Source organism: Dendrobates tinctorius, unplaced genomic scaffold (genome assembly GCF_039654945.1).
Source record: "Dendrobates tinctorius isolate UK_male_01 unplaced genomic scaffold, ASM3965494v1 ptg000007l, whole genome shotgun sequence".
Lineage (NCBI taxonomy): Eukaryota > Metazoa > Chordata > Amphibia > Anura > Dendrobatidae > Dendrobates > Dendrobates tinctorius.
This window is the reverse complement of record NW_027361675.1, coordinates 28,026,650-28,315,007: the sequence shown is the minus strand read 5'-3', so window position 1 is coordinate 28,315,007 and position 288,358 is coordinate 28,026,650. Positions and strand designations below refer to the sequence as shown.

General features: G+C 46.1%; 2 protein-coding genes and 2 non-coding genes across 8 annotated transcripts; all 4 read right to left on the bottom strand.

Moving 5' to 3' along the window:
• Window positions 1-30,313: 30,313 nt before the first annotated feature.
• Window positions 30,314-72,226, bottom strand: PABPC4 (poly(A) binding protein cytoplasmic 4). Of its 5 annotated transcripts, none has more exons than XM_073572957.1 (15): window positions 72,061-72,226; window positions 59,292-59,485; window positions 59,087-59,202; window positions 56,602-56,741; window positions 56,256-56,350; window positions 55,968-56,105; window positions 55,008-55,103; window positions 53,947-54,219; window positions 53,781-53,868; window positions 53,568-53,684; window positions 45,083-45,201; window positions 41,014-41,107; window positions 40,769-40,899; window positions 40,540-40,641; window positions 30,314-30,631 (listed from the first exon to the last, which is right to left on the bottom strand). In XM_073572957.1, the coding sequence occupies exons 1-14, from the start codon at window positions 72,209-72,211 to the stop codon at window positions 40,555-40,557; spliced, it is 1,839 nt and encodes a 612-aa protein (XP_073429058.1). In that variant the 5' UTR covers window positions 72,212-72,226; the 3' UTR covers window positions 30,314-30,631; window positions 40,540-40,554. The 5 variants fall into 5 exon arrangements, with proteins under 5 accessions (XP_073429058.1, XP_073429057.1, XP_073429056.1 ...); XM_073572956.1 differs by having other exon boundaries at window positions 53,965-54,219; window positions 71,499-72,115; XM_073572955.1 differs by having other exon boundaries at window positions 71,499-72,114.
• Window positions 52,570-52,694, bottom strand: LOC141089191 (small nucleolar RNA SNORA55). The gene has a single exon (XR_012232209.1). It is a non-coding gene; the product is annotated as a small nucleolar RNA SNORA55 (small nucleolar RNA).
• LOC141089187 (small nucleolar RNA SNORA55) lies at window positions 54,286-54,414 on the bottom strand. Its single transcript, XR_012232208.1, has one exon. It is a non-coding gene; the product is annotated as a small nucleolar RNA SNORA55 (small nucleolar RNA).
• Window positions 72,227-170,226: 98,000 nt separating the features above from the next.
• On the bottom strand, window positions 170,227-279,275 carry NT5C1A (5'-nucleotidase, cytosolic IA). Its single transcript, XM_073572952.1, has 7 exons — window positions 279,153-279,275; window positions 278,764-278,940; window positions 235,284-235,451; window positions 215,864-215,993; window positions 190,790-190,912; window positions 183,573-183,757; window positions 170,227-173,342 (listed from the first exon to the last, which is right to left on the bottom strand). Exons 1-7 carry the CDS (start codon window positions 279,174-279,176, stop codon window positions 172,998-173,000), a joined length of 1,152 nt encoding a protein of 383 aa, XP_073429053.1. The 5' UTR covers window positions 279,177-279,275; the 3' UTR covers window positions 170,227-172,997.
• Window positions 279,276-288,358: the final 9,083 nt, after the last annotated feature.

The window sequence follows — 288,358 nt, the reverse complement described above, 5'->3', positions numbered from 1 at the left end:
TTTTTCCGCTGCGGAAACGCTAAGCGGAAAAAAACGCAGCATGTTCAATAATTTTGCGGAAACGCACACGTTTCCGCATACATTCAATTGTATAGCAAAAACGCATGCAAAAACGTAAAAAGCGCTTCATAAAACGCATGCGTTTTCCTGGGAGGAGGGTGTGTGTTTCCGCTCAGGAATATTCTGCATGGAAAACGCTATGTGGGCACATAGCCTAAATGTACAGTGACTATTTGGGGATTTAAGGGGGTCCTAAAGTTGGTCCCCGCCGCACCACAGCTAATCAGTTTTATATTAATATTTACTAACAAAATGTCTTTAAAATATGTACATTGTTTTGAATAGCATTTATATACCTTTCACGTCCATTACATCAAAGAAGGTGACATTGACTGTGGCACAAACGGCCAAAAATTGCTCTAGGCTGCTGCATTGACGGGGTCGCATTATGACCCACAAGGTATTGCAACTGTGACAATCAAGTTTAAAAAAAAAAATCCAACTGGTTCTGATTCTTTGTGGCGGTACCTAGCAGGTCACAATGCGACCCCATTCACCTGCATTATAGAAGGCACTGTTTCATGGCCAAAGTTGACATATAGCCCCAGCTTAATGAAAAATGACTATTTTCACATCATGTGCGGTATATAGACTGTAGTGTATGATGTATACAGGTCATACACATCGTTTGCGGTATACAGAGTGGAGTGGATGGTGTATACAGGTCATACACATCGTGTGTGGTGTATACAGTATATACTGTAGTGTATGGTGTACACAGGTCATACACATCGTGTGTGGTCTATAGAGTGGAGTGTATGGTGTATACAGGTCATACACATCGTGTGCGATATATACTGTAGTGTATGATGTATACAGGTCATACACATCATGTGCGGTATATAGGGGTGGAGTGTATGGTGTATACAGGTCATACACATCGTGTGCGATATATACTGTAGTGTATGATGTATACAGGTCATACACATCATGTGCGGTATATAGAGTGGAGTGTATGGTGTATACAGGTCATACACATCGTGTGTGGTGTATATATACTGTAGTGTATGGTGTATACAGGTCATACACATGTGTGGTATATAGAGTGGAGTGTATGGTGTATACAGGTCATACACATCGTGTGCAATATATACTGTATTGTATACAGGTCATACACATCATGTGCGGTATATAGAGTGGAGTGTATGGTGTATACAGGTCATTCACATCGTGTGCGGTATATATACTGTAGTGTATGATGGCGGCTGCATTCACATACATCCACCGCCCTGGCATTAACTCTCTACACTCCATCCATATCGGCCCCTCGCTCCTTTCCTCTCCTATGTATAGCACTCACGCTCTTTTCACGTTGTTAAATTGCACAGATCCAGTCAGTCCCACCATTCAACATAAGAGACGCTCTCACAAATCACTTAACCATCTGCTCACTCTTTCTATCCTCCTTCTCCTAGTCGCAGGAGACATTGCTCCCAATCCTGGTCCCCCATGTTATAGAAAGTCAAACCCCCCAACTGGTACACTTAGAAACCCCTCTAATCTGATTAATATTCCCTGCCTGCCATCTGTCTCTCTTAATTGTGCACTTTGGAATTCTCGCTCAGTGTGTAACAAACTCTCCTTCATCCATGACTTCTTCCTTTCTAATTCTCTTAACCTCCTGGCTCTTACTGAAACCTGGATCCAGCAGTCAGACACTACCGCTGCTGCTGCTCTTTCATATGGGGGGCTACACTTCTCTCATACCCCAAGATCAGACAGTAGAGCAGGTGGAGGCGTTGGTCTGCTCCTATCACCAAAATGTACATTTCAGGTTATCCCTCAAGTACCCTCACTTGTCTTCCCTTCTTTTGAGGTCCATGCCGTCAGACTCTACACCCCCTTCTCCATGCGAGTGGCGGTGGTGTATCGTCCTCCCGGCCCTCCCATAAGTTCCTGGATCATTTTGCCACTTGGCTTCCACATTTTCTCTACCTCTCATCATGGGAGATTTCAACATCCCCATTGCTCTTCCCCTCTCACCATCTGCTACTCACCTTTTATCTCTAACCTCCTCATTTGGCCTTTCGCAGCTTACTAATTCTCCAACGCATGAAGACGGAAACTCCCTCGACTTGGTCTTCTCTCGGCTTTGTGCAGTGGATGATTTTGCAAACTCCCCTCTCCCGCTCTCTGACCACAATCTTCTTTCATTCTCTATCAAGAACTGCCAGGCTGCTCAGGTCACCCCCACTGTCCAGACTTATAGAAACATACAGGCCATTAACACCCAGAAACTTATGAAGAACTTGCAGTCTTCATTGGCCCCTATCTCCTCCCTCTCATGTCCTGATTCTGCATTCAAGCATTACAATGAAACACTTCAAAGTGCCCTGGATGAATTTGCACCCCCTATAAATAGAACACCACAACGCAGACGGCGACAACCCTGGCACACGGTGCAAACTCGTTTCCTGCAGCGGTGCTCCAGGTGCGCCGAACGTCTGTGGAGAAAATCCAATCTACACGAAGATTTCATCCATTTTAAGTTTATGCTTAGAACATACAACACTGCCCTTCACCTCTCCAAACAAACCTATTTCAACACCCTCATCACCTCACTGTCCAATAACCCGAAACGTCTCTTTGACACTTTTCATTCTCTACTCAACCCAAGAGTACAGGCCCCAACCACAGAGCTCCGTGCTGACGATCTGGCCAATTACTTCAAAGAAAAAATTGACCAGATTCGACAGGAAATTATCTCCCAATCTCCTCATACCATGCACTGTCCTACCTCCCCCACTGCATCTAGCTCACTCTCTGATTTTGAACCAGTCACAGAAGTAGTAAGCAGGCTCCTTGCATCTTCTCGCCCAACCACTTGCACCAGTGACCCATTTCCGTCACATCTCCTCCAGTCCCTTTCCCCTGCTATCACCCCTCACCTAACTATAATATTTAACCTCTCTCTCTCTTCTGGTATTTTTCCCTCCTCATTTAAGCATGCCATCATACATCCACTACTTAAAAAACCATCCCTCGACCAAAACTGTGCCGCTAACTATAGACCTGTCTCTAATCTTCCCTTCATCTCTAAACTCCTGGAACGCCTGGTCCACTCCCGTCTTATCCGCTATCTCTCAGAAAACTCTGTTCTCGACCCTCTCCAATCCGGTTTCCGCTCTTTACACTCCACTGAAACTGCCCTCACTAAAGTCTCTAATGATCTGCTAACAGCTAAATCAAATGGTCATTACTCCATGCTAATTCTATTGGATCTCTCTGCAGCATTCGACACTGTGGATCATCAGCTCCTCCTCACTATGCTCCGTTCCATTGGCCTCAAGGACACCGTTCTCTCATGGTTCTCCTCCTATCTCTCCAGCCGCTCCTTTACTGTATCTTTTGCCGGTTCCTCCTCCTCTCACCTTCCCCTTACTGTTGGGGTTCCTCAAGGATCGGTTCTAGGCCCCCTCCTCTTCTCCTTGTACACTGCCCCTATTGGTAAAACAATCAGTAGATTTTGTTTCCAGTACCATCTCTATGCTGATGACACCCAGTTATACGCTTCTTCTCCTGACATCACATCACGCCAGCCTTTCTAGAAAACACCGGCGATTGTCTAAACGCTGTGTCTAACATCATGTCCTCACTATATCTGAAACTGAACCTGTCAAAGACTGAACTCCTGGTGTTTCCTCCCTCTACTAATGTACCTATACCCGACATTGCTATTTCTGTGTGTGGCTCCACTATTACTCCCCAGCAACAGGCCCGCTGTCTTGGGGTCATACTTGATAACGAGCTTTCCTTTGCCCCCCACATTCGATCACTGGCTCGCTCTTGTCATCTGCACCTCAAAAACATTTCTAGAATTCGACCTTTTCTTACTTTTGACTCTGAAAAAACTCTTACTGTTTCTCTTATTCATTCTCGTCTCGACTATTGTAACTCTCTTCTAATCGGTCTCCCTCTTACCAAACTCTCCCCTCTCCAATCTGTCTTGAATGCTGCAGCCAGTATCATATTCCTCACCAATCGTTACACCGATGCCTCTACCTTGTGCCAGTCATTACACTGGCTACCCATCCACTCCAGAATTCAGTATAAACTTATTACCCTCACCCACAAAGCCCTCCATGGCTCAGCACCACCCTACATCTCCTCCCTTGTTTCAGTATACCACCCTACCCGCGCCCTCCGTTCTGCTGATGACCTGAGGTTGGTATTCTCAATAGTCAGAACCTCCCACTCCCGTCTCCAAGACTTTACACGTGCCTCGCCAATTCTTTGGAATGCACTTCCCAGGTCAATACGATTAGTCCCCAATCCCCACAATTTTAAGCGTGACCTGAAAACACATTTATTCAGACTGGCCTATTGCCTCAACACATTATCCTAATCTATCCCTGTGTGGCACAGCCAAAAGTTTTACCATTACCAGATTTCCCGCATCATGTTCCCACATGCTTTATGCATCCATTAGCCCTCTGTGTCTGTACTGTCACACACTTAACATTATGGCTGGTCCATACAATCAGGGCAACTGTTACCACCCACCTTTCGTGTCTACCTCTTTCCTCATAGACTGTAAGCTTGCGAGCAGGGCCCTCTTTCCTCTTGGTATTTGTTATAATCTACTGTATGTGATTATTGTTATGCTGTAATGTCTATTGTCTGTACAAATCCCCTCTGAAATGTAAAGTGCTGCGGAATATGTCGGCGCTATAGAAATAAAATTTATTATTATTATGATGTATACAGGTCACACACATCATGTGCGGTATATAGAGTGGAGTGTATGTTGTATACAGGTCATACACATCGTGTGCGGTATATATACTGTAGTGTATGATGTATACAGGTCATACACATCGTGTGCAGTATATAGAGTGGAGTGTATGGTGTATACAGGTCATACACATTGTGTGTGGTGTATATATACTGTAGTGTATGGTGTATACAGGTCATACACATCATGTGCGGTATATAGAGTGGAGTATATGGTGTATACAGGTCATACACATCGTGTGCGGTATATATACTGTAGTGTATGATGTATACAGGTCATACACATCATGTGCGGTATATAGAGTGGAGTGTATGGTGTATACAGGTCATACACATTGTGTGTGGTATACAGAGTGGAGTGTATGGTGTATACAGGTCATACACATCGTGTGCGGTATATATACTGTAGTGTATGGTGTATACAGGTCATACACATCATGTGCGGTATATACAGTCATGGCCGAAAGTTTTGAGAATGACACAAATATTAATTTTTACAAAGTCTACTGCTTCATTTTTTCTAATGGCAATTTGCATATACTCCAGAATGTTATAAAGAGTGATCAGCTTAACAGCAATTACTTGCAAAGTCAATATTTGCCTAGAAAATTAACTTTATCCCCCAAAACACATTTCAACATCATTGCAGCCCTGCCTTAAAAGGACCAGCTAACATCGTTTCAGTGATTGCTCCATTAACACAGGTGTGGGTGTTGATGAGGACAGGGCTGGAGATCAATCTGTCATGATTAAGTAAGAATGACACCACTGGACACTTTAAAAGGAGGCTGGTGCTTGGCATCATTGTTTCTCTTCTGTTAACCATGGTTATAATAATAATAATAATAATAATAATAATAAATTTTATTTCTATAGCGCTGACATATTCCACAGCACTTTACATTTCAGAGGGGGTTTGTACAGACAATAGACATTACAGCATAACAATAATCACATACAGTAGATTATAACAAAATACCAAGAGGAATGAGGGCCCTGCTCGCAAGCTTACAGTCTATGGGGGAAAAAGGGAGACACGAAAGGTGGGTGGTAACAGTTGCCCTGATTGTTTGGACCAGCCATAATGTTAAGTGTGTAACAGTACAGACACAGAGGGCTGATGGATGCATAAAGCATGTGGGAACATGATGCGGGGAACCTGGTTATGGTAAAACTTTTGGCTGTGCCACACAGGGATAGATTAGGTTAATGTGTTGAGGCGATAGGCCAGTCTGAATAAATGCGTTTTCAGGGCACGCTTAAAATTGTGGGGATTGGGGACTAATCGTATTGACCTGGGAAGTGCATTCCAAAGAATTGGCGCAGCACGTGTAAAGTCTTGGAGACGGGAGTGGGAGGTTCTGACTATTGAGGATGCTAACCTCAGGTCATCAGCAGAACGGAGGGTGCGGGTAGGGTGGTATACTGAAACAAGGGAGGAGATGTAAGGTGGTGCTGAGCTATGGAGGGCTTTGTGGGTGAGGGCAATAAGTTTGTACTGGATTCTGGAGTGGATGGGTAGCCAGTGTAATGACTGGCACAAGGTAGAGGCATCGGTGTAACGATTGGTGAGGAATATGATCCTGGCTGCAGCATTCAAGACAGATTGGAGAGGGGAGAGTTTGGTAAGAGGGAGACCGATTAGAAGAGAATTACAATAGTCGAGATGAGAGTGAATAACAGAAACAGTAAGAGTTTTTGCAGAGTCAAAAGTAAGAAAAGGTCGGATTCTAGAAATGTTTTTGAGGTGCAGATGACAAGAGCGAGCCAGTGATCGAATGTGGGGGGCAAAGGAAAGCTCGGAATCAAGTATGACCCCAAGACAGCGGGCCTGTTGCTGGGGAGTAATAGTGGAACCACACACAGAAATGGCAATGTCGGGTATAGGTACATTAGAAGAGGGAGGAAACACCAGGAGTTCAGTCTTTGACAGGTTCAGTTTCAGATATAGTGAGGACATGATATTAGACACAGCGTTTAGACAATCGCCGGTGTTTTCTAGAAAGGCTGGCGTGATGTCAGGAGAAGAAGCGTATAATTGGGTGTCATCAGCATAGAGATGGTACTGGAAACCAAATCTACTGATTGTTTGACCAATAGGGGCAGTGTACAAGGAGAAGAGGAGGGGGCCTAGAACTGATCCTTGAGGAACCCCAACAGTAAGGGGAAGGTGAGAGGAGGAGGAACCGGCAAAAGATACAGTAAAGGAGCGGTCGGAGAGATAGGAGGAGAACCATGAGAGAACGGTGTCCTTGAGGCCAATGGAACGGAGCATAGTGAGGAGGAGTTGATGATCCACAGTGTCGAATGCTGCAGAGAGATCCAAGAGAATTAGCATGGAGTAATGACCATTTGATTTAACTGTTAGTAGATCATTAGAGACTTTAGTGAGGGCAGTTTCAGTAGAGTGTAAAGAGCGGAAACCAGATTGGAGAGGGTCGAGAAGAGAGTTATCAGAGAGATAGCGGATCAGACGGGAGTGGACCAGGCGTTCCAGGAGTTTAGAGATGAAGGGAAGATTAGAGACAGGTCTATAGTTAGCGGCACAGTTTTGTTCGAGGGATGGTTTTTTAAGTAGTGGATGTATGATAGCATGCTTAAATGAGGAGGGAAAAATACCAGAAGAGACAGAGAGGTTAAATATTTTAGTTAGGTGAGGGGTGACAGCAGGGGAAAGGGACTGGAGCAGATGTGACGGAAATGGGTCACTGGTGCAAGTGGTTGGGCGAGAAGATGCAAGGAGCCTGCTTACTTCTTCTTCTGTGACTGGTTCAAAATCAGAGAGTGAGCTAGATGCAGTGGGGGAGGGAGGACAGTGCATGGTATGAGGTGATTGAGAGATAATTTCCTGTCGGATCTGGTCAATTTTTTCTTTGAAGTAATTGGCCAGATCGTCAGCTCGGAGCTCCGTGGTTGGGGCCTGTACTCTTGGGTTGAGTAGAGAATGAAAAGTATCAAAGAGACGTTTCGGGTTATTGGACAGTGACGTGATGAGGGTGTTGAAATAGGCTTGTTTGGAGAGGTGAAGGGCAGTGTTGTATGTTCGAAGCATAAACTTAAAATGGATGAAATCTTCGTTTAGATTGGATTTTCTCCACAGACGTTCGGCGCACCTGGAGCACCGCTGCAGGAAACGTGTTTGCACCGTGTGCCAGGGTTGTCGCCGTCTGCGTTGTGGTGTTCTATTTATAGGGGGTGCAAATTCATCCAGGGCACTTTGAAGTGTTTCATTGTAATGCTTCAATGCAGAATCAGGACATGAGAGGGAGGAGATAGGGGCCAATGAAGACTGCAAGTTCTTCATAAGTTTCTGGGTGTTAATGGCCTGTATGTTTCTATAAGTCTGGACAGTGGGGGTGACCTGAGCAGCCTGGCAGTTCTTGATAGAGAATGAAACAAGGTTGTGGTCAGAGAGCGGGAGAGGGGAGTTTGCAAAATCATCCACTGCACAAAGCCGAGAGAAGACCAAATCAAGGGAATTTCCGTCTTCATGCGTTGGAGAATTAGTAAGCTGCGAAAGGCCAAATGAGGAGGTTAGAGATAAAAGGTGAGTAGCAGATGGTGAGAGGGGAAGAGCAATGGGGATGTTGAAATCGCCCATGATGAGGGTAGGGATGTCACAGGAGAGAAAATGTGGAAGCCAAGTGGCAAAATGATCCAGGAACTGATGGGAGGGGCCGGGAGGACGATACATCACCGCCACTCGCATGGAGAAGGGAGTGTAGAGTCTGACGGCATGGACCTCAAAAGAAGGGAAGACTAGTGAGGGTAGTTGAGGGATAACTTGAAATGTACATTTTGGTGATAGGAGCAGACCAACGCCTCCACCTGCTCTACTGTCTGATCTTGGGGTATGAGAGAAGTGTAGTCCCCCGTATGAAAGAGCAGCAGCGGCATTAGTGTCTGACTGCTGGATCCAGGTTTCAGTAAGAGCCAGGAGGTTAAGAGAATTAGAGAGGAAAAAGTCATGAATGAAGGAGAGTTTGTTACACACTGTGCGAGAATTCCAAAGTGCACAATTAAGAGAGACAGATGGCAGGCAGGGAATATTGATAAGATTAGAGGGCTTTCTGAGTGTAGCAGATGGGGGGTTTGACTTTCTATAACATGGGGGGCCAGGGTTGGGAGCAATGTCTCCTGCGACTAGGAGAAGGAGGATAGAAAGAGTGAGCAGATGGTTAAGTGATTTGTGAGAGCGTCTCTGATGTTGAATGGTGGGACTGACTGGATCTGTGCTGTGTAGCAATGTGAAAAGAGCGTGAGTGCTATACATAGGAGAGGAAAGGAGCGAGGGGCTGATATGGATGGAGTGTAGAGAGTTAATGGCAGGGCGGTGGATGTGTGTGAATGCAGCGGCCAGGATATAAATTACACAAATGCATATGGTATATATTTGTTGTAATCCAAATGTACAGGGAGAAGATGTATATAAATGTCTTACCTGTCTCCTGCCCTGTCATAACTGCCAGTACTTTGATACATGTACTTAGATTACATGTGCATAAATGCCCCCTGCATAAATGCCCTCCCCAAGCTATGTCTAAATATATAAGAGGTTAAGGCTAAGATTTTTTTTTCTTTTTTGCTCTCTCCCTTCTCGTTAATCAATCACACTAAATTGAGACACCAGGACCCAATAAAATGTTGTGGTCAAATAAACACATGTCCAGCACTACATGGATCATAAAGCACTTTGAAAAGTTTCTTGACCTCACAACATAAGGGGACAAGCAGAGTAAGTTGAAAAAACTATATACCAGAAATAAGCTTGCATAGTTGAAAACACATAGATAGCATTCAGGATTAACTGCTTGCTGACATTGAATGGAGAAACACAGGAGTGGATTCAGATCTCTAAAGAAACACGTGCAGTCATCATTGCACTGCACAAAAATGGCCTAACAGGGAAGAGTATCGCACAAAGAAAGATTGCACCTCAGTCAACAATCTATTGCATCATCAAGAACTTCAAGGAGAGAGGTTCCCTTGTTGCCAAAAAGGCTCCAGGGCGCCCAAGAAAGACCAGCAAGCGCCAGGACCGTCTCTTAAAAGTGTTTCAGCTGCGGATCGGGCTACCAGCAGTGCAGAGCTTGCTCAGGAATGGCAGCAGGCAGATGTGAGTGCATCTGCACGCACTGTGAGGCAGAGACTCTTGGAGCAAGGCCTGGTCTCAAGGAGGGCAGCAAAGAAGCCACTTCTCTCCAGAAAAAACATCATGGACAGACTGATATTCTGCAAGAGGTACAGGGAGTGGACTGCTGAGGACTGGGGTAAAGTCATTTTCTCTGATGAATCCCTTTTTCGATTGTTTGGGACATCTGGAAAACGGCTTATTCGGAGAAGACCAGGTGAGCGCTACCACCAGTCTTGTCTCATGCCAACTGTCAAGCATCCTGAAACCATTCATGTGTGGGGTTGCTTCTCAGCCAAGGGAATAGGCTCTCTCTCAGTCTTGCCTAAAAACACAGCCATGAATAAAGAATGGTACCAGAATGTCCTCCAAGAGCAACTTCTCCCAACCGTCCAAGAGCAGTTTGGCGATCAACAATGCCTTTTTCAACATGATGGCGCACCTTGCCATAAAGCAAAGGTGATAACTAAATGGCTCAGGGAACAAAACATAGAGATTTTGGGACCATGGCCTGGAAAGTCCCCAGATCTTAATCCCATTGAGAACTTGTGGTCAATCATCAAGAGACGGGTGGACAAACAAAAACCTTCAAATTCAGACAAAATAAAAGCATTGATTTTGCAAGAATGGACTGCTATCAGTCATGATTTGATCCAGAAGTTGATTGAGAGCATGCCAGGGAGAATTGCTGAGGTCCTGAAGAAGGGTCAACACTGCAAATATTGACTTGCTGCATTAACTCATTCTATCTGTCAATATAACCTTTTGTTACTCATAATATGATTGCAATTATATTTCTGTATGTGATAAAAACATCTGACAAACACACATAAAAACCAGAGGGCAGCAGATCATGAGAAAATATAATATTTGTGTCATTCTCAAAACTTTTGGCCATGACTGTAGAGTGGAGTGTATGGTGTATACAGGTCATACACATCGTGTGTGGTATACAGAGTGGCGTGTATGGTGTATACAGGTCATACACATCGTGTGTGGTGTATATATACTGTAGTGTATGGTGTATACAGGTCATACACATCATGTGCGGTATATAGAGTGGAGTGTATGGTGTATACAGGTCATACACATCGTGTGTGGTGTATATATACTGTAGTGTATGGTGTATACAGGTCATACACATGTGCGGTATATAGAGTGGAGTGTATGATGTATACAGGTCATACACATCGTGTGCGGTATATAGAGTGGAGTGTATGGTGTATACAGGTCATACACATCGTGTGCGATATATACTGTAGTGTATGGTGTATACAGGTCATACACATCGTGTGCGGTATACAGAGTGGAGTGTATGGTGTACACAGGTCATACACATCATGTGCGGTATATAGAGTGGAGTGTATGGTGTATACAGGTCATACACATCGTGTGCGGTATATATACTGTAGTGTATGGTGTATACAGGTCATACACATCGTGTGCGGTATATAGAGTGGAGTGTATGGTGTATACAGGTCATACACATCATGTGCAGTGTATAGAGTGTAGTTTATTGTGTATACAGGTCATACACATCGTGTGCGGTATATAGACTGTAGTGTATGGTGTATAAAAGTCATACACATCGTGAGCGGTGTATAGACTGTAGTGTATGGTGTATAAAGGTCATACACATCGTGTGCGGTGTATAGAGTGTAGTATAAGGTGTATACAGGTCATACACATCGTGTGCGGTGTATAGACTGTAGTGTATGGTGTATACAGGTCATACACATCGTGTGCGGTATATAGAGTGTAGTGTATGGTGTATACAGGTCATACACCTCGTGTGCGGTATATAGAGTGGAGTGTATGGTGTATACAGGTCATACACATCGTGTGCGGTATATAGAGTGGAGTGTATGGTGTATACAGGTCATACACATCGTTTGCGGTATATATACTGTAGTGTATGGTGTATACAGGTCATACACATCGTGTGCGGTATACAGAGTGGAGTGTATGGTGTATACAGGTCATACACATTGTGTGTGGTGTATATACTGTATACTGTAGTGTATGGTGTATACAGGTCATACACATCATGTGCGGTATATAGAGTGGAGTGTATGGTGTATACAGGTCATACACATCGTGTGTGGTGTATATATACTGTAGTGTATGGTGTATACAGGTCATACACATGTGCGGTATATAGAGTGGAGTGTATGGTGTATACAGGTCATACACATCGTGTGCGATATATACTGTAGTGTATGGTGTATACAGTTCATACACATCGTGTGCGGTATACAGAGTGGAGTGTATGGTGTATACAGGTCATACACATCATGTGCGGTATATAGAGTGAAGTGTATGGTGTATACAGGTCATACACATCGTGTGTGGTATATATACTGCAGTGTATGATGTATTGATGTATACAGGTCACACACATCATGTGCGGTATATAGAGTGGAGTGTATGGTGTATACAGGTCATACACATTGTGTGCGGTATATATACTGTAGTGTATGATGTATACAGGTCATACACATCATGTGCGGTATATAGTGAAGTGTATGGTGTATACAGGTCATACACATCGTGTGCGGTATATATACTGTAGTGTATGATGTATACAGGTCATACACTGTGTGTGGTGTATATATACTGTAGTGTATGGTGTATACAGGTCATACACATCGTGTGCGATATATACTGTAGTGTATGGTGTATACAGTTCATACACATCGTGTGCGGTATATATACTGCAGTGTATGATGTATTGATGTATACAGGTCACACACATCATGTGCGGTATATAGAGTGGAGTGTATGGTGTACACAGGTCATACACATTGTGTGCGGTATATATACTGTAGTGTATGATGTATACAGGTCATACACATCATGTGCGGTATATAGAGTGAAGTGTATGGTGTATACAGGTCATACACATCGTGTGTGGTATATATACTGCAGTGTATGATGTATTGATGTATACAGGTCACACACATCATGTGCGGTATATAGAGTGGAGTGTATGGTGTATACAGGTCATACACATTGTGTGCGGTATATATACTGTAGTGTATGGTGTATACAGGTCATACACATCATGTGCGGTATATAGAGTGAAGTGTATGGTGTATACAGGTCATACACATCGTGTGTGGTATATATACTGCAGTGTATGATGTATTGATGTATACAGGTCACACACATCATGTGCGGTATATAGAGTGGAGTGTATGGTGTATACAGGTCATACACATTGTGTGCGGTATATATACTGTAGTGTATGATGTATACAGGTCATACACTGTGTGTGGTGTATATATACTGTAGTGTATGGTGTATACAGGTCATACACATCGTGTGCGGTATATAGAGTGGAGTGTATGGTGTATACAGATCATACACATCGTGTGCGGTATATATACTGTAGTGTATGGTGTATACAGGTCATACACATCATGTGTGGTATATACAGTGGAGTGTATGGTGTATACAGGTCATACACATTGTGTGCGGTATATATACTGTAGTGTATGATGTATACAGGTCATACACATCATGTGTGGTATATAGAGTGGAGTGTATGGTGTATACAGGTCATACACATCGTGTGCGGTATATAGACTGTAGTGTATGATGTATACATGTCATACACATCGTGTGCGGTATACAGAGTGGAGTGTATGGTGTATACAGGTCATACACATCGTGTGCGGTATATAGAGTGGAGTGTATGGTGTATACAGATCATACACATCGTGTGCGGTATATATACTGTAGTGTATGGTGTATACAGGTCATACACATCATGTGTGGTATATACAGTGGAGTGTATGGTGTATACAGGTCATACACATTGTGTGCGGTATATATACTGTAGTGTATGATGTATACAGGTCATACACATCATGTGTGGTATATAGAGTGGAGTGTATGGTGTATACAGGTCATACACATCGTGTGCGGTATATAGACTGTAGTGTATGATGTATACATGTCATACACATCGTGTGCGGTATACAGAGTGGAGTGTATGGTGTATACAGGTCATACACATCGTGTGTGGTATATATACTATAGTGTATACAGATTAATTACTACCGATTTTAAAAATTTACTAGGGGGGGGCGCCGTTGTACAGTTCGCCTCAGGCGGCAGAGAGGCTAGGTTCACCCCTGATCATTCATGAAGTAGGATGGCAAGCAACAGCCGATGGGAGGGATGGAGAGGCCCGAAACCACCCCATCAGATTGGACTGCGAAGATTACCATACAGCGTGGCAGAAATTAAAAAGGTTTTATACAAGGAGTATATAAGGGGAGTCAGGGGGTTATATAAGGATTTAAAGAATGCAGTGCAGTCGCTGAATAAGGTGATATTTTTAGCTGTTATGTCACAAAACTGGTGACAGGTTCCCTTTAAATGAAATATTAAAGTTGTTCTAATTCCCTTTAACCCCTTCACTGCAAAGCCTGTTTTCACCTTCCTGATCAAACCAGATTTTTACAATTCTGACCACTGTCACTTTATGTGGTTAGAACTCTAGAATGCTTCAACGGATCCCACTGATTCTGAGATTGTTTTTTTGTGTGACATATTATACTTCATGATATTGGTAACATTTCTTCGATAAGACTTGTATTTATTTGTGATAAAATTAGGAATTTGGTGAAAATATGGAAAATTTTGCAATTTTCAAACTTTGGATTCTTATGCCCCTTAATCAGTTATGTCACACAAAATAGTTAATAAATAACATTTCCCACATGTCTACATCAGAACAATTTTAGAACCATAAATTTGTTTTGTTAGGAAGTTAGAAGGGTTAAAAGTTGACCAGTGATTTCTATTTTTCCAACAAAATTTATAAAACCATTTTTTAGGGAGCACCTCACATTTGAAGTGACTTTGAGGGGTCTCTATGATAGAAAATTCCCAAAAGTGACACCATTCTAAAAAGAACGATTGCTATTGAAGGAGCAGAATTGAGGATGAAAACAGTAGATCAATGACAACGGTTATTCACAGCAAACTCAGCTTGAGGTAAATAGGAAACCCAATCCTCCTGATTCTAGAACACAAAACACCTAAAATATGTCTCAAGATTCTGGTTCCCTCGTTCAGTTTTCCCATTAGACTGTGGATGAAAGGCGGATGAAATAAATTGAACCCCCAATCGTAAACAATACCAGATGGAATCCCATGTAATTTCACGATTTCTTTAATAAAAATTTATGTTAAAGTCTTGGCATTCAGTAAAGCAGGTAGTGCAATGAAATGAGTCATCTTGCTGAACTGTCCACCACCACCAATATTAAAGTGTTACCTGCTGATATGGGTAGATCAGTGATGAAATCTACAGACGAATGAGTCCATGGTCTATAGAGCATCGCCAAAGGTTGAAGAGCCTCGGACTACAGGCAGCTACATATTCCCAAACATCCTGGTGCATCCTAGATGACCAAAAACAATGCCTAAGAAGATATATAGTGGCTTAACTACCAGGATGTCCAGCCAAGACTGAATCATGATATTAACTCAAAACTTTAAGATGGAGATTTACAGGGACAAACAGTTTACCTGATGGACAGGTAGCAGGGGCGTCTTCCTACATAGAGTAGCTAAGATAACTACATCTTTCTGTAATATAGGAACAGACTAGGGTGAACAATCCCAAGACCTTTATTATAGGCAAAACTAAAAGGTCCATAAACAGTCCACCACACTGAGGATACAATAGTCCAGAACACGAATGCAGTTCAGTAACAGGATGAATGTCCAAGAAAATGAGAGTTCAATAGTCCAGCAGACAGAGGATGAAATGGGTCCATATGCTTCCCCTCCTCTCTGATGTGCTGTCTTCACACGATCACCACCACACAGGGTCTGACATGTACAGCTCCTGTCCTCCCCAGCCCCCCCTTCTGTACAGGGGTAGTCAGACAGGTTGGGGCGGTTTTCAGGCCTCCCAGACCTGACAAAGGTGCCTTGGGGATTAAGGTACTAGAGGGGGTTCATCAAGAGGCATAGATACAGTCAGGCTGCAGACAGTAAGTGAGCTAATTCAATTATCAGACTTTTGGAAGGTAATTTTGAATCTAGACAATATGGGGAATACACGGAATGATACAGGGTAACAAGAGAACACTATGGAAATCCGTAAAATATAAATATACACAAAATGATACCCACATAACATCACACTTGCAATTACTTGCTCCCCCCTCAAAGCATTGAGATAAAGCATCAGCCTTAATGTAATTATCCCCGGCCTGCAAGTCACAACAAAGTTGAATCTGCTAGAGAATAATGACAATCTTGCGTGTCTAGGTGTTAGACGTTTGGCAGATTCCAAATACAAAAGATTTTTATGATCTGTGATTACCATGACCGGATGAACAGCCCCCTCCAAAAAATGACACCACTTCTCAAAGGCCCACTTTATTGCCAAGAGATCCCAATTATTAGTGTTTCTCTGGGCAGACGACAGTTTCTTGGAGTAGTATTCACATGAATGCCATTTACTTGGCATCTTATATAGACAGGCATGTGCCTTTACAAATCAAGTCCCATCAGTTTAATTAAACACAGATGGACTCCAATGAAGAAGTAGAAACTTCTCAAGGAGGATCACAAGGAAATGGACAGTATGTGACTTAAATATGAGTGTCTGATCTGAGCAAAGGGTCTGAATACTTATGACCATGTGATATTTCAGTTTGTTTTTTTTAATAAATTTGCAAAAATTTCTACATTTCTGGTTTTTTTTTCAGTCAAGATGGGGTGCAGAGTGTACATTAATGAGAAAAAATGAACTTTTTTGCAATTTTCAAACTTTTAATTTTTGTAACCTTAAATCAGAGTGGTGTCACACAAAATAGTTAATAAATAACATTTCCCACCTTCAACTTTACATCAGCACAATTTGGGAAAAAAAATTTTTTTGTTGGGACAGTATAAGGGTTAAAAGTTGACCAGTGATTTCTCATTTTTCCAACAAAATTTACAAAACCATTTTTTTTAGGGACCACATTTGAAGTGAGTTTGGGGGATCAATATAACAGAAAATACCCAAAAGTGACACTATTCTAAAAACTGTACCGCTCAAGGTGCTCAAAACCACATTCAAGAAGTTTATTAACCCTTCAGGTGCTTCTTGACAACTAAAGCAATGTGGAAGGAAAAAAAAGAACATTTTACTTTTTTCACAAAATTTACTTTGGAACCAAATTTTATTTTCACAAGGGTATCAGGAGAAAATGTGCCACAAAATTTGTTGTGCAATTTCTCCTGAGTACGCCGATACCCCGTATGAGGGAAAGCCACTGTTTGGTCGCATGGCAGGGGTCAGAAGAGAGGAAGCACCGTTTGACTTTTTGAATGCAAAATTGGCTGGAATCAATGGCGGCGCCATGTTGCATTTTTGAGACCCCCTGATGTACCTAAACAGCAGAACCCCCTAAGTCTAACTCCAACACACCCCTAACCACAACCCAAACTGTAATCCCAATCATAACCACAACCCTAACTTTAGCCCAACCCTAACCCCATCCTTAACTATAATTATAACCCAACTATAAGCCCAACCATAACCCTAAAGGGTAAGTGCACACGTTGCAGATTGTGCTGGGGATTTTTCAAAATCCGCAGGTAAATCCGCACATCAAAAGAACTGTGGTTTATCTGCGGATTAGCCTGCGGTTTCCTTTTGATGCCGGGTGCCAGTCGGCAGATCTTGGCGGGCGCACTCCACATGCGCCCGCCATTTTCTTCCTGGAGGAAGACGCCACTAGCCGGGGGACATCACTGGGGGGGGGATGCAGGAGGGTCCAGGGACACCGGAGGTACCGGGGGACCTCATTTCGCTCTCCTCTGATGTGATCGCAGAGAAATTAAAAAGAAAATCTAACTTTCTGCGGTCGCCGTTATTCCATTAATAACGGCGATCGCAACGCTGGATTCAGTAAAAACCGACCCAAATCATGTTCTCCGGGGTCTCAGCTACCCCCGGTAGCCAAGACCCCAGAGATTTTCTGACACTAGGGGGTGCTATACTCTTATGTCTCAGCGCCGTTAAAAAGCGGCGCTGAAGCATAAGTACCCTTAAATGCTGCCATTAAAAGGTGTATTGGCGGTCGTTAGGGGGTTAAATAAATAACAATACGTAGCCAAAAAAACACCCACACTAAGTTTAGCAGCAGGTTTTTTTTTTACTTTTAAGAAACGGAGATACCCATGTTCTTAGAGGGTCAATTCAGTTCTTGAGTCTTTGAAGAGCAGATATATTAAAAACCCTACACAAGTCTCCCTATTTTAACCCCTTAACGACCAGGGGTATTTTTGGTTTTACATTTTCATTTTTCCCTCCCCTTCTTTCCAGAGCCATAACTTTTTTAATTTTCCGTTTATATGGCCATGTGAGGGCTTATTTTTTGCGGGACGAGTTGTACTTTTAAATGACATCATTGGTTTTACCATATCGGGTACTCGAAAACGGGAAAAAAATTCCAAGTGCGGTGAAATTGCAAAAAAAAATGCAATCCCACACTTGTTTTTTGCTTGGCTTTTTTGTTAGGTTCACTAGATGCTAAATCTGACCTACCATTATGATTCTCCAGGTCATTACGAGTTCATAGACACCAAACATGTCTATGTCCTCTTTTATCTAAGTGGTGAAAAAAAATTCCAAAGTTTGCTAAAAAAAAAATAAATAAAAAAAATTTGCGCAATTTTCCGAGACCCGTAGCGTCTCCATTTTTCATGATCTGGGGTCGGGTGAGGGCTTATTTTTTCCGTGCCGGACTGACGTTTTTAATGACACCACTTTTGTGCAGATACGTTCTTTTGATCGCCCGTTATTGCATTTTAATGCAATGTCTTGGTGACCAAAAAACGTAATTCTGGCGTTTTGAATTTTTTTCTCGCTACGCAGTTTAGCGATCAGGTTAATGCTTTTTTTTATTGATAGATCGGGCGATTCTGAACGCGGCGATACCTAATATGTGTATGTGGGATTTTTTTTTACTGTTCTATTTTGATTGGGGCGAAAGGGGGGTGATTTGAACTTTTAGGTTTTTTTAATTTTTTTTTAATTTTAAACATTTTTATTTATTTATTTTTTAACTTTTGGCATGCTTCAATAGCCTCCATAGGAGGCTAGAAGCATGCGCAACCTGATTGGCTCTGCTACATATGGGCGATGAGCAGATCGCCCATATGTAGCAGATTTACTGCTGTGCTTTCAGCGCCGACCACCGGGTGGCGCTGAAAGCCTTATGCCTGGAACAACCATAGAGGTCTCATAGAGACCTCTGGTTGTCCAGGCAACGTGACGCCGACCCCCGATCACGTGACGGGGGTCGGCGATGACGTCATTTTCCGGCCCGGCGGCCGGAAATTCTATTTAAATGCCTGCTGTCAGCTTTGACAGCGGCATTTAACTAGTTAATAGGCGCGGGCGGACAGCGATTCCGCTCGCGCCTATTGCGGGCACATGTCAGCTGTTCATAACAAAATTTTTTTTGTTAGGAAGTTATAAGGGTTAAAAGTTGACCAGCGAGCGATTTCTCATTTTTACAACACCATTTTATTTTTAGGACCACATCACATTTGAAGCCACTTTGAGGGGTCTATATGATAGAAAATACCCAAAAGTGACACCATTCTAAAAACTGCACCCCTTAAGGTGCTCAACACCACATTCAAGAAGTTTATTAACCCTTTAGGTGCGTCACAGGAATTTTTTTTGAATATTTTAAAAAAAATGAACATCAACTTTTTTTCACAAAAAAAATACTTCAGGTTCAATTTTTTTTTATTTTACCAAGGGTAACAGGAGAAATTGGACTGCAAAAGTTATTGTGCAATTTGTCCTGAGTACGCTGATACATGATTTGTGGGGGGGGGGGGGGGGGAACAACTGTTTCGGCGCATGGCAGAGCTCAGAATGGAAGGAGCGCCGTTTGACTTTTTCAATGCAAAATTGGCTGGAATTCAGATCTGACGCCATGTCACGTTTGGAGAGTCCCTGATGTACCTAAACAGTGGAAACCCCCTACAAGTGACCCCATTTTGGAAACTAGACCCCCCAAGGAACTTATCTAGATGTGTGGTGAACCCACAAGGGCTTCACAGAAGTTTATAACATAAAGCCGTACAATTAAAAAATCATATTTTTTCCACAAAAATGATCTTTTCACCCTCAATTCTTATTTTTCCAAGGGTAACAGCACCCTAAAAGTTATTGTGCAATTTGTCCTGAGTACGCTCATACCCCACATGTAGGGGTAAACCACTATTTGGGCGCATGGCAGAGCTCAGAAGGTAAGCAGCGCCATTTGACGTTTTTGGCTGGAATTGAGATCGGACACCATGTCGCGATTGGAAAACCCCTGATGTACCTAAACAGTGGAAACCCCCCACAAATGACACAATTTTGTAAACTAGACCCCCCAAGGAACTTATCTAGATGTGTGGTGAGCACTTTGAACCCCCCAGTGCTTCACAGAAGTTTATAACGCCCGGGCGTGAAAATAAAAAAAAAATCGGATTTTTTCCACAAACATGATCAATTATTCCCCAATTTTTTTATTTTCCCAAGGGTAACAGGAGAAATTGAACCCCAAAAGTTGTTGTCCAATTTGTCCTGAGTACGCTGACACCCCATATGTGGGAGAAAACTACTGTATGGACACACGTCGGGGCTCGGAAGGGAAGCAGTGCCATTTTGGAATGCAGACTTTGATGGAATGGTCTGCGGGTGTCATGTGCGTTTGGAGAGCCCCTGATGTACCTAAACTATTGAAACTCCTCACAAGTGACCCCATTTTGGACACTAGACCCCCCCACGGAACTTATCTAGATGAGTGGTGAGCACTTTGAACCCCCAAGTGCTTCACAGAAGTTTATAACGCTCGGACGTGAAAATAAAAAAATCATTTTTTTCCACAAAAATGATATTTTTGCCCCCAATTTTTTATTTTCCTAAGGGTAACAGGAGAAATTGGACCCCAAAAATTGTTTTGCAATTTGTCCTGAGTAGGCTGATACCCTACATGTCGGGGTAAAACACTGTTTGGGCGCATGGCAGAGCTTGGAAGGGAAGGAGCACCATATGACTTTTTCAACTCAGATCAGACGCAATGTTGCATTTGGAGAGCCCCTGATGTGCCCAAACAGTGGAAACCCCCAATTCTAACTCCAACCCGAACCCCAACACACCCCTAACCCTAATCTCAGCCCTAACCCTAGCCCTAACCCTAACGGAAAAATGGAAATAAATACATTTTTTTAATTTTATTATTTTTCCCTAACTAAGGGGGTGATAACGGGGGGGTTTGATTTACTATTTATGGCGGTTTTTATGTTTGGCGGCTGTCGCACGCTAAAAGACGCTTTTTATTGTAAAAATAGTTTTTGCATCACCACATTTTGAGAGCTATAATTTTTCCGTATTTTGACCCACCGAGTCATGTGAGGTCTTATTTTTTGCGGGACGAGTTGACATCTTTATTGGTACCATTTTCGGGCACGTGACATTTTTTGATCGCTTTTTATTCTGATTTTTGGGACGCAGAATGAACAAAAACCAGCGTTTCATGAATTTCTTTTGGGGGAGTGCGTTTACACCGTTCCGTGTGCGGTAAAATTGATAAAGCGGTTTTATTCTTCGGGTCAGTACGGTTACAGCGATACCTCATTTAGGTCGTTCTTTTATGTTTTGTCGGTTTTATGCAATGAAAACTATTTTATATAAAAAATAATTATTTTTGCATCGCTTTATTCTGCGAGCTATAACTTTTTTATTTTTTCGCTGATGATGCTGTCTGGCGGCTCGTTTTTTGCGGGACAAGATGACGTTTTCAGCGGTACCATGGATATTTATATGCGTCTTTTTAATCGCGCGTTATTACACTTTTTGTTTGGCGGTATGATAAATCATTTTTTGCTTCGTTTTTTATTTTTATTTTTTTAAGTGGTTCGCTAAAGGGGTTAACTAATGGGACAGTTTTATAGGGCGGGTCGTTACGGACGCGGCGATACCTAATATGTGTACTTTTATTGTTTTGGGTTTTTTTTATTTTCAAAAAATGAATTTATTGGGGAATATCTTTTTTTTTTTTTTTACTAATTTATTTGGCGATTTTTTTAAAATTATTTTTACACTTTTTTTTATTTTTTTTTTTACTTTATTACATAGTCCCAGGTGGGACATCACTGTCCTGTGACAGATCGCTGATCTGTCATATCACAGATCACTGTGACAGATCAGCAATCTGTCACAGGCATTGAAGACTTCCTCTTGCCTGCGCTTTGCAGGCACTGAGGAAGCCAGCTTCCTGCAGGCCCCCGAAGGCCCCCGTCGCCATCTTGGATTCGGGGGCCTGGAGGAAAGGAGTCCCCCGCAGCAGCGCTGCACATTGCGCTGCCGTGGGGGGCTCAGGGAAGCAAGGAGGGAGCCCCCTCCCTGCCGATGCTTCCCTTTAACTCCCGGTACACCGCGATCATGTTTGATCGCGGTGTGCAAGGGGTTAACGTGTCAGGGGCGGTAAGTAAAAAAAAAAAAGTAAAAAAGTTTAAAAATATAAAAAAATTGAAGTTTAACCCCTTCCTGACATCCAACGTACTATCCCGTCCATGGGACCCGGGCCCCTATGCCCATGGACGGGATAGTACGTTGGATGTCAGGAAGGGGTTAAACTTCCATTTTTTATATTTTTAAACTTTTTTTTTTTTTTTTTTTTTTTTTTACTTTCTCCATGCTTCAATAGCCTCCATAGGAGACTAGAAGCTGGCATAACTCGACCGGCCCTGCTACATAGAGGTGATGAGCAGATCGCCTCTATATAGAATTACTGACTTGCTATGAGCGCCGACCATTGGGTGGCGCTCATGGCAATTAGGCACTGACAACCATAGAGATCTCCAGGAGACCTTGGGTTATCATTCCTATGCATCGGTAAGAGCTCATACCCACTTGCGAGAAACTTGAAGGATTCTCGTGCTAGTCTCTTGCATGAACACCCGACAGTGCTGCCGGCACTGGGACCGGAGCATGTGGCTGCATAGAAATACATGTAGCTGCACGCTCCGATCCCAGTGCTGGCGGCTGTGCCAGGTTTTCATGCGAGAGACACGCACGAGAATCGTGCGAGTCTCTTGCAAGTGAGTATGAGCCCTAACTCACGTGATGTTCACGTGACGCAGGTCACCGTTGACCGCATTTCCGGTCTGATGGCCGGAAGCACCATTTAAATGCCGCTGTCAGCGTTTCACAGCAGTATTTAACTAGTTAATAGCCAAGGGTGGATCGCGATTCCACCCTCGGCTATTACGGGCACGTCAGCTGTTCAAAACAGCTGACATTTCCCGGAAAAGATGTGGGTTCACCACCGGGGCCCACATCAAAGGGAGGGATACCGACATCGGCGTACTATTACGCCCGATGTCGGTAATGGGTTAAATCAGACTCGTATCGCACAAAGTACTTAATAAATAACATTTCCCATATGTCTACTTTACATCACCACAAGTTATAAGGGTTAAAAGTTGACCAGCTATTTCTCATTTTTACAACAAAATTTGCAAAACCATTTTTTTAGGGACTACCTCACACTTGAAGTGACTGAGGGTCCTATATGACAGAAAATACCCAAAAATGATGCCATTCTAAAAACTGCACCCCTCAAGGTACTCAAAACCACATTCAAAAAGTTTATTAATACTTAAGGTACTTCACAGGAATTTTTGGAATGTGGAAGGTGTGACGCTTCGCACAGGGGAAGGGGATGTCGACTTCGCTCACCTCAGGGGGAGGGGAGGACCCAGCAGGGATTGAGTTTCTGGCGCCACCACTTGCCCCAGGTCAGCCAGGGAACTGCACCAAGGGCAAATAGTCGCCGGAATGGCTTCCCTTATAGGTAAGAGTTATTGAGGCACTCCCAGTGAGGGGGAATAAACTGTATATCACCAGTCCAGGCTCGGGATATACAGCTCTGGAAAAAATTGAGACCACTGCACAGTTTTACAAAAATCAGCTTCTCTACATGTCTGACAGCCATTCCATTCCAGTGTCAGTTGAATTCAAACCAGAGTACACCTCATTCTACTTAATGTGCTTCTGATTAGGTGATCACCTGAACCAAATATTTAATGAAGGTAAGTATAGAAACCCTGCTGTAGTGTTCACAATTCTCTTGCAAATAGGACAAGCTGGATGGCAAAACAAGTGCTAGTAATATCCCATAAGTAATAGGAAATGTTAAAGGAGTTGAAAAGAAAAGTCTTGAGTGAGGAAAAGGGCGGCTCAATTCTGGCTTTACTAGCAGAGGGATACGTTGAACGTCATGTGGCCTCCATCCTTAAAATTTCTAAGACGGCAGTCCATTACAACAGGGTCAAGCAGCAGACATTGGGGACAACAACGCTACAGACCGGCAGAGGGCGAAAACGACTCCATTGATCGGGATGACAGTCATCTTATTCGAATGTCACTCAACAACCGCAGGATGACATCAAGTGACCTACAAAATGAATGGCAAATGGCAGCTGGGGTGGAGTGCACGGCAAGAACAGTTCATAACAGGCTCCAAGAGCCAGGGCTCAAATCATGTAAAGGTAGAAAACAGTTGATTCCTTCTGCTCAGGCAATGTTCCCCAACTCCAAGGACTGTTTTTCCAGCAGAACAATGCGCCATGCCACACAGCTAGGTCAATGTGTGGATGAAGGACCACCACATCAAATCCATGTCATGGCCAGCCAAATCTCCAGACCTGAACCCCATTGAAAACCGCTGGAATGTAATCAAGCGAAAGATGGATAGTCACAAGCCATGAAACAAAAAAGAACAGCTTAAATTTTGTACCAGGAGTGGAATAAGGTCACCCAAAAGCAGTGTGAAAGACTGGTGGGAAGCATGCCAAGACACATGAAAGTTGTGATTAAAAATCATGGTTATGCCACAAAATATTGATTTCTGAACTCTTCCTGAGTTAAAACATTAGTATTGTTGTTTCTTAACATTATGGCTGGTCCAAACAATCAGGGCAATTGTTACCACCCACCTTTCGTGTCTCCCCTTTTTCCCTCATAGATTGTAAGCTTGCGAGCAGAGCCCTCATTCTCCTTGGTATCTGTTATGATCTATGTGATTAATGTTATGCTGTAATGTCTATCGTCTGTACAAGTCCCCTCTGAAATGTAAAGTGCTGCGGAATATGTCGGCGCTATAGAAATAAAATTATATTATGAACTTGTTTACTTAGCATTATTTGAGGTCTGCAAGCACTGCATTTTTTTGCTTTTTTGACCATTTCTCATTTTCTGAAAATAAATACAAAATTTAGTGCTTGGAAATTCGACATGTTGTCAGTTTATAGAATAAAAGAGCAATTTACATTTTAACTCAAATATACCTATAAAGAGAAAAATCAGACAAACTGAAAATTTTGCAGTGGTCTCTTAATTTTTGACAGAGATGTACCATATATACTCGTGTATAAGCCGACCCCCCTAATTTTGCCACAAAAAACTGGGAAAACTTATTGACTTGCGTATAAGCCTAGGGTGGAAAATGCAGCAGCTACTAGTAAACTTCAAAAATAAAAATAGATACCAATAAAAGTAAAATTAATTGAGACATCAGTAGGTTAAATGTTTTTGAATATTCATATTGAATCAGGAGCCCCATATAGTTCATGATGGGCCCCATAAGATGCTCCATACAAAATACACCCCATATAATGCAGCACAAAAGGTTAATAATGCCCCCATAAGATGCTCCATAGAATATGCCCCATATAGTGCTCCATAAAGGTTATGGCTCCATAAGATGCTCCATAGATTATGCCCCCATATGCTGCCCCATAGAATATGCCCCCCATATGCTGCTGCAAAAAAAAGCCATACTCACCTCTCCTGCTCAGGAACAGGCACCTGAGATATTCACCTGTCCATCGCTGCTCACCGCTGTCTGCGCGTCCTGTCAGTGACTATTCAGCCAGTAGAGGGCGCGGCGCAAACTAACCACATCACCGCGCCCCCTGCTGGCTAAACGTCACAGACACAGGAAGCAGCAGACAGCGGTGAGCAGCGATGGACCCCGGACAGGTGAATATCGCTATACTTATTCCCTCCTGGCGCGGTCTCTGCAGCCCAGCTTCTCCACTGTCTCCCTTTCTGCCTTCAGCGGTCATGTGATACCGCTCATTACACGCATGAATATGCGCATATTCATGAGTTTAATGAGCAGTATCACATGACCGCTGAAGGCAGGGAGACAGTGGAGAAGCGGAGGGGTTGCGGAGACAACGCCGGGGGGCTAAGTATGATCTGTGACACCCCCGCCAACCCCCAGGTATGGGGGGGACTTTCAGCCCCCAAAAAATGGGCTGAAAATCTCGTCTTATACACGTGTATATACGGTATATATAAACCTCTTGGCCGTCACTGCCAGAGTTCCTCACTAAAACAGTATGGTCTGCTGCCACCAGTTCCTCGATCGAAACAGGCCCCATCTGTCAGCAGGCTTATATCAGGTCAGAAACCAACCTGGGTAGCGTATAACCACCAACGGAGCGTGCGGACGTGGGGATTCGTGTATCGAGAAAAAATAGCAGCCCAAGTTTAAGTTTATATTTAATCTCCGAATGGTGCACTAGAAATATAAAGGCATATATTTACAGAATATACAGGTATACAGACAAGAGTGTAGTACAAGGATAGCAGATAGATTGCAATTACCATGTTATGTAGCATGTGACCACAGGGAGGTGCTGATGGATCACAGGTCCAAATCTTAGTTACGGGCTTTCCTGGCCGTGTCCGCTAACGGAACCTCCTGCCAGTAGAACACTAAGCTCAAAATGAGGAGCTGCCAATTATCTCTTGGGCTGCTGCCTCCCACACTGTGTCCACCCTCTGGGCTGGGTTGCCTTCCTCCTCCCATAGCAGAGATTATGATTTTCCAGGCAGAACCGTGGATGGCCCATAACTTTCCACCCGAAGCACTGAATGAAATGGCAGCGGTGCCACTGGATTCTGCTGGATTATATTTGTTCAGGGAGACCAAATATGCCTACCGTATGTAATTCCTGGTAGCTATGCTTCATAACTGCATAACAGCGTTCTACAGGTAGCTGAAGGGCACGTGGGGGAAGGAATGCCGGTTCCGAGAATGTGCTCGGCTAGGCTCAGAGATATTGCTTTCTGTTGTTATAGGTCATTTTCCAGATTCAATACCTCAGAGCGTTGCTGTGACCTGTGGTGCTTGAGTTAGACAAAGGAATCCAGTTTAGCTGGGTCTGCAGGAGAGTTCACATCCCTGTGATAATTGGTGGGGACCAGGGCTTCAAAGTGCTTGTTCATGGAGTTTAATTAAAGAAAAACAGATTATGGGGAATGAATGCCAAGGGAGGGGGGCTGAGTGGTATGAAGCAAGTCTTTTTGGGCTAAACTATCTTGATGGGGAATTAATCAGAAATCAAAATGATATAATTTAGATTTAATTTTCCCATATCTCATAGAAGGAAAAAATAAACATTTACTTTTCTTTCACAAAAATTTTCCTTTACTTTTTTTTTTACTTTCGCAAGGGCAAAAGAAGAAAATGGACCCCAAAGTTTGTTGCGCAATTTCTCCTGAGTTCACCGATACCCCATATGTGGCCAAAAACTACTTTTGAAGCACAGTGCATAGCTTAGAAGGGAAGTAGCACCATATTACAGTTCAGATTTGTTTGAGGGTGCCATGTTACATTGAGGGCCCTTGAGGTGCCAGAACAGCAGAACCCCCCATAAATGACCCCATTTTTAATAATTAAACCTGTCAATGAATTTATCTAGGGGTGCAATGATTATATTGACACCACAGTTGTGTCACAAACTTCTATACCATTGGGCAGTGAAGAAAAAATAACTTACATTTTTACCACCAAGATTTTGTTAGCCCCAAGTTTTACATTTTCACACTGGGAAATGGGTAAAAATGGCAACAGAATTTGTCCCACAATTTCTGCTGAATGTAGCCTTTGTGCTACCAGTAACGTGGAAGCCCCCTATATTTCCATTAACAGATGACAGATCTGAGTGGAGACTTGCTTTTTTTGTCGATTCAGTGGAAGCTTTTATAGGTAACATTTTACATAACGTTTGGGATCACAGTTATCCGGCCTTTACGCTGACCACTTACTTTGGGGTTTCCATCTAAATTTCTGAGTAACGTGTGATTCGGATGAAACCCCCGATTAATCCATTCACTATAGTGAGGCAGCAGTTACTCCGTTTGGTTCTGCGGCTTCCTTTTCAGGAGTGCACAAAACTATTATGCAATCCTAAAAAGATGACACCCCCATATCACATGTGCTATGGCATCCACAGTGCCTCCATCTGCCTTATTATGGGGAATTTTCCGCCGGGGTTCTGTCTGAATCACGTATTTCAGAGATTTAAATGGAAACCCTGATGTAAGCCCTAGAGTGCAGGATAAATGTGCGCCAAACCTTACTGCGATCTTTGGGAGGCAGAATGAAAAAAAAACAGCATGTGAAGGTTTGTTTTTTTTATGCTGCTCCTCGTGTGGTATACGTGATTAGGTGACTTTATTCTTCGGATCAGTGCGATTATAGCGATACCAGATTTATATCAGGCTTTTGTGTTTGGCAGCTGTCACAGTAAAAGACGCTTTTCATTGCGAAAACTAGTTTTTGCGTCACCATATTTTGAGAGCTAGAATTTTTTCATATTTTGGACAACAGTCATGCGAGGGCTTGTTTTTTGCGGGACGAGCTGACATTTTCATTTGTACCATTTTCGGGCACATGACATTTTTGATCGCTTTCTATTCTGATTTTTGGGAGACAGAATGAATAAAAACCAGCAATTCAGGAATTGCTTTTTCTTTTCTTTACACCGTCCTGCGTGTGGTAAAATTGGTATCTTCGGGTCAGTACGATTACAGCGATACCTCATTTATATATTTTGTGTTTTGGCGCTTTCACACAACAAAAACTATTTTATAGAAAAAAATAATCATTTTTGCATCGCTTTATTCTGAGAGCTATAACTCATTTTTCTGCTGATGGAGCTGTATGGCGGCTTATTTTTTGCAGGACAAGATGACGTTTTCAGCGGTACCATTTTTATTTACTGTCTTTTTTATGGTGTTTTATTACACTTTTTATTCGGCGGTATGATAAAGCATTGTTTTTTGCTTTTTTATGGTGTTCACTGAAGGGGTTAACTTGTGGGACAGTTTTATAGAGCAGGTCGTTACGGACGTTGCAATACCAAATGTGTGTACTTTTATTCCTTTTTTTCCTTCACAAATGTATTTATTGGTAATATTTTTCATTATTTGGGGATTTTTTTAAAAAAAATATATTTTTACGCATTATATATATATTTTTTTTAACTTTATTACATTGTCCCAGTATGGGACATTACTAGTGATGAGTGAGTATACTTGTTGCTCGGGTTTCCCAGAGCATGTTCGGGTGGTCTCCGAGTATTTTTTAGTGCTTGGAGACTTGGTTTTCATCGCCGCAGCTGCATGATTTGCGGCTGCTAGACAGGCTGTATACATGAGGGGATAGCCTAACAAACAGGCATTCCTCACATGTATTCAGGCTGTCCAGCAGCCGCAAATCATATGACTAGACATTACTATATAATGTTGTATCATTGATCTGATGTTTTGCCCAGCAGAGTTTCAGATCAGGATCTGACAGGCAGGGAAGGAGGCATGCCAGCACCTGCTTCTCAGTAGGCGCTCACGAAACAGCTTCCCTGCAGGACCCGGAAGTACTCTGTGGCCATCATGGTGCCGGAGGCTCTCCATGGAGATGACAAGAACAATGTGATCGCATCGCGTTGTTCTGGTGGGAGTGCGCAGGGAGGGGATGCTTCTCTATGCCGCTGTCATTACTGACAGCGGCATCAGAGGGGTTAAATGCCCACAATCAGTGCTAGCACCGATCGTGAGCATTGCTGCAGGGTGTCAGCTGTCACATACAGCTGACACATGCACACGATCGCCGCGGCTCTCAGCGTGAGGCCACGGCGATGTACTAGTACTGCTCTGGGCTCCACAGAGCACTACTAGTACAGCACGTCGCTAAGGGGTTATGCCATGTACTAATCATAAAATGTTTTCCTTGTTCATTTATATTTTACAGATGTGTCTTACACATTTACAGGTAGCATTGTTCTTAAGATGTCTTCCTTTCAGAAGGAAAGTTTAACTACTGCAGGTTATAACTTCATATGAAGAGTTCTATTCAGAACTATATTGCTCATTTTCCCAGGGTTCTCGGCATGTCAACTGCATAAAATGTATCAAATCTCAATTGGGATTTGTTATTGAATGCAAAGAAATATGCACCTGAATTGACAAAAATAGACGAAAAACTATAGCACACATACACATACTAAAATTCATCGGACTAAAACCTTTTTATTATTTCATTGAGAAAACAGTGTAGATCTCACATTCAAATTTCTTCAAACAGATACTGCAAAAAATAAAAACCCTTTTGCAATTAGGGGGAAAAGTCCTGCAGAAGAATCCTGGAGATGTTTCACTCATGATGCAACTTCATCCTAAGAGCAATAAAGCGACATAGTGCATAGACCCCATGTTTTACAAACAGATGGCATCTCTCGAGATAAGCAGCATGTGGACGAGACAAGATTCTTGGCAGCCACTTTCCAAACACACATTCTGGGATTATTTGGCTTCTTTACTTCCTGCAATTAAAAAGGAATGATAAAGTAGAAAATTAGACATTTAATTGCAACCGCACATCTTTATAGTATATACAGATGAAAGATGGTTGCATCCAAGGCAGGGCTGTGGAGTTGGTGTCCATCTTGGCGGAATCGGAGTCTGTAAAATGGACAGACTCCTAAAAATATATAATAAATTGTGTACATTAGTTCAGTGCTGTACATTTTTTCATAATTTGGGAAAGTTAAATAATGTCATATAAATGTCTTCTGTTCCTGATATATACATGTGGGCTTTTAGTTGAGATGAATCTGTGCTGCACTTTATGTACATACTCAGTAGTGAGGCAATGCTGGGGAGTCGGAGTTGGAGGTCAGAGTAATTGAGAAGTCGTGAGTCAGTGGTTGGTTTGGCTTACCGATGCCACAGCCCTGACAAAGGCCACCTCCTATCAAGCTAATAGGGGGAATAAAATTCCATACCCTTTCCCTTCTGATATGTTCTGCAATCTCTTGTTTGGAAAAAAAACAACTAATGTGCTGGCAACTATTTATTCTATTAATACAAAGGATAAAAGCTGCAGTTGGAAAATGTAAAACTTTCATTTTTTTCTTTCCACGCTGCTTTAATTCCTGTGAAGCACCTCAAAGGTTAATAAACTTCAATGCTTAAATGTGGTTTTGAGAACCTTGAGGGGTGTAATTTTTAAAATGGTGTCACTTGTGCATTTTCTGTCATATAGACCCCTCAAAGTCACTTCAAATGTGATGTAGTCCCAACAAAAAAACAGATTAGACCTACCGGTAATGTTATTTCCAGGAATCCATCCTGACAGCACGATGGGGGTTGTCCTTTCATCCTTACAGGGACAGGAAATGCACGAGAGGTTAAAGGTCCCCTCCCACATCCATACTCCTGTGATTTTTCCAAGTACCACACCAGTATGGATGCAATTAATATTTATTGAGATTTAGTACAAGCATATTAACACAAATACAAATCATTGGGAGGGAACTACCAGTGCTGTCAGGATGGACTCCTGGAAATAACATTACCGGTAGGTCTAATCTCCGTTTTCCAGGACGTCCTATCCTGACAGCACGATGGAGAATACCAAAGTAGGAATTCACTTAGGGTGGGACTACTGTTTGTAGCATTTTACGACCGAAAGGTCGTCTGGCTAGCTGTTAGCGTGTCCAATTTATAGTGTCTACAGAAAGTGTTTAGTGTAGACCAGGTGGCGGCCCTGCATATTTGATCTACTGAGGCTCCCGCCCTCTCTGCACAGGACGTCGCTACTGCCCTGGTGGAATGGGCCCTAAGCCCCTCAGGTATAGGTAACCCCTCGGCCTCAAAACACCGAGGTGATAGTTGATGTTATCCATCTTGCTAGGGTTTGTGTGGACACACCTCTACCTTTATTTTTACCACCTTACTGGATAAAGTTTTGTGTCCTGACGCCACTCTCGCGTGACTTCTAAGTAGCGTGTGACTGCTCGTCTAACGTCCAATGAGTGAAAGTTTTTCTTGATCATTTTTCGGTGATGGGCAAAATTAAGGTAGGACTATCTCCTGGTTTAGATTCTGGGGAAGCACTAACTTAGGGAGGAAACCTGGGTCTAGTTTGAGTATTATGCAATCTTCGAAGATCTGAATGTAGGGGGTTCTGGAATGACAGGGCCTGGATCTCGTCCAACCGTTTGGCTGAGGTGATGGCTACCAAAAATACTTTTTTTGTTTGAGCTTTGTGACGTCTATTTCGGATATTGGCTCGTAAGGGGGCCTGCATAGAGCGTTAAGTACCAGATTTAGGTCCCACGGGGGGACTGTTTTTCTTAACGTGGGCCTTAATCTCTGGATGGCTTTTGTAAATCGTGCTATCCATGGATGGGAGGCCAAGGAGAAATAAAAGAAAGTACTTAAAGCTGCTATCTGGACCTTCAATGTGCTTGGAGTTAGGCCCTTATTAAATCCTACCTGTAGGAAGTCAAGGATCTCAGGGATATTTGGATGAGACGGGTCTATGGGGGTTCTACCACCTTCCGAGCAGAACTTAACGGGCTTACGGCTAGCCTGCAACGTGGAGATTACAGGGTCAGAGAGGCCTCTGGACTATAGGATATCCCTCTCAGGATCCATGCTGCCAACTGTAGGTTTCCCAGGTTTGGGTGCAGAACTGGGCCCTGGGAAAGCAGGTCCGCCGCCGTCGGTAGATGGAGTGGCCCTTCCTGAGCCATCTTCTTGAGGAGGGGAAACCAACTCCGCCTGGGCCAAAAGGGTATGACTAGCATCACTCGAGCCCCTTCCTCCTGGATGTTTCTGAGGACTCTCGGTTTTATGGCGATAGGGGGAAACCCGTAAAGCAGTCCCCGTCCATCTCTGGTTCAGGGCGTCGACCTCCTCTGGATGGTCCGCTGGATTGAGGGAGTAGAATCTCTTTAGCTTGGTGTTTTTTCTTGTCGCGAAGAGGTCCAGTTGGGGTGTTCCCCACCGAAGGCACAAGTCTATGAATATTTCTTCTTTTAGTTCCCACTCGGTGGCCCGGACTTCCTGTTTGCTCAGATAGTCGGCTATGTTGTTTTTGGAGCCTTCTAGGTGTACTACTGACAAGGAACGAACGTTGTTCTCCGCCCAGGTGAGGATGTGGGCTGCTAAATCCTGAAGCTTCCCGTGCCTTGGGGCCCCCCTGATGGCGTTGGAAGGCTACTGTGGTCACGTTGTCTAACATGACCTTTATGTGTTTGTTCCGTAGACACGACTTGCTTCGTTTTAGTGTCTCCCAAACTGCTCGTAGCTCTGTTTTTTGAGGACTCAGAGCTGATGTTTCCGGGCCATGTTCCCTGCAGGTATCTTCCCACGAGGTGGGCTCCCCTTCCTTCTCTGCTGGCGTCCGCGATTATGGTCACGCATGGAGACAGGACCCAAGGCACCCCCTGGCTGATATTTCTGTGGCTGATCCACCACTTTAGAGATGATCTCAAGGCTAGGGACGGCCAAATCTCCCTGTCCAGAGAGGACTGCCGTCTGTTCCATTTTGTTAGGATCTCCCTCTGCAGGCTTCTTGTGTGAGCCTGGCTCCACATTACGCAGGGTATGCATGCTGTCAGGGTACCCAGGATCTTCATTGCGGTTCTTATGGAAATTCGATCTCGATCTAGCTGACGAACTTTATCCATGATGGGTTTCTTCTTTACCTCTGGTAAAAATGTGATTCTTCTTTTGAAATCTAACATGACTCCCAGGAATTTCTGGGTACTGAGCTGCAGGTCTGACTTTTCTTTGTTCAGGATCCAGCCTAGGCTCTCGAGCGTGAAAATTACTGAGACGAGTTGTTCTTTTAACTCAGACGCTGAATGAGATATCACCAGGAAGTCGTCCAGGTATGGCACGATGGTTATGCCTTCCTGTCTTAAGAGTGCCACAATTTCGGCGACTAGTTTCGTGAAAACCCGAGGTGCTGACGCCAAGCCGAACAGAAGAGCCTGAAACTGAAAGTGGTAGTACCCGCTTCTTTTAGTGTGAAGCGTAGGAACCTTTGAGAGAGGATGGATGGGAACGTGATAGTATGCGTTTTTTTAGATCTATAGTGCACATTGCGGCGATCCGGTCTATTAGCGGGATGGTGGTTTTCAGAGATTCCATTCGGAATCTTTTGTACCGAACCCATTGATTTAATGGCTTTAAGTTTATAATGGCCCGACTCTCCCCCGACTTTTTTTTTTTTTTTTTTTTTTTACTGTAAAGAGGGTTGAGTAGTGGCCCTGACCTCTCTCTATTTCTGGAACCACTAGCCCTGGTCTTTTATGTCTGTCCATATAGGGTCTATCAGGGCTTTGGACCGGGGGTTTGTCACCACGAATCGTGCTTGGGGGGGGGGGGGTTTGTGAACTCAACGGTATAGCCCTGGAAGATCGTATTGAGAATCCATCGGTTCTGGGAGATGAGTTCCTATGCCTCTGCGAAATGTCTGAGGCGACCCCCTACAGGTATTGCACAGGTAGAGCAGGTTCCTGCTTCTGGAACTTTGTCCGGAGCGAGACGGGGGAGCCCTACTTTTCCCCCCTTTTGTGTACTCCCAGCGAGATGATTTCCCTTTCCCCCTATATTCCTGCCTCTGGTAAGGACGGGATCTTTGAAAAGGAAATTACCTCTTTGGTTTCTCCTCCAGAAATCCTTTTTTGTCGTCCAAAGCATTCTCCAGAATCTTATCTAAGGCCGGCCCGAATATTCTACCACCTGAGAAGGTTATGGCACATTATTTTTCGACTGGTAGTCCCCAGACCAGGTCTTCATCCATATGGCTCGATGAGCCGCATTGGATAAGGAATTATTCCTGGCCGCAAATCGCACGGATTCGGCTGAAGCATCCGCCAGGAATCCAGTTGCGATTTTTAACAGGGGAAGGCCCTCTAAGATATCGCCTCTAGGGGTTTTCTCTTAACTGTTGCTCCAAATGGTCGATCCATAGATGCATGGATCTGGCGACCGATGTGGCGGCTATGTTTGTTTTCATCACTGCCGCAGAGGCCTCCCAAGCCCTCTTTAGGAGCACGTCAACCTTTTTGTCCATGGGTTCCCAGAGACTAGTGGAATCTTCAAAGGGAATTGAGGTCTTCCTTGACACCCTGGCCACCAGGGAGTCGATCTTAGGAACTTCGTCCCAAGCGTTGATGTCCTCTTGGTTAAATGGTAGTTGAAGCTTAAAGTCTCGAGGCACGATCAGTCGTTTCTGGAGGAATGGGAGGACGCAGAGAATCATTGCTCGGATATGGTCGTTAACTGGGAAGACCTCACGAATCCTAGCTCTTAGGCCCCCGAACATCTCGTCCTGGATGGACTGAGCTTTTGGGGTCTCCTCGATCTGCATAATACTTCTCACGGCGCCAAGGAGCTCGTCCGTGTTTTCTGAGAAGAGGTATCTTTTCCCTATCTCAGGGGGTTCAGAGGTGATCTCACCCTCCTCCTATGAGTCTATACTCTGGATCTCTTCCTCCGATGACTGGTCGGACTCCCATCTTGGTCTCTTGGCCTGGGACTGGCCGGAAGACTGAGTAGGTAGCAGTCCGAAGACGGAGGCCTGGACCTCCTCTCTGACCATTGTGAGCATCTGTCAGGAAAGAGGCTTGCTCGCCTCTGACAATCCTAAGGGTGCAGTCTTCACATAGGGGTTTTTTCCATGACCCCGGTAGTTTTCTGGCACAGATGGGGCACTTGGGTCTGCCCGATGTCCTGGACGCAGATGCTGCCGGGGTCAGCGCTGTCTTTTCCTAATATAAAGCACAGTAGTTCTTTATTAAGGCTCCTGTCTTTTTTGGTATACCTGCCCGCCGTGCCCCTTACTTACAGACGCTAGCTTGGGCTCATCGCCGGTTTTGGCATTCTCCATGTTGCAGCGGACCTGTGGCCGTGTGACCCGTGACCTGTCGATATGCCGCTGGTCTCCCGTTCTTGTCCCGCCCCCCCATTTTAACCTACCTTCTCCGGACGTCCTGAGCTGCCTCACGCTGTCCACCGCATTTAGATGCGCCCCTCCGTGACGCGACCGGAAGTAGTCATCGGGCTCCCGGAAGTGACGCGGCCGCCGACGCTCCAGTGCCTCTTCCGGATGATGCGGCCTGTGGCGGCGGGAGCCGAGAGCCCCGTCGAGGGGAAACGGCTTCGAGTCCCGGAGCAGCGTTCCACGGGATACCCGGCGGAGAACCCCCCCTTAAGGGGGGTGCCGCCCTGGACAGTCCGACCGGAGGAGTTGGCGTTTGGACCCCGAACCTCCTGGCCCCGGTAAGATCATCTTCTGATGCCGCACCTGCGGCGCACTCGTGCCTGTCCTTACAGGGAAAGGGAAAACACTGGAGTGTGTATGTGGGAGGGGACCTTTAACCTCTCGTGCATTTCCTGTCCCTGTAAGGATGAAAGGACAACCCCCATCGTGCTGTCAGGATAGGACGTCCTGGAAAAAATGAGAAATTGCTGATAAACTTTCAACCCTTCTAAAAAAAATTAAATGAAAAAAATGAAGCTTACATGAAGTAGACATGCGGTAAATGTTATCTATTAACAATTATGTGTGGTATAGCTACCTGGTTTCAGGGAATAAAAATTTAAAGTTTGAAAATTTGCTGTATTTTCACCAAAAATCGATATTTTATAAATAAATGCAAAAAAAGGCTGCCTAAATTTACCAAGTTTGTAGACATTTTAACATAACCTGCATTTAGTGAGGTTATAAAAGACCTATGGTATGTGGAACAGTTTTTCTCTGAAGCAGGGCATCACTAACAAACGGTCCTTTCTCACCATCACCGAAACCAGGCTCACTCCCTCTCACAGCCTCTCCAGCTTCACTTACTTATGGTGCTTTCGCTCACCCCCGTCTCAGCAACAAGCATGATGGAGGAGTTGGTTTTCTCCTGTCAGATAACTGATCCTTCACCCCAATTCCATTGCCACCCACTGTTACTCTTCATTGTTTTGAGCTGCACTTTTGTCTGCAGCTACTCCCCCCCTCCAACTAGCTGTCATTTAGCCTGCTTTTACAAATGCCAGGTTTTTTGCGGCCCCTTCTCGGATCACAGTTTTTTCCTGTTGTAACAAATTGCAGGGAAAAAAATGGCAATCCACAAATACGGTGTACCGCAAAAGCAAGCTACCGTTGTTTTTGCGGGACCACTGTTTTAAATGGAGGCCGTGTCCGTGAAAAATATCGAGCAACCTCGATATTTTTTCACAGCCGTATATACGGCCCTCATGGCCATACGGCACACGGCGCTCTGATGTATTTTTGCGGCCCCAAAGAAATCTATTGGGGCTGCAAAAACGGCCCGCAAAAATTCAGCAAGTGTAAAAGCAGCCTTACTGTCCCCCCAAAGCACCACCTGGCTACTTCATTTCCTTTCCGCTGACATCCACACTATCATCGTGGGTGACTTCAACATCCCCATTGACATTTTCCACCAGGGCTGTGGAGTCCATTTTGGTGGAACCGAAGTCGGTATAAAATGGACCAACTCCTAAAATATATAATAAACTGGGTCCAGTAGTTCAGTGCAGGATATGCTGTAAATTGTTTCATAAGAATTTAGAAAAGTTATGAAATGTCCTATAAATCAATGTTTGTTCTATTCCTGATCTAAGCTTTTAGTATAGATGAATCTGTGCAACACTTTATGCACATGCTCTGCAGTAAGGTAGCGCTATGGAGTCGGAAGTCAGGGACATTCAGAAGTCAGATGTTTATCTTACTCACTCCACAGCCCTGCTTTCCACTCAGCTGTCTCCAAGCTTCTAAAGGCCCCGTCACACATACAGATGCACCAGCGATCCCGACAACGATATGACCTTGTCAGGATCGCTGGTGCATCGCAACATGATCGCTGGTGAGCTTCCAAACAGGCAGCTTCACCAGCGATCAGCACCAGCAAGGACGCAGGTCTCTAAGGTAAATATCGGGTTACTAAGCAGCGCGCGTCACTTAGTTACCCGATGTGTACCTTAGAAACCTGCGTGCTCACGCCGGGAGTTGCCGTTTTTTACCTCGCTCAATGGTCTTCTGCAGCCACTCAAAGCTGGCCAATCTGGACCTCATCTTCCCTTGCCTCTGTTACCCATTTAACCTCTAACTCACCTCTCCTCCCGTCAGACCATAACCTACCCATTGTCTTCCCTGACCTTTTCAAGTGCACAATCTCCACTCCACAAACTTGCACACCCTCAAAGGAATCTCAAACACCTTGATAACTGCTGTAGCTCTTGAAACAATGCCACACACCAAAGCTCGTACAATCAACAGGCAACGCTTGCACACTAGCCTGACTAAACAATGGAGGCACACTTTTGAGGTTGCTGAATGGAGATGAACGATCTCTCACCAATTTCAAGGCCACACCAGCTGAAGCAAAAAAAAACTATTTCTCATCCGTCATATCCTCCCTGTCTCACCTCTAAACAGCTATTCAACACTTTCAAGTCTTTCCTCTGTCCCCCAGCTCCTCCTCCCCCTCTTATTTCAGCTTAAGACATTGCCTCATTGTTCAAGCAGAAAATTCACAACATCAGACATCTTTAACCCTTGACCCATCCTCTCTGTCTAGCTATCACCCCATAACACTTCTTCCCTATGCCCTGAATCTACTGGAACAGCATGTCCATCTTGAACTGTCCTCCCACCTCTCTTCCTGCTCCCTCTTTAACCGGTTAGAAGTTGGCTTCAAATTGCATAATTAAATCGGAACTACCTTAACTAAACTAATTACCTATTAACCGCCAAAGCCAAGCGACACTATTCTGTCCTCCTCCTGGACCTGTTCTCCACATTAGACACAGTGGACCACTCGCCGTTACCAAGAGATGAGAGAATCTATAGTATTACAAACCTAGCTTTATTTTGGACCTCTTCATACCCAACAGACCAGACATTCAGTGTCTCCCACAACACCTCCTCACCTTGCCCTTTAACTGTCGGTGTCCCCCAAGGTTCAGTTCTAGGAACCCCTGATCTTCTCCATCCACACCTTTGGCTTGGGACAGCTCAGAGTGCCATGGCTTTCAGTATCCTCTCTATGATGACGACGCACAGATAAACCTCTCTGGATCTGATATCACCTCCTTACAAACCAGTATACCAACTGTCTGTCAATTCATCCTTCTCTGCTCGATTTCTAAAACTTACCATAGACAAAACAGAATTCAACATCTTATCTCACTCAACTGCCCCCCCCTCAAAAAACCTATCCATCAAAGTCAATGGCTGCTCACTCTCCCCAGTTCCACAAGCTCACTGCCGTGCGTAACCCTTGACTCTGCTCTCTCCTAAGCACTTTCCACCTCATGACGACGCCAACTCAAAAATATTTCCTGGATCAGTATATTCCTTAACCAAGAATCTGTGAAAAACACTAATGCATCCCCTAATCATCTCACACTTCAACTACTGCAACTCCTGCTCTGTGTCCTCTCTTCTAACACTCTTGCACCCCTCCAATCTATCCTAAACTCTGAGACCTGACTAATCAATTTTATCACCCCGCATTTACTCTCTGCCAGTCCATCCACTGGCTCCCCTTACCCAGAGACTCCAGTTCAAAACCCTAACCATGGCATACAAAGCCATCCACAACTTGTCTCCTCCATACATCTGTGACCTAGTCTCATGGTACTTACCTGCATGCAACCTCCAATCCTCAAAAGATCTCCTTTTCTACTACGCTCTTATTTCCTCTTCCCACAATCACATACAAAGATTTCTCCTGTGCAAACCCCCTACTCTAAAACCAGGACTGTGGAGTCAGTATGCCAAATCTTCCTCGACTCCACAGCACTGCCTGCCTCACTACTGAGCACATACATGAAGTGCAGCGCAGATTCATCTCCACTAAAAAGCCGAGATCATTAGTATAACAGACATTTGTAGGAAATTATTAACTTTCCCAAATTCTTATGAAAAAAAATTACTGTATACATTGCACTGAACTACTGTACCCAACTTATATATTTTAGGAGTCTGTAAAATTTATACAGACTCCACCTAAATGGAGATAATAATCCATGAGTGCTAACTAAGAGAGGAAAACAGCGCCCTTGTTGTGCAAATAGTCATTGGAAGAAGTGATCAGAGTCAAAACTCAGGGAGCCCTGCCAAGCTAGGCAACACCGAGAGATCATGCAATCGCCTAGTCTGAGGCAGCAGCAATATTGCTTCCTTGATTTTACTATAATCATTGAGCTCTATTAATGCTGGAAAAGAGAAGACAGGAACGGCTATAAACTTCTAAATTTCAAGATCTTTCAACCTGCATCGTACACTTACAATCATACCCAATGATCAAATGCTGTACTTGTCCAGTGCTTAGTTATTATCAGGTTACACAAGTACACTCAAGAAACCAGTAGTAGCTTAATACAGCCAAGATATGAAAAATATCAATATACTTACAGGTTACCCTGGGGTTCAAGAGGTAGCAGCAACGATCCCAACTTTCTGTGCAGCGTCTTTCTTAGCCTGGTGAGCTTGTAAGACTGCTACAGCTTCTTCCACCTGAAGAAAAGCAATTCACAAAATGGTAGCCTTATCCGTTGTAATGAGCCAGAGCTTGGCACATTTATCGTTAGCCATCAGTAATGTAAACATTTTGCATAATAAAGCAATTTATATGGATATTCACCTTGGAGCGCAGAGATTCTGGAGATTCCAGCATGTGTAATAGCTCTGAGTTATCAATTTCTAGCAGCATTCCTGTTATTTTACCTGCCAATGAGGGGTGCATGGCTTGGATAAGTGGGAAAAGACGTTCCCCTATAAAAAACAGAAAATTCAAGGAATACACTTATACTGTCACTACTAGCATTCAGGCCACACACACACACAGAAAAAGTTCTACATATAGAAACTACGCCACAGCGGACTCACCTAGCATTTGTTTCTGTTCTTGGGGAGGGGCAGCGGCCAGCATTGAAGCCGTCAGTGGCTCCTGTCCCTGCACATGGACAGCAGGCTGGGGGTTCTGATTGAAAAGGATATTACTTTACTGTTGAGTATATAAATGTGTTCCAAGCTGTGCAGTCGTATAAAAAGCTTATTCTAAACACGTATGGGTCTGATTATTGGATATAAACACTGAGATGGCTGCCTGACATGCAACAGTTACAGAGTGCAATCATAAAATTGCAGCAAATCACAGTTGGGATATCTGAATACATTGAGTCTTTGCAGCAGATTTTTCTGCAACAAAAATCAAAGGGTTGGCTGGCAAAAAAAACTGTAAAATATGCATGTTTTTGAAGCGTTTTCCCCCATTCATTTGAATGAGTGAAAAACGCCAGAAGAATTGACTTGCTGGATATTTTAAGATGCTTTGATCCGAAAAGAAAAAAAAGCTGCAAGTGCATGAGATAACAAATCTCAAACTTTTCTTGTACTGTAAAGAATGTTTTTTTAACCCTTGCAAACATGTGAAAAAAACTGCAGCATGTGAACAAGCCCTAAGGGTCTGTGCATGTCGCCGATTCTGCTGCGGATCCGCAGCGGATTTGGCCCTGCGGATCCGCAGCAGATTCTGCTGCGTTGTACAGTACCATTAAAGTCTATGTAAAACGAAAAATGCTGTGCACATGCTGCGGATTTTTCCGCAGATTTGAATCCGCAGCATATCAATTCTTTTGTGCGAATCCACAGAGTTTTGACACCTTTTCCATTATAGGAATCCGTAGGTGTCAAAACTCAGGGGAAATCCGCAGAAAATCTGCAGTAAATCTGCACTAAATCCACAGGTAAAACGCAGGTCATTTTACCTGCGGATTTAGCAATTTCTGCACGGAAAAATCCGCAGGGTAATCCGCAATGTGTGCACATACCCTAAAACCGCATGTGTAAATGCAGTCTGAAAGGGGTTAAAAATTAAAATATTTTAATAAGCTAAGATTCACTGTTGAAAAGACCTCAGTTTTAGATAAGGGCTGAAAGTACACAAAAAAATTAGCATATGCTACTTCTGCTTTCATACAACTTGTCCGTGTCATCAACTTGGAGGGACATGTTCACATGTTGTCAAGCTGAACTGGTTACAATGTAATAGTCGCTGCAGAGCAAAATAAAAAAAGTGTTTGTTTCGAATTTTCCCTCTCAATTGTGGAGATATTAGCACGTGCCTAATGAGTTAATTATTGTTAAAGGGGTATTCCAATCTCCAGGAACCTCTCCCAATATGTAGTAGGTTTAGTAATATTAGCGAATAAGAAGAACGATACTATATTTCTAAATAGAAGATTTTGCCATGTCGCTTACCCCCATGTGCAGGCAATGCAGTAGCTTAAGTATCCATGGTTAAGAACACTAACCGCTAACTCACTATATATGAGTGGTCATACCCATGGATACCTACCTATGCTACTGCAATGCCCTACACATGGGGTAAGCAACACAGCGAATCAGAAGAACTATACTACATTTCTAATTGGAGGCATTTGATTATATATCCACACCTACTACATATTTTGATAGGATCTTGGAGATGGGAATGCCCCTTTAAATCTAAATGGATGTTATCAGCTAGCAACTCACACGGGGAGAAAAAATACTAGCTCCCAGTGCAAACAGCGACTTGGACGAAAGTCCATTTAATCAATAGATATTTGAATAATAATAATTTCCAATCATACCACAGCTCCTGGGCAGAGGAGGATGTAAAACGGAAAGAATAACCTGTGATCCCATGCTGTAATGTCTGTATACTATTTTGCTTCCTCCCCTGCCCAGGAGCTGTGGTATGATCAGATCATGTTCCTACACAGTCAGACACTGCCAATACACAGCAGGGGCACATTTATAAGATCAGTACAGAAACTTTTTTTTTTTTAACATCCAATTTTGGAACTTCCTTTTATTCCATGATCTAGTGCAGAGGTCTCAAACACACGGCCCGCGGTGCAGTGCATCACGTGTCTCACTCCCTGAGGCAGGTAGAAGGGGGAGGCGCGCATTCAGGCTGTTCTGTGTGGCTGTGCACAGGACCTGGGATGAGGTCACAGGAGGGGGAGGAGTCAGGGGTCACATGATTAGGGGCCTCAGTGTATGCAGGACGCTGCTGTCTGTTAAGGTTGCCATGGTGCTGGATGCGGTAAGTTTCTGTGTGCGGAGAGGAGCCGCGCGTGTACGAGGTGTGCGGAGAGGAGCCGCGCGTGTACGAGGTGTGCGGAGAGGAGCCGCGCGTGTACGAGGTGTGCGGAGAGGAGCCGCGCGTGTACGAGGTGTGCGGAGAGGAGCCGCGCGTGTACGAGGTGTGCGGAGAGGAGCCGCGCGTGTACGAGGTGTGCGGAGAGGAGCCGCGCGTGTACGAGGTGTGCGGAGAGGACCCGCGCGTGTACGAGGTGTGCGGAGAGGACCCGCGCGTGTACGAGGTGTGCGGAGAGGACCCGCGCGTGTACGAGGTGTGCGGAGAGGACCCGCGCGTGTACGAGGTGTGCGGAGAGGAGCCGCGCGTGTACTTTGACATGGGGGGTGCCCATTTGAAAGTTCGCACCAGGGCCCATAACTTTGTAGTTACGCCACTGCTCACGCTAGAAGAGAGGAGTGCGCCGCTCCGTAGTGGCTGTGGCCCTGCGTGATGACATCCTTCTGGCGCTGTGTAATGAGGCGTGACTTTCCCCCCATTGCTGGATTTTGCAGGTGACTCTGGCTCTGCATGAACAGCGAGATGATAGCGCCGACTCACATGCAGAGCCAACACTATCATCCGATGAGGTAAGCTGTACATCGCAGCTGACAACCTATTTTAACGGCCACGATCGGTATTAGCACCGATCACGGCTGTTTAACCCCTTAGATACAGCTATCAATTGTGGCTGTATTAAGTTTGAAAGGAATAAGGCCCGCCAGCTTAAATTTTTTTTACGTGTGGCCCATTTACTCTGCAGAGTTTGAGACCCCTGATCTAGTGTTTAAACCCTTCATGACATGTGCCGTGTATATATACACAGCACATGTCGTGTCTCCCCCTTTGATGTGGGCTACAGCACTGATCCCGCATCTTTTCCGGCATCCGACAGCTGATCAGATGACATGTACCTCTAACAGCCACAGGTGGAATCGCAAGCCACTCGCAGCTTGTTAAATGCTGCTGTCAATCCCTGATAACGGCATTTAGCATGCATGCAACTGAAGCTTGTCACAAATCACGCCCATCGGCACCCCTGTCAAATGATCACGGGCCGCGGATGGGTTAGTATGACAGCCCAGGGTCTGCAGGAGAACCCTGTGGTTGTCATAGCTGATCAGCCCAGTGGTCAGCATTCATAGCAAATGAGCATTTCTGCTTCACCGAGCAGGACTGAAACCCTGTTCTGTGTAGAGCAAGCAATCAGATGATCACAGCTTCAAGTATCCTATGGAGACTACTGAAGCATTTAAAAAGTAAATGAAAAAAAGTTTAAAATATATAAAAAAGTAAAATTTAAAACATTCAAATAACCCCCCTTTAGCTTCATACAAAATAAAAGTAAAAATGTATATGAGTCTTGGGAAAAAAAAACTATACACGTTTGGTATCTATGGACTCGAAATGACCAGGAGAATCATAATTGCCTGTCAGTTTTAGCATTTGGTACATTATACAAATGGTAAAATAAATGGTGTTGTTCAAAACTAAAACTCGACCCGCAAAAAACAAGCCCTCACATGGCCATATGACAGAAAAATAAAAAAAGTTATGGCTCTGGGAAGAAGGGGAGCAAAAAACAAATGCAAAAACAAAAAATGGCCCAGGAATGAAGGGGTTAAAATGTACTTTGTGGGACAACTCCTTTAATAACAGTTAACTCACTAGGTGCCAGATAATTTGTTCGCTAATATGTCTACAATGGAGAAACAAACAGTCGTATTCCGCTCTGCAGGCACTAATACATAATGTATCCAGCTTAACATAAAAAGGTTTTCTTGATAATGCTTACTTTGTTTCAGGTCATGAGTAACAGACAGCATGTACCTGCAGAGGTTGAACTCCAGGGATTGGGCAACGTGTGTACTTGTATGGAGGCACAGCCCGAGGAGGAGGAGCGGAGACGGGTTGTCGTGGGCCTAGTGTCTGAGTAGCAGAAGATACCCCTGTGTGTAAAAAAAAAAAATTAAACATACACCATTGTACATCATCAATTACAGTCATATGTTAAAGTTTGGGCACCCCTATTAATGTTAACCTTTTTTTCTTTACAAAAATTTTGGTTTCTGCAACAGCTATTTCAGTTTCATATATCTAATAACTGATGGACTCAGTTATATTTCTGGATTCAAATGAGGTTTATTGTACTAACAAAAAATGTGCAATCTGCATTTAAAATTTTTTTTTACCGGTGCAAAAGTATGGGCACCCTTATCATTTTCTTGATTTGAACACTCCTAACTACTTTTTACTGACTTCCTGAAGCACTAAATTGGTTTTGTAACCTCATTGAGCTTTGAACTTCATAGCCAGGTGTATCAAATCATGAGAAAAGGTATTTAAAGTGGCCACTTGCAAGTAGTTCTCCTATGAAGAGTGGCAACATGGGCTCCTCAAAACAACTCTCAAATTATCTGAAAACAAAGATTATTCAACATAGCTTTTTAGGGGAAGGATACAAAAAGTTGTCTCAGAGATTTAACCTGTCAGTTTCCACTGTGAGGAACATAGTCAGGAAATGGAAGAACACAGGTACAGTTCTTGTTAAGCCCAGAAGTGGCAGGCCAAGAAAAATATCAGAAAGGCAGAGAAGAAGAATGGTGAGAACAGTCAAGGACAATCCACAGACCACCTCCAAAGACCTGCAGCATCATCTTGCTGCAGATGGTGTCACTGTGCATCGGTCAACAATACAGCGCACTTTGCACAAGGACAAGCTGTATAGGAGAGTGATGTGAAAGAAGCCGTTTCTGCAAGCACGCCACAAACAGTCGCCTGAGGTATGCAAAAGCACATTTGGACAAGCCAGTTACATTTTGGAAGAAGGTCCTGTGGACTGATGAAACAAAGATTGAGTTGCTTGGTCATACAAAAAGGCGTTATGCATGGAGGCTAAAAAAAACACAGCATTCCAAGAAAAACACTTGCTACCCACAGTAAAATTTGGTGGAGGTTCCATCATGCTTTGGGGCTGTGTGGCCAATGCCGGCACCGGGAATCTTGTTAAAGTTGAGGGTCGCATGGATTCAACTCAGTATCAGCAGATTCTTGACAATAATGTGCAAGAATCAGTGACGAAGTTGAAGTTACGCAGGGGATGGATATTTCAGGAAGACAATGATCCAAAACACCGCTCCAAATCTACTCAGGCTTTCATGCAGAGGAACAATTACAATGTTCTGGAATGGCCATCCCAGTCCCCAGACCTGAATATCATTGAACATCTGTGGGATGATTTGAAGCGGGCTGTCCATGCTCGGCGACCATCAAACTTAACTGAACTGGAATTGTTTTGTAAACAGGAATGGTCACAAATACCTTCATCCAGGAACTCATTAATAGCTACAGGAAGCGACTAGAGGCTGTTATTTTTGCAAAAGGAGGATCTACAAAATATTAATGTCACTTTTATGTTGAGGTGCCCATACTTTTGCACCGGTCAAATTTTGTTAAAATGCAGATTGCACATTTTCTGTTAATACAATAAAACTCATTTGAATCCAGAAATATAACCGAGTCCATCAGTTATTAGATACATGAAACTGAAATAGCTGTTGCAAAAAACAAAATTGTTATAAAGAAAAAAGGTTAACATTAATAGGGGGGCCCAAACTTTAACATATGACTGTATTCTTACATGAAGCATGTGCTATCAATACTTGTTTAATTTAAATCTGAAATTACATTATATATGGTAATCCTCCTCTGCCTAAGTACTGTACATTGCCCAAAAACGTCAAAGCCACATACTGAATTAACATTGCCTGAGATAGGTGTCTTTTTTTTTTTTTTTTAAACATTGGGTTATATTTTAACATCTTCATTTCCACTTTTGTCCCCCTCCTTTTTAACAAGCTTTTAAAGTGAACCTGTCAGCAGGATTTTTCTAAGTAAACTACAGACCGTGTCAAGTTGGCGCCGTTGTACTGAACGACCAGAGGTATTTTTGCTTTTTTCATTTTTTGCTCCCCTTCTTCCCAGAGCCATAACTTTTAATTTTTTGGTCAAAATGGTCATATGTAGGCTTGATTTTTGCGGGACGAGTTGTATTTTTGAATACACCATTTGTTTTAACATATGCCCTGGATGACGGGAAAAAAATTCCAAGTGCAGTAAAATTGCAAAAAAAGTGCAATCCCACAGTAGTTTGTTTCCCATGTTCACTAAATGCTAAAACTGACATGCAATTATGATTCTCCAGGTCATTAGGAGTTCATTGACACCAAACATGTCTAGGTTCTTTTTTATTAAATTCCAAAATTTGTTTAAAAAAAAAAAATAAATAAAATTGTGTTATTTTCCGATACCTGTAGCATCTCCATTTTTCACTATCTCGGGTTGGGTGAGGTCTTAATTTTTCCGCGCCGAGCTGACGTTTTTGATGATACCATTTTGGTGCGGATACGATCTTTTGATCACCCGTTATTGCATTTTGATGCAATGTTGCGGCGACAAAAAAAACGTAATTCTGGCGTTTTGACTTTCTCGTTACGCCGTTTAAAGATTGGGTTAATTCTTTTTTTAAATTGATAAATCGGGCAATTCTGAATGAGGTGATACCAAATATTTGTGTATTTGAATTGATTTATTTTGATTGGGGCAAAAGGGGGGAGATTTGTATTTATTTTTCTGTATTTTTTTAATGTTTAAAATTTTTTTTATTTTTTTTTTTACTTTTTGCATGCTTCAATAGTTTCCATAGGAGACTAGAAGCTGCATTACTTTGATCAGTTCTGCTACATACAACCGATGATCAGATTACCTGTATGTAGCAGAAATGCTCACAGCAATCTGGCTATGACAGAGGTCTGCTGGAGACCTCTGGTTGTCATGCCAACACATTGATTTCCTGCGATCACATGACGGGGTTACCAGCGCTCTTGCCGGAAGTGCAAGTTAAAGGGAATCTGTCACCCCATTTTAGAGATATCATATAATGATATCATTCAATTGGGTGTCACATAAGGATTCTCTTAGTACTTCTGCTTCCCCCTGACCCCACACCTTTCATGCATAAATACCTTTTTTTATATCGGTTCAGATGTCTGTAAACTGCTGCTGTCCGGTCCGCTGGGCGGGGCTTATTCAACTGCTCCCCCCCCCCCCTGCCTTGCTCTACACAAGAAGAAAAGCGTAGAGCAAGACAGGGAGGGGGGGGGGAGCAGTTGAATAAAGCTCCGTCCATCGGACCGGACTGTGGCAGTTTACATACAGTACATCTGAACCGATATAAAAAAAGGTATTTATGCATGAAAGGTGCAGGGTCAGGGGGAAGCAAAAGTACTAAGAATCCTTATGTGACACACAATTGAATGTTATATGATATCTCAAAAAAGGGGTGACAGATTCCCTTTAAATGCCGATGTCAGAGATTGACAGCGCATTTAACAGGTTAACAGCTGCGGGTGGATCGATTCCATCCGGGGTTGGTGCGGGCACATCAGCTGTATAAATCAGCTGTCATGTGCCCGCTGTAAGAGAACGGTCAGCCATAATATATTAAATAGACATGTTGGCTCTAGCAGCCATCTTGTGGAAAAGTTAGAAACCATCTGATTCTGCCTCTTGGAGACACAAAATGAGATCATAGCCATTAGCAGGTATAGTGGGCATACACAGAGGTTAATTGGATCAGCTGCAGGGCAATGCGATAATAGATAAATGGTAATTAAATAAGTGAATTTGTTGTAGTGATATTGGAAAATAGACCTATATATGTCATTAATGACAGTGACTAAGAAGAACATGGAGATTTAAGAGTTCTTATGAAGTGTGGGGAAAAAAAAAGCCTTGATGTCATTACATTTAACTATTGTATGCTTTGTTCTTGAATATGTTTTTCTCCGCAGTATGAGGCCATCATGTATACGTCCTTTTGCTGCAAAGTGCTTTCTTCGTCTGTATCATGTATAAAAAGCCCGTTACTGTTGTTCGGGGCCACACCATCACCAGTCTGCCGCCAGGCCACACCATGACCAGACCACTGCCAGATATCTCAGCGTTACTGTGTCTGTCTGGACTCCTGTTCATACGTGCATGCTTTGTCTCACTGACCTGTCCATGTGCTCTTCTGCTGCGTATCTCCGAATAAACTTCAGTCTCAGCTTGATAAGAGAATTGTCTACATATTTTTCCCGGCTCTTCCAGCTCTCAGTAAGGACTTTTACACCCCGAAAGCTGTAGGCTTAGCGCCGTAGCCCGCACCAAACAGGGGGAGTCCGACATAGGTGTACTATTTTGCCCGATGTCGGAAAGGTTTTAAAATGATACCTGGGATGATGAAATCCACCTAAGGGTGTGTGTGCACACGTTGCGGATTCTGCTGTGGATCCGCAGCAGATTTGGCCCTGCGGATCCGCAGGCATTGTACAGTACAATGCAAATCAATGGGATTTCAAAACCGCAGTGCACACGCTGCGGATTTTTCCGTGTGAATTTGCTGCGGTTTTAAATCCGCAGCATGTCAATTCTCTATGTCCAGGTGTCAAACCGCAGCTAAACCGCAGGTCACTTTACCTGCGGATTTACCTGCAAATCCGCAGCTGAATCCGCACTGTGTGCACTCACCCTTATGGTTGTTGCTTAATCTTTATTTGCAGTTTTCAGTTAATGAGATTCCCGTGATCCGGGGCGGTCTGTTGGTGGAGCTCTTTATGTGGTGCTCCGCTTACAAATGCATCCTTAGACCTGTTTCACACTTCCGTTTTTTCAAATCCGTCAAAATCCGTTGTTTCCCGTTAAAAAAACGGATCCGCCATTTTTTGCAGGATCCGTTTTTTTTGTCCCATAGACTTCCATTACGGTTACCGCGGATCCGTCAAAAAAACGGATCCGTTGGCATCCGTTTCCGTCAAAAAAACGGAAACGGATCCGTTTGGCGGACACAAAAACGGAAGTGTGAAACAGGCCTTATGGGCTTATGACAGATCACTGATCCCTTAGTGACCTGCCTCCTATTTTACATTATGCATATAATATGGGTGATTTATATAATGTTGGTCATTGTGAGGCTTAGAAAAATTTAAGACAAAGACCCCCCCCCCCCCCCCCCCCCCCCACAGGCTGCCCGAGAGCACGAAAATCATTAACTGAAATCTACAGATACAGATTACACAACAACCACAAAAGACGGATTTCAACAACCCAGGTATCATTTCAATCAGTATAACAGCGCCAACCACACAGTGTCTGTAGTTTACTTAGCAAAATCCTGGTGACAGGTTTGATTTAATTTCTGTTTTCATCCATTCTGTCTCTTTAAATGCTTCTAATCCTTCCTTCTTTTTGGGATTGTTACTGGTTGTGCAGTGAGAATTTCATTCACATCCTTTTTGGACATTTCTGTCCTTTAGAACATTCAGCCATTGGACCTTTTCTACCCTCTTTCTGAATACATTAACCCCTTTCCGACGTTGGGCGTAATAGTACGTCCACGTCGGAATCCCTCCCTTTGATGTGTGCTCCGGCGCTGAACGCACACCTTTCCCGGCACATGTCCACTGTTTTGAACAGCGGACATGTGCCTCTTACAGCCATGGGTGGAATTGAGTTCCACCGGCGGCTGTTAGCCTGCTAAATGCCGCTGTCAATCTCTGACAGCGGCATTTAACTTGCGCTTCCAGTAAGCGCGCTTGAAATCCCGCCCATCGGTGACCCAGTCATGTGATCGCCCGATCTATCAATATAAAAAAAAGAATTAACCCGATCGCAAAACAGCGTTAACAAGGCAAAATGTCAAAACGCCGGAATTAAATTTTTTTGGTTCCCGCTGCATTGCAATAAAATGCAATAACGGGTGATCAAAAGATTGTATATAAACCAAAATGTTATCAATAAAAACATCAGCTCGGTGCACCAAAAATAAGTCACAAACCACGAAAAATGGAGACGCTACAGGTCTTGGAAAATGGCGCGCTTTTTTAACACTTAAATAAAAAACCTAGACATGTTTGGTGTCTATGAACTCGTAATATCCTGGAGAATCATAATGGCAGGTCAGTTTTAGCATTTAGTGAATATGGGAGAAAAAAAACAGTATGGAATTGCAAATTTTTTAAAAATTTCACCGCACTTGGAATTGTAGTACACGATACGTTAAAACAATTCTTGTTGTTCAAAAGTAAAACTTATCCCACAAAAAAACAAGCCCTCATGGCCATTTTGCCTGAAAAATAAAAAAGTTATGGCTCTGGAAAGAAGGGGAGCAAAAACGAAAATACCTCCAGTCGTTAAGGGGGTTAAAATCTGCCTTTTTGAAATTCAACTTTAAAGTCTGAATCCTCGCTGGTTTTCCTCCTCTTCTAATCAACATTTGAGGACAGCATGATTGCTACCTCCTAAATTCCCAGCCACCTTACTTCCACAATCATTTCCTCCCTGTTGGTAAGAATTAGGTTTAAGATTGCAGATTCTCTCTTCTACCTTTTGAAAGAAAACGCTGTCGGCAAGAGAAGTTTTGAATTTTCTGGACCCAGCACTTTTACCGGAGAGAATGTTCCAACAAATATTTGGATAGCTAAAATCTGCCATGATCACTATGTTGTACTTTTTTGAGACCAAAGACATCTGATGCAAAAAGTTCATCCATATCTTCAGTCTGTCCAGGTGGCCTATAGTAAACACCTACAATAGTGGCCGTTCGGATCTTCTCTTCTTGTATTCTTACCCAAAGTTTCTACAGAGCTACCATTCTCTTAAGCTTGGATCTCTGAGGAGATATATTTTCCTAACTTACAATGCAATACCTTCTCAAACACTAAGAAATAAAAAAAAAAACCTTCAGCAAAATAGCGCAGGCGCATGAGCACTAGCGTCAATAGTTTGCTGATAGATGCTACTGCGAAAGCGCCGTCGACACCATTTTTCCTGCTTAAGTTTTTTTCCCTCCACCAAAATGGTGCCAGCATATGCACAATAGCATCTATCGCTTCAGTGACCTGTTATAAGCTAATAAAGATGAATATGTGAAGAAAGTACCACATGAAGTCCTCTAAACAGGCCGCACCGAAGCACAAGAATCTCTAACTGAAAACTGCTAATACAGATTAAACAATCACAAGTCGGATTTCATCAACCCAGGTATCATTATAATATGTAAAACAGCGCCAACTTGACTGTCTGTAATTTACTTAGCAAACTCCTGCTGACCGATTCGCTTTAAGACCAAATTTTAAATGCTGGTTTTAATTAAAAAAAAAATCCACTGAGCTAAAATTCACCAAACTAAGTGCTGCACAAGATAAATCTTTACATTGCCTGAACTGGTTATTTTTAAGGCATGTTTACAGATAAAGATGAATACTATGATATTGAACAAATGTGGCAGAGGTGTAGAGACAGAACACAAGGTCAAGCATGCTTTGTCTGGATTTCCTCTGCAACTCTTTAGGCCTCTTTCACACTTCAGTTTTTTGCATCAGTTATAATCCGCCAAAAAGGCGGACAAGCGGATCCGTTCTCAACTGATGTGAACGGATGGCATAGGATCCGTTTTTAGACGGATCCTGAAAATGAAGAAATTTAAAGGAGAGAGAGAGAGAGAGAGAGAGAGAGAGAGAGAGAGAGAGAGAGAGGGAGGGAGAGAGAGAGAGAGAGAGAGAGAGAGGGAGGGAGAGAGAGAGAGAGAAAATATTTTTTTTTTTTTTTGTCCGGCACCCAGAAAGAAATTCGGGTTAAATCAGTGTTTGCAGGATCCGCCAGAGAAAAAAACGTTACAAGCTCCGTTTTGAAATTTTTGAGGATGGTGACGGACAGCAACTTTTGGCGGATCCTCACAAAAAACGGATGCAACGGACAGCAATCCGTCACAATCCGCCATTAATGCAAGTCAATGGGAAAAAAACGGATCCTCAAAAAAAATTTGAGGATCCGTTTTTTTTCAAAACCTGGCGGATTGTGACTGATTGTAAAAAACGGAAGTGTGAAAGAGGCCTTAAGCACATATTTACCATTGCTCCTGCACCAAGTAGCAGGACAGGATGAGTTTGCAGTGCATTACAGTCATACACTACATAACTACATGTTACAGCAACTGTACAAATATGATGCAGGGCAACAAAATCAGAACTTTGGGAGTTTATGTGGTCTGTTAAACAAAATCTACTTTGAAATCCACTTTTTTACAACAAAAAAAAAAAAAAGGGGGGAAAACATAGGGATGAAACACGTTGAATATACTGTACAATACTTGTTCACAGGTAGGTGCAACAAATACAGATTAAAAAAATTGAACTTGTGAGAAGACTCCTTATATAAGAGCACGCTTACAATGTCTAACAAGAGTTGAGAAAGCTCAAAATTCAGTTATACGCACCAACTCTCTGGGCTACGTTGGGGACACCACGGGTGCCCTGAGTACTTGAAGGTGGTAGATGGCGTAGTGACTGACGTGGCCCACTCTGGCGCAGTGCATTAGGCATGGGTTGAAAGCCTAAAAATACAAATCAGTCAGTGCACTAACACACAATGACTATTAAAATTAGGCAGTATATTTAAGTCTACAACAGCGTTTTACAAATGTTTTCACCTTGAGGGCGTCCTGCCTGCTGCCACCGAGGGCCTGGGCGAACTTGAGTCATATGATTAGGTGCATAGTATGTAGGTCTGTTTTGAGCCTGGAAAAAGGACAAACCGCATTACAAAGCGATGCATGTGATGGGGCAACTTAAAACTGTAATTTGCCCTGTTCCTACCTGTGGAACAGCACTCACAAAGTATCCTCCAGGAGCAGGCTGAAATTGGTTGATGAGGGTGTTGGCAGGAAGAGCCCTCATTCCTGCTATACGCTGCATATACTGATTGGTAAGATGAGCTTTTCGTTCTTCCTTTCTTTGAGCCAATGCCACGTAGAGTGGTTTAGACCCTACAATTCTCCCATTCATCTCAGTGACTGCTTTTGTTGCTTCTTCTGGAGAAGAAAAGCAAACAAATCCAAACCCTTTGCTACGGCCATCCTCCAGCATTACCTGGAAGGGACATTATGCATTAAAAGGTGGAATGCTATATGTTTATCACAACATTAAAATATGTTTGCGTGTAGAAGAGGCGTAGAGACAGAGCGCAAAGCAATCTATGCTCCGTCTGGATTTCCTCTGCGTTTATCTAGCACTGCATTACCTCTCCCTACACAATATTGAAGGGACAGGTTGAGTTTCCAGTGCAATAAAGGGAAGCAAGTAATGAAATTTTAGTTATAATTTCTAGCAAGCATTAGGTTTGACGAATCACCATGAACGGTCCAAAAAAATGTTTGAGAATATGGTGGTAACTACTGTAGATAGATGTAGACTGCACACAGCACCGTAGATGTACATCATTGGTAATGCACGTACTCCCAGGCTGTACCCACCCTATAAGCTATAGCTGTATATTTCCATTATCGCTACACCCATTTATCAGGAAAAGGAGTCTGAGCCAAAATCCATTTTAGTGGAGTCGGTATAAAATACCACACATTCCATAGCCACAAAGCTGCCAATTAACGGCTGGGAGCAGAAATCGCCAAAGCTCATGAATACCTAGGACAACATGGCAGGATATTATCACTGAGAAGTTCAACAGAGCAGCAGCAGTGTTTTATCAAAACAGCAAGTCGTCCACCAAGCGACAGCTTTAACTTCAGGGTTTCTGCCCCTACTTTATGCTGCTTTCAAATAGGATAGCAAAACCTAGTGGCAAATTATAAGTTAGATCCAATATTGTTTTTCACACCACTAGTTGGAGCAGATTAATATAAATAAGAGCTTCCACTCACCTTGGCACTTGTGATTGAGCCAAATGGGGAAAACTCTTTCCTCAGCTTTTCATCATCAATGGTGTCATCCAGATTTTTAATATACAAATTTACTCCCTGTAAACAAGTAAAGTATGTTTTCTCTATGAATAAAAACCCTTCAAAACTGTTTGTATAACCACAGCATTCCTTTTTATATGCCCCTTTATACAAGGCAGTGTCGACTTTGAAAAATATCACAAAAAAGTGTAGTCTCCGTCCCCCCCAACAAGTCTGGGGTCACACAGCCACTTTTGCAGCTATACAGGTTGCTTGGCAAAAGATCACCATGTGCTGTTGGTACGTCGCTATATAATGCAGGTGAAGAGGGTTATATAGCGAACCTACAGTACAAGCAAGTCGAAAAAAATTTGAGTTTCTCAGCCTCACTTGTCGCAACACCATTCTCCTGAATTATGCTGTGAGGAAGCAACGGTACATGGTGATCTTTGGCCACACAACATGCTAAAAAGGCCAAACTAATGGCTGCCACAGTATACAATCACAGCTACTATACGCAAAGCAGTACTCTGACTTTTTTTTTTTGCGTCTTTTTTCCCCCCCAATAGTCACTTGAACATGGATTTAACAATGGTTGCATTTTATAGCAACTGATGGTGTCTAATCTACATGGTCAAGCCAGAAGGACTGAGCAGATTTATATGAAGTTTTGTGGGAGAATATGAATTTCAAAATTACTTGTATTCTATTCACATAAATACGTGCACTTCTATGCCTTGGAGTTCAGTGAGTGTTTTTAAGTGGCAATGACAGCTTTCCTTGTACTAGCATGTAACAGGGACAGCTGGAACATTGATGAGGGTTTCCTACTGGACTCAAGGATTGAAAGAAGGGACTGAAATTAATGAACTACAAGTAATACTGATTCTCACAGATAGGACAGATGTACAATGTCATGTATTTATAACACGTAATGCATACCTGATAGCGGCTGATCCTCTCCTGTTTTAACTGTTCAAACCTTCTTTTCAGCTCTGCTTGGCGCTCCACCTTTTTCTGGGCTCTGCCTACAAACATCACTTTTCCATTGACATCCCTCCCATTCATGTCATCTACAGCCTATAAAAAAAAATAAAATAGTAAATGTTATGAGAATGTTATAGTTCAGTTTTCCCCACATTTAATCATCACTTTCTGCAGAGCTCCCGAGTGCCTGGCTCTCCCCTGCAGACATTCTTTGTCTGCCTGGTCTTCCAGGGGAGCTCTTACCTTATTTGCATCTTCATGTTTTTCAAAGCTGACAAAGCCAAACCCTTTGGACTTGCCACTGGTGTCAGTCATCACCTTAACGCTCAGAGTCTTCCCTGCAGCCAAGAGACACCAGTTAACCACAAAGGTTACAGGGTCACAGCATGCAGGTGCACGGCACACGCTTGATACCAGGCGCCCACATGCGGGAGCAGAGTCAGGTCTCATTGGGTTAACCACGGCATACGCGTGAAACCAAAGCCCACATGCATGGGCAGAGCGAAGGACCTCACAAAAGTTTTCCACGGCAAACACTAAGCCAGAAAGCAAGTGGTGACTTGATGGGTTCAGGATTTCACGCAGTTACCGTATTTGCTGAAAGTTTCCTTTAGCCGTTCATCATCCATATCTTCCCCAAAATTCTTGATGTAAACGTTTGTGAATTCCTTGGCTTTAGCTCCAAGTTCGGCTTCCCTCTCTCTTCGGCATTTAAAGCGACCAACAAACCTGCATGACAAAAGAAAATAAGGCTGTATTACAACTGTGTAGTAGAGGTTATCCGATGAGCAAAGAAACCTCACATTAAGACCTCATTCAAGAGGTTTTTTTCACGTTCGAGAAAAAAGGACCAAGTTTTAACAACGATTTTCATCAGCGTTTGGTTTAATTTTCATTCGTTTTTCTCATATGTGAAGAAAAAAAAAAAGTTTCTCCACCTTTTCTGTAATAGTCTGTGCAAAAAGGACTGCTTTGGATGGCATCCAAATGCTGTCAGATTTTTTTCCACAGCCCCACAGACTTTAATTGCCAATTTTGATCCAACACTCAAATCAATATCAGACATATCTCCATGATTTGGCGTGGACCAATTGGGTCCATTCTAAAACCATGGACATGTGAACAGCCCTATTCACTGTTACAAGTGTTAACAGTGTAATACATGGATTATACGCGTACACAAAAAAAACGAATGTCTGAATAAGCGCAAACGCTGTGCAATTGGGCAAGGTCACAAAGAAGGTGCTGATGTCTACAATTCTTTTCCTGTAGGGTAAACAAAGCACTACATAGCACTCATTTAAAGAAGCACTCCCATTAAGACTAATTTATTTTCATAAATCTGCATATACCGTAGGTGTTTATATATTCACTTCCCGCTGTTCTAGTACTCTTCGTAGTAAATGCACCACTCCTCAGATAAGTCATGTTATACTGCACTCTGCATGACTCAGAAGTGGCTTATACACCTACGTATCAGACTTGCATTGTAAAAGATACTACTAGCTCAAAGAGCAAGCCGGCGAGTCTGAAGGTTTTAACGGTGCTGGCAGTAAGTATAAGGGTGTGTGCACGCTGGGGATCCTGCTGCGGATCCGCAGCAGATTTGGCCGCTGCGGATCCGCAGCAGTTTTTGCTGCGGTGTACAATAGCATTCTAACCTATGGAAAAAAAAACGCTGTGCATACGCTGCGGAATTTTCCGCGCGGATTTGCTGCGTTCTTTCTGCGGATTCCGCTGCGGTTTGCCATCTCCTCCATTGTGGAGATGAAAAACCGCAGGCTAATCCGCAGGTCTTTTTACCTGCGGATTTTACAAAATCCGTGCGGCCAAATCCGCAGAGCATTCCGCAGCGTGTGCACATACCCTCATGAAACACACAAAGCCACACACATACAGTGAAGGAAATAATTATTCGATCCCTTGCTGATTTTGTAAGTTTGCCCACTGACAAAAACATGAACAGTCTATAATTTTAAGAGTAGGTTAATTTTAACATTGAGACATAAGAATATCAAAAATAAAATCCAGAAAATCACAAATCATACATTTATTTGCATTTTGCAGTGAGAAGTATTTGATCCCCTACCAACCATTAAGAGTTCTGGCTCCTATAGACCAGTTAAAACGCTCCTAATCCTAGACAGTGGACAAACTTACAAAATCAGCAAGGGATCAAATATTTACCGTATTTCCTTCACTGCACACAAAGCTATATAAAAATAATCTTCATGGGAGTACTTGTTTAATGGAATGGATGGCCATTTAATAAATGGTCATGCCTTGTCTGTCAGAGAACCATTCCGTCCCAAGGCTCTCTACTCTGGTTGATAGATTGGGCCCTCAAAGGGACAAGTCACAAAAATGAAATGATATTCAATACTATGTTAGTGCTGCAGATTACGTTCAGGATCTGGCACGAAAACCGGCAAACACACAGAAATGGGGCATAAAATAAGTATAAGATAAAGCAGTCTGCCCTTTACCCCTATAATAGTAGACAACACTATATAAACCTATCAAGCAGCCCAGAGTGAAGAAACCATGCAGATCTGGAGGACAACTGTGTACCAAAGCATGATTTCAAATCTTAATACTTTCATTTAAACTTTATTGCTAGAACCAAGATAACACCTTTAAAAAGGCATGCAATACAATAAGCAAATAGGTGGTATAGGGATAAGGTGTGATTTTCTAACATACTGTACATCTTAAAGTGGTTGTCCACTACTAGGACAACCCCTTCTCATTTCCCACGCTTAGCCCCGATAAATTTTCAATTCGTACGAAGGTGGAGAAAGTGATGTCAGTGTGGATTAGGCTCCGGGTTCACGTGCCATAAGAACCACACGAGAGCCAATACAGAAGGAACAGAGCTGGCAGTTGAGGGGAGCTTTATTTTAATCGGGGCCAAGCGTTGGGAATGAGAAGGGGTTGTCCTAGTAGTGGAAAACCCCTTTCATTCTGTTTCATTCCACTCCCCCTTTGTGGCATCTAAGAATTGCTAGAATACTAGCCACTATGGTTCAACTCTCTGCACAATCTCAGTGCCATACTTTCACACATAGCCTCACACTTTGCGATCATTGAGCAGCATGCCATTCATCTTCTCTATGGCTCTATCCGCAGCATCTTGTGTTTCAAAGTGCACAAAAGCATATCCCTTGGAGCCATTCTCATCGCACACCACCTGTAAAAGACATGTATTAATGACCTAGTGTGTACTGCAAAAAAAAAAAAAAAAAAAACCCTAGTTATACGGGGAGGTGCTAAACTTACCTTGCAAGAAAGAATGTTGCCAAAAGCAGAAAAAGTGTCATAAAGTGCTTTGTTGTCAATTGATTTGTCGAGATTCTTTATGAAAACATTGCCCACTCCAGATTTCCTAAGTGATGGGTCACGCTGGGACCACATAATACGAATAGGTTTTCCTTTGATTACATCAAAGTTCATGGTATCCAGCGCACGCTCCGCTGCAGATTCAAGAAATGCATTAAAATATTGAATTAGTTTCCATACAGCAATCATATTACAAAGTATACAATTCTACAATAGAACAGAGTGCTGAAACACAATGTCAGTAAGTGCTGTGTAATTGTTTGAAAAACCTAGCAAGTTCATAAGCAAATGGCGACTCCGAGACTGTACAATAATATGCAATACAACGCAAAGAAACTAGCTTTTTGTTCATTGATAGTGACACAGCAATTTCATCCTATAGGGCTGTGTTTCTATAGGCAAATGCATTCTGTAAATTTCATAGAATCTGCATTTAAAAAGGTAGAATTGTTATGAGGAGTTAGGCATAGAATCTGCGCCTAAATCCATATCAAAACCTGAACGAGAACATAACCTTAAGGCTAGGTTCACATTAGCGTTTAAGTCCGCAGTGTATCATCCGCATCCAAAAACGCATGTTTACTCAGCATTTTTAGCATCATCTTATGCATGACGACAAAAAAAGCTGCGTATGCATGAGTTTTTGCATGCGTTTGCGTTGTTTATGCGCGTTTGATATGACAGACAAAAATGGACGTCTCATGGGATTCTATATGTATTTTGAATAACACATGTGTATCAAACGCTTGCGTACGCATGTGTTCCCATAGACAGTATGAATCCAAAGGGAGTTTGTAGCCATATTCCGCGCTGCCGCTTTAGACAAATTCCAGGAGAGTGCTGTATGATTGCAGTGGTTTTATTCTACGCGTTTCAGGGGTCTCATGCCCCCTTCATCAGGAAATACCACAAATACATACAGGTATCACAGACATCGTACGCATGTGTTCCCATAGACAGACATTTTTTTTGACGCACTCATCCGCATCCCTGCGCATATTTGACGGATTTTTGTCATCTCAAAAAAATGCAACATGTTGCGTTTGCCAGACACCGCCGCAGACCGCGAAACACGCAAGAACGCATGCAAACGCATGTCCCTGCGTATACCATGTTAAATATATGTACGCATGCGGATCAAACGCTGTGCACAGATATGCAAATGTGAAACCAGCCTAATATTTCTCTTATATACTGAATATCTGACGGCTGCAATAAAATACTCAAATAAAAAAAAAAAAAAGAAAATCCTTAGTAAGCCTTTCAAAGTTACTCAGGCTGTAACTGGGACATATTGCGGGGGTCAGGCTAAAAAGCACAGAGCTCCCAGCAAGAACAGCAACTGGAATGTAGAGGAGTTTATTTATAGTAATGCAGATTTACGTGCAGATTACTTCCACACAAACCTGACACTACCACCACACATCAGGGTGATCTGAATGTAGGATACAGGAGGGAGAGATCAAGATTGCCCATTATCTGCCTGCAACACATGGGGTACACACATGGCACCAGTGAAGGTCTTTACCCGAGTATAGCTGCACATAAACGTGAAGGTGCCTGATTCATCAAGGTGCATTGAGGCATAAAACACACTTAAATATCACAATTTTTGCTATCTTGTGCAAAAATGTTGTGACTTTAGGCATTTTTACACAAGTTACAGCCAAATTTGGGTAGCAAATTTATCAAAAGTTACACCACTTTTGTAAAATTTCTGGTGGAGGTGTACGCCGGTTGTAAGCGGTGCCCAATTCATTCAGTGGCATGCCCCTCTTAATGTATTAGGCCTATCTCACTCCAGTAGTCCCTTCAATAAGGCTGGCAAACAACATCCGTCTTGGACTACAGCCCCACCATCAGTATTTGGTCAGTATTATTCCTCAGCATTTGTCGGCCAAATCCAATTGACGAACACTCAGAGGAAAAGTATAATAGAAACACGTCACCACTTCTGGATTTATCACCCACTCCTGGTTTTGGCTTATACATACTGAGGTAAAATACTGACCAAATACTGATAGTGGGGCCGTAGACTTAAAGAGAACCTGACAGCTGATACATGCCGCTCGAACCACAGGCAGCAAGTATCAGGCAATGGCTGTATGATCGCAGTGTGGTATGTTTGACTGAAACACTGCAGCATTTCAGGGAAATACACAATTCAAAATCCACTGAGGATCTTAGTCATACGAGAGATTAGTTGGACAGGCTGGTTCCCGGCAATTCCTCCCTGCCCACGATTAACAGGTCTCTGCTTACGTGTGTATAGGCAAAGATCTGTTACTTTGGGCAGTGGGTGAGAAGCCATCAGAGACCAGGGCAGTGGGTGAGGAGAAGCCATCGGAGACCAGTCTATCTAACTAGTCTACTGTGCGGCCTAGCTACAGTACTTTTAAATATATGCTTTTCTCTGAAACACTGCAACGTTTCAGAGTCAAACATACAGCCAGTGCCCCATACATGCTGCCCATGGATATGGCAGCAAACTGTCAGGTTCACTTTAGAGAATCAGGCCCAGGATGTACATTTACTATAAATTACACCAGACGTGTCCACAGCCTTTAATGGAAGAAAGTTATGTCAAAGCATATAAACTATGCCACTTTCACATGGCAGAATTCAGGTCCCTATTGTGCATGAGGATTTGTGAGTCAGAACAGGGATCCAAGTGGTAACATTTCTCATTGTGGAGAGTGGTCTGTTAAGCCTGCAATGCCAAAGTGAGGAGACTTAAGCCTTGCAATGCTCCTCTGGGAAATTAAATATGAAAATTGTCTCTTCAGAGAGGACTAGAACGCTAGTGTCACCTATTAGAAGTAGCAATTCCTATAGTCAATATCCCCTCAAAATGGATTGAATACAAAAAACACTGAGTAAGATTTGCACTCTTCTGATTTTGGCTTACAAATCAGCATAAAATGCAGTCTATCACTGTTCAATACAAAACGTATATACTACACAATGGGTGGAGAAAGCAACCTTTAACATTTGTAAATAGCTTTAGGATGCTTCCTCACTGTAGTCCGGCCCCCGTTAATTGGTCCCGTGGGAGCTTACATCCAAACCTCCCGCAAAACGGGATTCAGGTGTATTCTCCGACGGGGCCCATAGACTACAACTGGTCTGAGAGAGAAAACGTGTACTCTGTTATGCATGTCGGGCCTGCACACCGACTGGAGACGGACACCCAGACTACTATGTCTGGTCAGTCACCAGCAGGTATACACTCCCAAAAAAGATGCACGACAGAGCACACATTCGCTCTGTCGGAACTATTGTCTATGGCCCCATTTTGCAGGGTGTTCAAACGTAAACTCTGACTGGTCCAACAAACGGGTGCCAGAACGCAGTGTTAAGGTACCCTTATTCCCACCATGACATATATATATATATCAAATGGGTGGGTGTAAGGAGCAGACTCAGAAGCAAAGACCACATTTTACACGGAAAGTGACTCTGGTATATGCATAGTTTCGGTATCTGCTATGTAACTACTTAGATAGTGCTTTCAAGTGCAGACAGTGACGTGGTTTGATGTAGTTTAGTAAGGGGTATAATCACATATGTAGCTGCTGTCACTGCAGTACTAGGAAGCCCGTCTTGTGACCGAGCTTCATAGGACACTAGTAAATTAAATCAGCACAAAGAGAGGACTTAAAAATCCTCCAATAATATAAGAACACAGCAAAAAAGCAGAGATGCTTACCCGTCCATCCCGTCCAAATCGCTAAATAAATTAAAAAAAAAAAATATTCCCTAATAATTTCATTTTTTTGGAAATAAAAAAAAACAAAAAATAGAAGTACACATTTAGTATCGCCGCATCTGTAACGACCCAGCCTGTAAAACGGTCTTATTAGTTAACACCTTAAAAAATAAAAAACAAAGCAAAAAATAATGCTTTATCATCATACCGCCGAACAAAAGGTGCAATAACGCGAGATCAAAAAGACGGATATACGTAAATAACCATGGTACCGCTGAAAACGTCATCTTGTCCCACAAAAAGCGAGCCGCTATACAGCGTCAGTGAAAAAATAAAAAAGTTATTGCTCGCAGAATAAAGCGATGCAAAAAAAATTATTTTTTATGTAAAATTGTTTTCATTGCATAAAACCGCCAAAACATAACAAAATCGTACTGACCCAAAGAATACAACCGCCTTATCAATTTCACCACACGCGGAACAGTGTAAACGCACCCCCCAAAAGAAATTCATGAAACGCTGGTTTTTGTTCATTCTGCGTCCCAAAAATCGGAATAAAAAGCGATCAAAAAATGTCACGTGCCCAAAAATGGTACCAATAAAAACGTCAACTCGTCCCACAAAAAATAAGACCTCACATGACTCGGTGGGTCAAAATATGGAAAAATTATAGCTCTCAGAATGTGGTGATGCAAAAACTATTTTTACAATAAAAAGCGTCTTTTATCATATGACAGCTGCCAAACAAAAACCCACCATATATAGTAAATCAAACTCCCTTTATCACCCCTTTAGTTAGGGAAAAATAATAAAATTAAAAAAATGTATTTATTTCCATTTTCCCATTAGGGTTAGGGGTGTGTTGGGGTTCGGGTTGGAGTTAGAATTGGCGGTTTCCACTGTTTGGGCACATCAGGTGCTCTCCAAACGCAACATGGCGTCTGATCTCAATTCCAGCCAATTCGGCGTTGAAAAAGTCAAACGGTGCTTCTTCCAAGCTCTGCTATGCCCCCAAACAGTGTTTTATCCCCTCAAATGGGGTATCAGCAGCCTACTCAGGACACATTGCAAAACAACTTTTGGGGTCCAATTTCTTCTGTTACCCTTAGCAAAATAAAAAATTGGGGGCAAAAACATCATTTTTGTGAATAAAAAATATGATTTTTTTATCTTCACGCCCGAGCATTATAAACTTCTGTGAAGCACTTTGGGGTTCAAAGTGCTCACCACACATCTAGATAAGTTCCGTGGGGGGTCTAGTTTCCAAAATGGGGTCACTTATGGGGAGTTTCAACAGTTTAGGTACATCAGAGGCTCTCCAAACGCAACATGATACCCGCAGACCATTTCATCAAAGTCTGCATTCCAAAATGTCACTACTTCCCTTCCGAGCCCCGAAGTGTGCCCATACGGTAGTTTTCTCCCACATATGGGGTATCAGCGTACTCAGGACAAATTGGACAATATGCAATTGAAGGAAATACCTGCGCTGGTTAACTATATCCAAATATATTACTTGACAAATCCCCTTAGGGAACAAAGGGGAGCAGCGGCTGGAGCGAAGGAGAGGAGATCAGGTGACGTCACCGGAGGGAAAGGAAGGGAGCGCGTGCAGGCCATCCAGCGGCTGTTAGCTCCAGAGACGCCATCACACCACTGTTTACAGGAGGGACGCCTCCTTGGTGCTGTGTCTCTGCTTCCACTACCACGGTATAGCCATCATTCCATGTGGTACACGCTGGAACCATTTGCAGCTCCACAACTAATATGAAGTAAGTGGTACACCAACCCAGGGCTGTGGAGTCGGAGTCGGAGTCGTGGAGTCGCAGTCAGAGTCGGTGCTCATTTTGGTGGAGTCGGAGTCGGTATAAAATGGACCGACTCCGACTCCTAAAATATATAATAAATTGGGTACAGTAATTCAATGCAGGATGTGCTGAATATTTTTTCATAGGAATTTGGGAAAGTTATGAAATGTCCTATAAATGGCTGTTCTATTCCTGATCTAAGGCTACATTCACACACAGCGTTTTTCCTGTGTTTTTTGAGGATACGTTTTTCAGCTGCAAAAGCTGATCATCTTTTTAAAAAACCGCATCACCTGAAAGGTTTTTGAGCTCATAGATAATGTTTTCAATAGCAAAAGCAGATTAGAAATCTGCTCTATCTATCCATTTATCCATATCTGTCTATCCATATCGTATCTGTACCAAAAAGAATGAAAACCGGGTAGTACACCAATATATATTCTGTTCTATCTAAATATCTTGATTATGGGATCATAAAAATGATTAAATGTCTGAGGTTCACATTGTACTACAATAAATTTTTCACTTAAATATAAGCAATATGTGTGGGAGTCGGAGTCGTGGAGTCGGAGTCGGAGTTGGAGTCGGTGTAAGAGAAATTGAGGAGTCGGAGTTGCAGGTTTGGCTTACCGACTCCACAGCCCTGCACCAACCCACACTCATTTTAATTGGTGGCTCTTATCACACATACCTATTAAGGTTATTACATGCTTTATTTGATTTTTCACCTAAAGTTTGGTTATTTTCTTGTTTCTTATAACCTTTGTTCCCTAAGGGGATTTGTCAAGTAATATTATATTTGGATATAGTTAACCAGCGCAGGTATTTCCTTCAATTGCATATTGTTTTCTTCTTTGGGTGAGCACAGACCCAATATATATACCAGCAGTGGTTAACATATATATTCAATTTTTTCCACACTAGGAAGCGCCAGTGTACAATTGTTACTTTAAACTGGACAACAACTTTTGGGGTCCAATTTCTCCTGTTACCCTTGGGAAAATAAAAAAATTGGGGACTAAAAGATCAGGTTTGTGGAAAAAAACATGATTTTTTTATTTTCACGCCCGGGCGTTATAAACTTCTGTGAAGCCCTTGGGGATTCAAAGTGCTCACCACACATCTAGATAAGTTCCTTGGGGGGTATAGTTTCCAAAATGGTGTCATTTGTGGGAGGTTTCCACTGTTTAGGCACATCAGGGGCTTTCCAAACGCGACATGGCGTCCGATCGGCGTACTCAGGACAAATTGCACAATAACTTTGGAAGTCCTGTTACCCTTGGAAAAACAAAAATTGAGGGTGAAAAGATCATTTTTGTGGAAAAAATATGATTTTTTAATTGTACGGCTGTACGTTATAAACTTCTGTGACGCCCTTGTGGGTTCAAAGTTCTCACCATATATCTAGATAAGTTCCTTGGGGGGGGGTCTAGTTTCCAAAATGGGGTCACTTGTGGGGGGTTTCCACAGTTTAGGCACATCAGGGGCTCTCCAAACGTGACATGGCGTCCGATCTGAATTCCAGCCAATTTTGCATTGAAAAAGTCAAACGGCGCTCCTTCCCTTCTGAGCTCTGCCATGCGCCGAAACAGTGGTTCCCCCAAACATATCCAGGTATCAGCGTACTCAGGAGAAATTGCACAATAACTTTTACAGTCCAATTTCTCCTGGTACCCTTGGGAAAAAAAAAAAAAAAATTGGACCTGAATTAATTTTTTGGGGAAAAAAAAAGTTAAATGTTCATTTTTTTAAACATTCAAAAAATTCCTGTGAAGCACCTGAAGCGTTAATAAACTTCTCGAATGTGGTTTTGAGCACCTTGAGGGGTGCAGTTTTTAGAATGGTGTCACTTTTGGGTATTTTCCATCATATAGACCCCTCAAAGTGACTTCAAATGTGATGTGTTCTGTAAAAATAAAATGGTGTTGTAAAAATGAGAAATCGCTCGCTGGTCAACTTTTAACCCTTATAACTTCCTAACAAAAAAAATTTTGGTTCCAAAATTGTGCTGATGTAAAGTAAACATGTGACACATTACTTAAGTTTTTTATGTGCCGTATCTCTGTGATTTAAGTGCATAAAAATTCAAAGTTGGAAAATTGCGAAATTTTCGCCAAATTTCCGTTTTTTTCACAAATAAACGCAAGATATTTGAATGCAATTTTACCACTAACATGAAGTACAATATGTCACGAGAAAACAGTGTCAGAATCACCAGGATCCATGGAAGCGTTTCAGAGTTATTACCTCAAAGGGACAGTGGTCAGAATTGTAAAAATTGGCCCGGTCATTAACGTGCAAACCACTCTTGGTAGTGAAGGGGTTGAACAATATACATTTCTATTGTACAAGCGATTGAAAAGTACCAGATTCAAGTCCCCTGTTGCGAGGTGGTAGTGGGATGAAATATGTGAAAATAACTAAAGTGGTTGTCCACTATTTGGACAATCCTTCTTCCCATACCAGAGCTGTGTCTTCAGAGACTTGCGCACCATTGTTATGCCACAAGAGCCCTGTAGTCAATCTGCGGTTGCTCCTCTCTCAATTTGAACGTTTATGTTGTATCCCGAACCAGAAAAACACTTCTCCATGGGTAGATGGACCTTTTCATTGGTAATTTTGGGGTGATGACACCATCTTTACTTTCATTTTCTGTCCTGTTTCTCCATCGTGGAAAGATCATGATTAGACATTCAATACCCTCTGATACGGCAAAATGAACCCATCCTTTCAGTGTAAGGCTTCTTTTACACTTATCGTGTTTTTGCGGCCCCAATAGATTTCTATGGGGCTGCAAAATCGGCCTGCAAAAATTCCACGGTGCGCCGTATGCCATACGGCCGTGAAAAAAAGATAGAGCCTGCTTGATCTTTTTCACGGCCCCCATGGAAAATCAATGGGGCCGTAAAAACAAATGGAAGTTTGTTTTTGTGGTGCACCGTGACTTCTGGTTTTGCGTAACGCCTTTTTTTTCCAATACTAGTTCAATAGTATTGAAAACATGAAAAACAGCGATCCGCAAGTTTTTTGCGTCCATTATTGCAGCAGACAGTAAAAAATTGCGGCGATACGGCCCAAAAAAAAAACCCGGTGAGTGTAAAAGTAGCCTAAGGAGCGGCAAAACCTTCATTTCTAAAAGGAGCATAGACAGGATACAAATCCCCCATGCATAGCAGGACTATAAGATTCTTGAGACATTCAGATGGTTTGCAAATGTGGTATACTTAATTCTGTGCCCTAAATGTCTGTCTCCATGTTGGAAAAACAAGACAAACTGAAAGTAAAAAATGAGGCCTCATCACCACACAATTATAGACAAAAAAAACCCATCTACTGTACCTGTAACCAGGACACAGCAAACAATATGAAAGGTGTCATATTAAAAGACAACTTCAAATCACAAAAACACAGACGCGTCTGGGAATATACTGTTAATCTATGACAAAGTCCAAAAAAACATATATGGTTATACGGGCTAGAGACATCTCACTGTTTCCCCATCATATGAAGGTCAACAACAAGTGGGTTCTAATGCCATATAAAACCAAAATATAAATATTAAGTATATGAGTGCAGCATAGGACCAAGTTCAGACAAGCATATTAATAAGGGTGAATTTGGGATCTTTGAAGCAGTCAGTATGAAACCTTAAAATACAGTTTGGCTGGAACTTGTAATACATGTGCACCTGTAACACACATCTGAGATTTGTTTTGTGTTTTGTTTTTCTCTGTGTAAAGGTCATGTGTTCATATGCAATTACATTTTGCATGCACACTAATTTACTTTTTCTGCTCAGACCCAGTTTCTCATTTGTTTCATTGTGCATTCTGTGCATATAAGGGTGTGACCGCCCTGCTTCTGAGTTGGAAAATCCATCCTGTCTGGCCTACACTATTACTGGTGGTTCAGTCCCTCTGTCCTTGTTCACATTTACCTCACTTGACAAGTGGAAAGGTTTTAAATACAAGAGTTAGGACTGTCCCACAAGGGTTGCCGTGACGTGGCGGGATGGCTTCTACATTATTTTGATCAAAATTATGTTAACTAAATACACTTATTATTACTACCTTCATGCAATTTTTGCAATATATTTTTTTACTTTTTTATTCCAGGATATTTGTTTTGTGTTTTGTTTTTGGTTTTCTCTGAGATTGCCTTAAAGGGAATCTGTCACCCCATTTTTGCCTATTGAGGGCAGAGTAAAGTACTGCAGTGCACAGGCGCCGGGAAAGGTCACAGGTCTGGCGCCTGCGCACTGCAGTACTTTACTCTGCCATCAGCAGGGCAGATAAAGTACGCCTGCGCAGGAGCTGCGGCAGAAGGAGGACGACGTCATCGTATGAAGATGGGAGGAGCCGGGCCGGACCAGACCGGACATCCGGGTGACTATAATCTAACTCTTTTTTCTTATCTTTCAGGTTACATCGGAGGCTTATCTACAGCATTACAGAATTCTGTAGATAAGCCCCTGATGGCGGTGACTGCATCTTATAGGCAAAAAATGGGGTGACAGATTTCCTTTAAGATTGCTATTACAAGTGCCGGAGAGTAGTGAGCATTGCACGCGTATTATCTGCTGCCAATTTTCCTAGATGCAAGAAGAGGGACAGAACGACAAATAGTGATAACATGCAGTACCCACATCTCTGTGACGATGTAATATAAGAGCATAGTGGCATCAGATGCAAAAACACTTCTGCAGTTCAGTGTGGTGTGCATGCGTCATCAATGCCCATGAAAAGGGACTCTGTCAGCACAGAATGACACTTCAGACTAAGTACAGGTGCCTGAAGCATCATAGTGGGGCCAAACATTTAATTCGACCTTCCCACCTATCTCTATACCCCTCTGACAGCTCCGGCTTTATAGAACCAGAGAAGTTTGGAGCAAGCAGGTGAAAACGTGCAATTAAAGGGACTGCCAACACAGAATGACTGTTCAAGCCAAGTCTCGCCACTCTGTGCTCCATGGCAGGGACAAATATACACCTTGCCACCCTTCCCTGGCTCTATAAAGCCAGAGCTGTCATGAAAGATACGGTAGGTGGAGATTGAGGAAAATCAAGCAGGTGAACATAAATGTTTGGCTTTGCCATGATGCTTAAGGTGCCTGTACATAGTCTTAACAGTAATTCTATTACAGGGGTTTGGCTGTAGCATCATCAGCTTACGGGATATCATGACTGCAGCCAAGTCAACCAGCAGGTAGGATTGGAGTTTCTGTGGTGAATGGGGTATAAATGAATAATTTGTACTTATTTTATCTGAATTGCTGCCTGCAACTTTTTTTTTTGTACTAAAGGTTTATTTTGCCTCCATTCACATTGTATCCGGAGGTGAGCAGGGTCGGTGACATGTTTACCAATACCTACCGGGATGAAAGAATGATAAGCAGTTATCATTAAACATGGAGAACCCACCCCTGCCTGAAAGGTATTTTCAATAAAGAAATGAGTAAAGGCAAAGCTCAAATAACCCTTAAATGATGCGATAAGCACAAGGGAAAAAAATTAAATGCAGGTAATTGAGCACTTGTATTACAACACTGATACATAAGGCTATATGCGTAAGACTTACGATTAGAGTTGAGCGACTTTGGTCGGATCGGGTTTCGTGAAACCCGAATGAAACAAAATAAGTTTCAGATGAAACTCGTCCGACTAGAGCAAAAAAAGTCGGAGTTTCGTCCGACTTTTATTTCCCATTGACTTGCATTGGGGTCGGGTTTCGGACGAAACTCCGACTTTGTTTTGCTCTAGTCGGACGAGTTTCATCTGAAACTTATTTTGTTTCATTCGGGTTTCACGAAACCCGATCCGACCAAAGTCGCTCAACTCTACTTACGATTATGTTCACACTGCTTTAGGGGGGATTTTTTTGAAGCAGAACTCTGCAAATACTCCTAAACTTGGGAGCTTTCCACTCCAAAACCTCAGCAAAAAGACACAGCCTTAGTACCCTTAGGGGCTGTATACATCAGCACGGTGGCTCAGTGGTTAGCACCGCAGCACTGGAGTCCTGGGTTCAAATCAGGGCTGTGGAGTCATGGAAACTGAGTTGGCGTTTTGGCTTACCAACTCCACAGCCCTGGTCCAAATCCCACCAAGGACAACATCTGCAAGGAGTTTGTATGTTCTCCCCGTGTTTGCGTGGGTATCCTCTGGGTACTCCAGTATCCCCCGACATTCCAAAGACATACAGATAGGGCTCACAATATATTCCCTATTGGGGACAGCGATGATAAAGTGTGCAAACTGTTAAGCGCTGCGGAATACGTTAGTGCTATATAAGAAAAAAAAAAATTATTGAAAACTTTTCAGACATATGCGGGAACTTCCCCAGAGGCCTCCAAAATTTGTGTTCTGGGAGTTTTGACTATACGCAAAGTACAGCAGACTGCTTTCCTATTTAGGGGGCAACTACACAAACTTATGCCACTTTTACAGTGTCCATATGGTGACTGATGCCTCAGCCTCCACCCTGACTGTGATCAGTGCCAGACATGTCTAAGTGCAGGCGCCCGATGGCGGGCACGGATGGAGTGTGTTGTCAGCAGGACCACAACACAAAGCCAACCACCACATTACAGCGACATGACCAGTTAGTGAGCCAGCACATCCGTACTCACCGTCTGCAGGCTGTTGGAAGTTGACATAGGCATAACCAAGCGACCTTCTGGTGATCATGTCCCTGCACACTCGTATAGACAGCACAGGCCCAGCTGGACTAAACTTCTCATAGAGCATGGCTTCTGTGACATCTGGATGGAGGTCACCCACATAGAGGGAGGCCATAGGATAACTGCTGGTGGCTGTGTGCATCACCCGACCAGGTTATACCGCGCTACAGGCCCGGGGGATCTCCACAGGAGAAGTAACCGGCTATTAAGGCGCCTGGATCACCGGCAGCTACAGGGAATACAGGGCGGGCAGATTACTGCCGGGCGTATGGGACGGGCTCGGCGGAGTTATACTTGTGGTGAGAGAGTCATGTGCTCACACTGGTGCTTGGTTATGGTGGTTTCACTAAATGCAACGTGACGGGCAAGGAGCAGCTGACCGGCTGACGTTCCGTGGAGAGACCGGGGGGTTACAGTCTTGCGAAGTGACCCGTGTACCGAGCAGTGTGTGTCTTGTAGTTACCCCTCTTATAGCTTTAGCTTTGCACCCCGGTCGCCCTCAGGAAAGCACCTTGTAGCCGGCACCCCGCTCGGCAGCGAGTACAAGAGAGGCCGACAATAGCAGGAAGCACGGCTTTTATATCCAGGTCGCAGGTGTACCGGCCAAGCCCTATAGTCACAGCGCCCTCTGGTGCGCGCCAACCATATAGCACTGGCGCCATATTGCTAGTGGCGTGCTTCAGTTATCGGTTTCCGCTTTGTTGAACCCATTTTTCCGCTTTTTTTTTCTTCTGTTTTGTTATCTATTAGAAGCCGTTGGCCTGCTTCACTAGTACTACTGTTCAGAATACAAGGCTGCTTTGTGCGGACCTGCGAACGTGAAATGCACGTCTGGACTCTTGTAATTTGATGACTGGAAACTTAGAGCTGTGCGCATGCGTAAAATTCTGCCCGCGCGTGCTTGTACTGTGGCACTAGAATGCCAGTGCTCATCCAATCCGAAGTGGTTATTATTTGTACGTTCGTGTCACAGACGAACAGATGTGCATGTGTGAGACGGAAATGGTCTGTTTGTGATAGTTGTGGTTTAGTTGTGTGCGGTCCACAAGTTTGTTACACTAGTGTGTGGTCACTAACCTAACATTGCGCAAGTATACAACCAAGGCTAGGTTCACATTTGCGGTTGAGTCTGTAGCGTATCGTCTGCAACTGCAAACGCATGCAAAGACGCATGCATGCGGTTGTGGACGATAGGCAAATGCTATTTCCCGGCGAATTTGGAATTTACACAAGCCATGGCCAATGGGCGTCTTATGTAAATTCTTGCAAACACAACGTACGCATGTCGTTGCTTACTCTTGCGTTACCATAGCCAGTAATGCGGGTTTTTTACGCATGTCATCCGCATGTGGATGGCTGCGGCTATTTGACGCTGCAAAAAATGCAACACGATGCGTTTGCCGTGCCCCACCGCATACCGCGAAACGATGCAACCGTACACAAACACCTAAACTCATGTCCCTGCGTACCCCATGCTAAAGATAGGTACGCAGGACACATGCGGATGTATGCGCATCAAACGTAGCGGACTCAACCACAAATGTGAAACCGCCCTTACAACATTGTCAGAGGCCTCTGCCTCATAGGACAACTGCAAAAGCCGTGTTCCACCCAAGGCGATGCTATTATGTATGTGGCATCAGTGTCTGATGTCCACCTTTGGAATGCTCCAGTGTATGGTGTGCCCCATATATCATTCTCCAGAGTATAGTGCTCCCCAAAAATTGCTCCCAACCTTTAAACAATTAAATAAGTCTCTTCGCTAGGGAATCCCTGTACTAGTCTGGACTCCTCGTCGTCCCCATCTTCCATCTCTCTGCACTTGGACTGTTTAGGCAGAGGGCGTACAGAGGTGATGTCGTCGCTCTCTCTGACCAGAATGTCACTGTCAGGAAACGCGGAAGACGTCACGGCGGTGGAGCAGGGAGAGGTATGTATTTCAACTTTGCAAGTGCTGTGATCCTGAGCAAGCAGGGGGGGCCCACTCGTTGGCGACGGCACTGGCACAGGGCCCCTGATAGTATGGCGGTGTGTCTGACGGCGGGTGGGCCCTCCGGGTGGGACCTCCCTACGGCAGAGACACGGTGGGCCCTCCCACCGGCAGAGACACTTTTGTGTATTATGATGGGCCCTGTGCCAGTGCCGTCGCCCATGAGTATGCCCCCCCACCTGCTCAAGCAACCTGCAACTTTCATCTGCATCTTCCTCTTTGTCACCGTGTATGGTGGTATAGTATGCGGGAAGGGGAACCTGAGTTTCATCAGGGTTAGATTCTGCCTGTGTAGAGTGCGAGGGGAATGTAGTGGTCTGGGTCAATGTACCAGCAGAATTATCTAGCAGTGGCTGGGCATCAGTGCACTTGTGGCGTCCCCAGGAGTACGGTCGCCACAGTGGCATTACCTTCCTCCTAGGGAGTGTGATGTCATGCTTGGGAGCAACGAAGGATCTCTCTAGTAGTTAAACCAACACACAACACAGTTCCCACTCCAGGCCAGTAGGGAGAGCTCTGAACCTGACTGCTGAGGAGCTGCTCTCTGTGGTCGGGAGGAGGGAAGTTAGGGCAGTAGTTGAAGGGAAGGGGAAGTGTGTGGATGTGAGAAGGGGAGCTGGAGGATGAGCAGAGTTAAGGCTCACTCCTAGCTAGAGCGCATGGTCCGGATTCCGGTCTCCGAGTTTGTAAGGACGCTGACGGTCCTGCAGCAGAAACCAGAGGAAGTAGCAGCTGTAAATGCTCTGTTCCCAGCTAAGGCTCGGAGGCCCCAGCAGCGACTTGTGTGAGCCAGAAGGAAAAGGCCACAGCTGCTTGCCATACGAGAAAGTTTCAAAAGAGAGTCAACAGGGGGAACTTCAGTGAACTCAGTACTGCGAGTACCTCAGATAAGCGCTAGAACGGAGGCCACACTATCTGCATAGATAGAATTCCTAATTTGCTTCCAGGCTGACCAACTCCTTCTCCATCTGTACTCTGGGTCCTGTACGGCAATTACCAAGTACAGGTAAAGGAACTGCACAACTGTGTCTTCTTTCTCCTGCACCTGGCGCACGGCTCTGCTACATCCTGCACTGCACACCATCTACCAACTCTTTCATCTGCCCTGCGACTACGGCCCTACCTGTGCAGGGATTCTACATCTTAGCTGCACCACAACATCTGTCCCAGAGAAGCGACACTGCAGTTCTGGGCAATCTGATCAGAAACCACAGGTGGCGTCACGTATCATTCACCTATAAACGTTATTAACCCCTTTGCATGGACACCCATGCCCACGGACCGGGTCACCACCACCGTGACACATCCCTCTGAGACACCGGCCCGGTACCGATTAACCCCACTGCCCTGGCTGGCCACCCACACTCGATGTCAGATTCATCTTGGACTGGGGAATTCACGATTTGACTTGATAACCAAGGCATGGTATGTGGGAAAGAGCTACATGGACTAATGTGAAGTGTGGCCTGCTGCATCATTCACTTTTGGTGGGGGTGAAGGACACATGGAAAGGGGTTCTTCCTGACCAGGAGCCAGCACTTGACGACTCAGTGCTTGCATTTTTTTAAACTTCAGAAGAGGAGGGCATATTTGCTGGAGTCTGTTTCGGCAATGTAAGCCAAAACCAGTTCCTGATGCTCCGGCTTTAAAAGCTGTTAACCTACTCCCAGAAAAGGTAGCCTTCCAGGTGTTCCGGAGCCAGACCATGACGCAGGCTCAACACCTCCTGCCTTAGCTGCTATTGTGCTTTTGCCACTACCAGCAGATGCACCACCACCATCAGTACCAGCTGGCCCCCCCACGCCCACGTCCATGGCCTCTTCCACCATACTTCCAAATTTTGGAGAAAATGTACCCAAAATAACGTCAGATATATGGTACTGTATCAGAAGAGTACAGCTCTATACAGTCAAAGGATAATTGTCAATCTCCTTTTATATTTCATGAGTCACACAGAGACACTCACAGGCTCAGTATGGATTAGACAAGAATATAAAAACATAAAATGAATATTAAAAGAATATAAAAAGTAGAAAAAGGATACAGCATCATCGGATACCAGGTATATATAGTATAGTTTAAACATTCTAAATCTCCGTATATATTTCAGGAGGCAGACACAGTCGCTCTCAGGTTCAGTAAGGATTACAACACAATATAAAAAGCAGTAAAACGGTAATGGATCTGAAGCGTTCAGCTGTACACAGTGTAGGGGTCATTGTCAATCTCAGTATTTATTTCCACAGTCAGAAACAGACTCTCACTTGGTCAGTTTGGATTAGACCAGAATATAAAAAGCAGTAAATGGGTAATGTATCACACGCACAGAGCTGTATACAGTGTTGGGGTAATTTTTAAATCTACATATAAATTGCAGGAGTAACCCACAGACTCTCACACGCTCAGGATGGATCACACCACAATATAAAAAGAAGATCCGCAAGAAATAATCACACATGTGGGCCAATGTTCCAGGTGTCAATGATGCACTTAGAGTGGTGGGTGGAGGAGGACTTCCTGGCAGAAAGGGTACAGTATCACCAGATGCCAGGTATATATAGCATAGTTTAAACATTAAAAATGTACGTCTATATATCAGGAGTAGTGTTGAGCCACCCCGCTAGAGTTCGGTTCGTCGAACAGGAGGCAAGTTCGTCGAATGTTCATCGAACGTTCGGCAAACACCGTCGAGCCCCATTGAAAACAATGACAGGCAAACACAAACACATACAAACACATTGAAAACAATTGCAAAACACCTTAAAAGGTGTCCCAAAGCAGACATAATGCTCAGAAGACAAAAATAACGTACGGAAAAGGGCAACTACATACAGAAAAGAGGTGGAGGAGTAAAAGGAGGAGGAGGAGGCACAGATATAGGCATGTCATGCCCTTATAACATCAAGAAAGGCTGGACTAAAAATCTAAAATAAAAAAAAAATCTAAAATTCTAAAATCGAAGACAAACATATACCGTCGGACTTCCCACCATAAATTATGCCAACTGCCGATCGGGCGGCGTTATTTCCATGACTCTCCGAACAGCGTCCATGAAGGTAAAGTGTTTGGTTTCCGGGGGCAGTATGGTTGCAAAGCTGAACCTTAAGGCTGTGTGCACACGCTGCGGATTATGTACGGATTCATCCGCGCGGATTTTGTAAAATCCGCAGGTGAAACCGCAGGTCAAAAGACCTGCGGTTTTACCTGCGGATTGCTCTGCGGTTTTGCCCTGCGGTTTTTCATCTCCTCAATGGAGGAGATGGCAAACTGCAGGAGAATCCGCAGAAAGAATTGACATGTCAATTCTTTCTGCGGATTGAAAACCGCAGATAATCCGCGCGGAAAATTCCGCACCGTCTGCACTGCGGTTTTTGATTCCCATAGGGAATCATGGTACTGTACACCGCAGCAAAAACTGCTGCGGGTCCGCAGCGGCCAAAACCGCTGCGGAACCGCAGCAAAATCCGCAGCGTGTGCACACAGCCTAACCCCTTAATGTCCAATGACGGACACAGTCCGTCATCAGACATTTCCCCTGCTTTGATGAGGGCTCCGGCGCTGAGCCCGCATCAAAGCCGGGACAGGTCAGCTGTTATGAACAGCTGACATGTGCCCGCAATAGGCGCGAGCAGAATCGCCGTCCGCCCGCGCCTATTAACTAGTTAAATGCCGCTGTCAAAGCTGACAGCGGGCATTTAAATAGCATTTCCGGCCGCCGGGCCGGAAATGACGTCATCGCCGACCCCCGTCACGTTGCCTGGACAACCAGAGGTCTCTATGAGACCTCTATGGTTGTTCCAGGCATATGGCTTTCAGCGCCACCCGGTGGCCGGCGCTGAAAGCACAGCAGTAAATCTGCTACATATGGGCGATCTGCTCATCGCCCATATGTAGCAGAGCCGATCGGGTTGCGCAAGCTTCTAGCCTCCAATGGAGGCTATTGAAGCATGCCAAAAGTAAAAAAAAAAAAAATGTTAAAAAATAAAAAAATTAAAAAAACCTAAACGTTCAAATCACCCCCCTTTCGCCCCAATCAAAATAAAACAGTAAAAAAAAAATTCCACATACACATATTAGGTATCGCCGCGTTCAGAATCGCCCGATCTATCAATAAAAAAAGCATTAACCCGATCGCTAAACGGCGTAGCGAGAAAAAAATTCAAAACGCCAGAATTACGTTTTTTTGGTCACCAAGACATTGCATTAAAATGCAATAACGGGCGATCAAAAGAACGTATCTGCACAAATGTGGTATCATTAAAAATGTCAGTCCGGCACGGAAAAAATAAGCCCTCACCCGACCCCACATCATGAAAAATGGAGACGCTACGGGTCTCGGAAAATTGCGCAAATTTTTTTTTTTTTTTTTAGCAAACTTTGGAATTTTTTTTCACCACTTAGATAAAAGAGGACATAGACATGCTTGGTGTCTATGAACTTGTAATGACCTGGAGAATCATAATGGCAGGTCAGATTTATCATCTAGTGAACCTAACAAAAAAGCCAAGAAAAAACAAGTGTGGGATTGCACTTTTTTTGCAATTTCACCGCACTTGGAATTTTTTCCCGTTTTCGAGTACATGATATGGTAAAAACAATGATGTCATTTAAAAGTACAACTCGTCCCGCAAAAAATAAGCCCTCACATGGCCATATAAACGGAAAAATAAAAAAGTTATTGCTCTGGAAAGAAGGGGAGGGAAAAATGAAAATGTAAAACCAAAAATACCCCTGGTCGTTAAGGGGTTAAAGGAATGTCCTGAAGGGCACCACCAGGAGTGGAGCCTGCGGCTTAATTGGACGCCACATGGGCAACCTCAACCATGCCAGCTACGGAAAAGATGGACAGATTGCAAGCTTTGTCGATTCTGTGGGTGGTGGTGCATGGCCGTTTTTAGCTGTGCTAGCGATTTGTCATCTTAATTCCGTTAACGAACGAGACTCCGGCATGACCCCGCGATCCGCGTCCAGCTTACTAGAGGGACATGTGAGGCTCTGGCATGGCACGCGAGATCGAGCAATAACAGGTCTGTCATGCCCTTACATGTCCGGGGCTGCATGTGCGCTACACTGAAAGGACCAGCGTGTGTCGCCTACAGGTGTGGATAACCCGCTGAACCCCGTTAGTGATGGTGATCTGGGATTCCAATTCTTCCCCGCGAACAAGGATTTTCCAGTAAGTGCAGGTCAACCGGAATTAGTCCTAACCGCCATTCCAGAAAGAATGTGAAAAAATTAATTGTCCAAACCACAGGTGCTGTAGCTTGCTTAACAGCTGGGCTCCTCTGCTGAGTAGCACGCAGTTCTTACATAAACAGGCGGCATAGCTAGGTTCACGGGTGGGCTCCTCTGCTGAGCAGTAGACACAGGTACTAGGCCCAAAGTATTGACTGGGCTAAATGGAGTTAAAAAATGTTTCTTACATAAACAGGCGGCACAGCTTGGTTCACGGGTGGTCTCCTCTGCTGAGTAGCAGACACAGTTACTAGGCCCAAAGTATTAACTTGGCTAAATGCAGTCCAAAACTGGTTCTTTCATAAAAAGGCGGCATAGCTAGGTTGACGGGTGGGCTCCTCTGCTGAGTAGCAGATTGTGCTACAAGGCCCAAAAGGATTTTCTGGACAAGATGCAGTAAAAAATTATTAAAAACACACAAGGTGTAGCTCCTTGACAGGTGCACTACACGGCTGGCTACCAGACACCGCTACTATGCTATGAAACTGTCTATTAACATTTAAAACCATTATTAATGTGAAAATAAAGTTACGCTTTTGGTGAACGAACCATTCTCGAACGGAACCTCGAACAGCCGAATTTTAAGCAAAGTGTTCGAGTTCGATGAACGGCTCGAACACCGCCCAAAACAGCTCAAAATTGAACTTGGCGAACAGGTCAACTCGAACACCGCTCATCTCTAATCAGGAGGCAGACTCAGATGGTCTCAGGCCTAATATGGATTCGACAAGATTGTAGAAAGTTGAGAAAGGGTACAGTATCACTGGATACCAGGTATATATAGCATAGTTTAAACATTAAAAATCTGCGTGTATATTTCCGGAGTCCGACAAAGACACTCACAGCCTCAGTATGGATTAGACAAGAATCGAAAAAGTAGAAAAAGGGTAATGCATTCCAAGCGTACACCAGTGTACACTGTTGGGGTATTTTTCAATCTTCATATATATTTCAGTCTCAGTAAGACAGTCCAGACTCTCCGCAAGAGGAAACGGGATGGATACAAGTACAGACGGAAAGTCGAGTGATTACAGAAATTTTGGAATTACTAATCACTGGAAAAACTCCCGGGAGAATTCTCAGAGGCGATGCTGACCCTCAATTACTTTGTCTGTGGAGACAGCAAAAACAGTTCTTTGTGAAGAAAGGTTTGCTGTATCGCAGTACCATGGATCCCATTACCGTTACTCATCTCCATCAAATTGTGATCACAGGGAGAGATGTAGACATTGTCCTCACTGCCTATCATGATCTGTCAGGTAACTTTTGAGTGCAAAAGACAGAAGCCACAGGCCGTAGGCGATTCTATTGGATTGGCATGAGAGGACACATTTAAAAATGTGGGCAGGAATGTCACACGTCTGTGAGTAGGAAAACCGTGAAAGCTGATAATAAAAGACCACTGCATCTCATTGTGAGTTGACGTCCATAACAAATGGAAGCCATTGATCATCTGAAGATAGAGCCCAGCAGGACAGGGCATAGCTACGTCTTAACCATCATCTATCATTTCACCAAATTTGTATTGGCAGTCCCAGTGAAGGATTTAATAGCCCAGACTACACAGCGGTGGAGCAGGGAGAGGTAAGTATTGCAAGTGCTGGTGCCCTGAGCAAGCAGGGGGGGCCCACTCGTGGGCGGCGGTACTGGCACAGGGCCCCTCATAGTACGCCGGTGTGTCTGACGGCGGGTGTGCACCCCCACCATCAGAGACACTTGATTGTACTATGAGGGACCTTGTGCCAGTGCCGTCGCCCAAGAGTGGACCCACCCACCTGTCCAGGGCAACGGCACTCGCACGGGTGCGTGCGCCAGGTGGTGACCCCGGCCCTGGGGGGGAGGCAGCCCAGTTAGGGAGGTTGAAAAAATGTCATATGTTGATGTTGGACATTCAGCAGCTGCAAATGGAGGAATTGGAGAAGTCCGAGGAAGAGGAGGACAAAAGCGAGCCATTTTTCTGGCAACCTACGTGTCAGCAGGGGAAGGTGGGACAAAATCCTTTGAAACCCATGCATGGTTCATTTAAATGAAGGCTAGATCATCAACATTTTGGGTCGACAGACGGGTCCTTTTTACTGTCAGGATTGATCCAGCAGCACTGAAGACTCTTTCGGATAGCACACTAGCAGCAGGGAAAGCGAGCTCCTGTAAGGTATATTGTGCCAATTCAGGTCAGGTGTCCAGTTTACAGGCCCAATAGTCAAAGGGGAATGACTTGTGAGGGAGAACATCGATATGGGAGGAGAAGTAGTTTGTAACCATAGTTGACAACTGCTGTCTCCTGTCACTTTCAATTGAAGCAGTATTACTAGTCGTGTGAGCGGTACTTGAAAAATCAGTCCACAACATGGTCATGAAACCCCTGGTTTACCAGAGTTGCTTGTTTGTTAGCCAATATTAGCTCTTGGTTCTCCTGTGGCATGATGTTTTGGAATTTGCCTTTATAGCATGGATCCAGGAAGCTGGCCAACCAGTAGTCGTCATCGTTCATCATTTTGGCAATGCGGGGGTCCCTTTTTAGGATCTGCAAGGCATAATCACACATGTGGGCCAGTGTTCCAGGTGTCAATGATGCATTGCGAGTGCTGGGTGGAGGAGCACTTTCTGGCAAATCAACATCCCTCCAGTCACGCACAAACCCTGTACCTGACCTTGCCATGCCAACATTTTCTCTTGCCCCCTGAGAAACATCCTCCTCCCCTAAATAATCATCCCCATCATCCTCCTCCTCTTCCTCTTCTTCCTCCACCTCGTCCAGGAGAGTTCCCTGAGCAGACAATGGCTGACTGTCATCAAGGCTTCCCTCCTCCTCTTCCTCCTCGGCTGCAGACGCCTGCTCCTTAATGTGCGTCAAAGTTTGCATGAGCAGAAGCATAAGTGGGATGCTCATGCTTATGATGGCGTTATCTGCGCTTACCCGCCATGTGCATTCCTCAAAACACTGAAGGACTTTACAGAGGTCTTTCAGCTTCGACCACTGCACACCAGACAACTCCATGTCTGCCCTCAAACTGCCTGCCCGTGTATCCTCCCACAAATGCATTACAGCCTGCCTCTGTTCGCACAGCCTCTGAACCATGTGCAGGGTGGAGTTCCACCTTGTTGCAATGTCGATAATTAGGCGGTGCTTGGGAAGGTGGAGCAATCGCTGCAGCTTCTGCATACGGCTGGAGTGTACGGGCGACCGGCTGATGTGCGAGCACAGTCTTCGCACGTTATGGAGCAGGGCTGTTAAGTCCGGATAATTATTGAGGAAGCACTGCACCACCAGGTTCAAGGTGTGAGCCAGGCAAGGTATGTGTTTGAGTTTTGAAAGGGCTATGGCTGCCACAAAATTCCGGCCGTTATCACTAACTACCTTGCCTGCCTCAAGATGTAGACTGCCCAGCCATGACTCAGTTTGTCGCTGCAAGTAGTCGGCCAGTACCTCCGCGGTGTGTCTGTTGTCACCCAAACACATCATCTTCAACACAGCCTGCTGACGCTTACCACTAGCTGTTCGATAGTGGGACACCTCGTGTGCAACACTGGCAGCTGCGGATGGAGTGCTCGTGCGACTGCGCTCTGTGGACGAGCTTTCTCTTCTGTAGGAGGAGGGTCGAACGCCTACAGCCAACTGTTTCCTATACCGTGGGCTAGGCAACACTGTCCCACCGCCGCTGTCCCCTGTGGACCCTGCATCCACCACATTAACCCAGTGCGCAGTAATGGACACGTAACGGCCCTGGCCATGCCTACTGGACCATGCATCTGTTGTGAGGTGCACCTTTCCACTCACTGATTGCTTGAGTGCATGGACAATGCGGTCTTTCACATGCAGGTGGAGGGCTGGGATGGCTTTTCGAGAAAAGAAGTGCCGACTGGGTAGGTCATAGTGTGGTACTGCATAGGCCATGAGCTCGCGGAAAGCTTCGCTTTCAACCAACCGGTAAGGCATCATCTCTAACGAGATTAGTTTGGCAATGTGGGCATTCAAACACTGTGTACGCGGATGAGAGCATGAGTACTTTCTTGTCCTACTGAGAGTCTCTGGTAGGGTGAACTGGACTTGAAAGCTGCATATGGTGGAACTAGCGGTGGACTGAGAGAGGGTTGGTGATGGTGTTGGTGGTCTTGCTGATGGCCTAGATTCAGTCTTTCGTAGCAATAACATTGTGATTCCCTGACTGCTTTGGCCTTGCGACGACACCTCAACATTTGCTTCTGGTGGTGTGCTAACCGGTGGGCTTACAGTGGGGGAAGCGATGTAGCGTTGCTGACTACCTTCATTCGGAGCAGGTGCACATGTGGTACGTGAGATTTGGTAGTCCGTCCATGCTTGCATATGCGTGGTGGTTAAATGTCTAAGCATGCAACTGGTATTCAAATTTCTCAGATTTTTCCCTCGGCTAAAGGTCTTTGCGCACTTCTTACAGATAACCTGTCAAAGACACCGCACTACACTTGCTCATAGAGCCAGTGCACGTGTCCTGAGTACAGAAGCAGTGCTAAGAGTTACCTGGGGAGCAGGGCAGCAGAGGTGACAAAACGTTCTTCAAGCTAATAGTGTCAGGGTCCAGAGAACTCAGATTATGGCAAAGCAGAAGTCATGCACAGTACAGACCAGCGAGGTACAGGAGGAATAAACAGACGGGAGGGCAGACAAAGCAAAAGGTCATACACAAGATATCAGTAGAGTACCAGGGAGGAGACAGAGCGGATAATCAGGGCCAAGCAGAGATCAAAACCAAACAGACATAGGAGGTACCAGGCAGAATCCAAAGCGATATCCAGGGAACAGACCGAGTCATACACAGAGAATCAAGTAACCAGAACACAGCACTAACACACTCAGGGGTCACCACACAATGCCAAGGGCGAAAGTATAACTGACAGGGATGGGAGCGTCCTGAGGCTATAAGAAGCCTCCCCCAGAACCAGGGAGAGGCCACAATCATAGCCCCAGGTGTGCAGGTAAGCCTGCACCGGGATCACAACCTTTAACCCCAGAAATGCCAGTCATCAGCACTGGTTCCAGGCATTAACCCCACGTGTGCGAGTCAAACCCGCACTGAGATCATGACAGTACCCCACTCTCAACGGGGGGCCTCTGGACCCCCAGGCTTGCCCGGGTACTTAGCATGGAAAGCCCGCACCAGGTGATCAGCATGCATCAACCGGGCCGGTACCCAGTACCTGTCCTCCGGTCCATACCCCTTCCAATGAACCAGGTACTGTACCGACCGCCGTACCAACCTGGAATCTACGATATGACCAACCTCGTACTCCACCTGCCCCTCGACCAAAACAGGAGGAGCGGCAGAATCGGAGTCTCCCCGGTCTGCTTCAAAAGGTTTCAGTAGAGATTTGTGGAAGACGTTAGGGATCTTGAAAGAAGGTGGAAGGCACAGCCTATACGCCACTGGATTGATTTTTTTCCACAATCTTGTACGGGCCAATGAATTTGGGTCCCAACTTGGCTGACGGAATCTTTAACTTAATGTTTCGCGTGGAGAGCCAAACTTTCTCTCCCACCCGAAACATGGGACCAGGTGTTTGTTTCCTGTCCGCGAAAAACTTATACCTGCCTTGAGACCTAGATATATGCTGCTGGACTTCTGCCCATGTATCTTTTAACCGCTGAACAGAGTCCTCAGCCCCGGGACACCCCGAATCCAGACGAGAAAACTCACCAAAATGAGGACTGAACTCATAGTTAATCAAGAAAGGGGACCTACCACTGGATTGACTCACCCGACTATTGAAGGCAAATTCAGCCAACGGCAGTGCATCGCACCAGTCATTCTGTCTAGCAGAGGTTAGACACCTGAGGATCTGTTCCAGGGACTGGTTAGTGCGCTCCGTCTGCCCATTGCTCTCAGGATGGTATGCAGACGAAAAGGACAGAGACATACCTAATTTTTTGCAGAAAGCACGCCAAAACTTAGCCACAAACTGCACACCACGAACAGACACCACATTCAGGGGTACCCCATGCAACCGGATCACATGCTGCACAAACAACCTGGACAACGTCTCAGCTGACGGTAGTGCTGACAGGGGTACGAAATGCGCCTGCTTAGAAAACCTGTCCACCACTACCCATACCACTGTATTACCCTTAGATGGAGGGAGATTGGTAACAAAATCCATGGATAAGTGAGTCCATGGCCTTTCGGGCACTGCCAAGGGTATCAGTTCCCCTGCCGGCCGGCTATGAGAGCTTTTAGAACGAGCGCAGACCCCACAACCTGCAATGAATTTTTTTATGTCCGAACCAAGGGTAGGCCAAGAAAAGATCCTAGCCACCGCCAGACGTGTGGCTGAAATACCAGGGTGAGCACTCAGCTTGGATTCATGGAACTCCTGCGAGAGTTTCAGGTGAAGTTGCTCTGGGACAAACAACTTCCCCTCCGGCTTGGCCGCCGGGGCCCGCGATTGGGCCCCCTGAATCTCCCGTTCCAATTCAGATGAGACCTCTGCTATCACAACCCCAGGGTGAAGAATGGAGGACGGTGGCTCAGGGGGCGACACCGGCTGAAAACTGCGTGATAAGGTGTCAGCCTTGACATTCTTAGACCCTGGACGAAATGTAATCGTAAACTGAAAACGGGAGAAAAAAAGTGACCAACGGGCCTGTCTGGGCGTTAGTCTTTTAGCAGACTCAATGTACAACAAATTTTTGTGATCCGTGGTCACCGTAACCGGGTGACTGGCCCCCTCCAAAAAGTGCCTCCATTCTTCAAACGCCAATTTGACCGCAAGAAGCTCTCTATTGCCTACGTCGTAATTTCTTTCCGCAGCAGAGAACTTCTTGGAAAAGAAAGCACATGGCCTGAGGTTGGTTAGAGTGGCAGGCCCTTGGGACAACACCGCCCCCACCCCCACCTCAGAGGCGTCCACTTCCACGACAAATGGTTTGGACGGATCTGGCTGCACTAACACAGGAGCAGACATAAAACATTTTTTCAGCGTTGCAAAGGCCTCTTTTGCGAGCGAGGACCAATTTCTCACATCCGCACCTTTGCAAGTTAGATCCATGAGAGGTTTGACCACTTGCGAGAACCTCCGGATAAATTTGCGGTAATAATTGGCGAACCCCAAGAAGCGCTGAAGACCCTTAAGATCTCGGGGTTGCACCCAATCCGCAATGGCCTGCACCTTCTTGGGGTCCATGCGAAAACCCTCACCGGATACAATTAACCCCAAAAAGGACAACTCTTGTACACAGAATACACATTTCTCCAATTTGGCATACAAATGATTTTCTCTAAGCCTTTGGAGCACAGTTCGTACATGTTCCAAATGAGAATACTTGTCGGGGGAATATATCAAAATATCATCTAAGTAGATCACGGCAAAAAACGACCAATGAGATCCGAGAATACCACATTGATGAAATTCTGAAATATGGCAGGGGCGTTGGTAAGACCAAACGGCATGACTAAATTTTCAAATAGTCCCTCGGTCGTGAGGAATGCGGTTTTCCATTCATCCCCCTCCCGGACCCTTATCAAATTATATGCCCCCCGAAGGTCCAGTTTAGAAAACCACTTTGCCCCTGATAGTTGGTTACATAAATCGGGAATCAACGGAAGGGGGTACGTATTCCGTACAGTAATTTGATTAAGCTCCCGGAAGTCGAGACAGGGACGTAACCCGCCATCTTTTTTCTTTACAAAAAAGAAACCTGCCGCCACAGGTGAGACTGAAGGACGTATGTGTCCTTTGCGCAGACTTTCAGTAATGTACTCCTTCATAGCCAAGCGCTCAGGACCGGACAAATTAAACAGACGGGCTTTGGGTAATTTAGCCCCCGGGACCAGCTCAATAGCGCAGTCAAAGGGTCTATGTGGCGGTAACGTCTCGGCCTCGCTTTCGGAGAATACATCTTCGAAGTCCTTCAGGCATTCCGGAATACCTTCCAGCTCGACAGATGATACAGACACAGATTTAACAGGTTCAACCAGCAGTGCGGATTTATCACATAACTCAAAATCATTAAACCCCCATTGAACAATCTCCCCTGTTTTCCAGTTAATAACTGGGTTATGGCGTTGTAACCAGGGCATGCCCAACACCAACCCTGCAGGTAGATTGTCCAGCACAAAACAACTTATGTTTTCCACATGAATAGCGCCCACTCTGAGCGAAAACACATCAGACATAAAGCGAATTCCCTCCTTAGTGAGGGGAGATGAGTCAATGGCCATCACCTTGATCGGAACCTTGAGCCTAACTGTCCCTATCTTGCAGTGTGTGACCAATTGGGAGTCAATGAGGTTAATAGATGATCCGCAGTCCACGAAGGCTGTAGAGGAAAAAGAACTACCGTCCACAAACAGTTCCACAGGCAGTATTACTTTAGAAAACGAGGAAAATGGTACCTGAGGGTCTGAGCAGCCTCCCCGTTGACTACCCAGACCTAGTCGTTTCCCGCCGACCGGGTTTGAAGACGGGCAATTCGGGCACTCCCTTTTCCAATGTCCTGTTTTACCGCAGTAAAAGCATAACTGCTTGTCCTTCCGGCGTTTCCTCTCCGTATCCTTCAGGGAGAGGGCGCCTACATCCATGGGCTCAGGGGCAGTCTCTTTTCCACTGGGGAACAATGGAGTCTCCACCTGCATCACCCCTCTGGCCCGCAGCCTGCGGTCCATCCGGACGGCCTGGGTCATGGCTTCCTCGAGAGAGTTAGGTGGGGGATGTAACGCCAAGGCATCCTGCAGCCGCTCGGACAAGCCTCTGCGAAAGAGTCCTCGGAGAGCGGCGTCGCTCCAAGAGACCTCTGCCGCCCAGCGGCGGAACGCAGAACAAAACCACTCAGCTGAGTGTTTCCCCTGACAGACACTCATCAACATATCCTCTGCCAATCGCACTCGGTCAGGTTCATCATAAATGTGTCCGAGGGCCTCAAAGAATGCGTTCACTGACATACGTTCAGGAGCAGAGGAAGACAGAGAGAAAGCCCATGCTTGTGGAGCCCCCCGAAGTAGGGAAATAATGACCCCCACCCTCTGGAACTCATCCCCGGAGGAGCGGGGCCTTAGAGAAAAAAAAAGCTTGCATCCTTCTCTGAAAGACCTGAACTCCTTTTTGTCCCCTGAGAAAAGGTCTGGCAATTTGACCGGAGATTCGGGGGACGCTAATGACACATCCCTACCCCCAGAACTAGAAGCCCCTGCATCGACAGCCCCCTGCACAGTAACCACCAACTGTTGCTGGGTCTGGGCCATCGTGCGTTGTTCCACATTGAGCTTATGGAACATTTGGGTCAGGTGCTTGACCTGATCAGCCAAGGCTTGTATGGGATCCATGAGGATAACACACTTTTTTTTTTTTTCCTGAAGTAAAACGGTCAGTTTCCTGAAACGGTCAGTTATAATGTCAAAGACACCGCACTACACTTGCTCATAGAGCCAGTGCACGTGTCCTGAGTACAGAAGCAGTGCTAAGAGTTACCTGGGGAGCAGGGCAGCAGAGGTGACAAAGCGTGCTTCAAGCTAATAGTGTCAGGGTCCAGAGAACTCAGATTATGGCAAAGCAGAAGTCATGCACAGTACAGACCAGCGAGGTACAGGAGGAATAAACAGACGGGAGGGCAGACAAAGCAAAAGGTCATACACAAGATATCAGTAGAGTACCAGGGAGAAGACAGAGCGGATAATCAGGGCCAAGCAGAGATAAAAACCAAACAGACATAGGAGGTACCAGGCAGAATCCAAAGCGATATCCAGGGAACAGACCGAGTCATACACAGAGAATCAAGTAACCAGAACACAGCACTAACACACTCAGGGGTCACCACACAATGCCAAGGGCGAAAGTATAACTGACAGGGATGGGAGCGTCCTGAGGCTATAAGAAGCCTCCCCCAGAGCCAGGGAGAGGCCACAATCATAGCCCCAGGTGTGCAGGTAAGCCTGCACCGGGATCACAACCTTTAACCCCAGAAATGCCAGTCATCAGCACTGGTTCCAGGCATTAACCCCACGTGTGCGAGTCAAACCCGCACTGAGATCATGACATAACCTTTGCCTGATCATTAGGATTTTGTTAAAAAAAGTGCCACACTGCACTCTTCCTACCATGGAAGACATTTTGAGGCCTTGCACGCTGTGCTAATTTGACCGTCTGGCCAAGCTGTCCTGCAACTCATTGGGTTTTTGTAAACCGTTTTTGGACTGCTACGGGCCTGCCAGATAACAGCTGTTGCGATGTCGATGCCTGCTGCGGATCCTCCTCCTCCTCTTCTGAGCTATTGGCAGCGGCACCCTCTTCCCCCAATGGATGCTAATCTGGGTCAACAACTGGGTCATCCATCACCTCCTCTTCAATTTCATGTGCACCTTCCTCTGTGTCACCATGTAAGGTGGTATAGTATGAGGGAAGGGGCACCTGAGTTTCATCAGGGTCAGATTCTGGCTCAGTACACTACAAGGACAATGTAGTGCTCTAAGTGAATGTACCAGCAGAAAAATTTAGCAGTGGCTGTGCATCAGTGCACTCCATATCCGATTCATCTTGGACTGGGGAATTCACGATTTGACTTGATAACCCAGGAATGGTATGTGAAAAGAGCTCCATGGAGTAATCTGCATGTGGCCTGCCGCATCCTTCACTTTTGGTAGGGGTGAATGACACAAGGAAAGGTGTTGTTCCTGACCAGGAGCCTCCACTGACGACTCAGTGCTTTTAGTTTTTGAAACTTCAGAAGAGGAGGCGATAGAGCTGGAGGCTGTGTCAGCAATGTAAGCCAAAACTTGTTCCTGAAGCTCCGGCTTTAAAAGTGGTTTACCTACTCCCAGAAGCGGGAGCCTTCGAGGCCTTGTGGAGCCAGACGATGATGCAGGCTCAACACCTCCTGCCTTAGGTGCTATTGTGCTTTTGCCACTACCAGCAGATGCACCACCACCCCCACCACCTTCAGTACCAGCTGGCAACCCCCGCCCACTTCCACGGCCTCTTCCACCACACTTCCTCATTTTTGGAAAAATGTACCCAAAATACCACCAGCTATATGGTACTGTAAAACAAGGTACAAGGTGTATATAGTATTGGGGAGAATTTGAATCTCCCTAGAGATTTTAGGAGGCTGAACTATTATCTCGGGCCCACTATAGATTACACCTCAATTGAACAGGCTGAAATAGGCAGATGTATGACCATGCACAAGGTGTGTCTATAGTATTGGGGAAAATTGGAAGCTCCCTAGAGATTTCAGGAGGCTGAACTATTATCTCAGGCCCACTATAGATTACACCTCAATTGAACAGGCTGAAATAGGCAGGTGTATGACCATGCACAAGGTGTGTCCATAGTATTGGGGAGAATTGGAAGCTCCCTAGAGATTTCAGGAGGCTGAACTATTATCTCAGGCCCACTATAGATTACACCTCAATTGAACAGGCTGAAATAGGCAGGTGTATGACCATGCACAAGGTGTGTATATAGTATTGGGGAGAATTGGAAGCTCCCTAGAGATTTTAGGAGGCTGACAATGATGCTCTCAGTCCAAGTATGGCAGCAGGCAGCCTAATAAGCAGGACTGCTGCACACAAAAGTGTGGAAAAATGCACGTTTGGTAACTGTGCAGAAAAGAGGAAGAAAAGTATTTTTGCTTTTATAAAAGCAGTTTGCACAGCAGTGTGCTAACAGCAATGCAGCTATCAGGGAGCCTTATAAGGCAGCCTAATAACCAACAGAGCTGATGCACAAAAAATATAGCCTCCCCTGTCACTGCACACAAACTGTTGTGTTGTACAGTGGAAATCGCTAACAGCAGAAGCAGTTTTTTTGTTCTTCCCTGCCTAACGCTCTCCCTTATTCAGAATCAGCAGCTGCAACCTCTCCCTAATGCTAATATCGGCAGAAGTAAGATGGCGGTCGGCGTGCATGCCCTTTTATAGCCCCTGTGACACCACACAAAGCAAGCCAATCACTTGCATGCCCTTCTCAAAGATGGTGGTGACCGATGCCCATGTCATCGCGTTGCCCACAGTGTGCATCCTCCATCATTGGCTGAAAAAGGGCGCTGGAAGCATCATTTGAAAGCGACTTTGGCGCTCTGGTTGCCGACCTCGTGGCCGACCTCACCCTATGGTCGGGTTTCGTTTCATGAAACCCAACTTCAGCGAAAGTCTGCGACTTATGAAATTGACCGACCCGTTTCGCTCAACTCTAGTGTCAGGTACTCCTTCTTCCACCTATTCCAGAAACAATTAGCTAGATGTTGCACATGCTTCCACCGTTTCTGATATTTGTCACCGGACACAGAATCTTCAGGCGGGTTAGGAACAGTTCCAAGTTTCTGGATGAGGAGAGTTGCCGGAGTGAGAATAGTAGGAGATTCTGGATCCATAGATATGGGTAAAAGAGGTCTTAAGTTTACTATAGCAGAGACTTCTGCTAAGAAAGTGGTCAAGGTCTCATGAGTGAGTCTTGAAAGATTTGAGTCCATCAGCATAGATTCCAGTATCCGACGAGTAATGCCTATCATTCTTTCCCATGATCCGCCCATATGGGAAGCATGAGGAGGATTGAAGACCCAGGTACAGCCATTGGTTGTCAAGAAGTTCTGGACTGGTGTTGAATTCAGTTGTAGTTCTCGACAGGCCCCTACAAAGTTTGTTCCACAATCAGATCTTAATTGTTTTACTGGTCCTCTGATGGAGAAGAATCGTCTTAGGGCATTGATGAAACTGGAGGAATCCATAGACTCTATCATTTCTATGTGTATTGCTCGTACACTCATGCACGTGAACAACACCACCCAACGTTTACTTTCTGCATGTCTGCCTCTGGTACGACATGCAGCGACTGCCCATGGGCCAAAAACGTCCAAGCCAACATAGGTAAATGGAGGCTCTGTGCTTGTCCTATCGGCAGGCAAATCAGACATCTGTTGTTATTGCAGTTTTCCTCTTGTCTTACGACACTGAACACAATGATGAATTAAATGGGAAATCGGTCTCTTTGCTCCCACAGTCCAGAGGCCTGCAGCTCTTAAGGCTCCTTCAGTGAAGTGTCTGCCTTGATGTTTGATTTTTTCATGGTAATGTCGTATTAGTAAAGTGGTGATATGGTGATGACCAGGAAAAATTAGAGGATTCTTTTCTGCCTCATCCAATTTAGCCTTGTTTAAACGACCACCAACTCTCAATAAACACTTCTCGTCTATTACTGGGTTTACGTTGACAATGGGGCTGTTTTTAGGAACGTCTTGTTTCTTACGTATACATTCCAGTTCCTTGTGAAAAACATTCTGCTGCACATTGCGTATCACAAAGAGTTCACTCAGAGCAATGTCTTCTGCAGAGAGAGGCTTATGGCAGATATGCCAACCATGACAATCAGTGTTACTGTCCTTATTGCGATAGCATTGTACAATGTGTACTAACCTTGCAATGGCACGAACCAACATCGTCCATCTTGAGAAGCGATCAAAACGCCGACAGTCCAAGCCAACCTTCTCCTTGAATTTGGTAATGAAGGTGCTGACATCAGGATGGATCTCTGGGTCGACATCTGGATCCTGAAGGTTGAAGCTGTCTTCAACGGCAGTCTCTTCGCATTGGTCGTGAAGGAACCCTGGTCCTGTTAACCAAAAAGAGCTTGCGAAGGCATCAATAGACACTGGTCTTGTAGCAAGGTCCGCAGGGTTAAGATGGGATGGGACATGCTGCCATTGCTGGGGCTTAGAGGATTTCCTGATCCTTTCCACGCGGTTACTGACGTAGACATAGAAGCGTTTCGTCTGGTTATATATGTAGCTCAGAACTACCTTACTGTCTGTGTAGAATTTTGTGTCATCCACGTGAATAGCTAGTTCGCTCTGTATGAAGTCTGCAATCTCTATGGCTAGTACAGCCCCACAGAGCTCGAGTCTGGGTATGGTGTGCTCGGGTTTAGGAGCCAGTTTAGCCTTTCCAAACAGAAATCCAACATGGGTTGAATTGTTAGAGTCTACAACCTTCAAGTAAGCGACAGCGGCAATAGCTTCAGTGGAAGCATCAGCGAATACATGAATCTCTTTCTTTTGAGTCGTAGCTAGGGATGCCGGAGTGTAACAACGTGGTATTTGGATCTTGTCCAAGGTGCAAAGAGATTCTCTCCACGACTTCCACCTTAGTTGTTGGTCCTCAGGGAGTGGTACATCCCAGTCCTTAATGCACTCTGAGAGTTGTCTCAGCAGGAGCTTGCCTTGTATAGTCAGGGGTGCGACAAACCCAAGTGGATCATATAGACTGTTCACCACTGACAGAACCCCACGCTTAGTAAATGGTTTTTCTGCACCACTAACTTGAAAGCTGAAGGAGTCCTTTAGCAAGTTTCACCTCAGGCCTAGGCTTCTCTGCACTGGTGGATTGTCTGGGCCTAGATTCAAGTCCCTAAATTCTGCGGCATGATCATTAGGGTGAAAGGCCTTCATGACAACAGCACTATTGGAGGCAATTTTATGCAATCTTAAATGAGCTTTAGAAAGCATACCTTGTATCCGTTTGAGCAGTTCTATGGCTTCTTCCACTGTGGGCAGGGATTTAAGACCGTCGTCCACGTAGAAGTCCTTTTCAGCGAACTGTTGGGCATCCTTCCCGAACTCTGCTGCGCCATCGGAGGCGGTCCTACGCAGGCCGTATGTAGCGACTGCAGGAGAAGGACTGTTTCTGAACACGTGCACTTTCATGCGGTATTCGACCATTTCCTTGTTGTGTTGGTGTCATTGTCTCGGTGCCATAGAAAACGGAGATAATTTCTGTGATCTTGTTGCACGACGAAACAATGGAACATTTGTTCGATGTCGGCGGTAATGGCGACCGGTTCCTTTCTGAATCTCATGAGCACTCCCACCAGATTATTAGTCAGGTTCGGAACAGTGAGGAGAACGTCATTCAGAGATACGCCGTCATGTTTGGCGCTTGAATCGAACACCACTCTGATTTGTTTCGGCTTTCTTGGATGATATATTCCAAAGGAAGGTAGATACCAGCATTCTTCATCAGCTTGCAATGGTGGAGCTGGCTCTGCGTGGTCATTGTGAAATATCTTGTCCATAAAGGCTATGAAATGTTCCTTCATTTCAGGCTTGTTCCTCAATGTTCTCTGCAATGAGTTGAATCTAGATAAGGCCTGTTCTCTGTTGTTAGGAAGCCTGGTCCTTGAAGCCTTGAAGGGTAAGGGAACAACCCAGCGGTCAGATTCGTTTTTGAAGAATCCACTGTCCATCATTTTAAGAAACTCCTTGTCTTCTATGTTGTCATCTTTTGTTGTGTGAAACACTGTTCTCCCTAAGTCATCACCGTAGGGAGTAGGAATGATGTCAGGCTCTTGGATGCAATCAGAGAACCTTTCTTTAACTTCGTAGTGATGAGGGCATGGCTTAAAGTGAGTTGCGCGACCATTTTGGAGCACATACGTTTTACAGGCGTTGACTTCGGATGCCTTGTGACTCCTATCCAAACATACATCGCCCACGATTACCCAGCCTAGGTCGAGTCTTGTATGGAGCATCATCTGGGCCGTTACATTGTTGGCGCACCTTGTGGACCTTCAGAATTTCCCTCCCAAGTAGGACCAGAATATCAGCATTCATGTCCAGAGGAGGGATTTCTTTAGTCAGGTGCCTCAAGTGGTGATGATGAAGCGCGGTTTCCAGAGTGGGAATCTCCTCCCTGTTATCAGGTATCTGGTCACATTCAATTAGGGTTGGCAAGGGTATATGCTCGTTTCCCTTGATTAAAGAGACTATGTACCCAGAGGCTCTCCTGCCAGAAGTCTCAATACGACCAGAGCAGGTGTTGAGGGTGTATGGAGTCGTTTGTCCCTTTATTTTAAAGATCTCAAAGAATTTGGGCCTTGCTAGAGATCGGTTACTTTGCTCATCTATTATGGCATACATTTTGGAGGCCTTGTCGGGTTGTCCTTCTGGATAGACCTTAACCAAACATACCTTGGCACAGCACTTAGGAACAATCCCTTCTCCACATACCTCAATACATGAGGAGGAAACAGCAGTTGCAGTTGGATCAGGAACTTGTGGCTCCCCGCCATGCTTTTGAGCAGGATTGGATGTCGCAGAAGGTTGCGAGTTGTATGGAGCTGGCGTGGGATGCAAGGCTGTGACGTGTTTATCACTGCTGCATTCAGTGCACTTAATGGCGGCCTTACAGTCCTTAGTGAAGTGGTCTGAGCAGGCGCAACACATAACATATCCGAAGCTCCTTGAGGGTATCTTTACGCTCCTGCAAAGTTCTTGCTCTGAATCCACGGCATTCTTTAAGTGGGTGAGGCCTTTTGTGGATAGGGCACATACGGTTACTGTCCATGACTTTAGAGCAACATTATTTGTTTTAGTGAAGGCAGGTGTAGTAAGTGGAACATCAGTCTTTCTCACGGATACTGTGTTCCTTGAATCTCTACGTTTGGCAATGTTATCATACCTTGTAGATGATGATGATGCTGGTGGAGTAGGCTCAGTAAAGTCGAAGCTGGGATCATTCTTCTTCCGAGCTTGGTCACTGATGAACCTGGAAAAATGTGAAAAGGGGGGAAAGGACACATCATGCTGCCTTTTATACCGTGAGCCGTGGTCTGCCCATTTATCCTGCATGCTGTGTGGCAACTTGGACACTATTGGATTAATGCCATGAGCAGTATCTAGGTAGCTCAGTCCTGAGAGACGTGGGTCTAATTTTGCCAATTCTATTTCCTTTAGCAGGTCGCTCAGATCTTGAAGTTTTCTATTGTCCTTGTTAGTTATCTTTGGGAAAGTTTGCAGTCTTTTAAATAAGGCACATTCTATGGCTTCTGAGCTGCCCTAGGTTTGTTCCAGTCTCTCCCAGGCTGCAATAAGACCTGCATCTGAATAGTCCACATGAACTGCCCTTATTGTCTTTATGCGCTCTGCTGATTCGTGGCCTAACCAGTTAACAAACAAATCCAGTTGTTCTTTGCCAGTGAGATTAAGGTCTTGGATCACTGCTTGAAAGGTCGATTTCCAGGCTCTATAATTCTCGGCACGATCATCAAACTTCGAGAGACTAATGTTTATTAACTCCCGGCGAATCATGTATCTGGCAAAGTCAGACATGTCCGATCTCCCTGTCATTGTTGCAGGATGAACTTGTGGTATCCTTAGGGGATGTAAGTTCTCTGGCTTATATGACTGCGACAAATCAGGACGAAATGATGCTGCATAAGGGTTAAACTGCGGTTTAGTCTCTATAGGTTCAACTGACTGTGGCCTAAATTGTAAGTTAGTGCTGGAAGTTACCTTGTCGGCAGTAGGTGGCGACATTTCTTGACTTGCGGGCGCATCCGTGTTAGAAACTGCAGGTGGTGCTGGTGCAGATGTTAAATGTCTTAGCACGTAGTCAGAAGTGCGATCAGCTGAGTCCTCCATTTCTCCTGGAATAAGACAATCCAAATTATCTTCTTGTCCCAATGCTTGTTCATGAACCTTCAGTTTAGCAAGGGCTGTTGCTTCTTCCCTTTCTGCTTGGAGTATTTTTAATTTCCTTTGAGCTTCCATTTTGTTTCTTTGAGCCTCCATCTCATTTCTTTGAGCTTCCATTTGGGCTTCTACTTCCACTTCAGCCTCCCTCTTAGCAAAGGAGCTTTTTACTCTAGCTTCCTCTGCAGCCGCATGGATCTCCAGTATCTTGTCGGACAATGTTGACTTCCTGGAGTGAGATGATCTGGAAGACGAAGATGTGATTTTGGTCGATGTTGTGCGATGTGACCTGGCTTCTTGGAGGTGAGCGATGCGGAGTTCTGCTTTATCCTGGGCATCTCGTACTAATGAGGTCTTTTCTTGGAGAAGAGTTTCCCTTTCAGCTAGTTCTGCTGGGGCGTCTTCCATGTCACAGTTACTCAGGAATGTGATGTACCTTGCAGACAGTCTCTGGTAGCTATCATAGGCGGCAGATAAACTCTTCAATTTGGCGGTTAAATCTGCGGCATCACTGTGAGAGCGTGGAAGAGCTGCTAAATAGTGATCAACTCTGCCCCATAAATGTTCTAGGTTATCATGGAACTCGTCTCTAGTAATCTCAAAGTTCTCTCTAGCCTTTTGTGTCGGCCTGGTTACACGTTTGGGTCGTACATCTTGTTCTGCAGTAAGTGCGGACTCTGCTCCTGCAGCATCTATGGTGTCAGGAACCTGATGTGCTTCACTTGCAGATGGGTCCACGGTGCCTTTTGTGGACATGTTTTAGCTAAGATGGTGGATGGTTATGACTTACTAGCAGGCAATGCATATACACACAGACAACTGTAGACTTAGGTCTCTTGTTACTATTCTGTCACTGATATATGTGGATGAGATGTGTCTGAGGGATGTGATCACGAATCTCTATATAAACAATGGCGGATAGCGTTACTCGACAGCCTGTGCTCCCAATCCCTATCAGCTATACGAGGGGGATCACCACAGACAATTGGTTGGCGTTTAATTAGACAGTTTTTTATTTTAATTTAGACATGTATAAACCACACAAAAGGTAAAAACATTAAAAAGTCACACATGTGACTTAACAAACACATAACTGGCTCGCAATAGAGCCTTCACCCTAGAGGTGTACTCCACAAAGGACCTGCCTGTATAAACAGCATACCAAAAGGTGACCAAGTGTATCGAGAAATGAGGAGGGTTGTACAATCCCTCAATCCAAACACTTGAAATTATTCGGAGGTAATTGTGACCCCTAAGTAGGTTGAATATAGAAAGTACACTTGGTCACCATAACCCAAAATGCCTATCAGGAAGAAATTGTAAAACATACATGTAGTCATCATCAGATGGGTGCATCCCCAAATTCAAAATAAACCCAGACAGGCGTAAAAACCTTGGTAGAAGGAACCTATAACCATGAGTAATGGTATGTAAAGTAACCTAAAATAGCAGAGTCCATGTGGGGCAACCTCAGGGAGAACAAGATACCCATATCGGGTATCTTGTTCTCCCTGAGGTTGCCCCACATGGACTCTGCTATTTTAGGTTACTTTACATACCATTACTCATGGTTATAGGTTCCTTCTACCAAGGTTTTTACGCCTGTCTGGGTTTATTTTGAATTTGGGGATGCACCCATCTGATGATGACTACATGTATGTTTTACAATTTCTTCCTGATAGGCATTTTGGGTTATGGTGACCAAGTGTACTTTCTATATTCAACCTACTTAGGGGTCACAATTACCTCCGAATAATTTCAAGTGTTTGGATTGAGGGATTGTACAACCCTCCTCATTTCTCGATACACTTGGTCACCTTTTGGTATGCTGTTTATACAGGCAGGTCCTTTGTGGAGTACACCTCTAGGGTGAAGGCTCTATTGCGAGCCAGTTATGTGTTTGTTAAGTCACATGTGTGACTTTTTAATGTTTTTACCTTTTGTGTGGTTTATACATGTCTAAATTAAAATAAAAAACTGTCTAATTAAACGCCACCCGATTGTCTGTGGTGATCCCCCTCGTATAGCCCATCCCTGTTTTTTGGTTGTGTTCTATATTGTTCTTTGAATGGGCTTGGTTGGATCCTACTGTGCTATTCATAGACGGTGGTGCCCCTATCTCTTGTTTTGCCCAATCCCTATCAGCGGCGCGTGGTGGTTCGGAAGGATGATGCAGTGATGAATTCAACAGGCTTTATTTACAGTACCTTTATGAGATGAGATGTCAAGGAAGATGAAGTAATGGAGATGAGGTAGGAGTGAGGACTGTAAGTTAGAGCTGTTATAGAAGCACCAGATTAGAGATGATAGGAGCTCCAGGTTGGCGATAACAAGAGAATCCTTTCACCAGCTCTGCTGCCCATGTGTGTTACAAGATGGCCCGGAGTACAAAAACAGGAAACAGAACTAAAAAGATAGGAGGAGCTATAGACAAAGAGGTATTATGGGAAAGTACCATAACAAAATATTACAGTGTAATACAGCAATGGCCAGTAGATGGCAGCAAAGTATAACAAATACAATAGATGATAAACTAAGTATATACCATTACATAAATGTCCATGTATGGCTGAAAGTCTATCAGAATAAACTGAAACAGCACAGGTACATAACCTCAAAGGGATTGTCCAGCCTGAGGCTACAAGTCTGCAATCATTCTATGTGTCTGTATACTTGTGAATTCGCACAGGACTCGCACTGCACTGTGAAGATTCTCCTGTGCCAGGAATGGGCGATCACGTGATTGCAGGTATATGATTTGCGTACAAGTGGTCACGTCACGTGCTGATTAGACTCAGGCGGCTTCGCTCAGTGTAAATGTATTGAGCGAGGCCAGACACGTCTAGTCGGAATGTGGCCGGAAGTGTTCAAATCACATACTTGCCATCACATGACTGCCTGGCATAGGAGATTCCTTGCAGTGCACATGCTTGAGGATTCACAAGTCTACAGTTACATAGAGTGCCTGTAGACTTGTACCTTAAGACAGGCCAACCCCTTAAAGAAGTTTTGGAACACAATACAATTTATGTTTGCTCCATATGCAGAACTATATAATTCAGACGAACCAAGATGGCATATTTATGCGTAGGGTTACTTTTCATATACTGTACGTAGGCTCAAAGATTTGGCCAGCGCTAGAGACATTTTTTTTTTAGTTAAATGCATGTATTTGGGGCTAAAAATCATTTTTAAAGTTGAGTTCATTAAAAATTTTGCACTGTTTTACTTTCACAGGCTCTTTGCTTCCCAGCACATTTCACCTTTGTGTTTTGTGTTCATAAATTATTTGAAAGGAGCTCAGAAAAAAAAACAGATAAGAGTTAGAAACTCTCCCATTGCCTGTAAGGGATCATTCAAACGTCTGTGCAAATCGGTCCAATCACAGCCGTAATGAATGAACTGGCCGCAGGTATCCCAAGCAGAGCATGACAGCTTCATATATTTCTGAGAAGCTGTCTGGAGAGCTGTGGCCAGTCCATGCGATACTGTCTGTGCCTGGACCGATTTGCACCGACGTCAAAATGAGCCCTTTCACCAATTTTTGGCTTATAAACTGTACATTCCTAACCATATTAGCAGGAATGTTCATAGAAACATTGTTTTTCTTCATTCTATTTTGGAAATACAGACCACTGAAATGATTTTACTGCCATTTTAATGTGTTAATTTTCTTCTATTGGGTGTTTCATTTCATTCAGCTCCGTAGGCCTGTACTCTCATCCCACTGTGATGCTGCCCATTTGTAAAAAGACAGCATCCATAGGTAGTCAAAATAGATGCCTACAGTGGTGACTTACACAAAACGCCAGGAACTGTGCCAGCTAGGTCACGTGAGACCTTTTCTGTATCACTTGACCACACTGACAACTCTTTCCTCTCTCCCTTACAGTAATATTTAAAGGGGTGGTCTGGAACTAAGGTATTTCGAATTAAAATAAATTTATCTATTTAATGTCACAACAATATAATCTCTTTTCTAATACACTTCAATTAAAACTTCCCTACTGTTCCCTCACTACACTCTCTAACTGCTTTATTTTTTTTTTTTACTACCTCTTTGATGATGCTTTGCTTTGAGAATCTCAGTGCATGTTAGGATAGTCCAAAAGATTTGTCATCAGTGACATCCTGCTGCAACCTCTGGCTCCTCCCTGAAATGAAGCGTCATCAATGACATCCGTTTCAAGAGCTGGACTAGTCCCTCCTCTACTTAGCATCAGTTGTCAATTCCAACGTATGCTCAGTAGATTCTTGTCACTGTGCAATATGTACAGTGACAGTGTTAGGGCTAGCAGAACACACCAAATAATAAAAAGATGGTAATGAGGTGCGATCGCAGCCCGGGGTCCACCGTGCAGAGATAGTAAACTGCAGCCCGGTAATGGCGGACGCTATATGGCGGTAAAGTAAGAACACACGCGGTTTAACGTCACCCAATGTGTACAGGGGGAAACTCTGTTACCTCACAGCCGCACTACCGCAGAACATAAATGCCGGAGCCTGTTTAAGCTCACAGAGCTCGGCAAAGGGAGCACTCAGCAACGGGTCACAGAACTTAGCCCCCAGGACACGGGGTCATAGTCCCTCTAGACCAGTGGTTCCCAATCGGACCCCAACAGGTCGTGTTTTCAGGATTTCCATAGTGTTACACGTGAGAGAATTCCTGACGCCTTGATGATACTTCCATCACCTGTGAAATACTAAGGAAATCCTGAAAACATGACATGTTGGTGGCTGTGAGGACTGGAGTTTGGGAAACACTGCTCTAGACCTACTAAGCGTGTGGCCTCACACCTGCGGGCGCCACTAATAGACACTGGCTACCGTGGAGGGCCGAGCACGAGCACCGTGGCGTACAGAAAAAGCCACCAGTTGGCGCTGATGCCAGTCTCTTACTCTGCCTCCTACCTGCACCTCAGCCTGGGCGCTTAACAGGCTAGGCTACACAACACATGCGTACCAAGGGTAGGGGTTTCATAATGAGTCATTCACCTGAGACATACATACATGCATACAACACTCACTCCACATAGTCTATAATTTTCTATATTAGCGCATGGCCGTGCGGCCATGCAAACCTTTTATAGTTGCAGACTTCCGGGACCTTCCTGATGGCCCAATCCGAGCTGCTTGAGGACCTGAGCATGTGACCTCCGACCACCAATGAGCGGTCATCTCACGGGCATGCTCAGATGGGGAAAAGCAGGACTTAGTCCCAGGAGTGTCTGCTTGCCACTGCCTAATGTTTGATGCTAAAGCTGAGCCAGGAGTGGCAGTAGCAACCAGACGCATAGCATTAGCCTGGGCAAGACGCCGGGACCGACGTCTCTGCTGAGCAGGATCCTCTGCAACTGCAGAAGAATGGGAGACCACAGAGGCCGTGTAGTGGGAGAACCTCGGCGCCTAACATTACCCTCCCTCCTTGGGCCTCGCTTTGCTCAAAAGCAGCATTGAGCTGAGGAGCACAAATGTGTTCAACAGGTTCCCAGGTCCTGTCCTCTGGGCCATAACCCTTCCAGTCCACCAGATAGAACTTTTTACCTCGTACCACCTTGCACCCAACAATGGCGTTCACCTCATAATTGTCTGTAGAAGAGCCCGATGTCCCGGCAGATGACTCGGAAAACCGGGACATGTGAACGGGTTTTAGGAGGGACACATGAAAGGTGTCGGTGATACCGAAGCGTGGTGGTAGAGTCAGACGGTATTCCACAGGGTTAACCTGTTCCAGGACATTGAAGGGACCTATAAAGCGAGGCGCAAACTTAGTGGAATCCAATCGCAGCCTGATATTACAGGCAGAGAGCCACACTAGGTTGCCAGGAGCAAAGGTCAGAGCGGGGCACCGGTGAGCATCGGTGGAAACCCTCATTCTCTCCTTGGAGGCCCGGATGGCATCTTGTGTGCGGTCCCAAATGTCACGTGCCTCCACTGCCCATCTGCCACTCTAGAATCGGTGGACAACACGGGCATGGGCACAGGGACACGCGGATGCTGGCCGTAGTTAAGGAGGAATGGGGTCTGCCCGGTGGAGTCAGCTACGGCATTGTTCAATGCAAACTCTGCCCATGGTAGCAAGGATGCCCAGTCATCCTGCCTGGCCGAAACAAAATGTCGCAGGTATGTGACCAGAGTCTGAATGGCCCTCTCTACCAACCCATTCGTCTCAGGATGGTATGCTGAAGAGTGATTCAGCTCGATGCTGAGTAGACGACAAAGCTCTCTCGAGAGCCGAGACGCAAACTGGGGACCCCAGTCACTGACTATTTTATCTGGCATACCGTGTAGGCGGAAAATATGCTTGATAAACAACACCGCCAAGACCCGTGCAGAAGATACCCATTGGAAGAGGCACCAAGTGCACCATCTTGGAAAAATAGTCAGTGACTACTCAGATAGCAGTGCAACCACGAGACTTGGGTAAGCCCACCACAAAGTCCATCCCGACCATCTCCCAGGGCCTGACTGCCACCGGAAGGGGGTAAAGTAGCCCAGCAGGCCATTGCTGAGGAGATGGATTCTTGGCGCAAGAGACACATGCCTGAACGTAGTCTCTGACGTCACGGGCCATATGCGACCACAAGTATGTCCTGTACAGGAACTCAGATGTCCTCTTGGTCCCAAAATGTCCACCCACCCTGGACGAGTGAGCCCAAGCGAGAATCGCCGGTCGCAAATTAGGAGGAACGAGAGTCTTACCCGGGGGCACAGACTCCAGCGAAACCGGGACCACAGTTCTCAGGCTCTCAGAAGGGACAATTAACCGCGGCTCGTCCTCCTCCTCAGATGACACTACGGAGCGAGAGAGAGCGTCGGCACGAATGTTCTCCCCGGAGAGGAAATGGAGGGTGAATTCGAACCGGGAGAAGAACAGGGACCATCTAGCCTGGCGAGAATTTTGCCGCTGAGCCTTCTGAAGGTACACCAAATTCTTGTGGTCGGTGTAGACTTGGAAGGGAAAGCGAGCCCCCTCCAGGAGGTGTCTCCACTCCTAGAAGGCCAACTTCATTGCTAGTAACTCCCTGTCCCTGATGGAATAATTCCTCTCCGCTGGTGTGAAGGTCTTGGAGAAAAAGAAGCAAGGATGCTTCCGACCCTGAGCATCCTTTTGAAATAGGACTGCTCCAGCACCGACGGATGAGGCATCCACCTCCACTACAAAAGGTTTATCTACATAAATGAGAGAAACCTAGAATGGGAACGCTAGCAAAGTGGGATTTTATGGAGAGGAAGGCCTTGGATACCTCCTCCGACCACAATTTGGGATTTGCTCCCTTCTTGGTGAGTTGAGAAGTGGGGAATGAACTGGCGATAATAGTTAATGAACCCCATAAAGCGCTAGACTGCTTTGAGAGAATGGGCTTCCTGCCAGTCCATCACAGCCTGTAGCTTGGCAGGATCCATAGTCAATCCCTGGGCATAGATGATATAGCCCAGAAAAGACAAGGACTCCTGCTCAAACACACACTTCTCCAACTTGGCATATATGGAGTTTGCTCGCAGAAGGTCGAAGACCTTGCAAACGTCTCTCCAGTGGGAGTCTATATCTGGAGAGAAGATAGGCTACAACCGAGGTGGAGAGCATATCCCAGAAGATATCGTTCACAAAATCTTGGAAAATGGCTGGGGCATTACAGAGCCCGAAGGGCATCACTAGATATTCATAGTGCCCGGCCCTGGTGTTAAATGCTGTCTTCCATTCGTCCACCTCACAGATGCGAATCAGGTTGTAAGCACCCCACAGATCCAGCTTACTAAATACCCTCGCTCCCCGCAACCTATCAAAGAGCTCAGATATCAGGGGCAGAGGATACTTGTTCTTAACGGTGATAGCGTTAAGACCCCTATAATCGATGCATGGATGCAGTTCTCCATTCTTCTTCTGCACGAAGAAGAATCCTGCCCCTGCAGGTGACACTGACTTCCTAATGAATCCTCTTGCCAGATTCTCCTGGATGTATTGGGTCATTGCCTCTGTCTCCGGGAGAGACAAGGGATAGACTCGACCCCAGGGAGGCTCTGCACCAGGCAAGAGGTCAATAGGACAGTCATAGGGGCGGTGAGGCGGAAGGGTCGCCGCAGCCCTCTTGGAGAACACGTCTGCATAGGGCAAATAGTGCTTGGGGAGAGAGGAGAGATCTGCAGGTATGTCCGTAGTGGCAACCTGAATGCACTCCCTCAGACATCTACCCTCACAAGATTCACTCCATACCAAAATTCTCCCTGTGGACCACTCTATATGTGGGGAGTGGTACCGTAGCCAAGGTATCCCTCACATGACCTCATCAATTCCCTCGGGAATGACAAGAAGAGAGATCATCTCCTGATGGGATGGCGACATGGAAAGAGTAAATGGGATGGTCTGATGTGTTATCTGTGAGGGTAGTGTGGCCCCATTCACCACTCGTACGGTCACTGGTTTGGCGAGCATCACCAGGGGTATTTCTTGCCATTGGGTAAAGGCCGAAGACATGAAGTTGCCCTCCGCCCCAGAATCCACTCAAAACTCAACCGTGTGAGTGGATGGGCCTATGGTAATTGTCCCCTTGAAGGAAAATTTGAGAGAAAACGTCGCCGTGTCCAGTGTATCTCCTCCTACAACCACTAGATGCTGATGTTTCCCTGACCGCTGGGGACATCTCCTGGCAGAATATCCCGACTGCTGGCAGACAGGACAGACCATGGGTACTCGAGCAACCCGGGACTTAGACCTCACTCGAGAAACCTCCATGGGCTCCTGTGGCTCAGACGTCTGAGTCGGAGATTCCAGAGGTCTGGCGAAGGTGGGAGCCAGCCGAAACCTCTGCCTACACTGGGCTCGCTCAAACCCTCACTCGTGAAAATGGAGGTCGATGCTGTCACGCCTGCAGCCGCAGACGTGGCCCAGCAGGCACCTCCACGCCAATAACGACGAGGGGGCAGGTGTCCCCCGGGGACGCAATATGGCCCCTCTATACCATAGAGGGGGACCTGGGCCTACCTGAACTAGGGAAGGGCAGCGACCGGGATACTGTGGCAGCTGAGCATGTGGACAAGGACACGTAGGACTTGATGACACCGCACAACTTCAGGTAAAGAAAGTAAAGTTTACTTAAAGTAAAATCACAGTACATAGACAAAACAAGGCTAAACCAGGTTCCCGATACCACACCTCCCAGAAGGGTACCACCCAGTGGACCCCAAGGCACCATCGGATCACCGAGGTACACATAAGCGGGACATCGGGACACAGGCAGGATGTCAGGACACACGAGGGCATCAGGACACACGAGGTCATCAGGACATCAGGACACAAGAGGTCATCAGGACATCAGGGTACACAAGGTCATCAGGACATCAGGGTCACCCACAGGACATCAGAGTCACCGGCAGACATCAGGCGGGACATCCAACACGACCTACGGGCACCACTGCAGTCATCCAGCTCCAGGCTTCAGGCAGCGGTCGTCAGGCTTCGGGCATCGGACCTAGGAAGGAACTCAAGCGTGATGGTGCTAACACCGCAGGATAGCTGGGCCTGCATGGAGCTAGTGGGTCGCCCTCCCAGGGCTGTGTGGTACTCGGTACCGGGCCGGTGTCAGTGGGATGTGTCACAGCAGCAGTGACCCGGACGTGGCCCTGGGCGCCCAAGTAATGGGGGAATGTAGTTAATGGAATGGAATAGTTCGTGACGCCACCTGTGGTGTTCGGCAAGTGAGATGTTAAGCCGACGCTGCATGCAGATCCACTGGGAATGATGGTAGGGTGCAGCAAAGGTGTAAAAGCTCCCCACAGGTGAATCTGTAGTCCCAGGGCAGTGTAGAAGTGGTTGGCACGGGGATGTAGCAGTGCCGTAAGGGTAGGAAGCAGACAAGACACAGCAGGGTGCAATTTCTGTACTTGATAACTGCAGTCCAGGGTCCTGATTACAGATGGTAATGGAGCAGGCTAGCCTGGAAGCAATTCAGGGATTCTCTCTCAGCAGATGGGCTGTGCAGTCTCCTTCCTAGCGCTTGTTTGAATGAAGTACTCCAAGTACTGAGTTACACTGAAGTTCCTCCGGTCAGATGTTCCCAAGAACCTTACTTGCACGGCAGACAGCTGTAGCCTTTCTCGGGGACTCCTCTCTCTTGAGTCCTGGCTCACTATCCAAGCTGCTGTTGTGCCCTCAAGTCTTAGATGGGAGTAGGGCTTTTACAGCCTCCTACTCCTCTGGTGTCTGTTGCAGGACCGTTAGTATCCGTACAACCGTGGAGACCAGACTCCAGTTCATGCGCTCTCACTGTGAGGGAGCTCTCCTTTCCTAGCTCAACCTCCAGCTTCTCTCTACACGTCTGCACACTTCACCCTCCGCAGACTAACTACTCACTCCTTCCTCTTGGCCCTCAGAGAGCACTCCTCCCCTTAATCCCGGTTCAGAGTTCCCCCTGCTGGCCTGGAGTGGAACTGTGTTGCATGTATGGATTGACTGCGAGAGAGACCCATCATTGCCTCCAAGCCTGGCATTACCCTCCCCTGGAGGAAGGTAAAGCCACTGTGGCGGCCATACTCCTGGGGGCACCACATTCCCCCCTAGAGCACGTCAGCACTCCTGGGCTGAACAAAAACATGAAACATATAAACAGTTAAACAATAATAATTGCACAAGAGTTAAAAATGAAAAAGTTACAAAAACCAAGAGCTTCAAAAATGGTCCTATGATGATAAGTCCAAGCATCAATGTCCATGGTCCATTCCTGGGCAAATGGTGAAATATTTACAAGGAAAGTTTTTGACCACACACAAGTCCTGTGGTACAATGTCCATAAGATAAAACTGGCAATTGCAAAGGAAACTCTTACCTGTAGGCACAAAACTTGAAAAACAGTTACATATATACACTTGCAATTTCAACATTTACATTTATCTATATACGATATCTGATGGGTGGTATCCCTTGTGTAATGCGGGTAGACCTGCATAATACTGGTGTAGTGGATAATGTACTGGATACACTACTGGGGGTTCTGCATGGCACAGGGATCCTAGATTGTCTGTGAACTCTTAGACTCACCAGGGGCACAACAGGTTCACCACTGGCAGGGCGAGGGTTTTCTGGCTCCACTGCTGGTGTGGCATCTGCTGCCCAATTTTCCTGATTCTCTTGAGTCACTTCTCCCTGTACTACCAGTTGGGGAAATGTCAACACTGGCACCACTATAGCATCGTTCACTTTAGTCCAATTCGCAGGGAATTCTCCAAGCACTGTGCTGACCTTCTTCCACTATGGGTTGGATGTTATCTGGTTCTTCTTTTCTTTCTTTTAACTGGTCAGGGCATAACTTCAAATGATCTCTCGATACCGCTGCTGAGGTCTCTCCTCCATCTTTACTAACAAGGCATACCTTAGTATTATCAAAGTTCGAGGGCAGAATGGTATAAGGTTCAGCTTCCCATTGATCATCCAATTTGTGCAATCTTCTCTTCCTTTTCAAGACTTGCTCTCCTGGCGACAAAGGAATGGCAGGTGCATTTTGATTGTAAAGCTTCTCCTGCTTTTGTCTTGCCTGAGCCAGACTCCTTTCCACGCATTCTTGAACTCTCCTGTACTGTTGCTGCCTCTCCGTGTCCCAATCAGCATCTGGTGATGCTACTTCAGGTGTCAGGACTCCCATGTTTAAGTCAATAGGCAGCTTACCAGGTCTTGCTCTCATTAAATAGGCTGGGGTACAGTTGGTAGACTTCACTGGAATATGGTTGTAGAGTTCTACCAGATCTGGCAACTTCTCTGGCCACAGATTCCTCTCCTCCAAGGGCAAAGTCTTCAGCAGGTCAATCACTACCTGGTTCATCTTCTCGCACATGCCATTGGTCTGTGGGTGGTACGGTGTTGTCCTGATCTTCTTACAACCATACAGGTTACAGAATTCTTGGAGCACTTCTGCCTCGAAAGCTGGACCTTGATCCGTAAGCACTCTTTCAGGATACCCATGTGGTCTACAGAAGTGCTGTAGGAATGCTCGGGCTGCCGTCCTGGCTGTCTGATCTTTGACAGGCACAACTACCAGGAATCTTGAGTAGTGGTCCACAATGGTAAGAGCATAGATGTAGCCTGACCAGCTTGGAACCAGCTTCACATAGTCCAGGGCTACCAACTCAAGGGGCTGTTTGGTGATGATTGGCTGTAGAGGAGCTCTCTGGCTGTCCCGATCCTTTCTGCGCAGGTTACATTGTCCACACTCCCGGCACCACCTCTCAATGGCTTTTGGCTTTCCTCATACCAGCTCAGTAGAACCTCTCTCGGAGCAATGCTTCCAACTTCTTCCATCCAAAGTGTCCAGCTCCATTGTGGTATGCTTCCAGGACCATTGATGCCTCTCTCTTTGGGACTCTCACCTGCCAAACCAGCTCATGAGTGCGAGCATTGATACTCCTCCGACACAGCTTCCTTTCATAAATGAACAGCCGGCCTCTCTCCTTCCACAACTGCTGAGTTTCTTCAGGAGCATCCGACTCTGGACGTGAGTTAGCTCGTGTTAGCAGCTCCTTCACCAGGCAGACTGCAGGGTCACCATCTTGCGTTTCTGCCCAATCATGATGGGGCAATGGATTCAGGGTGACCTCCTTCAAGCCAGACCGTCGGTTTCTCACTCCTTGAGCACGCTGGGCCGCAAGTGGCTGGTGGAAGGGAGGTAACTCTATTTCTTCAAGAGCCTCAGGGTCTTCTCCTGCATCTGGTAGGTTAGGTATTCTGGACAGCGCATCAGCATTGGCATTCTTGTGCCCTGCCCGGTACTTGATAGTAAACTCATAGTTAGATAGCCGAGCCATCCATCGCTGTTCTAGTGCACCTAGTTTTGCAGTGTCCAAGTGCGTCAACGGGTTGTTGTCTGTGAAGATAGTGAACTTGGTGGAGGCTAGGTAATGTTTGAACCTTTCGGTGACAGCCCAGACTATGGCAAGGAACTCCAGCTTGAAAGAACTGTAGTTGTCAGGGTTCCTTTCAGTAGGGCGCAGCTTCCTGCTGGCGTAGGAGATCACTCTTTCTTTCCCATTCTGTACCTATAACAGTACTGCTCCTAGTCCCACGTTGCTGGCATCAGTGTACAGCACAAAGGGTTTGTCATAATCAGGGTAGACAAGAACTTCATCTCCTGTGAGAGCCATCTTCAATCTGGTGAAAGACCTTTCCAAGTCTTCAGTCCATTCAAAGGTGGAATTTTTCTGTTTGGTCTTCTTGGACTGCCCCACCAGAAGATTTTGCAAAGGGTGGCTATTTCAGTAAAGTGTTTGATGAATCTTCGGTAGTAGCCTACCAGTCCAAGGAATTGGCGTACTTTGTGAAGGTTGCTGGGTTTCGGCCAGTCCCGGATGACTGTGACCTTATCAGGATCTGGTGCCACACCTTCTGCACTGACCACATGACCGAGGTACTGCACCTTGGGCTTCAGGAGGTGGCACTTGGAGGGCTTCACCTTCAGGCCAAAATTGGACAAAGCTTCAAACACTTCAGCCAGGTGTTCCAGATGATCTTCATAGGTTTTGGAGAAAACAATGACATAATCCAGATACAACAGGACCGTCTCAAAGTTCATGTTTCCCAGGCAGCACTCCATCAGCCGTTGAAATGTTCCTGGGGCTGTGCAGAGCCCAAATGGCATATAATTGAACTCACAGAGACCCATTGGAGTGGTAAATGCTGTTTTCTCCTTGTCTGCCTCTGCCACGGAAACCTGCCAATACCCACTAGTGAGATCTAAGGTGGAAAAGTAGTTAGCAGTTTTAAGTGCAGCTAATGATTCCTCAATTCTGGGTAATGGGTAGGTATCTTTATATGTAATGCTGTTAATTTTCCTGTAATCAACACACATTCTCATGGTACCATCCTTTTTCTTTAAAAAACTATTGGAGCTGCCCATGGGCTACAACTGTCTCTGATAACCCCAGCTTCCTTCATCTCTCTCAACATACTCTTAGCACATTGATATTGTGTTGGGGGTATAGGTGTGTACCTCTCCTTTATGGGTGGATGGTCTCCAGTGGGGATATGATGTTGAACCCCTTTTGCCTGCCCAAAATCTAGTGGGTGTTTGCTGAATACCCGCTCATACTCTTGTGTCACTCGGTAAACCCCATTTTTCTGGTATGAAGGTGTAGAGTCAGTCCGCACCTGCAGTTGCTGGCACCACTCCTCCGGCTGATTCACAGAGCCATTGTCCTCCACCTGATCGGATGAGACCAAGGGTTCTGCTGCCTGGAAAGAGTTGTTATTGACTGTGAGCAGTTTAGCAACTGTGGCGTACCGAGGTATCCCCACAATTCCCCTCCTCTTCCCCACAATTCAAAAGGCGTACAGGTACTCTCCCCTTTCGTACATCAACCACCCCTCTGGCTGTCAGGACAGTGGGCCTGCTATCGGAGTATACTGGTTCTACCAATGCCTGGTAATCTCTTCCTCTAAGACCTATAGCTGCCCGACACCAAACCAACATTTCACATCTGGGGGGTATTGCAATGGGGAAGGGATCACTCACTCTGACACTGCCAATTTCTCCGCCAGAGAGTTCTACCTGTTGTCTTTGCATCAGGACTCTGATCTCCTTCTGCAGGACTCGTTGTTCACTGGAACCAGCAGTCGCCGCCACCTGTTGCAACAAGACAATAACCTCTGAAAGACAGTTTTCAATTACATTTGTACCAAGAGTCATCATGGGATTACATTCACGTCGATCAATATCAACAACTATCAGACCTTGAGACTTTAATTCTACCCGACCCACTTTAACAGTAATTTCTTTGCATCCAATCTGCGGCAAAGACTGACCATTACTGGCAACTACTGTCAGTTCATCATTTGGGCCACGGGTAAGTTCAGAATCAGCCCAATACCTCTTGTAAAGAATGTACGGCATAGTGGTCACCTGGAAGCCAGTGTCCAGTAAAGCGTTCTTGGGGATGCCGTCAATCACCACTGGAAGGATTGGTCTCCCTCCAACATACTTGGCTCTCCAGTTCCTTGGGCCTGGGGATCCTATTCCTGGGGGTTGGCCCTCTGCCCCAGGGGTTGCTCGTTTAAAGGACAAAATCTTGCAAGAAGACCTGCCTTGTAGCAGGGACGACAGATGGGACGTCCGTCCTGGTCATAGCGATCGTTGTTCCTTCCTCGAAGTGGCGGGGTTCTCCTCCTCCTCCGGAGCCACGGGACATCCTCTGGACAGGAAGCCAGCTGGATCTTTTCTTTGAAGGACACCTGCAGGGACTGCAGGGTTTTAGTAAGTGCAGCCATTCCTTTGGTCAACTCCTGGACCTGAAGACGCAGCTCCTCAGTTGGATCTTTATCCAGAGTCTGTGCATCAGCCTCCACAGGGATGGAAGGAAAAGATGTTGCTTCCTGATGGTAGGTAATCGCTGGGCGCCTAGAGGGTGCTGGATGGCTGTCAGTGGATTCCTGCAGTACCCGAATAGCCCTGTCCTTAAAATCAGCAAAGTCCAGATCAGGGTTTTGCAGGGTTATGATACGCAACTGTCCTCTGTGGGTACTGGATAGGAGTCCTTCAATGAACTGCTGCTTTAACAGTTTATCTTCCTCCTTCACACTGTCAGGATCAACTTGCTTAACTGCTCGCAGTGCCTCCTGCAGGTTGATAGCATAGTCCCTGATACTGTCCTGCGCCTTCTGTTTACAGCCAAAGAACCTCATCTTGATTGCAGCTGCAGTGCGGGTGTCAAAGGTGCTTCTCAGCTTGGCCAGGATCTTTGCAACAGTCTCTTTATCAGTGTCCTGCCAGGCTTTCACCTCTCTCTGTGCTGCACCCATTAGCTGTCCAATCAGGATATTCACTTTCTGGCTTTCAGACAGAGGGTATACTTTAAACAAACTGCACAGTCTAACTTTAAATTCACTCAGGGTATGCGAATCACCCGAGTACTGCGGTAGCCAGGCCGCTCCCGGTATGTAGGGCATGGACAGTGGCATTATGGAGACCGCTGCGGCGGGCGCTCCTCCTTGTGGTGCTGCGGGGTTGGCAACGGCGCCTGCCGCTGCATTGCCGTCTGGCGCAGACATCCTCTTCCCCCCCTAGTTAACGCTAGCCAGGGTCGGGGGTTATGTGAGCTCACCAGCGGCCGCTTCACAGACCCGATGCTCCGGGCTGTAGGCCTCAGCTCCTCTTTCTCTCACACGCTGTCCTCTCTTCCCGCGTGGCACTTCACTTCTTCGCGCTCTGCGGCAGGCTCCGCCCACGAAGGCCTGCCTCTTTCTTCCCGCGTGTGCCAAGCAGCGCGGTAATGGCAGCTATTGGCGCCAATTACACACAGTGTTTTTGCACAAACACAGTCTATGGCACACAGGACCCGGGGGTACCGGGCTCCGTAATCTTGTTCGCGACGCCAAGTTGGGTCGCCCTCCCAGGGCTGTGGGGTACTCGGTACCGGGCCGGTGTCAGTGGGATGTGTCACAGCAGCGGTGACCCGGACCGTGGCCCTGGGCGCCCAAGTAATGGGGGAATGTAGTTAATGGAATGGAATAGTTCGTGACGGCACCTGTGGTATTCGGCAAGTGACATGTTAAGCCGACGCTGCATGCAGATCCACTGGGAATGTTGGTAGGGTGCAGCAAAGGTGTAAAAGCTCCCCATAGGTGAAGCTGTAGTCCCAGGGCAGTGTAGAAGTGGTTGGCACGGGGATGTAGCAGTGCCGTAAGGGTAGGAAGCAGACAAGACACAGCGGGGTGTAATTTCTGTACCTTTACTTGATAACTGCAGTCCAGGGTCCTGATTACAGATGGTAACGGAGCAGGCTAGCCTGGAAGCAATTCAGGGATTCTCTCTCAGCAGATGGGCTGTGCAGTCTCCTTCCTAGTGCTTGTTTGAATAAAGTACTCCAAGTACTGAGTTACACTGAAGTTCCTCCGGTCAGATGTTCGCAAGAACCTTACTTGCATGGCAGACAGCTGTAGCCTTTCTCGGGGACTCCTCTCTCTTGAGTCCTGGCTCACTATCCAAGCTGCTGTTGTGCCCTCAAGTCTTAGATGGGAGTAGGGCATTTACAGCCTCTACTCCTCTGGTGTCTGTTGCAGGACCGCTAGTATCCATACAACTATGGAGACCAGGCTCCAGTTCATGCGCTCTCACTGTGAGGGAGCTCTCCTTTCCTAGCTCAACCTCCAGCTTCTCTCTACACGTCTGCACACTTCACCCTCCGCAGACTAACTACTCACTCCTTCCTCTTGGTCCTCAGAGAACACTCCTCCCCTTAATCCCGGTTCAGAGTTCCCCCTGCTGGCCTGGAGTGGAACTGTGTTGCATGTATGGATTGACTGCGAGAGAGACCCATCATTGCCTCCAAGCCTGGCATTACCCTCCCCTGGAGGAAGGTAAAGCCACTGTGGCAGCCATACTCCTGGGGGCACCACATTCCCCCCTAGAGCACGTCAGCACTCCTGGGCTGAACAAAAACATGAAACATATAAACAGTTAAACAATAATAATTGCACAAGAGTTAAAAATGAAAAAGTTACAAAAACCAAGAGCTTCAAAAATGGTCCTATGATGATAAGTCCAAGCATCAATGTCCATGGTCCATTCCTGGGCAAATGGTGAAATATTTACAAGGAAAGTTTTTGACCACACACAAGTCCTGTGGTACAATGTCCATAAGATAAAACTGGCAATTGCAAAGGAAACTCTTACCTGTAGGCACAAAACTTGAAAAACAGTTACATATATACACTTGCAATTTCAACATTTACATTTATCTATATACGATATCTAATGGGTGGTATCCCTTGTGTAATGCGGGTAGACCTGCATAATACTGGTGTAGTGGATAATGTACTGGATACACTACTGGGGGTTCTGCATGGCACAGGGATCCTAGATTGTCTGTGAACTCTTAGACTCACCAGGGGCACAACAGGTTCACCACTGGCAGGGCGAGGGTTTTCTGGCTCCACTGCTGGTGTGGCATCTGCTGCCCAATTTTCCTGATTCTCTTGAGTCACTTCTCCCTGTACTACCAGTTGGGGAAATGTCAACACTGGCACCACTATAGCATCGTTCACTTTAGTCCAATTCGCAGGGAATTCTCCAAGCACTGTGCTGACCTTCTTCCACTATGGGTTGGATGTTATCTGGTTCTTCTTTTCTTTCTTTTAACTGGTCAGGGCATAACTTCAAATGATCTCTCGATACCGCTGCTGAGGTCTCTCCTCCATCTTTACTAACAAGGCATACCTTAGTATTATCAAAGTTCGAGGGCAGAATGGTATAAGGTTCAGCTTCCCATTGATCATCCAATTTGTGCAATCTTCTCTTCCTTTTCAAGACTTGCTCTCCTGGCGACAAAGGAATGGCAGGTGCATTTTGATTGTAAAGCTTCTCCTGCTTTTGTCTTGCCTGAGCCAGACTCCTTTCCACGCATTCTTGAACTCTCCTGTACTGTTGCTGCCTCTCCGTGTCCCAATCAGCATCTGGTGATGCTACTTCAGGTGTCAGGACTCCCATGTTTAAGTCAATAGGCAGCTTACCAGGTCTTGCTCTCATTAAATAGGCTGGGGTACAGTTGGTAGACTTCACTGGAATATGGTTGTAGAGTTCTACCAGATCTGGCAACTTCTCTGGCCACAGATTCCTCTCCTCCAAGGGCAAAGTCTTCAGCAGGTCAATCACTACCTGGTTCATCTTCTCGCACATGCCATTGGTCTGTGGGTGGTACGGTGTTGTCCTGATCTTCTTACAACCATACAGGTTACAGAATTCTTGGAGCACTTCTGCCTCAAAAGCTGGACCTTGATCCGTAAGCACTCTTTCAGGATACCCATGTGGTCTACAGAAGTGCTGTAGGAATGCTCGGGCTGCCGTCCTGGCTGTCTTATCTTTGACAGGCACAACTACCAGGAATCTTGAGTAGTGGTCCACAATGGTAAGAGCATAGATGTAGCCTGACCAGCTTGGAACCAGCTTCACATAGTCCAGGGCTACCAACTCAAGGGGCTGTTTGGTGATGATTGGCTGTAGAGGAGCTCTCTGGCTGTCCCGATCCTTTCTGCACAGGTTACATTGTCCACACTCCCGGCACCACCTCTCAATGGCTTTTGGCTTTCCTCATACCAGCTCAGTAGAACCTCTCTCGGAGCAATGCTTCCAACTTCTTCCATCCAAAGTGTCCAGCTCCATTGTGGTATGCTTCCAGGACCATTGATGCCTCTCTCTTTGGGACTCTCACCTGCCAAACCAGCTCATGAGTTCGAGCATTGATACTCCTCCGACACAGCTTCCTTTCATAAATGAACAGCCGGCCTCTCTCCTTCCACAACTGCTGAGTTTCTTCAGGAGCATCCGACTCTGGACGTGAGTTAGCTCGTGTTAGCAGCTCCTTCACCAGGCAGACTGCAGGGTCACCATCTTGCGTTTCTGCCCAATCATGATGGGGCAATGGATTCAGGGTGACCTCCTTCAAGCCAGACCGTCGGTTTCTCACTCCTTGAGCACGCTGGGCCGCAAGTGGCTGGAGGAAGGGAGGTAACTCTATTTCTTCAAGAGCCTCAGGGTCTTCTCCTGCATCTGGTAGGTTAGGTATTCTGGACAGCGCATCAGCATTGGCATTCTTGTGCCCTGCCCGGTACTTGATAGTAAACTCATGGTTAGATAGCCGAGCCATCCATCGCTGTTCTAGTGCACCTAGTTTTGCAGTGTCCAAGTGCGTCAACGGGTTGTTGTCTGTGAAGATAGTGAACTTGGTGGAGGCTAGGTAATGTTTGAACCTTTCGGTGACAGCCCAGACTATGGCAAGGAACTCCAGCTTGAAAGAACTGTAGTTGTCAGGGTTCCTTTCAGTAGGGCGCAGCTTCCTGCTGGCGTAGGAGATCACTCTTTCTTTCCCATTCTGTACCTACAACAGTACTGCTCCTAGTCCCACGTTGCTGGCATCAGTGTACAGCACAAAGGGTTTGTCATAATCAGGGTAGACAAGAACTTCATCTCCTGTGAGAGCCATCTTCAATCTGGTGAAAGACCTTTCCAAGTCTTCAGTCCATTCAAAGGTGGAATTTTTCTGTTTGGTCTTCTTGGACTGCCCCACCAGAAGATTTTGCAAAGGGTGGCTATTTCAGTAAAGTGTTTGATGAATCTTCGGTAGTAGCCTACCAGTCCAAGGAATTGGCGTACTTTGTGAAGGTTGCTGGGTTTCGGCCAGTCCCGGATGACTGTGACTTTATCAGGATCTGGTGCCACACCTTCTGCACTGACCACATGACCGAGGTACTGCACCTTGGGCTTCAGGAGGTGGCACTTGGAGGGCTTCACCTTCAGGCCAAAATTGGACAAAGCTTCAAACACTTCAGCCAGGTGTTCCAGATGATCTTCATAGGTTTTGGAGAAAACAATGACATAATCCAGATACAACAGGACCGTCTCAAAGTTCATATTTCCCAGGCAGCACTCCATCAGCCGTTGAAATGTTCCTGGGGCTGTGCAGAGCCCAAATGGCATATAATTGAACTCACAGAGACCCATTGGAGTGGTAAATGCTGTTTTCTCCTTGTCTGCCTCTGCCACGGAAACCTGCCAATACCCACTAGTGAGATCTAAGGTGGAAAAGTAGTTAGCAGTTTTAAGTGCAGCTAATGATTCCTCAATTCTGGGTAATGGGTAGGTATCTTTATGTGTAATGCTATTAATTTTCCTGTAATCAACACACATTCTCATGGTACCATCCTTTTTCTTTAAAAAACTATTGGAGCTGCCCATGGGCTACAACTGTCTCTGATAACCCCAGCTTCCTTCATCTCTCTCAACATACTCTTAGCACATTGATATTGTGTTGGGGGTATAGGTGTGTACCTCTCCTTTATGGGTGGATGGTCTCCAGTGGGGATATGATGTTGCACCCCTTTTGCCTGCCCAAAATCTAGTGGGTGTTTGCTGAATACCCGCTCATACTCTTGTGTCACTCGGTAAACCCCATTTTTCTGGTATGAAGGTGTAGAGTCAGTCCGCACCTGCAGTTGCTGGCACCACTCCTCCGGCTGATTCACAGAGCCATTGTCCTCCACCTGATCGGATGAGACCAAGGGTTCTGCTGCCTGGAAAGAGTTGTTATTGACTGTGAGCAGCTTAGCAACTGTTGCGTACCGAGGTATCCCCACAATTCCCCTCCTCTTCCCCACAATTCAAAAGGCGTACAGGTACTCTCCCCTTTCGTACATCAACCACCCCTCTGGCTGTCAGGACAGTGGGCCTGCTATCGGAGTATACTGGTTCTACCAATGCCTGGTAATCTCTTCCTCTAAGACCTATAGCTGCCCGACACCAAACCAACATTTCACATCTGGGGGGTATTGCAATGGGGAAGGGATCACTCACTCTGACACTGCCAATTTCTCCGCCAGAGAGTTCTACCTGTTGTCTTTGCATCAGGGCTCTGATCTCCTTCTGCAGGACTCGTTGTTCACTGGAACCAGCAGTCTCCGCCACCTGTTGCAACAAGACAATAACCTCTGAAAGACAGTTTTCAATTACATTTGTACCAAGAGTCATCATGGGATTACATTCACGTCGATCAATATCAACAACTATCAGACCTTGAGACTTTAATTCTACCCGACCCACTTTAACAGTAATTTCTTTGCATCCAATCTGCGGCAAAGACTGACCATTACTGGCAACTACTGTCAGTTCATCATTTGGGCCACGGGTAAGTTCAGAATCAGCCCAATACCTCTTGTAAAGAATGTACGGCATAGTGGTCACCTGGAAGCCAGTGTCCAGTAAAGCGTTCTTGGGGATGCCGTCAATCACCACTGGAAGGATTGGTCTCCCTCCAACATACTTGGCTCTCCAGTTCCTTGGGCCTGGGGATCCTATTCCTGGGGGTTGGCCCTCTGCCCCAGGGGTTGCTCGTTTAAAGGACAAAATCTTGCAAGAAGACCTGCCTTGTAGCAGGGACGACAGATGGGACGTCCGTCCTGGTCATAGCGATCGTTGTTCCTTCCTCGAGGTGGCGGGGTTCTCCTCCTCCTCCGGAGCCACGGGACATCCTCTGGACAGGAAGCCAGCTGGATCTTTTCTTTGAAGGACACCTGCAGGGACTGCAGGGTTTTAGTAAGTGCAGCCATTCCTTTGGTCAACTCCTGGACCTGAAGACGCAGCTCCTCAGTTGGATCTTTATCCAGAGTCTGTGCATCAGCCTCCACAGGGATGGAAGGAAAAGATGTTGCTTCCTGATGGTAGGTAATCGCTGGGCGCCTAGAGGGTGCTGGATGGCTGTCAGTGGATTCCTGCAGTACCCGAATAGCCCTGTCCTTAAAATCAGCAAAGTCCAGATCAGGGTTTTGCAGGGTTATGATACGCAACTGTCCTCTGTGGGTACTGGATAGGAGTCCTTCAATGAACTGCTCCTTTAACAGTTTATCTTCCTCCTTCACACTGTCAGGATCAACTTGCTTAACTGCTCGCAGTGCCTCCTGCAGGTTGAGAGCATAGTCCCTGATACTGTCCTGCGCCTTCTGTTTACAGCCAAAGAACCTCATCTTGATTGCAGCTGCAGGGCGGGTGTCAAAGGTGCTTCTCAGCTTGGCCAGGATCTTTGCAACAGTCTCTTTATCAGTGTCCTGCCAGGCTTTCACCTCTCTCTGTGCTGCACCCATTAGCTGTCCAATCAGGATATTCACTTTCTGGCTTTCAGACAGAGGGTATACTTTAAACAAACTGCACAGTCTATCTTTAAATTCACTCAGGGTATGCGAATCACCCGAGTACTGCGGTAGCCAGGCCGCTCCCGGTATGTAGGGCATGGACAGTGGCATTATGGAGACCGCTGCGGCGGGCGCTCCTCCTTGTGGTGCTGCGGGGTTGGCAACGGCGCCTGCCGCTGCATTGCCGTCTGGCGCAGACATCCTCTTCCCCCCCTAGTTAACGCTAGCCAGGGTCGGGGGTTATGTGAGCTCACCAGCGGCCGCTTCACAGACCCGATGCTCCGGGCTGTAGGCCTCAGCTCCTCCTTCTCTCACACGCTGTCCTCTCTTCCCGCGCGGCACTTCACTTCTTCGCGCTCTGTGGCAGGCTCTGCCCACGAAGGCCTGCCTCTTTCTTCCCGCGCGTGCCAAGCAGCGCGGTAATGGCAGCTATTGGCGCCAATTACACACAGTGTTTTTGCACAAACACAGTCTATGGCACACAGGACCCGGGGGTACCGGGCTCCGTAATCTTGTTCGTGACGCCAAGTTGGGTCGCCCTCCCAGGGCTGTGGGGTACTCGGTACCGGGCCGGTGTCAGTGGGATGTGTCACAGCAGCGGTGACCCGGACCGTGGCCCTGGGCGCCCAAGTAATGGGGGAATGTAGTTAATGGAATGGAATAGTTTGTGACGCCACCTGTGGTATTCGGCAAGTGAGATTTAAAGCCGACGCTGCATGCAGATTCACTGGGAATGTTGGTAGGGTGCAGCAAAGGTGTAAAAGCTCCCCATAGGTGAAGCTGTAGTCCCAGGGCAGTGTAGAAGTGGTTGGCACGGGGATGTAGCAGTGCCGTAAGGGTAGGAAGCAGACAAGACACAGCGGGGTGTAATTTCTGTACCTTTACTTGATAACTGCAGTCCAGGGTCCTGATTACAGATGGTAACGGAGCAGGCTAGCCTGGAAGCAATTCAGGGATTCTCTCTCAGCAGATGGGCTGTGCAGTCTCCTTCCTAGTGCTTGTTTGAATAAAGTACTCCAAGTACTGAGTTACACTGAAGTTCCTCCGGTCAGATGTTCGCAAGAACCTTACTTGCATGGCAGACAGCTGTAGCCTTTCTCGGGGACTCCTCTCTCTTGAGTCCTGGCTCACTATCCAAGCTGCTGTTGTGCCCTCAAGTCTTAGATGGGAGTAGGGCATTTACAACCTCTACTCCTCTGGTGTCTGTTGCAGGACCGCTAGTATCCATACAACTATGGAGACCAGGCTCCAGTTCATGCGCTCTCACTGTGAGGGAGCTCTCCTTTCCTAGCTCAACCTCCAGCTTCTCTCTACACGTCTGCACACTTCACCCTCCGCAGACTAACTACTCACTCCTTCCTCTTGGCCCTCAGAGAGCACTCCTCCCCTTAATCCCGGTTCAGAGTTCCCCCTGCTGGCCTGGAGTGGAACTGTGTTGCATGTATGGATTGACTGCGAGAGAGACCCATCATTGCCTCCAAGCCTGGCATTACCCTCCCCTGGAGGAAGGCAAAGCCACTGTGGCGGCCATACTCCTGGGGGCGCCATACTAGCACCGCTTGGTAATCAGAGCACAGCATAGTAGATGCTCAGCAGGAACACCGGTTACAAGAGTCTCAAAGTCACTGGGTGCGGGGTTTCAAACACAGAGGGATTCCAGGAACACAACACAGTAGACAGTTCAGACATGGTCAGGTACAGGACAGGTACAGGATCAAGGATTCAAGCCTGGATACACCTCCTCCAGGGCAGGGCGAATTTAGACAGGGTCAGGTACAGGATCATGGATTCAGGCCCAGATATACCGCCTCCGGGGCAGGGCAAGGGAACAGGACAAAGCAGAAATCAAGGCAGGGAATTTGGTACCATAACCGAGACAGACAAGGTCCACAGACACGAGACACACATTGCAAAGTCCAGGAGCTTTGTGAGTTGTTAGTAGCTCTGCCCCCGGCCATAGGGCAGGGTAAGTTTATAAAGGGGCTGCCCCTCAGCAATTGGCTGGCGACAGCATTTCAAGTACACACACTAACCTGTTGTGAGTTAATTTTCCCCTTCACTACTGAGGCCCGAGGAACTCCCTCTTCTGGTAAAGAAAGGTATTGAGCCTGATTATCAAACACCTGAGCCTAATGATGATGACTGGCTGAGTGGAGTTACTGACTGGATATAAGGCTGCCAACGCCCTTCTGCCCTGCGGGTGATTTCTCTGTGGGATCCTTGGAGACCAGTCTGAATTCCTGCTCTTCTAAAGCTAAGTTTTCTGCTCGGCTTTTTGCATTTGTGCTTTGACTTTGTTTTGCTTTGTTTTTCTGGATTTCTGCCATTCCCTGCTGGGGTGAGCTGAATTCCTTTAGCTCTGTCTTCTGAAAATACCTGAGTGCTGATTTAGTTTTTGAAGCCTAGCTGCTTCAGGGTCTTTTTCCATATCAGCTTGTTGGCTTATGTCTTTGATAGGGTTTTGACAGATTGCAGACAGCAACCTTCCTTTCCTGTTCTGTTTAGTTAGCTTGGGCCCCACAGTTTGCTCAGCCTATCTTTCTATCTGTGTGAGTGTTTTTTTCCATCTTGCTTCACCGTCATTATATGTTGGGGGCTGCCTTTTGCTTTGGGGTCTGCTCTGGGGCAGTTTAGATTTCCTTTCCTGTCTTTAGGCTATTTAGCTCTCCGGCTGTGATCGAGGGGTCTAGGGCACCGTAGGAACCCCCCACGGCTACTGCTAGTTGTGTTGATAGGTTCAGGGGTCTGCAATCTGATAGTTGCCAACTTCTCTGGTTTTCTGGACGTAGCTTATATTTTTGTGTCTACCTCCTACGGTGACTCAATCATAACAGAATCACCCGCCATACCGCAGATCCTAGGGTACTCAATAGCAGGAAAGAATTGAAAAAAAAAAAAAAAAAGTGTGTATATTTTTTCCTCTATATCTCTGAGGCCGTAGGGGGAATTTTTTTTTCTCTCAATGGAGATAAAGCAATTGTCTGATCGTGTGGAGCAGCTCGCTGCGGAAGTGCGGGGAATTTCCGCCTACCTTGCTCATTCACATGCTGCTGAACCAAAGATTCCTACGCCTGATGTATTTTTTGGGGATCGGTCTAAATTTTTGAATTTAAAAAATAATTGTAAATTATTTTTTGCCTTCAAGCCTAACTCGTCAGGGAGCTCCGCGCAGCAGGTTAAAATTGTCATCTCTTTGCTGCGTGGCGATCCCCAGGATTGGGCGTTTTCTTTGAAACCAGATGATCCTATTCTGACTAATGTGAACGCATTTTTTCAGGCCTTAGGGTTGTTGTATGATGAACCTAATGCCATTGATCAGGCTGAAAAGACCCTGCTGGCATTGAACCAGGGTCGAGATTCTGCAGAATTGTACTGTCAAAAATTCCGAAAGTGGGCAGTACTTACTACCTGGAATGATAATGCCTTGGCTGCTCTCTTTCGGAAGGGGTTGTCAGAAGCCGTAAAAGATACTATGGTGGGATTTCCTGTTCCCTCAGGTCTTGACGATTCTATGTCATTAGCCATTCAGGTTGATCGGCGTTTGCGCGAACGCAAAGCTGCACGAGAGGTGTCGCCACCTGTTGAACAAATGTCTGAACCTATGCAATGTGATAGAGTTTTGTCCAGAGAGCAGCGTCAGGAGTTCAGAAGGCGTAATAAGTTGTGTTTTTTCTGTGGAGATGCCTCGCATATTATTTCTGTCTGTCCTAAACGAGAGAAACGCTTTGCACACACGTTTTCTGTTGGTGGTGTTCAACCTAAGTTTCTTCTGGCTATTACGCTGATCTGCTCCCTGTCCACATTTTCCGCCAAGGCTTTTGTGGATTCGGGAGCAGCCCTAAACCTAATGGACTTGGATTTTGCTAAACGTTGTGGATTTCCGATGACACCTCTGCAGACGCCTATCCCTTTGAGGGGGATTGATGCTACTCCTTTGGCTAAAAATAAACCTCAGTTTTGGACCCAGGTGGTAATGCGGGTCGCCCCAGACCATCAAGAAAATTGCAGATTTTTGGTGTTGCATAATCTGCATGATACTATTGTTCTGGGGTTTCCCTGGTTACAAATTCATAATCCAGTTTTGGATTGGAAATCTGTGTCTGTGGTGAGTTGGGGTTGTCGGTGTGCCTTTAGTGAGGCTCCGGTGTTTTCCACCTCTCCTCAGTTGCATGATGTTCCTGATTATTTGGCGGACTTTTATGATGTATTTAGTGAGAATGAGTCTGCGTCTCTGCCTCTCCATAGGACTGTGCAATTGAACTGAGCCCGGGGTGTAAATTTCCCAAGGGTCGGCTCTTCAATTTATCTGTACCCGAGCACGAGGCTATGCGATCCTATATTAAGGAGGCGTTGGAGAAGGGTCATATTAGACCATCCTCGTCACCCTTAGGTGCCGGTTTTTTTTTTTAAGCCAAAAAGGATGGATCATTAAGACCTTGTATTGATTATTGTGCCCTCAACAAAATTACTGTTAAATATCAGTATCCGTTACCCCTGATTTCTGATCTATTCTCCAGAGTTAAAGGTGCTTGCTGGTTTTCTGGACGTAGCTTATATTTTTGTGTCTGCCTCCTACGGTGACTCAATCATAACACTAACCCTGATAAAAGCAGGGAAGGTGTGGCTGCGCAAGCCCTAAGCACACACAGAAACCATTGTAGCACAGTCAGTGCAGGAACTGCAGCCTAGAGCACCTGGCCATGGTTGCCAGCCAAGACACACGTGGAAAGTCATGCACCAGCTGCAAATGACTTCACAACCCACGGACAGCTCCCACAGCGGCGACCAGGGACCGCACATGCGAATGGTCAAGCAGAGCAAAGACCCAACACCACATGTGCAGCTACGCAGCAGAGCAGGGAACGGAGCAGGCTCCACACAGGTAAAAGCCAGCAGTATCCCAGCTGAATTAGGGGGAAAGGAGTAAGGGGTTAAAGCAAAAAACATTCATTGTCACACTGACAACCAAATACAAACAGAACGGCGTGACAGATGCGAGTGGAGACCGCTATTAGCTCCTCCAGTGTGGCGGGAATCTCCCTAGTGGCCAAAGCGTCCTTCACATGGTCAGCCAGCCCCCTCCAAAATACAGGGATAAGGGCTTTATCCGGCCACTCCAGCTCAGATGCTAACGTCCGGAAGTGGAGGGAAAAATGGCTGACCATGGATGAACCCTGTGACAGTGCCAGCAGCTGGAGCGCCGTATCATGGGTGACTTGAGGTCCCAAAAAGACCTGTTTCAGAGTGCTCAGGAACCGTGAAGCACTCTGCACCACATGATCGTCGCGTTCCCACAGCGGCGTAGCCCACTCCAACGCTCTGTCCGACAAAAGAGATACAATAAATCCTGCTTTAGCCTGCTCTGAGGGGAAACGTGCAGCCAGGAGCTCCAGGTGTATCGCACACTGGCTCATGAATCACCTACATGACTTGCTATCGCCAGAGTACTTATCTGGCAGCAGGAGGCGGGATAAGGTCAGAACAGGGGTGGCAGTAGACAAACTAGCTGCAGCCACGCTAGCAGCCTGAACAGCTACTGCAGTAATATCCACAGTTGCGTGTTGTGAGTTCATTTTCCCCTTCACTACTGAGGCCCGAGGAACTCCCTCTTCTGGTGAAGAAAGGTAGTGAGCCTGATTGTCAAACACCTGGGGCTGATGATGATGACTGGCTGAGTGGAGTTAATGACTGGATATAAGGCTGCCGACGCCCTTCTGGACTGCTGGTGATTTCTCTGTGGACTTCTAGGAAACCAGTCTGATTCCTGCTCATCTAAAGCTAAGATTTCTGCTTTGCCTTTTTGCATTAGTGTTTTGTTTTCCTTGCTTTTCTGGATTCTGCCATTCCCTGCTGGGGTGAGCTGAATCTCCTTTTGCCTGTTGCTCTGTCTTCAGAATATTCCTGAGTACTGACATAGCCTTTTTTGAAGCCTAGCGTCTTCAGGGCCTTTTTTACTGTCAGTTGTTGGCTCTTATTTTCATAGGGTTTTTCACGGATTGCAGACAGCAGCCTTCCTGTCCTTTCCTATCTAAGCTAGCTTGGGCCCCATCTTTGCTCAGTCTATCTTTCTGTCTGTGTTTTGTTCTTTCTTCTTGCTTCACCGTCATTATATGTGGGGGGCTGCCTTTCGCTTTGGGGTCTACTCTGGGGCAGTTTAGATTTCCCTTTCTGTCTTTAGGCTATGTAGTCCTCCGGCTGTGATCGAGGGGCCTAGGGCATCGTAGGAGCCCCCCACGGCTACTGCTAGTTGTGTTGATAGGTTCAGGGGTCTGCAATCCGATAGCTGCCTACTTCTCTGGTTTTCTGGACTTAGCTAGCATTTCTATTTTTGCCTCCTACGGTGACTCAATCATAACAGCTGCGGTTGTGCGCTCGAGAGCCGCCAACCTGCCCTCCAGCTGCTGGATGTACCGCTGCAGTCGTTGTTCGTCCACCATTACTAGCCAGACCCTGGTGCTAATATAATGTTAGGGCTGGCGGAGCACACCAAATAATAATAAAGATGGTAATGAGGTGCGTTCGCAGCCCGGGGTCCACCGTACAGAGATGGTAAACTGAAGCCCAGTAATGGCGGATGCTATATGGCAGTATAAAGTAAGAACACACGTGGGTTAACATCATCCGGTGTGTACAGGGGCGAACTCTGTTACCTCACAGAGCCGCACTACCGCAGAACATAAATGCTGGAGCCTGTTTAAGCTCATAGAGCTCGGCAAAGGGAGCGCTCAGCAAATGGTCACAGAGCTCAGCTCCAAGGACACTGGGTCAGAGTCCCTCTAGACCTACTAAACATGTGGCCTCGCACCTGCGGGCGCCAGTAATAGACGCTGGCTACCGTGGAGTGTCGAGCATGAGCACTATGGCGTACAGACAAAGCCACCAGTTGGCGCTGATGCCAGTCTCTGACTCTGCCTCCTACCTGCACCTCAGCCTGGGCACTTAACAGGCTAGGCTACACAACACATGCGTACCAAGGGTAGGCATAGCTCCCAACCTTCCCGTTTTCCACGGGAACGTCCTGTTTTTGGCCCGCCCACCCGCTGTCCCGCAAGGGACTCTATATTTCCTGCACTGCAGGGAGATAAGCCGCACGGCCCCCATGTACCGACCCCATCCTCGCCCTCCCAGAGACCCATTGCAGCCCTCACAGCCTGCAACAATGTCGCTAGGCTGTGTTCTCTTCTATACGCACAGGACCTGTGATTAGGTCACAGGAGGGGAGGAGTTAGGGGTCACATGATCAGGAGCCTCTGTGTCTGCAGGACTCTGCTGTGCTGGTTGTCATGGTGCTGGATGAGGTGAAGTTTATGTGTGCGGTCAGGAGTAGAGTTGAGCGACTTTTGCTTTTTTAGGGTCGAGCTTCGTTTCATGAAACCCGACTTTTCCAAAAGTCGGGTCGAGCAAAATCGGCCGACTATAGGGAAATGTCGGGGGTCCGACCGAAACACGAAACCCAATGTAAGTCAATGGGGAATTAAAGTCAGCAGTGAGAGGAGGACAGGAAACACACCTACAGTGCCCATTTGAATGCCAAAAGCATCAATTCTTCTTACTTAAGCTTGTCAACCTTAATTAACTTAATAATACTAGTTACGCACTGAAAAATGGGTGTTATTTGGCTAAAGTTGTGGGGGGGTAGGGCTGGCTCCATGTTTTCATGTGCCCTGGGCGAAAGAGCGCCCCTTTAACACATACCACAACTCATGATGCTCCGATACGGCAGAGAAATAGCGGTATAGTACAATGAAAAATACTTCACTTTTTACATCTCATGACGAGGCCCATCTATTTCTCCATACAGAATCATTGATCCCATATAATGTTTGAAACAGTATATGATGAGCTCCACATAATGCTACAGTATATGTTGGTCCCCATGGATGAAGCTCCACTGTCTTATGGGCCCAAATAATGCTCCAAACATAATGGGCCCCATTTCTAATGCTCTAGTGTATAATGGGCCCTGTAAATGCTGCTCCAGTGTCTGATGTCCACCTTTGGAATGTTCCAGTGTATGGTGGGCCCCATCTATCATTCTCCAGAGTATAGTGCTCCTCAAAAATTGCTGTCCCAACATTGAAAACAATGAAATAAGTCTCCTCGCTAGGGAATCCCTGTACTAGTCTGGACTCCTCGTCGTCCCCATCTTCCATCTCACTGCACAGTATTTCAACCTTGCAAGTGCTGTGATGCTGAGCAAGCAGGGGGGCCCACTCGTTGGCGACGGCACTGGCACAGGGCCCCTGATAGTATGGTGGTGTGTCTGACGGCGGGTGGGCCGAACCTGCACTTTCATCTGCAGCTTCCTCTTTGTCACCGTGTAACATGGAACTGTATATGGGAAGGGTAACCTGAGTTTCATGAGGGTCAGATTCAGGCCATGTAGCGTGCGAGGGGAATGTAGTGGTCTGGGTCATTGTACCAGCAGATTCATCGAGCAGTGGCTGGGCATCAGTGCACTTGTGTCGCCCCCAAGAGTACGGTCGCCACAGTGGCATTACCTTCCTCCTAGGGAGTGTGATGTCATGCTTGGGAGCAACGAAGGATCTCTCTAGCAGGTTAACTGATTGGGCGGCGTTATTCCCACGAGTCACGACCCTCCAAACAGCGTTCATGAAGGCAAAGTGTTTGTTTTACGTGGTCAGTATGGTTGCAAAGCTGAACCTTAAAGGAATGTCCAGAAGGGCACCACCAGGAGTGGAGCCTACGGCGTAATTTGACTCAACACGGGCAACCTCAACCATCCAGCAACAAAAAAGATGCACACATTGCAAGCTTAATTCCGTTAACGAACGAGACTCCGTCATGCCCCGCGGTCCGAGTCGGCTTACTAGAGGGACACGCGAGGCTCTGGCACGTGAGGTTGGCCAATAACTGGTGTGTCATGCCCTTACATGTCCGTGGCTGTACGTGCGCTACACTGAAAAGGCCAGCATTTGTCGCTTACAGGTGCAGATAACCCGCTGAACAACGTTAGTGATGGGGATCTGGGATTACAATTATTACCCGCGAACGATGATTTCCCAGTAAGTGCAGATCAACCGCAGTTCCGGAATTAGGCCTAACCATCATTCCTGAAAAAATGAAAAACTTACATGTGCAAACCACAGGTGCTGTAGCTTGCTTAACAGCTCGCCAGCCGTTCTCAGGCCCAGTATGGATTACACGTGATTGCACAAAGGTGAGAAAGGGTACCGTATCCCCGGATAACATGTATGGATAGCATAGTGTACACATTCAAAATATATGTCTATAGATCAGGAGGCAGGCTCAGATGGTGTCAGGCCCAGTATGGATTTGACGGCCCAGACTACACAGCGGAGGAGCAGGGAGAGGTAAAGATTGCAAATGCTGGGGCCCTGCCCAAGCAAGGGGGGCCCACTCGTGGGCGTCGGTACTGGCACTGGGCCCCTCATAGTACGGCGGTGTGTCTGACGGCGGGTGTGCACCACCACCGTCAGAGACACTTGATTGCACTATGAGGGACCCTGTGCCAGTGCCCGCGCCCAAGAGTCGGCCTACCCACCTGTCCAGGGCAACGGCACTCGCACGGTTTTGTGCGCTAGGTGGTGACCCCGGCCATGGGGGGGGAGGCAGCACAGTTAGGGAGTTTTAGAAAGTGGCATGTTGATGTTGGACATTCAGCTGATGCAAAAGGCGAAATTGTTCAAGTCCCAGGAAGAGGAGGACCAAAGCAAGCCATTTTTCTGTCACCCTATGTGTCATCAGGGGAAGGTGGGACAAAATCCTTGGAAACCCATGCATGGTTCATTTTAATGAAGGTTAGATCATCCACATTTTGGGTTGACAGACGGGTCCTTTTTTTCTGTCAGGATTGATCCAGCTGCACTGAAGACTCTTTCCGATAGCACACTTGCAGCTGGGCAAGCGAGCTCCTGTAAGGCATATTGTGCCAATTCAGGCCAGGTGTCCAGTTTAGCGGCCCAATAGTCAAAGGGGAATGACCTGTGCGGGAGAACATCGATATGGGAGGAAAAGTAGTTTGTAACCATAGTTGACAACTGCTGTCTCCTGTCACTTTCCATCGATGCAGTATTACCAGTTGTGTGAGCGGTACTTGAAAAATCAGTCCACAACATTGTCATGAAACCCCTGTCTCCAACGCCACTTCTGCTGTGTGCACCACGAACATCTCTGCCAAGCTGCCCCCGGCCCGTACGGCTCGTGTGAGAACCATCACCGCTGCTGTGTGCTGGGAATGCCTCAACCAACCGGTTTACCAGAGTTCAGGGCCGGACTGGGACTAAAATTCAGCCCTGGCATTTGAAGTTACACAGGCCCACTAGTCACATGGTGACTATATAATATTTTTGTACAGTTGTAGGTTACAAGCAGTGAGAGGAGATTAACACGACTATATACCATGTAGTCACAGCTGTGTCCAGTATTTCAGCTCAGTCCTATTTATTGCTTTTAGGTACAGTACTCCTCCCAAAGCTCTGTCCCCTTTTGTATGCACGGTGACAGAATTCCTGGCAGAACTGCTATCCATTGGGCCACCAGACCCCCTGGTCATAGCTGCCCCTATCATACCTCCCAACTTTTGAGGAAGGGTAAGAGGGACAAAGACTGCGGCGCGCGCAGCACGCCGCTGCAAATTTTAAGCTACGCCCGGCCACACCCATTCCACAACTAGTCACACCCATGTCCACGGCTAATCGCACCCATTTAGCACTGCTGATCACACTGACTTGTACTGAGGGCACAGTGACTGGCATTATGGGCACACTGACTGGCACTAAGGAAGAGAGAAAACAGAGAGAGAGAGAGAAAAAAGAAAAAAAAGAAAGAAAGAAAGAGGGGAAAAAAGAAAGAAAGAACAGAGAGAGACAGTGAAAGAACAGAGAGAGAGAGAAAGAAAGAGGGGAAAGAAAGAACAGAGAGAGACAGAGAAAGAATAGAGAGAAAGAAAGAGGGGAAAGAAAGAACAGAGAGAGACAGAGAAAGAATAGAGAGAGAAAGAAGTAAAGAAAAGAAAGAAAGAACAGAAAGAAAGAAAGAAAGGAAAGAAAAAGAAAGAAAGAGGGGAAAGAAAGAACAGAGAGAGAGAAAAAGAAAATGAGGGAAAGACAGAACAGAGAATGAGAAAGAACGGAGAAAGAAAGAAAAAGAGAGAAAGAAATAAAGAAAGATTCTATAAAGATACTATAGCTGCCCGGCTCCCATTGTAGTGCCCACCTGAGCCTCCCGATGCAGGACCTATCATGATCCGCTCACAAGGCCGACATCCCCGATTCCAAGGCGATCCTGCTGTCTGCGCTGTCGGAGGAGGACATGGTGATGGATCTGAAGCATTCCTGGTTCTGTTACATTCTCCTTAAGAAATTATCTCATTTCCGGTCAGCTTCAAGCACATCACTTCAGGTGCAACATCACGTGTGTGTTTTAAAATGCTCCTCGGGGCTCCGCCGTGTACTCCTGTGTCCGTGGGAAAAGCCCGCTTTGTATGCTTTGTACACACTTGGCTCCGCTCCGTACATCCCGTACACATAAGGCTCCGCTCCGTATACCCCAAACACACACAGCTCCGCTCGGTACACCAAGTACACACGCGGCTCCGCTCCGTACACCTTGTACACGCGGCTCTGTTCCGTACACCTCATACACACACGGCTCCTCTCCATACACTTCGTACACACGCGGCTCCGCTCCGTACACTTCGTACACACGCGGCTCCGCTCCGTACACCTCGTACACACACGGCTCCGCTCCGTACACCTCGTACACGCGGCTCCGCTCTGTACACCTCGTACACGCGGCTCTGTTCCGTACACCTCGTGCACGCGGCTCCACTCCATACACCTCGCGCACGCGGCTCCGCTCCATACACCTCGCGCACGCGGCTCCGCTCCGTACACCTCGTACACGCGGCTCTGTTCCGTACACCTCGTACACGCGGCTCCGCTCCGTACACCTCGTGCACGCGGCTCCTCTCCGTACACCTCGTACACACACGGCTCCGCTCCGTACACCTCGTGCACGCGGCTCCTCTCCGTACACCTCGTGCACGCGGCTCCTCTCCGTACACCTCATACACACACGGCTCCGCTCCGTACACCTCGTACACACACGGCTCCGCTCCATACACCTCGTACACACACGGCTCCGCTCCGTACACCTCGTGCACGCGGCTCCTCTCCGTACACCTCGTGCACGCGGCTCCTCTCCGTACACCTCGTACACACACGGCTCCGCTCCGTACACCTCGTGCACGCGGCTCCTCTCCGTACACCTCGTACACACACGGCTCCGCTCCGTACACCTCGTACACACACGGCTCCGCTCCATACACCTCGTACACACACGGCTCCGCTCCGTACACCTCGCACACACACGGCTCCGCTCCATACACCTCGTACACACGGCTCCGCTCCGTACACCTCATACACACACGACTCCGCTCAGTACACCCCACACACATACAGCCCTGCTATATCTACCCTGTAAACCCCTCCTGACCCCACACATACTTATCTCATCCAGCACCATGACAACAGCACAGCAGAGTCCTGCAGACACCAAGAGGCAAGGCTGTGCGCACAGGACCTGTGATGAGGTCACAGGAGGGGCGGAGTCAGGGGTCACATGATCAGGGGTCTGGACAAAGGCTCCTGATCATGTGACCCCCTGACTCCTCTCCTCCTGTGACCTCATCACAGGTCCTGCGAACAGAGAAGGCAAGCGACACTGTGAATGGCTGCGGGGGCAGGGGTCTCATGCTGCGGCGAGGATGGGGTGCGTGGGGGAGGCGTGGCGGCTTATCTCCCTGCAGTGCGGGAGGAACTTGGAAACTATCGGGCCGGCGGCAGGAGCCACAGTGGCCGCAGCAGCTGACAAGCGGCCATTTGATCGGGCGCTGCCGCCCGCGGCCCACATGACAGCGGCCCAGCGGGAAAATGCCCGGTTGGTTATATTGCCAATCCGGGCCTGCCAGAGTTGCTTGTTTATTAGCCAATATTAGGTCAAGGTTCTCGTGTGGCATGATGTTTTGTAATTTGCCTTTATAGCGTGGATCCAGGATGCTGGCCAACCAGTAGTCATCATCGTTCATCATTTTGGAAATGCGGGGGTCCCTTTTTAGGATCTGCAAGGCATAATCTGACACGTGGGCCAATGTTCCCGGTGTCAATGATGCACTGCGAGTGCTGGTTGGAGGAGCACTTTCTGGCAAATCCACATCCCTCCAGTCACGCACAAACCCTGTACCAGACCTTGCCACGCCAACATTTTCACTTGCCCCACGAGATGCATCCTCCTCCCCTAAGTAATCATCCCCATCATCATCCTCCTCCTCCTCTTCTTCCTCCACCTCGTCCAGGAGAGGTCCCTGAGCAGACAATGGCTGAAAGTCATCAAGGATTCCCTCCTCCTCTTCCTCCTCATCAACATTGGCTGCAGACGCCTGCTCCTTAAGGTGCGTCAAAGTTTGCATCAGCAGACGCATAAGTGGGATGCTCATGCTTAGGATGGTGTTGTCTGCGCTTACCAGCCGTGTGCATTCCTCAAAACACTGAAGGACTTTACAGAGGTCTTTCAGCTTTGACCACTGCACACCTGTCAACTCCATGTCTGCTCTCAAAGTGCCTGGCTGTGTATCCTCCCACAAATGCATTATGGCCTGCCTCTGTTCGCACAGCCGCTCAACCATGTGCAGGGTGGAGTTCCACCTTGTTGCAATGTCAATAATGAGGCGGTGGTTGGGAAGGTGGAGCAATCGCTGCAGCTTCTGCATACGAATGGAGTGTACAGGCGACCGACGGATGTGCGCGCACAGTCTTCGCACCTTCTGGAGCAGGGCTGTTAACTCCGGATAATTGTTGAGGAAGCACTGCACCACCAGGTTCAAGGTGTGAGCCAAACAAGGTATGTGGCTGAGTTTTGAAAGGGCTATGGCTGCCACAAAATTACGGCCGTTATCACTAACTACCTTGCCTGCCTCAAGATGTATACTGCCCAGCCATGACTCAGTTTGTCGTTGAAAGTACTCGGCCAGCACCTCCGCGGTGTGTCTGTCGCCCAAACACATCATCTGCAACATAGCCTGCTGGCGCTTTCCACTAGCTGCTCGATAGGGGGACACCTCATGTGCAACAGTGGCAGCTGCAGATGGAGTGCTCGTACGACTGCGCTCTGTGGACGAGCTTTCGCTTCTGGAGGAGGAGGAGGGTCGAACGCCTACAGCCAACTGTTTCCTATACCGTGGGCTAGGCAGCACTGTCCCACCACCACTGTCCCCTGTGGACCCCGCATCCACCACATTAACCCAGTGCGCAGTGATGGACACGTAACGGCCCTGGCCATGCCGACTGGACCATGCATCTGTTGTGAGGTGCACCTTTCCACTCACTGACTGCTTGAGTGCATGGACAATGCGGTCTTTCACATGATGGTGGAGCGCTGGGATGGCTTTGCGAGAGAAGAAGTGGCGACTGGGTAGGTCATAGTGTGGTACTGCATAGGCCATGAGTTCGCGGAAAGCTGCGCTTTCCACCAACCGATAGGGCATCATCTCTAACGAGATTAGTTTGGCAATGTGGGCGTTCAAACCCAGTGTACGCGGATGAGAGACTGAGTACTTTCTTGACCTACTCATAGTCTCTGGGAGAGTGAGCTGGACTTGAGAGCTGCATATGGTGGAACTAGCGGTGGACAGGGCGGACTGAGAGAGGGTTGATGATGGTGATGGAGTTGGTGTTCTTTCTGATGGCCTAGATTCAGTCTTTCGTTGATATAACAGTGGGATTCCCTGACTGCTTTGGCCTTGCAACAACACCTCAACATTTGCTGCTGTGCTAACCAGTGGGCTTACAGTGGGGGAAACAATGTAGCATTGCTGACTACCTTCTTTGTGATCAGTTGCACATGTGGTACTTGAGGTTTGGTGTTGTGTCCACGCTTGCAAGTGCATGCTGGTTAAATGTCTAAGCATGCAACTGGTATTCAAATTTTTCAGATTTTTCCCTCGGCTAAAGGTCTTTGCGCACTTCTTACAGATATCCTTGGCCTGATCATGAGGATTTTGTTCAAAAAAGTGCCACACTTCACTCTTCCTACTTTGGCAGACATTTTGCAGCCTAGCACGCTGTGCTATTTTGACCGTCTGGACAAGTTGTCCAGCAACTCTTTTGATTTTTGGAACCTGTCTTTGGAGTGCTCCGGGCCTGCCAGATAACAGCTGTTGCGATGTCGATGTCTGCTGTGGATGCTCCTCATCTGAGCTATTGGAAGCAGCACCCTCTTCCCCCAATGGATGCCAATCTGGGTCAACAACTGGGTCATCCATCACCTCCTCTTCAATGTCATGTGCACCTTCCTCTGTGTCACCGTGTATGGTGGTATAGTATGCGGGAAGGGGCACCTGAGTCTCATCAGGGTCAGAATCTGGCTCATTACACTGCGAGGACAATGAAATCAAAAGCCCTATAATCATCATATGACGTATGGAGGAAGGAAAATTCAACCTCCAACGTCAGAGAAAAGCATAAGCTCAACAATAAATGAATACCAGGAGGAAACAGAGAGCATGCAATAAAAATTATATCAAATTTTATTCAAGTAAAGTACTACAAACAACATGTGTGTAATAGTGTACATTTTAAGGACAAAAACAGACAGTATCCACCCATGATGCCCCAAACCTCCGTATAGATGGAGAATAATCCCAGACTAGGTCCCCGGGGAGTGCTTAAACCCCACAAACAAGGTTGATGTACAATGTCCAGGCAAAATGGCCAAAAGATAATTGTAATAGGGTAGAGGGCGTCATTATAGTATACATTCCACCCAGAGGGGTGGTGGAAATGTTGGTGATGGACCTGTTAGGTTCATCTCTACATATAACCATGAGTGGCAAAATATGCGCACTATTTTGCGCAAACATTGGTCTGTTTTAGAGACAGATCCCTTCCTAGGGGCCACCCTGGGGAACTTTCCCTCTATGACACCTCGCCGATCAAAAAATCTTAACGACATTTTGGTGCGGTTCAAGCGGCCCGATCACTGGTTCATTTTCACGTGGACATTGTATTAGCTGCGCCAATGCGCCAATTTGATATAATTTTTATTGCATGCTCTCTGTTTCCTCCTGGTATTCACTGCGAGGACAATGTAGTGCTCTGACTGAATGTACCAGCAGAATCATCTATCAGTGGCTGTGCATCAGTGCACTCCATGTCAGATTCATCTTGGCCTGGGTAATTCACCATTTGACTTGATAATCCAGGCATGGTATGTGAAAACAGCTCCATGGAGTAATCAGTTGTATGGCCTGCGTCATCCTTCAATCTTGGTTGGGGTGAAGGACACAAGAAAAGGTGTGGTTCATGAACATGACCCTCCAATGACGACTCAGTGCTTTTATTTTTTACCACTTCAGAAGAGGAGGCGATAGAGCTGGAGGCTGAGTCAGCAATGTAAGCCAAAACTTTTTCCTGATGCTCTGGCTTTAAAAGCGGTTTGCCAACTCCTAGAAAACTAAGCCTTCGAGGCCTTGTGGAGCCAGATGATGACGCAGGCTCAACACCTCCTGCATTCGGTCCTATTTTGCTTTTGCCACTACCATCAGATCCACCACCAACACCATCATTACCAGCTGGCAACCCCCGCCCAATTCCACGGCCTCTTCCACTAGCCTTCCTCATTTTTGGTAAAAATGTACACAAAATCCCACAAACTATATAGTAATGTAAAACAAGGTACAAGGTGTATATAGGACAGGGGAGACGTCAAATTTCTGAACACACTTGTGGACACTGTTGGATTGTGTGAGGCCCAGTTAATATCACACCGCTATGTCACAGGCTCAATGTCGCAGGTGTGAAAAATGTCACTATAGGACAGGGGAGATTTAGAATTTCTGAACACACTTGTGGACACTGTTGTGTGAGGCGCAGTTAATATCACACCGCTATGTCACAGGCTCAATGTCGTAGGTGTGAAAAATGTCACTATAGGAGAGGGGAGATTTAGAATTTCTGAACACACTTGTGGACACTGTTGTGTGAGGCCCAGTTAATATCATACCGCTATGTCACAGGCTCAATGTCGCAGGTGTGAAAAATGTCACTATAGGACAGGGGAGATGTAGAATTTCTGAACACACTTGTGGACACTGTTGTGTGAGGCCCAGTTAATATCACACCGCTATGTCACAGGCTCAATGTCGTAGGTGTGAAAAATGTCACTATAGGACAGGGGAGATGTAGAATTTCTGAACACACTTGTGGACACTGTTGGATTGTGTGAGGCCCAGTTAATATCACACCGCTATGTCACAGGCTCAATGTCACAGGTGTGAAAAATGTCACTATAGGACAGGGGAGATGTAGAATTTCTGAACACACTTGTGGACACTGTTGTGTGAGGCCCAGTTAATATCACACCGCTATGTCACAGGCTCAATGTCGTAGGTGTGAAAAATGTCACTATAGGACAGGGGAGATTTAGAATTTCTGAACACACTTGTGGACACTAGAGTTGAGCGAAACGGGTCGAAAAAATTCAAAAGTCGCCAACTTTTGGCAAAGTCGGGTTTCATGAAACGAAACCCGACCCTAGGATGAGGTCGGCCACGAGGTCGGCGACTTACGCGCCAAAGTCGCGTTTCAAAAGTTTGTTTTGCGCTCTTTTTCAGCCAATCAGGATCCACGGACACTGTGGGCAACGTGATGACCTAGGCACGGGTCACCACCATCTTTCAGAAGGGCATGCAAGTGATTGGCTTGCTTTGGTGGGCGTCACAGGGGGTATAAAAGGGCGTGCACGCCGACCGCCATCTTACTTCTGCCGATCTTAGTATAGGGAGAGGTTGCTGCTGATTCTGTAGGGAGAGCGTTAGGCAGGGAAGAAGACAAAAAAACTGCTTCTGCTGCTAGCGATTTGGCCTGCACAACACACAAGTCACTGTGTGTGCAGTGCAAGGGGAGGCTATATTGTGGTGTATCAGTGGTGTTGGTTGTTGGGCTGCCTTTTAAGGCTTCCTGACACGCTGGCATTGCTGTTTACCCACTGCTCCGCAAACTGCTTTTTTAAAAGCAATCCAATCTCCCTTATCCTCTAGTCACTTTTGTCACAGCTGTGCCATCGAGCGTGTCACATAGCGCTCAGATATCAGTGGGCCTCACACAATCCACAAGTGTCCAGTGTCCAAAAGTGTACGCAGAGATTCAAAATCTCCATTATCCTCTCGTCACTTTGGTCACAGGCAGCTGTGCCATCGAGCGTGTCACATAGCGCTCAGATATCAGTGGGCCTCACACAATCCACAAGTGTCCAGTGTCCAAAAGTGTACGCAGAGATTCAAAATCTCCATTATCCTCTCGTCACTTTGGTCACAGGCAGCTGTGCCATCGAGCGTGTCACATAGCGCTCAGATATCAGTGGGCCTCACACATTCCACAAGTGTCCAGTGTCCAAAAGTGTACGCAGAGATTCAAAATCTCCATTATCCTCTCGTCACTTTGGTCACAGGCAGCTGTGCCATCGAGCGTGTCACATAGCACTCAGATATCAGTGGGCCTCACACAATCCACAAGTGTCCAGTGTCCAAAAGTGTACGCAGAGATTCAAAATCTCCATTATCCTCTCGTCACTTTGGTCACAGGCAGCTGTGCCATCGAGCGTGTCACATAGCGCTCAGATATCAGTGGGCCTCACACAATCCACAAGTGTCCAGTGTCCAAAAGTGTACGCAGAGATTCAAAATCTCCATTATCCTCTCGTCACTTTGGTCACAGGCAGCTGTGCCATCGAGCGTGTCACATAGCGCTCAGATATCAGTGGGCCTCACACAATCCACAAGTGTCCAGTGTCCAAAAGTGTACGCAGAGATTCAAAATCTCCATTATCCTCTCGTCACTTTGGTCACAGGCAGCTGTGCCATCGAGCGTGTCACATAGCGCTCAGATATCAGTGGGCCTCACACATTCCACAAGTGTCCAGTGTCCAAAAGTGTACGCAGAGATTCAAAATCTCCATTATCCTCTCGTCACTTTGGTCACAGGCAGCTGTGCCATCGAGCGTGTCACATAGCACTCAGATATCAGTGGGCCTCACACAATCCACAAGTGTCCAGTGTCCAAAAGTGTACGCAGAGATTCAAAATCTCCATTATCCTCTCGTCACTTTGGTCACAGGCAGCTGTGCCATCGAGCGTGTCACATAGCGCTCAGATATCAGTGGGCCTCACACAATCCACAAGTGTCCAGTGTCCAAAAGTGTACGCAGAGATTCAAAATCTCCATTATCCTCTCGTCACTTTGGTCACAGGCAGCTGTGCCATCGAGCGTGTCACATAGCGCTCAGATATCAGTGGGCCTCACACAATCCACAAGTGTCCAGTGTCCAAAAGTGTACGCAGAGATTCAAAATCTCCATTATCCTCTCGTCACTTTGGTCACAGGCAGCTGTGCCATCGAGCGTGTCACATAGCGCTCAGATATCAGTGGGCCTCACACAATCCACAAGTGTCCAGTGTCCAAAAGTGTACGCAGAGATTCAAAATCTCCATTATCCTCTCGTCACTTTGGTCACAGGCAGCTGTGCCATCGAGCGTGTCACATAGCGCTCAGATATCAGTGGGCCTCACACAATCCACAAGTGTCCAGTGTCCAAAAGTGTACGCAGAGATTCAAAATCTCCATTATCCTCTCGTCACTTTGGTCACAGGCAGCTGTGCCATCGAGCGTGTCACATAGCGCTCAGATATCAGTGGGCCTCACACAATCCACAAGTGTCCAGTGTCCAAAAGTGTACGCAGAGATTCAAAATCTCCATTATCCTCTCGTCACTTTGGTCACAGGCAGCTGTGCCATCGAGCGTGTCACATAGCGCTCAGATATCAGTGGGCCTCACACAATCCAAAAGTGTCCACTGTCCACAAGTGTGTGCAGAAATTCTAAATCTCCCCTGTCCTATAGACACCTTGTACCTTGTTTTACATTACTATATAGTTTGTTGGATTTTGTCTACATTTCTACCAAAAATGAGGAAGGCTGGTGGAAGAGGCCGTGGAATTGGGCGGGGGTTGGCAGCTGGTAATGATGGTGTTGGTGGTGGATCTGATGGTAGTGGCAAGAGCAAAATAGGACCGAATGCAGGAGGTGCTGACCCTGCGTCATCGTCTGGCTACATAAGGCCTCGAACGCTTAGTTTTCTAGGAGTTGGCAAACCGCTTTTAAAGGCAGAGCATCAGGAAAAAGTTTTGTCTTACATTGCTGACTCAGCCTCCAGCTCTATCGCCTCCTCTTCTTCAGTTGTAAAAAGTAAAAGCACTGAGTCGTCATTGGAGGCTCATGTTCATGAACCACACCTTTCCTTGTGTCCTTCACCCCAACCAAGATTGAAGGATGACGCAGGCCATACTACTGATTACTCCATGGAGCTGTTTTCACATACCATGCCTGGATTATCAAGTCAAATGGTGAATTACCCAGGCCAAGATGAATCTGACATGGAGTGCACTGATGCACAGCCGCTGATGGATGATTCTGCTGGTACATTCACTCAGAGCACTACATTGTCCTCGCAGTGTACAGAGCCAGATTTTGACCCTGATGAGACTCAGGTGCCCCTTCCCGCACACTATACCACCATACACAGTGACACAGAGAAAGGTGCACATGACATAGAAGAGGAGGTGATGGATGACCCAGTTGTTGACCCAGATTGGCATCCATTGGGGGAAGAGGGTGCTGCTTCCAATAGCTCAGATGAGGAGCATCCACAGCAGACATTGACATCGCAACAGCTGTTATCTGGCAGGCCCAGAGCACTCCAAAGACAGGTTCCAAACATCAAAAGAGTTGCTGGACAGCTTGTCCAGAGGGTCAAAAGATCACAGCGTGCTAGGCCGCAAAATGTCTGCCAAAGTAGGAAGAGTGCAGTGTGGCACTTTTTTGAACAATATCCTCATGATCAGGCCAAGGTTATCTGTAAGAAGTGCGCAAAGACCTTTAGCCGAGGGAAAAATCTGAAAAATTTGAATACCAGTTGCATGCTTAGACATTTAACCAGCATGCACTTGCAAGCGTGGACACAACACCAAACCTCAAGTGCCACATGTGCAACTGATCACAACGAAGGTAGTCAGCAACGCTACATTGTTTCCCCCACTGTAAGCCCACCGGTTAGCACAGCAGCAAATGTTGAGGTGTCGTTGCAAGGCCACAGCAGTCAGGGAATCCCACTGTTATATCAACGAAAGACTGATTCTAGGCCATCAGAAAGAACACCAACTCCATCACCATCATCAACCCTCTCTCAGTCCGCCCTGTCCACCGCTACTTCCACCATATGCAGCTCTCAAGTCCAGCTCACCCTCCCAGACACTATGAGTAGGTCAAGAAAGTACTCAGTCTCTCATCCGCGTACACTGGGTTTGAACGCCCACATTGCCAAACTAATCTCGTTTGAGATGATGCCCTTTCGGTTGGTGGAAAGCACAGCTTTCCGCGAACTCATGGCCTATGCAGTACCACGCTATGACCTACCCAGTCGCCACTTCTTCTCTCGCAAAGCCATCCCAGCCCTCCACCATCATGTGAAAGACCGCATTGTCCATGCACTCAAGCAGTCAGTGAGCGGAAAGGTGCACCTCACAACTGATAACAAACAAAAGCCAGCTCACCAAGTGTTCACCGCAGACCTCGGAGCTCCGTCTGGACTGACGTGTAATCAATAGGAAAAAGCAATTAGTTCCAGCTGCGTGTAAAAAATTTCTTCTTTATTTCAACATTAAAATTATGTCATCTTCATAGTAAATGCCATACACACGGACACGGCAACGCGTTTCGATCTGTAAGATCTTTGTCAGAGCCATAGAGATACACTGATCTCAGCTGCATATATACTACATTTGATCCAATGACATGCACAAATACAATCACATGACAATTAACTCATTAAAATTACATAACAATGTACAAAATAAATTAAAACACATGTTGCAAAAGAGAAATATTTATCTTTTCAACAATAATGAAGCATTAGGTCATTTTGTTTATTTAAACCATTCGGGGATCGGACATCTAGGTGATAAATCCAACAAGCCTCTATTGTTAACAGGCGTCGCTTTGAATCTCCGCCGCGGAAAGGAATTTTAACCTGTTCTATTCCTTGCACTTTAAAACTCGAGGTATTTCTAGCATGGTGCCTAATGAAATGCTGCGACACAGCTGATATATTACGATTCATGTTATTCGTATTCTCAATATCATGTAGATGTTCCCTAATGCGCATCTTCATTTTTCTAGATGTGCACCCTATATATGATAATTTGCAAATAGTGCAATCTATCTTGTATATTACATTAGTTGAATTACAATTGATATATTGTTTTATGGTATATTGCACTTTATTTGCCGCATCAGAAAATTTTTTTGTGACATTTGCATATCTACATGTTTTGCATTTTGTAGCTCCACATCTGAAAAAACCATTGCAGGTTAACCAGGTTTTATTAGTTTTATTATTGAGAGAAAATAAATTAGGTGATAATTTGTCTCCCAATGTAGGAGCTCTTCTCGATACTATATTAATACCTGGCTTTAATATATCTGCCAATTTACTATCTTCATATAAAATGGGCAAATATCTATTAATGATTCCCTTGATTTGTGGAAATTGGTGACTAAACTGAAAACAAATATACGGTTTTTTTCCAATAACTGTCTCATTTGCATTGCCACCAGAAAAAATCATTTTATTACGTTTTTTATTTTTTACTATTTGTTGTGCTCGATTTAAAGACCAATCCGGATACATGCGATTTTTTAATTTTTTCTTTACATGTTCCAGTTCACTTTCTAGATTACTCTCTTCACTACAATTACGTTTAACCCTTGTGAGTTCTCCTACTGGTATTGCTTTGAGGGTATGTTTATTGTGACTGCTAGTCGCATGTAAGATGGTATTCCCACTATAGGGTTTATGATGTGTTTTCGTAGAGATTATTTCCCCCTCAACACCAAATAAATCCAAATCCAAAAAAGATATATGTTCCATATTATGTTCATGCGTAAATTTAATATTGTATTGGTTAGAGTTAAAATGATTTTTTCTGGTGGCAATGCAAATGAGACAGTTATTGGAAAAAAACCGTATATTTGTTTTCAGTTTAGTCGCCAATTTCCACAAATCAAGGGAATCATTAATAGATATTTGCCCATTTTATATGAAGATAGTAAATTGGCAGATATATTAAAGCCAGGTATTAATATAGTATCGAGAAGAGCTCCTACATTGGGAGACAAATTATCACCTAATTTATTTTCTCTCAATAATAAAACTAATAAAACCTGGTTAACCTGCAATGGTTTTTTCAGATGTGGAGCTACAAAATGCAAAACATGTAGATATGCAAATGTCACAAAAAAAATTTCTGATGCGGCAAATAAAGTGCAATATACCATAAAACAATATATCAATTGTAATTCAACTAATGTAATATACAAGATAGATTGCACTATTTGCAAATTATCATATATAGGGTGCACATCTAGAAAAATGAAGATGCGCATTAGGGAACATCTACATGATATTGAGAATACGAATAACATGAATCGTAATATATCAGCTGTGTCGCAGCATTTCATTAGGCACCATGCTAGAAATACCTCGAGTTTTAAAGTGCAAGGAATAGAACAGGTTAAAATTCCTTTCCGCGGCGGAGATTCAAAGCGACGCCTGTTAACAAGAGAGGCTTTTTGGATTTATCACCTAGATGTCCGATCCCCGAATGGTTTAAATAAACAAAATGACCTAATGCTTCATTATTGTTGAAAAGATAAATATTTCTCTTTTGCAACATGTGTTTTAATTTATTTTGTACATTGTTATGTAATTTTAATGAGTTAATTGTCATGTGATTGTATTTGTGCATGTCATTGGATCAAATGTAGTATATATGCAGCTGAGATCAGTGTATCTCTATGGCTCTGACAAAGATCTTACAGATCAAAACGCGTTGCCGTGTCCGTGTGTATGGCATTTACTATGAAGATGACATAATTTTAATGTTGAAATAAAGAAGAAATTTTTTTCACGCAGCTGGAACTAATTGCTTTTTCCCACCTCACAACTGATGCATGGTCCAGTCGGCATGGCCAGGGCCGTTACGTGTCCATCACTGCGCACTGGGTTAATGTGGTGGATGCAGGGTCCACAGGGGACAGCGGTGGTGGGACAGTGCTGCCTAGCCCACGGTATAGGAAACAGTTGGCTGTAGGCGTTCGACCCTCCTCCTCCTCCTCCTCCAGAAGCGAAAGCTCGTCCACAGAGCGCAGTCGTACGAGCACTCCATCTGCAGCTGCCACTGTTGCACACGATGTGTCCCCCTATCGAGCAGCTAGTGGAAAGCGTCAGCAGGCTGTGTTGCAGATGATGTGTTTGGGCGACAGACACACCGCCGAGGTGCTGGCCGAGTACTTGAAGCGACAAACTGAGTCATGGCTGGGCAGTGTACATCTTGAGGCAGGCAAGGTAGTTAGTGATAACGGCCGTAATTTTGTGGCAGCCATAGCCCTTTCAAAACTCAGCCACATACCTTGCTTGGCTCACACCTTGAACCTGGTGGTGCAGTGCTTCCTCAAAAATTATCCGGAGTTAACAGCCCTGCTCCAGAAGGTGCGAAGACTGTGCGCGCACATCCGCCGGTCGCCTGTACACTCCGTTCGTATGCAGAAGCTGCAGCGATTGCTCCACCTTCCCAACCACCGCCTCATTATCGACATTGCAACAAGGTGGAACTCCACCCTGCACATGGTGGAGCGGCTGTGCGAGCAGAGGCAGGCCATAATGCATTTGTGGGAGGATACACGGCCAGGCACTTTGAGAGCAGACATGGAGTTGACAGGCGTGCAGTGGTCGAAGCTGAAAGACCTTTGTAAAGTCCTTCAGTGTTTTGAGGAATGCACACGGCTGGTAAGCACAGACGACGCCATCCTAAGCATGAGCATCCCACTTATGCGTCTGCTCATGCAAACTTTGACGCACCTTAAGGAGCAGGCGTCTGCAGCCAATGTTGATGAGGAGGAAGAGGAGGAGGGAATCCTTGATGACATTCAGCCATTGTCTGCTCAGGGACCTCTACTGGACGAGGTGGAGGAAGAAGAGGAGGAGGAGGAGGAGGATGATGGGGATGATTACTTAGGGGAGGAGGATGCATCTCGTGGGGCAAGTGAAAATGTTGGCGTGGCAAGGTCTGGTACAGGGTTTGTGCGTGACTGGAGTGATGTGGATTTGCCAGAAAGTGCTCCTCCACCCAGCACTCTCAGTGCATCATTGACACCGGGAACATTGGCCCACATGTCAGATTATGCCTTGAGGATCCTAAAAAGGGACCCCCGCATTGCCAAAATGATGAACGATGACGACTACTGGTTGGCCAGCATCCTGGATCCACGCTATAAAGGCAAATTACAAAACATCATGCCACAGGAGAACCTTGACCTAATATTGGCTAATAAACAAGCAACTCTGGTAAATCGGTTGCTTGAGGCATTCCCAGCACACAGCAGCGGTGATGTTTCTCACACGAGCCGTACGGGCCGGGGGCAGCTTGGCAGAGGTGTTCATGGTGCACACAGCAGAAGAGGCGTTGGAGACAGGGGTTTCATGACAATGTTGTGGACTGATTTTTCAAATACCGCTCACACAACTGGTAATACTGCATCGATGGAAAGTGACAGGAGACAGCAGTTGTCAACTATGGTTACAAACTACTTTTCCTCCCATATCGATGTTCTCCCACACAGGTCATTCCCCTTTGACTATTGGGCCGCTAAACTGGACACCTGGCCTGAATTGGCCCAATATGCCTTACAGGAGCTCGCTTGCCCAGCTGCAAGTGTGCTATCGGAAAGAGTCTTCAGTGCAGCTGGATCAATCCTGACAGAAAAAAGGACCCGTCTGTCAACCCAAAATGTGGATGATCTAGCCTTCATTAAAATGAACCACGCATGGGTTTCCAAGGATTTTGTCCCACCTTCCCCTGATGACACATAGGGTGACAGAAAAATGGCTTGCTTTGGTCCACCTCTTCCTGGTACTTCACCTATTTCGCCTTTTGCATCAGCTGAATGTCCAACATCAACATATGCCACTTTCTAAAACTCCCTAACTGTGCTGCCTCCCCCCCATGGCCGGGGTAACCACCTAGCGCACGACACCGTGCGAGTGCCGTTGCCCTGGACAGGTGGGTAGGCCGACTCTTGGGCGCGGGCACTGGCACAGGGTCCCTCATAGTGCAATCAAGTGTCTCTGACGGTGGTGGTGCACACCCGCCGTCAGACACACCGCTGTACTATGAGGGGCCCAGTGCCAGTACCGACGCCCACGAGTGGGCCCCCCTTGCTTGGGCAGGGCCCCAGCATTTGCAATCTTTACCTCTCCCTGCTCCTCCGCTGTGTAATCTGGGCCGTCAAATCCATACTGTGCCTGACACCGTCTGAGCCTGCCTCCTGAGACATATATTTTGAATGTGTACGCTATCCATACATGTTATCCAGGGATACGGTACCCTTTCTAACCTTTGCGCAATGACGTGCAATCCATACTGGGCCTAACACCGTCTGAGCCTGCCTCATGCTGTATAGACATATATTTTGAATGTGTACGCTATCCATACATGTTATCCAGGGATACGGTACCCTTTCTAACCTTTGTGCAATGACGTGCAATCCATACTGGGCCTAACACCGTCTGAGCCTGCCTCATGCTGTATAGACATATATTTTGAATGTGTACGCTATCCATACATGTTATCCAGGGATACGGTACCCTTTCTAACCTTTGTGCAATCACGTGCAATCCATACTGGGCCTAACACTGTCTGAGCCTGCCTCATGCTGTATAGACATATATTTTGAATGTGTACGCTATCCATACATGTTATCCAGGGATACGGTACCCTTTCTAACCTTTGTGCAATCACGTGCAATCCATACTGGGCCTAACACCGTCTGAGCCTGCCTCATGCTGTATAGACATATATTTTGAATGTGTACGCTATCCATACATGTTATCCAGGGATACGGTACCCTTTCTAACCTTTGTGCAATCACGTGCAATCCATACTGGGCCTAACACCGTCTGAGCCTGCCTCATGCTGTATAGACATATATTTTGAATGTGTACGCTATCCATACATGTTATCCGGGGATACGGTACCCTTTCTAACCTTTGTGCAATCACGTGCAATCCATACTGGGCCTAACACCGTCTGAGCCTGCCTCATGCTGTATAGACATATATTTTGAATGTGTACGCTATCCATACATGTTATCCGGGGATACGGTACCCTTTCTAACCTTTGTGCAATCATTTGCAATCCATACTGGGCCTAACACCGTCTGAGCCTGCCTCATGCTGTATAGACATATATTTTGAATGTGTACGCTATCCATACATGTTATCCGGGGATACGGTACCCTTTCTAACCTTTGTGCAATCACGTGCAATCCATACTGGGCCTAACACCGTCTGAGCCTGCCTCATGCTGTATAGACATATATTTTGAATGTGTACGCTATCCATACATGTTATCCAGGGATACGGTACCCTTTCTAACCTTTGTGCAATGACGTGCAATCCATACTGGGCCTAACACCGTCTGAGCCTGCCTCATGCTGTATAGACATATATTTTGAATGTGTACGCTATCCATACATGTTATCCAGGGATACGGTACCCTTTCTAACCTTTGTGCAATCACGTGCAATCCATACTGGGCCTAACACCGTCTGAGCCTGCCTCATGCTGTATAGACATATATTTTGAATGTGTACGCTATCCATACATGTTATCCGGGGATACGGTACCCTTTCTAACCTTTGTGCAATCACGTGCAATCCATACTGGGCCTAACACCGTCTGAGCCTGCCTCATGCTGTATAGACATATATTTTGAATGTGTACGCTATCCATACATGTTATCCAGGGATACGGTACCCTTTCTAATCTTTGTGCAATCACGTGCAATCCATACTGGGCCTAACACCATCTGAGCCTGCCTCATGCTGTATAGACATATATTTTGAATGTGTACACTATCCATACATGTTATCCGGGGATACGGTACCCTTTCTAACCTTTGTGCAATCACGTGCAATCCATACTGGGCCTAACACCGTCTGAGCCTGCCTCATGCTGTATAGACATATATTTTGAATGTGTACGCTATCCATACATGTTATCCAGGGATACGGTACCCTTTCTAACCTTTGTGCAATGACGTGCAATCCATACTGGGCCTAACACCGTCTGAGCCTGCCTCATGCTGTATAGACATATATTTTGAATGTGTACGCTATCCATACATGTTATCCAGGGATACGGTACCCTTTCTAACCTTTGTGCAATCACGTGCAATCCATACTGGGCCTAACACCGTCTGAGCCTGCCTCATGCTGTATAGACATATATTTTGAATGTGTACGCTATCCATACATGTTATCCGGGGATACGGTACCCTTTCTAACCTTTGTGCAATCACGTGCAATCCATACTGGGCCTAACACCGTCTGAGCCTGCCTCATGCTGTATAGACATATATTTTGAATGTGTACGCTATCCATACATGTTATCCAGGGATACGGTACCCTTTCTAATCTTTGTGCAATCACGTGCAATCCATACTGGGCCTAACACCATCTGAGCCTGCCTCATGCTGTATAGACATATATTTTGAATGTGTACACTATCCATACATGTTATCCGGGGATACGGTACCCTTTCTAACCTTTGTGCAATGATGTGCAATCCATACTGGGCCTAACACCGTCTGAGCCTGCCTCATGCTGTATAGACATATATTTTGAATGTGTACGCTATCCATACATGTTATCCAGGGATACGGTACCCTTTCTAACCTTTGTGCAATCACGTGCAATCCATACTGGGCGTGAGAACGGCTGGCGAGCTGTTAAGCAAGCTACAGCACCTGTCCAGACAAGTACAGGGATTCCCTAGCGAGGAGACTTATTTGATTGTTTTCAATGTTGGGACAGCAATTTTTGGGGAGCACTATACTCTGGAGAATGATAGATGGGGCCCACCATACACTGGAACATTCCAAAGGTGGACATCAGACACTGGAGCAGCATTTACAGGGCCCATTATACACTAGAGCATTAGAAATGGGGCCCATTATGTTTGGAGCATTATTTGGGCCCATAAGACAGTGGAGCTTCATCCATGGGGACCAACATATACTGTAGCATTATGTGGAGCTCATCATATACTGTTTCAAACATTATATGGGACCAATGATTCTGTATGGAGAAATAGATGGGCCTCGTCATGAGATGTAAAAAGTGAGGTATTTTTCATTGTACTATACCGCTATTTATCTGCCGTATCGGAGCACGATGAGTTGTGGTATGTGTTAAAGGGGCGCTCTTTCGCCCAGGGCACATGAAAACCTGCAGCCAGCCCTCCCTCCCCCACAACTTTTAGCCAAATAACCCCCATTTTTCAGTGCGTAACTTATATTATGAAGTTAATTAAGGTTGACAAGCTTAAGTAAGAAGAATTGATGCTTTTGGCATTCAAATGGGCACTGTAGGTGTGTTTCCTGTCCTCCTCTCACTGCCGACTTTTATTCCCCATTGACTTACATTGGGTTTCGTGTTTCGGGACGACCCCGACTTTTCCCTATAATCGGACGATCTTGCTCGACCCGACTTTTGGAAAAGTCGGGTTTCACGAAACGAAACGCGACCCTAAAAAACCAAAAGTCGCTCAACTCTAGTGGACACTGTTGTGTGAGGCCCAGTTAATATCACACCACTATGTCACAGGCTCAATGTCGCAGGTGTGAAAAATGTCACTATAGGACAGGGGAGATGTAGAATTTCTGAACACACTTGCGGACACTGTTGTGTGAGGCCCAGTTAATATCACACCGCTATGTCACAGGCTCAATGTCGCAGGTGTGAAAAATGTCACTATAGGACAGAGGAGATATAGAATTTCTGAACACACTTGTGGACACTGTTGGATTGTGTGAGGCCCAGTTAATATCACACCGCTATGTCACAGGCTCAATGTCGCAGGTGTGAAAAATGTCACTATAGGACAGGGGAGATGTAGAATTTCTGAACACACTTGTGGACACTGTTGGATTGTGTGAGGCCCTGTTAATATCACACCGCTATGTCACAGGCTCAATGTCGCAGGTGTGAAAAATGTCACTATAGGACAGGGGAGATGTAGAATTTCTGAACACACTTGTGGACACTGTTGGATTGTGTGAGGCCCAGTTAATATCACACCGCTATGTCACAGGCTCAATGTCGTAGGTGTGAAAAATGTCACTATAGGACAGGGGAGATGTAGAATTTCTGAACACACTTGTGGACACTGTTGGATTGTGTGAGGCCCAGTGAATATGACACCGCTATGTCACAGGCAGAAATTGGCGAGTGTATGACAAACTACAAGGTGTATATAGAATTGGGCAGAATAGGAATCTCCCTACATTGTAAGAACGGAAGAACGGAACATGTCCTCGACTTATCCTTACAGAGTGACACACAGATAGCTTCACTGTGGCCGTGATAACAGCCGTTACACAGTACTGAGAGAGGAGCGTGCACGTACACCGCTGTCCGGTGTCCGTAAAATTGTCAAGCTCCGTGTTTTTTAAGTATACGGACTGACACACGCTGTCTCTCTATAGTTTTGAATGTGATCAAACAGCAAATATACTTAACTGTTTGAAAAGCAGACAAAACTAGAAGGTGGAGGTCTGTAAGAACGGAACATGTCCTCGACTTATTCTTACAGAGTCACACACAGATAGCTTCACTGTGGCCGTGATAACAGCCGTTACACGGTACTGAGAGAGGAGCGTGCACGTACACCGCTGTCCGGTGTCCGTAAAATTGTCAAGCTCCATGTTTTTTAAGTATACGGACTGACACACGCTGTCTCTCTATAGTTTTGAATGTGATCAAACAGCAAATATACTTAACTGTTTGAAAAGCAGACAAAACTAGAAGGTGGAGGTCTGTAAGAACGGAACATGTCCTCGACTTATTCTTACAGAGTGACACACAGATAGCTTCACTGTGGCCATGATAACAGCCGTTACACGGTACTGAGAGAGGAGCGTGCACGTACACCGCTGTCCGGTATCCGTAAAATTGTCAAGCTCCGTGTTTTTTAAGTATACGGACTGACACACGCTGTCTCTCTATAGTTTTGAATGTAATCAAACAGCAAATATACTTAACTGTTTGAAAAGCAGACAAAACTAGAAGGTGGAGGTCTGTAAGAACGGAACATGTCCTCGACTTATTCTTACAGAGTCACACACAGATAGCTTCACTGTGGCCGTGATAACAGCCGTTACACGGTACTGTGTGAGGAGCGTACACCGCTGTATGGTGTGAAAAAATGCACGCTCAGTACCTCACCAGGACAAAAAAAAAAATTTGGATTGCTTTTAAAAAAGCAGTTTGCAGAGCAGTGGGAAAACAGCAATGCAGCTATCAGGAAGCCTTATAAGGAAGCCTAACAACCAACACAGCTGATCCAGCAAAATATAGCCACCACTTGCACTGCACACACAGTGACTGGTGTGTTGTACAGGCAAAATCGCTAGCAGCAGAAGCAGTTTTTGGTGTCTTTTTCCCTGCCTAACGCTCTCCCTACAGAATCAGCAGCAGCAGCAGCAGCTCTCCCTATTCTGAGATCAGCATGAGTAACATGGCGGTCGGCGTGCACGCCCTTTTATACCCCCTGTGACGCCCCCCAAAGCAAGCCAATCACTTGCATGCCCTTCTCAAAGATGGTGGTGACCCCTGCCTATGTCATCACGTTGCCCACAGTGTCCGTGAATCCTGATTGGCTGAAAAAGGGCGGAAAACAAACTTTTGAAAAGCGACTTTTGTCGCTAACGTCGCCGAGCTCGTGGCCGACCTCACCCTAGGGTCAGGTTTCGTTTCATGAAACCCGACTTTACCAAAAGTCGGCGACTTTTGAAATTTTTCGACCCGTTTCGCTCAACTCTAGTCAGGAGGGGTTTACAGGGTGGATGTAGCAGAACTGTGTATGTATGAGGTGTACGGAGTGGAGACATGTGCGTACAAGGTGTATGGGGCAAAGCCGCATGTGTACGAGGTGTACGGAGCGGAGCCGCGTATGTACGAGGAGTACGGAGCAGAGCCGTGTGTGCGAGGTGTACGGAGCGGAGCCGAGTGTGTACAAGGTGTATGGAGCAAAGCCGCGTGTGTGCGAGGTGTACGGAGCGGAGCCGCATGTGTACGAGATGTATGGAGCGGAGGCGCGCGTGTACGAAGTTTACGGAGCGGAGACGCGTGTGTACGAGGTGTGCGGAGCAGAGATGTGTACGGAGCGAAGCCGCGTATGTACGAGGTGTACGGAGCAAAGCCGCGTGTGTACGTGGTGCACGGAGCGGAGCCACGTATGTACAAGGTTTACGGAGCAGAGACACGTGTGTGCGCAAGGTGTACAGAGCAGAGATGTGTAGGGAGCGGAGCCGCGTGTGTACGAGGTGAACGGAGCGGAGCCGCGTAATGTACGAGATGTATGGAGCGGAGGCGCGTGTGTACGAGGTTTACGGAGCGGAGACGCGTGTGTACGAGGTGTACGGAGCAGAGATGTGTACGGAGCGAAGCCGCTTATGTACGAGGTGTACGGAGCAAAGCCGCATGTGTACGAGGTGTACGGAGCAGAGCCACGTATATACAAGGTTTACGGAGCAGAGACACGTGTATACGAGGTGTACGGAGCAGAGATGTGTACGGAGTGGAGCCGTGTGTGTACAAGGTGTATGGAGCAAAGCTGCGTGTGTACGAGGTGTATGGAGCTGAGCTGTGTGTGTACGAGGCATACAGAGCAGAGATGTGTACGGAGCGGAGCCGTGTGTGTACAAGGTGTACGGAGCGGAGCCGCGTGCGTACGAGGTGTACAGAGCAGAGATGTGTACAGAGCGGAGCCGTGTGTGTATGAGGTGTACAGAACAGAGCCCTGTGTGTACAAAGTGTACGGAGCTGAGCCATGTGTCTACGGGGTGTACCCGCATTTGTATTGAGTGGAGCCGTGTGTGTACGGAGTAGAACTGCGTGTGTATGGAGCAGACCTGAGTGTGTATGAGGTGTATGGAGCAAAGCCACATGTGTACAAGGTTTACAGAGTGGAGCCATATGTGTACGTGTACAGAGCGTGGCCACGTGTGTACAAGGTGTACGGAGCAGAGCCGCATGTGTACGAGGTTTACGGAGCGGAGCCATGTCTGTGCACGAGGTGTACGGAGCGGAGCCGTGTGTGTACGAGGCATACAAATCTGAACCGTGTGTGTATGAGGTGTGCGGAGCCATGAATGTACAAGGTGTATCATGGGGAGCATTCATACCTCCCAACTGTCCTGGATCCAGCAGGACAGTCCTGATTTTGAGTCTGCCCCACTGCCCCAGCCAGGAGGTTACTTTTTCCGTGGACACAGGAGTACACGGCGGAGCCCCGAGGAGCACTTTAAAATTCACACGTGATGTTCCACTGGAAGTGACGTGCTGACAGCTGACCGGAAATGAGGTAATTTCAGGAGGAGATTGTGACGGAACAATGGAGGCACTTCAGGGAATGCTTCAGATCCATCACCGTGTCCACCTCCGACAGCGCGGACAGCGGGATCGCCTTGGACTCGGGGATGTTGGCCATGTGAGCGGGTCATTATATGTCCTGCATCGGGAGGCTCAGGTGGGCACTACAATGTGAGCCCGGCTATCTTTATAGAATCTTTATTTCTTTCTCGCTCTGTTTCTTTCTCTCTCTCGCTCTTCTTTCTTTCTTTCTTTCTTTCCCCTCTTCCTTTCTCTCTCTGTTCTTTCCCCTCTTTCTCTCGCTCTAATCTTTCTCTCTCTTTGTTCTTCCTTTCTCTCTCTGTTCTTTCTTTCTCTTTCTTTCTCTCTCTGTTCTTTCTTTCCTTCCCCTCTTTCTTGCTTTCTTTCTCTGTTCTTTATTTCTTTCCCCTCTTTCTTTCTCTCTCCCTCTCTGTTCTTTCTCCCTCCCTCTCTGTTCTTTCTTTCTCTCTCTTTTTTCTGTCCCCTCTTTCTTTCTCTCTCTGTTCTTTATTTCTTTCTCTCTTTCTCTCTCTTTCTTTCTCTCTCTGTTCTTTCATTCCCCTCTTTCTCTCTGTTCTTTTTCGCTGTGTTCTTTTTTTTTTTCTTTCCCCTCTTTCTCTCTCTAATCTTTCTTTCTTTCTCGTTCCGTTCTTTCTTTCTCTCTCTGTTCTTTCTTTCCCCTCTTTCTTTCTCTCTCTCTATGTTCTTTCATTCCCATCTTTCTTTCTCTTTATCTCTCTCCTGCTGTGAGTTCATTTTCCCCTTCACCATTGAGGTCTGATGAACTCCCTCTTCTGGTGAAGGAAGGTAGTGAGGCTGATTACCAAGCACCTGGGCAGGATGATGATGACTGGGTGACGGGAATTACTGACTGGATATAAGGCAGCCGACGCCCTTCTGCCTTGCTGGTGATCTCTCTGAGGGATTCTAGGAGACCAGTCTGATTCCTGCTCCTCAAAAGCTAAGTTTTCTGTTCTACTTTTTGCATTTGTGTTTTGTTTGTGTTTGGCTTTGTTTTCCTTGATTTCTGCCATTCCCTGCTGGGGTGAGCTGAATTCCTTTTTGCTCTGTCTTCAGAAAATACCTGAGTACTGATATAGTCTTTTTGAAGCCTAGCGTCTTCAGGGCTTTTTTCCCTATCAGCTGTTGGCTCTTGTTTTGATAGGGTTTTGGCGGATTACAGACAGCAGCTTTTCTATCCTCTCCTCTCTAGTTAGCTTGGGCCTCATCATTTGCTCAGCCTATCTTTCTATCTGTGTGAGTGTTTTTTTCATCTTGCTTCACCGTCATTATATGTTGGGGGCTGCCTATTGCTTTGGGGTCTGCTCTGGGGCAGTTTAGATTTCCCTTTCTGTCTTTAGGCTATGTAGTTCTCCGGCTGTGATCGAGGGGTCTAGGGCACCATAGGAACCCCCCACGGCTACTGCTAGTTGTTGTTGATAGGTTCAGGGGTCTGCAATCTGATAGCTGCCAACTTCTCTGGTTTTCTTGACTTAGCTAGTATTTCTGTTTTTGCCTCCTACGGTGATTCATTCATAACACTCTCCCTTTCTGTTCTTTCTTTCTTTCTCCTCTTTCTTTTTTTCTCTCTCTCTGTTCTTTTTTCTGTCCCCTCTTTCTTTCTCTGTTCTTTCTTTCTTTCCCCTCTTTCTTTCTCTTTCTCTTTGTTCTTTCTTTCGCTCTGTTCATTTTTTTCTTTCCCCTCTTTCTTTCTTTCTCTAATCTTTTTCTTTCTCTCTCTGTTCTTTCTTCCTCTCTCTGTTCTTCCTTTCTTTCTGCTATTTCTTTCTTTCTCACTTTGTTCTCTTTCTTTCCCCTCTTTCTTTTTCACTGTTCTTTCTTTCTCTCTTTCTTTCTCTCTCTATTCTTTTTTCTGTCCCCTCTTTCTATCTCTCTCTGTTCTTTCTCTGTTTCATACTTTCTTCTTTCTTTCTCTCTGTTCTTTCTTTCCCCTCTTTCTTTCTCTTTCTCTGTTCTCTCTTTCTTTCCCCTCTTTCTTTGTTTCTTTCTCTCTCTCTGCTCTTTCTTTCCCCTCTTTCGTTCCCTCTCTGTTCTTTCTTTCTCTTTGTTTTCTTTTTTCTCTCTGTTCTTTCTTTTCCTCAGTACTAGTCAATGTGCCAACAGTACCAGCCACTGTGCCCATAATTCCAGCCACTGTGTGCCCTCAGTACCAGTCAGTGTGATCAGCAGTGCTAAATGGGTGTGGTAAGGGCGTGGACATGGGTGTGACTAGTTGTGAAATGGGTGTGGTCGGGGCATGACCTGAAATTCGCCATGACACACCGCAGCCTTTGTCCCTCTTTCCCTTCTTCAAAAGTTGGAAGGTATGAGAGTAGGGGTTTCATAATGAATCATTCACCTGAGACATACATATGTGCATACAATATTCACTCCACATAGTCTATAATTTTCTATATTAGCGCATGGCCGTGCGGCCATGCAAACCTTTTTTTATCCACACACAATCTATTTGAACAATATGAATAGTATAAAAGGTCTCACCCGAAAACATCTGTGTAACCGGTCACACCAAGCAGCCCCAAATAGATTGTGTGTGGATACTAGTTTGGCATATGCTATATGTATATATATGTATATCTAAAATCGCATAAATGACTTTATATGTCTGGTACCATTGGTATATGTGAAGATATTATATGGTTGTCTCCCTGATTTGTAATTATAGTAACTGTGTCGGACCTTATGTCTTGTGTCCTTCACAATTTTAATTAAACATTTTTTTTTTATATAAATAATAATGAATAAAAATCTTTTTTTATAACTTATGAATATATTCAATAAAATACTATTTGCATATGGTATTATATGCTCCTTATTCTTTTTTTTTTTGCTTACAAGTTTTATTGGAGTATACCTTTTATTATTTTTATCACCTAGTTTTAACTCCTTTTTCTGGGATTTTTAAAACCTTTTATAGTTGCAGCCTTCCGGGACCTTCCTGATGGCCCAATCCGAGCTGCTTGAGGACCTGAGCATGTGACCTCCGACCAACAATGAGCGGTCATCTCACATTCATGCTCAGATGGGGAAAAGCAGGACTTAGTCCCAGGAGTGTCTGCTTGCCGCTGCCTAATGTCTGATGCTAAAGCTGAGCCTGGAGTGGCAGTAGCACCCAGATGTATAGTATTAGCCTGGGAAAGATGCCGGGACCGACGTCTCTGCTGAGCAGGATCCTATGTGGCTGCAGAAGAATGGGAGACCGCAGAGGACATGGCTTGAGATTCCACCTGTGCAGTGGGAGAACCTTGGCGCCTAACAGACGGTGCACTCCTTTAACAGCTTGGAAGAGAAGTGATGAGCCGGCAAGAGAGTAAGGTAATCTTTTTACAACACGCACTGACAATGCGCTCTCTTTCTGGCTCGTCATTTCTCATCAGAGCCAGCGATGCAATATACAGTCACTATGCATCTTGCACAGTGATAAGAATCTGTTAAGCTTATTTAGGAATCGACAACTGACAAAATGCTCAGTAGAGCAAGGACTACCTTAAAGGGCCTGTCACACTAAGCGATATCGCTAGCAATATCGCTATAACGTCGCTGGTTTTGTGACGTAGCAGCGATATTGCTAGTGATATCGCTATGTCTGATACATACCTCCGACCGGCTCCCCCGCTGATTATCGCTGATCGTGCGAGAACATCCTGGGCCGTTTCTCGTCGTCAGCTTCCTGCTGGGCTTCCTGTGGCGCCGACGAGCAACGCGTGGACACGGGCGGGAGAACGTCAGGATTGCCTCGTCTGACAGGTAAGTAGCGACCCCCGACTCTTGCTATGTCGCTGGTGAGATCTGCCTGTGTGGCAGCTCACTAGCGACCACTTAGTGATGCACCAGCGATCCTGACCACGTCATATCGCTGATCGGGATCGCTGGTGCATCGCTAAGTGTGACAGTACCTTAAGAGTGGTCACACTGGTAAGTGTGATATGTAATGGCCGCTCTCTGCTCTCCTGATCTCACTACAGATTCCAGCCTCAGAAATTGCAGGTTAACAGCAGCTCAGATTAGAGACCAGGTCAATGCCACACAGAGTTCTAGCAGCAGACACAACTCTACAACAACTGTTAAGAGGAGACTTTGTGCAGCAGGCCTTCATGGTAAAATAGCTGCTAGGAAACCCTGCTAAGGGCAGGCAACAAGCAGAAGAGACTTGTTTGGGCTAAAGAACACAAGGAATGGACATTAGACCAGTGGAAATCTGTGCTTTGGTCTGATGAGTCCAAATTTGAGATCTTTGGTTCCAACCACCGTGTTTTTGTGTGACACAGAAAAGGTGAACGGATGGACTCTACATGCCTGGTTCCCACCATGAAGCATGGAGGAGGAGGTGTGATGGTGTGGGGGTGCTTTGCTGGTGACACTGTTGGGGATTTATTCAAAATTGAAGGCATACTGAACCAGTATGGCTACCACAGCATCTTGCAGCAGCATGCTATTCCATCCGGTTTGCGTTTAGTTGGACCATCATTTATTTTTCAACAGGACAATGACCCCAAACACACCTCCAGTCTGAGTAAGGGCTATTTGACCAAGAAGGAGAGTGATGGGGTGCTACGCCCGATCAACTGGCCTCCACAGTCACCAGACTTGAACCCAATCAAGATGGTTTGGGGTGAGCTGGACCGCAGAGTGAAGGCAAAAGGGCCAACAAGTGCTAAGCATCTCTGGGAACTCCTTCAAGACTGTTGGAAGACCATTTCCGGTGACTACCTCTTGAAGCTCATCAAGAGAATGCCAAGAGTGTGCAAAGCAGTAATCAAAGCAAAAGGTGGCTACTTTGAAGAACCTAGAATATAAGACATATTTTCAGTTGTTTCACACTTTTTTGTTACTTATATAATGCCACATGTGTTAATTCATAGTTTTGATGCCTTCCGAGTGAATCTACAATTTTAATAGTCATGAAAATAAAGAAAAGTCTTTGAATGAGAAGGTGTGTCCAAACTTTTGGTCTGTACTGTATGTGAATGAATATTTTGTATGCCTGGAGTTTTCTGTTTACCCTTGTTTGTGTAGGGCTAACTCAGGAGGTAAGGCAAGGGTAAAGGCTCGGGCATCTTCACCTTCAGAAGTATCCCAGGAAATAGGGCGAGCCAAGGTGCCCCCTAATGGTAGGGTCAGGGAAGGAGCCCCTGGTCTCGGGTCACCTGACAGCTGTGTCGCGACAAAATTTTACAATTCTGACCAGTGTCACTTTATGAACAAAAATCATCAATTCAGAATTTGTTTGTTTTGTTTTTTTTGTTTTTTTTTTAAATGCCGTTACGTGTGTGATAAAATTGAAAAGGCAGCTATATTCTTCTGGGCAGTACGATTAGTGACACCACATTTAGATCCTTTTTTATGTTTTGGCACTTTTACACAATGAAAATTATTTTATAGAAAAAATAATAAGGCTAGTCACCCCGATTCCTCCACCAATATTTGAACTCTCCATGTTTGTAGTGCCATCAAACCCAGTGACCTGCAGCATAGAGCTATGACAGGAAGGTTTTAAGTAGCACTGAAGCCACTGCTATGTGTCCTTACTTGATATCTGTAGTGGCAGTCTGTGACGGTCTACCTGTCTTCTCTGCCAGCAAGCGGCTTTGATGGTTTCTTCCTGCACTGACTGTCATTATTATTATTATTATTATTAATAATAATAATAATGATGATAATAATTAATAATATAGATTAGTGCAGGAAAGAACCTTCATACATATTTTTTTATGAAGGTTTCTACCTGTGCACTCCACTATTAATGTTTATGTTTAATTGTGGGACCAGGACACCAAAACAGGATTATGTCTCACAGAGTGACTGGGTGATGGGGCCAAAACAGAAACCCCTTGTAAAATCAGTTAAGTTTTTTTACTAAAAAGTTTAAAGGGGTTGTCCAGTCTGAAACTACAAGTCTTCAGTCACTATATTATTTAATATATGCATATTATACACTATAATATATATTCAGTCACTGTTTAACATAAAAAAAACTATACTTTTGGAAGTTCTGTGGAAACTGTTTGGGTAAGAATACAAGGACAGAACAATGGAAAGGACACCATTGTAGGCATTTACTACAGGCCGCCTGTGCAAGCTGAAGATATGGATGAACTCTTTATGCATCAAATGGCCAAGTTCTCCAAAAAATATGACATAGTTGTCATGGGAGATTTCAACTATCCAGACATTTGTTGGGAATCTCTCTCAGGCAAAACTAACAGGTCAAGGAAATTCTTATCCTCTCTTGCTGACAACTTTATCTTCCAAAAGGTAGGGGAGAAAACAAGGGGAACTGCTACCTTGGATCTAATCCTTATAAACAGGGAGGAAATGGTTGAGGAGGTAAAAGTGGCTGGGACCCTAGGAGGTAGCGACCATGCTATTTTAGAATTTTGGATAACTAGAGGCGGAAGACCTGTGAAGACTCAGACGTCAAGGTTAGATTTCAGAAAGGCAGATTTTAAGGGATTCAGAAAGAGAATTGGAGGGATCCAATGGCTGGATATCCTTAAAGACAAAAATGTCCAGGAAGGATGGGAAATCTTGAAAAATGAAATTCTCAAAGCACAGTTGTTAACAATTCCGAAAAGAGGGAAGAATAGGAAGCATTTAAGGAAACCAGGATGGATGAACACAGAACTTAAGCACATGCTAAAAAGGAATAAAAAAATGTTTATAAAATGGAAAGAGGGAGGCATATCTAAAGAAGAATATAATGCTGTCTGCAGAACCTGCAGGGCACAAATTAGATTATCTAAAGCTGAAAATGAATTGAGGCTTGCAAGAGATGTCAAAAGCAATAATAAAGGATTTTGGGGATATGTCAAAAGTAAAAGAAAAGTCAAAGATGCTATAGGATATTTACAGGATGAAAATGATGAAATGGTAAGACAGGATGTTGAGAAGGCTGAACTTTTAAATTCCTATTTTGCATCTGTTTTCTCTCAGAAAGGAAATGTAACATCAACTGTTCTTCACTGTCCTATTAAGGGAATAGAAGAATCCAGGATATCTATAAACAGAAATATAGTGAGGAAACACTTAGCTAACCTAAATGAATTCAAGTCTCCAGGTCCAGATGAATTACACCCCAGAGTACTGAAGGAGATAGCAGAAGAAATTTTTGAACCCCTCTCCATAATCTTTGAAAATTCTTGGAGAACAGGAGAAGTGCCAGAAGACTGGAGAAGAGCAAATGTTGTTCCTATCTTCAAAAAGGGGAAGAAGGTGGACCCAGGCAACTATAGGCCGGTGAGTCTGACTTCTATAACAGGAAAGATCTTTGAACAAATTATTAAACAACATGTATGTCAATACCTGGATAAGAATGAAGTGATTAAACAGAGTCAGCATGGGTTTGTAACTAATAAGTCATGTCAGACTAACTTAATTTCCTTCTATGACGGTATCACTGATTGAGTGGATCAAGGAAATGCTGTAGATATAGTATATCTTGACTTCAGCAAAGCATTTGACAAAGTCTCTCATACAATCCTTATTGAAAAAATGACTAAGTATGGAACAAGGCAACTGTTAGGTGGATTCATAACTGGCTTAGTGATCGGACCCAAAGAGTGGTCGTAAATGGCTGCACATCCAGTTGGAAGAATGTCTCAAGTGGGGTGCCACAGGGCTCTGTCCTGGGCCCTGTATTGTTCAACATCTTTATCAACGTTTTAGATGAAGGAATTGAGGGTAAACTGATTAAATTTGCTGATGACACAAAGCTAAGAGGGATAGCTAATACTAGAGAAGAGAGAGAGAGGATTCAAAAAGATTTAAATAAACTGGAGAAGTGGGCAGCAACTAACAGAATGGTTTTTAACAGGGAGAAATGCAAAGTACTACATCTGGGCAATAAAAATGAAAAAAGCATATACAGAATGGGAGGAATAGGGCTTAGTGACAGCACATGTGAAAAAGACTTGGGTATACTTGTAGATCACAGACTGAATATGAGTCAACAATGTGATGCAGCAGCAAAAAAGGCAAATGCAATTCTAGGATGTATTAACAGAAGCATACAGTCTAGATCACGTGAAGTCATTATTTCCCTCTACTCCTCTTTGGTCAGACCTCATCTGGAATATTGTGTCCAGTTTTGGGCACCACATTTTAAAAAAGACATCAACAAACTGGAGCAAGTTCAGAAAAGAGCGACCAGAATGGTGACCGGTCTGCAAACCCTGTCTTATGAGGAAAGGTTGCAGGATTTGGGATTGTTTAGTTTGCATAAGAGAAGACTGAGAGGAGACTTAATAGCTGTCTACAAGTATCTAAAGGGCTGTCACATTGTAGAAGGATCAACTTTATTCTCATTTGCACAAGGAAAGACTAGAAGCAATGGGATGAAACTGAATGGGAGGAGACACAGATTAGATATTAGAAAAAACTTTTTGACAGAGTGATCAATGAGTGGAACAGGCTGCCACGAGAAGTGGTGAGTTCTCCTTCAATGGAAGTCTTCAAACAGAGGCTGGACAGGCATCTGACTGGGATGATTTAGCGAATCCTGCTTTGAGCAGGGGGTTGGACCAGATGGCCCAGGAGGTCCCTTCCAACTCTACGATTCTATGATTCTATGACATCTGACTGGGATGATTTAGCAAATCCTGCTTTGAGCAGGGGGTTGGACCAGATGGCCCAGGAGGTTCCTTCCAACTCTACGATTCTATGATTCTATGATTCTATACTTGCCTCACTTGTGACTCCAGTCTGTGTAACCAGACTTTTCTGATGTGGTCTTGTCCAAAGTGACCAGTTCATTAAAAGTATCACAATGTCACAAAATATCACCCGTCTTCTTTTTACTAGGCCACAGTGATGGCGGTTCATATGAAATGTTTACATATTGACCATAGTGTTAGCGATTGGCTGCTGTGATTGGCTTTGCAGCACTGGGGCTAATTATTCATAAACTAACAGAAGACCACAGTACTGTCAGAGTGTGAGCATCAGGGCATTTAAAAGGTGAGTGTGTGACTATATAGCATTTTAACATACTGCAGCTGATCTTTCAGTTTTTGAAAATGTTCAAACACCTTTAAGCTTAGTGGCCTACATACCATTAAGGCCTGGTTCACATTTACGTTTCTTGACGGAAGGCCAAATCCGCCAGAGCTGTTAAAAACGGATCCGCTGCCATTGTGGACCAAGCGGTCGTCACTGGATCCGTGTTGTGTACGGATCTGCTGGAGTCAGCATGTGGGCGAAATATAAAGGAACCGCGGTCCGGGAGGAGAGAGAGAAGACACAGAAAGAGATTTTTTTTCTGCGCTCCCAGAACGGTATTTAGGGTTAATATGCTCGGCAGGGGAAATGTGCCGGGCATGCGCACTATAAAATAGTGGACCGTCGCTGCAAAAAAACGTTGCATCGTCCGTCTCTTCCGCCCGGGAGACGCTAACATTTTCACGGATCCGTCAAAATACGGATCTGGATGAACATCAGTCAAAATCCACCGCTAATGCAAGCGCAACAAATGCAAAAAATGGTGTGAAACAGGCCTAAGGCATTTTGTGTATTTCCACAAGACTCTGATCAAAGAGGGCCTTGCACGGACTTTCCAACGTTCTAAAACAGTCATAGCTGTTCTTCAAGTAGCCACTAGAGGGCGCTTACTGCATACTTTTTACATCATCCGTTAAAGAGGACCTGACAGCAGGATATTCAACCCCTAACTACAGGTGTGAGTGTAAAGCCCTTTTAATCCTTTTACCTTTCTAGTACAATTTCATTGGGGCATTTTTGAGAAATCTATTTCTGAAGTTTTATTCCCAAGGGCAACAGGTAGGCATTCACTCACCAGCTTCTATTTGTACTTAGCCACCAGTTTCCAGTCATTGATTGACAGATCACTCTTTCCGCAGGTGCCTTCATTGCCTGGTTTGCTTCATCAGAAGTTGCAGGGGCTTCACAGTGAGCTGACATCACAAGAACAATGTACCTGCTCCCGCAACATCATTGGGAGCGCGCTGTGCAGGTGTAAGAGGGGGATCGGGATGGTCACCTGCTTCTCCCTTGATTAGAAACACTGTTCTAACCTGTGTACATGAAAAAGTGATTTATATTGCATCGAACCTTATAGGCACCAATGTGCACAGTTAATGTATTGCTATAATATGTGTAGAACTTAGTGTGTTCTGATTAATGTTTTAGATATAGGGAAAGGATAAGATGAATACATAGGATAAAGATTAAGCTTTAGCTATAAGATAGGATTGGGTATAGTGTAGTGGTGGGCACAGGAAGTAGACAGGTTTAGGTTAGAAACAGGTAATGTATTCAGGAACAGCTCCAATGCGGGAGGGGTGTGGCCAATTAACAAGATTAACATTTCCTGGTTAGTGGTGGGAGAGTGAGGGTAGGTGCAGCGCTTTGGAAGAAGCATATGTCCACGGCGTCCACAGCGCTGCCGGCTATTGAACACAGCTGATTCCGCATGTGTTCATTGAACCGTGCAGATTCACCACATCCAATACATTGAACAGGTGAAATTTATCTTGCGTGGGCTCGTTTCTCCGCAAGATAAATAGACATGCTGCGGTCTGAACAGATGCATCGCATGTCCGTCTCCACAGGTGAGCCGCTGGCGTCTTTGAACGCATAGTGGCCATGGGATTTCTTGAAATCATCTGGACACAGAGGGTTGGACGGTGTACTCAGGAGAAATTGCACAACAAATTTTGCAGTCCATTTTCTCTTGTCACCATTGTGAAAATAAAAAAGTTTGGGTCTAAAGTAAATTCTTTGTGAAAAAAAAGTGAAATGTTCATTTTTTTCCTTCCACATTGCTTCAGTTCTCGTGAAGCACCTGAAGGGTTAACGAACTTCTGGAATGCGGTTTTGAGCACCTTGAGCGGTACAGTTTTTAGAATGGTGTCACTTTTGGGTATTTTCTATCATAGAGACCCCTCAAACTCACTTCAAATGTGAGATGGTGCCTAAAAACATGGTTTTGTAGGTTTTGTTGGAAAAATAAGAAATTGCTGGCCAACTTTTAACCCTTATAAGGTCCTAACAATAAAAAAAATATGTTTCCAAAATTGTGCTGATGTAAAGTAGACATGTGGGAAATGTTATATATTAACAATTTTGTGTGACACCACTCTCTGATTTAAGTGTACAAAAATTAAAAGCTTGAAAATTGCTAAAAGTTCAAAATTTTTGCCAAATTTCCTTTTTTTAATAAATATATCATGTAGAAGAAATGTTACCACTAACATGAAGTAAAATATGTCCTGAAAAAACATTCTCAGAATCAGTGGGATACGTTGAAATGTTCCAGAATTATAACTTCATAAAGTGACAGAGGTCAGAATTGTAAAAATTGGTTTGATCATTAAGTACAAAATTGGCTCTGTCACTATGGGGTTAAAGGGACTCTGTCAGCACAGAGTAACTGTTAAAACTAATTACCCTGCATCTTGGTGGGGCCAATCATTTAAATACACCTTCCCGCCTGTTTATTTTTCCTCTATTTCCACCTTTGATTGACATACAGTATTTGGCTTGATAGAGCTAGAAAATGGTGGAGATTGTTTTCCATCTATCAGGTGGGAAGGAGAAGTGAAATATTGGTGCGCAACAGCGCTTGTCCTTGATTTTGACAGTAACCGATTCGTTTTAAGAGACAAGCCCTTCAGGCTACATTCCCATGATGAGTTTTTTTTAGGATGTGTAGTATAGAAAAAATGCAAGTAACCTATTTAACCCCTTTACCCCCGAAGGTGGTTTGCGCGTTAATGACTAGACCAATTTTTACAATTCTGACCACTGTCTCTTTATGAAGTAATAACTCTGGAACGCTTCCATGGCTCCCAGTGATTCTGAGTAAGTTTTTCTCGTGACATATTGTACTTCATAATAGTGGTAAAATTTCTTCGGTATGACTTGCATTTATTTGTGAAAAAAATGGAGATTTGGCAAAAATTTTGAAAATTTCACAGTTTTCCAACTTTGAATTTTCATTCTCTTAAATCACAGAGATACAGGTGCTTCTCACAAAATTAGAATATCATCAAAAAGTTCTTCAATACAAAAAGTGAAACTCATATATTATATAGTCATTACAAACAGAGTGATCTATTTCAAAATAGTTAATAAATAACATTTCCCACATATCTACAGCAAAATTTTGGAACAAATTTTTTTTTTTGTTAGGAAGTTATAAGGTTTAAAAGTTGACCAGCGATTTCTCATTTTTTCAACAAAATTTACAAAACCATTTTTTTCAGGGACCACTGTACATTTGAAGTCGCTGTGAGGGGTGTATATGATAGAAGATACCAAAAAATGACGCCATTCTAAAAACTGCTCCCCTCAAGGTGCTCAAAATCACATTCAAGAAGTTTAACTCTTCAGGTGCTTCACAGGAATTTTTGGAATGTGGAAAAAAGGAATGAACATTTTAACTTTTTTTAAGCAAAAAAATTACTTCAGGTCCAATTTTTTTTTATTTTGACAAGGCTAGCAGGAAAAAATGGACCCCAACATTTGTTGTGTAATTTCTCCAGAGCATGCCACTACCCCATATAAGGGAGAAAACTATTGTTTGGGCGCACCATTTGACTTTTTGAATGTAAAATTTCCTGGAACAATTGGCAGACGTCATGTCGTGTTTGGAGAGCCTCTGATGTATCTATTCAGTGAAAATCCCCCACAAGTGACACCATTTTGGAAACTAGACCCCCTCAGGGAGCTGATCTAGATGTGTGGTGACCACACTGAACCCTCAGGAGCTTCACAGAAGTGTATAACGTTGAGCTGTAAAAATATAAAATCTAATTTTCCTAACAAATATGTTTTTAGCACAAAATATTACATTTTCATAAGGGTAACAGGAGAAATTGCACCATACACTTGTTGTACAATTTCTCCTGAGTACGCCAATACCCAATATGAGGGAGAAAACTACTGTTTGGGTGCATGGCAGGGCTCGTAAGGGAAAGAGCGTCATTTGACCTTTTGAATGTAAAATTTCCTGGAATCATTAGCGGATGTCATGTCCCATTTGGAAAGCCCATGATGTGCCTAAACAGTGGAAACCCCCCTTAAGTGAACCCCAAGGTACTTCACAGAAGTTTATAACATTGAGCCGTGAAAATAATAAAATCACATTTTCCTCACATTTCCTGTTAACAGATGACGGACCTGAGTGGGGACTTGCTTTTTTTGTGTGGATAGAGTTAAAGTTTTTATTCGGAACATTTTACATAACGTTTAGGATCACATTTATCCAGCGCTCTACACTGAGCACTTACTTTTCCAGATAAATCTCTGAGTGACGTGATTCAGATGAAAACTCGAGGGATCCATTCACTATAATGAGGCAGCAGAGTTACTCTGGACTCCATCTGGCCTCTGTTCAGCAGTGCTCTTTTCAGAAGTGCACAAAACTGTGGCCAACAGCACTTTTATGCAATCCTAAAATGACTGACACCGTCGGATCATATGTTAGGCCGGTTTCACACGTCAGTGGCTCCGGTACATGTGGTGACCATTTTCTCACGTATCAAAGACACTGACACATGTTGACACATTTAAATGAATGTGACTCTGCACATGTCAGCGTTTTTCACGGACTGCGAAAGTATGTAGTCAAATCCAGTAATGGAAAGATGACAAAAAGCAACAAACTTCAACGGGTATCTGCGAAGTTCATTATACAATTTTGTAAAATGACCATATGCCACACATAGCAAGAGTATAGGGTGAACCCATAGCCTCTTTTGCAGCTGTGGTTCCTTATCAAGCATATGTTGGTGAACCCCAAAGCGATGTGACACTAGCCATGCCAACCACAACAATGCCTCATTGTCAATAGACCTATTTGTGAGGCCAAAGGAGTCCTAACACACACCCCTAAGATGATATGTCATTGTCCAACACATTTTCGGCACTGTTTTAAGCCATAATCAATAATGGATCACACCTTTGCCAGTTCCAAGCCTTTAATTAATGCCTTAACCCCTCAAATTGTCGTCAAATCCTTTGTGTGTGATACAGACAGCACACGGATGTAACACGGATGGCCTACGTATCCACGTGGACACACGGACAGCTCCGGGACTGTTTTCTCCGGTACCGGAATTATCTGGACGTGTGAGACCGGCCTTAGACTGCATTCACATTGCCTCCATCTGCCTCATTATAGGGACTCTTTCGCCAGAGGTCCCATCTGAATCACATATTTCAGAGATTTACAAGAAAAACCTACCCAGTGCAAGCACAGAACGCAGCCTTACTGCGATCTTTGGGAGGCAGAATGAAAAAAATCAACAGCAGGTGAATAATTGGTTTTATTTCTTTTTTTATGCCGTTCCTCATGCGGTATAAGTGATTAGGTGACTTTATTCTTTGGGTTGGCGCTATTACAACAACACCAGATTTATATCGGGTTTTTATGTTTGGCAGCTGTCACACACAAAAAGACGCTTTTTATTGCAAAAAAAAGTTTATGCATCACGACATTTTGAGAGCTATAATTTTTCCATATTTTGGCCCACAGAGTCATGTGAATTCTTGTTTTTTGTGGGACGAGTTGACATTTTTATTGGTACCATTTTCAGACACATTACACTTTTGGATTGCTTTTTTCTGATTTTTGGGAGGCAGAATAAACATAAACCATCAATTCAGGAATTTTTTTTTGGGGGGAGGGGGTTTATGTTGTTCCATGGCTGATAAAATTCATAAGTCAGTTTTATTGTTTGGGTCAGTATGATTACAGCGATACCTCATTTATATAGTTTTTTTTATGTTTTGGCGTTTTACACAATAAAAACTTTTATAGAATTCTGACAGCTATAACTTTTTTTACTTCTCCACTGATGGGGCTGTATGGTGGCTTGTTTTTTGCAGGAATGGATGACGTTTTCAGCTGTATCATTTTTATTTAGCGTATATGCTCATGTATAAGCCGACCTGTGCATAAGCTGACCCCCCCCTAATTTTGTCACAAAAGACTGGGAAAACTTATTGACTCGTGCATATGCCTAGGGTGCACAGTGAGTGGCCCCAGTTTTGCTGCACAGTGAGTGGCCCCAGATAATTCTGCACAGTGTGTGGCCCCAGATAATACTGCACAGTGTGTGGCCCCAGATAATGCTGCACAGTGAGTGACCCCAGATAATGCTGCACAGTGAGTGGCCCCAGATTTGCTGCACAGTGAGTGGCCCCAGATAATGATGCACAGTGTGTGGCCCCAGATAATACTGCACAGTGTGTGGCCCAAGATAATGCTGCACAGTGTGTGGCCCCAGATAATGCTGCACAGTGAGTGGCCCCAGATAATGCTGCACAGTGAGTGGCCCCAGATAATGCTGCACAGTGAGTGGCCCCAGATAATTCTGCACAGTGTGTGGCCCCAGATAATGCTGCACAGTGAGTGACCCCAGATAATGCTGCACAGTGAGTGGCCCCAGTTTTGCTGCACAGTGAGTGGCCCCAGATAATGAGGACAGTGAGCGGTCCCATCATCTTGCTGCTGCTGCCTCCATTTCAAGAAAAAAAAAACTGTATACTCACCTCCGTCGCTGCCCGCTGATCATCAGCGTTGACGGCTCTGCAGTGACTGTTCAGGCAGAGGGCACGTACTAACTACGTCATCGAGCCCTCTGACCTGAATGTCACTGCAGAGGACGCAAGACAGCAGAGTGACGTGCAGCGGTGGAAAGGGGACAGGTGAATATGACTCCCCCGTTCATACTCACCCCCTCCTAGCACTAGTCTCTGCAGCCCCCCTGCTTGTTCCATGTTCTCAGCGCCGCTGCTCTTCCTCCTTCAGCGGTCACGTGGTACCACTCATTAAAGTCATGTATATGTGCATATTCATGATTTTAATGAGCGGTACCATGTGACCGGTGAAGCAGGAAGAGCAGGGGCGCCGAGAACATGGAACAAGCAGGGGGGCTGCAGAGACGAGTCAGGAGGGGGTGAGTATGATCTCTGACACCCCCGCTCCCCCTCCCCCCGCTGATTCCCCTGGTATATTACTCACGGGGGGCTGAAAATCCTCGGCTTATACACGAGTATATATGGTACATTCATTTTTTTTATCGCATTTTATTGCACTTTTTGTTAGGCAGTATGAAGATAAAGCATTGTTTTCTGCCTTGTTTTTTATTTATTTTTAATGGTGTTAATGGGGTTAACTAGTGGGACAGTTTTATAGGTCAGGTCGTTGTAGATGCGGCGATTTCAAATGTGTATTTTAATTGTTTATATTTTTTCATGCAAATATTTATTTATAGATACAATATCTTTTGATCTTTTTATTAGCATTTTTCATATTTTTTAAAAATAGTTTTACAATTATTTATTTATTTTTTTTTTTACTTTACTCCAATATGGGACTATCATTTTTTGCAGGCTGTTGGCTTGTACAGCATGGGGATGCAGCAGCATCCCCATGCTGTAGAAACTGTCAGCTCTGCACTGACAGGGAATGTTGCTGATCATGCACTGCACATGATCAGCATGTTTACTAGCTCTGGTGACCCAGGTGTTGTTATGATGACATCGGCTCACCATGGCAGCGATTGGGACCACGAGTCATGCCGAGGGGCCTCCGATCCAAAGGCAGAGGGGCTGTCAGCCCTTTGCCAGCTCCCGGATTGCTGGGATCGCTTTCGATCTCAGTATTTAGGAGGTTACAGTGTCGGGAGCGGTGTGTGATTGCTCCTGGCACTTACAATCAGCTGACACCCGGTGGCGATTGCCCACGCACAGCCCGTGCGCGGGCAATCGCCATTCAGTAAAAATACATCCCTGGTCAGATCGGCCCAGGGCACAGGGATGTATTTTTACGACACATCAGAAAGGGGTTAATTTAATGGGTTCAGAAATGGTGCAGAAAACCTGCATAAATAAAATCTCACCAAAAGCCCATCGTGGATTTGAGGAAACAACCTTAAAGTTTGAAATCACACATGGAGGTTTTGGTGCCAGTTTTGATTACCGTAAATATTTTTCCACTTAACGCAGTAGGGCAGTAATTGCTGATGCTGGGAAGTCAATATTCACAGAAGTGATTACAAACTACTACACAATGCTTTGTCTGGCTGCAGAAATTTCTAGTTAAGCAACATGATTGACTCCTTTTGTCATTATTAATATTGTTAATAAGAGTTTAGGAAACAAAAAACCATGAGCACTATTTTCCATTTTGGCATAACCTGGTAAAGCACAGGCACCATTTAGTGTATCTGGCAAGGCTCCGTAAAACAAAGTTGTGGACCCCTCACTAGTGGATACATGGATACAAAGGGAGGATACAGTTTGTGGCTACATAAAACTACAACACAAAGGGAGGATACAGTTTGTATTTGGCTACATAAAACTACAACCAAAACTCCCCTAAAAATGTCATATGAATTCAGTCAAATGAGGACATTGATAGAATAGAGTCATGACTGCCAGAAGTGGTACATGCTTCTATGAATAGAGAATTGTTGACATTACATTGTGAGCACTGAAAGAAAGATTGTATCTTACTACAACCGCTTTTGTGTGTAAATATAGAGTGCAAGAGAAAAGTGAGGTAGAACATTATGTTCCCTGCAGAGCTCAGACAACTGTCAGACTAATTTTGAAAGTAAAAGTAAAATTCCATTGTGTATTGTGGGATCCTGGAATGTGCAGTTTTAATTTAGTCAGTTGCTTCAGGAAAGTCCAAAAGCTGTGTCCAAAAGTAACATTTATGAAGAATGTGGTGCTCCTAAATAATAGTCATGTTTCGTCTCAATAACGCATCACGCTAAAGCTTATTTTTTATTTTAAGTAGCAGACAAGATGCTTTATACATTCCATGGTTTACATTCCATACATTCCATTGCACAATCCAGGTCACATAAAGGCACAAAATATTGAGAGGTGAAAAAATATTTAAGAAAAATGAAAACATATACAAACATAATCAATCAACAGACTGTCATTCATGTTGCTTCCCTTTTCAGCCTTCTGTGGTAATGGACATTTACTTACAGGGGTTCTCCCGTGAACAAAGTACATTTTAATCAATAGATCATGGAAAAATAACAAGTTCTACAATTGGATGTGTAAAAAAAAAAAAAGTTCCTGTGCTGAGATAATCTTATAAATGTGCCCCTGCTGTGTACTGTGTAATGCAACATGGTCAGCACATACTACAATTCCTGGCCAGGGGAGGAAGAATAAGTAATTATCCATACAAGATAGCAGTGTTTTGCAGCTGCTGCTTTCTATGAGGTAAAACTTCACCTCACAGATTTTATCACGAGCGAGTGTTTCTGTTGCCTCTCCAGTTCCCTGAGCTCATCATAAATCAAGTCAGTGAGTTGGGAGAATGCCGCTAAGATCATATTTCAATGACTTGATTTATGATGAATTCAGAATGCCGAAGATGCAGCAGAAACACTCGCTCATGTGTTAAAACAAGCAGGGAAATGTTTTACCCCACAGAAAGAATCAACTGCGATCCCATACTATCCTGTCTGTATACTCTCTTTTCCTCCCCTGCCCAGGAGCTGTGGTATGCTCAGACCATGTTCCTGTACGATCAGACACAGCCATTACACAGTACAAAGCAGGAGAACATTTACAAGATTATTTCAGCTCAGGAACATTTTTTTAAACACATCCAATTGTGGAACTTATTATTCCGATATCAATTAATTAAAATGTACTTTATGGGACAACCCCTTTAACCCTTTGCTCAATGTTGTGATTCTTACTTAATATAGTGGAGACTATTCCTGAATGTATACGCGATCGATAACTGGTTGGCTTTATGAGCTAGAACTTACAGCCACTTGGTGTTAGCAGCTCCCTCTCTGGTAAATTTTAGCCATCCATGTGTTAAAAGAATAGCCATTCAGTTGAAATGCAATACTACACTTATCCTGCTGGCTTTCCCTCTGACCCCATCTTCTCCTTGTCTAGGAGGCAAACCCGCAACTATTGGTGGCTGCATTCTGAAAAGGCTATCTTTCAAAACATGACCTTGTTAACAAATTTGGAGGTCCAAACTCTGTGTTCATCAAGAACAACTTTACAGATTATACCATCAGGATTCAATATATTTGTTTTCTGTAGGTGATGGAAACAATATACATGTGTTAGACACCAAAAATGTAATAAAAGCTACCACACTTTTAAAATTCAAATTATTATTAATGTCACAAAGTGCTACACATATGAGTTAGATCATTGTCACAAAGTGCTACACTTACTTTTGTCACAAAGTGCTACACTTATGGGTTAGACATACACTATCCATGTGCAGAATTTATAGAATAAATATCTCAGGAAAACAGATCCAGAAAAGAGAAAGCCTGGCAAACAAATAGAAGCACGTCGCCAAATGGAAGCATAAACATTAACACAGTAATAGACACTTAAAGGGGTTGTCTGGCACTCAACTGTTGATGACCTATCTATGGAACAGGTAGTCAAAATGAGATCAATGGGGTCCAACACCCCCACAATCAGCTGACATATGTGGACAGATTTAAAAGACTGCTATCATCAGAAAATGATCTATTGATTAAATTAGGTTATTGTGTTTAATGTATTTTTTGGGGGACACTGTCATAAAACATTACAATCTATATTATAAATAAAAAATAGAAATCTTGCAATTTTCATACTGGCCACTGGGGCTTTTATAAAATCTATCTTCCTTTTATTGTAGGGAACACATGTACATGTTCCACAAAGCTCAGATCTTGACCCTATCTTGTATTGAAGCATCTAAAGAGCGGGTGCAAAGGTCATTGTGAAAGGAGGGAGAGCAGTTCAACTCTTTTTACAACCTGTAGCAAAGTCACACATCCAAAACAATGGTCATAATGTGAGCATTATTTAAACGTGTAAAACCACTATAAGTAAGAGTTCCCACATTCCCACAAACTGTGGGCACAAGTTTTGGTGTGTCATATGCTTTCAAAGGCACCTTGACCAGTTTTACCCCTCCAAAAGAACTTTAAAGTTTCCTGTACACCTAAAGGGACAGCAATCTCTCCTGACCTATTAATGTTAATCTTGGGCAAGCTTATGTATAGTTTTTCATTGGTAGAGCAGAGTAAGCTGCTATAAGACACTTCTTGTGACTTATCACCAGAGGAATTGGAGTGGGTCAGGCATTTATATTGAGTAGAGGTGTTGGGGTTGAGGAGGTTTCCATTCCAATTAGATGATTTGGCAATGACACCAAAACTGAGGGGTTTGGCCAGTTTTAAACTTGTGTATGCGCTCTTAAATCCTGGACCTAAAAGAGGGGGTTTTGAGACCTTAGCATGTGGTACATAGTACACATGCAGTCACTATCTTCTATCTGTATGGCATATTATAGATATGCTAACATCCTGGGCTTCCATTAATTAATTCACAGCAAATAGTCCCATTGGTCATGTAATATTTTCAGAATACATATCCAGCTTAATTGTACAGTGTAATACATAGCTTTGAACATAATTTCTAAGTTCTGTGTACCAGATAAAGAATGGATTCCAGGGTGGTGAGGCAAACAGGACAAGAAATTACATCAGTCTCACTTAGTGTTTTTATGCTTGTGTTTTTGTGCCACACCATAAGGAACATGGGCTGCTATAGTTCCCATCTCTTGGGCTCCTTCTATGTGGAACATCTGATCATCAAAGAATATATGGGGGCGTATTTTCTCCAGCATTGGTCCTTTTGGAGCTCCAGCCAAAAACAGAGCTTCGTCAGTTTCAAGGCCCCAGCTACGTAAGGTTTTTAGGGCTCGTGCTCCAGAACTGGCTGCACTACGAGCTGTAACTAAGTATGTGCGTATTGGGCAGTTCATTCTCATTCCCTTTTGATAAAATTTCTTCTGTAATTTTCCTAGAGATTCCAAGAAACCCTTTAATGGACCCTGAGGATGAAAGATAATGAATGAAGTTAATAACTTTATTAAAAAAAAGTACCAATATGATAATTACAGTCATCTGACTTGGGATTTAGTAACAAAAACAAAAGGCCCAATTCATCAGCTGCCCCTTTTTTTGTCACTCTTATTTTCTCACTTCTGCTATTCATTTTTGTGCCAAATTCTTCAAATTACACATGTGGTTTATTTATTTTGTTCAAAATAAAAATGCTCTTTTCTTTCATTTTCCCAAAAGCACGCACTTTCACAAAACGATGCAAAAATACATAAAATCAGGTGAGCGTGAGGAGGGACTGGAGTATATTTTGTCATGTTTTACAACTAAGACATGTGCAAAAAATACATTGACGTAAAAATCAGAAAATAAACTAAAAAACAAAAGACAACTTCTACAAAGGCACAAATTGATGAATTTTTCGCAAATCAAAAAGTTACTAATTTAAAGGTATTCACAACAAAAAATGGCAAAATTATAATGATGAATATGGGCTCAAAATATGTAACTGTTGAGGAGCTGGAAAAAAAGCAAGTGCTACTGTCAGCAGGGTCAATATTGTCCACGACTACCAAGATAGTTTTTTTTTTTTCATACTTAGACCTTGGGGCACATTTACAAAAGTGGTTACAAAAAGTTTCTTTTGGAATCGCTAAGAGTTGAAAATGGCAAATGTGCATCATATTGATTAAAGCCTCTGGCTGACACTTCATGCGTGGCTTTCTTTGGGCCAGCAGTTCCCAGGGAGAAAATGTGATCTATTTTGGCCTGACCAGTCATACATTGTAAAATGTTTTTTTGAACCCCATCCCACTCCCAAGGTCAGCACTTACACCACATTTACTAATAAACATGCAATGTTTTAGTGAATTCCATCCTCGTTTGCCATTTCCTAAAAATTTGCACGAAAAAAACAGTCAAAATCTCATTCTGTATTGTATTTCTCTTGTATTTGCTGAATGATTAACATTCTTGTCTTTCTGATTATCACTCCTACTTACACGGTGATAATAGTCTAGTTATCATCCACTTGTGCCCCAGTAACATGAACTGAATCAGTTGTGCGGCATTAATGAGAATATTCAGTTTAATCCTCATCTTAGTATTGTATTCTTTGATGGAGAGTGAAATGACTACCAGTTGAACCAAGGATTATACTTCATATTTCTCTATACTCGTATTAACCTTATAGTTGCCCAATAGATTTAGTTCACAAAACTGGGAGACTGAAAATTTGTAAATTGTGATTTCCTCTATGGCATATGCAAATTGTCTCTTCAGAGAGGAAGAGGACTAAAACTCTAGTGCCACCTATTTGAAGTAGCAATCCTAAAAGTCAATGTCAACCCTTTATCGAGCCTTGTCACTCTGAAGAGACAATTTGCATATTTACCAGAGGAGCATTGTGGCTTTAAGTCTCCTCATCTCGGCTTGCTTAGCATGTCATTCTCCGCAAGGAGAAATGATAATTCCTCTATGGCATAGAAACACTGGATCTAAATGTTAAGGACCAAAGCAATATTTCCCATTTAAATAGAGCTGAATCCATGCAAGTGTACTGCCACTCCATGTAATCTGAATGGAACTGCTGGAAATAACTGAGCGCTGTACTTGACTACCTCCACCTGTCCTAGATAATTAAAATGGACACAAGTGGCCAAGAGCTGGATTTACAAAATGCTTATTTTGATATTAGGTAGGAAAACTTTCTAAAAGGATTATACAGCCATCCTGACATTTGATTTGTAAAATAAGATCGGTTCAATAATATGCAAGAAGGCAAAAAGAATCATCCTTATATAGCACTCTAGCACTTTACAGTGTGTGCAGCTTGATTTGGAAAGTCTGGTCATAGATCCCCTTTAAAGTGAATGTTCACCCACGAATAATATTTTTTAAAATGAAGAAAGTTAAAGGTTCATGCGGATACATTTCTTAGGCTGGAATCACATGGCATAGCACTCGGCCCAGAGTTATACTATAGGGCAGCTCACATCTGAAAATATTTTCTCATGCTGATTCGGCATGAGAGAACAATCGCAGCATGCTGTGATTGGCAGTGAGACTCGGCTCACTCGCACCTATACAAGTCTATGGGTGCATGTGGAACATTGAACTGCACTCAGATGTAATACTAGTCTGTCCGAAATATGCTGAGACAGGCAATAAGGAGATGGAGAAATTACTTTCTCTGTCTCCTCTGCATTGGAGCTGCAATTCTCTAATTAGGGTCATTAGCATATCGCATCACTGATAAATATTGCAGTGTTAGTGAAAAAATACTTATTTTTTCTACTGCTGAACAATGCTTATAAAGCTGGAATCAGACAGGCGTATAGCATCTAACACTGCAATACTTATCAGTCAACAGTTTTTCTATGATAAAATAAACATTGTGCAATGAGTAGTGTTGAGCATTCCGATACCGCAAGTATCGGGTATCGGCCGATACTTGCTGTATCGGAATTCCGATACCGACTTCCGATATTTTTTCAATATCGGAATTCGGCATCGGAAGTTCAAAGTTGATTGACAGCCTGACGTCATCATGATGCGCGGTGTGTGCGCATCATGATGCGCCGTCATTTCGGGCCTTCCGGGGGTCTCTGCCGGCCTGCCGGGGGGCTGTGTGGACTGCCCGGGGTCTGTACCGGCCTGCCGGGGGGCTGTGCCGGCCTGCCGGTGGTCTGTGCACCCTGTGGGGGTCTGTACCGGCCTGCCGGGGGGCTGTGCCGGCCTGCCGGTGGTCTGTGCACCCTGTGGGGGTCTGTACCGGCCTGCCGGGGGGCTGTGCCGGCCTGCCGGTGGTCTGTGCACCCTGTGGGGGTCTGTACCGGCCTGCCGGGGGGCTGTGCCGGCCTGCCGGGGGGCTGTGCTGATGTCCGGGGGTCTGTGCAAGCATCGTCCGATGGGACTACAAGTCCCATCTGGCGATGCCTGCTACCATGACAGTGATTGACACATTAGCCAATGATGGGACAGTAGTAGTCCCATCATCCGGCTAATGTGTTAAATGTTAAAAAAAAAAATAAAAATACTACATACATACTACATGCATGCTACATACCTACTACATGCTAAATACATACTACATATATACTACATACATACTACATATATACTACATACATGCTACATACATACTGCATGCTACATACATACTACATATATACTACATACATACTACATATATACTACATACATGCTACATACATACTGCATGCTACATACATACTACATACATGCTACATACATACTACATGCATGCTACATGCATGCTACATACATACTACATGCTACATATATACTACATACATACTACATATATACTACATACATGCTACATACATACTGCATGCTACATACATACCACATACATACTACATACATACTACATACATACTACATACATACTACATACATGCTACATACATACTACATGCTACATACATACCACATACATACTACATACATGCTACATACATACTACATATATACTACATACATACTACATACATGCTACATACATACTACATGCATACTACATGCATGCTACATGCATGCTACATACATACTACATGCTACATACATACCACATACATACTACATACATGCTACATGCTACATACATACTACATATATACTACATGCATGCTACATACATACTACATATATACTACATGCATGCTACATACATACTGCATGCTACATGCATGCTACATACATACTACATACATACTACATGCTACATACATACTACATATATACTACATGCATGCTACATACATACTGCATGCTACATGCATGCTACATACATACTACATACATACTACATGCTACATACATACTACATACATACTACATACAATACATTCATACAATACATACATAGACATACAGTACATATAACATAGAGTAACATACTTACCAATACTTGTCACATTGTTCCCCGAAGCCATTGTCTTTTCCGGAATAAATATTAACATAACAAACCACAAAAATACTCACCCACGATCCGAAGCAGTCCACGAGTGTGTCCCACGACGATCTTGGGTAGAGAACTGCAGCATCAGATGATGCTGCCGTTCTCTACGGGCTGCAGGAATCCAATGACGGAAGGTAGGTATCCTTCCGCACTGTATTCCTCCGCCACTTAAAAAAAAAAAAGTCCCTAGTCTCACTTTATGCCATTGCTGCGTGGGAAATTCCCACACAGCAATGGCATAAAGTGAGACTAGGGACTTTTTTTTTTTTTAAGTGGCGGAGGAATACAGTGCGGAAGGATACCTACCTTCCGTCATTGGATTCCTGCAGCCCGTAGAGAACGGCAGCATCAGCTGATGCTGCAGTTCTCTACCCAAGATCGTCTTGGGACACACTCGTGGACTGCTTCGGATCGTGGGTGAGTATTTTTGTGGTTTGTTATGTTAATATTTATTCCGGAAAAGACAATGGCTTCGGGGAACAATGTGACAAGTATTGGTAAGTATGTTACTCTATGTTATATGTACTGTATGTCTATGTATGTATTGTATGAATGTATTGTATGTAGTATGTATGTAGTATATATGTGGTATGTATGTAGCATGTAGTATGTATGTAGTATGTATGTAGCATGCATGTAGCATGCAGTATGTATGTAGCATGCATGTAGTATATATGTAGTATGTATGTAGCATGTAGTATGTATGTAGTATGTATGTAGCATGCATGTAGCATGCAGTATGTATGTAGCATGCATGTAGTATATATGTAGTATGTATGTGGTATGTATGTAGCATGTAGTATGTATGTAGCATGCATGTAGTATGTATGTGTTATGTATGTAGCATGTAGCATGCATGTAGTATGTATGTGTTATGTATGTAGCATGTAGCATGCATGTAGTATGTATGTAGTATGTATGTAGTATGTATGTAGTATGTATGTAGTATGTATGTGGTATGTATGTAGCATGCATGTAGTATGTATGTAGTATATGTGGTATGTATGTAGCATGTAGTATGTATGTAGCATGCAGTATGTATGTAGCATGCATGTAGTATATATGTAGTATGTATGTAGTATATATGTAGTATGTATGTTGCATGTAGTATTTATGTAGTATGAATGTAGCATGTATGTAGTATGCATGTTGTATGTATGTAGCATGCATGTAGTATATATGTAGTATGTATGTAGTATTTATGTAGTATGAATGTAGCATGTATGTAGTATGTAGTATGAATGTAGCATGTATGTAGTATGCATGTTGTATGTATGTAGCATGTAATTTTTTTTTTTTTTTTACATTCAACACATTAGCCGGATGATGGGACTACTACTGTCCCATCATTGGCTAATGTGTCAATCACTGTCATGGTAGCAGGCATCGCCCGATGGGACTTGTAGTCCCATCGGACGATGCCTGCACAGACCCCCGAAGCCTGCACAGACCACCGGCAGGCCGGCACAGCCCCCCGGCAGGCCGGCACAGCCCCCCGGAGCCTGCACAGACCACCGGCAGGCCGGCACAGCCCCCCGGCAGGCCGGCACAGCCCCCCGGAGCCTGCACAGCCCCCCGGCAGGCCGGCACAGCCCCCCGGAGCCTGCACAGCCCCCCGGCAGGCCGGCAGAGCCGCCCGGAGCCTGCACAGACCACTGGCACGCCGGCACAGCCCCCCGGCAGGCCGGCACAGACCACCGGAGCCTGCACAGACCACCGGCAGGCCTGCACAGCCCCCCTGGCAGGCCGGCACAGCCCCCCGGCAGGCCGGCACAGCCCCCCGGCAGGCCGGCACAGACCACCTGGCAGGCCGGCACAGCCCCCCGAAAGGCCCGTACAGACCCCAGAGAGGCTGTACAAGGCAAAAACAGGGTTTTTCTTATTCCGATACCGGAAGTCCCATAGACTTGAATGGGACTTCCGGTATCGGAATCGGCGATACCGATACTTTTTTTAAAGATCGGCCGATCCATTCCGATCCGATACTTTGAAGTATCGGACGGTATCGCTCAACTCTAGCAATGAGCATTGATTGACAATATACTTTGTCAATCATCCATCCCTTCCATTTACATGTGGAAATCATCTCAGTGTGCAAACTGTACAGTTTTTTTCATTCTTTGCAGCACACTTGTTAACACGAGGGAATGTGCTCCTGACCAACAAGAATTTTATGTCCTCATTAAAGATGTGGTTATGTGACTAAGGGTCCCGTCACACCAAACGATGCACCAGCGATCCCGACAACGATACGACCTGGTCAGGATCGCTGGTGCATTGCTACATGATCGCTGGTGAGCTGCCAAACAGGCTGACACACCAGCGATTAGGACCAGCGAGGATGCTGGTATCCAAGGTAAATATCGGGTAACTAAGCGCGCGCGTCGCTTAGTTACCCGCTGTGTACCTTGGATACCAGCGTGCTTGCGCTGAGAGCTGGTATCCAAGGTAAATATCGGGTAACTAAGCACGTGCGGCACTTAATTACCCGCTGTTTACCTTGGATACCAGCTCCCAGCGCAAGCACTCTGGTATCCAAGATACACAGCGGGTATCTAAGCACCGCGCTTAGTAACCCAATATTTACCTTGGATACCAGCTCCCAGCGTCTGCTTACAGCGCTGGGAGCTCGCTGATCGCTGGTCTCCCGCTGCCACACGCGATGCGTGCTGGCAAGCAGCAGACCAACGATCAAAAAATGGCCCAGGACATTCCTGCATGATCAGCGATACCCGGCGGGGAGGGCTGGTCGCTGATGCGTGCCACACACAGCGAGATCGATGGCAAGATCGCTGATGCGTCACAAAATCAGCGATCTCGCTAGGGATCTCGCTATGTGTGACGGGCCCCTAAGGCCGGGATCACACTATCGTGTGTGATGCGAGAAACTTGCACGAGTCTCTCGCATCAACACCCGGCGCTACTGCTGGCACTCAGGACCAGAGCTACGACTGCATAGAAATACATGCAGCCACAGCTCCGGTCCTGAGTGACGGTGGCAGTGCCGGGTGTTGATGCGAGAGACTCGTTTCGGGGTATTGCCCCTCATCAGTGTGAAGTAGGAAACTGGCTGGTAGGAGCAATGCCTAGTAAAAGACTGTAAAAATGAGGATGAATGAACTCATGGAGATCAACATCCAACACTGCGGAGACACCATCACGTGTTTCTCAACGCAGTGATTCTAGAGCACTGCCCCCATCCCTTATGGGAAATATGCAAAACATGCAAAACATGAGTTCATTCATCCTCATTTTCACAGTCTTTTACTAGGCATTGCTCCTACCAGCCAGTTTCCTACTCCACACTGATGAGGGGCAATACCCCGAAACAGCTGTCTGTGGATGGATACCATGTTTTGGCATAGGTGGTTTCCTTCATTGGAGACTGCCCTTCCCGTGGTTGTTCCTTCCCGGGGAAAGACCTGGCTGGTCATTGCTTGCGTTGAGAAACATGTGATGGTGTCTCCGCGGCTTCTGTTTTGCATGTTTTGCATATTTCCCATAAGGGATGGAGGCAGTGCTCTAGAATCACTGCGTTGAGAAACACGTGATGGTGTCTCCGCAGTGTTGGATGTTGATCTCCATGAGTTCATTCATCCTCATTTTCACAGTCTTTTACTAGGCATTGCTCCTACCAGCCAGTTTCCTACTCCACACTGATGAGGGGCAATACCCCAAAACAGCTGTCTGTGGATGGATACCATGTTTTGGCATAGGTGGTTTCCTTCATTGGAGACTGCCCTTCCCGTGGTTGTTCCTTCCCGGGGAAAGACCTGGCTGGTCATTGCTTGCGTTGAGAAACATGTGATGGTGTCTCCGCGGCTTCTGTTTTGCATGTTTTGCATATTTCCCATAAGGGATGGGGGCAGTGCTCTAGAACAGTGGTCCCCAACCTTTTTTGCACCGGGGACCGGTTTCAAGCAAGACCATTCTTCCATGGCCCGGCAGGGCGGGGATGGAGGTGTGGCAGGGGCGGGGCTTTGGTCATAAGGGGGCGGGGCTATGGACACGGTTGTAGTGTAGCAGTGCATACTTATAATTAAATAACATTTATAATGTGACTCAACTCACCATAGGTTTTGAATAAGTGCTCCATCACCCCCTTCTCCCCATCATTGCCTTCACCCCATCACTCCCTTCTCCCCATCATTGCCTTCACCCCATCACTGCCGTCTCTCCATCATTGCCTTCACCCCATCATTCCCCTCTCCCCATCATTGCCTTCACCCCATCACTGCCATCTCTCCATCATTGCCTTCACCCCATCACTGCTGTCTCCCCATCATTGCCTTCACCCCATCACTGCTGTCTCCCGATCATTGCCTTCACCCCATCACTGCTGTCTCCCCATCATTGCCTTCACCCCATCACTGCTGTCTCTCCATCATTGCCTTCACCCCATCACCCCCTTCTCCCCATCATTGCCTTCACCCCATCACTCCCTTCTCCCCATCATTGCCTTCACCCCATCACTGCCGTCTCTCCATCATTGCCTTCACCCCATCATTCCCCTCTCCCCATCATTGCCTTCACCCCATCACTGCCATCTCTCCATCATTGCCTTCACCCCATCACTGCTGTCTCCCCATCATTGCCTTCACCCCATCACTGCTGTCTCCCCATCATTGCCTTCACCCCATCACTGCTGTCTCCCCATCATTGCCTTCACCCCATCACTGCTGTCTCTCCATCATTGCCTTCACCCCATCACTCCCTTCTCCCCATCATTGCCTTCACCCCATCACTCCCCTCTCCCCATCATTGCCTTCACCCCATCACTCCCTTCTCCCCATCATTGCCTTCACCCCATCACTCCCTTCTCCCCATCATTGCCTTCACCCCATCACTCCCCTCATGGCCTTCTCCTCATGTCCCCATCTCCTCCAGGGCCAGGCTACACAGACACACACACACACAGACATACATGTACACACACACAGACATACATGTACACACACAGACAGACAGACATACACACAGACACCACCTCTCTCCTCTCACCTGCCCGCCGCCCGCGCTTCCTCGCTCTGACACAGCAGCGGCCGCGCTCCCCTCTGTGTCAGTCAGAGACAGGAAGCGCGGGCGGCGGGCAGGAAGCTGGACGGGTCCTTGCAGCTCCGCTCCTGCTATTCCCTCTTGCAGGCAGCGGAGCTGCTTGATCGCTCCCTGGCCGCCGCTAAGAGCTGCTGCGCGCCGCCCCAGCCCCCGCTACGCCACTGACCGCCCCTGGCTCCCCTTGTGTCCGCGGACCGGCAAGGGCACTGCAGCGGCCCGGTGCTGGGCCGCGGACCGGCGGTTGGGGACCCCTGCTCTAGAATCACTGCGTTGAGAAACACGTGATGGTGTCTCCGCAGTGTTGGATGTTGATCTCTATGAGTTCATTCATCCTCATTTTCACAGTCTTTTACTAGGCATTGCTCCTACCAGCCAGTTTCCTACTCCACACTGATGAGGGGCAATACCCCAAACAGCTGTCTGTGGATGGATACCATGTTTTGGCATAGGTGGTTTCCTTCATTGGAGACTGCCCTTCCCGTGGTTGTTCCTTCCCGGGGAAAGACCTGGCTGGTCATTGCTTGCGTTGAGAAACATGTGATGGTGTCTCCGCGGCTTCTGTTTTGCATGTTTTGCATATTTCCCATAAGGGATGGGGGCAGTGCTCTAGAATCACTGCGTTGAGAAACACATGATGGTGTCTCCGCAGTGTTGGATGTTGATCTCCATGAGTTCATTCATCCTCATTTTCACTATCTTTAGCATTGGGTGCGCAGGCCGTGCGCAGGTATGCATTTGCTGGCGCATGCGTCCTTTTGACGGTGCGCTGATCGCACCAAAATGCAACACTGTGCGTTTGGCGCAGGTCGACGCACGGCAGCCGTGCGCATCCCTCCGCAGCTCCAGGAAATGCTAGTGTGAAACTAGCCTTAGCGAAAATTAGAATCTAAACTTTATAAGCTAGTATCTCACAACAGAGATGAGAAACTGGAAAATAAAATGAATCTTTTATTCGTTTTGCAGCCACTATTATATGATGAGACCAGTTTAAATTGATAAAATGTCCTCCTTAAGCCAATTGTGTTTATTTAAAGGCTAAATATTCATGGCGGATCTGTGTATTTTTACAGATTAGGGGAGAATATAATTGTATTAAGTCTTTGCAAGTATTACATTATTACTCTGATGGATAGTATGGTGCACAATAAAATCACATGTATGTAAAACACCTACACTATACCTGTGCCAGTGGCTTGTTCTCATAAGCCTTTTCGTGCTCAAAAAACTTGTCCAAGCCGTGCTCTTTCACAATTTGTTCTGACTCATCAGAAAACAGGACAGCATCTCCATCAAATGCCACTCGCAGCTGGTCCTCATTTATCGACACATTGTGACTTGGGTTAAAAATTGTTGCAGCAGCAATACCTGGAGGCATAAAAATGTATACATTTGGGTCACATTTAAAAAAATAATGAAATTATTAAGTCATATTTTCCATTGCTGATGATGTGTGAGAGCTTTAACTGTAAGATATACTGAACTAGATGTCGCACTGAGCTGTAGGAGCATAAATGTGTGAGATTAAGGTTGAGTTCACACGTGGCGTTTTTTTCTCGTTCCCGCGGCGGTTTTAACCGCGCGATTTTGCCGCGAAAACGCGAAAAATAAGCATCCCATGCATTCCTATGGGATTCCGCAATGCTGTGCTAATGCTGCGGTTTTTACCGCGGCGGAATCGCTTCACGGTAAAAAATGCAGCATGCTCATTAATTTTGCGGAATCGCGGCGATCCCGCACCCATAGGAATGCATTGTTCTGCTTACTTTCCGCATGTGGCTGTGCACACCATGCGAAAAGTAAGCAGAACATTTGCGGATAGTACCCACGGTCTGGAGGAGAGGAGACTGTCCTCCGGGCTTTGGGTACCATATCCCTGTAAAAAATAGAATTTAAAATAAAAAATATTGTTATTCTCACCTTCCGACGTCCCGCACAGCCTTCCCTCCTCTCTCCACGCTCCCGTTCCCAGTAAGCCTTTGCGAAAATGCCCGCGATGGCGTTCGTTATCGCGGGATCGCGAAGTCTCGCGGTCATTTGCGTGACGTCATCGTGAATTACCGTGAGACGTCGCGATCCCGCGAGAACGTACGTCATCGCGGGCATTTTCGCAAAGAATTACTGGGAAAGGGAGCGTGGAGAGAGGCGGGAAGGCTGCGCGGGACGTCGGAAGGTAAGAATAACACCATTTTTTATTTTTTTTTATTATTTTTTAAATTTTATCTTTTACTACTGATGCTGCATAGGCGGCCTCAGTAGTAAAAAGTTGGTCACACTTGTCAAACACTATGTTTGACGAGTGTGACCAACCTGTCAATCAGTTCTCCAAGCGATGCTACAGATCACTTGGAAAACGCTAGCATTTTGTAAGCTAATTACGCTTGCAAAATGCTAGTTTTTCCGCGGGAAAATCGCGGGAATTTAAAATGCGATTTTCCCGTGGAATGGAATTCCGGAACTCTCGCGGTAATTTCCGCGAGAGTTCCACTACGTGTGAACCCAGCCTTATAGAACAGAATTTGTGTAATGTATTGACTATAATAAGGTATGTAGCATACAGTGGATTTTATCAAAATTATCAACTGCTTTAGAACCCCCTTCCCATTCAGACCAGATTTCCATTGACAGCTTTTCAGTTCCATTTTATACAACCGCTGGCAAAAATTATGGAATCACCGGCCTTGGAGGATGTTTATTCAGTTGTTTAATTTTGTAGAAAAAAAAACAGATCACAGACATAGCACAAAACTAAAGTCATTTCAAATGGAAACTTTCTGGCTTTAAGAAACACTAAAGAAATCAAGAACAAAAAATGTGGAAGTCAGTAATGGTTACTTTTTTAAACCAAACATAGGGGAAAAATTATGGAACCACTCAATTCTGAGGGAAAAAATTATGGATATCTACTTGATATAATTTTCCTATCTGATGTTGTGATGGCACAAGTAGATATCATTTTCCCATATCTCACAATGGGTTTAGCTGCACTGCCAGCCATATAAAAAAAACAAACTGTAGTATAAGCTGGTATACATGCAAAGTGTAGGAGTATTTTCACACTGACTATTAAACGGTCAAAACCTAAGAAAGAAATAAAATGAACATATACCCTGCTATATGCAAGTCATTTTGTTTCTTTCTTAGATTTTGTCTGTGTAGTGGCCAGTGTGAACATGCTTCTACACGTTGCATGTATACCAACTTATACTCCAGTTGATTTTTTCCGGTTCTGGTTCAGGTTTTTGACCTCAGTGCATGTAAAGGTGTGGCTCCCTTTTTTTGAGCAGGGCATTACACTTATATAGCTTCTCATGGGTGTCCAGAGTTGTGCCCTACTCCTGCTCGGCCCTTACTCACTCTGAGGTCATTTTTGACACATGGTAAGGTTTTATTACTAGAGGTTAGGATCATTCCAACTGGGTGCAGCTTGACACTGGTGGGATGGCTTTTACCCTTTTTTAATCCAAAACTGTGTTTACTAAGTACCCAATGTTATTTACCATATATACTCGAGTATAAGCTGACCCGAGTATAAGCCGAGGCAGCTAATTTTGCCACGGAAAGCTAGGTAAGCTTATTGACTCGAGTATAAGCCGGGTATGAATTGTCCCCTCATCCCTGTCCTGGTATGCGTGGCTCCCCGTTCTGTCCTGGAATGCGTGGCTCCCCGTTCTGTCCTGGAATGCGTGGCTCCCACGTCCTGTCCTGGTATGCATGACTACCCCCGTCCCTGTCATTGTATGCATGACTCCCCCGTCCTGTCATTGTATGCATGGCTCCCCCGTCCTTGTCATTGTATGCATGGCTCCCCTGTCCCTGTCATTATATGCATGGCTCCCCCGTCCCTGTCCTGCTATGCATGGCTCCCCCATCCTGTCCTGCTATGCGTGGCTCCTTATCCCCTATCCTACTCACCCTCCAGCGTGCTCTCACAGCATCTCGATGGTTCCTGCTTCCAGCAGCACTTCCGGCACGATCACATGGCGCCATTCATTAAGGTAATGAATATGTGTTCCCCAGGGCAGACAGAGACTCTTCTATGCGAGGCAATGGATACAAATCCTTGATGGTGCAGGCGTTCAACTTCTGATAATCCACGCAAAAACGCAGAGTGCCATCTTTTTTCCGAACCAGGACAATAGGGGCCGCCCAAGGGCTCTGGGTTTCTCGTATGACCCCCTTCCGGAGCATTTGGGCTAATAGAGTCTTCACTTCCTGGTATAGCTGTGGTGGTATTTGATGATATCGCTCCCGGATAGGGGCCGCTCCTGCCATGGGGATCCCATGCATGATGGCCGTGGTACATCCGAAGTCGCCCTCGTGGCTGGCGAAGACACTGTAAAATTGTCCAAGAAGTGTCTCTACTTGGAGAAGTTGGGCTGGTGCTAGGCCAGAAAGTTCGGCCCGCATTCTCTCCAGAATGGCTTGACCTTTCTACTGGGTCGAGGATACAGCAGTCTGTTGGGTCCGTACCGTTACTGCCCAAGGATCTCCGGGCTGCACCTTCAACTGGACCGCGGGGTCCAGCAGCATCTCCTCCAAAGGCCTCACTAGTTTCGCCATTTCGGCCCGGGGCTTCAGGGCGATATCTTAGTCTTCCAGGTTGACACAACGCACCAGGACGGTCCCCTCTCGCACCGTGGCCAGGGAGCGGGCTACCAGTATGCCAGGGTGCAGGCGCTCCAAGTAACATGGTTCCACCTGCACCTCCACGCCCTCCAGTGGCATCGGGGCGCGGATCGGCAGAGCTACCCTGGAGGAAGCACGAGCGGGGGGGCCGCCGGTGCGATAACCTTGCCCAGCGCCTCACCCTCCTGGCACTCCTGGAGCACTCGCGCCTCCCGCACCAACCGCTGGAAGACCTGCCCTTGGGCCGTGCGAGAACCCCAGTGGCTCAGAGTCTCTTGTGTGGGTTCATTGAGGAGGAGGTTGCCGAACTCTCGTAGTATGTTCACACCCAGAATAACCGGATGTTTGCTGTTTGTGTCTCCCTGGGTCAGGACCACTCCTCGGCGGCCGAGAGATTTGCCGCTTATCGAAATCTGCATCCAGGCTACTCCGACGACAGGAACTGGTAGCTGGTTGGCGGCTACCAACTTTATCACTTTGGGAAAATGCCGAAAATAAGTCTCTGGCATGGTCATAACTTGCGATCCCGTATCTACTAGGCATCGCACGGCACGGCCTTCGATCTCTGCCCATACCACTGGGCACCGCACGACCAGGTCTTCGTGACTTCCTCCACCCCGTGTGATGAGCCCCAGCTCCAGGCGGCATCCCCATGGCTCAGGGTCCTCCGCTCCTCTTGGCCAGTGGGGCAGGTTCCCCCTGGAATGTGGGCACTCTCGGGCGGAGCGTCCCAATTCTCCACAATCGTAACAGGCAAATGGTCATGGGGACAGACTTGGGTGGGGGCTGCGATGGTTCCTGCCTCCTTTACCCGGCCCTGGCCGACTCCTTGTGGCCGCTTTCTTGGCTTCGGCCAGTTCACCCTTAATACTCTGTATCTCTTGCTTCACCTCTTGAACCCAGTGGGCTCGCTCAGGGCACTTACGGATGCTTCGATACTCCGAGCCTTCCCCACGGGGACCGTCACCTCTTGCTCCTGCTCCCGAACCCGTGCCTCCTTCCCTATCTCTGAAAAGGTCAGATGTGGGTCCACTCACACCCACTCTCACAAAGCCTGTCTTGTCAGGGTGTCTCGTAACCCGGTCACTAACAGGTCATGTAATGTTACATCCACGGTCCCCACGCCGACTCCATTCCTTCCTTTCAATGGCTAAAAACAGTTCCTGCAAAACATACATATACTGGGTCACTGTTTCCCCCTCTTTCTGCATGCGTCTAAACATCTGGGTTCTCAGTTCCCCCACATCAGTCGGGTCCCCATAGGCCTCTTCTAAGACCTGTAACACCCTGACGAAGGTGTTTCGCTGCCCCCGGGGCCTCAACATTATGGTATCCCGGGCTTCCCCGTAAAACGCCATCAGGGCCACTTCTGCCTCTGTCAGGGGTAAGCGGATGCATCCTGAATAACCCACGCATTCGCTCCGTCCAATTCTACAGCATATTATTGCTGCCAGAGAACCTGGGTAGATTGCCTAGCATGGCCCCCAAAGAAATGCTGGGCCGGGGGCCCTCGTTGTCCGCGCTCGGAGACTGCATCCTGCCGACTACGCCAAATGTGGTAATTGCAGGTACGCAGGATGCAGTGACGAGTCGCAAGACAATTTGGTCCTTTCTATAATAACGTTTATAAGACTAGAGGGAACTTTCCTCAGTCACTGCTTGATCACCAAAGGGATAACACGGGTTGCTCTCGCAGGGGCTCTAAACCAAGCAAACACAAACGGGTAGAACACAACTACTTCCAGCAATAGCCGGTCACTATAGGGCAGCGTTATGGCCGACTACGGGTCCGTAAATATATAGTCATCTTAGCCGTCCAGACGGCCCTCGCCGTTCGGGATGGTGGTGGTCTTTCGGCGTAGTAGTCGCTGGGCCCAGTTGCTGAGGCGTTAGCGAAGTCTTCGTGCGCTCCGGCGCGCTGATGACACTGGAGGCCCCGGCGGAGTCCTTGGACGGATGGGCTGCAGTCCCCGGGCTGGGGCAAGCGACAGCGATGTAGGGTGGCGAATCACAGACCACCTGCGCAGCTAACGGCTGCGACGGGGAGTCCGCGGCCAGCGGAGGCTCGGCCCCTGCTGCGGACCGGAGCGAGACAGTGGTGGCCGGCGGCGACCACTGGTGAGAGCAGAGCGGCTGTGGGTGGCGGGGAACAGGCCGCAGCCGCGGGCCGGAGCGAGATGGCCGCGGCTGCGGGCGACCGCGGGTAGGCCGCAGCCGCGGGCTGAGATGAGGCGGCAGCGGCCGTGGGTCGAACTGGGCCTGCAGTGGCAGCGGGCTGGAGCAGGGCAGCAAATCTCAGATGATCGCCCTGGCGCCGTCCCTCTGGAGTCCTCAGTCGGCGTCTTCCCTGGCACTGGTAGGTCGCTCTATCTTGCTGCCTCTGTCCCGGTCTGCTGACTCATCATCCCGGGGATTCCCCGCCTCCTTTATACTGGTCCCTCCCCCAGCCCATCTGTCTGTCACAATGGTCCGTCCTCGAACTCTGTCCCCCGGGGACAGTTTCCCCCGGAACCCGGATGACGGCTCCCTTGGTTCTGGACACTCGACGGGGGCCGTTCCTCCCACAATAGTACGCTAAGATGTGTAAGTACCGTATATACTCGAGTATAAGCCAAGTTTTTCAGCACATTTTTTATGCTGAAAAAGCCCCCCTCGGCTTATACTTGAGTGAGGGTCCCACAAGATAGAGGGGGAGTGACGGAGCAGCGGGTCACAGGAGGTAGTAGCCAGTATTCACTGTCCTCCACGCCCATAGTCCCGGCATGGAGAGCAGTGAGTATTCCATCAGCTGTCCTCTGCTTGTGGGCAGCACGTCACTGCCATGTGCTGCTTACAAGCATAAATCAGCTGCTGGCATCGGAACAAGATGCCGCAAAGGAGCACAGGGAAGGTAAGTAGGATGGTTTATTTTTTTAATGTTTTTCTGATGGAGGCCATGCATACCAGGATAGGGATGAGGAGACCATGCATACCAGAATAGGGATGAGCAGGCCATGCATACCAGGCAGGGCCGGACTGGCCATCTGACAATTCTGGCAAATGCCACAAGGGCCTGTTTGATTGTGGGCTGCCTTGTCTGCTACGTTGTTAACAGAAACGGTGTTCTCAAGACACCCATACTGTTAAGAGTTGTGATGAAGCACAAAGTCGCTGACTTTGTCACTTACCCCTGCAGACTTCTGGTATTATTAGAAATACAGTATTGGTCTTGTAGTAAATCTTGCTTTCCTCCATCCAGAGTAATATTAGTAATATATCCCATCTGGTGCTCGGTGACAGTGACAGCATGGGCGTATGTGATTTCAAATGCCAGGGCTGAATTTCAGTCCCAGTCCATACCTGATACCAGGATAGGGATGAGCGGGCCATGCATACAAAGATGGGGATTAGGAGGCCATGCATGCCAGGATAGTTATGAGAGAGCCATGCATACCAGGCTTATACTCGAGTCAATAAGTTTCCCATTTTTTTGTGGTAAAATTAGGTGCCTCGGCTTATATTCAGGTCGGCTTATAATCGAGTATATACGGTACATGTATTTCTGCATCTGGCGCTTATATTTGACAAGTTATGAAAATGTTGTTTCTATTTTTATTTTATTTGCATACCATTAATATGTCTACTGATACTGCGTGCGATTTCCATTCTTCCATGACTTTTCCTTCTTGGTGTTGCAATGTTAATGTTCAGTGTATAGTATATATAGATCAGATACATGTTATGTATGGGAATATGTACTTTTATAGAAACACACAGAAGATGTTTTCTTACCTTCTTCTATAGCCTCCTGTACTTTTTGAGCATCAGATGAGAGGTATAGGTTTGTATGATATGCTTTCAGATAGCCAATAGGGCTGTTACCACCAGTCATACAGAATCTCTCAATAAACAGATCTGAAAAAAGAGGGACATTGAGTAAGAGAATGACATACGTTTAAAAAGCATCTTTTAAACTATAACAGTGCACCGCATCCCTTATTTCTTATGTTAAAGATGATGTTTCACCAACTTTTTACATGCTAAACTGGCCATGGCCACATTATCATGTAGCGGCTGAAGATCTGGAAAAAAAAAATGTTTTTTTTTATTTCTCTTCTCCATAGCTGACATATTAGCCTGTAAAGTTTACAGTGGGGGAAAGAAGTATTTGATCCCTTGCTGATTTTGTAAGCTTTCCCACTGACAAAGACATGAACAGTCTATAATTTTAAGGGTAGGTTAATTTTAACATTGAGTAATAGACTATCAAAAATAAAATCCAGAAAATCACATTTTATAAATTATATAAATTTATTTTGCAGTGAGAAATAAATTTGATCCCCTACCAACCATTAAAGGCCCCGTCACACTAAGCGATCTCGCTAGCGAGATCGCAGATTTTGTAACACATCAGCGATCTCGCCAGCGAGATCGCTGTGTGTGACGGGGATCAGCGACCGGCCCCCCTGCCGGTTATCGCTGATCGTGCTCGAGCGGCCTGGGTTGTTTTTCGATCGCTGGTCTCCCGCTGCCCAGCGTGCATCGCTGCGTGTGGCAGTGAGAGACCAGCGATCAACGACGCTGGTTGCTAATGTAAATGTCGGGTATCCAGGAGCCACGGCTCCTGGATACCCGCTGTTTACCTTGGAAACCGGCGTACACGCTGGTTTCCAAGGTAAACGTCGGTTATCCTGGAGTCTCGCGGCTCCTAGATACCCGCTGTTTGCCTTGGAAACCAGCGTGTACGCCAGTTTCCAAAGTAAACAGCGGGTATCCAGGAGTCGCGCGGCTCCTGGATACCCGATGTTTACATTAGAAACCAGTGTCCAGCGTCGCTGGTCGTGATCGCTGGGGCTGTCTATGTGACAGCTCACCAGCGATCAGCCCAACGATGTCCCAGCAATCCCATCATGTCGGATCGTTGGTGGGATCACTGGGACATCGTTTAGTGTGACGGGGCGGCCTTTAGAGTTCTGGGTCCTACAGGCCAGCTAGACACTCCTAATCAACTCGTTACCTGCACTAAAGACAGCTGTCTTACATAGTTACCTTTATAAAAGACTCCTGTCCACAGACTCAATTATTCAGTCAGACAATAACCTCTACAACATGAGATCCTCACTGTGCAGGCACCAGATTCCCAGCCCCACTGTGTGAATACATCATAACACACTGTGGGGCGGGATCTGTGGCCTCCGCTCCACGCAGGCGCGAGAGCATTACATCATCGCCTGATGTAAGTTCCTGGGCAGTCTGCACGGCGCATGCCAAGATATATTGGCAGAGCGCAGGCGCCGGGCATGTGACAGGAACACAGGAAGATGATTGACGGCTCTGAGGTGGTTGACACAGGGCGAGAAAACATACTTCCGGGACACAATAGAGGTATGACGGACAATTGATAAAAGTCTGTATTTCAGTGTTCCTAGGGATAAGAAACGTAAAAGCCACCTTCACAGAATGCAACCTTAGTCCTGCGCAGGGTGGCTCCCTTTAATTATAAGAACCAATTACATCAATACAGAAAAAGTTTTAAGAGTAGCACATTACTGCTACAGAATACTTATTGTGGATAATAGCATGAACTCATCTGCTAATGTAGGCTCCAACCTAATAAATAAATCCAAGAAAAACAAAAAAGAGAGAATGTCCAAAAGGCCAAACTGAGTATATGTTTCACACAGTGTATCTGAAATACCAATCAAATATCAACAAATAAAAAACAGCTACATCATCATCAGAACCGCAGAGCTCCAAATTGTAACCATGTGTGCATTCACAAACACAATCCTTGGTACCCTGTGATCCATACTGAGCTGAGGGTAAGTATAGATTCTGAACATTTAAACTTTACTGAAAATAAAGCTCTTTTATTTTTTTGTACAGCCGAAATTGGCGATTAGCTAATTTCTAATTGGATTAATCTTTATTAAAGTATTTAGTAGGGATAGTGCTCTTTCCAGCAAGCCCATTAATTGGACGTCTGATATCCGATTTTAAATCGAATTGCACACAGGCAGCACACTGACCCTTGTTAGTCAGTGGGGCTGTTAAGATAACAGATTTTTCTCATGGAGCAAGTGACTGTGTAAGCAGGAGGCGGGATGCAGTGATGGACAGGACGCAGAGCAAGGGTTAACAATTTTACTTAACAGGGGAATACTCCACGCAGGGAGGCAAGCAATTAAAGGGAGGACAAAAACCGTTCAGATGCAAAAAGATGTGCAATGAAAACAAGGGAAAAGATAGTGGCAGCTCGTGTTAGATCAACTTAGCCTGTCAGTCGTCTTCCAGGCCGTGGCAATTATGGAGCAGGTGATGACGCCAAGAATGGCTGGCGCAGAGTTGTTCCAGTGGGGTCCTGTAGGCAACGATGGTCCATCTTCTGGCAGCAGCGGTTGTGTTTGGTACCTTCCACTGAGCTAGTCCATTTGCTGCAGTGGTTGACAAGGGTCCAAGTCACAGTACTGTACGAGCCCATCGTGGCTCGGCAAATATACACTGGCAGAATCAGTGTGCTAGTGTCTGTCCCGTACACGGTTCTCTCGCTGTACTCATGGGCACGAAGCACACGGTACCTCACTCTCCACCAGCTACAGGGCACACTGCACTCCTCTCTCTGTGTTGTGCGCTGCCTGCTCCCGCCAAGACTGAAGCGTCAACAACAGCTGGCGCAATGTTTCTCCAACGAGGTCCAGCATAGCACAGTCCGACGACGAGAGCAGCAACGAATAGTCCTGGACTCTGTCTTGGCTCTTAGGCTGGCGTGCAACGCTTAGTTGAAACAGGGCTTTCGGCTCCTTCCTTATTAAAGCGGTGGGCTCCGGAAGCGTCCCGGAATTGGATCAGCCACGTGTCGTTGCAGCCCGACTGTGCACCCCCAGAGCCCACTGCACACGCACCTTGCCTCTGTCACCGCCGGCTGGAAAACTGCCCGACACAGCGCGCTTTTGTGACGACTCCTGGAGTGGACCCTCTGGGTCGTGACACCAACCCTCCCAGGGCGAGCTGACCTAGTAAAGACCACCCCCTATACAGGGAGTGTCAGGGGCAAGCCCCAGGGGGTGAGGCACCACGACTGCTAGCACCAGGCGGCCGGCTCACAGGAGACACGAGTGGGTGAGTGTGTCTGCAGGAACGTGTAAAGCGTGGACACGGGAACACGTGGTATACAGAGACTTCGTTCGTCCGGGTGTGAGTGAAGCAGGATGCGTGCAAGGCGCACGTCAGAGCACTGAGTCAGGCAGCAGGTGTGCCAGGAGGTGTAACAGAGTACAGGAGCAGGGTGTGTGCCAGAGGGCACAACTGAGCATAAGACAGAGCGCAGGATTGGTACATGTGCCAGGAGGCACAACAGAGTAAGAGACTGAGTACAGGATCAGAGCATGTGCCAGGAGGCACAACTGAGTATAAGACAGAGCACGGAATCAGAGCGTGTGCCAGGAGGCACAACTGAGTAAAAGACAGAGCACGGAATCAGAGTGTGTGCCAGGAGGCACAACTGAGTATAAGACAGAGCACGGAATCGGAGTGTGTGCCAGGAGGCACAACTGAGTATAAGGCAGAGCATGGAATCAGAGTGTGTGCCAGGAGGCACAACTGAGGATGAGACAGAGTACAGGGTAAGAGCGTGTGCCAGGAGGCACAACCGAGTATGAGACAGAGTACAGGGTCAGAGCATGTGCCAGGAGGCACAACCGAGTACGAGACAGAGCACAGGGTCAGAGCGTGTGCCAGGAGGCACAACCAAGTACGAGACAGAGCACAGGGTCAGAGCGTGTGCCAGGAGGCACAACCAAGTACAAAGCAGAGGACCTGAATACAGCGCACAGCCAGGCAGGGACACGGCATACCAAGCCAGGAAGCACAACAATAATCAGGCACCTCCCCTAGGGGGAGGTTGTCTGATATAGCACATGACTACTACTGGTTCCGGGTCAAGACCTAGCCAGAAAGCACATGACCACTACAGGTTCCGGGTCAGGTCCTCCATTACCATAGAGAGGACCGAGCCCTATACAGCACTGACAGGAGCACGCAAGCGCAAACGTGACATGTAGGAGGAGACCCGGGGACGAGAGCTGCGCGTGCGCACCCGACGGGACCCCCGGAGTGACCGTGGCTCCGGAAGAGATGACGTCGGGACCGAGGTCCCTCCCCCAGGGGAGCACGGAATGACAGTACCCCCCTGTAATGATGTATAGTAGGTTTCTATGAAGACAGTGGCTAGATGATAGAGTCACAGACACAGGTATACGTGAAAGTAGTTTGTATTAAACAAGCAGCACAGAACAGCACAGGTGCTGGCGGAGCCAGATAATGACAGCAGTGGTAACAGCAGCAGAACTCAGTCCAGTAGATAGCAAGTTGTACACCAGCACTATGTAGATGTAAGCAGACACAATCTTAAGAATGCAGGCAAGGACAGTCACTTAGCCCTCTCCCTTGCGGGAGGGGAATCTTCGGGCACAGTGCAGTGGCAGAGAAAGTCACTAGGTAATTGATACTGGATGTGTAAAGGTAGCAGGGATAAGTCTCTCAGGTGAAACGCACACAGCAGTCAAGATCTTCAGCGCATACCGTGAGTGCTGTAGTAGCGGTGAGCGGTGGAGGCAGAGCTGGAAGGAGCCTTCAGGCAGACACCGTCAGAGGGTCCAGGCGGCGGCAGTAGGCAGCAGGTAATCCAGGTGGATTCAGCAGGAAGGAAGGAGGTAGCACAGCGTGCAACTCCCAGCTAGCAGATCAGGTACAGGACGAGATATACAAGCAAGGTAGTCACGTCCAGGAAAGCTATTTAAACCCGGCGGGCGGGACCAACAGGCGGTGATGTCACAGGAACCAGTATGGCCGAATGAAGCCAGGCTTAAGGGCAACAGTAAGGGCAAAGTCCGGAACACAGCAGAATAGGAACGATGCTTACATTATTCCCCCCTTAAAGAATGTCCTCCGGACAATCTTCGACCAGGCTTGTCCGGGTACCTTAGATGAAACTGCTCCAGCAGCCGCGGAGCACAGATATTCTCCACCGGTTCCCAGGAATTCTCCTCGACAGAGTATCCTTGCCACTTGGCCAGGTATTGCAGCTTCCTTCTGAAGATCCGTGAATCCAGAATCTTCTCCACGACATATTGTTCATGTCCATCAACGAGCACTGGAGCTGGAGGAGAGGAAGTACGCCCTGGGAAGGAATTTGGTACAACTGGCTTTAGTAGGGAAACATGGAACACCGGGTGAACCTTCCAGGCAGGGGGTAATTTCAGACGCACCGCTACCGAATTCACTAGAGCCACGATCTTGTATGGCCCTACAAACTTCTGCCCAAGCTTGACAGTCGGTGCCCTCACCCTCAGATTCTTGGTAGACAACCAGACCGTATCTCTCACCCTATACACCGGAGCCGGCCTCCTGGTACGATCTGCTGCTCTCTTATACCTCTCCTGCGCTGTCGTCAAGGTGGTCTTCAGAGCTTCCAAATTCTGCTGTAAGAAAGAAAGATGGTCAGACACAGCAGGCACTGCAGCCTCCTTGGGGAACTGCGGCAAGATGCTTGGGTGGTAACCCTGATTAGCAAAGAACGGTGACTGCTTAGTCGAGGAGTGCTGCGAGTTGTTATATGTGAATTCTGCCAGGGGAAGCAGATCTACCCAATCGTCCTGCAGATGACTTAAGTAGCAACGGAGGTACTGCTCCAGGGTCTGATTCGTACGTTCCGTCTGTCCATTGGTCTGTGGATGGTAAGCCGAAGACAGACTTACTCTAATATCCAGAGCTGCGCAGAAACACCTCCAGAACCTAGACGTGAACTGCACCCCACAATCAGAGATCACCTCATCCGGGACTCCGTGCAGACGGACCACCTCTTGAATCAACAAGTCTGCAGTCTGTTTTGCTGTGGGTAATCCAGCGCAAGGGATAAAGTGTGCTGCCTTAGTGAGGCGGTCCACGACCACTAGAATGGTGTTCTTACCCTTGGAGACCGGTAGTTCAACAATAAAGTCCATTGAGATGGATCTCCAGGGACGAGATGGTATAGGCAAGGGTTGTAACAACCCGGAAGGCGACGCACGAGGCGTCTTGAACCGAGCACATACCTCGCAGGATGACACGTATCCCTCCACGTCCTTCCGGTACGAAGGCCACCAGAAGTACCGAGCCAGGAACTCTTGGGTCTTCGTTATTCCACGATGTCCCCCAATCTTAGAATCATGGATCAGTCGGAGGACTTCAAGTCTTGTCACCTCTGGTACATACAGCCGATTCTCCTGTAACCACACTCCTCCACTGAAATTTAGGCTTACTTCGGGGGTAGGTTGCCTTAGCAACGGATCTGCTGCGTATGCTGCTTTGATCTCAGACAGAAGATCCTGATGATGGATTGCAGAGATGAAATGAGCGGGAGACACAACAGTACTAGGAGACGACTTAATCACTTCCTCAGGAGCAGCAATCCTAGATAGCGCATCTGCCTTACCATTCCGTGCCCCCGACCTGTAGGAGATGATGAAGTTGAATTGGTTTAGAAACAAGCTCCAACGTGCCTGACGTGGGTTCAAACATCTTACGGACTGCATGAATTCCAAGTTTCGGTGGTCGGTAAGAACTGTAATCGGAGTTGAGGACCCCAGCAGCAAGTGTCTCCACTCCTTGAACGCCGTCACAGTCGCCAGTAACTCCTTGTTCCCTACGTCATAGTTCTTCTGCGCCGGGGATAGCTTCTGAGAAAGAAAGGCACAAGGATGAAGAACTGCCTTCTCACCTCCTCTCTGTGACAACACTGCGCCGATGGCGACATCCGATGCGTCCACCTCAAGAGTAAAGCTCAGGTCTGGGTCTGGATGTCTTAAGATGGGAGCCGACACAAATTTGTCCTTCAGCCGTGTGAACGCCTCCTGGGCTTGCGGAGTCCACCGGAACGGTACCCCCTTCTTAGTCAGTTGGGTGATGGGAGCCACAATCTCAGAGAAGTTACGGATGAAGCGCCTATAGAAGTTGGCGAATCCCACAAACCTCTGAACTTCTTTCACCGATCCTGGCGCTGGCCACTCCTGGATCGCTCTGGTCTTTTGATCGTCTATCTGGAGACCCTGTGGAGAGATGACATAACCGAGGAACTGCACTGTTGCCCTGTGGAACTCGCATTTCTCCAATTTGATGTAAAGATGGTTATGCAGCAGGCGTTGCAGCACTGTCCTCACGTGGAGCCGATGTTCCTCGAGATCACTGGAAAAGATTAAAATGTCATCGAGATACACAACCATAAATACATCAAGCACATCTCGGAAAATGTCATTAACAAAATGCTGAAAGGTTGCAGGAGCATTTCGTAGTCCGAACGGCATGACCCGTGACTCGAAGTGTCCATAACGGCAGCGGAAGGCCGTCTTCCACTCATCTCCAGACCGAATTCTCACGAGATTGTAGGCTCCCCGAAGATCCAGTTTGGTGAATATCTTAGCCTGCTTCACCCTCTCCAGTAGTTCAGAGATTAAGGGTAGCGGGTGCCGATTCATGACCGTTACCTTGTTTAAATCACGGTAGTCCATGCAAGGACGCAGACCCCCGTCCTTTTTCTTCACGAAGAAGATTGGTGCACCCGCAGGAGAAGTAGACGGTCGGATGAAGCCCTTGGCGAGATTCTCGTCGATGAAGTCCTTCAAGGCCTTTAATTCAGGACCAGACAAAGGGTAAATACGCCCGAATGGGATCTCCGCCCCAGATACCAGTTCTATCGGGCAATCGTAAGGCCGGTGGGGAGGTAACATATCTGCCCTCTTCTTGTCACATACCTCTGCCAGATCCTGATACTCCGGTGGTAATTGTCCCTCAGTCGTAGCTACTACCTTGGGGATAGCCGCGACCTTAGGAATAGCGGGGTTGCTGTTAGAACTTGGAGGGAACTGCACTTCCCTGGTCTCCCAGTTGATGCGAGGATTCTGAACCTGGAGCCAAGGTAACTCCAGGATAATAGGGAAGTGAGGAGAAGATATTAGTAAAAAGGACAAATGTTCCACATGTTCCTCTCCAATGCATACCTTCACCGACTCAGTCTCCATGGTTACCGGTCCAGATGTAAGTGGCGACCCGTCTACTGTCTCCATCAAGACTGACGACTCCCTCTTCACTGCCCTGATTCCATGCTTCCTTGCAAACGCGATATCCATGAAGTTCCCACTGGCCCCGGAGTCCAACATGGCGGCGCTCTCGACACACCGACCCTGGAAGCAGACCCTCAAGGATAGGTAATAGTGGGAATTCTTCTTAGTAGCGAAGTAGGAGGAAACGACGGATGTCATCGAGATCACCACTGCGTTCAATGGAAGAGATGCCAGCGAATTCATATCGGCAAAGTCCAGGTCTCTCTGATTGTCTCTGCCCCCCGAATTGTTCAGATCTAGGACGCAGGACTCCCCCGCCTCGGAGTTACAATCAATGATAGCTGCAGCCGTCTTACGTCTCCTGACTGGACACTCGGAGATGAAGTGACCGGTCCCCCCGCAGTAGAAGCACAGGTTTTCCTTAAAGCGATGCTCCTTGCGGGCATCAGGAGGATTTCTACGTACGGCATCCACCTGCATCGGTTCGGGCTCGGGCTCGGGATTCCTCCTGCTGGTGACATCTCTGGAGGGAGAAGAGAACGGAACAGTGTTATTAAACCGTAGATCAGACCAGCGCTCCTGTCTGCGCTCGGAGAGTCGATTGTCAATGCGGATGCAGTGATTGATGAAGTCCCCAAGAAGCACGGGCGAGTCCCCGCGTGCCAGTTCATCCTTAACTGCCGTAGACAATCCCCTGCGGAAGATGGCCTGCTTGGCTGCCCCGTTCCAGGTGGTGTCTAAAGCCCATCTACGGAAGTCCAATGCATACTCCAGCACCGAACGCTTCCCCTGCCGAAGGGTCAGCAGCGTCGTCTCAGCAGTATTAGCTCGGTTCGGGTCATCAAACATCTGCGTCATTGCGGCAATAAAATTGTCCATAGAGTTAAGCAGAGGGTCGTCGGTCTCAATCAAAGGGTTGGCCCACGCGAGCGCCTTACCAGACAGCAGCATGACTATAGTCAGAACTTTGGAGCGTTCAGTAGTGAACTGTGGGGCATGAGCAGCAAAGAAGATCCGGCACTGGTTCAAAAATCCTCGGAATTTATCCCTCTCACCAGCGAACCGGAAGGGAGGAAGCTTCGGGAAGGTCGGTGTAGTATCCCGGGCAGCACCTGCTACCTGCGCGGCTGGGGCCTGTTCCAGAGCAGCAATCCGATCGAGCTGCATAGGAATCGCTTGCTCCAACGCCAGAACACGATCACCCTGAAGAGGAGCTGCTTGTTCCAGCGCCGTAATCCGATTTGCCAGTCGTTGCAACTGTGCCTCTGCTGCCCCGGCATTGTGTTCGATACGTTGCTCCAGCGTGTCCAGCTGGGTCCTAATGCCTGCCACATCCTGCCGTATCAAAGCAAGCTGCTTGCTTACACGTTTCTCCAGGGACTCTACACCTGCGGTCTCCATATTGGGGGCTTGTATATCCTGTAATGATGTATAGTAGGTTTCTATGAAGACAGTGGCTAGATGATAGAGTCACAGACACAGGTATACGTGAAAGTAGTTTGTATTAAACAAGCAGCACAGAACAGCACAGGTGCTGGCGGAGCCAGACAATGACAGCAGTGGTAACAGCAGCAGAACTCAGTCCAGTAGATAGCAAATTGTACACCAGCACTATGTAGATGTAAGCAGACACAATCTTAAGAATGCAGGCAAGGACAGTCACTTAGCCCTCTCCCTTGCGGGAGGGGAATCTTCGGGCACAGTGCAGTGGCAGAGAAAGTCACTAGGTAATTGATACTGGATGTGTAAAGGTAGCAGGGATAAGTCTCTCAGGTGAAACGCACACAGCAGTCAAGATCTTCAGCGCATAACGTGAGTGCTGTAGTAGCGGTGAGCGGTGGAGGCAGAGCTGGAAGGAGCCTTCAGGCAGACACCGTCAGAGGGTCCAGGCGGCGGCAGTAGGCAGCAGGTAATCCAGGTGGATTCAGCAGGAAGGAAGGAGGTAGCACAGCGTGCAACTCCCAGCTAGCAGATCAGGTACAGGACGAGATATACAAGCAAGGTAGTCACGTCCAGGAAAGCTATTTAAACCCGGCGGGCGGGACCAACAGGCGGTGATGTCACAGGAACCAGTATGGCCGAATGAAGCCAGGCTTAAGGGCAACAGTAAGGGCAAAGTCCGGAACACAGCAGAATAGGAACGATGCTTACACCCCCCCTTACGCCCCCTCTTTCTAAAACTGGAGAGGAACTTAGACAAAATCTGGGGTGCGTGGATATTCTCCCTGGGTTCCCATGACCTCTCCTCGGGGCCAAAACCCTTCCAATCGACCAAGAACATGGTTCTCCCTCTTACCTTCTTCATGGCCAAAATGTCATTCACCTCAAACTCATCCCCTAAGCCAACAGGCTGGGGTGTGTGGCCTGGAGAAGGATGAAATCAGTTAAGAACCACAGGTTTTAGGAGAGATACATGGAAGGAATTGGGAATACGGAGTGAAGGAGGCAGCTTCAATTTGTAAGCAACATCATTAATCCGCCTGAGGACCTCAAAAGGACCAATGTAACGGGGACCCAGTTTGTAAGATGGTACCTTAAGGCGGACGTATTTGGTGGAGAGCCACACCTTGTCACCAGGGAGAAATGGAGGAACGTCCAGGCGCCTCTTGTCAGCGTGTAATTTCATTCTGTCACGTGCTTTCTCGAGAGCGGTTTTGGTCTCCTGCCATACTCTGGAGAACTCCACAGACAGAGAATCGGCAGCAGGTACCCCGAGACAGGAAGTACCGGTAGAGGCACATTGGGATGCTGTCCAAAGACGATGAAGAAAGGAGACTTGGTAGACGATTCACTGGAGTGATTATTGTAGGCGAACTCAGCCCAAGGAAGTAGACCGACCCAGTCATTCTGATGAGCATTAGAAAAATGCCGGAGGTAGGATGTAAGGATCTGGTTGGTACGTTCCACCTGCCCATTGGTTTGGGGGTGCTAGGCGGATGAGAAATCCAATGACACTTTCATGAGTCCGCATAGAGCTCTCCAGAATCGGGAGGTGAATTGGACCCCTCTGTCTGACACGATGTGCTGGGGGAAGCCGTGAATCCTGAAGATATGGGAAATGAAGAGCTTCGCCAAGTCAGGAGCAGAGGGTAGTCCGGGAAGAGGAATGAAGTGGGCCATCTTTGAAAATCGGTCTACAACCACCAAGACCACAGTACAACCGGAAGAACAAGGCAGATCAGTAATGAAATCCATGGCTATGTGCTGCCATGGAGCCGACGGAACGGGAAGCCGGAACAGAAGACCGGAGGGTGGTTGTCTGGGTATCTTGTTCTGGGCAAAGGAAGGGCAAGATGCTACAAAGTCTTTAACATCCTGGGAGAGTGAAGGCCACCAATAATGGCGAGAGATTAAGTCCAAAGTCTTTTTGACACCAACGTGGCCGGCAATCTTGGACGAATGTCCCCAATTTAGCACTCGTTTTCGGTTATTCTCAGCCACAAAGGTTCTTCCCGGAGGTAACGTGGTTAACTTGACAGGAGCCACAGTAATGACTTTGGATATATCAATGATATGAGAGGGTTCTTCCTCTGCATCAGACGACAGGAATGATCTTGACAACGCATCCGCTCTAACGTTCTTATCGCCGGGCCGAAAATGTAGCTCAAAGTCAAAGCGGGCGAAGAATAGGGACCACCTGGCTTGCCGAGGATTGAGCCTCTGTGCGGACTGGATGTACGCCAGGTTCTTATGGTCCGTGAAGATCTTGAATGGATGTATAGCACCTTCCAGTAAGTACCTCCACTCCTCCAAGGCCGACTTAATGGCCAATAGCTCTTTGTCGCCAATGGAGTAGTTCTGCTCAGTGGAGGAAAATACTTTAGAAAAGAAGCCACAGGTGACAAAACGTCCAGAAGAGGATTTCTGCAGAAGGACTGCGCCAGCCCCAGTAGAGGATGCGTCCACCTCGAGAGTGAAAGGTCTACTAACCTCAGGTCGGTGAAGCGCCAGAGCAGCGGCGAAGGCTTGTTTCAACGACTGGAATGCCTCTTCAGCCTCAGAGGGCCAAGCCTTTGGGTTAGCTCCCTTGCAGATAAGGGACGAGATGGGGCGAACCAACGAGGAGAAATGAGGAACAAACTGTCGGTAGTAGTTCGCAAAACCAAGGAAGCGTTGGATTGCCTTCACCCCATGGGGCTGTGGCCAATCGAGGACGGCGGACACCTTTGCCGGATCCATGCCTAGACCTGATTCTGAGATAATGTACCCCAAGAATGGCAGGGACGTTTGCTCGAAGGCACATTTCTCGAGCTTGGCATAAAGGTGGTTCTCCCTCAGGCGCTGGAGGACTTGACGCACGTTCTTTCTGTGGGCGGAGAGGTCTGGAGAAAAAACGAGGATGTCATCCAGATAGACTACCACGCAGGAGTACAGCATATCCCGGAAGACGTCATTCACGAACTCCTGGAACACCGCTGGGGCATTGCAGAGGCCGAAGGGCATGACCAAGTACTCATAGTGACCGTCTCTGGTGTTAAAGGCGGTCTTCCACTCATCCCCGGAACGAATGCGGATCAAGTTGTAGGCCCCACGAAGATCCAGTTTGGTGAAAATTCGAGCTCCTCTAAATCGGTCAAAGAGCTCCGGGATCAATGGCAATGGGTACTTGTTCTTGACCGTGATATCGTTCAGGCCTCGGTAGTCTATGCTAGGACGGAGGGAGCCATCCTTCTTTTTTACAAAGAAAAATCCCGCTTCCGCGGGCGAGGAGGACTTACGGATAAAACCTCTCGCAAGGTTCTCCTGGATATAGTCAGACATAGCTTGGGTCTCAGCAGGGGATAGCGGGTATATCCTACCCCTGGGTGGTGTAGAACCAGGAATGAGGTCAATCGGACAGTCATATGGCCGATGGAGGGGCAGAGTCTCGGCCTCCTTCTTGTCGAAGACATCTGCAAAGGACCAGTAAGCCGACGGCAGACCTGTAGGTGCCGGGGATGGACCGGCAGAGTTCATCGGACGGACGGGCAACAGGCACTTCTCCTGACAGAACGGTCCCCACCGGAGTATCTCGCCCGACCGCCAGTCCAGAGTTGGCTCATGAGTCCGTAGCCAAGGGAGACCTAGAAGAAGTGTGTAAGACATGGTAGACAAGACGAGGAAGGAGATCTTCTCCAGGTGCAGGGCTCCAATCTGCAACTCGATCTCTTCGGTGGCCTGGGTAACGGTCTCCTGAACGGATGTACCATTGACCGAAATAATCGACCGAGGAGTCTCCAGGGATCTGACAGGAATCCGGTATTTTTTAACCGCCTCGAGTGTGATAAAATTCCCCTCCGCGCCAGAATCCAGAAAAGCCTCCTCAGAATAACGCTTGGCACCGAGATTCAATAATACGGACACGAGCAGGGGAGGAGAGGAATCGCGTACACCTAGGGAAGCCTCTCCTATCAACCCTAGGCGGAGAAGTTTCCCGGCTTCTTGGAGCAGGAACGGAGGAGGTGAGAGGAGCTCCTCTCTCTGGCTAATTCACGGGCACGTTCCTGAAACCGCAGGTCAATGCGTGTCGCCAGAGAGATCAGATCCTCTAAAGAGGTGGGGGTATCCCGACCTGCCAGTACGTCTTTGATCCGACCAGACAGGCCACGCCAAAAGATCCTTTGAGAGCCTCGTTGTTCAAACCGAGTTCGGAGGCCAAGGTACGAAAACGGATGGCATACTGTCCCACCGGTAGCGTACCCTGATGGAGGTTAAAGAGGGACTCGGTGATAGAGGCCAGCCGACCCGGCTCGTCGAACACCTTGCGGAAGGTGTCCAAAAAGGTGGAAAGCTGAGAGACGAGTGGGTCATTGCGCTCCCAGAGGGGGTTCACCCATGCTAACGCCTCCCACTCTAAGTGTGAAACAATAAAGGCAATTTGGGCGCACTCAGTGGGATAGTGCTGCGGCAAAAGCTCAAAATGTAACCGGCATTGGTTCAGAAATCCTCGACAAAACTTGGGGTCCCCGCTATATCGGGGTGGCTTGCCGAGGCGCGGCATCGGGTGCGGGGCCGAGGACAGGGCAGAAACGGATTGTATGGCCGACAAACGGGACTCCATGGATTTCAAAAGGGCCATAATCCTGGTCTGACTCTCCCGTAGGAACACCAGTTCCTTTTGGATGGAGGTGGTGGTACCAGCGGGGTCCATAGCCTGATTATACTGTGACAACTCCTGGAGTGGACCCTCTGGGTCGTGACACCAACCCTCCCAGGGCGAGTGAAGACCACCCCCTATACAGGGAGTGTCAGGGGCAAGCCCCAGGGGGTGAGGCACCGCGACTGCTAGCACCAGGCGGCCGGCTCACAGGAGACACGAGTGGGTGAGTGTGTCTGCAGGAACGTGTAAAGCGTGGACACGGGAACACGTGGTATACAGAGACTTCGTTCGTCCGGGTGTGAGTGAAGCAGAGTGTGTGCCAGGAGGCACAACCGAGTACGAGACAGAGCACAGGGTCAGAGCGTGTGCCAGGAGGCACAACCAAGTACGAGACAGAGCACAGGGTCAGAGCGTGTGCCAGGAGGCACAACCAAGTACAAAGCAGAGGACCTGAATACAGCGCACAGCCAGGCAGGGACACGGCAGACCAAGCCAGGAAGCACAACAATAATCAGGCACCTCCCCTAGAATCATAGAATCATAGAATCGTAGAGTTGGAAGGGACCTCCTGGGCCATCTGGTCCAACCCCCTGCTCAAAGCAGGATTCGCTAAATCATCCCAGTCAGATGTCTGTCCAGCCTCTGTTTGAAGACTTCCATTGAAGGAGAACTCACCACTTCTCGTGGCAGCCTGTTCCACTCATTGATCACTCTAACTGTCAAAAAGTTTTTTCTAATATCTAATCTGTGTCTCTTCCCATTCAGTTTCATCCCATTGCTTCTAGTCTTTCCTTGTGCAAATGAGAATAAAGTTGATCCTTCTACAATGTGACAGCCCTTTAGATATTTGTAGACAGCTATTAAGTCTCCTCTCAGTCTTCTCTTTTGCAAACTAAACATTCCCAAATCCTGCAACCTTTCCTCATAAGACAGGGTTTGCAGACCGGTCACCATTCTGGTCGCTCTTTTCTGAACTTGCTCCAGTTTGTTGATGTCTTTTTTAAAATGTGGTGCCCAAAACTGGACACAATATTCCAGATGAGGTCTGACCCTAGGGGGAGGTCGTCTGATATAGCACATTACTACTACTGGTTCCGGGTCAGGACCTAGCCAGAAAGCACATGACAACTACAGGTTCCGGGTCAGGTCCTCCATTACCATAGAGAGGACCGAGCCCTATACAGCACTGACAGGAGCGCTCAAGCGCAAACGTGACATGTAGGAGGAGACCCGGGGACGAGAGCTGCGCGTGCGCACCCGACGGGACCCCCGGAGTGACCGTGGCTCCAGAAGAGATGACGTCGGGACCGAGGTCCCGTCCCCAGGTGAGCACGGCGTGACAGCTTTTACTTATAAGTGTGGCGCCCCTGAGGCTCAGTCGCCACAGAGGTACTGTACCTTCTCCTAAGGTATAGTGCCCCACCACCTAGGTAAGTTGGGAACTCCTTTCCTCGCTCCAAACACCTGCATCCCACACACAGGCTAGTTCAGCACTGACCACATTGCGGCTTCATGCTTAGAGGGTAGCAGAGCACCTTTCGTGGGTCCTTGCTTCGTAACACAAGATGTGCTGGGAGGTGGGTGGAGTTGAGATATATAAAAGGTAGGGAAGGTTTAAAATTACAGATCAGTCTGGAGGTCAGTCAGGAGAGTCTGAGGACGGATCCCTGGAAGAAGGGATGGAGGAAGGAGTGCTGCAGCTGCCTCAGTGACCTGAGCCAGCTGGCACGGGAAAGGAACAGAAGGAGAAAGACGTAGAACTGCAACCTAAGCGTCCATAAGAGAGAGAAGTAACAGCGCGGAACGAAGGAGTAGGAGAACAGAGAGGAGTTGTGGGTTGGAAGAGGAACCCTGCCTATAGGTTCTCAGCACAAGGCCGGGGCCCGGTCCCCAAGGTTGTATGGACACTTATGGTTCTGCAGCAGACATCGGTGGAGTAGTTGGCTGTAAATGCACTACTCCCATCCAAAACTTGGGGCACAACAGCAACTGAATAGAGAGCCAGGACTCCAGAGAAGGGAGTCCCCGAGAGAGGCCACAGCTGTCTGTCATACAAGTAGAGTTGTTAAGAACATCTGACAGGAGGAACATCAGAGTACCACGGTACTGGAGCTCTTCACACTAAAAGGCGCAATAGAGGAGTCGTTCAGGAAAGGTACATGTTGGCGGAGTGTTGGAGAGGAGAAGCCTGACTTGCCTGGGAGGTTGATCGAGTCTCTGCCTGGAGGACACGGCACGGAGGCAGGCACCAGTGTATACCACGGACTGTGAGTAAAACTTTGGAACTACAAGCCCTGGTGTCTTCCATTCATTTGTGCGCTAACACCGTCAGCACCACTACATCTGAGTACCAGCATTCCTCACATCGCCTGCGCCTATACACGGCCCTGGGGTTACAGCTTCACCTGTGGGGAGCTACACCATTTATGCTGCAACACACCATCAGCCCCAGAGGATCTGCCCGCAGCGTTGGCTTAACATCTTGCTTGCCAAACACCACAGGTGGCGTCACGAACTATCACATAAACTATATCACAAACCACCATTCATTTGGGCGCCCAGGGCCACGGGCCGGGTCACCGCCGCTGTGACACCTTTCCCCCTGGCACCGGCCCAGTACCGAGTACCCCACAGCCCTGGGAGGGCGACCCATAATCGCGCCCCAGCTTCCGAGTTAGAGCCCCGGTCCGGTCCTTTTTGCCTTCTCCCGGGAAAACAAGGGAAGCAGCCCCAACAGTTCCGGACCCGGCTCCGCACAGGTACCCGCAGCCCGATCTTCCTCCTTACAATAGTGGTTGGCAGCTTCTGCCCTCACCCAATTACCAATAAGTACTGTACAAGGAGCTGAACTCAGAGCTAGTAACGTACGCAATTTATGGACATGACTGGTCCATGTTTTCATATATCTGAGTACGACCTTGGATGAAGCAGCCGTAGTGTGGCTGCGATGGCCTAAAAAAAATGGCAGCTTGCAGATATTGTGTTTATTTTTTTTTAAATAGTTAACTATTAAATGGTTGCATGGTTTTGCAAGTGGACAGCTGTTTCTCCTGCAAAACGATACAATCATTACAATCTGCTGCTCCATTTTGTAGGTGAAACAAATAAAAAGGCTACAGCAGCTCAATCTGGCCTTACCAACAGTAAGTACTTCATTTTAATAAAGTCCCCACTCCTCCTTCTCACCTTCATTGGTCAAACATGCACATTGCCCCCTAAAGTCAAACTGTATTGAAAGAAACAGATACTCTAAATGTATAACTATATATCAAGTACTGTATCTATAAAAATACTACCACAAACAAAAAGTCTTATTGTAGTATTAGTTACTAGAGTTGAGCGACTTTGGTCGGATCGGGTTTCATGAAACAAAATTTGTTTGAAATGAAACTGGTCCGACTAGAGCAAAAAAAGTCGGAGTTTCATCCGAAACCCGACCCCAATGCAAGTCAATGAGAAATAAAAGTCGGCATTGAGCGGATGACATTCATCCACTCAATGCCGGTTTTTATTCCCCATTGACTTGCATTGGGGTCGGGTTTCGGACGAAACTACGACTTTTTTTGCCCTAGTCGGACCAGTTTCATCTGAAGCAAATTTTGTTTCATGAAACCCGATCCGACCAAATTCGCTCAACTCTATTAGTTACATAACTAAAATCATCATGTTAACAAAAATTAGGGTGGGGTATATTGTTCATAGATTATAATAAAGCTCTTCTGGTGATAAATACACTGGGGATATTAGTATAGTTATGGGTCGCTCTCCCAGGGCTGTGGGGTACTCGGTACCGGGCCGGTATCAGCGGGATGTGTCACAGCAGCGGGGACCCGGTCCGTGGCCCTGGGCGCCCCAGTAACGGGGGAATGTAATTATTTGAATGAATAGTTCGTGACGCCACCTGTGGTGTTTGGCAAGTGAGATGTTAGGCCGACGCTGCATGCAGATCCTCTGGGGCTGGTGGTGTGTTGCAGCCAAGATGGTGAAGCTCCCCACAGGTGGAGCTGTAGCCCCAGGGCAGTGTAGATGTGGGGGAAGAGGAGAGGCACACACGGTGTAGAAGCTGGTACCCAGATGTAGCGGGGCTGGATGCGTTGGCGCAAGAATGAATGGAGGACACCAGGGCTTGCAGTTCCAAAGCTTTACTCACAGTCTGTAGTACACACAGGTGCCTGCCTCCATGCCGTGTCCTCCGGGTCAGGGACTCAGTCAACCTCCAGGCAAGATGGAATGCTCCCTTCCAACGCTCCGCCAACATGTGCCTTTCTGAACGTCTCCTCTATAGCGCCTTTAAGTGTGAAGTACTCCTAGTACTGAGTTACACTGGAGTGCCTCCTGACAGATGTTCCCAAGAACTCTACTTGTACGGCAGACAGCTGTAGCCTGCTTCGGGGACTCCTTACTCCTGAATCCCGGCTCACTATCAATGTTGCTGTTGTGCCCCCAAGTCTTAGATGGGAGTAGTGCATTTCCAGCCCACTACTCCATCGGTGTCTGCTGCAGAACCATTAGTGTCCATACAACCTCGGGGACCGGGCCCCGGCCTTGCGCTTAGAACTTCTAGGCAGGGTTCTTCCTCTAACCCACGTCCTCTCTGTTCTCTTTTACTCATTTGTTCCGTTCTAATCTCTCTCTCTTATGGAAGATCAGGTTTCAGTTCAATGTCTTTCTCCTTCTTTCCTTTCCCGTGCCAGCAGACCCAGGTCACTCAGGTCTGCTGCAGCACCTCCTTCCTCCATCCCTCTCTCAGGGATCTTCTTTCCTCACTCCTCTCTGAGTGGCTTCCTCTCCCAGACTGACCTGTAATTCTAAACCTTCCCGCTCTTTTATGTATTCTCAACTCCACCCGCCTTCCAGCACGTTTCGTGTTCCAAGCAAGGAACCACCAAAGGTGTTCTGCTACTCTCTAAGCAAGAAGCCGCAATGTGGCTTTGCTGAACTACTCTGTCGTGTGGGGTGCGAGTGTTGGAGCGTGGTCAGGAGCCTCCAACTTACCTGGATGGTGGGGCACTACACCTCAGGAGGAGGTGCAGTGCCTCTGTGGCGACTGAAGCCTCAGGGGCGCCACAGTTATAGTTATTAGTATAGTTAAGAGCTTCATCAATGGTACATAAAGGCACATATGTGGGGCAGTACGATCCCTATGTAGCTCAAGTAATGATAATATACTACTTATGACTTGTATATGAACTGTTGAATTGTAAAGCGCTGCGGAATATGTTGTCGCTATATAAATAAAGATTTTGCTAAGACTCTCAAGTATACCCGGCATAAGGAGTATTGGGGGAGGGGGGAGGGGGGATGGCTTTGATTGTATTACTACAAGATATGTGAATTGTTACATGTATATTGATATCCACTGTTTATTGTTTTAAATCTTTTGAAACCTAAATAAAAATAACTGGTTTAAAAAATATAAATAAAGATTATTATTATTATTTATTATTATATACTCAAGCTATTTTGTGAGCTTTCTGTTCCTGGTTTGATGTCAGAAATGATCTATAAGCAGTGATTTATTTTAAGCTACCATTGTGGCATATATATCTTTGTATTCCTTGCATCTTTTGTATGGTACTTTGCAAATATAAGCACTTAGCAGCACCTATAGTTCTATGTATGTTTCCTCATGGGTTATATTATTTGTAATAATTTTCAAGTATGCAGGGGCATACATACCGTATATACTCGTGTATAAGCCGAGATTTTCAGCACATTTTTTTGTGCTGAAAATGCCCCCTTGGCTTATACACGAGTCGAGGGGGAGCAGCGGCAGGAGCCGGTGGCTGGGACATCATACTCATCCTCCTGTGCCATCGCTGAATGTCCCCTGCATCCTCCATTGTCCCAGGGCTGGCAGCTTTTCCTGTGTTGAGCGGTCACATGGTACCGCTCAATAAGGTCATGAATATGGACGCAACTCCACTCCCATAGGCGTGGCGTCCATATTCATGACCTTAATGAGCGGTACCACGTGACCGGTCAACACAGGAAGAGGCTGCCGCACCAGGACAACGGAGGATGCAGGGACGTTCAGCGATGGCACAGCAGGGTGAGTATGGATGGGGGGAGCACGGAGGAGGATGGGGGAAGCACATAGCAGGACAGGGGAGGGCGGTGGAGCACGGAGCAGGATGGGGGAGCACAGAGGAGGACTGGAGGAGCACAGAGGAGGACGGTGGGAGCACAGAGCAGGATGGAGGGAGCACGGAGCAGGATGGGGGAGCACAGGGGAGCACTGAGGAGAACGGGGGAGCACGGAGCAGGATGGGGGAGCACAGAGGATAGGGGGAGCACTGAGGAGGACTGGGGTGCTCTGAGGAGCATGAAGGAGGACGGGGAGGACAGGGAGCTGAGCCATACATAGTAGGATGGGACGTGGGAGCCGAGCCATGCATACTGGGAGGGGAGGGAGCCACACAGAGCAGGACAGGGATGAGGGGACAATGTACCCGGCTTATTCTCGAGTCAATAAGCTTACCCAGTTTTCTGTGGCAAAATTAGGGGCCTTGGCTTATACTCAGGTTGGCTTATACTCGAGTATATATGGTAATATCATGGGGCACCATAGGGGTCTTATTTGCCCCCCCCCTCAAAAAATAATTAATACATTCAATAGGATCACAAAAGAGCATTCACACCTTGGCAACCCTTACAAAGTAGTTTTGCGCTTATTGAACCCCCTTAGTGTTTCTCTGCTCTAAGATATTCCTTTCACAGCTGAGATATAGTGTGACGCCAACATAAGTATCCCTGAAACATAGTATGATACCCACAGAAGCAACATCTCCACAATACCCTCCACATGCACAGTATGATAACCTTACAATACCCCCCCCCCAAAGTATAATACGCCAACAGTTTCTCCACACAATATTATGACCCCACGGCGATCCCAATACAGTATGATGGCCCCCCCACAGTCCACCCTACACAGTATGATGGCACTAAGACAGTTCTCCCACATCACTCCATACAGTTTTATGTCCACCATACAGCTGTCCATACAGTATAATGGATCACACACAGCCTTCTATGCAGTATACCAGTCCCCACACAACCCTCCAAACAATAAGATGACCCCCACACAGCCGTCCTTCATACATAGTGGCTCTAACAGCCCGCATGTAGTATATCAGCCTCTATACAGCATAACTGCCCTCAAGCAGCCCTCTTGGTGCATATTTTCCATACTCTTTCTTTAGTATGAGTTGAATCTGCCACAATAACGCTGAAAGACTTGACATGCTGAAAATTTAAATCTGCACCAAATCTGCAAGTCAAAAATAAGCAATGTGTGCATGAGGCTTCAGGATTCTCATTTATTTTGCTGCCATCAGGAAACCATCAGATTTTGTGAAAAATCTACACAGAAAAAAAAACGTGATAAATCTGCAATATGTGCACAGGCCTTAAGCAATTTACATGCTAAACAATTGTGGTGCCCCCAGGAGTATGGTCGCCACAGTGGCATTACCTTCCTCAGGGAGGGTAATGTCATGCTTAGAAGCAATGAAGGGTCTCTCTGGCAGTTAACCATGTCATGCAACACAGTTCCCACTCCAGGCCAGCAGAGGGAGCTCTGAACCAGAATTGGGGGAGGAGTGCTCTCTGAGGACCAGGAGGGGAAATTAGTTAGTTAGTGTGAGGAGGGCAACGTGTGTAGACGTGTGGAGAGAAGCTGGAGGTTGAGCTGAGGAAAGAGAGCTCCCTCCCAGTGAGAGCGCATGATCTAGAGCCTGGTCTCCACGGTTGTATGGATACTGCAACAGAAACCAGAGGAATAGGAAGCTGTAAATGCCAACTAAGACTCGGAGGCACAACAGCGACGGGTGAGCCAAGAGAGATAGAGGGCTACAGCTGTCTGCCACACGAGGCAGTTCTAAGAGAAGATAAGAAGGAGGAACTTCAGTGTAACACTGATCTGCATGTACCTCAAGTCAGCGCTAGGAAGGAGACTACACAACCCATCTGATAGAGAGATCCCTGAGTTGCTTCCAGGCTAGCCTGCTCCTGTGCCATCTGTAATCAGGACCCTGGAATGCGCTTGCCAAGTAAAGGTAAAGAAACTGCACCCTGTTGTGTCCTTGCCTCCTTCCTGCAACATCCTCAGCACTGCTACATCTCTGTGCCAAACACTGCACCCTCTTCCTAAACATTCCGCTACTCTGCCCTGGGACCAACAGCCCTACCTGTGGAGGGCTACAACATCATTGCTGCACTACACCATCTGTCCCAGAGGATCTGTCTGCAGCGTCGGCTTAACACCTCCCTTGCCGAACACCACAGGTGGCGTCATGAATCACTTATAAACTTTATTCCCAACTCAACCCCCTTTTACATGGGCGCCCAGGGCCATGGACCGGGTCACCTCTGCTGTGACAATCCCCTCTGAGAGACCGGCCCGGTACCGAGTACCCCACAGCCCTGGAAGGGCGACCCACAATCCAATTATCAGATGATAAATTATGTCAACTGTAATTAATTGTCTGCTGTACCTGCATTATAGACTGCATGCATCATTAGATGAAGCCAATCGAATGCAAAAAATATGCATATCTATGCAATGGGCACCGTAAGGATACTTTCCCAGAATGAAGTTTTTATGCTGCCCATTATAGAAAAAAATGCAAGTTACCTATTAGGCTGCCGGGGACACCCGCTGACATCACGGAGGCTGCGGGGAGTCCCCGGCTGATCTGTGAATGAACTAATGACTGTGGAAAAAGTCAGAAACTTTCCCACGGTAATTAGATCATCTACAGGCAGCCATTGAGGCTGCGAAGAGCTTAATCAATTCATTTTGTAGTAGATTACAGTGAGGCTGGTCGTATTAGCACCGGTCCTCATTGTAAACTATTTAACCCCTTCTGATGGATTGCAGCGTGGGACATGACAGAACAGCGGAGAGGTAAGGATATTGGTGATTTTTTATGTTATTTTTGTTGCAGGTCACGGTTTTTTTGGGGATTACCAGACTAATAAAAATTTGTCAAAAACTAGGTGTATTTATTTCATTAAAAGACTTTTTACTTAATGTCTGTGTGTGGTTTTTAACCCTTTCTTAGTATAGGGTTAATAATGGATCGGTGTCTTATTGACACCTCTCCATTATTAATCGGTTTAATGTCACCTTACTATCGAATGGTGACATTAACCCTTTGTTATATTAACCCATTCGCCACCGCTACAGGGCAATTGGAATAGAGAGGATAAGTGCCAGAATTGGCACATCTTATAGATGCGCCATTTCTGGGGTATCTGGGGGCGGATTTTTGTAGCCGGGGGGGAGCAAAAACAATGGCTATTAAAATCTGCTCTCACTCACCTGCTTTACCTCTTTGGTTGACAAATTACCGCGGGAGCCCACACATTTTTTTTTACAAGGAATTAACCCCTTAAATTAATACCTACACCTCCCAAATTTTGCACACAAACCCTCATCTAATTATTAGTCAGTAAATGCTTTACTGTATGTAAACCATGTGTCATTTCATGTCGGGTTGGGGAATGATTTGACAGAAGCCGGCAATTGAATTAGCGGCTATTCTGCTATAAAGAACTCTGTGAAATATAAATATATATATATATGTGTGTGTCTCAATGACATGTATATATATATATATATGTATTCTATGTGTATATATCTATTCTTTCGTTTCTTTATTAAACCTGTCAGTGTGAGTTTACTGTATAGCGCACTGAATTGCCGGCTTTTCTAAAAGACACCTGGTGTGTATTTCTCGCAAGTCACATGTGTGGTCCGTGTGTAATGCATATTTTTAGCGCACCCATAGACTTGCATTGGCGTATTACGGGCGTAGTATGCTGACAATCGCAGCATGCTGCGATTGGCACGGACCGTAAAATACACGCGAAAAATACGGCTGATGGGAGCTGCCCCATAGAGAATTATTGGTCCGTGTGCAATGCGTTTTTTTAACGCCTCTCACTCGTCCGTATTCCTCTCTAGTGTGAAGCCGGCCTAACTCATACATACCCTCCAGTCCCGGCTGAAAAACGACGAAGCCCTGCAGTGCATGCGCTGGGGGATTCATAAGTCTGCAGTCACACATAGTGCGATAAAGGACCGGACAACCCCTTTAAGACTAAATTTAACGTATGACTTTATTTTGTTAGTTTTTGAAAATGGTCAACATGATAATATAGATTTAGCTGTTATTATTCTCATAGGCAGCAAGGAGGCTCCATGGATAGCACAGTTGCCTTGCATCTTTGGGGTCTTGGGTTGAAAACCCAAAAAGCACAAAGATTTTAGATTGTGAGCCTCAATCAGGACAGTGCTAATCATTTCTGTAAAGCGCTGGGAAATCAATGGTGAGTAAAATAAATATATCATTTCAGGTTTGCTAAGGTTCTTCTATAAGGCTACGTTCACACTATCAGTATTTGGTGAGGTTTTTTACCCCAGTATTTGTAAGCCAAAACCAGGACTGAGTGATAAATCCAGAAGTGGTGAGTGACGTGTTTCTATTATACAGTTCCTCTGATTGTTCCACTCCTGGTTTTGGCTTACAGATACTGAGGTAAAAAACTCACCAAATACTCAATGTGTGTACGTGGCCTAACTAAATACAATTTATTAGCCCTGCTGTAGATTATATTATTGGCTGGTGGCTACAAAGAAAACCCCATGTCTGCTTGGTAGCATTATAGCAATTCTGTACTTACTGTAATGGTTTATGGTGTTAATGAGTCTTACTCCCACTTGTGCATGGTTGTTGGTCATGAGGACTATATCAAACAGATCCTCACTGTCTGGGTATAACTCACGTAGCTGAGTATTAACTGCTTCCAGGGCCTAGCATGGAAGAAGGACAAAACGAGATTAATGTCTAGAAGTGTAAAAGAAAATACATAAATAGAGGTTTATAGGTGACAGTAGGGAAAATCATATGCCTGTGTATTACGCCTAGTATCTTAGTGTATATCCACACATATCAGGATGTTCCAAGTTCCTGTCACATAGAAAGTGATAAACTGCAAACAATATTTTGGAGTACATATCCGTTTTATCCTTTGAAAAAACATTCCTTTGGTTCAAGCCAAGAAAATTAAATACTTTCACTTTGAAAAAATCTTTTTGGATTCAAAATATAATTTTCCCAGATTAAAGGGTTATTCACTTCTTCATGAATATTGTTGGGTTGCGCTTGTAAAAACAAGCACTTTTGCAATTTACAGCTTATTAACCCCTTAGTGACAGAGCCATTTTGCAGCTTAATGACCAGGCCAATTTTTACAATTGTCACTTTATGAGGTTATAATTCTGGAATGCTTTAATGGATCCTGCTGATTCTGAGACTGTTTTTTCGTGACATATTGTACTTCATGTTAGTGGTAAAATTTCTTCGATAAGTCTTGTGTTTATTTATGAAAAAAACGGAAATATGGCGAAAATTTTGAAAATTTTGCAATTTTAAAACTTTACATTTTTATGCCCTTAAATCAGAGAAATGTGTCACACAAATTTCTTAATAAATAACATTTCCCACATGTCTACTTTACATCAGCACAATTTTGGAAGCAAAATTTTTTTTGTTAGGAAGTTATAAGGGTTAAATTTGACCAGCGATTTCTCATTTTTACAACAAAATTTACAAAACCATTTTTTTTAGGGACCACATCACATTTAAAGTCATTTTGAGGGGTGTACATGACAGAAAATACCCAAAAGTAGCACCATTCTATAAACTAGAACCCTCAAGGTGCTCAAAACCACATTCAAGAAGTTTATTAACCCTTTATGTGCTTCACAGGAACTAAAGCAATGTGGAAGGAAAAAATTAACATTTAACTTTTTTTTGCAAAAAATTTACTTCAGAACCAATTTTTTTATTTTCACAAGTGTTAAAACAGAAAATCAACCACAAAATTTGTTGTAAAATTTCTCCTGAATACGCCGATACCCCATATGTGGGGGTAAACCACTTTTTCAGCACACGGCAGAGCTCGCGAGGGATGGAGCGCCGTTTGACTTTTTGAACGCAGAATTGGCTGGAATTGAGATCGAATGCCATGTTGCGTTCGGAGACCCCTTAATGTGCTTAAACAGTGGAAACCTCCAACAAGTGACCCCATTTTGGAAAATAGACCCCTTAAGGAACTTATCTAGATGTTTGGTGAGCACTTTGAACCTTTAAGTGCTTCACAGAAGTTTATAACGTAGAGTCGTGAAAATAAAAAATAATTTTTTTTCCACAAAAATGATCTTTTCGCCCCCAAATTTTTATTTTTACAAGGGTAAAAGAAGAAATCATACCCCCACAGTTGTTGTGCGATTTGTCCTGAGTACGCTGATACCCCATATATGGGGGGAACCACTGTTTAGGCGCATGGGAGAGCTTGGAAGAGAAGGAGTGCAATTTTGGAATGCAGACTTTGATGGAATGGTCTGCGGGCATCATGTTGCGTTTGCAGAGCGCCTGATGGGCCTAAACAGTTGAAACCCCCAACAAGTGACCCCATTTTGGAAACTAGACCCATTAAGGAACTTATCTAGATGCGTGGTGAGCACTTTGAACCTTCAAGTGCTTCACAGAAGTTTATAACGTAGAGCCGTGAAAATAAAAAATCTTTTTTTTTTCACAAAAATGATCTTTTTGCCCCCAAATTTTTATTTTAACAAGGGTAACAGGAGAAATCATACCCCCTCAGTGCGATTTGTCCTGATTACGCTGATACCCCATATGTGGGGGGCAACCACTATTTGGGCACAAGGGAGAGCTCGGAAGGGAAGGAGTGCCATTTTGGAATGCAGACTTTGACGGAATGGTCTGCGGGCATCATGGGCCTAAACAGTGGAAACCCCCCACAAATGACCCCATTTTGGAAATTAGATCCCTCAAGGAGCTTATCTAGATGTGTGGTGAGCACTTTGAACCTCCAAGCGCTTCACAGAAGTTTATAAACGCAGAGCCATGAAAATAAAAAGTCTTTTTTATTTCCACAAAAGTGAATTTTTAGACCCCAATTTTTAGACTCCCAAAGCTGGTAAATAGTGGAAACCCCTCAATTCTTGTTCCAACCCTAACCCCAACACACCCCTAAGCCTAATCCCAACCCTAACCCTAATCATAATTCTAACCCTAATCCTAGTTCGCCCTAACCCTAATTCTAACCCTAGCCCTAACCCTAGGCTAACCCTAACCCTAGCACTAACCTTAGCCCTAACCCTAACCCTAATGGAAAACTGAAAAAATATATATTTTCTTTATTTCATTATGTTGGCCTAACTAAGGGGGTGATAAATGGGGAGGTTATGTACTATTTTTTTTATTTTGATCACTATGATAGTTTATCATAGTGATCAAAATGAATGAATGGAATCTGCCAGCCGAAGCCGGCAGATTCCCGGCGGGCGCACTGCGCATGCGCCCGCCATTTTCTTCCGGATCCAAGATGGCGGCGCCCACCGGAGGACGCCGGCGGGACGCGGGACCACCGGGAGGGGACCCTGGACCATGGAGAGGTACCGAGGGGGATCGGGGACCCTAGTTCTCTCTCCTCTGATGTGCGATCACATCAGAGGAAAGAGAAATTTAATGCAAAATCGCTGCTTTTTTTTTTTGCGGTCGCCGTTATAGGGTTAATAACGGCGCTCGCAAAAGTGGGGTCGGTAAAAACCGACCGATTCATGTTCCCTGGGCTCTCGGCTACCCCCGGCTGCCGAGACCCCGGAGAAATTCCAACACCTGGGGGCGCTATTCACTTTCTCCACAGCGCCGTGAATTAGCGGCGCTGTGGTTTTAATACACTTAGTTACCACCGTTAAAAGGCGTATCAGTGGTCGCTAAGGGGTTCAAATTTGCAACCGTTCTTAAGATAACACTTTTCTCTAGGTTAAAGCTCATTGTCTAGGATACTGATGGATCGCCCGCCAGGGCAGTGGGGTACTCGGTACCAGGCCGGTATCTCGGAGGGAAGCGTCACAGTAGCGGTGACCCGGTCCGTGGCCCTGGGCATCCATGCAAAACGGGTTAAACGTGGCTGAATAAAGTTTATGGGGGTTAAGCCGACGCTGCAGACAGATCCTCTGGGACAGATGGTATAAGGAAGCAAGATGTAATAGCTCCCCACAGGTAGAGCTGTAGTCCCAGGGCAGTGGCAATAGGTGTTGAGGAAGAGGATGCAGTGTTAGGCACAGAGATGTAGCAGTGCTGAAGAGGTTGCAGGAAGAAGGCAATGACAGAACAGGGTGCAGTTTCCTTTACCTTTACTTTGCTTTGTAAGTGCAGTCCAGGATCCCGATTACAGATGGACCAGGAGTTGGCCAGCCTGGAAGCAACTCAGGAATCTCTCTATGCAGATGGGTTGTGTAGTCTCCTTTCTAGCGCTTATCTGAGGTACTTGCAGTACTGAGTTACACTGAAGTTCCCCTTGCTTGCTCTCTTTTAGAACCCCCTCGTATGGAAGACAGCTGTAGCCTCCTTCTTCTGGCTCACACGTTGCTGTTATGCCTCCGAGTCTTAAGTGGGAACAGAGCATTTACAGCCTCCTGCTCCTCTGGTTTCTGCTGCAGGAACATTAGCATCCATACAACCTCGGAGACTGGACTCCGGACCATGCGCTACGCTAGAAGTGAGCCTGAACTCCGCTCAATCCTCCAGCTCTTCTTCTCCCGTCCACACAATTTTCCCTCCTCACACAAACTCCCTCAACTTCCCCTTCCCGGCCCTCAGAGAGCAGCTCCTCCAACAGTTTTTGGTTCAGAGCTCCCTCTGCTGGCCTAGAGTGGGAACTGTGCTGTGTGTTGTGCTTAACTGATAGAGAGACCCTTTATTGCTTCCAAGCATGACATCACACTCCCTAGGAGGAAGGTAATGCCACTGTGGCGACCATACTCCTGGGGGCATCACATTCCCCCTAGTGCAATTCAGTACTCCCGGACTGAAGAAAACATGCAAACATATTAACAAATTAACAATTGTAACTGTTACAAGATTTCAAAAATGAAAAATTACCAAAACCAAAGCTCAAAAATAGTCCCTGTGACGATTAGTCCATGCGTCAATGTCCATGGCCAATTCTTGAGCAAGTTGGTAACTATATACAAGGATTGTTTTGACCACACATAGTCCTGTGGCCGAATTGTCCATCAAAAACAAACTGATATTTCCAAAAGGTTCTTACAGAGTCTCTGTAGGCACATAAGCTTGCAAAGGTTGCATATTTACAGTATACCATTCACATAACTTAGTTATATACGAAACCTCAGGGGTGGTATACCTTGGTTACTACGGACAGACCTACATGGTGTTGTTGGGTACCTTACTGGATGCCTTGTGTTCACTACTGGTGTAGTGTGTGTTGTACTGGCTACATTACTGTTGGTTCTGCGTAGCATAGGAATACTACTTCTACTCACTGTGGGCATGACAGATTCACCACTGGCAGGGTGAGAATTCTCATGCTCCACAGCTGGTGTGGCATCCACTGCCTGTACTTGCTGGTTTTCAGGGTGGTCTTGAGTCACTTCTTCTTGCACTACCAGTTGGGGAAAGGTCAAAACTGGCAACACTATGGCTTGATTCGCTCTACTCCAATTTGCAGGGAATTCTCCGAGTACAGTGCAGACCTTTTCTTCTTCTTCCTCTATGGGCTGAAGGTTGTTTTGCTCTTCCATTCTGTCCTTTAGTTGGTCAGGGCACAGTTTCAGATGATCCCTCAATACTGCTGATCAGGTTTCTCCTCCATTCTTACTGATAAGGCACACTTTGGTGTTGTCAAAGTTTAATGGTAGGACGGTGTAGGGTTCAGCTTCCCATTGGTCATCCAATTTATGCATCCTCCTTTTCCTCTTTAGGACTTGTTCTGCTGGTGACAAGGGAACTGCAGGTGCATGTTGATTGTAGTTCTTTTCCTGTTTTTGTCTTGCCTGAGCTAGACTCTTTTCTACACACTCTTGTACTCTTCGGTATTGCTGCTGCCGCTCTGAATCCCAGTCAGCATCTGGTAATGTTACCTCAGGTGTCAGGACTCCCATATCCAAATCAATAGGCAGCTTGCCAGGCCTCGCTCTCATTAGGTAACCTGGAGTGCAGTTGGTGGAATTCACAGGAATGTGATTGTAGAGGTCGACCAGATCTGGCAACTTCTCTGGCCACAGATTCCTCTCTTCCAAAGGCAAGGTCTTCAGTAGATCGATCACCACTTGATTCATCTTTTCACACATGCCATTGGTCTGTGGATGGTACGGTGTTGTCCTGATCTTCTTGCAACCGTACAAATTGCAGAATTCCTGGAACACTTCTGCCTCAAAGGCTAAACTTTGATCTGTAAGCACTCGCTCGGGATATTTGTGTGGTCGACAAAAGTGCTGTTGGAATGCTCTGGCTGCTGTCCTGGCTATTTGATCCTTGTCAGGCACGACTACCAGGAATCTCGAGTAGTGGTCAACGATGGTAAGAGCAAAAACGTAGCCTGAACGGCTTGGGACCAGCTTCACATAGTCCAGGGCGACCAACTCAAGTGGCTGTTTAGTTATTATTGGCTGCAAAGGAGCTCGCTGGCTGTTACGGTCCTTCCTGCGTAGGTTGCATTGTCCACACTCCCAGCACCAATTTTCAATGGCATTCCTCATACCAGCCCAATAGAATCTCTCCCGGAGCAAGGCCTCCAACTTCTTCCATTCGAAGTGTCCAGCTCCATTGTGGTATGCTTCCAAGACTATCAATGCCTCCCTCTTTGGGACTACCACCTGCCAGACCAACTCATGAGTGTGGGCATTGATACTCCTCTGACACAGCTTTCCTCATAGATGAACAGCCTGCCTCTTTCCTTCCACAACTGCTGGGTTTCTTCAGGAGCATCTGGACCTGGGTGTGAGTCAGCTTGTGACAGTAGCTCCTTTACCAGGCGGACTGCGGGGTCATTATCCAGCGTTTCTGCCCAGTCATGATGAGGCAATGGATTTAGGGTGGCCTCTTTCACGATAGATCGTCCGTTTCTCACTCCTTGGACACGTTGGGCCGCAATTGGCTGGTGGAAGGCAGGTAACTCTATTTCTTCGAGTGCCTCAGGGTCTTCTCCTGCATCAGGCAGATTGGGCATTCTGGACAGCGCATCAGCATTGGCATTCTTGTGCCCCGCTCGGTACTTGATGGTAAATTCATAGTTAGACAGCCGGGCCATCCATCGCTGCTCCAGTGCGCCTAGTTTTGCAGTTTCCAAGTAAGTCAGCGGGTTGTTGTCCGTGAAGATGGTAAACTTGGCTGAAGCTAGGTAATGCTTGAATCATTCAGTCACAACCCAGACTATGGCGAGGAACTCCAGTTCGAAGGAACTGTAGTTGTCAGGGTTCCTTTCAGTGGGACGAAGCTTCCTGCTGGAGTAGGAGATCACTTTCTTTGCCATTCTGTAACAGTGACAGTACTGCTCCCAGTCCCACGTTGCTGGCATCAGTATACAAAACAAATGATTGGTCATAATCTGGGTAGGCCAGAACTTCATCTCCTGTGAGAGCCATTTTCAGTCGAGTGAAGGACTTCTCCAGTTCCTCATTCCATTCAAATGTAGGACTCTTCTTCCTGGCTTTCTTGGTCTGGCCCACCAGAAGATTTTGCATAGGCGTAGCTATCTCAGTGAAGCCTTTGATGAACCTTCGGTAGTAGCCTACCAACCTGAGGAATTGATGTACCTCATGGAGGTTGCTGGGCTTCTGCCAGTCTCAGATGACAGTGACTTTGTCAGGATCCGGTGCCACACCTTCTGCACTCACTACATGACCGAGGTACTGTACTTTGGGCTTCAGGAGGTGTCATTTGGATGGCTTCACTTTCAGGCCAAAGTTGGACAAAGCTTCAAACACCTCAGCCAGGTACTTCAGATGGTCTTCATAAGTCTTGGAGAAAACAATGACATCATCAAGGTACAACAGAACTGTCTCGAAGTTCTTGTGTCCAAGACAGAACTCCATTAGCTGTTGGAATGTCCCTGGGGCGGTGCAGAGCCCGAATGGCATGTAGCTGAACTCGCAGAGACCCATTGGGGTGGTAAACGCTGTTTTCTCCTTGTCTGCCTCTGCCACGGGAAGCTGCCAATACCCACTAGTGAGATCTAAGGTGGAAAAATAGTTAACAGTTTTAAGTGCAGCTAATGACTCCTCAATTCTGGGTAATGGGTAGGCATCCTTATGTGTAATGCTGCTAATTTTTCTGTAATCAACACACATTCTCATGGTACCATCTTTCTTTTTCACAAAGATTATTGGAGCTGCCCAGGGGCTACAACTGTCTCTGATCATCCCAGCCTCCTTCATTTCCCGCAACATACTTTTGGCACATTGGTATTGTGTTAGGGGTGTAGGCCGTTACCTTTCTTTAATGGGTGGATGATCTCCAGTGGGGATATGGTGTTGAACCCTTTGCCTTCCCAAAGTCTAGAGGGTGTTTACTGAATACCCGCTCATACTCCTGAGTCACTCGGTAAACCCCACTCTTTTGGTATGAAGGGGTGGAGTCATTTCCCACCTGCAGCTGCTGACACCACTCCTCCAGCTGCTTTACAGAGCCATTGTCCTCCACTTGGTCGGATAAGACCAAGGGCTCTGCTGCCTGTATTGCGTTGTTACCGACAGTAAACAGCTTAGCAACTGTGGCATACCGAGGTATTGTGGCCTCCTCTTCCCCACAATTCAAGAGGCGTACAGGTACTCTCCCTTTGCGGACATCAACTACCCCTCTGGCTGTCAGGACAGTGGGCCGGCTATCAGAGTACACTGCATCTACCAATGCTTGGTAATCTTTTCCTCTGAGGCCTATGGCTGCCCGACACCAAATTAACATTTCACATCTGGGGGGTATCGCAATGGGGAAAGAATCAGTCACTCTGACGCTGCCAATTTTTCCGCCAGACAGTTCTACCTGCTGTCTTTGCATCAGGGCCTTGATCTCCTTCTGCAGGACTCATTGTTCACTGGAGCCAGCGTTCATGGGGATGCTGTCAATCACCACTGGGAGGACCGGTCGTCCTCCAAAATACTTGGCTCGCCAGTTCTTTGGGCCTTGTGGTCCTACTCCTGGGGGTTGGCCCTCTGCCCCATGGGTTGCTCGTTTAAATAACAGAATCTTGCGATGTGGCCTGCCTTGTGACAGTGACGACAGATGGGACGTCCGTCCTGGTCATAGCGATCGTTGTTTCTCCCTCGGAGTGGCGGGATCCTCTTCTTCCGTAGCCACGGGACATCCTCTGGACTGGAGGCCAGCTGGATCTTCTCCTTTGAGGACACCTGCATGGACTGCACAGTTTTGGCAAGTCCAGCCATATTTTTGGTCAGCTCTTGGACCTGAAGGCGCAGTTCTGTAGATGGATCATTATCCAGAGTCTGTGTGTCAGCCTCCACAGGGCTTGGAGAGAAAGATGCTGCTCCTTGATGGTATGTGATTGCTGGGTGCCTAGGGGGTGCTGGACGGCTGACATTTGGTTCATGCAGCACCCGGATAGCACTGTCTTTAAAATCTGCAAAGTCTAGATCAGGGTTCTGTAGGGCTATGATGGTACTGGATAGGAGTCCCTCAATAAATTGCTCCTTTAACAGTCTGTCTCCATCTTTCACACTGTCTGGGTCAATCTGCTTTATGGCTCGCAGCGCCTCCTGCAGGTTAAGAGCATAGTCCCGTATACTGTCCTGCGCTCTCTGCTTACACCCAAAGAATCTCATTTTTATTTCAGCTGCAGTGGGGGTGTCAAAGGTGCTTCTTAGCTTATCCAGAATCTTTTTAACAGTCTCTTTATCAGTGTCCTGCCAGGCTTTTACTTCCCTTTGCGCTGCACCAGTTAGCTGCCCAATAAGGATGTTCACTTTCTGGCTTTCAGACAGAGGATACACCTCAAACAAACCGCACAGTCTTTCTTTAAATTCACTCAGGGTATGTGACTCCCCTGAGTACTGCGGTAACCAGGCTGCTCCTGGTATATAGGGCATGGACAGCGGCATTATGGGGACTGCTGTGATGGGCGCATGTTCCTGCTGCGCTCTGGAAGCGGCGCTTGTTATGATGAGTCACCGAAGGAGGGAAAAACAAAATACCAGCTAAGTCCAGAAAAACCAGAGAGGCTGGCAGCTATCGAATTGCAGACCCCTGAACCTATCCACAACAACTAGCAGTAGCCGTGGGGGGGTTCCTACGGTGCCCTAGACCCCTCGATCACAGCCAGAGAACTACATAGCCTAAAGACAGAAAGGGGAAAAACTAAACTGCCCCAGAGCAGACCCCAAAGCAATAGGCAGCCCCCAACATATAATGACGGTGAAGCAAGATGAAAACACTAACACAGATAGAAAGATAGGTTGAGCAAATGATGGGGCCCAAGCTAACTACATAGGACAGGATAGGAAAGCTGCTGTCTGCCATCCGCAAAAACCCTATCAAAATGAGCCAACCGACTGATAGGAAAAACAGGCCCTGAAGTCGCTAGGCTTCAAAAGACTATATCAGCACTCAGGTATATTCTGAAGACAGAGCAAAAGATCAACAGATCAGAGACAAAAATGGAATTCAGCTCACCCCCGGCCGGGGATGGCAGAACTCCCAAAAAACAAGGCAAAACAAAAACAAAATTGAAGAGTACAAAGCAGAGCAGAAAAACTTAGCTTTGAGATGCAGGAATCAGACTGGTCTCCAAGAATCCAGCAGGAAAATCACCAGCCAGGAAGAAGGGCATCGGCAGCCTTATATCCAGTCCTCAATTCCAGCCACCCAGTCATCATCTAGCTGCCCAGGTGTTTGGTAATCAGTCTCACTACCTTCCTTCACTAGAGGAGGGAGTTCATCAGACCTCAATGGTGAAGGGAAAAATGAACTCACAACAGTACCTCCCCCTTGAGGAGGGGTCACCGAACCCTCATCCATGCCACCAGGGCGATCCGGGTGAGCCCGATGAAAGGCACGCACCAATCTTTCGGCATGAATATCAGAGGCAGAGACCCAGGAATTATCCTCCTGACCATAACCCTTCCACTTAACCAAATACTGGAGTCTCCGTCTAGCCAGTATTCCATGTTACCTTCAACCAATATAGAGTCAGGAGATGCCACCCCAGGAACTACTGGTTCAACAAACCTCTTCAACAAGGACTTATGAAACACATTATGAATTTTAAATGTGACAGGAAGAGCCAACCGAAAAGAGACCGGATTAATAATCTCCAAAATCTTGTAAGGTCCAATAAATCTAGGCTTAAACTTAGGAGAAGCCACCTTCATAGCGATATTTTTTGATGACAACCAAACCATATCACCCACCTTAAACTGGGGACCAACGGTCCTACGCCGGTTGGAAAACCACTGGGCCTTTTCCTGGGAGAGAGACAACTTATCCACTACTTGGTCCCAGATCTAGTGCATTCTCTCCACCACAGTGTCAACACCTGGGCAGGCAGAAGGCTCCACCTGCCCTGAAGAAAATCGAGGGTGAAAACCAAAGTTACAAAAAAAAGGTGACTTCAAAGTGGCAGAACTAGCTCTATTATTTAAAGCAAATTCGGCCAAGGGCAAAAATGAAACCCAATCATCCTGATCGGCAGAAATAAAACATCTCAAATACGACTCCAAAGTCTGGTTTGTTCTCTCCGTCTGCCCATTGGTCTGAGGGTGAAACGCAGAGGAGAAGGACAACTGAATTCCCAGCTTGGAACAGAATGTCCTCCAAAATCTAGACACAAACTGAACTCCTCTGTCAGATACAATGTTCTCAGGAATCCCGTGCAAGCGAACCACCTGTTGCAAAAACAAGGGCACCAACTCAGAGGAAGATGGCAACTTAGGGAGTGGTACAAGATGGCGATCTTAGAGAATCTATCACAAATCACCCAAATAACAGTCATTCTCTGAGAGACAGGCATATCAGAGATGAAATCCATTGAAATATGGGTCCATGGCCTCCTGGGCACCGGCAAAGGCATCAACAAGCCACTAGAGCGAGAACAAGGTTTAGACCAGGAGCAAGTCCCACAGGACTGCACAAAATTCCTGACATCACGTGACAAGGCGGGCCACCAAAAAGATCGACTCACCAGATCTCTAGTACCAAAAATACCTGGATGACCAGCCAATGCAGAGCAATGAACTTCAGACATCACTCTCTTCCTCCACTGGTCAGGAACATACAACTTTCCACTGGGACAACGCTCAGGTTTGTCCTCCTGAAACTCTTCCAGAGCACGTCTCAAATCGGGCAAGATGGCAGAAAGAACTACCCCCTCGCCTAAGATGGTAGCAGGCTTAGTCACAACAGGAGAATCAGCAAGGAAACTCCTAGAGAGGGCGTCTGCCTTGACATTCTTAGTGCCCGGAAGAAAAGAGACCACAAAATCAAAACGTGTGAAAAACAAGGCCCACCTAGCCTGTCTAGGATTCAAGCGCTTGGCCGACTCCAGGTAAATCAAATTCTTGTGGTCAGTAAGGACCACGACTTGGTGTTTGGCTCCCTCCAACCAATGTCTCCACTCCTCAAATGCCCATTTCATGGCCAACAGTTCCCGATTCCCCACATCATAGTTACGTTCGGATGGGGAGAACTTTCGGGACAAGAAAGCACAAGGATTCATTTTAGATGTCACAAGATCTTTTTGGGACAACACCGCTCCTGCACCAATCTCAGAAGCGTCCACCTCCACCTGAAACGGGAGTGAGACATCAGGTTGCCGCAAAACCGGAGCAGAAGTGAATCTTCGCTTCAGCTCCTGAAAGGAAGAAACAGCCTCCGGAGACCAATTCAGCACATCAGCACCCTTCCTAGTCAAATCCGTCAATGGCTTGGCAATACCAGAAAAATTAGCTATAAATTTCCGATAAAAATTAGCAAAACCCAAAAACTTCTGGAGGGCCTTCAAAGAAGTGGGCTGAACCCAATCATAAATGGCCTGTACCTTGGCCGGGTCCATTTCAATAGTTGACAGAGACAAAATAAATCCCAAAAATGAAATCCTCTGTACCCCAAAAAGGCATTTCGATCCCTTGACATACAGGGAATTCTCCCTCAAAATCCGGAACACAGTCCGAACATGTTCCACATGAGAGTCCCAATTCTTGGAGAAGATCAAAATATCATCCAGATAGATAATCAAAAATTTATCCACAAAGTCTCGGAATATATCGTTCATGAAGCACTGGAAGACAGAAGGAGCATTAGTGAGCCCAAAAGGCATCACCAGGTACTCAAAATGTCCCACCGGAGTATTAAACGCCGTCTTCCATTCATCCCCATGCTTAATGCGAATAAGATTATACGCCCCCCTGAGGTCAAGCTTGGTAAACCAGCAAGCACCTTTAACTCTGGAGAATAGATCAGAAATCAAGGGTTACGGATACTGATATTTAACAGTAATTTTGTTGAGGGCACGATAGTCAATACAAGGCCTTAATGAACCATCCTTTTTAGCCACGAAAAAAACCCCAGCACTTAAGGGTGAAGAGGATGGTCTAATATGACCCTTCTCCAATGCCTACTTAATATAGGATCGCATAGCCTCGTGCTCGGGTACAGATAAATTGAAAAGCCGACCCTTGGGGAATTTACACCCCGGGTTCAGCTCAATAGCGCAGTCATAACTCCTATGAGGTGGCAAAGACGCAGACTCATTCTCACTAAATACATCATAAAAGTCAGCCAAATAGTCAGGAACATCATGTGACTGGGGAGAGGTGGAGAAAACAGGAGCATCACTAAGGGCACACCAACAACCCCAACTCACCACAGACAAAGATTTCCAATCCAGAACTGGATTATGGCTTTGCAACCAGGGAAACCCCAGAACAATGGTATCATGCAAATTATGCAACACCAAAAATCTGCAATTTTCTTGATGGTCTGGGGCGACCCGCATTACCACCTGGGTCCAAAACTGAGGTTTATTCTTCGCCAAAGGAGTAGCATCAATACCCCTCAAAGGGATAGGCGTCCGCAGAGGTGTCATAGGAAATCCACAACGTTTAGCAAAATCCAAGTCCATCAGGTTCAGAGCTGCTCCTGAATCCTCAAAAGCCTTGGCGGAAAATGTGGACAGGGAGCAGATCAGAGTAATTGCAAGAAGAAACTTAGGTTGAACACCACCCACAGAAAACGTGTGTGCACAACGTTTCTCTCGTTTAGGGCAGACAGAAATAATATGCGAGGCATCTCCACAAAAAAAACACAGCTTATTAAGCCTTCTGAACTCCTGACGTTGCGCCCTAGACAAAACTCTATCACATTGCATAGGTTCAGACATTTGTTCAACAGGTGACAACATCTCTTGTGTAGTTTTGTGTTCACGTAAACGCCGATCCACCTGAATGGCTAATGACATAGAATCGTCAAGACCAGAGGGAACAGAAAATCCCACCATAGTATCTTTTACAGTTTCTGACAAACCCTTCCGAAAGAGGGCTGCCAAGGCACCATCATTCCAGGTAGTAAGGACCGCCCACTTTCGGAATTTTTGACAGTACAACTCTGCCGAATCCCGACCCTGGCTTAATGCCAACAGGGTCTTTTCAGCCTGATCAATAGCATTAGGTTCATCATACAACAACCCCAAGGCTTGAAAAAATGCGTTCACATTATTCAGAATAGGATCATCAGGTTTCAAAGAAAACGCCCAATCCTGGGGATCGCCGCGCAGCAAAGAGATGACAATTTTAACCTGCTGCGCGGAGTTCCCCGACGAGTTAGGCTTCAAGGCTAAAAATAATTTACAATTATTCTTGAAATTCAAGAATTTAGACCGATCCCCAAAAAACACATCAGGAGTAGGAATCTTTGGTTCAGCAGCATGTGAATGAGCAAGATAGGCGGAAATTCCCCGCACTTCAGCAGCGAGCTGCTCCACACGATCAGACAATTGCTTCATCTCCGTTGAGAGAAAAATTCCCCCTACGGCCTCAGAGATATAGAGGAAAAAATATGCACACAAAAAAAAAAAATTCTGACACTTTTTTTTTTTTTTTTTTTACAATTCTCTCCTGCTATTGAGTACACTAGGATCTGCGGTATGGCTGGTGATTCTGTTATGATGAGTCACCGAAGGAGGGAAAAACAAAATACCACCTAAGTCCAGAAAAACCAGAGAGGTTGGCAGATATCGAATTGCAGACCCCTGAACCTATCCACAACAACTAGCAGTAGCCGTGGGGGGTTCCTACGGTGCTCTAGACCCCTCGATCACAGCCAGAGAACTACATAGCCTAAAGACAGAAAGGGGAAAAACTAAACTGCCCCAGAGCAGACCCCAAAGCAATAGGCAGCCCCCAACATATAATGACGGTGAAGCAAGATGAAAACACTAACACAGATAGAAAGATAGGTTGAGCAAATGATGGCGCCTAAGCTAACTACATAGGACAGGATAGGAAAGCTGCTGTCTGCCATCCGCAAAAACCCTATCAAAATGAGCCAACCGACTGATAGGAAAAACAGGCCCTGAAGTCGCTAGGCTTCAAAAGACTATATCAGCACTCAGGTATATTCTGAAGACAGAGCAAAAGATCAACAGATCAGAGACAAAAATGGTATTCAGCTCACCCCCGGCCGGGGATGGCAGAACTCCCAAAAAACAAGGCAAAACAAAAACAAAACTGAAGAGTACAAAGCAGAGCAGAAAAACTTAGCTTTGAGATGCAGGAATCAGACTGGTCTCCAAGAATCCAGCAGGACAATCACCAGCCAGGAACAAGGGCGTCGGCAGCCTTATATCCAGTCCTCAATTCCAGCCACCCAGTCATCATCTAGCTGCCCAGGTGTTTGGTAATCAGTCTCACTACCTTCCTTCACTAGAGGAGGGAGTTCATCAGACCTCAATGGTGAAGGGAAAAATGAACTCACAACAGGCGCTGGCCGCTGGATTCTGCAGTGCCATTGGAGCCGCAGCTGCCTTTGGCCCCTGCATCTTGCAGCGCTATGGGGGGTGCGGTGGCGTTCACAGTGGCATCTTCTCTTGCCTCAGACATTCTCCTCCCCCATAGTTAACGTTGGCCAGGCCTTGTGTTGCGCTGGCGTACCGGTCGCCGCTCCGCAGACTGGATGATCGGGGGACGCCGGGACTGCAGGCCCCTGCTTCTCACTTCCCACGCGCTCATCTTTTCCCGTGCAGTTGTTCACTTTTTCGCGCTCTCCGGCTGGCTCCGCCCACGATTGCCCGCCCCTTTGGCTTCTCTAATGCGCCAAGTGGCGTGGTAATGGCGGAAATGGCACAATAGGCCTATGACACACAACACAGTCTCTGGCACACAGGACCCGGAGACACCGGGCTTCTTAAATCCTGTTTGTGATGCCAATATGGATCGCCCGTCAGGGCAGTGGGGTACTTGGTACCAGGCCGGTATTTCAGAGGGAAGTGTCACAGCAGTGGTGACCCGGTCCGTGGCCCTGGGCGTCCATGTAAAAGGGGTTAAACGTGGCTGAATAAAGTTTATAGATGGATGATACATGACGCCACCTCTGGTGCTCGGCAATGAAGGGGTTAAGCCGACGCTGCCGGCAGATCCTCTGGGACAGATGGTATAAGGCAGCAAGATGTAATAGCTCCCCACAGGTAGAGCTGTAGTCCCAGGGCAGTGGGAATAGGTGTTGAGGAAGAGGGTGCAGTGTTAGGCACAGAGATGTAGCAGTGCTGAAGGGGTTGCAGGAAGAAGGCAATGACAGAACAGGGTGCAGTTTCCTTTACCTTTACTTTACTTTGTAAGTGCAGTCCAGGATCCAGATTACAGATGGAACAGGAGTTGGCCAGCCTGGAAGCAACTCAGGAATCTCTCTATGCAGATGAGTTGTGTAGTCTCCTTCCTAGCGCTTATCTGAGGTACTTGCAGTACTGAGTTACACTGAAGTTCCCCTTGCTTGCTCTCTTTTAGAACCCCCTCGTATGGCAGACAGCTGTAGCCTCCTTCTTCTGGCTCACACGTAGCTGTTGTGCCTCCGAGTCTTATGTGGGAACAGAGCATTTACAGCCTCCTGCTCCTCCGGTTTCTGCTGCAGGAACATCAGCATCCATACAACCTCGGAGACTGGACTCCGGACCATGCGCTACACTAGAAGTGAGCCTGAACTCCGCTCAATCCTCCAGCTCTTCTTCTCCCGTCCACACACTTTTCCCTCCTCACACGAACTCCCTCAACTTCCCCTTCCCGGCCCTCAGAGAGCAGCTCCTCCCTCAGTTTTTGGTTCAGCGCTCCCTCTGCTGGCCTGGAGTGGGAACTGTGCTGTGTGTTGTGCTTGGGGGCGCCACACCGACCACCACTGCTGTCTAGCTTGTAAGTATTGCACTGAAGCTGACTAGGATTTGGAGGTGACAACGCACTCCAGTGATTGTAGATAGCTTCAAAACAGTGCTCTCAGGCTGAAGAGAAAAGAGCTGGTATTCACTGCGCATGTTCTGCTGTCTAGTGGTGGTCGGTCTCTCAGGCAGCGAGCATTAACAAAAAGAAAAGTGTTACTATGTCAAGAATGGCTGAAAATTTCAATAAGCAGTAATTTGTATTTACAAGTACTATCTAACAATACCCATCTACTATATAATCGTCTTATTCTGTCTGTCTGTAACCGAAATCCCCCGTCGCTGATCGGTCAAGGCAGCCAGGCCACGACCAATCAGCGACAGGAGCAGTCAGGCGCAGCGCTCAATGTGCGGATGGTACCCAGGGTCCGGAGGAGAGGAGACTCTCCTCCAGGCCCTGGGTAACATAAATCTGTAAAAAATAGAATTAAAATAAAAAACAGTGATATATTCACCTTCCAACAGTCTCTGGACTCTTTCTCTCGTCTCACCACGCGCCCGGCACCTTCCGGTCCCAGTAATGCTTTGTGTGAAACACCGCTGATGACGTTGTGCTCTCACGTCATCAGCGGTGTTTTGCGCAAAGCATTACTGGGACCGGAAGATGCCGGACGCGTGGAGCGGAGATCGGGGGCCGTCGGAAGGTGAGTATATAACTATTTTTTATTTTAACAGAGACTCTAGAATACCCGATGCAATAGAATCGGGCCACCATCTAGTTTATTACATAGTTGCATAGGTTTAAAAAGACCTACAGTGCTTTTTGGTGAACGAATGGGCCATTTTTATTTTTTTCCCCCCAAACCCCAGGGATGTGTGTGGAAGTGATGCTTTTACAAGTGTAATGTGTGGGGCTTGTGTATTAGGGTACAATTTATTATAAAAAAAAAAACAGAGAAAAAAAAAGTAGAGATAAAATGTAGAAAAGAAAAAAATGAAAAGAAAAATCAGATGTAAAAAATAAAAAAAGTTTGTATTAAAGAAAAAAGACGCTCACTACACTAGTGCCCTCCCTATAAATTTACCAGACGCAACTAATTATATTTCCTGCAAAAGAAAAACGAACGCCACCAACAATGTGACATACGCTCCCCTAATGCACTAGAAAATACCTGGCGATAGCAGTTTTTTTTTTATGCAGAAAAAAAATGCTACCTCCCTACCTATAAAACTACTCTATAACTTTTTTCCCCTAAAACAAGATTGGACGTCACCAAACACTGATGCTGGCTATACCTAACACACTACCTATAAAACTGCACCAGAGAAAAGCAGATAGCACTCACCAGTCTTTTGAAGAAAGTCCACTCTTTATTAGCAATAAATAAGCATGTTGGCTGGGGGAGTGAGGACGGGAGTGGGCAGAAACTTGACAACGGCCGTTTTGCGCCGACTAGCGCTTCCACGGGTCAATAAAACTACTCTGTGCGATTTTTTTTTCTATAAAAGTTGATCAGTCATCACTAACGCTGTGACGCTGGCTACCAAACCTCTAAAACTACGCTGTACAAACTACTATTATATTTTTTTTAGAAAAAAAAATAATCGGACGTCGCTTAGACTGTGATGTCTGCTACGCTAACTAGCTAAAAAATTCTGATCAGAGTGCTGCGGACACAGGAAGAGCACAATTGCTCTGCGCAGGATGCCGCTCACAGGAAAAAAGCTCTAAAAAGTGTGCTAAAATTCAATTGGAGGGGGTACTGGAAAAGGGATGGGGGGGACGTCACTAAACACTGACGCCGGTTACGCTACGTCTAAAACTACAGTGATCTACTGTTATTTTTTATTAAAAAAAACACGGACGTCGCTTAGACTGCAATGTCCTCTACGCTAACTAGCTAGAAAAAAAAATTGCATGGCGCAGTCTCTGATCAGCAGCGAAACTGATCAGAGCGCTCCGAACACAGGAAGAGCACGAATGCTCTGTGTGGGATGCCGCACACTAAAAAAAAAAAAGCGCAAAAAAGTGCGCTAAAAATTCAATTCATTGCTACTGCTGTGCTATGATCACAGGAGTCACACAGCAGGCAGATCACAGCAGAGAGCATAAGCTGGAAGCTGAAGCTGGAGGCTGGAGATGAAAGCAGGAGATCGCTGGGGGAGATCACACTGCCACCAATGGATTCTCTTTTCAGGTGACACAGGGGGTGTCACAAATCTGAGAGAAAGATGGCGTGCAGGGCAGTGATCGGTATTTTAGATAAACCCCTTTGGCGCTGATTGGCTGAACAATAGCTTCTAGCCAGTCAGCGCCATAGGGGGTTTATCTGGTGAGGTGATGTGGTGATCACCCCACCCACTGTGACTGCTGTGATTGGTGCTGCGTCACACAGCACTGATGACAGCATGTCACATGTTTTTTTTTAACTTTATTGTCAAATTGCTGTGATTATTTGGTCAGAATTGACCAGCCAATCACAGCGATCACCGTTGTAGGGGTCGGTGAAGCTCCCCGGGGCGATGTGCAGGGATGGTCTGCTGTAAAGGACAGCAGCCATCGGGACCCGATCACCGTACGATCCAGTACGGTGATCGGAAAATGGCGGCGCCGTACTAGTACTGCTCTGGATGGAAATGCAGTTCCCGCAGAGCAGTACTAGTACGGCGAAGGTCGTGAAGGGGTTAATAGGTCAGAGTAGAGTAGGGTCTGGCCAAAAGTGTTTACCTTGTCGTGGTGGCGGCTTAAAAATTTTTTTGACTGTGGACAGTTTGAGGGGTGGAGGCGAGGCTGGGGTAGAGACTGGGTGGAGTCTCAAGAGGGCCCAGAAAATTTTGCCAGTATGGGGCCCCGTAAATCCTAGTGGCATCCCTGGTTGTGGAGAACTTCTTTGTGGCTTACCTTAACAAAGGGAAATGCTGCTCCTGGTTTAAATGGCTCATTCTCATGCTCCAGTTGGTATTTAACATACTCTTCTAATCCCTGTTCCTCAAAAACTTTCTCTTCTTCTTCCATACGAAAAAGTGCACGTGAAGAAACAGCAATGGTGATTGCATTGTGTGGTTTTGGCTGAAAGTAGAAAAAGCAAATGAAATCCATTAATAGGTTAGATCATTCATAACAGGAACTTGCTTTACACATGGAATTTTGGTATATTAATTAACTGCCTTCTCTAAACGCGATAAGACTTAGAAACATCAATTTAGCATTCTACTAAAATAAATCTCCACTTCTATGAAAATCTCTTATGCTGCTAATTGTAATATTAGCAAATATATGCACTAGTTTTCATGCTTCTTATGTCCTGAGGCTTAAATTATATGTGAACTATATTGATCCCTACACAGTGCTCAGCATAAATAAGCACGCCCCCTTTGAAAAGTAAAATTTTAATCAACATCTCACTGAACACAAGAACAATTCATAGAACATTTTTTAACCCATGACAATACAGTGGGTATGGAAAGTACTCAGACCCCTTTAAATTTTTCACTCTTTGTTTCATTGCAGCCATTTGGTAAATTCAAAAAAGTTTTTTTTCTCATTAATCTACACTCTGCACCCCATCTTGACTGAAAAAAACCCAGAAATGTAGAAATTTTTGCAAATTTATTAAAAAAAACTCTGAAATATCACATGGTCAGAAGTATTCAGACCCTTTGCTCAGTATTGAGTAGAAGCACCCTTTTGAGTTTGTACAACCATAAGACTTCTTGGGAATAATGCAACAAGGTTTTCACACCTGGATTTGGGGATCCTTTGCCTCTGCAGATCCTCTCCAGTTCCATCAGGTTGGATGGTGAACGTTGGTGGACAGCCATTTTCAGGTCTCTCCAGAGATGCTCAATTGGGTTTAGGTCAGGGCTCTAGCTGGACCAGTCAAGAATGGTCACAGAGTTGTTCTGAAGCCACTCCTTTGTTATTTTAGTTGTGTGCTTAGGGTCACTGTCTTGTTGGAAGGTGAACCTTCGGCCAAGTCTGAGGTCCAGAGCACTGTGGAAGAGGTTTTCATCCAGAATATATCTGTACTTGGCCGCATTCATGTTTCCTTCAATTGCAACCAGTCGTCCTGTCCCTGCAGCTGAAAAACTCCCCCATAGCATGATTCTACCACCACCATGTTTCACTGTTGGGATTGTATTGGGCAGGTGATGAGCAGTGTCTGGTTTTCTCCACACACACCGCTTAGAATTATCACCAAAAAGGTCTATCTTCGTCTCATCAGACCAGAGAATCTTATTTCTCTTAGTCTGGGAGTCAGGGCCGGCTTCAGGTTTTTGAGGGCCCCGGGCGAAAGAATCTCAGTGGGCCCCCCCTTTAACACATACCACGACTTAATGACTTGAAATAATCCCTTTAAAGGGAATAAGTCACAAAGTACTTGCTAGCCCATCTGAAGGCAGCACGATGAAGGGGCAGAGACTCTGATTCCAGCAATGTGTCACTTACTAGTCTGCTTGTTGCAGTTTTGAAAAAAATCCTGTTTTCTCTGCTGTAGATCTACCAGCTTTCAGAATACTGAATTCTGTATAATCCCGCAGCTGATTTACAGCTTTTTGCCTATGCAGTGTACACAGAAAACAGGGTTATGCAGAGCTCATGAATGTGGAGGACTACCTGGCAGCAGGTTTACTAGTCCTCTAGAGAATCTCCTGCTGAAAAAAATTATTTTACTAAAACTTCTGCAAGCAGCCCAATAAGTGACACGTTGATGAAATCAGGGTCTCTGCCACTACATTATGTGTCCCTCAGATTAGGTGGCAAAATCCTGCTGATAGACTTCTTTTAATAAGAACAATAAAAGAAAAAAAAAACACTTATTGAGACTTTCCCTTTATATACCTTTTAATTGCTGTTGGACAAATCAGGTATCAAATACTTATCTTAAATCTAGCTGTCAGTAAAGATGCAACAAGTGAGATCATAATGGCTGATGATTTATCTATAACCGTCAGTCTTTAATCCATATTCTGCAAATTTGGAAAGTGACTTTCATCGCTGATGGGTAAATACTTCTGTGTGCAGCACTATGACTCCAGACCATGCTGATCACAATCTCACACACTCAGTAGTACCCCATCACTGACACTGTATAGACAGCACTCATCCATGTTAGTTCACAGATGATAAACACTGGCTAATACACAGAGCTGAGTCCCCCTACTCCAGCCAGAGAGCGCGACGCTCAGCCCCCCCAACTCCAGGGAGCTGACGCCGGCCCTGACCACTTGCACAAATACGATGGGCGCAGATCTCAGCCGACAGGCGCTACGGGCACTGGGGTCACATAAAAGCTCCATGCTTCCTATTCCCCACCAGTGCCTGGTAGGAGAAGGTCAGCGGTCTCCTGTGGAGGTCTCAGGCTGGCTGAATGGAGGGGACTCTGGCCACACAGGGCACCGCCATCAGTGGAGCGTCCACACTTCCCGTGCTCCGCACACACGTGTTACACTAAATACACACACAGGGTTGTACCATCACACCGATGACGCCCCGTGCTCTGCCCGCGATCCCTGCACATATTGATCACCAATCACGATCCCTGCACAGACTCGGTGCTGCTGGGGGTGAGGTGCAGTCAGACATGGCAGCTGATGATGCACACGACTCCCCCGCCTCCTCTCACCTGAGCAGCACACTGCTCCCGAATCCCGGGACTCCCAAGGCCTCGCTCTGTCTGTCCCTGGCGTCCCTCGCCGGTCCTCCTGTTCTACCCGAGGCTCCGAGAGGCCGACATCCCGTGCACCTCCTAACACTGTGTCCTACTTTGCACTGAGCGCTCATTGGTAAGTCCATCAGTCACTCTGGAAAAAAGGTTCCACCCCCAGACACCTCTCTGACCAGCAGAAGCAATGCCTGATACAAAGACGCTCGCCCATTGGCTGCCAGAGATGTCAATAACAAAGAGACTAGTACTAGATCCCCCCTCCCATGGCCCTGCCTAGTTTCTAAATCGCGCCAATCATTGTGATAGGGCGGGACAATAAAACAGGGAAGAGAAATCATTGGATGGGATAGGTGTCTGGGCCCCCCCAACTCGGCAGGGCCCCGGCACTTGCCCGAGTACGACGGGTGCTGAAACTGGCCCTGCTGGGAATCCTTCATGTGTTTTTTAGCAAACTCTATGCAGGCTTTCATATGTCTGCACTGAGGAGAGGCTTCTGTCGGGCCACTCTGCCATAAAGGCCTGACTGGTGGAGGGCTGCAGTAATAGTTGACTTTGTGGAACTTTTTCCCATCTCCCTACTGCATCTGTGGAACTCAGCCACAGTGATCTTGGGGTCTTCTTTACCTCTCTCACCAAGGCTCTTCCCCGCAATTGCTCAGTTTGGCTGGACGGCGAGCTCTATGAAGACTTCTGGTGGTCCTAAACTTCTTCCATTTAAGGATTATGGAGGCCACTGTGCTCTTAGGAACCTTGAGTACTGCAGAAATTCTTTGTAACGTTGGCCAGATGTGTGGTGATTCTCATTTGGTCTGACATGCGCTGTGAGCTGTGAGATCTTATATAGACAGGTGTATGCCTTTACAAATCAAGTCCTATCAGTTTAATTTGTTTACAGCAGATCGGTATTAAAACTTAACATTTAATTCACAATATTAAAAACATAAAGTGCCAAGAAGTGCATAAAAAGTGCTCGTGCTAATGTGCATATAAAACAGCAACCTGTGCCATACCGCTATTTCACAATTTAATTTGCCTGAAGGACCAGAGTTAAACTGATAACCTGGCATGCATGTCCTAGGCATCCATAACAATATCCCTGTTGTTTTTTTTTAGTGATTTACTTATATCATCAAATAAAACAATTTAATACACATTACACATGCGATCATGCTGCAGTGCAGACGCCTGCCTGCCTGCTGCAGGTGATTTTTTTTTACAATATATACAATATTCCTTATGTAAAATAGGGAGCAGTGACCTATCAGAAGCCATACTGATGAATACCTAATCAGAGCACCACATACGACCAAAAACCAGGTTTAGAATTTCTGGTTTTTGCTCCCCTTCTTCCCAGAGCCATAACTTTTTTATTTTTTGGTCAATAAGGCCATGTGAGGGCTTGTTTTCTGTGAGACAAGTTGTAATTTTGAACGACATCATTGGTTTAAACATATTGTGTAGTGGAAAACGGGGAAAAAAAATCCAAGTGTGGTGAAACTCCAAAAAAGTGCAATTCTACAGTTTTTTTTAAATGTTGTTTACCATGTTCACTAAATGCTAAAATTGACCTGCCATTATGATTATCCAGGTCGTTATGAGTTCATAGACACTAAACATGTCTAGTTTCTATTTAAGTGGTGAAAAAAAATCCAAAATTTGTTAACATTTAAGAAAAAAAAGGGGCCATTTTCCAATACATGTAGCGTCTCCCTTGATCTGGGGCTTGGTGAGGGCTTATTTTTTGTGCGCCGAGCTGACGTTTTTATTGATACCATTTTGGTGTAGATACTGTCTTTTGATCGGCCATTATTGCAATGTAGTAGCAACCCAAAAAAATGTAATTCTGGCGTTTTTAATTTTTTTCTTGTAACGTCGTTTAACGATCGGGTTAATTATTAGAATCATAGAATCGTAGAGTTGGAAGGGACCTCCTGGGCCATCTGGTCCAACCCCCTGCTCAAAGCAGGATCCGCTAAATCATCCCAGTCAGATGTTTGTCCAGCCTCTGTTTGAAGACTTCCATTGAAGGAGAACTCACCACTTCTCGTGCCAGCCTGTTCCACTCATTGATCACTCTGTCAAAAAGTTTTTTCTAATATCTAATCTGTGTCTCCTCTCATTCAGTTTCATCCCATTGCTTCTAGTCTTTCCTTGTGCAAATGAGAATAAAGATGATCCTTCTACAATGTGACAGCCCTTTAGATATTTGTAGACAGCTATTAAGTCTCCTCTCAGTCTTCTCCTTTGCAAACTAAACATTCCCAAATCCTGCAACCTTTCCTCATAAGACAGGGTTTGCAGACCGGTCACCATTCTGGTCGCTCTTTTCTGAACTTGCTCCAGTTTATTGATGTCTTTTTTAAAATGTGGTACCCAAAACTGGACACAATATTCCAGATGAGGTCTGACCAAAGAGGAGTAGAGGGAAATAATGACTTCACGTGATCTAGACTGTATGCTTCTGTTTATACATCCTAGAATTACATTTGCCTTTTTTGCTGCTGCATCACACTGTTGACTCATATTCAGTCTGTGATCTATTAGTATACCCAAGTCTTTTTCACATGTGCTGTTGCTTAGCCCTATTCCTCCCATTCTGTATATGCTTTTTTCATTTTTATTGCCCAGATGTAGTACTTTGCATTTTTCCCTGTTAAAAACCATTCTGTTAGTTGCTGCCCACTGCTCCAGTTTATTTATCTCTTTTTGAATCCTCTCTCTCTCTTCTCTAGTATTAGCTATCCCTCCTAGCTTTGTGTCATCAGCAAATGTAATCAGTTTACCCTCAATTCCTTCATCTAAATCGTTGATAAAGATGTTGAACAATACAGGGCCCAGGACAGAGCCCTGTGGTACCCCACTTGAGACATTCTTCCAACTGGATGTGCAGCCATTTACGACCACTCTTTGGGTCCAATCACTAAGCCAGTTATGAATCCACCTAACAGTTGCCTTGTCCATTCCATACATAGTCATTTTTTCAATAAGGATTGTATGAGATACTTTGTCAAATGCTTTGCTGAAGTCAAGATATACTATATCTACAGCATTTCCTTGATCCACCCAATCAGTGATTCCGTCATAGAAGGAAATTAAGTTAGTCTGACATGACTTATTAGTTACAAACCCATGCTGACTCTGTTTAATCACTTCATTCTTATCCAGGTACTGACATACATGTTTAATAATTTGTTCAAAGATCTTTCCTGGTATAGAAGTCAGACTCACCGTCCTATAGTTGCCTGGGTCCACCTTCTTCCCCTTTTTGAAGATAGGAACAACATTTGCTCTTCTCCAGTCTTCTGGGACTTCTCCTGTTCTCCAAGAATTTTCAAAGATTATGGAGAGGGGTTCAAAAATTTCTTCTGCTAACTCCTTCAGTACTCTGGGGTGTAATTCATCTGGACCTGGAGACTTGAATTCATTTAGGTTAGCTAAGTGTTTCCTCACTATCTTTCTGTTTATAGATATCCTGGATTCTTCTATTCCCTTAATAGGACAGTGAAGAACAGTTGATGTTACATTTCCTTTCTGAGAGAAAACAGATGCAAAATAGGAATTTCAAAGTTCGGCCTTCTCAACATCCTGTCTTACCATTTCATCATTTTCATCCTGTAAAAATCCTATAGCATCTTTGACTTTTCTTTTGACATATCCCCAAAATCCTTTATTATTGCTTTTGACATCTCTTGCAAGCCTCAATTCATTGTCAGCTTTAGTAATCTGATTTGTGCCCTGCAGGTTCTGCAGACAGCATTATATTCTTCTTTAGATATGCCTCCCTCTTTCCATTTTATAAACATTTTTTTCTTCCTTTTTAGCATGTGCTTAAGTTCTGTGTTCATCCATCCTGGTTTCCTTAAATGCTTCCTGTTATGAATGAGTCACCGTAGGAGGCAAAAGCAGAAATACAAGCTAAGTCCAGAAAACCAGAGAAGTTGGCAACTATCAGATTGCAGACCCCTGAAGCTATCAACACAACTAGCAGTGGCCATGGGGGGTTCCTACGATGCCCTAGACCCCTCAATCACAGCCGGAGAATTACATAGGCCTAAAGAAAGAAAGGGAAAATCTAAACTGCCCCAGAGCAGACCCCAAAGCAATAGGCAGCCCCCCAACATATAATGACGGTGAAGCAAGATGAAAATACTAACACAGACAGAAAGATAGACTGAGCAAAGACGGGGCCCAAAACTACCTAGATAGGAAAGGACAGGAAGGCTGCTGTCTGCAATCTGCCAAAACCCTATCAAAGACATAAGCCAACAAGCTGATATGAAAAAGGCCCTGAGGCAGCTAGGCTTCAAAAACTAAATCAGCACTCAGGTATTTTCAGAAGACAGAGCTAAAGGAATTCAGCACACCCCAGCAGGGAATGGCAGAAATCCAGAAAAACAAAGTCAAAGCACCAAAGCAAAAGGCCGAGCAACAAACTTAGCTTTAGAGGAGCAGGAATTCAGACTGGTCTCCAAGGCTCCCACAGAGAAATCACCCGCAGGGCAGAAGGGCGTCGGCAGCCTTATATCCAGTCAGTAACTCCACTCAGCCAGTCATCATCATCAGCCTCAGGTGTTTGATAATCAGGCTCACTATGTCAGGAATCGAACCTGGAACCTCTTGTCTGCTGGCCAGCAGCTCAGCCATCTGAGCTATGCGGCTGCTTGGAAAATCCCATGCGAAACCAGATACCAGTGATTCTTGTTCTTGATCAGCTCCACCCTGTGCTCTCCTAATTGGCCCATTGATTGCTAATTGCCCACCCTATATAACCTCAGCCAGTACACTTCCTCATTGCGTGATTATTGTGCTTCCAGCCTGTAGTCAAGCTCCTTCTCCTGCTGCTGCAGCTGCTCCATCTGCTAAGAATCGCTGATCCCGTGTACCGACTTCTGGCTTTTCCTCTGACTTCGTTATCCGCCTGCTCCATCTGCTAAGTATCGCTGATCCCGTGTACCGACTTCTGGCTTTTCCTCTGACTTCGTTATCCGCCTGCTCCATCTGCTAAGTATCGCTGATCCCGTGTACCGACTTCTGGCTTTTCCTCTGACTTCGTTATCTGCCTGCTCCATTGCTAAAGTATTGCTTATCCAGTGTACTGACTTTCGGCTTCACCTGACTACGCTTCCTGCCTTGCTCCCTCTAGTGGTTGCAATAACACTGGCTCCAACCTGAACCAGATCGTGACAGAATAATCATGCGCCAAAATGGAGTCCGTTGTAGCCACCCTGACAAAACAAGTTTCTGAACTTCAAAGTTTTTGTACCACTTACCAAGAAAAATATTCTAAACTACAAACAGTAGTATCAGGCCAACAAAAGGAAATAATTGAACTACAAAGGCAACTTCTTGACATGCGCAATTCAAGCCCAGAATCAAACGCACGAATGCCGCTGCCTGCAAAATTCAGTGGGGATCGTCAGCAGTACCGAGGATTCCTCAACCAATGCTGGATATACTTCCAAATGCAACCTGCTCCATTTACCAGCGATAGGAAGAAAGTATTTTTTCTGATTAATCTCCTGACTGATGAAGCTCTTGCATGGGCCTCACCATATGTGGAAAAGAACTATGACATCCTTAATAACTTAGATTCCTTCATCACAGCTATGAATCAAGTTTTTGATGATCCAAACCGTTGTGCCACAGCAGAAACCAAGTTGCATAATTTACGCCAAGGACGACGCTCGGTCGCTGAATATACATCAGAGTTCCGTCGCTGGGTGGCCGACACCACATGGAACTCAGCGGCCCAGAGAAGTCAGTTTCGACGAGGATTATCAGAGTCAGTAAAGGATGAGCTTGCCAGGGGCGAAACCCCTGATCAGTTGGAAGACTTTATTCACCTATGTGTTCGAATAGACCAGAGGCTCACCGAGCGGAGAAAGGAGAGACTTCGAGTACTGGAAAATAACCCTGCCTTTTCTTTCTCTTCGTCTAACCATGAACAAAAGACGCAAAGTGTGTCTGAACCGATGCAAATCGATGTTATTCGAAAACCGCTCTCAGCACAAGAAAAGCAGAGGCGACGGGCTGAAAATTTATGTCTCTATTGTGGGGGCTCAGGTCATTTCGCCATCAATTGTCCTAATGAAAGGACTATAGCCTTCATAAGCGACATGACTGCAAGCGATACAGACCTCTCCCAACAGCCATATCCTAGTATGCAGAAGATTTCATCAGTAACGCAGGAGAAAAACAAGATGTGTGCATCATCATCTCATTTTGTCATTCCCATTCAGGTCATAATGGGCAACCAAACAGTACGATGTTCGGCCTTGTTAGATTCTGGAGCAGGAGGGAATTTTATGGACTTAAAATTCACATTGGATAATAATATTTCAAGCAGAACTAAATCCATACCAATGGAAACGGTGGACGGATCACCCTTATCTTCTGAACCTGTTACTCATGAGACGATTGAACTTGAGATTTGTATGGAACCTGATCATCACGAAACTGTCAGTTTCCATCTGATTTCCTCTCCAAAATTTCCCGCTATCCTAGGAGTTCCCTGGTTCTCAACTCATAACCCCTCTATCAACTGGGCTTCAAGGACCATTACCTTCCCTTCAGAATACTGTAAGAACAATTGCCATAGTGATCCACCTGTTCCTAAACAAATCCAAGTATCTGAGATTTCTCATACGAAGCAAGATAAACTACCACCACAATACCAACAATTTTCTGATGTCTGCAGCAAGAAAAAAGCTGATCAATTGCCTCCTCATCGTCCGTATGACTGCCCCATCGAGCTGCTTCCTGGAACAACTATTCCATTCGGGCGAATTTACAATCTCTCTGAACCAGAACTGAAGGTACTGAGAGAGTATCTGGACGAAAACTTAGAGAAAGGCTTCATCCGACCTTCTACATCTCCAGCTGGGGCACCCTTATTCTTTGTTGAAAAGAAAGACTCAACTCTGCGGCCATGTATCGATTACAGGGAAATTAATAAAATTACCGTAAAAAATTGCTACCCACTTCCGTTAATTCCAGAGTTATTAGAAAGACTCCGCTCTGCTAAAATTTTTACTAAACTGGACCTGAGAGGGGCCTACAACCTCATACGGATTCGCCCTGGAGATGAGTGGAAGACCGCCTTCAGAACAAGATACGGACATTTTGAGTACCTAGTGATGCCTTTTGGCCTTAGCAACGCCCCAGCCACCTTTCAGCACTTCATTAATGATGTGTTTCGAGATTTTTTGGATCAATTTGTTGTTATCTCGATGACATTCTTATATTTTCAGATACCTTGGAGGAGCATCGCAGGCAAGTCCAGTTAGTCTTGGAACGTCTACAGGAGAATCATCTCTACATAAAACTTGAGAAATGTGAATTCGAACAACCCACGATCCAATTTTTAGGATATGTCATCTCCCCAGAAGGTCTGAGCATGGATCCTGGTAAGATCAATGCAGTGGTGGATTGGCCACCCCCAGAGAATTTGAAAGACGTTCAGCGCTTCATTGGCTTCGCCAACTTCTACAGAAGATTCATTAAAAACTTTTCAAAAATTATTCTGCCAATCACCTTGCTAACCAAGAAAACCCAAGTTTTTTTTTTTTTGGTCTACAGAGGCGCAGGAGGCTTTTGACAAATTAAAAAATCTTTTTACTTCCGCACCACTACTAGTCCATCCAAATCCGGAACTGCCATTTGTTGTTGAAGTGGATGCCTCGGATTCTGCAGTGGGAGCCATTCTGTCTCAGCGAGTTGGAGATAAGATGCAGCTTCATCCATGCGCATTTCTTTCTCATACCATGTCACCGGCGGAAAAGAACTACGACATTGGGAATAAAGAACTTTTAGCCATAAAAGTCGCCTTCTTCGAGTGGAGACATCTCCTAGAAGGTGCCAATCATCCGGTGACCGTCCTCACTGACCACAAAAATCTAGAGTTTTTACGCACAGCAAGAAGACTGTCTGCAAGACAGGCACGGTGGGCCTTGTTTTTCTCAAGATTTAATTTTGTAATTTCCTATCGGCCTGGTTCGAGAAATGGCAAAGCTGACGCCCTGTCCAGGATTTGTTCTGAACCTCAGGAGAGTTCTAATACTGACAGTACTATTCTGGGCCCCAAAAATTTTTTGGGAATATTGGACTCTAAAGTTTTTTTTGCTCAGATTAAAAATGGCTACCACAACGACCCTTTTCTTAACCATCCTCCTAAAGATGTCAATCTTTTTTTCAAGAAGGGTTTTTGGATGCTGAACCACAGGGTTTATATCCCAGAATCGGTGAGACTCGAAGTCCTCAAATTAGTCCATGATTCTAAACTTGCAGGACACCCCGGAGTCATGAAAACCCAAGAACTACTACTTCGTTCCTTTTGGTGGCCTAATTGTAGAAGGGATGTGAAAAAATATGTGTCCTCCTGTGTAACATGTGCACGTAACAAGACACCACGTTCCTCTCCTTTAGGACTTCTACAACCTCTTCCAGTTCCATCCAGACCTTGGGGATCAATCTCAATGGATTTCATCGTGGATCTACCTCCATCTAAAAAGATGACTGTGATTCTCGTTGTGGTAGACCGACTCACAAAGATGGCCCATTTCATCCCAACTAAAAGAATTCCTACTGCGGAACAAACTGCTGAGTTAATGATCAAAGAGGTTTTTAAGCTGCATGGGACTCCTGATAATGTAGTCTCCGACAGAGGGGTGCAGTTCACATCGAAATTCTGGAAAAGCTTCTGTACAGCCCTGGGAGTCACTGTGAATCTTTCTACGTCTTTCCATCTGCAGTCAAATGGCCAGACGGAGAGGACGAACCAGACTCTCGAGCAATACCTCCGCTGCTTCATTTCATATCTTCAAGATGATTGGGTGGACTATTTACCAACAGCGGAATTTGCTTATAACAACGCTAAACACAGCTCTACAGCCCAAAGTCCTTTTTATGCTAACTATGGCTTGCATCCAGTATGTATTCCTAATCTTCCTTTTGAAACTTCTACCCCTGCTGTTGCTGACCGACTCAACAGATTAAAGGAATCCCAGGAGAAATTAATTGAGATATTGCAAAAGGCCCAAGAAGACTATAAAAAAGCAGCAAATAAACACCGTAGAGAACCTCCTAATCTGCACGTGGGTGACAAGGTTTGGTTGTCCACTAAAAACCTAAAAACACACGTGCCATCTTCTAAATTGGGACAAAAATTCATAGGACCCTTCCAAATTGCTGCACAAATTAACAAAGTTGCTTTCCGGTTGGAACTTCCCAGCAGTCTTAAGATTCACCCAGTGTTTCATGTATCTCTGCTCAAACTATTTTGTGAAAATCCATTTCCAGGAAGAACTCAGCCTCCTCCTCCACCTGAAAGGGTCCATGGCGAGGAAGAAATTATTTTGGAGAAGATTCTGGACTCTAGGAGAATCCGAGGTAACCTGCAGTATCTTGTGCAATGGAAGGGTTACGGACCAGAAGAAAACTCATGGGAACCGGAGGAAAATGTTCATGCTTCTAGGCTAACAAGAATCTTCCATCAGAGGTATCCAGATAAACCAGTCCCTGAGATGTCCAGAGGCCATCCTGGAAGGAGGGGAGTACTGTCAGGAATTGAACCTGGAACCTCTTGTCTGCTGGCCAGCAGCTCAGCCATCTGAGCTATGCGGCTGCTTGGAAGATCCCATGCGAAACCAGATACCAGTGATTCTTGTTCTTGATCAGCTCCACCCTGTGCTCTCCTAATTGGCCCATTGATTGCTAATTGCCCACCCTATATAACCTCAGCCAGTACACTTCCTCATTGCGTGATTATTGTGCTTCCAGCCTGTAGTCAAGCTCCTTCTCCTGCTGCTGCAGCTGCTCCATCTGCTAAGTATCGCTGATCCCGTGTACCGACTTCTGGCTTTTCCTCTGACTTCGTTATCTGCCTGCTCCATTGCTAAAGTATTGCTTATCCAGTGTACTGACTTTCGGCTTCACCTGACTACGCTTCCTGCCTTGCTCCCTCTAGTGGTTGCAATAACACTGGCTCCAACCTGAACCAGATCGTGACACACTACCTTTCTTTACCAGAAGAGGGAGTTCCTCGGGCCTCAGTAATGAAGGGGAAAATGAACTCACAACAGCTTCCTATTCTTCCCTCTTTTCAGAATTGTTAACAATTGTGCTTTGAGAATTTCATTTTTCAAGATTTCCCATCCTTCCTGGACATTTTTGTCTTTAAGGATATCCAGCCATTGGATCCCTCCAATTCTCTTTCTAAATCCCTTAAAATATGCCTTTCTGAAATCTAACCTTGACGTCTGAGTCTTCACAGGTCTTCCTCCTTGTTAGGCATCAGATTCCTGGCACTGCACAGCGGGAGTCCAGAGCCAGACATCCTGCTGTCGCCCATTCTTCCTCGACTGCTCCGGGTGTTGCTCAGCAAACACGGCGAGCCAGGCTTGCTGCTCAGACTCGCTCTGACAGCCTGGATGTTGCTGCCACCTCTGGTCCAGCAATAGCAGCGCAACCTGCTCTGCAGGGAACTGCTCCTGAGGCTAAGTCCCCATGCCGTGCTACTGGGCATGCCCGCAACTTGACCTCTCACTGGAGAGCAGGGGTCACATGCTCAGGTTCTATGTCGGATCCGATTGGTCCTTCCCAAGCTAATGGAAGGTCCCGGAAGCGCACCGCTATAAAAAGCCAGCATGGCGGCTCGGCGATGCGCTAGTGTAGCATATTATGCTGTGTGTGTATGGTGACGGATGTGTGGACTGGTGACTGACGCATTATGAAACCCCTTCCCTCGGATATTACGAATGGTGACAGAGAGTTGGATAGTCAGTCTCAGCTTGTGGCAAGCTACACGCCACATGATCCTCGCCTACACTAGCGTCCGTTGGCGCCCGTTTCTCAGCGCCGACATCTGCGGCTTTACCTGCCGCTGCGCTGCACTAACCGCAGCTACTCTTGGTCGCTGTTGCGACGCCACACGCAGGCCTCTGTGACATTAACAGAGCCGCGTCTCGGCATCACATTGCCTCTTGCGACTCTGTGCCAGAATAGAGCCGTCCTTAGCGTTCGGGTGACGTTAACCCGAGCGCAGTACCTCATTGATTAGATGCATCTGCCATTGTTCAGCAGCGGTCTTGTCACCTACCGCACGGTGGACTCCAGGCGGCGAACGCACCTCCTGTTATTTTATATTTGGTGCGTTCCACCGTCCTAACATTACACTAGCGCCAGGGTCTGGCTGACAATGGCAGACGTGCAGCAGCTGCAGCGCTACATTCGGCAGCTGGAGAGCAGGTTGGCGGCTATCGAGAGCACCAACTCAGCTGCGAATGCTGCGCTAGCTGCCGCCCAGACGGTCGCTGAGGCCGTCTCACGTGTGCCCACACTTTTGCCCTCGCCAACAATCTCTTCCCTCCCGCTCCCCGATAAGTTTTCGGGTGAAAGCGCCGCCTGTAGGGGATTCGTCAGTCAGTGCTCCATTCACCTGGAGTTGCTGGCTGCACGGTTTCCTACAGAGCGGGCCAAGGTGTGCTTTATTGTCTCCTTGTTAGCTGGCCGGGCATTGCAGTGGGCCACACCGTTGTGGGAACGTGATGATCCCGTGGTTCAGGGGCCTGCTCAGTTCCTCGCGGCTCTGAAGCAGGTCTTCTTGGGACCACGGGTCACACACGATACGGCTCTCCAACTGTTAGCGTTAACACAAGGGTCACTCTCGGTTAGCCATTATGCTGTCCGGTTTCGGACATTGGCTTCCGAACTGGAGTGGCCGGACAAAGTGTTAGTCCCAGTGTTCTGGAGAAGCCTAGCTGAGCACGTCAAGGATGCTCTAGCCACCCGAGATATTCCCACAACTCTGGAGGAATTGATCTCCGTCTCCACCCGTATTGATCTCCGGTTCACGGAGCGTGGGCTGGAGAGGACTCAATCCAGACGTAAGATTAACCTGGCTCCCACCTTTACCGAACCGCTGAGCCATTCCGCTCAGGAGCCTCCCTCCATCGAGCCCATGGAGGTATCTCGCACCGGTACTAAGCCACGTCAGGTGTGGGGCTCTGTGCGCTGTTATCACTGCCGACACTTTGGCCACTCGGCTGGCACATGTCCTCAGCGGCCAAAGGGACGACCCCGTTCCATGGTTGTAGGTGGTGGCCAGTCCCAGATGGAGCCCTTTTCGCCTAAGCCGGTATTCCGGGGTACTCTGGATAATGGTTCCTCCACCTGGGAGGCAGAGGTTACTCTGGACTCCGGGGCCGAGGGGAACTTTATGTCCTCGAGTTTTGCCCAGAGTCACTCTATCCCCCTGGTATTACTCCCACAACCTCTGACCATCAGGGTGGTGGATGGGGCACCATTGCCGTCTCAAGTGACCCATCAGACGGTCCCACTCGGTCTCGCCATGTCCCCCTCACATCGGGAGACCCTGTCCTTGCTTATTATGCCTCATGGCATCGATCAGGTACTCCTCGGGGTTCCCTGGCTTCGTTGTCACTCCCCTCACATTGATTGGGCGTCAGGGAGAATACTGGGCTGGAGCAAGGACTGCGAGGGAAGGTGTCTTAGGGACAGTCTTCAGGTAGCGTCTACAGAGCTGCCTACAGATCTCTCCATGCTTCCTGAACCTTACCATCAGTACGCGGACGTCTTCTCTAAGAAGTCTGCGGAGACACTCCCGCCGCACCGTCCCTATGATTGCCCGATAGACCTCCTGCCGGGCACAGAACCTCCTCGAGGTTGTGTCTACCCACTGTGTCTCCCAGAGACAGAGGCAATGTCCCAATATATCCGGGAGAACCTGGCGCGGGGCTTTATCAGGAAGTCGGTGTCACTGGCTGGGGCAGGCTTCTTCTTCGTTCAGAAGAAGAGCGGAGAGTTGCGCCCCTGTATCGACTACCGGGGTCTCAATGCCATCACGGTAAAGAATAAGTACCCTCTTCCGTTGATCTCCGAGTTGTTCGACAGGTTGCGTGGGGCGCGGCTTTTCACAAAGCTAGACCTACGAGGGGCATACAACCTGATCCGTATTCGCGAGGGAGACGAATGGAAGACAGCTTTTAATACTCGGGATGGCCATTATGAATATCTGGTCATGCCCTTCGGCCTTTGTAATGTGCCCGCTGTCTTCCAGGACTTCGTCAACGACGTCTTCCGTGACATGCTTTCTACCTCGGTGGTGGTCTATCTGGATGACATCCTCATCTTTTCGCCAGATTTGCCCACCCACCGGAAAGATGTCTGCAGGGTATTCGACCGCCTGCGGGCGAATTCCCTGTTCGCCAAGCTGGAGAAGTGTCAGTTTGAGCAGGAGTCCTTGCCATTTCTGGGCTACGTCATCTCGGCCCAGGGGTTGGCTATGGATCCGGCCAAACTGCAAGCGGTCATGGACTGGCAGGAACCCCATTCTCTTAAAGCGGTGCAACGCTTTTTGGGGTTCGTTAATTATTACCGTCAGTTTATACCCCACTTCTCCACTCTGGTAGCTCCTTTGGTTGCTCTCACGAAAAAAGGAGCTAATCCTAAGGCGTGGACCGAACAGGTTTCTAAGGCTTTTTCCTCCATAAAGTCCCACTTTGCAGGCACTCCCATTTTACACCGTCCCGATGTGGATAAGCCGTTTATCGTTGAGGTAGACGCTTCTTCCGTCGGTGCAGGAGCAGTCCTTTACCAAAAGGATGCTCAAGGTCGGAAGCATCCCTGCTTCTTCTATTCTAAGGGGGGTGATGTGAACTGTTATATATTTTTAATATTTTTAAAAACATTTTTTTTAACTTTTTGCGTGCTTCAATAGTCTTCATGGAAGACTAGAAGCTGCAGCACTTTGATCACCTCTGCTACACACAGGCGATCTGATCAACAGAAATGCTCACTTGCTGTTAGCGCTGACAGTAATCTGGCAATGACAACCATAGTGGTCTGTGACAGGTCTGTGAGTGGGATTAGTGACGCGCTTCCTGTAAGAGCGAGTGAAATGCCGCTGTCAGATATTGACAGTGGCATTTAACTAGTTAACAACCGCGGCGTATCGAAATTCCACCCGCAGCTGTTGCAAGCACATGTCAGCTGTATAGATCAGCTGTCCTGTGCCCGGAAAGGTCATATAACGGAAAGGGGTTAAATCCTTTTTACAACATACTGGAGTGCTGTAAAAATAAGTCCTCAATTCAGCACAGGAGTGTGATTGGGGGACACAGTGTGAATGATGTAGGACGCGTCATCCACAAGAAGCAAAGAAGAAGGACCACGATTGCAAGAAGAGAGTAGGCGCCGGATCAATATCAGACATGCCCATTAGACCAGACCACACTGTCTCTAAGTATAATAAAAGATGTTTTTTGGGATCTGTAGACTGGATTGGGGACTTTTTTGCACAGCATTCCAGCATGCCATGTATGCTGACCTCAGGACCGTGGGAAAATGCCAGTGATGAGGTCACGGCAGTTCAGCCCAGTTTCAAAAACAGCTTCAGTGAAAAGCGGTGATATCACTGATGCTTTACTCCCTCACAGCCTGACCCGCGCTGAAGTCTGGAGCATTGGAAAATGAACTGGCATTTTCCCACGCTACAGAGTTTAGCGTGGGTCAGGCTGTGAGGGTGTGCAGACTCAGTGATGTCAGTGCTAGTCACTGAGGCTGCGCTGGCAACATCTCCTCATTCACCAGTGCTTTTTTAGCCGGGACAGTCACATCTTAGCACCATCCAGGTTGAATAATGTATATCCCCCAGATATGGATTACGGCGTGGGACACAAAGACAGACAGGTATTGTATATTGTTGCTTTTTTATATATATTTATTTCAGGAGATCAAGGGCTTTGCATGGATTAGGTGTGTTTGTAAGTATGGTTTAATTAAGAATAATAAAGGAGTATGTGTCTTTATTTCAAATAAAGGATTTTTTAATGGGTGTCCGTGTTTTCTTTACAATTTGACTATGGGGTTAGTAATAGGGGCGTCTTATTGACGCTTCTCCATTACTAACCTCGGGGCTTGATGTCACCTGAAAGATGACATCAACCCCCCTACTATTACCCCATTTGCCACCGCTACATGGCAGTGGGAAGAGCAATGCTATGTGCCAGAATTGGAACATCTTAGAGATGCGCCTTTTCCGGGGCGGCTGAGAGCTGATGTTTTTAGCCCGGGGGTGGGCAGGATCCATGGCCCCTTTCTAGGCTATTAATATCAGCTCGCAGCTGTCTGCATAGCCATTGCTGGCTATTCATTATAGGGGGACCCACACCATTATTTTTTCTGTAAAATAATCTTTTATTCATTAAATACATGTCCAGAATTTTGCATACACACTATACTAATTGTATTTGTCACTGACATGTATATATCTACCTATTCTATATGGATTTACTGTATGTAATCCATCTTTCCTATCCTGTTGGCTCCTGCAGTGATTTACAGATATATATATATGTATATAATGTGTGTGTGCATATAAATATCTATTCTTTTCTGACCCGTCAGTGTGATTTTACTGTACACCACACATGAATTGCCGGCTTTTCAAAGGACACCGATGCGTACTTCTCGCAAGTCACACAGATGGTCCGTGTGGTGTGCAATTTTTTCTTGCACCCATAGACTTACATTGGCGAGTCTCAGCTGATATACACTGCAAGTCGCAGCATGCTGCGATTTCACTCGTACGTATAATACGGCTGAGAAAAAAAACGGTCGTGGAAGCTGCCTCATTAATTAACAGTGGTCTGAGTGTTATGTGATGTTTTATCGTTTAGTACTCGTCCGTATTCCTCACTAGTGTGACTCTGACCTAACATGAATAATGACATACTGTAGATCCTAACCAGATAAGCTGATGATTCACTACACAATGAAATTCATATCTGTACCCGTAAACCATGAATGGAATTTAAATTTATCCAGATACATTTGTTTTATGTTTTATGTCTTGCATTCTGTACATGAACCAGGAGGCTCAGGATGCACAATGCTATATATGCAGAAGTGTACATTTATTTGTCATTAATATTTAATTAGGTGTGATGTATAGCATTGTTGGTACCGGGGTTTTCTGATTCATGAACAGAATGCCAAAGAAAACTGACACACATGTATTGCAAGTATTGCATGTATCAGAGCAATGTATTGCATGTATCAGATCAAATTTATATTCTATTCACGGTCTATGGGTACAAAAATGAATTTCAAGTCGGCAAGTATGAATGCACTCTTACTAGGTTTCTTGCTGCATTTTTGATAAATCAGATCTATGTGTTATTTCAGCGGTGGGTGTGAAAGACAGAGGTGATTATGGAGGACTACATTGCTGCAGGTTTGCTAGTCTTCGCAATGATAATCTTCTAAGGCAACAGTGTTTTAGCAAAACTACAGTAAGCGGCTCAGTAAGTAATTCAGCACTGAAATTAGTGTCTCTGTTCCTACTCTTTGCTGCTCTCAGATGAGGTAGCAAAAAAGTGGTCACAACGTCTTTTAGTTGGCTATTTACTTAGGGTAGCTATATTTTGAATTCCCCCATTCCCAACACACACAAGTGACTGCTCATCTGAGTATTTGTGTGTTTTCAATGAAGCAGCTCAATGGGAAAACTCTGGCAGAGGCTTATCTCACATGGGAAGAAAAGGATCAAACATTTAACTTCAAATCACCTATCCTTCTCTCCCCAACTATTATCTAGAGAGAGGTGTGAGGCCCCATACACATAAAATGTTTCACCAGTCCCACAGATATTCACATGATTGACATGTGCTGCCATTAATCTACGGGGTCTTTACACTTCTCCATATTCTGCATTTGGTATTGTAACTCAATCCCTTGACTTGTAATAGCAAACGTAGTTTAGAGGCGTGATCATGTGATCAGTTTGGGTCCTAATAGTCCGACCTGCACCACTTATTGGCATCTGCCACCTGTAAGGAAAGTGTTTGTCTGGGAAATCTTTTTTTTGTTACCCATTGTCCTCGCTATATCTGTTTCCCTCCTCCTATTAACATCAACTGTTTCTTGCTTCAAGATGTCACATTTGGAATCATTACAATTAAGGCCATGTGGCTAGATAATGTCATTACTGGCCTACGGGGACCATTGTGGCTGTTAATTATATTAGGCACATTATTTTTTAGCATTCGTTTGACTGTATAATTGTGAAAAAGATCTAAACACGATATATTTGTTTCATTTGAATAGAACACTGATTATTCCTCATGTGTTGCAGAGTACAGTAACTCATTCTATACACTTCTGGATGCAACTGGTCACATTTACTTTTTAGTACAGTATTACTTATACACTAAGCTACACAAAACTTCACTTCCAATAAGATGGGTCATTTGCAAATAAAGATTTCTGACTATTGGCAATGGCTATCAGTGGCGTAATTGGACTCTGGCTTTAGAGGCAAGACCCAGGGAGGGGACTGACGTTTTTAATTATATTTGCATCCTCAGGGGAGTATGTGGTGTAGACATACGCTACAGCTGACATATTGTATTTGAAGCGCCCCGGGGGCCACGGGGTACTCAGAGCCGGGCCCGTCGACTTCAATGGGGGACGGTGTCACGGCGGCTGAGACCCGATCCGTGGCCCCAGGCTGTCAAAAGCAATTGCTTGTGTGGTATTTACGGAGTTGGGAATAAAGTTTATGGTTGGTCAAATACGTGACGCCACCTGTGGCATTCTGGTCAGAGGTGACCAGCGCTGCAGTGTTGCTTCTCTGGGATGGATGTTGGGCGCAGCTATGATGTTGTAGCCCTCCACAGGTAGGGCTGTAGTCCCAGGGCAGAATAGAGGAAGTTGTTGTAGGGTTGTGGAGTGGAGGGGTGGCGCAGGAATAAAATGGAGGACACAATCGCATGTAGTTCAGTGGGCTTTACTCACAGTCTGTCTGCAGTACAGATGCCCGCTTCAGTGCTGAGTCCTCCAGGTCAGGGGTCCAGTAAACTTCCAGGTAGATGAGTACATCCCTTCAACACTCCCTTTTAGTATATTCCTTCCTAGGCCGTCTGACTGTACTGGTTCCCTCTCCTTTCTCCCTTTCCACCACCTTCACAGTCAGTGTCCCAGGCTAGCTGCCGCGGATCCTCTCAGAATTCATCACTCAGGCGGCTTCTTGATCCTATGTTGCTGCCTTTCTGGGAAGATAACTGTGGGATTCGCTTTGGCCCTTACAGCAACCACAACTGTCAGCTTGCTAGTTAAGTTCGTTGTTTACTTCGCTAGGCTAGGGGCTGAGACCCTTCTGCGACCTGATTTCTTCTCCCACCTGATAGCAATCAGCGTGGGACTCTAGAAATTCCTCTCTTTCCTCCCGCGAGCTTTCCTCCAAGCCAAACTATTCGGCAGCTCCTCCTGACAGGAGCTGCTCCAAGCGCATCCTTCCACCTGCTCTCCCCCTGAGGGAACTTTCTCAACTCCTTTCAAATCTCCCACTCTTTCTCTAAGTTCCACCCACTTGCTGTTCCCATTGGCTACTCTACATCACTCCACTTTCTAAGCTCCTCCCCATTACCGACCTTCCCCACTAGCTCCCAACACCCTTTTCTAGCCAGTCTGGGATGAGGCCCTCCTCCCGTAGGGTACTCCCAGGTGCCCTGACTAGCTAGTGTGTGTGTTGAAGGCAGTGTTAAGAGAGTGGTGAGGTGCCCCCATCTTACCTGGTCGTGAGATACCACACCTCTGGATGAGGTGCAGTACCTCTGTGGCGACTGGACATATTTGCCACTGTTTCTTGTCAAAATCATCTTTCCATTTGCACCTTTATTTAAGTCTATTCTATATGTTTTTGCCTGATTCATCATTTGCAACTTTCAAAAAAGTTACAAAATTTGTCACAAATATATTCCAGCTATCCACTGGAGTGATTTTATTCATACCAGAAATTTTTTTTATCAATTTTTACCATAGTTTGCAAATTATGCAATTTTTTTTTCATGAACAGTGTTCTCCATATTGATGAACTTTTGCTAGGTGAAGAGAATGGGGCATCAGACAGCGCTGCTCGTCTGTCAGGATAATGTACCAGAGGAGTCCAAGTGGATGTAATAGAAAATAGACTTTATTTCTACACGTTTCGTGGTGATCACACCACTTCCTCAGGATAGACTGTCCTGAAGTGGTGTGATCACCACGAAACGCGTAGAAACAAATAATAATCTTTATTTTTATATAGTGCTAACATATTCCGCAGCGCTTTACAGTTTGCACACATTATCATCACTGTCCCCTATGGGGCTCACAATCTATTTTCCCTAACTGTATGTCTTTTGGAATGTGGGAGGAAACCCACACAAACACGGGGAGAACATACAAACTCCTTGCAGATGTTGTCATGGGTGGGATTCGAACCCAGGACTCCAGCGCGCTGCATGGCTGCAGTGCTATCCACTGAGCCACCTTTTTGCACGTTACCCTTTTTATTTTTACTTTATTTATATTATTTTGTTTTTTCATTATTAAGGGCAATCACATACTGTATTTTTCAGACTATGAGACGCACTTTTTTCCCCCAAAATTTGGGAGGAAAATGGGGGGTGCGTCTTATAGTCCGAACGCAGGCTTACCGGGGGTTGCGGCAGCGGTGTAGCAGCTTCCCCTACTCGGGGAACCGAGGGCGGCGTGTGCTTTGATGCTGAAGCTCGGTGTCAGCAGTGAGCAGTGCATCATTGGTTTCCCTGCGGCCATCTTCCTGAAGCCGTGGGCTGCCGGAGGCAGCATGTGCACGGATTGAGATCTCGGCTGACCTCCCGGGCTCCATGTTCCTGAGGCTGCGTGTGAGTAGATTGAGATCTCGGTGGCCCTCAGCTTCAGGAAAATGGCCACCGGAGGCCGCACGTGCAAAGATTGATAAAGTCTATTTTCTATTACATCCACTTGGACTCCTCTGGTACATCATCCTGACAGGCGAGCAGCGCAGTCTGATGCCCCATTCTCTTCACCTAGTAAAGGATCATCACATCAGGGCTTGCAGCAGCCGCCAATGCTAAGTGCAGTGGTTGTGTCTCACACAACCATAATAGGTGAGTGAATTTGATTATCCCTAACGAATATTCCATTTATCTCGGATAAGACCCTATGTGTGCTCTATATTCCTTCTAGGTATATTTATGAACTTGGATCAGAAAAAAATAAGTGAATACTGTAATATATAACGATCTACTATCCGCCAAGAGCAAGCAACACTACTCTGTCCTCCTTCTCCTGGACCAGTCTTCTACCTTCGATACCGTGGACCATTCCCTCCTGCTACAGATTCCCTCATCTCTTGGCATCACAGACTTGGCCCTATCCTGGATCTCATCATACCTAACAGACCGAACATTTAGTGTCTCCCTCTCACACACCACCTCCTCACCTCACCCCCTGTCTGTCGGTGTTCCTCAAGGCTCAGTCCTAGGACCCCTACTCTTCTCCATCTATACCTTCGGCCTGGGACAGCTCATAGAATCCCACGGTTTGCAGTATCATCTCTACGCCGATGACCGCACATCTACCTATCTGGACCTGACCTCATCTCCCTACTGACCAAAATCTCACAATGTTTGTCTGCTATCTCAGACTTCTTTTCTGCTCGCTTTCTCAAACTGAACATGGACAAAACAGAATTCATCATCTTTCCCACATCTCACTCTACCCCTCCACCAGACTGATCCATCAATGTCAATGGCTGCTTGCTTTCCCCAGTCACGCGCGTTTGGTGCCTTGGGGTGATCCTCAACTCTGCCCTCTCTTTCAAACCATATATCCAAGCCCTTGCCTCCTCCTGCCACCTCAAACTCAAAAATATTTCCCGGATCCGCGCATTCCTCAATCATGAAACCACAAAAACACTAGTGCACGCCTTTATCATCCCCCGCCTCGACTACTGCAACCTCCTACTCTCTGGCCTCCCCTCTAGCACTCTGGCACCACTCCAGTCCAACCTACACTCTTCTGCCTGACTAATCCACCTGTTTCCCCTCTATTCCCCTGCCTCCCCCTATGCCAGGCCCTTCACTGGTTTCCTATTGCCCAGAGGCTCCAGTTCAAAACCCTAACCATGACATACAAAGCCATCTACAACCTGTCTCCATACATCTGTGACATGGTCTCCCGGTACCTACCCGCACGCAACCTTCGATCCTCTCAAGATCTTCTTCTCTACTCCCCCCTTATCTTTTCTTCCCACAACCGTATACAAGACTTCTCCCGCGCTTCTCCCATACTCTGGAACTCTCTACCCCAACACATCAGACTCTCACCAACAACGGAAACCTTCAAGAAAAACTTGAAGACCCACCTGTTCTGACAAGCCTACAGCATGTAATGATCCTCAGTCTACTGAATCACCGCACAACTAGCTCTACTGTTGTGAGTTCATTTTCCCCTTCATTACTGAGGCCCGAGGAACTCCCTCTTCTGGTGAAGAAAGGTAGTGAGCCTGATTGTCAAACACCTGGGGCTGATGATGATGACTGGCTGAGTGGAGTTAATGACTGGATATAAGGCTGCCGACGCCCTTCTGGCCTGCGGGTGATTTCTCTGTGGACTTCTAGGAAACCAGTCTGATTCCTGCTCATCTAAAGCTAAGATTTCTGCTTTGCCTTTTTGCATTAGTGTTTTGTTTTCCTTGCTTTTCTGGATTCTGCCATTCCCTGCTGGGATGAGCTGAATCTCCTTTTGCCTATTGCTCTGTCTTCAGAATATTCCTGAGTACTGACATAGCTTTTTTGAAGCCTAGCATCTTCAGGGCCTTTTTTACTGTCAGTTGGTTGGCTCTTATTTTCATAGGGTTTTTCACGGATTGCAGACAGCAGCCTTCCTGTCCTTTCCTATCTAAGCTAGCGTGGGCCCCATCTTTGCTCAGTCTATCTTTCTGTCTGTGTTTTGTTCTTTCTTCTTGCTTCACCGTCATTATATGTGGGGGGCTGCCTTTTGCTTTGGGGTCTGCTCTGGGGCAGTTTAGATTTCCCTTTCTGTCTTTAGGCTATGTAGTCCTCCGGCTGTGATCGAGGGGCCTAGGGCATCATAGGAGCCCCCCACGGCTACTGCTAGTTGTGTTGATAGGTTCAGGGGTCTGCAATCCGACAGCTGCCAACTTCTCTGGTTTTCTGGACTTGGCTAGCATTTCTATTTTTGCCTCCTACGGTGACTCAATCATAACAGAATCACCCGCCCTACTGCAGATTCTAGGGTACTCAATAGCAGGAAAGAATTGTATAAAAAAAAAAGTGTGTATATTTTTTCCTCTATATCTCTGAGGCTGTAGGGGGAATTTTTTTTTCTCTCAATGGAGATAAAGCAATTGTCTGATCGTGTGGAGCAGCTCGCTGCGGAAGTGCGGGGAATTTCCGCCTACCTTGCTCATTCACATGCTGCTGAACCAAAGATTCCTACACCTGATGTATTTTTTGGGGATCGGTCTAAATTTTTGAATTTCAAAAATAATTGTAAATTATTTTTTGCCTTGAAGCCTAACTCGTCAGGGAGCTCCGCGCAGCAGGTTAAAATTGTCATCTCTTTGCTGCGTGGCGATCCCCAGGATTGGGCGTTTTCTTTGAAACCAGATGATCCTATTCTGACTAATGTGAATGCATTTTTTCAGGCCTTGGGGTTGTTGTATGACGAACCTAATGCCATTGATCAGGCTGAAAAGACCCTGGTGGCATTGAACCAGGGTCGTGATTCTGCAGAATTGTACTGTCAAAAATTCCGAAAGTGGGCAGTACTTACTACCTGGAATGATAATGCCTTGGCTGCTCTCTTTCGGAAGGGGTTGTCAGAAGCCATAAAAGATACTATGGTGGGATTTCCTGTTCCCTCTGGTCTTGACGATTCTATGTCTTTAGCCATTCAGGTTGATCGGCGTTTACGCGAACGCAGAGCTGCACGAGAGGTGTTGCCACCTGTTGAACAGATGTCTGAACCTATGCAATGTGATAGAGTTTTTTCCAGAGAGCAGCGTCAGGAGTTCAGAAGGCGTAATAAGTTGTGTTTTTTCTGTGGAGATGCCTCGCATATTATTTCTGTCTGTCCTAAACGCGAGAAACGCTTTGCACACACGTTTTCTGTTGGTGGTGTTCAACCTAAGTTTCTTCTGGCTATTACTCTGATCTGCTCCCTGTCCACATTTTCCGCCAAGGCTTTTGTGGATTCGGGAGCAGCTCTAAACCTAATGGACTTGGATTTTGCTAAACGTTGTGGATTTCCGATGACACCTCTGTAGACGCCTATCCCTTTGAGGGGGATTGATGCTACTCCTTTGGCTAAAAATAAACCTCAGTTTTGGACCCAGGTGGTAATGCGGGTCGCCCCAGACCATCAAGAAAATTGCAGGTTTTTGGTGTTACATAATCTGCATGATACTATTGTTCTGGGGTTTCCCTGGTTACAAATTCATAATCCAGTTTTGGATTGGAAATCTGTGTCTGTGGTGAGTTGGGGTTGTCGGTGTGCCTTTAGTGAGGCTCCGGTGTTTTCCACCTCTCCTCAGTCGCATGATGTTCCTGATTATTTGTCGGACTTTTATGATGTATTTAGTGAGAATGAGTCTGCGTCTCTGCCTCCTCATAGGAGTTATGACTGTGCTATTGAACTGAGCCCGGGGTGTAAATTTCCCAAGGGTCGGCTCTTCAATTTATCTGTACCCGAGCACGAGGCTATGCTATCCTATATTAAGGAGGCGTTGGAGAAGGGTCATATTAGATCATCCTCGTCACCCTTAGGTGCCGTGTTTTTTTTTGTAGCCAAAAAGGATGGATCATTAAGACCTTGTATTGATTATCGTGCTCTCAACAAAATTACTGTTAAATATCAGTATCCGTTACCCCTGATTTCTGATCTATTCTCCAGAGTTAAAGGTGCTTGCTGGTTTACCAAGCTTGACCTTAGGGGGGCGTATAATCTTATTCGCATTAAGCATGGGGATGAATGGAAGACAGCGTTTAATACTCCGGAGGGACATTTTGAGTACCTGGTGATGCCTTTTGGGCTCACTAATGCCCCTTCTGTCTTCCAGTGCTTCATGAACGATATTTTCAGAGATTTTGTCGATAAATTTTTGATTATCTATCTGGATGATATTTTGATCTTCTCCAAGGATTGGGATTCTCATGTGGAACATATTCGGACTGTGTTCCGGATCTTGAGGGAGAATTCCCTGTATGTCAAAGGATCTAAATGCCTTTTTGGAGTACAGAGGATTTCTTTTTTGGGATTTATTTTATCCCCGTCAACTATTGAAATGGACCCGGCCAAGGTACAGGCCATTTACGATTAGGTTCAGCCCACTTCTTTGAAGGCCCTCCAGAAGTTTTTGGGTTTTGCTAATTTTTATCGGATATTTATAGCAAAATTTTCTAGTATTGCCAAGCCATTGACTGATTTGACTAAAAAGGGTGCTGATGTGTTAAATTGGTCTCCGGAGGCTGTTTCTTCCTTTCAGGAGCTGAAGCGAAGATTCACCTCCGCCCCGGTTTTGCGGCAACCTGATGTCTCACTTCCGTTCCAGGTAGAGGTGGATGCTTCTGAGATTGGTGCAGGAGCTGTTTTGTCCCAAAAGGATCCTGTAACATCTAAAATGAATCCCTGTGCTTTCTTTTCCCGAAAGTTCTCTCCATCTGAACGTAACTATGATGTGGGGAATCGGGAACTGTTAGCCATGAAATGGGCATTTGAGGAGTGGAGACATTGGTTGGAGGGAGCTAAACATCAAGTCGTGGTCCTCACTGACCACAAGAATTTGATTTACCTAGAGTCGGCTAAACGCTTGAACCCTAGACAGGCTAGGTGGGCCTTGTTTTTTACACGTTTTGATTTTGTGGTTTCTTTTCTTCCTGGAACTATGAATGTCAAGGCTGACGCCCTCTCTAGGAGCTTCTTTGCTGATTCTCCTGTGGTGACCAAGCCTGCTACCATCTTAGGCGAAGGGGTAGTTCTTTCTGCCATCTCGCCCGATTTGAGACGTGCTCTGGAAGAGTTCCAGGAGGACAAACCTGAGCGTTGTCCCAGTGGAAAGTTGTATGTTCCTGACCAGTGGAAGAAGAGAGTGATGTCTGAAGTTCATTGCTCTGCTTTGGCTGGTCATCCAGGTATTTTTGGTACTAGAGATCTGGTGAGTCGGTCTTTTTGGTGGCCCTTCTTGTCTCGTGATGTCAGGAATTTTGTGCAGTCCTGTGGGACGTGCTCCCGGTCTAAATCGTGTTCTCGCTCTAGTGGGTTGTTGATGCCTTTGCCTGTCCCCAAGAGGCCATGGACCCATATTTCAATGGATTTCATCTCTGATATGCCTGTCTCTCAAAGGATGACTGTTATTTGGGTGATTTGTGATAGGTTCTCTAAGATGGTTCATCTTGTACCACTCCCTAAGTTGCCGTCTTCCTCTGAATTGGTGCCCCTGTTTTTACAACAGGTGGTTCGCTTGCACGGGATTCCTGAGAACATTGTATCTGACAGAGGAGTCCAGTTTGTGTCTAGATTTTGGAGAACTTTCTGTTCCAAGCTGGGAATTCAGTTGTCCTTCTCCTCTGCTTTTCACCCTCAGACCAATGGGCAGACAGAGAGAACAAACCAGACCTTGGAGTCATATTTGAGATGTTTTATTTCTGCTGATCAGGATGATTGGGTTTCATTTTTGCCCTTGGCCGAATTTGCTTTAAATAATAGAGCTAGTTCTGCCACTTTGATGTCTCCTTTTTTTTGTAACTTTGGGTTTCATCCTCGATTTTCTTCAGGGCAGGGGGAGCCCTCTGCCTGCCCAGGGGTTGACACTGTGGTGGAGAGAATGCACCTGATCTGGGACCAAGTGGTGGATAAGTTATCTCTCTCCCAGGAAAAGGCCCAGCGGTTTTCCAACCGACATAGGACCATTGGTCCCCAATTTAAGGTTGATGATATGGTGTGGTTATCATCAAAAAATATTGCTATGAAGGTGGCTTCTCCTAAGTTTAAGCCTAGATTTATTGGACCTTACAAGATTTTGGAGATTATTAAACCGGTCTCTTTTCGTTTGGCTCTTCCTGTCACATTTAAAATCCATAATGTGTTCCATAAATCTTTGTTGAAGAGGTTTGTTGAACCTGTTGTTCCGGGGGTTGCACCTCCAGACCCTGTATTGGTTGAAGGTAACATGGAATATGAGGTAGAGAAAGTACTGGATTCCCGTCTGGCTAGACGGAGACTCCAGTATTTGGTTAAGTGGAAGGGTTATGGTCAGGAGGATAATTCCTGGGTCTCTGCCTCTGATATTCATGCCAAAAGATTGGTGCGTGCCTTTCATCGGGCTCACCCTGATCGCCCTGGTGGCGTGGATGAGGGTTCGGTGACCCCTCCTCAAGGGGGAGGTACTGTTGTGAGTTCATTTTCCCCTTCATTACTGAGGCCCGAGGAACTCCCTCTTCTGGTGAAGAAAGGTAGTGAGCCTGATTGTCAAACACCTGGGGCTGATGATGATGACTGGCTGAGTGGAGTTAATGACTGGATATAAGGCTGCCGACGCCCTTCTGGCCTGCGGGTGATTTCTCTGTGGACTTCTAGGAAACCAGTCTGATTCCTGCTCATCTAAAGCTAAGATTTCTGCTTTGCCTTTTTGCATTAGTGTTTTGTTTTCCTTGCTTTTCTGGATTCTGCCATTGCCTGCTGGGATGAGCTGAATCTCCTTTTGCCTGTTGCTCTGTCTTCAGAATATTCCTGAGTACTGACATAGCTTTTTTGAAGCCTAGCGTCTTCAGGGCCTTTTTTACTGTCAGTTGGTTGGCTCTTATTTTCATAGGGTTTTTCACGGATTGCAGACAGCAGCCTTCCTGTCCTTTCCTATCTAAGCTAGCGTGGGCCCCATCTTTGCTCAGTCTATCTTTCTGTCTGTGTTTTGTTCTTTCTTCTTGCTTCACCGTCATTATATGTGGGGGGCTGCCTTTTGCTTTGGGGTCTGCTCTGGGGCAGTTTAGATTTCCCTTTCTGTCTTTAGGCTATGTAGTCCTCCGGCTGTGATCGAGGGGCCTAGGGCATCGTAGGAGCCCCCCACGGCTACTGCTAGTTGTGTTGATAGGTTCAGGGGTCTGCAATCCGATAGCTGCCAACTTCTCTGGTTTTCTGGATTTGGCTAGCATTTCTATTTTTGCCTCCTACGGTGACTCAATCATAACACTCTACCCTCTCCTAGTGTATCCTCACCCATCCCTGTAGACTGTGATCCCTCGCGGGCAGGGTCCTCTCTCCTTCTGTACTTGTGTGTCCCTTGTTTTACACATGTTTAGTGTACCTGTCAATATTTGCCCTTTGCACATGTAAAGCGCCATGGAATAAATGGGGCTATATAAATGTATAATAATAATAAATATATAATAATATATATGTAAAAAGAAAATTGACTTAGGCTCCTCTAGTTGAAAAAATATTGGGAAAACAGACTCCTTCAAAAGTAGACAGCTCTCAGCTACTGTATCTCATATAGGATTGTGAGCTTAAGGAACTATTTGCATTGCAGGTAAAGCCCAAGGATGAGATTGTAGAAGTGATACATTTTTGCATTGGTTGTTCAGTTCTTGTCTTTAACCCCTTCATGCTGCAGCCCATTTTAGTTTTTGTGTTGGTTTTTCCTCCCCTGCTTCCCAGAGACATAACTTTTTTATTTTTGTCAATATGGCCATTTGAGGACTTGTTTTTTGCTGGACGAGTTGTACTTATGAATGACATCATTTGTTTTTACATATCGTGTATTGGAAAACAGGAAAAAAAATTCCAAGTGCGTTGAAATTGCAAAAATGTGCAATTTCACAACTGTTTTTTTTTTCACCATGTTCATCAAATGCTTAAACTGACTGGCCATTATGATTCTCCAGGTCATTACGAGTTCGTACATACCAAACATGTATATGTTGTTTTTTAATTTAAGTGGGAGGAAAAAAAATCTAAAGTTTGTTAAAAAAAAAAAAATTGCATCATTTTCCGATTCCCGTAGCATCTCCATTTTTCATGATCTATGACTGGGTGAGGGCTTATTTTTTGCGTGCTGAGGTGACGTTTGTATTGACACCATTTTGGTGTAGATACGATCTTTTGACCACCCGTTAACTTATTGCATTTTAATGCAATGCTGCGGTGAATAAAAACCGGAATTCTGGCGTTTTGATTTTTTTTTCTCGTTACACCGTTTACCGATCAAATTAATTCTTTTTTATATATTGATAGATCAGGCAATTCTGAAAATGGTGATACCAAAATAGAAGAATTTTTTATTGTTAAATCTTTTATTGTGAATGGGGCAAATTGGGGGTGATTTGAATTTTTATTTTTTTATATTTTTAAAAACTTCTTTTACTTTACACTTGCTTCAATAGTTTACATGGGAGACTAGAAGCTGCGATCACCTGATCGCTTGTGCAACACAGAGCCGGGCTGAAGCACTGCTCTATGTAGCAGGAATGTTCACTTGCTAAGAGTACCGACTGCCGGGCGGCACTTATAGCTATCCGGCAATGACAACCGATGGGTTGGCATGACAGACCCCAGGTTGTCATGCCAACCCATCGACGACCCGTCATGTGACACGGGCGCCAATGGGCAGGATTAGTAACGTGCTTCCGGAGCAATCACAATAAATGTCACTGTCAGAGATTGACAGTGGCATTTAAAAACCTTCACGCCGGAGCCCATTTTCATTTTTTGAATTTCTGTTTTTCACTCCCCTTTTTCCCAGAGCCATAGCTTTTTTATTTTTCAGTCAATATGGCCATGTGATGGCTTGTTTTTTTGCGGGACGAGTTATACTTTTGAACAACACCATTGGTTTTACCATATTGTGTACTCAAAAATGGGAAAAAAATCCAAGTGTGTTGAAATTGCAAAAAAAAGTGCAATCCCACACTTGTTTTTTTTTTTTGTTTTTTTCACCATGTTCACTAAATGCTGAAACTGACCTGCTATTATGATTCCCCAGGTCATTACAAGTTCATAGACACCAAACATGTCTAGGTTCTTTTTTATCTAAGAGGTGAAAAAAATTCCAAACTTTGTTAAAAAAAAAAAATTTGGGCCATTTTCTGATACCCGTAGCGTCTCCATTTTTCGTGATCTCAGGTTGGGTGAAGGCTTATTTTTTGCGTGCCGAGATGTAGTTTTTAACGATACCATTTTGGTGAAGATACATTCTTTTGATCGCCCATTATTGCATTTTAACGCAATGTCAAGGTGACCAAAAAAACATAATTATGGCATTTTGATTTTTTTTCTCGTTACGCCTTTAGCGATCAGGTTAATCCTTTTTTTTATTGATAGATCAGGTGATCATGAACGCGGCGATACCAAATATGTCTATGTTTAATTTTTTTATTGTTTTATTTTGAATGGGGCAAAAGGGGGGTGATTTGAACTTTTGTATTTTTTTAAATTTTTTAAAATATTTTTTAAAACTTTTTTTTTTAACTTTTGGCATGCTTCAATAGTCTCCATGGGAGGCTAGAAGCTGCCATAGCTCGATCGGCTCTGCTGCATAGAGGCGATGCTAAGATCGCCTCTATGTAGCAGATTTGCTGCATTGCTATGAGCGCCGAGCACCGGGTGGCGCTCATAGCAATCCGACATCAACAACCATAGAGGTCTCAAGGAGACCTCTGGTTGTCATGTTGACACACGGTGACCCGCGATCACATGACACGGGTCACCAGCAACGTCGGACTGGAGCACCTTGGGCCCACCAGAGAAAATCATTCAAGACCAGCAATTGTGCGGTAAAACACGCAAATATTATGGTATAATATAAGGTAGTACACGTCTTAATTATGTAGAAGGGGTTGGGGTAGAATCATAGATCGGTAGCCCCCTCATAGAATATAATGTAGCCCCCTCAAAGAATGTAATGTAGCCCCCTCATAGAATGTAATGTAGCCCCCCTCATAAAATATAATGCAGCACCCTCTCATAGAATATAATGCAGCACCCCACAAAATATAATGCAACCCCCTCATAAGGTATAAAGCAGTCCCCACCATAGAATATAATGTAGCACCTTCATAGGGTATAATGCAGCCCCCCACATATAGTATAATGCAGCCCCATCACAGAATATAATGCAGCCCCCCATAGAGTATACTGTAGCCCCCTCATAGGGCATAATGCTGCCCCCTCATATAGTATGATGTAGCCCCCCAGAATATAATGTAGTCCCCTGAGAATAATGCAGTGCCCCCACAGACTATAATGTAGCTCCCTCATAAAGTATAATGCAGCCCCTCTCCACCCCCATCATTGTCCTCATCACCACCTCCATCATTGCCTTCTCCCCCACCACCCCTATCATTTTCCCCCACTACCCCATCACTGCCCATTCCACCACCTCAATCACTGCCTTCTCCCCCACCACCATCATTGTCCATTTCGTCACCTACATCATTGCCTACCCCACCACCATCATTGCCTTCCCCCACCACCATCATTGCCCATTTCATCACCTCCATCATTGCCTCCCCCACCATCATTGCCCATTTCATCACCTCCATCATTGCCTCCCCCACCACCATCATTGCCCATCACCTCCATCATTGCCTCCCCCACCATAATTACCTCCCCCACCACCATCACTGCCCATCACCTCCATCATTGCCTCCCCACCACCATCACTGCCCATCACCTCCATCATTGCCTCCCCCAATATTATCATTGTCCTTCCCCACCACTCCTCTCTCACACATACCCACACACAGCAACGCATCACTCTCACACTCATACATAAAGCACCGCACCACATACACACACGCAGGCACACAGCACAGCTCACCTCTCCACAGCAGCAGCACATCCTGGCAGGCTCTTCCTCGCTGGCAGCTTTCTGTCTGAGACAGCGCTCTGGATGATGACGTCATCCAGCTGGGCTGTCTCAGACAGGAAGTGCCGGGCAGGAAGCAGGTGAGGTGGAGGACAGCACTCTCATCTGCAGACTGCAGTGCACACACAGGCAGCTGTGCACAGCTCATCGCTTAGAAGCCGGCAGTAGCAGCAGGTAATGTGAAAGAGCTGCCGCGCGGCTGCACTGTTCGCATCATTTGCATAGCTTACTCACTGTTGCCAGCTATAGAATAGAGTGTGCACCACTCGGTGCACACTTCGCAGGGCAGGGAATAAAGGAGGCAGGAGCTGGGGCTGGGGGCAGGGCCCACCAGAGGATTCTCCCATGTCCCGGTGCCTCAGTCCGACCCTGAGGGTATTTCCGGTCCGATGGCTGGAAGCGCTTGTTAAATGCTGCTGTCAGTTAATAGCCGCTGGCAGATAGTGATTCGACCCGCGGCTATTGCAGGCACATGTCAGCTGTTCAAAATAGCTGACATATCCCGGCTTTGAGGTCGGCTCACCACCGAAGGCCACTTCAAAAGGGGAGATGCGGCATGTACAGTACTAGTAGGGCGCATGTCGCAAAGGGGTTAACAGGTTAAACAGGCTGTTAGGGGCAAATGTCAGCTAATCAAGTCAGCTGACAAGTGCCGAAAAGATGTGGGCTCATCGCCGGAGTCGAAATCAAAGAGAGAGACACAAAATGCACTGTACATGTACGGCGCATGTCATGAAGGGGTTAAGGAACAAAAGTGCAGTGTGTTATTTTAGCGACAATATAACATCTGAAAGTAATATTATTCTATGTATGTTTTTATTAAAAACATCTTTTAAAATTAATCCACTTTTGACATAGGTTACTAGAGCAGACACAAACTTTCCCTTACTGTTTTCTTACATGTCATCTTTGCTGTATAGATTGGAATAGGGTGAGAAGTGTTATTTAACTCTGAATCATTAGTTCTTTATTGTCCTTAGAGGGAGAATGGAGGATGCTGGACACCATGATTTCCTGATATACAGTATATACTGTATATATATATATATATATATATATATATATACATACAGTGCCTTGCAAGATTTGTGCAGTGTACAACTGATTGTTGTCCTATGGATAGACTGTCCCACCTCAGCTGTAGATCTCTGCAGTTCATCCAGAGTGATCATGGGCCTCTTGGCTGCATCTCTGATCAGTCTTTTCCTTGTTTGAGATGAAAGTTTAGAGGGACGGCCGGGTCTTGGTAGATTTGCAGTGGTATGATACTCCTTCCATTTCAATATGATCGCTTGCACAGTTCTCCTTGGGATGTTTAAAGTTTTGGAAATCATTTTGTATCCAAATCTGGCTTTAAACTTCTCCACAACAGTATCACGGACCTGCCTGTTGTGTTCCTTGGTCTTCATGATGCTCTCTGTGCTTCAAACAGAACCCTGAGACTATCACAGAGCAGGTGCATTTATACGGAGACTTGATTACACACAGTTGGATTATAATTATCATCATTAGTCATTTAGGACAACATTGGATCATTTAGAGATCCACAATGAACTTCTGGAGTGAGTTTGCTGCGCTGAAAGTAAAGGGGCCGAATAATATTGCACACCGCACTTTTCAGTTTTTGCATTTCCACAAAAATTTAACATAACCAATAAATTTAGTTCAACTTCACAATTATGTCCCACTTGTTGTTGATTCTTCACCAAAAATTTAAATTTGGTATCTTTATGTTTGAATCATGATACACTTAGGTCCAGTAGAGACAACATTTTTCTAATTTTGGTTCTAGACATTACCACAATGAATTTTAAACAAAACAATTCAGATGCAGTTGAAGTTCAGACTTTCAGCTTTCATTTGAGGGTATCCACATTAAAATTGGATGAAGGATTTAGGAGTTTCAGCTCCTTAACATGTGCCACCCTGTTTTTAAAGGGACCAAAAGTAATTGGACAGATTAAATAATTGTAAATAAAATGTTCATTTCTACTACTTGGTTGAAAACCCTTTGTTGGCAATGACTGCCGCCTGAAATCTTGAACTCATGGACAACACCAGATGCTGTGTTTCCTCCTTTTTGATGCTCTGCCAGGCCTTCACTGCGGTGGTTTTCAGTTGCTGTTTGTTTGTGGGCCTTTCTGTCTGAAGTTTAGTCTTTAACAAGTGAAGTGCATGCTCAGTTGGGTTGAGATCAGGTGACTGATTTGGCTATTCAAGAATATTCCACTTCTATGCTTTAGTAAACTCCTGGGTTGCTTTGGCTTTATGTTTTGGGTCATTGTCCATCTGTAGTATGAAACGACGACCAATCAGTTTGGCTGCATTTGGCTGGATCTGAGCACACAGTATGGCTCTGAATACCTCAGAATTCATTTGGCTGCTTCTGTCCTCTGTCACATCATCAATAAACACTAGTGACCCAGTGCCACTGGCAGCCATGCATGCTCAAGCCATCACACTGCCTCTGACATTGTACCACGCCTTCGCCATACTTTTCTCTTTCCATCATTCTGGTAGAGGTTGATCTTGGTTTCATCTGTCCAAAGAATGTTCTTCCAGAACTGTGCTGGCTTTTTTAGATGTTTTTTAGCAAAGTCCAGCCTGGCCTTTTGATTCTTGATGCTTATGAGTGGCTTGCACCATGCAGTGAACCCTCTGTATTTACTTTCATGCAGTCTTCTCTTTATGGTAGATTTGGATATTGATACGCCTACCTCCTGGAGAGTGTTGTTCACTTGGTTGGCTGTTGTGAAGGGGTTTCTCTTCACTATGGAGATTATTCTGTGGTCATCCACCACTGTTGTCTTCCGTGGGCGCCCAGGTCTTTTTGCATTGATGAGTTCACCAGTGCTTGCTTTCTTTCTCAGGATGTACCAAACTGTAGATTTTGCCACTCCTAATGTTGTAGCAATTTCTCCGATGTTTTTTTTCTGTTTTTGCAGCTTAAGGATGGCTTGTTTCACCTGCATGGAGAGCTCCTTTGACCACATGTTTCCTTCACAGCAAAACCTTCCAAATGCAAGCACCACACCTCAAATCAACTCCAGGCCTTTTATCTGCTTAATTGAGAATGACATAACGAAGGGATTGCCCACACCTGTGGATAAAATAGCCTTGGAGTCAATTGTCCAATTACTTTTGGTCCCTTTAACAACAGGGTGGCACATGTTAAGGGGCTGAAACTCCTAAACCCTGCATCCAATTTTAATGTGGATACCCTCAAATGAAAGCTGAAAGTCTGAACTTCAACTGCATCTGAATTGTTTTGTTTAAAATTCATTGTGGTAATGTCTAGAACCAAAATTAGAAAAATGTCTCTGTCCAAATATATATGGACCTAACTGTATGTGGGAAAAGGTTGAAAAGTTCCAGGGGGCCGAATACTTTCGCAAGGCACTCTATATATATATTGTGTTACAGACTATAGGACACAGCTTACTATAAGATGCACCTCACGCTTAGATAGCAGAAAATAAGAAAAACATACTTATTAAAACTTCCCTGGTAGTGTAAAGAAGTGAAGGGGTCAATATCACTAATATTAATGTACTAGGGTTGGATAGGGTGGTGATAGATCTATTGTTGGTGTTTCTGTGAATTTTGTGTATTAAACACATAGCTTTACAGCATGCATGCTATACACACTCTCAGCAGAGCACATACTTACAACACGGCTGCTTGCATTATACATGTACATTCAGCTCTGCTAGTTATACTACCAGAGATGTGCACATTTGTGTTACATGAATACACATAAACATAATAATAATAACAATAAGAATTTTTATTTCAATAGTGCCAACATATTCCGAAGCAGTTTACAATTCAGAGGGAAATTGTACACACAATAAAAACATTACAAAATAATTCAACAGATGTCATGCTTACAATCTATAAAGAATAAGGGAGGCACAATAGGGAAATTGTAACAAGTGCTGATATAGTATGGTCTAGCTATCAGTATAATAAATGGGATATTGAAATAACGCTGCATGAACCGGTCACCAGCCAATATCAGTACAGATATAGAGTGCTATTAAGCGCATGGAAGATGTGTAAACAGATGATATGAGGAACATTTTGGATGGGCAAAAAGGGAATAGATAGATAAGTGAGCTGACGTGATATGCCAGTCTAAAAAATGCCTTTTTTAAGGCACTCTTAAAAGTGTGGATCCTGAGAAATAATTGAATTGTTTGGGGTAGTGCAATCCAGAGAATTGGCGCTTCATACAAGAAATCTTGGAGACAGAAATGCGAGGTTCGGATAATTGAGGATGTTAGTCTTAGATCATTAGCAGAACGCACGGTACTGGTAGGGTGGTAGAAATGAGGGAGGAGGTGTAGGGTGGTTCAATATTGTGGAGAGCTTTGTGGTTGAGGGAATTAAGTTGATATTGTATTCTGGGGACGGGAGTCAGTGCAATTACTGGCACTGAGTGGAGGCATCGGTGTAACAGTTGGGCAGAAATATGATCCTGGCTGCTGCATTCAGGATGGATTGGAAAGGAGAGAGTTTAGTAAGAGGGAGACCGATTAGTAGAGAGTTGCAGTAGTCCAAACGAGAATGAATAAAAGCCACAGTAAGAGTTTAGAAAAGTTCAAATTCTAGAGATGTTTTTGAGGTGCAGGTGGTATGAGCAAGTCAGTGATTGGATATAGGGAGTGAAGGAAAGCAGTGAGCAATCTACTTGGGAGTTATGGTAGAACACCACACAGAAATTGCGATATTGAGCTTAAGAAGGTTAGTGGAGATAGGAAACACAAGGAGTTCAGGTTTTGAAGTATTCAGTTTTAGATTTAGGGAATAGATAATATTAGAGACAGCGGCAATCACTGTTGTTTTGTAGTAATGCAGGGTTGATCAGGAGACGATGTGTATAACTGGGTGTAATCAGCAAGGAGATGGTACAGAAAACAGAATCTACTCCTCCTCCAGTAGGCATATACACCCGAAAATGATGCACGGCAGAGAGCACGTTCGCTCATCGGCACCATTATAGCCTATGGTCCCGTCTGCATACATCTGAATCCCATTTTGCAGGAGGTTCAGATGAAAGGCCCAATGGGGCCACCGAACAGGTGCCTAAACGCAATGTGAAAGCACCCTAAGGGCTCATACTCACATGCGAGAAACTCGGACATGTCTCGCACATCAATACCCGGCAATGCAGCCGGCACTCTTGACCAGAGTGTGCGGTTGCATGTATTTCTATGCAGCTGAGTGCTCCATTCCCGAATGCCGACAGCAGTGCCAGGTATTGATGTGCGAGACTCGTCCGAGTTTCTCGCATGTGAACATGAGCTCTAAGGAGCGGAAACCAGATTGTAAAGGTTCAAGAAAGGTGTTATTAGAAAGATAGCGGACTAGACAGGAGTGGACCCAGCGATCCAGAAGTTTAGAGATGAAGGGGAGATTAGAGACAGGTCTGTAGTTAGCAGCGCAGTTCTGTTTTTTAAGTAATGGGTATATGATGGATGCTACAAGTGCACACATACACAGCTCAGCTACATTAATATACACAGCTCGGCTATATTGAAACAAATATGCACAGCTCAGCTACATCAACACACACACCGCTCATCTGAATCCATACACACACAGCTCAGCTACATTAACTCACACACAGCTAAACTACATCAAAACACACATAGCTCAGCTACATCAACCCAAATAGCTCAGCTACATGAACACCCACATTTTGAAGGTACTTCCAGGCATATGATTGATCATGTCATTTGAAAAGATTTTCAGCTAGCCATGACCTGCAGCATCCATGTAACTTTAATAATGTGCAGGTCCTGCAGGAGAAGCGAGAGCTGTGCCGCTGCATAGTTCGCTCAGTGTTTGGGGAAGGCGCTGTCAGCGTTCTCCTTGATGATAGGAAGCTCGCTTTGGACTATCAGATGCACACTTTTTAGCAAGATTTTTATCTTGCTAAAAACTGCATCTTATAGTAAAAAAATTATTTTTTTTCCTTCACAATTATGGAAAATAAGATAAAATAAAGCACACAAACCTGTTATGTCTGTGTTAGTACACAACTTTTTAAAAGGGTTGTCTGGAGAACAAACCTGCTAGATACGTGATGACTTAATGGGACCCGCACTAATCAGCAGAACTAGATACTTTTATTCCTATAATAGACCAGCATTGCGTACGAACGACTTCAATTTTTTTTCATTCTCTATGGGGTTATTGAGCGCTGCATGCATCATTTTCCGGAAGAACCATAAAAAATGAAAACGGTGGCGTTCAGGCACGCACAGTGCTAGTCCATTGTTATGCAAATAAGAATGCTGATTGGTGTGAGTCTTAGCAGTTTTACCCCACTAGTCAATAAGTTATAACCTCTTTAACTCAAGATTACATTGCTCCACTTCCAAGGGGCACCAAAAACCTTTTTGTTACTCTTGGTAAGACTGGAGCACTGTTGTGCCTAGTGCAATGAATGAATGGAGCTGCATTAGCCATATTTCACTGACAGTTGAATGGATTTCTACTTGCTCTGGTTCAATACCTATTAGATATTTATGGCATATCCAATCAATGGGTCATCAGTGTCTATGGTGGGATTATACCTTTAAAATAAAAAACTTAGCTCCATATTAGCGTCAGCCACATAGTGTATCACAATCATCAAAGAAGATTAATGGGCGCAGCCACCAGAGGGCACTTGTATCTATCTTTCAAGACCTCCCATGATATCTATGATAAGTTCAGGGACGACAATTTGTTGTCTACATTAGAAGGATGTGGTTTTCCTTTGACCAACATGTTTTTCTGCATCCTGGTGATTGGAGCTGCACAAAATAGAATTGCAGGAGCAGACTATACACCTCTATATACAGACAATGCAGGAAGGAAACATATGCCTCTAATATGGCAGCTGGACTGAAAGTATTAAACCACTTCTAGTTTAAAACATAAGAACCACATTGTTTCAATTCTACAAGCTTTAATCAAATTAAATACAAATTAAATACATTAAAATACATTGTAATACATGATACAATGCAAAAAATACTTGATACTATGCAATAAATACTGCTACGCACATCTGTTTTCATGGACTAGAGTGCATAATTGAAGCGTTGCGGACAAAGCTTTATATTCTGCTGACAATTGGGAGCTTCAGAGACTGCAGCATTGGGTGATATTACTGAAATCACCTAAATCCAGATTATATATGTGTTTTTCTGAGTATAAGATTAAGGCTTTTTAGCTGCTCCAGCTGGAATACATTATGTTTACTATGTGTGCCAATATAATGCTGCTAAATGTGAAATTAGGGGATGGGTTGGATTATCGCTGCTCTTAAACTACTGTAGGGAGACAATTAGATTTTGAAGCTTGCTATCGTTTAAGCATATCTGTCATCTTCACAATTGAATCTAGGATTGATTTTCTTTTTCCTATTGTCATTTTTGCCCAGGAACCCAGATCAGTTTCCTTGTTCATCAATTCATCACAAATCAGTATCAGTTGTCTTAAAAGCTTTTTCACCTGTTTCTATTGTAAGGCTGGAGTCACACACAGTGAATAAAAAATCAGTCCCATTTTAACGGTACGAAATCGCCCAAAGAATTCTTGTCCAGGGATCCGTTTGTCATCCCATTTTCCGGTGTGGAACCGATTTTATTTGCATCTAAGCATCAAATTGACATCCAATGCTAAAGCCTGATGCTCTTTGCTGTTGACCTAGAGAAGTCTTGCGATTTAATCGCAAGTCACACTTGTGGTGCGTTTTCAATGCGATTTTTAATCGCATCCATAGACTTGCATTGTCGAATCCGATCCGAAAATCGGTGACAATCGCAGCATGCTGCGATTGTCTCGGTCCGACGATCGGATGCGATAAAAAATCGGATGATGGGAGCTGCCCCATAGAATAACATGGGTTCGAATGCAATGCGATTTTTTATCGCATTGCATTCATCCGTTTTAATAGCCAGTGTGACTCCGGCCTAAAACTGGTGGTCCTCGAAGGATCCAAAACAATAACTGATGTGCTAGATTAATGTGAACAATCCCATAGCAAACTATAGATACGGGTTCTTGCATTAGTTCCCGCAACAGAAAATAATGCAGAATAGCCAGATGGAAACTTCTATGGATGGCCTTAGTTTCAGTTTTAAATTTATCCCACCAAATCTGTTGACCAACCACCTGGTTCACACTTTCTGAATTTTTTTAAAGCATTTCTCCATTTTGGACAATCCTTACTTGCTGGAACGATCCTTTGACAATAAGCTGAAATGCCCACATATACATATGATAAAAATATTCTGAACCCATCGATTTGGACCATGTAACGTATTTGGAGGCCACCTAGATGATATTGGAGGATATAAGGGTTGGGCAGCTCTCTTTAAGAGGTCACAGGGACACTCGACCTAACCAATGTTTCATGTTTATGGGGAAGACAGGAGAGATAGATGTTGATCAAACAATAGTTTGTCAGCTATCTAATATGTATGGCCAGCTTAAAGGCAATCAAGGGAATCTGTCAGTGGGGTCAACCCTCCTAAGCTGTCTATATGGTTATACAGGTCATGGAAAGTTGAATAAAATTATACCATGAGATATGCGATGTGATCTGATGTTTATTCCATAAAAATTCATGTTTTTTCTTAAACTGTTATGATCTATGGGCCTGACATAGATCTCCCCAAGAATATACCTCCAGAGCTTATTTTCAATGAATGGGAACGTTACCAGTATGAGACATGTAGATCAGGAGAGCAGACTGTCAAGGTATCATTCTATTCCTCTTTCTCTGACCTGTGTGACCATAGGTGGGTTGATATTACTAACAGATTCCCATTGAGAGTGCCACTGCTGAGACTTCAAGAAGTCAGCTGCAGTCTCTATGGAAATCTGTCCATGATGTTTTTATTTCCCTGCAGCACAAGCGCAGGCATTACACAGTGTCGATTCACATAAACAGGATGCCGGTGTAATGCAGAGTAAAACAGATCTCTCAGGTTTAGAGAGTAAATGCCCTAATAAGTGTATAAAAATGGCTTTAAAAACATGACAGCCCCTTTATGGTTAATCAACTGCCTGTATCGCTCAAGTGATTTCATAGTAATTTTTCATTGAATTATTTCCTATGTACATGTATCAGGGGAGTGATGCTTGCAAGTGTCATGGCTCCCGTTTCTACTGCTCTGCTGCTTTTAGTCTGTATGTTCTCCCCATGTTTGTGTGGATTTCCTCCCACATTCCAAAGACATACTGATAGGGAATTTGGACCGTGAGCCCCATTGGGGACAGTGCCAATATTGTCTGTAAAGCGTTGTGGAATTAATATATGAGTAAAATAAATACTTAGTAAAGATCAGCAGTTCCAGGTTGTGGATCAGGTACGTTTATAGAAAAGATTGATCAACAGTTGAATGGAATTGGTTGGTTTATTATAGTTGTGCATGTATATACATGTCTACACAGTGTAGACATGTATACCGTATACATGCACCAGTGTAGATGTGTGTATACATGCAACAATGTACATGAGTGTATACATACATTTACTCATGAACTCAAGCTGCATATCTACCGTATGTGTATATATAACTCCATGACCTTTTTTTCATTTGCATTGGGGTCATAGGTTAGTGACCTTGGCTGGATTCCCTGACCACATCCACTGGTATTCCCACAGTTGAAGGTCAGTCTTTGCACAATCACCTTCATGAGAACCAGGGACTCAGCCTTTGTCACTGTCCTGTCACACTGCATGGACAACACATAAACCAGCACATCTCCCTAGTAGAATTAACCCCATCCCTACTGACTAATGCAGCCAAAAATAGACTAGGAAGAGAGTGGCAGATGATAAGATGAGGAGACATGTAGTCTACTTAGGTGGCTGAAGCAAACATGTTTCTCAATTGCTACATTATATGGCATTCTATTGTCTTCAGCTGTAAAATGAAGATTATTATTATTACGTCCTTACATAGCGTAGCACATACCGATTTTGGCTTCTTGGTTGGGGTTAAGTTTTCATAGAATGCTTTGGCTTCTGCCCATTTTTGCTTGTCTCCTGGGCTTTGAGCCGAGGCCTGGTTGCTCTTGGGTCCTCCTTCAGCTGCATCCCCGGGGCCAGGCAGCATATTTTCAGTGCAGGAAGACTTAGGTACTGCCAATGCCTGTGTGTGATGGAGAGTAGACGATCAGCTTCGCATTAGACTATGTGCCCTCCTTTCTAATTCTCTGATTGCTCTATTCTCTCTTTCATCTCTCTCAGTAGGCGTAATGCTGGCCAGATTTTCTGTGAGATGACTGCTTATTTTTTTCTGTTATCTTGTCATTCTCTTTGCTTGTCTTCAAATGTGCCCAATCTCTCTGCCTCTCCCCTTACCAGTGACAGGTCTTTATAAGGCATCCCATAAGCCCCCTGTGTTCTCTGCTCATGATTTCATGAAATGGAGAAGGGAGGGATAAATATATACTAAGTGTAACTCCCCACACCAGCTGAATGTTTCCTCCTCTCAGGCTTGAGCACTACAGCTTTTCTCATAGGCTGGTCAATCTGCCTGGGAAACAGAAAGGAAAGGAAAGCTGGAGTCTCCAGGGTGCAGAAGGATCCACCCTGAGCCTAGCAATATATTGCTTGCTTTGATCACCAACAATTGTGCCATAACTCACATACAGTTTACTTATCTTTTTACTAATGTGTCATAGTTCACTGTACATGCATTCACGTATGTTGTGCTAAACCTACTAATGTTATGCTTCTGATCCATGCTTGCTGATGTGTTACCGATACTTGCCTGCATTTAATTTGTGCCTTACACTGGTTTTTAATCACCTTCTTATTTTGTGTCATTGAGTAAAAGTGTATATTTACTCCACAATATCTCTGAAGGTGTTCTGCACTATCTGGCACCAACATGTTGGCAGCAGATCCTGTAAAGAAGACCTTTAACAAGTGTGAGCAGGGCCATATTTACCACTATGCACTTGAGGGCACGTGCCTAGGGTGCCAGGATGAGGGGGGGGCGGCACCTCAGCCGGGAGGTTTTTTTTTTAGTCCGGGGGTCGGTCCGCCCACCCACCTCAGACTTCCGGCTGCTGCGGGGGGGGGGGGGGTTATGGATCCCGCGCTGTCACCGCAGTGGAGGGAGAGGCATTGCTGAGGAGGAGTGACATCACATCACATCAAGATCCTGCAGCTATATCGCCACTGCCGATATGCTACAGTGAACAGTTATTACCGGGTCCGGCGGGGGGGGATGTCTGTGCCCAGTGCAGCACAGGTATTGAGGCAGGGACTGAAGGGCCCATTACACACAGCGATCTCGCTGGCAAGATCGCAGATTTTGTGACACATCAGTGATCTCTCCAGCGAGATCGCTGTGTGTGACATCCAGCAGCGATCGCCCCCCCCTGCGGGGTATCGCTGATCTTGCTGGATCGTCCTGGCCCGTTTTTTCATCGCGTGTGGCAGCGGGAGCCTGCAATGAGCGACGCTGCACGCTGCACGCTGGTTACCAACGTAAACATTGGGTTTCTAAGGGCCGCGGGGCCCTTAGAAACCCGATGTTTACCCTAGATACCAGCGTGCACTGGGAGATGGAGGCAGAGTGGCGCACAGACCGGAGTAGCTCTGCTATCTGCTACTCCAGTCTGTCAGACCGGAGTAGCAGATAGCAGAGCTACGCCGGCCTGTCTGCTCCGCTCTGCCTCCACCTCCCGCCCTGCCTGCAGTGCACGCTGGTATCTAGGGTAAACATCGGGGGGCCCGGGGCAGATGGCAGAATGCTGGACACTATGGAGGCAGAATGCTGGTGACCATGGGGCAGAATGCTGGTGACGATGGGGGCAGAATGCTGGTGACTATGGGGCAGAATGCTGGTGGTGACGATGGGGGCAGAATGCTGGTGACGATGGGGGCAGAATGCTGGTGACTATGGGGCAGAATGCTGGTGACTATGGGGCAGAATGCTGGTGACGATGGGGGCAGAATGCTGGTGACGATGGGGGCAGAATGCTGGTGACGATGGGGGCAGAATGCTGGTGACGATGGGGGCAGAATGCTGGTGCGATGGGGCAGAATGCTGGTGACGATGGGGCAGAATGCTGGACACAATGGGGCAGAATGCTGGACACTATGGGGGCAGAATGCTGGACACGATGGGGCAGAATGCTGGACACGATGGGGCAGAATGCTGGACACGATGGGGCAGAATGCTGGACATGATGGGGGCAGAATGCTGGACATGATGGGGCAGAATGCTGGTGACGATTGGGCAGAATGCTGGTGACAATGGGGGCAGAATGCTGGACACGATGGGGCAGAATGCTGGACACTATGGGGGCAGAATGCTGGTGACGATGGGGCAGAATGCTGGTGACGATGGGGGCAGAATGCTGGTGACGATGGGGGCAGAATGCTGGTGACTATGGGGCAGAATGCTGGTGATGATGGGGGCAGAATGCTGGTGACGATGGGGGCAGAATGCTGGTGACGATGGGGGCAGAATGCTGGTGACGATGGGGGCAGAATGCTGGTGACGATGGGGGCAGAATGCTGGTGACGATGGGGGCAGAATGCTGGTGACGATGGGGCAGAATGCTGGACACGATGGGGCAGAATGCTGGACACTATGGGGGCAGAATGCTGGACACGATGGGGCAGAATGCTGGACACGATGGGGCAGAATGCTGGACATGATGGGGGCAGAATGTGACAGTGAGACACAGGAAGGGGCAGAATGAGATACGGGCAAGATTGGAGACACGGGACAGAATGGAGATATGGGGCATGATTGGAGACACAGGGGGTAGGATCAAAGACATGGGGGCATGACTGGAGACACTGGGGGCAGGGTTGGAGACAGATGGGGCAGGGTTGGAGACAGATCGTGCAGGATCATGGGGCAGGATGGATACGATGGAGACAGATGGGGCAGGATGGGGAGATCATATGGGGCAGAATGGATACTCATGAGGGTGGGATGGGAGAACGTATGGCTGAATGCAGGAATGAGACACACGGGGGCTAGGATGGGGGATATTATTACCACAGGATCTAATTAAGGGATATTATTACTGTAGTGATGTTGTCATGATCTGAATTTGATCTGACAGTTTTAAAAGCACAGAGTGAACTTTTTTCTCAGCAGAGGCCCCAGACCCAGATAACTGCTGCTGCAGCGGCTTAAACACTCCATGCCGCTCCCAGTCACCTCAGTGAAGCCCAGCAGCAACTGCTCACAGGTCCCCACATGGCCAAAGGCCCTAGACCCTGACAATTGCTCACAGGTCACCACATGGCCAAAGGCCCTAGACCCTGACAATTGCTCACAGGACTCCACATGGCCAAAAGCTGCTCAGAGAACCAAAAAAAAAAAAACTGCATGGGCTGGTGATAATGTCTTCCTCTGCTCCTGAACGTATGTCAGTGAACGCATTCTTTGAGGCCCTCGGGCACATTTATGATGAACCTGACCGAGTGCGATTGGCAGAGGACATGGTGATGAGTGTCTGTCAGGGGAAACACTCAGCTGAGTCGTTTTGTTCTGAGTTCCGCCGCTGGGCGGCAGAGGTCTCTTGGAGCGACGCTGCACTCCAAGGACTCTTTCGCAGAGGCTTGTCCGAGCGGCTGCAGGATGCCTTGGCGTTACAGCCCCCACCTAACTCTCTCGAGGACGCCATGACCCAGGCCGTCCGGATGGACCGCAGGCTGCGGGCCAGAGGGGTGATGCAGGTGGATACTCCATTATTCCCCAGTGGAAAAGAGACTGGTAATTTGACCGGAGATTCAGGGGACGCTAATGACTAGAGTTGAGCGAAACGGGTCGAAAAAATTCAAAAGTCGCCGACTTTTGGCAAAGTCGGGTTTCATGAAACGAAACCCGACCCTAGGATGAGGTCGGCCACGAGGTCGGCGACTTACGCGCCAAAGTCGCGTTTCAAAAGTTTGTTTTGCGCTCTTTTTCAGCCAATCAGGATCCACGGACACTGTGGGCAACGTGATGACCTAGGCACGGGTCACCACCATCTTTCAGAAGGGCATGCAAGTGATTGGCTTGCTTTGGTGGGCGTCACAGGGGGTATAAAAGGGCGTGCACGCCGACCGCCATCTTACTTCTGCCGATCTTAGTATAGGGAGAGGTTGCTGCTGATTCTGTAGGGAGAGCGTTAGGCAGGGAAAAAGACAAAAAAACTGCTTCTGCTGCTAGCGATTTGGCCTGCACAACACACAAGTCACTGTGTGTGCAGTGCAAGGGGAGGCTATATTGTGGTGTATCAGTGGTGTTGGTTGTTGGGCTGCCTTTTAAGGCTTCCTGACACGCTGGCATTGCTGTTTACCCACTGCTCCGCAAACTGCTTTTTTAAAAGCAATCCAATCTCCCTTATCCTCTAGTCACTTTTGTCACAGCTGTGCCATCGAGCCTGTCACATAGCGCTCAGATATCAGTGGGCCTCACACAATCCACAAGTGTCCAGTGTCCAAAAGTGTGCGCAGAGATTCAAAATCTCCATTATCCTCTCGTCACTTTGGTCACAGGCAGCTGTGCCATCAAGCGTGTCACATAGCGCTCAGATATCAGTGGGCCTCACACAATCCACAAGTGTCCAGTGTCCAAAAGTGCGCGCAGAGATTCAAAATCTCCATTATCCTCTCGTCACTTTGGTCACAGGCAGCTGTGCCATCGAGCCTGTCACATAGCGCTCAGATATCAGTGGGCCTCACACAATCCACAAGTGCCCAGTGTCCAAAAGTGTGCGCAGAGATTCAAAATCTCCATTATCCTCTCGTCACTTTGGTCACAGGCAGCTGTGCCATCGAGCGTGTCACATAGCGCTCAGATATCAGTGGGCCTCACACAATCCACAAGTGTCCAGTGTCCAAAAGTGTGCGCAGAGATTCAAAATCTCCATTATCCTCTCGTCACTTTGGTCACAGGCAGCTGTGCCATCGAGCGTGTCACATAGCGCTCAGATATCAGTGGGCCTCACACAATCCACAAGTGTCCAGTGTCCAAAAGTGTGCGCAGAGATTCAAAATCTCCATTATCCTCTCGTCACTTTGGTCACAGGCAGCTGTGCCATCGAGCGTGTCACATAGCGCTCAGATATCAGTGGGCCTCACACAATCCACAAGTGTCCAGTGTCCAAAAGTGTGCGCAGAGATTCAAAATCTCCATTATCCTCTCGTCACTTTGGTCACAGGCAGCTGTGCCATCGAGCGTGTCACATAGCGCTCAGATATCAGTGGGCCTCACACAATCCACAAGTGTCCAGTGTCCAAAAGTGTGCGCAGAGATTCAAAATCTCCATTATCCTCTCGTCACTTTGGTCACAGGCAGCTGTGCCATCGAGCCTGTCACATAGCGCTCAGATATCAGTGGGCCTCACACAATCCACAAGTGTCCAGTGTCCAAAAGTGTGCGCAGAGATTCAAAATCTCCATTATCCTCTCGTCACTTTGGTCACAGGCAGCTGTGCCATCGAGCCTGTCACATAGCGCTCAGATATCAGTGGGCCTCACACAATCCACAAGTGTCCAGTGTCCAAAAGTGTGCGCAGAGATTCAAAATCTCCATTATCCTCTCGTCACTTTGGTCACAGGCAGCTGTGCCATCGAGCGTGTCACATAGCGCTCAGATATCAGTGGGCCTCACACAATCCACAAGTGTCCAGTGTCCAAAAGTGTGCGCAGAGATTCAAAATCTCCATTATCCTCTCGTCACTTTGGTCACAGGCAGCTGTGCCATCGAGCCTGTCACATAGCGCTCAGATATCAGTGGGCCTCACACAATCCACAAGTGTCCAGTGTCCAAAAGTGTGCGCAGAGATTCAAAATCTCCATTATCCTCTCGTCACTTTGGTCACAGGCAGCTGTGCCATCGAGCGTGTCACATAGCGCTCAGATATCAGTGGGCCTCACACAATCCACAAGTGTCCAGTGTCCAAAAGTGTGCGCAGAGATTCAAAATCTCCATTATCCTCTCGTCACTTTGGTCACAGGCAGCTGTGCCATCGAGCGTGTCACATAGCGCTCAGATATCAGTGGGCCTCACACAATCCACAAGTGTCCAGTGTCCAAAAGTGTGCGCAGAGATTCAAAATCTCCATTATCCTCTCGTCACTTTGGTCACAGGCAGCTGTGCCATCGAGCGTGTCACATAGCGCTCAGATATCAGTGGGCCTCACACAATCCACAAGTGTCCAGTGTCCAAAAGTGTGCGCAGAGATTCAAAATCTCCATTATCCTCTCGTCACTTTGGTCACAGGCAGCTGTGCCATCGAGCGTGTCACATAGCGCTCAGATATCAGTGGGCCTCACACAATCCACAAGTGTCCAGTGTCCAAAAGTGTGCGCAGAGATTCAAAATCTCCATTATCCTCTCGTCACTTTGGTCACAGGCAGCTGTGCCATCGAGCGTGTCACATAGCGCTCAGATATCAGTGGGCCTCACACAATCCACAAGTGTCCAGTGTCCAAAAGTGTGCGCAGAGATTCAAAATCTCCATTATCCTCTCGTCACTTTGGTCACAGGCAGCTGTGCCATCGAGCGTGTCACATAGCGCTCAGATATCAGTGGGCCTCACACAATCCACAAGTGTCCAGTGTCCAAAAGTGTGCGCAGAGATTCAAAATCTCCATTATCCTCTCGTCACTTTGGTCACAGGCAGCTGTGCCATCGAGCGTGTCACATAGCGCTCAGATATCAGTGGGCCTCACACAATCCACAAGTGTCCAGTGTCCAAAAGTGTGCGCAGAGATTCAAAATCTCCATTATCCTCTCGTCACTTTGGTCACAGGCAGCTGTGCCATCGAGCCTGTCACATAGCGCTCAGATATCAGTGGGCCTCACACAATCCAAAAGTGTCCACTGTCCACAAGTGTGTGCAGAAATTCTAAATCTCCCCTGTCCTATAGACACCTTGTACCTTGTTTTACATTACTATATAGTTTGTTGGATTTTGTCTACATTTCTACCAAAAATGAGGAAGGCTGGTGGAAGAGGCCGTGGAATTGGGCGGGGGTTGGCAGCTGGTAATGATGGTGTTGGTGGTGGATCTGATGGTAGTGGCAAGAGCAAAATAGGACCGAATGCAGGAGGTGCTGACCCTGCGTCATCGTCTGGCTACATAAGGCCTCGAACGCTTAGTTTTCTAGGAGTTGGCAAACCGCTTTTAAAGGCAGAGCATCAGGAAAAAGTTTTGTCTTACATTGCTGACTCAGCCTCCAGCTCTATCGCCTCCTCTTCTTCAGTTGTAAAAAGTAAAAGCACTGAGTCGTCATTGGAGGCTCATGTTCATGAACCACACCTTTCCTTGTGTCCTTCACCCCAACCAAGATTGAAGGATGACGCAGGCCATACTACTGATTACTCCATGGAGCTGTTTTCACATACCATGCCTGGATTATCAAGTGAAATGGTGAATTACCCAGGCCAAGATGAATCTGACATGGAGTGCACTGATGCACAGCCGCTGATGGATGATTCTGCTGGTACATTCACTCAGAGCACTACATTGTCCTCGCAGTGTACAGAGCCAGATTTTGACCCTGATGAGACTCAGGTGCCCCTTCCCGCACACTATACCACCATACACGGTGACACAGAGAAAGGTGCACATGACATAGAAGAGGAGGTGATGGATGACCCAGTTGTTGACCCAGATTGGCATCCATTGGGGGAAGAGGGTGCTGCTTCCAATAGCTCAGATGAGGAGCATCCACAGCAGACATCGACATCGCAACAGCTGTTATCTGGCAGGCCCGGAGCACTCCAAAGACAGGTTCCAAACATCAAAAGAGTTGCTGGACAGCTTGTCCAGAGGGTCAAAAGATCACAGCGTGCTAGGCCGCAAAATGTCTGCCAAAGTAGGAAGAGTGCAGTGTGGCACTTTTTTGAACAAAATCCTCATGATCAGGCCAAGGTTATCTGTAAGAAGTGCGCAAAGACCTTTAGCCGAGGGAAAAATCTGAAAAATTTGAATACCAGTTGCATGCTTAGACATTTAACCAGCATGCACTTGCAAGCGTGGACACAACACCAAACCTCAAGTGCCACATGTGCAACTGATCACAACGAAGGTAGTCAGCAACGCTACATTGTTTCCCCCACTGTAAGCCCACCGGTTAGCACAGCAGCAAATGTTGAGGTGTCGTTGCAAGACCACAGCAGTCAGGGAATCCCACTGTTATATCAACGAAAGACTGATTCTAGGCCATCAGAAAGAACACCAACTCCATCACCATCATCAACCCTCTCTCAGTCCGCCCTGTCCACCGCTACTTCCACCATATGCAGCTCTCAAGTCCAGCTCACCCTCCCAGACACTATGAGTAGGTCAAGAAAGTACTCAGTCTCTCATCCGCGTACACTGGGTTTGAACGCCCACATTGCCAAACTAATCTTGTTTGAGATGATGCCCTTTCGGTTGGTGGAAAGCACAGCTTTCCGCGAACTCATGGCCTATGCAGTACCACGCTATGACCTACCCAGTCGCCACTTCTTCTCTCGCAAAGCCATCCCAGCCCTCCACCATCATGTGAAAGACCGCATTGTCCATGCACTCAAGCAGTCAGTGAGCGGAAAGGTGCACCTCACAACTGATGCATAGTCCAGTCGGCATGGCCAGGGTCATTACGTGTCCATCACTGCGCACTGGGTTAATGTGGTGGATGCAGGGTCCACAGGGGACAGCGGTGGTGGGACAGTGCTGCCTAGCCCACGGTATAGGAAACAGTTGGCTGTAGGCGTTCGACCCTCCTCCTCCTCCTCCTCCTCCAGAAGCGAAAGCTCGTCCACAGAGCGCAGTCGTACGAGCACTCCATCTGCAGCTGCCACTGTTGCACACGATGTGTCCCCCTATCGAGCAGCTAGTGGAAAGCGTCAGCAGGCTGTGTTGCAGATGATGTGTTTGGGCGACAGACACACCGCCGAGGTGCTGGCCGAGTACTTGAAGCGACAAACTGAGTCATGGCTGGGCAGTGTACATCTTGAGGCAGGCAAGGTAGTTAGTGATAACGGCCGTAATTTTGTGGCAGCCATAGCCCTTTCAAAACTCAGCCACATACCTTGCTTGGCTCACACCTTGAACCTGGTGGTGCAGTGCTTCCTCAAAAATTATCCGGAGTTAACAGCCCTGCTCCAGAAGGTGCGAAGACTGTGCGCGCACATCCGCCGGTCGCCTGTACACTCCGTTCGTATGCAGAAGCTGCAGCGATTGCTCCACCTTCCCAACCACCGCCTCATTATCGACATTGCAACAAGGTGGAACTCCACCCTGCACATGGTGGAGCGGCTGTGCGAGCAGAGGCAGGCCATAATGCATTTGTGGGAGGATACACGGCCAGGCACTTTGAGAGCAGACATGGAGTTGACAGGCGTGCAGTGGTCGAAGCTGAAAGACCTTTGTAAAGTCCTTCAGTGTTTTGAGGAATGCACACGGCTGGTAAGCGCAGACGACGCCATCCTAAGCATGAGCATCCCACTTATGCGTCTGCTCATGCAAACTTTGACGCACCTTAAGGAGCAGGCGTCTGCAGCCAATGTTGATGAAGAGGAGGAGGGAATCCTTGATGACATTCAGCCATTG

What these genes read in the sequence shown, in the direction of transcription:
- PABPC4 (XM_073572955.1), bottom strand. Translation starts at nt 71,691, where the DNA reads ATGCACACAGCCACCAGCAGTTATCCTATGGCCTCCCTCTATGTGGGT. An exon ending in CTGCTCAATGATCGCAAAGT is followed by an intron (nt 56,742 to 59,086) that starts GTGAGGCTATGT and finishes TTTGTCATGCAG; the next exon opens with GTTTGTTGGTCGCTTTAAAT. An exon ending in GCAGGCAGGACGCCCTCAAG is followed by an intron (nt 53,685 to 53,780) that starts GTGAAAACATTT and finishes TTGTATTTTTAG; the next exon opens with GCTTTCAACCCATGCCTAAT.
- NT5C1A (XM_073572952.1), bottom strand. Translation starts at nt 279,176, where the DNA reads ATGCCTTATAAAGACCTGTCACTG. An exon ending in CTTATAAAGACCTGTCACTG is followed by an intron (nt 278,941 to 279,152) that starts GTAAGGGGAGAG and finishes CATCACACACAG; the next exon opens with GCATTGGCAGTACCTAAGTC. An exon ending in TAACACCATAAACCATTACA is followed by an intron (nt 190,913 to 215,863) that starts GTAAGTACAGAA and finishes CTCTTTTTTCAG; the next exon opens with ATCTGTTTATTGAGAGATTC.